This window comes from Crinia signifera, chromosome 19, assembly GCF_055691185.1.
Source record: "Crinia signifera chromosome 19, ASM5569118v1, whole genome shotgun sequence".
Lineage (NCBI taxonomy): Eukaryota > Metazoa > Chordata > Amphibia > Anura > Myobatrachidae > Crinia > Crinia signifera.
This window is the reverse complement of record NC_139226.1, coordinates 29,040,792-29,329,149: the sequence shown is the minus strand read 5'-3', so window position 1 is coordinate 29,329,149 and position 288,358 is coordinate 29,040,792. Positions and strand designations below refer to the sequence as shown.

At 47.2% G+C, this 288,358-nt stretch overlaps 8 protein-coding genes across 10 annotated transcripts in view; 7 read left to right on the top strand and 1 right to left on the bottom strand.

The window, feature by feature from the left end:
* LOC146041770 (stabilizer of axonemal microtubules 3-like) overlaps positions 1–2,474 on the top strand; it is a 5,428-nt gene extending 2,954 nt beyond the window's left edge. Inside the window, exons 4-5 of the mRNA XM_083161673.1 lie at positions 376–503; positions 2,042–2,474. Of these exons, the coding sequence (XP_083017799.1) occupies positions 376–503; positions 2,042–2,444 (531 nt within the window). The 3' untranslated portion in view covers positions 2,445–2,474. The remainder of the gene's footprint in view (positions 1–375; positions 504–2,041) is intronic.
* Positions 2,475–8,935: 6,461 nt separating this feature from the next.
* On the top strand, positions 8,936–12,477 carry LOC146041769 (lutropin subunit beta-like). The gene is made up of 3 exons (XM_083161672.1): positions 8,936–8,974; positions 9,883–10,051; positions 12,110–12,477. Exons 2-3 carry the CDS (start codon positions 9,884–9,886, stop codon positions 12,332–12,334), a joined length of 393 nt encoding a protein of 130 aa, XP_083017798.1. The 5' UTR covers positions 8,936–8,974; position 9,883; the 3' UTR covers positions 12,335–12,477.
* A 21,870-nt stretch (positions 12,478–34,347) lies between these two features.
* Positions 34,348–39,770, top strand: LOC146041767 (stabilizer of axonemal microtubules 3-like). The gene is made up of 5 exons (XM_083161671.1): positions 34,348–34,563; positions 35,134–35,334; positions 35,879–36,040; positions 37,673–37,800; positions 39,338–39,770. The coding sequence occupies exons 1-5, from the start codon at positions 34,468–34,470 to the stop codon at positions 39,738–39,740; spliced, it is 990 nt and encodes a 329-aa protein (XP_083017797.1). The 5' UTR covers positions 34,348–34,467; the 3' UTR covers positions 39,741–39,770.
* Positions 39,771–44,233: 4,463 nt separating this feature from the next.
* On the top strand, positions 44,234–48,744 carry LOC146041766 (lutropin subunit beta-like). Its single transcript, XM_083161669.1, has 3 exons — positions 44,234–44,272; positions 45,688–45,856; positions 48,335–48,744. The coding sequence occupies exons 2-3, from the start codon at positions 45,689–45,691 to the stop codon at positions 48,557–48,559; spliced, it is 393 nt and encodes a 130-aa protein (XP_083017795.1). The 5' UTR covers positions 44,234–44,272; position 45,688; the 3' UTR covers positions 48,560–48,744.
* Positions 48,745–50,534: 1,790 nt separating this feature from the next.
* Positions 50,535–63,960, bottom strand: RUVBL2 (RuvB like AAA ATPase 2). Its single transcript, XM_083162256.1, has 15 exons — positions 63,823–63,960; positions 61,985–62,033; positions 59,843–59,898; positions 57,680–57,821; positions 57,162–57,291; positions 56,946–57,012; positions 56,465–56,571; positions 56,165–56,258; positions 55,961–56,084; positions 54,336–54,430; positions 54,079–54,197; positions 53,819–53,938; positions 53,482–53,611; positions 51,904–52,018; positions 50,535–50,700 (listed from the first exon to the last, which is right to left on the bottom strand). Exons 1-15 carry the CDS (start codon positions 63,835–63,837, stop codon positions 50,672–50,674), a joined length of 1,392 nt encoding a protein of 463 aa, XP_083018382.1. The 5' UTR covers positions 63,838–63,960; the 3' UTR covers positions 50,535–50,671.
* A 44,273-nt stretch (positions 63,961–108,233) lies between these two features.
* Positions 108,234–115,390, top strand: LOC146041504 (surfactant protein C-like). The gene is made up of 5 exons (XM_083161472.1): positions 108,234–108,398; positions 109,271–109,408; positions 113,428–113,544; positions 114,197–114,319; positions 115,307–115,390. The coding sequence occupies exons 1-5, from the start codon at positions 108,234–108,236 to the stop codon at positions 115,388–115,390; spliced, it is 627 nt and encodes a 208-aa protein (XP_083017598.1).
* A 26,661-nt stretch (positions 115,391–142,051) lies between these two features.
* Positions 142,052–179,682, top strand: GYS1 (glycogen synthase 1). The gene is made up of 16 exons (XM_083162255.1): positions 142,052–142,377; positions 158,063–158,244; positions 164,453–164,644; positions 164,925–165,113; positions 166,805–166,949; positions 168,307–168,424; positions 168,812–168,932; positions 169,025–169,131; positions 169,968–170,027; positions 170,790–170,868; positions 170,989–171,102; positions 172,978–173,104; positions 173,807–173,902; positions 174,970–175,133; positions 176,968–177,048; positions 177,776–179,682. The coding sequence occupies exons 1-16, from the start codon at positions 142,260–142,262 to the stop codon at positions 178,094–178,096; spliced, it is 2,214 nt and encodes a 737-aa protein (XP_083018381.1). The 5' UTR covers positions 142,052–142,259; the 3' UTR covers positions 178,097–179,682.
* Positions 179,683–186,130: 6,448 nt separating this feature from the next.
* Positions 186,131–280,660, top strand: LOC146041765 (circularly permutated Ras protein 1-like). 3 transcript variants are annotated; one of them, XM_083161666.1, is made up of 29 exons: positions 186,131–186,257; positions 220,768–220,868; positions 232,990–233,098; positions 233,787–233,864; positions 240,590–240,745; positions 242,597–242,749; positions 244,533–244,604; positions 248,249–248,314; positions 250,834–250,944; positions 251,267–251,332; positions 254,041–254,151; positions 254,473–254,538; positions 256,566–256,706; positions 258,179–258,253; positions 259,269–259,351; positions 260,039–260,224; positions 261,872–261,925; positions 263,030–263,119; positions 267,339–267,490; positions 267,719–267,800; positions 269,495–269,622; positions 270,137–270,221; positions 271,798–271,904; positions 273,046–273,158; positions 274,632–274,743; positions 276,333–276,473; positions 276,669–276,762; positions 277,385–277,441; positions 280,074–280,660. In XM_083161666.1, the coding sequence occupies exons 3-29, from the start codon at positions 232,999–233,001 to the stop codon at positions 280,167–280,169; spliced, it is 2,775 nt and encodes a 924-aa protein (XP_083017792.1). In that variant the 5' UTR covers positions 186,131–186,257; positions 220,768–220,868; positions 232,990–232,998; the 3' UTR covers positions 280,170–280,660. The 3 variants fall into 3 exon arrangements, with proteins under 3 accessions (XP_083017792.1, XP_083017793.1, XP_083017794.1); XM_083161667.1 differs by lacking the exon at positions 220,768–220,868; XM_083161668.1 differs by lacking the exons at positions 250,834–250,944; positions 251,267–251,332; positions 254,041–254,151; positions 254,473–254,538 and having other exon boundaries at positions 186,150–186,257.
* The last annotated feature ends 7,698 nt before the right edge of the window (positions 280,661–288,358 follow it).

Genomic DNA, 288,358 nt, shown 5'->3' with positions numbered 1-288,358 from the left:
CATATTCCAACATCAAAAGCGGGCCGAAATCGGACCTGTCTAAATCGGCACCATTGGGTGATGCTCTGCACATAATCTTATGTCACATCACTTATATATATGTCCGCGAGAGCATGGGAAGTTGTATGCAATGTCTTATCGTATTCTATCGTTCTGTATACATAGCCTCAGGCATCACAATTCATCCCGCTTCTTTTAATCCTGCCCCCAGACTCCTGTGAAACTAGCCAATGGGAGTCTGGGGGTGGGCTTAGGAGTGTTATCCCTTATGCTGAGTCCTGGGTGCCGCATAAAAACGCATTAGCTACAATTGTTTCTGAATAATGCTGACAGAACGGTGTACATGTCATGTACTAATAATATGTTGGTGTTTAGTCATTAGTGGCAACTACAGAAAACAAGATGGTGTCTGGGGAACCATTCTATATAAGAGACAAGGGGGTCCTGAGCCTGAATGACATATATGCATCTACTACGGCGCGGGACTTCCGGGCATTTACCACGTGAGTGTCAACGTCTCACACTTCTGTCATAAGGAGTCATTAGAAAACATGTCCTGGCTGTAGTGTGTACTTACATAGATATGTGATAGTGAGCCTGTGACCGGTGTGTAACAGTTCTCATATATAGTCCTCTGTGTGCTATGTGTATGGGTAATAATGTCTGCCCCTCGTCTAGGTATCACATCACCAGATGTCAGCTGCCCATCCTGTTCTCAGAGCAGGGCGCCGCTAATCTAAGTCACCAGAGAGTGAGATTACCGAGCCCTACAGAGATAATTTGATGGTTGGCGACCGCGAATGACTTCAGGCCCAGTTTGCTAATGGACAAAAGCATATGCACTGCAGGTGGGGTAGATGTAACAGGTGCAGGGAGAGTTAGATTTGGGTGGGTTATTTTGTTTCCGTGCAGGGTAAATACTGCCTGATTTATTTTTACACTGCAATATAGATATCAGTTTGAATTACAAACCCCACCCAAATCTAACTCTCTCTGCACGTTACATCTGCCCCACCTGCAATGCACATGGTTTTGTCCTTTAGTAAACCAAATGTGCTTCACGAATGAACCTGAATCAGGCCCAATATGTCACACATTGCACAGGGAGATGTTTCAACATCATCGCAACAGGTCTCTGGGCTACCCCCATTCTGAGATGGCAGTAGCCCATTGTAGCCTATGGGCTACTTACCGCACTACCAGCGGGGCAATGCAGTAAGCACGGGTCAGGCTAGCCAAGACCCCTCACTCCCAGTGAAGCAGATTGCAGGGCCATACTCCTTTCGGAGCCCCTGTCCCTGCAGGGACATACATTGGCCCAAAAAAGGATCATATATTGTAATGCGATCCAATGGTAAATGGGCCCCTTAAAGTTTCAGTGATGGAGTTAAAAGCCCAGTCAGGTCCCTGACCTGTGTGCTGATAGGATGACAGCAGTGGTCCCGGAGAGGATGAACCAGCACGTGCCGCTCCAGATGTAATTACACCCATGTCCTCCATCTTTCTACCACCGAATAGGTTACGCTCAGGTTACACAATGCGGTCAATAGGATCGACAGTAATTAGGGCAACAGTCAATAGGATGACCACTATTGATCGACGGACAAAAGATCAACACATGAAAAAAAATCGACATGCATTAGATCGACATGGTCAAAAGGTCGACAGGATTTTTTCACATTTAAAAAAAAAAAAGGTGTTTTTTTCACACATTACTATCCAAGTGGGCATCGAGCACAGCGCGCCATGCGAGGGGGCGCGGGATGCTTATAAAGTGTCCATGTCGAAAAAGACACACAAAAAAAAACATAAAAAAATCACGTCAACCTTTTTTTTTCATGTCGACCTAATAAATGTTGTCATTTTTCATGTGCAGCAATATTGGTGGACAGGGCATGGATTTGGGGTATGGTCAAATCATTTTTCCTGTGTCGGCCTTTTGCTTGGCCACCAGTAGTGGGCGACCTATTGACCCATAGCCAGGTTACAATGCAGGAAATGTAGAACTTTGCTTATGTCAGTATTACCTTCTTCTACCTAGGAGAGAACTGGAGGGCTATGCCAAAAAAGACACCTTAACATACTGGCAGGCTGAGGATTACCCTAAGGCCTGGGGGCATGGCACGAAAGAGAACCCATTGCCCAAGGAGACGCTACCAACACTCCGTCGTCCCCCTCCTATGCGTGACACCATGCAGTTTCCTGTTGCCACGAAATTGCCACGGATACCACCACGTGCAAAGTCTGTCCCTCACCGAGGACTGAAAACTCTGGCGCAGGAGAGCTACCGGTGGCCCCTGGATGCCAAGAGGTCACGGGATGTTTACTGCCCATTGGAATGCCCCTGGACAATGCCACTTCCCGGAGCGGAGATAACATCAGTGCCCAAGATGTATGAAAGTGAATATGAGACATATGGCAGCCACCGGCCCGTTGTGGTGTAACACAAGGCACAATAAATCGTCCGAATGAAATATATGTTGTGGTGATATATATATATACCTCATTGCTCCTCCAACACGTCGCTGCTCTCATCATACCTCATTGCCAGCATCACACCTCACTGCTCTCATCATACCTCATTGCTCCCCTAACATGTCGCTGCTCTCAGTCATAACTCACTGCCAACATCACACCTCACTGCTCCTTCTAACATGTCACTGCTCCACTTCACTGCTCTCATCATACCTCACTGCTCCACCTAACATATCGCTGCTCCCATTATACCTCACTGCCAGCACACCACACCTCATCACTTTCATCATACCTCACTGCTCCACCTAACATGTCGCTGCTCTCATAACTCACTGCCAACATCACACCTCACTGCTCCTTCTAACATGTCACTGCTCCACTTCCTGCTCTCATTATACCTCACTGCTACACCTAACATGTCGCTGCTCTCATCATAATTCACTGCCAACATCACACCTCACTGCTCTCATCATACCTCATTGCTCCCCTAACACGTCGCTGCTCTCATCATAACTCACTGCCAACATCACACCTCACTGCTCTCATCATACCTCATTGCTCCCCTAACATGTCGCTGCTCTCATCATAACTCACTGCCAGCATCACACCTCATTGCTCCCCTAACATGTCGCTGCTCTCATCATAACTCATTGCCAGCATCACACCTCACTGCTCTCATCATACCTCATTGCTCCCCTAACATGTCGCTGCTCTCATCATAACTCACTGCCAACATCACACCTCACTGCTCTCATCACACCTCACTGCTCCTTCTAACATGTCACTGTTCCCCTTACTGTTCTCATCATACCTCATTGCTCCACCTAACATGTCGCTGCTCCCATTATACCTCTCTGCTCTATCACACCTCACTGCCAGCACACCACACCTCATCACTCTCATCATACCTCACTGCTCCACCTAACATGTCACTGCTCCCATTATACCTCACTGCCAGCACACCACACCTCATCACTCTCATCATACCTCACTGCTCCACCTAACATGTCGCTGCTCCCATTATACCTCACTGCCAGCACACCACACCTCATCACTCTCATCATACCTCACTGCTGCCCCAAGCACGTTGTCGACCTGACTGAAGCTCGACATGGGTTAGGTCAACACAAGCATTAGGCCAATGTCAAACATAGCACTGGCGCCCCCCCCCCCCCCCCCCCCCTCGCATGGCTTGCTGCATTTGCCGTGCTTCGCGCATGGTGCCTTGCTACCCTCGGCACAATATTTTATTCTCCCACAATGCCCTAGTGGATGGAAGGGCATGAAATACCGACTGTCGGCACATGTCGGCTCAAAAAAGTGAAAACCCCCAAGTCGCCCTTTTGACTGTCGACGACCTTGACCATGTCAACCTAATGATTGTGTCAACCTAATGACCCTGTCGACTTAACCCATGTCAACTTTCAGTCATATCGACCTAGTGGCAGGGGCACTGCTCTCATCATACCACACTACCAGCATCACACCTCACTGCCAGCATCATACCTCACCACTCTCATCACACCTCAATGCTCTACTCATACCTCTCCACACTCATCATACCTCACTGCCCCCCTAACACGTCACCACTTTCAGCATACCTCACTGCCAGCATCACACCTCACTACTCCACCTCGCTTACCATATCAGATCTGTCCAGTTAATCTCTCTCATTTGAAATCATCAATGCAGTGTTCAGCCTTTGCTGTGGGATGCATGAACAGGTGACCTGGCCTGGCCTGTAGTTCACTGCATATCAGAATCAGCTTTATTGGCCGGGTATACTTACGTATACTAGGAATTTGGTTTGGATTGCTGTGCAACAGCCAGGGTGGGAACACGTAAAAGTATACCTCACAGCACAGATGTATATTAAAACACGTTCAGATATGCACTAGATGTATCCTGAAGAGGGCATGAACATGGGGAACATACATTTACTGAGCTGTACAGCACCCATGCAGCGGTGCCACTTGGTGACTGCAACAGCCAGATAGGTAGACAGTAAAACAGTACAGATATGGGACACACAGGGTGACACAGGTTACATATTTGGCTAGCGGAACAGATCCTAGGCAGCCATCAGCGGCGCCATCTTTACGTTGCTGCTCACAGGGCAGCATTGGAGGGGCTCAGCAGGCCAGCATGGGGGGGGAGTCTGTGAGGCGGCGGGCTGGAGTTGGGCCCTCTTTGGGCTGCCCCTGATAGTGTAGTGGTACCATGGTGGAAGCCACTGGGTTCGCCTGGAACTGAAGCCTTGAGTGGGGGCAGACAGGCTCCTGCAGACTGGTGTGTGCCCCGGCCAGGGGTCCTGCTGGTGCGGCCGGGGGCTGAGCTGATGCTGGCGCATCGCAGCCGGGTGACGAAGCCAGAGGATCCCGCTGGAGGCCTCCTCTGGCGGGGCCATGAATGCCGCCACACACCAGCGCTCTCTGTCTCCTTCTCCGCCTCCCTTCCTCCATCTCTGCCTCCCTCATGCTCATCCTCTCCCTTCTGCAAGACTCCCCTTCTCCGGCGGCTGGGGAAGGAGCTTGCATGTGTGCGGCCATCTCCGGTCATACCGGAAGCATATGGTTGACAGATCTACGATGTCTAAATAGACCAGGTTAGAATCGACCACGCTTAGTCAAACCCGTCTAGTTAGACGCCTAAAGGTAGTCAACAGTGCTTAGCTCAACTGTAACGAAAGTTAGACCCAAACATTTGGTCTATGGGAACGTGGTCGACTTGGTTCATACTTTACGATCCAAGTAGACATAGAGTTAGATTATACTCAGGGCTATTTTTCAGCAGGCTCCAGCAGGAACTGAGGCCCTTAGGCCGGTTTCACACACTCTGGCTCCTGCCAGACGGTGAAATGCCGCACGGCCAGGGAGCCTTGCCGCACACAGTAGATTATCATGGAGGGGATGGCCACAGCCCGGCTGCCGTCCCTTCCAGTGGCGGGATCCGGCTGCAACCAGATGGCCGGGCCGTGGCCGTCCTGTGTGAATGGACACAATAGTGTCCATTCACAACTAATGTGTGTGGCACGGCTCCCTGGCCGTGCGGGATTTCACCGTCCGGTAGGAGCCGAAGTGTGACACCGGCCTCAGGCTGGTTTCATACACTCCGGTTTTGACCAGACGGAAAAAAGCCGGACCCACTTTGTCCGGTTTTTAGCCGGATTTCAGGACCTTTCACATGATCCGGTTTGGAGATCCTGTGGCCCGCCCCCTCGTCACATGGGGGTGGGTCCAAACAGTTTGACTGGCATGTCCAGTCTGACGGGCTTTAGAAATATTTTGTCAGAAAGAGTGAACTAGAATTAGGGCCTCAGTTCCTGCTGAAAAATAGCCCTGATTATACTAGTGGCCAAAGCAAGGTTAGGGGACATTGACAGTAGTAGGATAGACAGTAGTATGGGCAGGCTGCATGCAGGTGTGGATTGGCAGTAATGTAGGAAGACTGCATGCATGTGTGGATTGGCAGTATCGTAGGCAGGCTGCATGCATGTGTGGATTGGCAGTAACGTAGGCAGGCTGCATGCATGTGTGGATTGGCAGTATCGTAAGCAGGCTGCATGCAGGTGTGGATTGGCAGTAATGTAGGCAGGCTGCATGCAGGTGTGGATTGGCAGTAACGTAGGCAGGCTACATGCAGGTGTGGATTGGCAGTAATTTAGTCAGGCTGCAGCAGGTGTGGATTGGCAGTAACATAGGGAGGCTGCAGCAGTTGTGGATTGGCAGTATCGTAGGCAGGCTGCAGCAGGTGTGGATTGGCAGTAACGTAGGCAGGCTGCATGCAGGTGTGGATTGGCTGTAACGTAGGGAGGCTGCAGCAGGTGTGGATTGGCAGTAACGTAGGGAGGCTGCAGCAGGTGTGGATTGGCAGTAACGTAGTCAGGCTACATGCAGGTGTGGATTGGCAGTAACGTAGGCAGGCTGCATGCAGGTGTGGATTGGCAGTAACGTAGGCAGGCTGCATGCAGGTGTGGATTGGCAGTAACGTAGGCAGGCTGCATGCAGGTGTGGATTGGCAGTAACGTAGGCAGGCTGCATGCAGGTTTGGATTGGCAGTAACGTAGGCAGGCTGCATGCAGTTGTGGATTGGCAGTAACGTAGGCAGGCTGCATGCAGGTGTGTATTGGCAGTAATGTAGGCAGGCTGCATGCAGGTGTGGATTGGCAGTAATGTAGGCAGGCTGCATGCAGGTGTGGATTGGCAGTAACGTAGGCAGGCTGCATGCAGGTGTGGATTGGCATTAACGTAGGCAGGCTGCATGCAGGTGTGGATTGGCAGTAACGTAGGCAGGCTGCATGCAGGTGTGGATTGGCAGTAACGTAGGCAGGCTGCATGCAGGTGTGGATTGGCAGTAACGTAGGCAGGCTGCATGCAGGTGTGGATTGGCAGTAATGTAGTCAGGCTGCATGCAGGTGTGGATTGGCACTAATGTAGGCAGGCTGCATGCAGGTGTGGATTTGCAGTAATGTAGGCAGTCTGCATGCAGGTGTGAATTGGCAGTAACGTATTCAATCTGCATGCAGGTGTGGATTGGCAGTAATGTAGGCAGGCTGCATGCAGGTGTGGATTGGCAGTAACGTAGCCAGGATACATGCAGGTGTGGATTGGCAGTAATTTAGTCAGGCTGCAGCAGGTGTGGATTGGCAGTAACATAGGGAGGCTGCAGCAGTTGTGGATTGGCAGTATCGTAGGCAGGCTGCAGCAGGGGGTTGATTGGCAGTAACGTAGGCAGGCTGCATGCAGGTGTGGATTGGCTGTAACGTAGGGAGGCTGCAGCAGGTGTGGATTGGCAGTAACGTAGTCAGGCTGCATGCAGGTGTGGATTGGCAGTAACGTAGGCAGGCTGCATGCAGGTGTGGATTGGCAGTAACGTAGGCAGGCTGCATGCAGGTGTGGATTGGCATTAACGTAGGCAGGCTGCATGCAGGTGTGGATTGGCAGTAACGTAGGCAGGCTGCATGCAGGTGTGGATTGGCAGTAACGTAGGCAGGCTGCATGCAGGTGTGGATTGGCAGTAACGTAGGCAGGCTGCATGCAGGTGTGGATTGGCAGTAATGTAGTCAGGCTGCATGCAGGTGTGGATTGGCAGTAATGTAGGCAGGCTGCATGCAGGTGTGGATTTGCAGTAATGTAGGCAGTCTGCATGCAGGTGTGAATTGGCAGTAACGTATTCAATCTGCATGCAGGTGTGGATTGGCAGTAATGTAGGCAGGCTGCATGCAGGTGTGGATTGGCAGTAACGTAGCCAGGCTACATGCAGGTGTGGATTGGCAGTAATTTAGTCAGGCTGCAGCAGGTGTGGATTGGCAGTAACATAGGGAGGCTGCAGCAGTTGTGGATTGGCAGTATCGTAGGCAGGCTGCAGCAGGGGGTTGATTGGCAGTAACGTAGGCAGGCTGCATGCAGGTGTGGATTGGCTGTAACGTAGGGAGGCTGCAGCAGGTGTGGATTGGCAGTAACGTAGTCAGGCTGCATGCAGGTGTGGATTGGCAGTAACGTAGGCAGGCTGCATGCAGGTGTGGATTGGCAGTATCGTAGGCAGGCTGCATGCAGGGTTGGATTGGCAGTAACGTAGGCAGGCTGCATGTAGGTGTGGGTTGGCAGTAATGTAGGCAAGCTGCATGCAGGTGTGGATTGGCAGTAATGTAGGCAGGCTGCATGCAGGTGTGGATTGGCAGTAGTGTAGGCAGGCTGTATGCAGGTGTGGATTGGCAGTAGTGTAGGCAGGCTGCATGCAGGTGTGGATTGGAAGTAATGTAGGCAGGCTGCATGCAGGTGTGGATTGGTAGTAATGTAGGCAGGCTGCATGCAGGTGTGGATTGGTAGTAATGTAGGCAGGCTGCAGCAGGTGTGGATTGGGAGATGTCTGAAGCTTCCTCAAGATTGGCGTATCGTACAAATGGAGACGTCACTCTGTACGACAGTCTTCACAGTTGGCGGCATTGCAGCAGAAGTACCATCCTCTCCCTTCTGCAAGACTCCCCTTCTCCGGCCTGTAGCTTGGACACTCCTATCCTAAATCCTTTCTCCATGTTATTTTTATCTGCTTTATATAATAAAACAACCATTCATTAATTTTGTCCTTGGATTGATGTCGGAGTTTCTATGAACTGTGGAAAAAAGGAAGAGAATTAAAAATCATAATTAATTAGTTAATGCCAACTCGTTCTATATATAACAATTCAAACTGGAAACCGCACACGGTGTTGAGTCGGATGCACATGTAAAATCAGCCAAGGGTTTCATTGACGGATCAGTTTGTCCTTTCGGGATTAACATGATCATTCACTTCAGGATTTACAATATCCGTCAAATATCATTAAGTAACGATTCCCTAATCTGTTCCGGGGAAACAAAAATCAGAAAATCCCTTCAGCCTTCACACCCCCACTAGAATTATCATGCTGGAACATTTAAAAGAAGGCTTCACTGAAGAAACGGACCACTGCGGCCCAGGTTCCGAGCATCACCAGTCAGCCTCCTCTCTGCTCTCTCAGGTGAGTCTCCCAAACATCTCTTCTAAATAAAGATAAACTGGTCCTTGGAGGATTGGTGCACTAAGCAAGACAGGTGGTTTATATTATTTAGATTGTTCCTACCTACATTCTCTGTCTTCACAGCACCCTCTGTCCATATCCAGGTAGGGATGGCCACCCATCATCGATGGTTTATGGCCGTTGTTGAATACTTTTGCTAATCGATGGGGGAGAACCAGATAGTTTCCCTCCATCGATTGCACAGCAAAACCCATGTTTTTTTTGTTTTGTTTTGTTTTCAAGTGCTGGGAAACGGAGTATATCTCCGCCCCGACAACCCCTAAGCACCACCCCCATGTTCTGATTGGCCCACAGCCAGTAAATTAAAGAAAATGGATGACTATCGATAGTAACAAACTATATGATGGTAAAACTATCAATGGCTGGTTACAGTATTGCCATCGCTGGTGACTACACCAATGGCTATCTCGATATCCAGGAAGTTTTACCATTTTGGGTTCACTTTCTGTTGAGTAATTTAGTCCATCCAGTAGCCTCTAGTGGTTACTGGCTGTACTTCATCACAAAAGGTGAGGATTTAGCCATCCATCTCTCTCCTTAGTTTGCAGCCACCCTAGGGTAGTATACAATAGGTTAGGTCATGCACATCTTTGCACAGGGCATGCTAGACATGAACACCACATTAATAATCACAAACCATGTCTGAAACGTTTAATTATGCATACTTGCTGCAAACATGAAGAACCAATAGCCCAACATACCTGCCAACTTCCATAGAAGTACATATGTAAGGGTACACTTACTCTTCCTGCTGTTCTAGTTTACTTTGCCCTGCTGTCTCCTTAGGGCAGCGGCCCCTGCGCTGTTCTCATTACCAGTAACTTTAATTCATACTTCTACCCATTAAGGATGTTGAGCACCCAGGCTCTGGTCCAACTGCTTGTTGTGTACTTGTCTGCTGTGCAAGGACGCAATGCCTGTTACCTCACCAACGCCACCATCTCTGCCGAGAAAGACCACTGCCCGAGGTGCATCACCTTCACCACCACCATCTGTAGTGGCCACTGTCACAATACAGTAAGTCTTGCTTTGTGTTTCATGGTGGCGATGTATCGCACTGGTATAGCAATGGTGTGCAATTTGTGACTGGATGATCTAAGGAGTCTGTAGGTCAAACTATGGCCCTCCAGCTGTTGTGAAACTACAAGTTCCATCATGCCTTGCCACAGTTTGCGGTTGGGGAATGCTAAAACTGTGGCAAGGCATGCTGGGATGTGTAGTTTCACAACAGATGGAGGGCCACAGTTTGGCCATGATTGCTGTAGATGAAACCAGTGCTTTGGCAGAATGGAATGTTGGTAATATTCTGAGAAGATGGACAATAGGAACTATGTGGGTCCACCACACTCATCATGGCTCCGATTGCAGCTGCATGGGCACTCATGGTGCAACTAGCCTCACCCACGTCTCAGTACGCTGGCCTGCAAGCGTAATGTAACCTTATGGCCACAGGTGCACACAAGTGGCTTCCGCAGCTATGATGTGTAGCTCTAATTTATTTTATTAAGCTGACCAGTAACCTATAGACTGTAAACTTGTGAGCAGGGACCTCCTACCTCCATGTCAGTTTGTATCTACCCAGTTTGTTTAATCACGGTTTCCAATTGTAAAGCGCAACAGAACCTGCTGCGCTATATAAGACACTGTAACGGAACCTGCTGCGCTATACAAGACACTGTAACGGAATCTTCTGCGCTATACAAGACTCTGTAACGGAACCTGCTGCGCTATATAAGACACTGTAACGGAACCTGCTGGGCTATATAAGACACTAACGGAAACCTGCTGGGCTATATAAGACACTGTAACGGAACCTGCTGGGCTATATAAGACACTAACGGAAACCTGCTGGGCTATATAAGACACTGTAACGGAAACCTGCTGGGCTATATAAGACACTAACGGAAACCTGCTGGGCTATATAAGACACTGTAACGGAAACCTGCTGGGCTATATAAGACACTAACGGAACCTGCTGGGCTATATAAGACACTGTAACGGAACCTGCAGCGCTATATAAGACACTGTAACGGAACCTGCTGCGCTATATAAGACACTGTAACGGAACCTGCTGCGCTATATAAGACACTGTAACGGAACCTGCTGCGCTATATAAGACGCTGTAACGGAACCTGCTGCGCTATACAAGATGCTGTAATGGAACCTGCTGCGCTATATAAGACGCTGTAACGGAATCTGCTGCGCTATATAAGACACTAACGGAATCTGCTGCGCTATACAAGACACTAACGGAATCTGCTGCGCTATATAAGACACTAACGAAATCTGCTGCTCTATATAAGACACTGTAACGGAATCTGCTGCGCTATAAGACACTGTAACGGAATCTGCTGCGCTATATGAGACGCTGTAACGGAATCTGCTGCGCTATATAAGACACTAACGGAATCTGCTGCGCTATATAAGACACTGTAACGGAATCTGCTGCGCTATATAAGACACTGTAACGGAATCTGCTGAGCTATATAAGACACTGTAACGGAATCTGCTGCGCTATATAAGACACTAACGGAATCTGCTGCGCTATATAAGACACTGTAACGGAATCTGCTGCGCTATATAAGACACTGTAACGGAATCTGCTGCGCTATATAAGACACTGTAAATAAAATAATATCAGTGGCGGCTGTTGTGCACCCAAACACAACAACGCTCGAATTGCTCAGTAGAGCACCATCTAGTGGTCATCGGCGTGCAAACCGCTTGGATTCTCTTCCAAGCAGTGTCAGCCTTTTATTATGTAGTAGGAGATACGGTACTTATGTAGTTTCACGGCGCCAGTATGGCACCGTGCGTCTGAGTCCCCTTGCGGGGCTCGCTTCGCTCGCCCACACTGCGGGCTTGGTGGCTCACTACGCTCGCCACGCTTTTTAAAAACAACTCCATGCCAACATGGATAGTGGGGGTATGAACTATCCATGTTGGCATGGAGTTGTTACTTTTTTTAACATAGTTTGTGGCGAGCGTAGAAACCGGAAGTAGCACGGCGCCATGAAACTACACAAGTACCGGAGATACAGTATACATACGAATATGTATAAATTGTTCCCTCAGGACCAGGTGTTAAAGACAGCCGTGCATGCGTACAAGCAGCTGATCTGCACCTATAAAGAAATCCGCTATGAGACCAAGATGCTGCCCGATTGCGAGCCCGGTAAAGATCCCTTCTTCACCTACCCTGTGGCTGTGAGCTGCGGTTGCGACCACTGCAAGATGGAGTACAGCGACTGCACCGTGGAGAGCAGCGAGCCCAACGTCTGCATGAAGAGCCAAATCTAGACACACACAGCGCGACATATAATCACCTGCGCCGCTGTCTTATCACCGCCATCTTTATACATACTGTACATTGATGTGAAATAACGTGATTTGTATGTTTACATCTGGCATTGACACGCATGTGTGTGTAAACACGTTTATAAGGTGACCCCCCAAATAAATGGAAGGGCTTAATGCATCGCTACCTCATGCTTTGGAGACTTGCCTCAATGATTTTGCACAAATGTGACACCTCAGGACAACAGAACTCTAGAACTGAATCTAGTTACCGGGGAACACGGTATGCAGCAAAAAGGTGGACACAAGTTTTTTTTTTTTTTTTTAACCTAATTTGTTAATCCAAGTGGACTTGGAGTTAGATTATAATAGTGTTCCAAGAGCAGCGGGACATGGGAGGGTAAGTGGTACGCCAAGTATCTATGTCGACACTCGAAACAGACATGACAACTTTTCCACGTGTCGACCTTTAATCCAAGTCAACCTTTTGACTGGCGACATAAGACACTGTCAACTGAATGACCCACATCTGTGAAGGAGCAATAGGTTATAGATGCACCTATAGATCAGTATGGATCGCAAAAGGTTTCTCTAAATGGACAAAACCATCGTGCACTGCAGGTGGGGCAGATGTAACATGTGCAGAGAGAATTACGTATGGGTGTAAATATAAAGCAACCGGTATTTACCCTGCACAGAAACAAAATAACTCACTTTCTCTCTCTGTTACATCTGCCCCACCTGCAAAAAAAAAAAAAAACAGTTTGTAATTACAATATTGGGATCCAATAAGTATAATTGATTGGTGACCAATGATTTAATGTCAAATATTGCATAAAATATAAATAAAATAAATAACTAAATAATTCCATGTATTCTACAGAAAGGATGCGACCAGTCTGAAGCGGTCATCAGCACTGCTGCACACTAGCATCACTTACCCTTTAGTAATTTTGTTGGTACTTATGTTAGTTGGGCGCCCACTATAGTTAGTACGCTTATACCCCCACTATCCATGTCGGCATGGAGATGATTTTATATAGTGTGGCGAGCGTAACGAGCCACCGAGCCCGAAGCGTGGCAAGCGGACGCGGAAAACTAAGCAATTAGCTTAGTGGGCGCCCAACTAACATATAAGTACCACTGTTTTAGGTATTATATATTTATTATTTATGTCTGACAGCTGACATCACTGCCAATTTTGCCTGCCAGAAAGTGTAGCGCCACAAAAAAGACCTATAGACACTGGTTGGGCAGGGGTTATGCAATATGGGGGAGGGGGCAGGATCAGGGGTGCACGACACCTTATGCAAATTTTTGGTACTTGTGTATTTTGGCGGCGCCCCCGATGTCCGTCGTACGACGAACAGATCGCATCGCATCGCATGCCATGCACCCGATGGCATACGATGCTATTCGACGCGATTTTGACCCCCTATACGACCAAAAATCGTATAAGCACCCTAAAGGGTGCTTTTGAGCACCCAAATGGGTGCTTACAATGTTAAATGCACCCCCACGCCACCCCCCCACTATAAACGTGAACCCGAAGCGTGGCGAGCGCAGCGAGCCCGCGAGGGGCGGCGGTACGCGTCCTACGACCTTTTCATACCCCCACTATCCACGTCGGCGTGGAGTTGAGAATAGAATAGTGTGGCGAGCGCAGCGAGCCACCGAGCCCGAAGCGTGGCGAGCCCCGCGAGGGGACGCGGATACCTTCACAGGTAAACGTGTCCCTTCGCGGGCTTCACAGGTATCCGCGTCCGCTCGCCACACTATTCTATTCTCAACTCCGACGTGGATAGTGGGGGTATGAAAAGGTCGTAGGACGCGTACCGCTGCGCTCGCCACGCTTCGGGTTCACGTTTATAGTGGGAGGGTGGCGTGGGGGTGCATTTAACATTGTGAGCACCCATTTGGGTGCTTAACATTGTATAAGCACCCATTAGGGTGCTTATACAACGTTTAATCGCATCGCATCGTATGCATTGTATGCCATGTACAATGGCATACAATTTCAAAATTGTATGCCATCGTGCACTATCGTACGATATCGCGTCGCATCGCATACCATCGTATGCGTTATGGTATGCGATGCGATGGGCGCCGCCAAAATACACAAGTACCAAATTTTTTTTTAAGTAACTATTTAAAAAAAAAAATCTACATTTTTTGTTTAAATTAAGAATAAAAGGCACTTACTGCTATGATTGTTATTTATTTGTAAGGTGCCACAGGGCTCTGCAGTGCATATGTAAAAACAATCTCACTGGTCCTCACACATACCTCCCAACTGTCACGATTCCGTCGGGACAGTCCCGCTTTTCGGGTCCTGTCCCGACGTCCCACCCGCGGCAGGCATTGTCCCGCTGCGGGGGGTGGCAGTTGGGAGACCCCCCAATCTAGTAGAATAGACGCTGTGCGCATGCGCACGGCGTCTATTCTCGTATGAAAATGAGGTTGTGGCTAATTAGCATAAGCCGCGCCCTCATTTGCATACACCCCGCCCCCTTTTCCCTATTTCATCCGGACACAAGTTGGGAGGTATGCCTCACAGGTAACAAAAATAAAATAGATTTGCCTTCATATGAACACAAGAGTGAATAACAGTTGCACTAGTGGTGGTTGTAAACTGCTGCGGACATCTCTACATCTGGCGGCACACTTGAGAACATCTCAAGGCACACTGGTGTGCCACGGCACAGTGGTTAAAAAAAATGCTGACCTGCATCTTGTGGGTGCCTTGAGGATCGCGTTTGAGAACTTCTGGTGTAGGACATGCACATCAACATACATAAGGCAGATATAAAACCAAGGGTATGCCTGATTATGTACGACAGAGCTACACCCACATTGTGTGTGCTGGCAATGCCATCTGTGCCAACTACACATATGTATAGATCATGTATAGGCATGGCAACATGTGTGGCTGTAACTGTAGTTACACAGATATTAGCATTAGAATGATGAGCACTCTGCGGACCTGCGTGCTCCAGAAGTGCCAATTAGGGAGACAACCCCCTTAAATCTCACTAAAATAGCTTAAAAAAAACTAAACAAAAAGGGACAGTTCAAACAAAGACTGTATTATTTTTTAATTATATATAAAAGAATAACGAAAGCAGATGAAGGCATGTAACAAGTTCTGACGGGACAAAGAGCAAAAAACAGACAAGATCAATAGATAAACCATTCCAGCAATCATCAGGAAGAAGTGTCCATAATATCTCCTTCTGCAAAGAAGAAAACACACGTGAGTGGTATGTACAGTCTTCATCAGTAATCCTACAGTATACTCTGTACCTGTACTGCGCTGGCAAGAAGCATCACCGGGATAAGGGGAGACTACAGGACTGGTTTTATCCTGTCTGACTGCTGGTAAGCGTACATGCACTGGTAGGGAGCAGGTAGCATACAGGAACACGCCAGAGGAGTCTCACTTGTGTACACGCCAACCGTAACCGACTGGTAATGTGTGCCTGGTCTGCGCTATTCATTAAGTGTCACAGTGACCTGTGGTCACTACATACATGTACAAGATACCAGGGCCCTCCCAAGCCTAAACATCAATTGTTCTAATGGGACAGAGGGGTTACATTCTCATGAATTAGTTCTAGATACAAAATGGCTGTCCTCACACTATAGGGGATATTCAATGTCGGGTCATGACCAATGTTCCCTCTAATTTTATGAAGGCTGTGTGCAGCAAAAGATATAGGTTGTGCAACTTTGGAAAGAAATTAAAATGTTTGTGCGTCACATAGCGGTATAAAGATCAGATGTGCAGGGGAGCCAATTCTGAAAGATCCTGGCAACCAAGGCAGGCTTACAGGCTGACTGACAGCCAGGGCAGTTGAGCCATACTGTTATACAAGTATTGCCAAAAATGCAAACAAATAGTAAAAAAAAAAATAACCACTAAAAATTACTGTGCGCTCTGTTTTAATGTCTGTGCGCGTGCTCGGCGAGTTGTGTGCGCGCGCACATGCGCACAGCTTAGAGGGAACACTGGTCATGACTCTCGGGGCTGCCCCGACAGCCGTGACCCTGTCCCATTCTCGGCCCGCTCAACGCTCATGTCACAGGCAGGATTCAATGTCCCGCCTGCCGAGAAGGGGGCGTGGCCATGAGAAGCAGCAGGGAATTGGCGAGCTGTTAATTCCTGGCCATTCTCAGCAGAACGAGCCCGGCTGCTTGGGAAGTCGGGCTCGTTCTGCCCAGATCCCTGGGGAAGACAGCAATTAACAGGTCCCCGGCAGGAGATTGAATATCCCCCTAGGGGCAGACTTTTTTTTTTTTAAGGGGCAATCAATCACAAGGCAAAACCATGCCTTGTAAGTAATTGCCCCTTAAAAAAAATGTCAAAGTTTGTACTGCATCCGGCAATGCATTACATTCTGCCTTATGTGACAGGTACACTTTGGGCCTTACTAAGTTAGGAGCCTTTGTGTGGGTGGGTTTTGACCATTCAATGTGACCTAACCTCATCTAGACCAAGCACTTCCTTTGTGCACAATGAAACCCTTTGTAGAGGAATGGCTCCGCACTTCATGGCTGCAACCTAAATGATACGGCAACCTTCTCCACGTTTGAAGAAAGGACACATCAGACATTTGCACATAATGTCGGCATCTCAATGTGAATATTACGGCTAATGTGTTGACTTTTGCAGCATTCCTGTCGACATTTAAGGTTAAAAAGGGTTCTGCTCTGTTCATGTCACATTTATGCTCAGTGTTACCGGAAGCTGAGGCCTCACGTGCACTTACTCATTTCATTGAACATAAAGGCATCCTGGTATTCTTTCATGTACTGCGTGGATCGGGACTCATCAAGGAACAGGGAGTACACCCGCTTTATGTCATCCACCTGCACATCGTTTCCCTGCAACACAATAGTGGACATGTTACAGGGAGTACACCAGTTATACATGATCCACCTGCACAGTTTGTCTGCCCTGTTATAGTGGTCCGGTCACTGCCATGGACATGCATTTGTCTTACAGCACCCAAACACTATAAAATCCACGCGTAGATCACTAATGAGGACAACAGGCAGATATAAGAGTATTGGCTAAATACAGTGGTCTGGATGACTTGGTAAACTGTGCACGCAGCACAACCATTATAAACTTTATTGCTGTGTGTACACACTTGTACAATGTGCATGAGATTTTGACTATATAGTCAAAATCTCATCTGGATCTCATGCAGATTGTATGGGTTTTAACCCTTGCGACCCCGATGCGCGCTCCCGTATAGCAGCCAGAAAGTCTTGGCTGCATAGACTGTATAGTGCAGATCTGAACTATATAGTCTAAATTGTATACATAGTCTAAATTGTACCAGTGTGTACACACCTTAAATTGTACAAGTGTGTACACACCTTAAGGAGCGACAGGCAAATCTGAGCCATAACACATCTCCTATATTTCTCAACAACGGCTGAACGATCATTTACACGCAAGAGAAGGTTCCTGGGGGGGGGGGGGGGGGGGGCATATAACCAGAGATGTAGGGATAGCATGCACCTGCCAACTTCATTTGCATCTTCTGCACCTAGTACGTGCATGTGTTACTAAGGACAACGCCTGCTCCGATGGCTGGAGATGTTCAGAATACCTAATGATACAAGACTTTACTATCGATGGAAATGTCTGATTGCAACAGCATTGTGCACGTGTCTCCAAATCAGGCCACTAATTGTTATGAAGCCTAAACACAGCTTCATCCCTTTGCGCATTCCGTGTACACCCTATAGTGAGCCAGGTAGTAATGTGCCACCCTGCTGCATTCTGACACCTGCTGGCCTGCAGCGTCTAACAACTAGGGGCCTGGATTCAGATATGTAAGCAATGGCAATATTTATGCAGTTGCTGGGATCTATGCAAGCCGCTGGTGGGCGTCTTAGTACATTCTCAGGATGGCAGCATTTGCATACTTCAGACAACAGGATTGCAGCTGCGAATGAGGTACATGAAGCATAACCCTTCTTCTACCTCTCAGATATATCCCGGGAATATGGTCACTAGTGTCTTATACGGGAAACTGGATCTTCGCCCAAAATAATCCTCCTATTACAAGGAACACCGCCAATGTCTATCAGCGGCCTATTCGCAGTCTTGGCCGTATACTGATAACTTGCTGTGCACTGCATCATCCCAACTAACCTGACCCAACTTGTACAGTAACAAACATTGCTCCGTCCAAGCGAACTCAATTAGTCTTATCTATAAGAACGCTTTTTCCAATGTACCCCGTTATGCTTGGGGAAAGACTATGAAGAGGAACTCATAAAAAGTCTAAAACGGAATCAAAAATAAAATATACAAGACACTTTTTCAAGGCACCGTGACTCACCTTCCTCTTCCTGCAAACGAGACTCGCTGCAGTAATGAGCTGTATGGAGTATCTTAGAGATGTCTCTCGGCTGATCCGTGTCAAAACAGTGTAGGCATCCTCACACATATCCACATCTTCCTCTTCACACCTGCACAAGACATATTAACCAATGTAACCCTGCGATAGATAACTTGGTACCCTCGGATTTATAAACGATGACCAAAGTATGAAGGTTGTTCCATGTTGACGAGTCCAAACACTCTAATACAGCAACATCTGGGCTGTATGTGTACTCTGTAAGCCAAGCCTACAATCCGCAGCCTCAGGGATAAACGTACAACGGAGGCTTTCTTACCGGATCTTCAGGATCTGCTTGGTCTCCTTCTCATTGTAAGGGGACGTGGAGATGATCAGTAACCGGTCCAGTAAATCTATAGGGATACCATGAGGACTCTGGTAGTTTGTGCCGCGAATCCTGTAAGTGTAATCAAGTTTTAGTAATTCAGCAGCTTTTTTCAGTTGAATCTTCTATTCCTACCTACCTTGTGATGCCCCTATTTGTGGCCATAATGAGGACTCGGGCCATGTCGCTTTCTAAAGCCCGATTCAAGAAGGAGAAACACTCAATATCCAGCATGTGAACCTCGTCAATGAACAGCACCTATTGGAGGACAGGCAGGAAATGTGATTGGACGTATGAAAAGTGCAGAGACTACAGGAGTCATGCAGCAATTATGACTTCAAACATGTCTTCGGTAACCAACAAAATGTCTCTGAGTCTGCAGATATCTGTTTGTACCCCAGGGATGATCTCTGCTTTCCCTTCCTCTCGCCACTCTGCCACCTTAGCATTGATTTGCTCCCGGACCTCTGATTTGATTTCTCCAGTATCACCTGCATCACGGAGAAAAATAAAAAAAAGTCAGGACACTAGTTTTGTGAAAGAACATTCAGTCTTCTTGCAAACTGCATTGTGGGTGATTGTCAGACTTTACTACTATATTAGAGAGAATACTCACATAAGTTAAACCTAAGTAGGATGGATAAGTCACCGGTCAGCTAGCACTGATATAATCTATATATGGGGTTGCCAGCAACTGACGGCACCCCGATCCTAAGTATGTTGAGGAGAGTTAGGCTGCAGGTAGGGAGGTGGAGTATACTAGGTGTTGGGATCCTGAACATTGGTCTACTGACTGCCGGTATCCCAATACCAACCCCATCTATGGGCAGTCACATACAGAGTGTAAAGGCGCCCATACATTGAGGAGATTCGGTCCAAATCGCCTCTCCCTGACATGCCGTCGGGTCCGATGCGCATCGGACCCTACCAGGTGGTCAGACCGGCAGGCGGCGAGGCGGTCAGGAAGCAGGGACAAATGCGATCCATCACAACGGATCGCATACGTCCCTGCCACCGGGAATGTCCCGGCGGCTCGCAGGGTATCGGGTGTCCGTATACTGCTGTGAAACACAAAAAAACTGAATTATCACTGGGCTGAAAATGAGATTTATGTCTTACCTGGTAAATCTCTTTCTTCGAGGACATCAGGGGCCACAGCTTTACAGTGGGTAATAGGAGTGGGAGAGAGCTCCAGCACCCTAGAGGCTAACTTTAACTGCCTCCCAGGCAGCCAGGCTCCTCCCCTCCTATACCCCGCCTCCAGGCCAAGGACCTCAGTTTTCTTAACAAGCCATGGCAGGAGACAAGAGAGAAGGAAGAGAAGCACCACACAGAGACACATTCTGAAACATGTTAGTACCCTCAACAGAGGAGTAATATAACCAGTGAAACGTAACTTTAACGTAACTGAAGCAGGCGCGGCAGGGAGGGATCCCTGTGGCCCCTGATGTCCTCGAAGAAAGAGATTTACCAGGTAAGACATAAATCTCATTTTCTCCTTCGGGAGACATCAGGGGCCACAGCTTTACAGTGGGACGTCCTAAAGCAGCCACCTATGGGTGGGGACGCGCCTGTGCCGCAGCCAACACACTCTGCCAAAGGCAGAGTCCTGGGAGGCAAACGTATCAAAAGCGTAAAAACGCAAGAAAGTAGCAGCTGACGACCATGTCGCAGCTCTGCAAATTTGCCCAGCTGTTGCACCGCCCCAAACAGCCCAAGACGCCCCCACAGACCTGATGGAATGTGCCCGGATACCAGCCGGAACCGGAAGGGAGGCGCCCAGGTATGCCTGCCTGATGACAGAACAAAGCCAGCGGGCAATAGTCTGTTTAGTGACCGGCCATCCCCGCTTTTGAAAGCCATACAGCACAAAGAGAGAGTCCGACTTGCGAAAGGACCGAGAGCGGCGCACATAGATGCGCAACGCCCGGACAACATCCAAGGAGGATTGATCCAGAGACGCATCTGACCCCTGAAAGGCCGGAACCACGATTTCCTGGTTAACGTGGAAACTGGACACCACCTTTGGTAAGTGAGAAGGGATGGTACGAAGGACCGCCCGGTCATTATGTAAAACCAGGAAAGGGGACTTACAAGACAAGGCAGACAGATCGGACACCCTCCGAGCTGATGCTATTGCCAATAAGAAAACCGTTTTCCAGGTGAGCCAACACAGGTCCACTGACCGCAAAGGCTCGAATGGTGGTTTCTGAAGCGCAGATAGCACAAGTGAAAGGTCCCAAGGAGCAACCGGGGGAACAAAGGGAGGCTGGATGTACAAAACCCCCTGCAGGAATGTGCGGACATCCCGCAAAAGTGCTAATCTTCGGCGAAACAAGATGGACAAAGCCGAGACTTGAACCTTCAAGGTAGATAAGCGCAATCCAGCCTCCAGGCCCTTCTGTAAGAAAGATAGAATCCGAGCCAGGCGGTAAGACTTAGGATTGAGGTGGCGAGTCCTACACCAAATAAAGTAGGCCCTCCAAACACGATCATAAGCCCTCGCCTAGGAAGCCTTCCTCGCTCTAAGCATGGTGGAGATTACTCGCGCATTAAACCCCCTAGATCTCAAGAGGGAGGTTTCAATAGCCACCCTGTCAAAGCCAGGCGCCTCAGATCTGGATGCAGACACGGACCCTGAGAGATAAGGTCCGGGCGCAATGGCAGACGAATCGGGGGGCCACCGACAGAGCCTGAAGATCTGAGAACCAGACTCGTCTGGGCCAATGCGGGGCCACCAGGATGAATGTGCCCCCCTCCGCCTTCAGCTTACGAATCAGTCGCAATAGAAGGGAGAATGGTGGGAAGGCGTACATCAGCCTGAACGGCCACGGAGCGGACCAAGATGGCGGCCGGGTCACGAGCCCTGGATCCGTAAACAGGGACCTTGTGGTTGTGTTGAGAGGCCATTAGGTCCACTTCGGGTAAGCCCCACCGAGGTACCAGCATCTGGAACACCTCCTGATGGAGGGACCATTTGCCGGCATTCAGTGTTTGACGGCTTAGGAAGTCCGCTTACCAATTCTGGACTCCTGGGATAAAGACCGCTGATAGAGCCGGAATCTTCTTCTCCGCCCACTGAAAGATGCGGGATGTTTCCACCATTGCTGCCCGGCTGCGGATGCCACCCTGGTGGTTGATATAAGCCACCGTGGTCGCATTGTCCGACTGTACCTGCACCGGACGACCCCTCAGCCAGGGTTCTGCCAGGCAAAGAGCTCGGAAGACCGCCCTCAGTTTGAGGACATTGATTTGAAGCTTGGCCTCCGATGTAGACCAAAGGACTTGGAATGACCTCTGGCAAGTGACCGCTCCCCAATCGCGGAGACTGGCATCCGTGGTGAGAAGGGTCCATTGGTGGATCCAAAATGGCCGTCCCATCGTGAGGTTCTGGTCTAGGAGCCACCACGAGAGAGAGACGGGTTGCCGGCGATAAGGTTATCACCTGAGATCGGAGAGAAAGATAGGATCCTGACCACTTGGAGAGGATCTCCTTCTGAAGTGTGCGGGAGTGGAACTGGGCATATTCCGCCATGTCGAAGGTCGACACCATTGAACCCAGTACCTTCATGCAAGCATGCATGGACACCCGTCGGGGATAGAGGAGCCGACGAATTCGGGACTGCAGAGTCCGCCGACGGTCCTCCGGCAGGTAGATCCTCTGATGGATGGTGTCCAACCTGGCCCCCAGGTGAACCATCGACTGTGCCGGAATCAGTGAGGACTTGTCCCAATTGATGATCCAGCCGTGTCGTTCCAGGAGCTGTATCACCACAGTCAGGTGGTCCCGGAGAAGGTCTGCAGAAGGTGCGAGAATCAACAGGTCGTCCAGATATGGGAGTATCTGGATACCCTGGCTGCGCAGACTGCTGCCCATCACTGCCATCACCTTTGTGAACGCACGGGGGGCAGTGGATAGACCAAATGGTAGTGCCCTGAACTGGAAATGTTGGTCCAGTATGGCAAAGCGCAGGAACCGCTGATGTTCCGGACGGATGGGGATGTGTAAGTACGCATCCTGTATGTCCAAGGATGTCATGAAGTCCCCTGGCTGAAGGGCCAGGACAATGGAGCGCAGAGTCTCCATCCTGAACTTTGGAACACGTACAAACTTGTTCAGCTTCTTTAAGTTGAGTATGGGCCTGTAGGAACCGTTTGGTTTCCTGACCAGGAAGAGGCTGGCGTAAAACCCCGAACCCCTTTGGGCCCAGGGGACGGGTATGATAACTCCTGCTTGAAGCAAACATTGAACTGATTGTTCTAACGCTCTGCGCTTTTCCAGGTCTGATGGACAACTCGTGGAAAAGAACGATGTCGGTGGGCGATGCCAAAAAGTTAAGGAGTAGCCCCGAGAGACCACCTCCTGAACCCACGCGTCTGTGGTGGATTCCAACCAGATGGGAGAAAACTCCAACAGATGAACGCCCACCTTGGGATGCTTGTCCGCAGGCTTGGGGTCAGGGCGTCTGGTGGCCCCGTGACGCTTGCCTCTAGGGCGGGAGGATCTGCCCCCCTGGGAAGATCTGGAGGAGAAGGCCTGTCCCCTACCACGACCCTGGAACCAAAAGGACTGAAAGGCCGGCCGGGGCCGTGTAGTCGGGGTGGATGGTAGAAAAGCTGTTTTTGAAGCTGCCACCGTAGCGACCATCCTATCCAGCTCGGGACAGAATAAGAGGGAACCGTCGGATGGAAGAGCTTCCAAGGCCTTCTTAGAGTCCATGTCAGCCTTCCAGGAACGCAGCCAAAGTGATCTGCGAGCGGCCACTGCTGAAGCTGACACCCTGGAGGAGAGCGTAGTGGAATCAAGAGCTGCCTCGCCTAAGTAGAGGGCAGCCTGATGTATCAACTCTATAATCGGTAGTAGAGTTTCTGCTGGGGCCCCCTCAGACACCCCTGCTGTGAGGACAGTAGTCCAATTAGTTAGGGCCATAGCCACCCAGGCTGACGCCAGGGCAGGCCTGCCGGCTGCTCCAGCCGTGGTGTAGATAAGCTTCAGGAAGTTTTCCAACTTCCTATCCGCCTGATCCTTAAGAGACGCTGTAGGGATTGGCAACAGAGAGGCTTTCACCAGTTTTGCCACATGAGCCCTGGGGGCTGTCTCCCAGGGGGTCCTGTCCTCCTGGGGGAGAGGATAGAGGGAGAAGAAACGTTTGTGAATGACAAACCTCCTATTAGGGAACTCCCAAGCTTCCTTAATGACCATGTCAAGATTATTGGGAAATAGACTTAAGGAGCGTTTAGGGCGCTTAAATATAGGGCCCGACTCCGCAGGCGGATCAGCGTGGTCGTCTATTAGAAGGACCTTCTTAACCGCTGTAATCAGGCCTGGTACATCAAGGCAAGACGGGGGATCCTCTCTATGAGACTGGGGGGGTCCTCTCTAACACAGGCATCCCCTATGTCAGCGGCGACGTCAATGGCATCATCGAACTCCTCCACATAGTCGTCATCATCATCATCATCTTGATCGTCTTGCTCCTCCTCCTCCTCCTCATCATCATCTGAATCATGCATGAGGAGGGGCCGGAGTGCCGCCGGTCTTTTAACTAAGGACCTGCGTCTATCTGCGGGCAATGAACCCTCCCCCTGGGCATCCAATGCTGGGGGGGGGGGTTGCACCCGCCGCTGATGAAGACGGCAGGGGCCTCTGGGGCAGCGCAGCTGAGACTTTATCAACTAGCTGCGCCATCATCTGCACAAGGGATGAGGCCCAAGCAGGCTCCTGAGAAGAGGCCGTAGGCGTGGGCAGCGCCTGCGCATTGTAGCAGCTTGCGCATAGGCCGTCCTGTACATAGTCCAGGGGAGATAGGCATTACAGGCTGTGCATGACAGCAATGCTGGGGCGTCCCCCTTCTTGGACTTGCCCTTGTTGGGCATAACTACTTTAAGTACAGGAGGGCTAAGTACAAAATGACACCAACTACACTGCAGCAGCTATTGGGTTAATAAGTACACATATACAGCAAGCATACATAGGCATACAATGCAAATAGAAGGCAAATGGCACTAGGCTCTTGCAGCAGCTATGGCTGACTGGAGCACTCAGTAACTGTGACCTGTGTCCCGCAGGAGAGGTACAGGGGGGACTTGCCCAAGCCTCCTGGCAGTGAAAGAGTGGAACCCCGGGTGGCACTGGAGCTTCTCCGTGTCCCTCCTCACGTGCAGCCAGGCAGACAGGAAGGGATGTCAGTGGCGGGAACTCTCTGTGCGCCAAGCACAGTTCCCTGCCTACTGTCCCCGGGGGAGGGGCTGATGTGCTAGCAAATGGCCCCAGGGAAGGTGCCCTCATGCAGCGCTGGTAAAATGGCGGGGAACCGGCGCACGCCGGGCGGCCCCGCATACCAGCGCTGCTGCCCACAAAATAATCTCCCTGGTGGGGAGCGTGTATTACTCACAGTGCGTCCCGGCTGTTGTGAAGGGGGCGCCTGTGGTTCCCGGCGTCCGGCTGTGGCTGCAGGCTCCCCAGTGCCCGGGGGCCGCTGAAGGTCCCCACCCGCGGGTGGCGATGCAGCGCCGGACCCGGGTGTTGGAGCCAGCAGTGCAGGGGTCTATTCAGACCCCCAGCTTATATTGTAAAAAAATAAAAAATTAAAGTTATGGCTGCTATATAGCAGCCCATCTTTTGGGTGCATCTGGCTCCTGCCAGCACCCTAGAAAAACTGAGGTCCTTGGCCTTGCACATCCTGCAGGGGAAACAGACGGGTAACACAGGTTATTGACTGTTTGGATGGGTTGGAGTCTTGACACCGGAATACCCTGCGCACAAAGCGCACACACTTTACAGGGGGGCAGGGGTTTAGATTAGCATACTTACCAATTTCAGCAGCAGGGGAAGGCAGCAGAGGAGCAGACATCCCAGCGTCCAGAGATCTATCCGGAAAGGTGAGCAGGCAGGAGGGTCAGAACTGAGCAGGTCCAGCAGCCACACAGCACATCCTGCAGGGGAAACAGACGGGTATCACAGGTTATTGACTGTTTGGATGGGTTGCACTTTACAGTGTGTTCTCTAGTGTACACACGTAATTTTGGCGTTTTCACAAATGTGTAATCTGGGTAACTCACCAGATTATACGGAGATGAGATCACTCATCCAAGGTAACCAGGCTTCCACAGAAACATCCTTAAAAGCAGACAATAAAAAGGAATCACCACCAACAACCTGTATGAAAAGTATGTGAAAATGTAAAAGAGTGCATATGAATTTTTAAATCAACAAAAATTTAAATAGATCACATCTCACCTGCATAATTAAGAATCTTTTGAAAATTGAATCGCTTCAAGTACTTTAAAAAATAACTTCCAACCACGAAACAGTAATAAAAGCAACTGGTCAAACAAACTCAAGAACTTTAAAGAACTCCATCAAGAACCAACTCTGTAATATAAAAGGTTAATAACATTTATGTAGATAAATTATAATATATATATATATATATATATATATATATGTGTGTGTGTGTGTGTATGTGTGTGTGCCATTTTCCACCACAAAATGGCCGCCCAGGTACAGCAGACAGTTTCAGAGAACTGTTTGCTATATGGGGGTGGCCATTTTGTTGTGGTCCTCATCAGAAGAACGGAGCCGCCGGGACCAGCAAGATACGTAAGTCTGCGGGGGATTGGGGGGTAGGTAACTATAGCACCGCAGCCCCCGGCGCACCCACATGCACAGCGCCCCCCCCCCCCCCGCGCGGTGGCGGGGGCTGCGGTGCTATAGTTACGCCCCTGCCCATGCTGGCTAACACCAGCATGAATATTCACCGGCAAACGTCTAGCGACACAGATATTATGCAGAATGCAACAGCCATTAATAATGCCGCAAACTTTTCCCGGTGAATATAAGAGGGTCCCGCCGGAGATGTCTAAACACCTGAACCGGCTCTTAAGTACACCAAAGGTCCTTTCAATTACACCCCTCGATGCAATGTGAACCTCCTGGTATCTTCTTTCGGCATCACCTACAGGATCAGGTAATGGGGTCAACAGCCAGGGTTTATTCGGATAACCCGCATCACCTAAAAGGGACAATGGAAAAGGTATTAAACATTTTTAATTACAGTAACAAACAAAAAAGAAATTGAAAAATTACATACCTAACAGCCAGACATCTGGCATTCTACCTTCCTCAAAGTCCAGGAATAGAGATGACTGGCTTAAAACGAAGGAGTCATGGGTCGACCCAGGGAAACCCACACAAATGTCCAATAATCTCATTGTGGAATCACACACCATCTGAACATTCAAGGAATGGAAGTGTTTTCGATTACGATAACATTCTTCCGATTCCCTGGGAAGTGTGAGTTGCACATGGGTGCAGTCTATCGCGCCCAGCACATTGGGGAATTTCCATTTTTGAAAGAAGCCAAATTTGATCTCATTCCATTCGCTGTCAGTGTCTGGAAATTTTATAAACTGGGTTGTTAATTTACGGAAAGCTTTAATGACCTGGGACAAACAGCGTGACATTGTTGGCTGAGAAAAACCGCATGTCTGGGACAAAGTAGGCTGGAAGATGCCTGACGCAAAGAATTGCAATGCAGCCAGCAGTTTCTGGAAACCACTGACTGCATGATTTGACCGTACCCGAGGTTCCAGGTCAGCTTCCAACAGATCGTACAGAGAATAGATATCCTGAGACGATAAGCGAAAGGTACCTATCACTTCCGCCTCAGAGAGACCGTCCAGTACACGCCGAGTACGATACTGGCGTGGACGTGGAATTAAAACACGCACTGACTCACCAAATGTAGACAGATGCTGACCCCGATGCTGATATCCACGCCCCTGACCATGGTGCTGATATCCACGTGCCAGGCGACGACGTTTGCATCGCATTATGTATGTCGATAGGACCATGAACATCACAATCAAGTCAGCAAAATACTCCATTATTGTAGCCAGTGATTGAAAAGGAATTATTTCTTATCCAAAAATGCAAATTGCCCTAAAAAACGCTTTCAAATACAGCTGACTGCAATAAGCTGCTGCTCCCTGAAGTCCCAAACGTAGGAGTGAGGCACTGTGAGGGGTGAACAGCATCTTGGGAAAAAAATAACATGTGCTTTACCAATGCATGCTGGGAAATCAAGTGTATGAAAAACCATTAATATGGCCCTATCATTGGAAAACATCAACTTTCAAAGAAGCAAACATTTCTCCAACAAGTATGTTTAGGTTCCGGAGGTTAAAAGGAGGCATCACTCAAGAAATATTTGTATTCGTGACCCATTGGACGTCGAAATGAAAAAGGAGAAACAGATCAAGCATGTGCAGCAAACAATTTCGGCTTCTCACGATTGAATACGTTTGAGCGAAAAAGCAAAAAAATATAAAAAAAACCCCCGAAAAATAAGGGTTTGACCGAGCGAAATCAGCGACACGCAAGCGAAAATTGAAACTTTTGCAAGCACGAAAAATAACAACATTGAATAGACTAAGTCTTTTCGTCGCAAAAAAACGAAATTTTTAAGAGAAAAAAAAAAATCGCAAGGGATTGAATACGGGCCTATGTGTATAATAAAAGGTGATCCAGCCAATCAGCCCCAACTGTCGTTTTTCAGACACATGAGAGAAGCTGCTTGTCTGGAGCATCACTTATCATACATATTGGGTATTAAATGGTTGAAAAATGATCCCCTTTATCTATTTCCACATTATCTCTGTACAAGCTGTCATGAGTCTCCCCCAGAGTATAAGGTAGGACATATACTAATGTGCAGCTAACTCCAACTGCCACCCGCATGCCACACAGGGTGAGAGGACAGAGGGGGAGATTTATCACAGCTTGTAGAAAGGTACAGTAGGGAGAGATAAAGTACAAGCCAGTCAGCTCCTTACTGTCATTTTGGGTGGCAGTTAGGGCATGGTGGTTTGGTAATTCATCTCTCCCCAGGCTCTGACAAAATTGCCCCTTAGTATAGACTCACTGCCCCTAACATGTCACTTACCAGGATCTTCATGACGGCTCCTGGAGGAGCCGTCTCAGCTCTCTTCTGCTCATCTCCAGATGTTAGATGCTAGAAAGGAAAATACAAAATAAAAAAATCCAGGGAAAGCACAGATTTTATGGTGCGCTGTGTATCAGTATCCAAAGCCGGAAGTATCACACTAGATGCCGAAACAGTCTAGTTCGCTCTTCCAGAGGCAAGAGTTTAGCACATCAGCAACAACTGCATCAACCGCTTCAACTCATCAAATGCCACTGAGGATCCAGTCTGCATGGGTTTTATACCTGTCCATAGGATTGAAAATGGCCAATCAGCTCTCAGCACTGCACTCTGGCGGCCATATTTGTTACTGGCATAGAGAAAACCAGCTATTGAGAATAAGTATTCCCATGAATGTATTGAGTAGTTTACACAATATTTCTACAGATGTTATAATAAAGCCCCACCCACTACCCCATAAGCACCTCCCCTGCGAGACCTCAGATTGGGGCTGAGTGATGGCAATAGTGACAGTTGGCTGGTATGTCTCATGGTAAAATCTCATCTCTGTCCCATTGCTATCACAGCTTCCCCTGATATCTGCTCCATCCCAAATCATTACTCACCAGCCTGCAGCATAGTAATACATAGGCTCCAACTGATACTGTGGTAATTTACATATTATTCATTTTATCTGAAATTTGCACCTTCTGGTGATTAATGTTAAAATGCACTAATGAGGGGTATTAGCATATTCAGGAATTTCAAAAATATTTTATAAATATATCTATATATATACTGTATATATATACAGTATATATATAGATATATATATATATATATATATATATGCATCACAATATGTACAGTGCAAAGTTGTTTTGTTTATATTTTAGTTTTATGGGAGAACAGCTAATAAAACCTAAAAATGTTTTTCACAAGTCAAACAATAATGCAATAAAAATATCATCGCCACCTTCCAGTCAGCTACTAAAAAGCCAATTCATTATATTGGAGAAGGTGCCAAGTCATACAGTAGCGGCAGCCCACATGTTGGAGTGCCCTGTGGCAGTATGCTGAGTGTCCCATGAGGAAGGCACAGGAAACAGTGGCATAACTATAGTCCCGCAGCCCCCGCGGTGGCGGGGAGGCGCTAGGCAGGTGTGGGCGCCTGGGGGGTCTGTGGGACTATAGTTACCACCTGGTCCCGGCTCCCGACTCCTGCCCCCCCCCTCCTTACTCCATTGCCGCCGGCGCCGCTGCCTCTAACCCGACACGCAGTTCTGTGTCGGGTGACGGGCGGTCCCCGGCGCAGTGCTAATATTGTTACGCTGGGTGGCTGGTAGAACGTCAGGCGTGAGCCCGTAGCCGGGACCGCCGGTCAGGACGGCCACAGCGAACCCTACACTCTCTCTGTTGGGTTCCTCTGGCAGATGACTGGCCACTGCGAGAGCTAGTGTTCACCTGTGGCCGCCGCGTCCGAAGGAGCGAGTTATGCCCGCTCCAGCCCCGATGCAGCCAGGTCTTATGTTGGGACAAGTGACCAGCGATCGTCAGAGGTAACACAAGAGGCGACTCTAACTACAGGGCCTAACTGAAATAACACACCCTGACTGCCGGCACCAAGCCAAGGACGGGGATGCGACCCAGTCGCAAACACAAAGAAGATAACACAGGGAATTACCACCATGCGATACAATACTAAACCAAAAGAATTCCCCAAAACGACAGAGGAACGTAACAGGAGATATGCCCTGCCTAACAATAAGAAATAACGAGAAGTACAGAATAAATCCTGTTGCTAACAGAGACCAACAGGGTAGGTCCGAGAACACAGGGACCAAATCTCAAACAAAGAAATGGCGGGGTGGCCAAGGTGTAACATAAGGAACACAAAAGGTAATAAGCCCCAAAAACAGGGGATAAAGAGTAAAGCTCCTAAAGGAGCACTCACGTGACCCCAGGAGGGGGAGCAGGGTGAACCAAGGCTGGGAAGTACCAGGGCTGACACCAGAAGACTCTTGGAAGCAGGGTCTGGGAACAGGCAAGGCGACCAGGATAGCTGAGTGAACAAGCTATAACCGGCGCCATCTTGCCTGTGAGCATCCCTTAAAAGGGATACTACAGCCAATGGGGATGTCCCTGCATGACCCAGCCCCCGGCTACTTAGTAGAATCAGGTGGCCAAGCGCGCGACTCCCGGCGTCCCCTGTTGCTAGGCAACCGCTGGGCGGCTGCAGGGGAGCGCCAGGAGCTAATATACAGATGCCCGTGCCGGGCGGAAGTGATGTCACTCCGCCGGGCGGAAGTGATCATCGGACGCTCGGCTGAGCCGGGCGGAAGCGCTGTGTGCACCTCCTGTGCACCCGCCCCCGGCCGCCGAGTGTCAGGAACGGCAGGAGAGCCCCTGCAGCAGCGCACCCGCCGGGCGGAAGTACCCGCTGGACGCTCGGCTGAGTCGGGCGGAAGCGAGGTGTGCACCTCCTGTGCACCCGCCCCCGGCCACCGAGCGTCAGCACAGGTAACAAATATAATAAGAGACACTCGGAAAATAGCTGCCCCCATAATGCTGTATGGGGGCAGCCATTTTCCGAGTGTCTATTATTATATTAGCACTGCAGACGGAGCCGGGGACCGCCCGTCACCCGACACAGATCTGCGTGTCGGGTTAGAGGCAGAAGCGCCGGCGGCAATGGGGACGGGTAAGGAGGGGGTTAATATTTCGGGGGGGGGGGCGAAATGTCCGGCGGGGGGGGGCGCAAAAAAAGTAGTTACGCCTCTGGCAGGAAACAGGCTGTTGGGCGCATAACCAGTTCCAGATTAACACAGGGGCGATAGGGGCGGCTGCCCTGAGGCCCCCACACATTAGGGCCCTCCACATATCAGCAGCTGCTGACACTTACTAGTACTACTGCTGCAGCATGACCCACGGACCGTGACTACCGCGGTCATAGCAGGTGCCGCAGATACTCCGATGGGCCATTGGAGTGTGGAGGCGGAGCTGTGAGCTGTCTCTCACAAAATCTGCCTCCACATTCCTCCTGCTTCCTACCTTGCTTGGGAACTGCATGAGTGGGGGCGGCGGAGACTCCAGTCCCACTTCACTGACACTTACTATATCCATACTTGCCTACTTTCAATCTCTCCTCTCCTGTCAGCAGCACTTCGGGGTCGGGGCCTGATGTAAATGTCATCAAGCCCCAGCACTGCAAAGCCCCCTATTCGCCTGCCCCAAAGGAGTGGGAGGGGCTATATAGACACTATTTGCATACCTCCCAACTTTGGACCAGTCGGAAGCGGGACGCCCCCATTTTGCCCCCATTTTGCCGCTATGGGGGCATGACCCAGAGGCTCTGTGAGCCTCTAGCCATGCCCCCAGCCCCCTGGCTACGGGAATAGACGCTGTGCGCATGCGCACAGCGTTTATTCCCCGCTGCTTAGCAGCCTACAGGGGGGACTCCCAACAGCCCCCCTTCACCGCGGGACACTGCCGGCCACGGGAGGGACAGCGGGACAGGCCCTAATAATCGGGACTGTCCCGCTGTAATCGGGACTGTTGGGAGGTATGTATTTGCATATTTAGCACCACCCCCAACGCATTTTGTCAAGGTCTGGACTTCGTCAAGTCCCCATAGTGAAGGCACACAGCAGGGCAGTGTCCACGCTGTATTGGGGACAGCTAGAGTATGCCAGCATGATGACAAAATAATTCTTATGTGCGGCCACATCCCCAATATGGCACACTGTAAGCATGGACGCAGTTGTTACCCCTCATGTGACAAAGTATGGCATTTCTGAATGGACTTATTGACATAAAGGATTCGTAGGGCTCAGGGACGGCATGTAGCTAGGGCGCCAGCCACTGGAGGGCGGCATTCTAGAGCAGCACCCTTGGCAGGGCTGGCAACAGAAATCTTGGGGCCTGGAACACTGATATCTCGGTGGGCCCCCCAACACCAAACGTGAATTCTTATTACATTGCATATTGAATGTATTTTTTTATTTATTATTAGAAGTAAATAGATAATTAATAATTACAATGTAATACGGGAGGGCAGAGATGGGAGGGCACAGCATTGTGCGTTGTGTGTTGTGTGGTTTAGTGTGTTGCGTGATGTCACTAAACTCATTAGTACAGGTAGCCAGACAAGTGATTAGGCAGCCATGCTTTCAGACCCCGAGTCCCTCAAAGTCTTGGGGCCCCTCAACAGGTCGGGGCCCGGTACGAGTGTCCCCTTTGACCCCCCCGTCGTCTGCCCTGACCCTTGGATCCAGGTAAGCGTCACCCCCCCCCCCCCCTCCGGAGTCAGCATCAACCAGCACCAACCAGGCTCGGCGGCGGTCAGCCCCCTCCTCCCCCCCGGACTCGGTGGCCGCTTTAAGTTCACCCCCGGCGCATCACTCCCCCCCCCCGTGCATAGGTGAGCAAGGGTGGGGGGGCACACACACACCCCTCGCCCGCCTGGGGTGCTGCCGGCCCTGGTAGGGGTAAAGCTTCTAAACATGACACTTGCAGGTGTTGCCCGTAGCAACCAATTTATTAGAAATTGGGCCAGTTGCACTAAGCTTCAAAAGTGATAAAATGGAGAGTGATAAACAGCCAACCAATCAGCTCCTGCCTGACAATTTGCAAGCACAGTCTGTGACATGGCAGATAGGAGCTGATTGGCTGCTGGTTTATCACTCTCCATTTTATCACTTTTGAAGCTTAGTGCATCTGACCCATTAGCTAACATGTATCTATTGTTTCTAGAGGATTATAGAATCTGATGGGTTGCTATGGGAAACAACCTCCACTTGTCTGTTTTAGAAGCTTTAGCAAATATACCCCTTAATAACACTTCAGTTGCTGTGGAACCACAAGTCCCAGCGTTCCCAGAGAGAGAGATAGACAGAGTCAAGGGCCCCATACATCAGCAATTAATTGTGACAATTTTCAGATATGGAGATGATTGCCACAATTAATTTTAGAAGTGTGGGCTCCACCTCTTGGCAATCCCAATCAAAATAGCCAATCAATTGCTTAATCAGGTTTTTAAACATGTTTAATAATCTGGTATTATCTGCAGATCTTTTTTATATGTGTGGGCATTCCCAATTCGTCTTCTCCATCTATTTACATTGTGAACAGCAATCGATTGGGCAATTTCCAGATATGAAGATCTGCCGATCACTGAAATAAATCTGTGATGTGTGGGCAAAGTCAGATAGATTGTAAAATCCATTTATCTGGCCAAAATATCCCTATATCTGAAAATCCATTAATTGTGATTGCTGATGTATGGGGCCCATCACTGTGAGATAAACAACCCCTGTTGCTCAATCCTGTAATGGAGGCGTGGCCTATCGCCATGGGCACAGGACAACAACAGACCACTATGCAATAGCCAGGTGCCCTAGGCTCAGTCACTGCAGAGCTGCAGTATCCTGCTATCTTTCTGCATTGTTTTGTGTTGCTACCAGTATAATGGCCCTGGAGAGGAGACAAGACTGGCATCTAACCAGTACCGGCGTTGGGCACAACTACAGGGCTCAGGTTTCATTCCCCCCACCGCACATCAAGGTAACGTGAGGATTAGCAGTCCCCTACATTGTTTAACGTGTGCTATGATAATTATATATTATACAGTAATGGTTACGTGGAAGTCATGCATTACCCTGCAGTACACAAGTGCAGCTTGGGTGGCAATTGTTAAACTGCGTATAATATATTATACATCTGACATTAATATCCATAGAAATAGTACCTTTGGAGAATCTAATCGTTTGGTGGGAAGGTGATTGCTCCAGATCACTGATTTGGATGGGGGATGGACACTCACAGAGATATGGTAGTTTGCAGTAAGCAATTTTGTTATTTCCTCATCTGTTCTGACGCTGATGCCATAGTGGGCGTGTCCATACAGATCCCTTAAGGCAGCATCATTAGCATATTTTCCCATGTCCTAAGTGAAATTTTTTAGATGGGAAACATTTTTTGTTCTCGTGCAGGTACACGGGGCTGATTCCTAGTCTATATACCTGGCCTACTCTACATTGCTCAGTGCTGTGCATGAAATACTATACCAAGGCTATTACGTATTGCTTACATACAGTGATGTTATATAATATATGTGTGTGCTCTGTTTCCCAGTCCTCCCTCTCCGAGCCTCTGCCACCAGTGCTGCAGCAGACCAGTGACGGAAAAGCATGTAATGAACTGACCAATGTATATGAGACAACCTCGGGCAGCACCCATGCCAGGAAGTACCCAGGGGGAGTGCTGGCGCAGCCCAACCATCCTCTCCCTCCGCCTCATTGGAAGGTTCATTATAACAAGGATCTGTGGGACAAGGTGAGAGGTGGAGTCATCTTATAATGTACTAATCTGCTTGCAGGTTCCAATATGTGTACCAGAACGCCAGGGATGCTTCCGCATCATAGGTGGCTCTCCCGGATGCCCAGAGAGGTAGGCAGGTCTCCTGGAAAGCAAAAAAGCTTATAACATGGGTTGAGCAACCAAGAATTTCGATCTGGGTTATAAGAAGGGTTGCCCGGGTTTAGTGTGAAGGCGCCGGTCCCGAGTTGGTGCTGGGTCTGATCCCAGGTCTGAACTGACATTGCGATGTGGAAAAGACTTGGCAGGACCATATGCATTCTCAGGCCATCGTTGGAGTGTGCCCTACATGGAAATGGGTGTGGTTTGCTCTAATATTGGCAGATCAGGATTGGTCTGAGTGGATGTGGGCAGTCTTTATTTTGTGCTTTTTCTGACATGTTTAGCGATAGCCACTTTGGGGTGTTATTATGACATCAGCATAACTCATGGTTCAATAAACTGTTTTATTATCTCATCATCATATAATGCTTAAGTAGCAGTTTTACATTGTGTCACGCAGCTAAAACTAAAGGAATGGAGGACACCACTGGACCCAGGAAACCAGAGCTCTGAAATGAAATCACAATTCCTGGGGGCTCCAGCTCAACCCACCAGCAGCACCTTCCATGCAGGACCCCAGCCCTTCTCTCTGGAGAATCACTTCTACGAGGGACCATCACAGGTCAGTTACACTGTACTGCATATTTCATGTTTACAGTAAATCATAGGCAGTATGGGAGTGGCACTACTGGGAACATTATATGTGTAAGCGGCACTAGTGGATGTTTTATGTGTGGGAGTGGCACTACTGGGAACATTATATGTGTAAGTGGCACTAGTGGATGGATTATGTGTGTAAGCGGCACTACTGGGAACATTATATGTGTAAGTGGCACTAGTGGAGGCATTATATATGTAAAAAGGCACTCCTGGGAACATTATATGTGTAAGCGGCACTACTGGGAACATTATATGTGTAAGCGGCATTAGTGGAAGGATTATGTGTGTAAGCGGCACTAGTGGAGGCATTATGTGTGTAAGGGGCACTAGTGGAGGCATTATGTGTGTAAGCGGCACTAGTGGAGGCATTATGCGTGTAAGGGGCACTAGTGGAGGCATTATGTGAGTAAGCGGCACTAGTGGAGGCATTATGTGTGTAAGCGGCACTAGTGGAGGGATTATATGTGTAAGCGGCACTAGTGGAGGGATTATATGTGTAAATGGCACTAGTGGAGGCATTATGCGTGTAAGGGGCACTAGTGGAGGCATTATGTGTGTAAGCGGCACTAGTGGAGGCATTATGTGTGTAAGCGGCACTAGTGGAGGCATTATGTGTGTAAGCGGCACTAGTGGAGGGATTATATGTGTAAATGGCACTAGTGGAGCGATTATATGTGTAAGGGGCACTAGTGGAGGCATTATGTGTGTAAGCAGCACTAGTGGAGGCATTATGTGTGTAAGCGGTACTAGTGGAGGGATTATATGTGTAAATGGCACTAGTGGAGGGATTATATGTGTAAGCGGCACTAGTGGAGGCATTATGCGTGTAAGCGGCTTTACTGGGATAACCATCAAATGATTTCTGCAGCCTTCGGTCTGAAAAGTAAGTCAATACTTACTTTTCAGATGACCGCTATTCGGAAAGGGTGCTGATGTCATGTGACCTCCCGCCCCACGCAGGCATCGACCCATCTGCGCTCCAAGGGGAACTGGGGTGAAATGTAATAGGAGGAGAGAATCAGAAAGTGAGAGATTTGGTAAGAAATCTCCAGTTTTTTAGAGCGGCAATCATTTACACTACAAAATCAAACTGGTTTTGCTGTGTAAATGATTGCCGTTTTAAAAAAACCTGGAGATTTCTTACCAAATCTTTCACTTTCTGAATCTCTCATCCTATTACATTTCACCCTGGGTGTTCGCACAGGGGGATACACATGCGCATATTCCAACATCAAAAGCGGGCCGAAATCGGACCTGTCTAAATCGGCACCATTGGGTGATGCTCTGCACATAATCTTATGTCACATCACTTATATATATGTCCGCGAGAGCATGGGAAGTTGTATGCAATGTCTTATCGTATTCTATCGTTCTGTATACATAGCCTCAGGCATCACAATTCATCCCGCTTCTTTTAATCCTGCCCCCAGACTCCTGTGAAACTAGCCAATGGGAGTCTGGGGGTGGGCTTAGGAGTGTTATCCCTTATGCTGAGTCCTGGGTGCCGCATAAAAACGCATTAGCTACAATTGTTTCTGAATAATGCTGACAGAACGGTGTACATGTCATGTACTAATAATATGTTGGTGTTTAGTCATTAGTGGCAACTACAGAAAACAAGATGGTGTCTGGGGAACCATTCTATATAAGAGACAAGGGGGTCCTGAGCCTGAATGACATATATGCATCTACTACGGCGCGGGACTTCCGGGCATTTACCACGTGAGTGTCAACGTCTCACACTTCTGTCATAAGGAGTCATTAGAAAACATGTCCTGGCTGTAGTGTGTACTTACATAGATATGTGATAGTGAGCCTGTGACCGGTGTGTAACAGTTCTCTTATATAGTCCTCTGTGTGCTATGTGTATGGGTAATAATGTCTGCCCCTCGTCTAGGTATCACATCACCAGATGTCAGCTGCCCGTCCTGTTCTCAGAGCAGGGCGCCGCTAATCTAAGTCACCAGAGAGTGAGATTACCGAGCCCTACAGAGATAATTTGATGGTTGGCGACCGCGAATGACTTCAGGCCCAGTTTGCTAATGGACAAAAGCATATGCACTGCAGGTGGGGTAGATGTAACAGGTGCAGGGAGAGTTAGATTTGGGTGGGTTATTTTGTTTCCGTGCAGGGTAAATACTGCCTGATTTATTTTTACACTGCAATATAGATATCAGTTTGAATTACAAACCCCACCCAAATCTAACTCTCTCTGCACGTTACATCTGCCCCACCTGCAATGCACATGGTTTTGTCCTTTAGTAAACCAAATGTGCTTCACGAATGAACCTGAATCAGGCCCAATATGTCACACATTGCACAGGGAGATGTTTCAACATCATCGCAACAGGTCTCTGGGCTACCCCCATTCTGAGATGGCAGTAGCCCATTGTAGCCTATGGGCTACTTACCGCACTACCAGCGGGGCAATGCAGTAAGCACGGGTCAGGCTAGCCAAGACCCCTCACTCCCAGTGAAGCAGATTGCAGGGCCATACTCCTTTCGGAGCCCCTGTCCCTGCAGGGACATACATTGGCCCAAAAAAGGATCATATATTGCAATGCGATCCAATGGTAAATGGGCCCCTTAAAGTTTCAGTGATGGAGTTAAAAGCCCAGTCAGGTCCCTGCCCTGTGTGCTGATAGGATGACAGCAGTGGTCCCGGAGAGGATGAACCAGCACGTGCCGCTCCAGATGTAATTACACCCATGTCCTCCATCTTTCTACCACCGAATAGGTTACGCTCAGGTTACACGATGCGGTCAATAGGATCGACAGTAATTAGGGCAACAGTCAATAGGATGACCACTATTGATCGACGGACAAAAGATCAACACATGAAAAAAAATCGACATGCATTAGATCGACATGGTCAAAAGGTCGACAGGATTTTTTCACATTTAAAAAAAAAAAAGGTGTTTTTTTCACACATTACTATCCAAGTGGGCATCGAGCACAGCGCGCCATGCGAGGGGGCGCGGGATGCTTATAAAGTGTCCATGTCGAAAAAGACACAAAAAAAAAACATAAAAAAATCACGTCAACCTTTTTTTTTCATGTCGACCTAATAAATGTTGTCATTTTTCATGTGCAGCAATATTGGTGGACAGGGCATGGATTTGGGGTATGGTCAAATCATTTTTCCTGTGTCGGCCTTTTGCTTGGCCACCAGTAGTGGGCGACCTATTGACCCATAGCCAGGTTACAATGCAGGAAATGTAGAACTTTGCTTATGTCAGTATTACCTTCTTCTACCTAGGAGAGAACTGGAGGGCTATGCCAAAAAAGACACCTTAACATACTGGCAGGCTGAGGATTACCCTAAGGCCTGGGGGCATGGCATGATAGAGAACCCATTGCCCAAGGAGATGCTACCAACACTCCGTCGTCCCCCTCCTATGCGGGATACCATGCAGTTTCCTGTTGCCACGAAATTGCCACGGATACCACCACGTGCAAAGTCTGTCCCTCACCGAGGACTGAAAACTCTGGCGCAGGAGAGCTACCGGTGGCCCCTGGATGCCAAGAGGTCACGGGATGTTTACTGCCCATTGGAATGCCCCTGGACAATGCCACTTCCCGGAGCGGAGATAACATCAGTGCCCAAGATGTATGAAAGTGAATATGAGACATATGGCAGCCACCGGCCCGTTGTGGTGTAACACAAGGCACAATAAATCGTCCGAATGAAATATATGTTGTGGTGATTTATATATATATACCTCATTGCTCCTCCAACACGTCGCTGCTCTCATCATACCTCATTGCCAGCCTCACACCTCACTGCTCTCATCATACCTCATTGCTCCCCTAACATGTCGATGCTCTCATAACTCACTGCCAACATCACACCTCACTGCTCCTTCTAACATGTCACTGCTCCACTTCACTGCTCTCATCATACCTCACTGCTCCACCTAACATATCGCTGCTCCCATTATACCTCACTGCCAGCACACCACACCTCATCACTTTCATCATACCTCACTGCTCCACCTAACATGTCGCTGCTCTCATAACTCACTGCCAACATCACACCTCACTGCTCCTTCTAACTTGTCACTGCTCCACTTCCCTGCTCTCATTATACCTCACTGCTACACCTAACATGTCGCTGCTCTCATCATAACTTACTGCCAGCATCACACCTCACTGCTCTCATCATACCTCATTGCTCCCCTAACACGTCGCTGCTCTCATCATAACTCATTGCCAGCATCACACCTCACTGCTCTCATCATACCTCATTGCTCCCCCAACACGTCGCTGCTCTCATCATAACTCACTGCCAACATCACACCTCACTGCTCTCATCATACCTCATTGCTCCCCTAACATGTCGCTTCTCTCATCATAACTCACTGCCAGCATCACACCTCACTGCTCTCATCATACCTCATTGCTCCCCTAACATGTCGCTGCTCTCATCATAAATCATTGCCAGCATCACACCTCACTGCTCCACCTAACATGTCGCTGCTCCCATTATACCTCACTGCTCTATCACACCTCACTGCCAGCACACCACACCTCATCACTCTCATCATACCTCACTGCTGCCCCAAGCACGTTGTCGACCTGACTGAAGGTCGACATGGGTTAGGTCGACACAAGCATTAGGCCAATGTCAACACAGTGGACATGGACACTGAAACATAGCACTGGTGCCCCCCCCCCCCCTCGTATGGCTTGCTGCATTTGCCGTGCTTCGCGCATGGTGCCTTGCTACCCTCGGCACAATATTTTATTCTCCCACAATGCCCTAGTGGATGGAAGGGCATGAAATACCGACTGTCGGCACATGTCGGCTCAAAAAAGTGAAAACCCCCAAGTCGCCCTTTTGACTGTCGACGACCTTCCCCATGTCAACCTAATGATTGTGTCAACCTAATGACCCTATCGGCTTAACCCATGTCAACTTTCAGTCATATCGACCTAGTGGCAGGGGCACTGCTCTCATCATACCTCACTACCAGCATCACACCTCACTGCCAGCATCATACCTCACCACTCTCATCACACCTCAATGCTCTACTCATACCTCACTGCCCCCCTAACACGTCACCACTTTCAGCATACCTCACTGCCAGCATCACACCTCACTACTCCACCTCGCTTACCATAACAGATCTGTCCAGTTAATCTCTCTCATTTGAAATCATCAATGCAGTGTTCAGCCTTTGCTGTGGGATGCATGAACAGGTGACCTGGCCTGGCCTGTAGTTCACTGCATATCAGAATCAGCTTTATTGGCCAGGTATACTTACGTATACTAGGAATTTGGTTTGGATTGCTGTGCAACAGCCAGGGTGGGAACACGTAACAGTATACCTCACAGTACAGATGTATATTAGAACATGTTCAGATATGCACTAGATGTATCCTGAAGAGGGACATGAACATGGGGAACATACATTTACTGAGCTGTACAGCACCCATGCAGCGGTGCCACTTGGTGACTGCAACAGCCAGATAGGTAGACAGTAAAACAGTACAGATATGGGACACGACAGGGGTGACACAGGTTACATATTTGGCTAGCGGAACAGATCCTAGGCAGCCATCAGCGGCGCCATCTTTACGTTGCTGCTCACAGGGCAGCATTGGAAGGGCTCAGCAGGCCAGCATGGGTGGTGGCAAAGGGGGGTAAGAGTCAGTGAGGCCGGGGGGGGGGGGGGGAGTCTGTGAGGCGGCGGGCTGGAGTTAGGCCCTCTTTGGGCTGCCCCTGATAGTGTAGTGGTACCTTGGTGGCAGCCACTGGGTTTGCCTGGAACTGAAGCCTCGAGTGGTGGCAGACAGGCTCCTGCAGACTGGTGTGTGCCCCGGCCAGGGGTCCTGCTGGTGCGGCCGGGGGCTGAGCTGATGCCGCAGCCCAGGTGACGGGTGACGCAGCCAGGGGATCCCGCTGGAGGCCTCCTCTGGCGGGGCCTTGGATGCCGCCACACACCAGCGCCCTCTGTCTCCTTCTCCGCCTCCCTTCCTCCATCTCTGCCTCCCTCATGCTCATCCTCTCCCTTCTGCATGCCTCCCCTTCTCCGGCGGCTGGGGAGGGAGCTTGCATGTGTGCGGCCATCTCCGGTCATACCGGAAGCATATGGTTGACAGATCTACGATGTCTAAATCGACCAGGTTAGAGTCGACCACGCTTAGTCAAACCCGTCTAGTTAGACGCCTAAAGGTAGTCAACAGTGCTTAGCTCAACTGTAACGAAAGTTAGACCCAAACATTTGGTCGATAGGAACGTGGTCGACTTGGTTCATACTTTACGATCCAAGTAGACATAGAGTTAGATTATACTCAGGGCTATTTTTCAGCAGGCTCCAGCAGGAACTGAGGCCCTTAGGTCGGTTTCACACACTCCGACTCCTGCCGGACGGTGAAATCCCGCACAGCCAGGGAGCCTTGCTGCACACAGTAGATTATCATGGAGGGGATGGCCACAGCCCAGCAGCCGTCCCTTCCAGTGGCGGGATCCGGCTGCAACCGGATGGCCGGGCCGTGGCCGTCCCGTGTGAATGGACACAATAGTGTCCATTCACAACTAATGTGTGTGGTACGGCTCCCTGGCCGTGCGGGATTTCACCGTCCGGTAGGAGCCGGAGTGTGTGACACCGGCCTCAGGCTGGTTTAATACACTCCGGTTTTGACCGGACAGAAAAAAGCCGGACCCACTTTGTCCGGTTTTTAGCCGGATTTCAGGACCTTTCACATGGTCCGGTTTGTAGATCCTGTGGCCCGCCACCTCATCACATGGGGGTGGGTCCAAACAGTTTGACTGGCATGTCCAGTCTGACGGGCTTTAGAAATATTTTGTCAGAAAGAGTGAACTAGAGTGAACTTCTGAAAAAAAACCCTGATTATACTAGTGTCCAAAGCACGGCTAGGGGACATTGACAGTAGTAGGATAGACAGTAGTATGGGCAGGATGCATGCAGGTGTGGATTGGCAGTAATGTAAGAAGGCTGCATGCATGTGTGGATTGGCAGTATCGTAGGCAGGCTGCATGCATGTGTGGATTGGCAGTAATGTAGGCAGGCTGCATGCAGGTGTGGATTGGCAGTAACGTAGGAAGGCTGCATGCAGGTGTGGATTGGCAGTAACGTAGGCAGGCTGCATGCAGGTGTGGATTGGCAGTACCGTAGGCAGGCTGCATGCAGGTGTGGATTAACAGTAACGTAGGCAGGCTGCATGCAGGTGTGGATTGGCATTAATGTAGGCAGGCTGCATGCATGTGTGGATTGGCAGTAGTGTAGGCAGGCTGTATGCAGGTGTGGATTGGCAGTAATGTAGGCAGGCTGCATGCAGGTGTGGATTGGTAGTAATGTAGGCAGGCTGCATGCAGGTGTGGATTGGTAGTAATGTAGGCAGGCTGCATGCAGGTGTGGATTGGTAGTAATGTAGGCAGGCTGCATGCAGGTGTGGATTGGTAGTAATGTAGGCAGGCTGCATGCAGGTGTGGATTGGTAGTAATGTAGGCAGGCTGCATGCAGGTGTGGATTGGTAGTAATGTAGGCAGGCTGCATGCAGGTGTGGATTGGTAGTAATGTAGGCAGGCTGCAGCAGGTGTGGATTGGGAGATGTCTGAAGCTTCCTCAAGATTGGCGTATCGTACAAATGGAGACGTCACTCTGTACGACAGTCTTCACAGTTGGCAGCATTGCAGCAGAAGTACCATATGTGGTCCATAGCCTGTAGCTTGGACACTCCTATCCTAAAACCTTTCTCCATGTTATTTTTATCTGCGTTATATAATAAAACAACCATTCATTAATTTTGTCCTTGGATTGATGTCGGAGTTTCTACGAACTGTGGAAAAAAAGGAAGAGAATTACAATCATAATTAATTAGTTAATGCCAACTCGTTCTATATATAACAATTCAAACTGGAAACCGCACACGGTGTTGAGTCGGACGCACATGTAAAATCAGCCAAGGGGTTTCATTGACGGATCAGTTTGTCCTTTCGGGATTAACATGATTATTCACTTCAGGATTTACAATATCCGTCAAATATCATTAAGTAACGATTCCCTAATCTGTTCCGGGGAAACAAAAATCAGAAGATCCCTTCAGCCTTCACACCCCCACTAGAATTATCATGCTGGAACATTTAAAAGAAGGCTTCACTGAAGAAACGGACCACTGCGGCCCAGGTTCCGAGCAACACCAGTCAGCCTCCTCTCTGCTCTCTCAGGTGAGTCTCCCAAACATCTCTTCTAAATAAAGATAAACTGGTCCTTGGAGGATTGGTGCACTAAGCAAGACAGGTGGTTTATATTATTTAGATTGTTCCTACCTACATTCTCTGTCTTCACAGCACCCTCTGTCCATATCCAGGTAGGGATGGCCACCCATCATCAATGGTTTATGGCCGTTGTTGAATACTTTTGCTAATCGATGGTGGAGAACCAGATAGTTTCCCTCCATTTATTGCACAGCAAAACCAATGTTTTTTTGGTACTTATGTAGTATCTGGGCTGCCGATTTTGTGATTGTATGCCTTACCTTAAGGCATACAATCAGATGCGATTCGATGCGATTTTGCATAGGATTCAATGTTAAGAAGGTCCTGTTCATTTCCCCACTATCCAAGTGGGCATAGAGTTGATTATATATAGCGTGGCGAGCGCAGCGAGCCACCGAGCCCGAAGCGTGGCGAGCGAAGCGTGCCCCGCGAGGGGACGCATATTTCTTAAAAAGTATTCTGTGTCCGCTCGCCACGCTTCGGGCTCGGTGGCTCGCTACGCTCGCCACAGGTTTATATCCAACTCCATGCCCACTTGGATAGTGGGGAAAGGAAAAGGACCCCTTTATCCCATTGAATTCTATGTTAAAATGGACTCAGACCATTTTAACATTGAATCCTATGGAAAAATCTTGACCATCACATCGCATACGATTTGGTCGCATACGATGCGATGCGATCCGATTTCTAAATCGGACGCCCAGATACTACATAAGTACCGTTTTTTTTAATGTTTTTTTTTCAAGGTGCTGGGAAACGGAGTATATCTCCACCCCGACAACCCCTAAGCACCACCTCCATGTTCTGATTGGCCCACAGCCAGTAAATTAAAGAAAATGGATGACTATCGATAGTAACAAACTATGTGATGGTAAAACTATCAATGGCTGGTTACAGTATTGCCATCGCTGGTGACTACACCAATGGCTATCTCGATATCCAGGAAGTTTTACCATTTTGGGTTCACTTTCTGTTGAGTAATTTAGTCCATCCAGTAGCCTCTAGTGGTTACTGGCGGTACTTCATCACAAAAGGTGAGGATTTAGCCATCCATCTCTCTCCGTAGTTTGCAGACACCCTAGGGTAGTATACAATAGGTTAGGTCATGCACATCTTTGCACAGGACATGCTAGACATGAACACCACATTAATAATCACAAACTATGTCTGTAATGTAATACTTGCTGCAAACATGAAGAACCAATAGCCCAACATACCTGCCAACTCCCATAGAAGTACATATGTAAGGGTACACTTACTCTTCCTGCTGTTCTAGTTTACTTTGCCCTGCTGTCTCCTTAGGGCAGCGGCCCCTGCGCTGTTCTCATTACCAGTAACTTTAATTCATACTTCTACCCATTAAGGATGTTGAGCACCCAGGCTCTGGTCCAACTGCTTGTTGTGTACTTGTCTGCTGTGCAAGGACGCGATTCCTGTTACCTCACCAACGCCACCATCTCTGCCGAGAAAGACCACTGCCCGAGGTGCATCACCTTCACCACCACCATCTGTAGTGGCCACTGTCACAATACAGTAAGTCTTGCTTTGTGTTTCATGGTGGCGATGTATCACACTGGTATAGCAATGGTGTGCAATTTGTGACTGGATGATCTAAGGCAGTGATTTTCAACCTTTTTACCTTGCGGCACACTAAATAGGACTTTAAAATTGCCAAGGCACACCCTAAGATCCCCACAGGGCAAAACACGTTGGCCACCACAGGAAAAAAACAAACCTATTGGCCCCCACATTAAAAACAATAACACTGATCCCCACCGGTAACACAAATTAAATACATTGGCCCTTTACATAAAAAGAAGAGACCAGTAAATAACAGTTGAACTGGTGGTGGCTGTAAACGGGTTTGGGCATCTCTAAATCTGGGGGCACACTTGAGAACAGCTCAAGGCACACTAGTGTGCCACGGCACACTGGTTGAAAAACACTGATCTAAGGAGTCTGTAGGTCAAACTATGGCCCTCCAGCTGTTGTGAAACTACAAGTTCCATCATGCCTTGCCACAGTTTGCTGTTAGGGAATGCTAAAACTGTGGCAAGGCATGCTGGGACGTGTAGTTTCACAACAGCTGGAGGGCCATAGTTTGGCCATGATTGCTGTAGATGAAACCAGTGCTTTGGCAGAATGGAATGTTGGTAATATTCTGAGAAGATGGACAATAGGAACTATGTGGGTCCACCACACTCATCATGGCTCCGATTGCAGCTGCATGGGCACTGATGGTGCAACTAGCCTCACCCACGTCTCAGTACGCTGGCCTGAGAGCGTAATGTAACCTTATGGCCACAGGTGCACACAAGTGGCTTCCGCAGCTATGATGTGTAGCTCTAATTTATTTTATTAAGCTGACCAGTAACCTATAGACTGTAAACTTGTGAGCAGGGACCTCCTACCTCCATGTCAGTTTGTATATACCCAGTTTGTTTAATCACGTTTTCCAATTGTAAAGCGCAACGGAACCTGCTGCGCTATGTAAGACACTGTAACGGAATCTGCTGCGCTATATAAGACACTGTAACGGAACATGCTGCGCTATATAAGACGCTGTAACGGAATCTGCTGCGCTATATAATACACTGTAACGGAATCTGCTGCGCTATATAAGACACTGTAACGGAATCTGCTGCGCTATATAAGACACTGTAACGGAAACTGCTGCGCTATATAAGACACTGTAACGGAATCTGCTGCGCTATATAAGACACTGTAACGGAAACTGCTGCGCTATACAAGACACTGTAATAGAACCTGCTGCACTATGTAAGACACTAACGGAACCTGCTGCGCTATACAAGATGCTGTAAAGGAACCTGCTGCGCTATACAAGACGCTGTAACGGAATCTGCTGCGCTATACAAGACGCTGTAACGGAATCTGCTGCGCTATATAAGACACTGTAACGGAATCTGCTGCGCTATATAAGACACTGTAACGGAATCTGCTGCGCTATATAAGACACTGTAACGGAATCTGCTGCGCTATATAAGACACTGTAACGGAATCTGCTGCGCTATATAAGACACTGTAACGGAATCTGCTGCGCTATATAAGACACTGTAACGGAATCTGCTGCGCTATATAAGACACTGTAACGGAATCTGCTGCGCTATATAAGACACTGTAACGGAATCTGCTGCGCTATATAAGACACTGTAACGGAATCTGCTGCGCTATATACAGTAAGACACTGTAAAGGAATCTGCTGCACTATATAAGACATTGTAAAGGAATCTGCTGTGCTATATAAGACACTGTAACGGAATCTGCTGAGCTATATAAGACGCTGTAACGGAATCTGCTGAGCTATACAAGACACTAACGGAATCTGCTGCGCTATATAAGAAACTGTAACAGAATCTGCTGCGCTATATAAGACACTGTAACGGAATCTGCTGCGCTATATAAGACGCTGTAACGGAATCTGCTGCGCTATATAAGAAACTGTAACAGAATCTGCTGCGCTATATAAGACACTGTAAAGGAATCTGCTGCGCTATATAAGACACTGTAACGGAATCTGCTGCGCTATATAAGACACTGTAAATAAAATAATATCAGTGGCGGCTGCTGTGCACCCAAACACAACAACGCTCGAATTGCTCAGTAGAGCACCATCTAGTGGTCATCGGTGTGCAAACCGCTTGGATTCTCTCCAAGCAGTGTCAGCCTTTTATTATGTAGTAGGAGATACTGTACTTGTGTAGTTTCACGGCGCCAATATGGCGCCGTGCGTCTGAGTCCCCTTATGGGGCTTGTTTCACTCGCCCACGCTGCGGGCTCGGTGGCTCACTACGCTCGCCACGCTTTTTAAAATCAACTCCATGCCAACATGGATAGTGGGGGTATGAACTATCCATGTTGGCATGGAGTTAAAAAAAGTAACTTAACAGAGTTTGTGGCGCGCGTAGAACCCGGAAGTAGCACGGCACCATGAAACTACACAAGTACCGGAGATACAGTATACATACGAATATGTATAAATTGTTCCCTCAGGACTGGGTGTACAAGGCAGCCATGTACGCGTACAAGCAGCTGATCTGCACCTATAAAGAAATCCGCTATGAGACCAAGATGCTGCCCGATTGCGAGCCCGGTAAAGATCCCTTCTTCACCTACCCTGTGGCTGTGAGCTGCGGTTGCGACCACTGCAAGATGGAGTACAGCGACTGCACCGTGGAGAGCAGCGAGCCCAACGTCTGCATGAAGAGCCAAATCTAGACACACACAGCGCGACATATAATCACCTGCGCCGCTGTCTTATCACCGCCATCTTTATACATACTGTACATTGATGTGAAATAATGTGATTTGTATGTTTACATCTGGCATTGACACGCATGTGTGTGTAAACACGTTTATAAGATGACCCCCCCCCCAATAAATGGAAGGGCTTAATGCATCGCTACCTCATGCTTTGGAGACTTGCCTCAATGATTTTGCACAAATGTGACACCTCAGGACAACAGAACTCTAGAACTGAATCTAGTTACCGGGGAACACGGTATGCAGCAAAAAGGTGGACACAAGTTTTTTTTTTTTTTTTTTTAACCTAATTTGTTAATCCAAGTGGACTTGGAGTTAGATTATAATAGTGTTCCAAGAGCAGCGGGACATGGGAGGGTAAGTGGTACGCCAAGTATCTATGTCGACACTCGAAACAGACATGTCAACTTTTCCACGTGTCGACCTTTAATCCAAGTCAACCTTTTGACTGGCGACATAAGACAATGTCAACTGAATGACCCACATCTGTGAAGGAGCAATAGGTTATAGATGCACCTATAGATCAGTATGGATCGCAAAAGGTTTCTCTAAATGGACAAAACCATGGTGCACTGCAGGTGGGGCAGATGTAACATGTGCAGAGAGAATTACGTATGGGTGTAAATATAAAGCAACCGGTATTTACCCTGCACAGAATCAAAATAACTCACTTTATCTCTGTTACATCTGCCCCACCTGCAAAAAAAAAAAAAAAAAAAAACAGTTTGTAATTACAATATTGGGATCCAATAAGTATAATTGATTGGTGACCAATGATTTAATGTCAAATATAAATAAAAAATAAATAACTAAATAATTCCATGTATTCTACAGAAAGGATGCCACCAGTCTGAAGCGGTCATCAGCACTGCTGCACACTAGCATCACTTACCCTTTAGTAAATGTGTTGGTACTTATGTTAGTTGGGCGCCCACTATAGTTAGTACGCTCATACCCCCACTATCCATGTCGGCATGGAGATGATTTTATATAGTGTGGCGAGCGTAACGAGCCACCGAGCCCGAAGCGTGGCAAGCGGATGCGGAAAACTAAGCAAATAGCTTAGTGGGCGCCCAACTAACATATAAGTACCACTGTTTTAGATATTATATATTTATTATTTATGTCTGACAGCCGACATCACTGCCAATTTTGCCTGCCAGAAAGTGTAGCGCCACAAAAAAGACCTATAGACACTGGTTGGGCAGGGGTTATGCAATATGGGGGAGGGGGCAGGATCAGGGGTGCACGACACCTTATGCAATTTTTTTTTTTTTTTTTTAATCTAAATTTTTTGTTTAAATTAAGAATAAAAGGCACTTACTGCTATGATTGTTATTTATTTGTAAGGTGCCACAGGGCTCTGCAGTGCATATGTAAAAACAATCTCACTGGTCCTCACAGGTAACAAAAATAAAATAGATTTGCCTTCATATGAACACAAGAGTGAATAACAGTTGCACTGGTGGTGGCTGTAAACTGGTGCGGACATCTCTACTGTACATCTGGCGGCACACTTGAGAACACCTCAAGGCACACTGGTGTGCCACGGCACAGTGGTTGAAAAATGCTGACCTGGATCTTGAGGGTGCCTTGAGGATCGCGTTTGAGAACTTCTGGTGTAGGACATGCACATCAACATACATAAGGCAGATATAAAACCAAGGGTATGCCTGATTATGTACGACAGAGCTACACCCACATTGTGTGTGCTGGCAATGCCATCTGTGCCAACTACACATATGTATAGATCATGTATAGGCATGGCAACATGTGTGGCTGTAACCGTAGTTACACAGATATTAGCATTAGAATGATGAGCACTCTGCGGACCTGCGTGCTCCAGAAGTGCCAATTAGGGAGACAACCCCCTTAAATCTCACTAAAATAGCTTAAAAAAAACTAAACAAAAAGGGACAGTTCAAACAAAGACTGTATTATTTTTTAATTATATATAAAAGAATAACGAAAGCAGATGAAGGCATGTAACAAGTTCTGACGGGACAAAGAAGGGGGACAAAGAGCAAAAAACAGACAAGATCAATAGATAAACCATTCCAGCAATCATCAGGAAGAAGTGTCCATAATATCTCCTTCTGCAAAGAAGAAAACACACGTGAGTGGTATGTACAGTCTTCATCAGTAATCCTACAGTATACTCTGTACCTGTACTGCGCTGGCAAGAAGCATCACCGGGATAAGGGGAGACTACAGGACTGGTTTTATCCTGTCTGACTGCTGGTAAGCGTACATGCACTGGTAGGGAGCAGGTAACATACAGGAACACGCCAGAGGAGTGTCACTTGTGTACATGCCAACCGTAACCGACTGGTAATGTGTGCCTGGTCTGCGCTATTCATTAAGTGTCACAGTGACCTGTGGTCACTACATACATGTACAAGATACCAGGGCCCTCCCAAGCCTAAACATCGATTGTTCTAATGGGACAGAGGGGTTACATTCTCATGAATTAGTTCTAGATACAAAATGGCTGTCCTCACACTATGGGGGATATTCAATGTCGGGTCATGACTCTCGGGGCTGCCCCGACAGCCGTGACCCTGTCCCATTCTCGGCCCGCTCAACGCTCATGTCACAGGCAGGATTCAATGTCCCGCCTGCCGAGAAGGGGGCGTGGCCACGAGAAGCAGCAGGGAATTCGTGAGCTGCGGCCGGGAGCTTGTTAATTCCTGGCCGTTCTCAGCAGAACGAGCCCGGCTACTTGGGAAGTCGGGCTCGTTCTGCCCAGATCCCTGGGGAAGACAGCAATTAACAGGTCCCCGGCAGGAGATTGAATATCCCCCTAGGGGCAGATTTTTTTTTTTTTTAAGGGGCAATCAATCACAAGGCAGAACCATGCCTTGTAAGTAATTGCCCCTTAAAAAAAAATGTCAAAGTTTGTACTGCATCCGGCAATGCATTACATTCTGCCTTATGTGACAGGTACACTTTGGGCCTTACTAAGTTAGGAGCCTTTGTGTGGGTGGGTTTTGACCATTCAATGTGACCTAACCTCATCTAGACCAAGCACTTCCTTTGTGCACAATGAAACCCTTCGTAGAGGAATGGCTCCGCACTTCATGGCTGCAACCTAAATGATACGGCAACCTTCTCCACGTTTGAAGAAAGGACACATCAGATAGTTGCACATAATGTCGGCATCTCAATGTGAATATTACGGCTAATGTGTTGACTTTTGCAGCATTCCTGTCGACATTTAAGGTTAAAAAGGGTTCTGCTCTGTTCATGTCACATTTATGCTCAGTGTTACCGGAAGCGGAGGCCTCACGTGCACTTACTCATTTCATTGAACATAAAGGCATCCTGGTATTCTTTCATGTACTGCGTGGATCGGGACTCATCAAGGAACAGGGAGTACACCCGCTTTATGTCATCCACCTGCACATCGTTTCCCTGCAACACAATAGTGGACATGTTACAGGGAGTACACCAGTTATACATGATCCACCTGCACAGTTTGTCTGCCCTGTTATAGTGGTCCGGTCACTGCCATGGACATGCATTTGTCTTACAGCACCCAAACACTATAAAATCCACACGTAGATCACTAATGAGGACAACAGGCAGATATAAGAGTATTGGCTAAATACAGTGGTCTGGATGACTTGGTAAACTGTGCATGCAGCACAACCATTATAAACTTTATTGCTGTGTGTACACACTTGTACAATGTGCATGAGATTTTGACTATATAGTCAAAATCTCATCTGGATCTCATGCAGATTGTATGGGTTTTAACCCTTGCGACCCCGATGCGTGCTCCCCTATCGCAGCCAGAAAGTCTTGGCTGCATAGACTGTATAGTGCAGATCTGAACTATATAGTCTAAATTGTATGCAGATAGTCTAAATTGTATACATAGTCTAAATTGTACAAGTGTGTACACACCTTAAGGAGCGACAGGCAAATCTGAGCCATAACACATCTCCTATATTTCTCAACAACTGCTGAACGATCATTTACACGCAAGAGAAGGTTCCTGGGGGGGGGGGGCATATAACCAGAGATGTAGGGATAGCATGCACCTGCCAACTTCATTTGCATCTTCTGCACCTAGTACGTGCGTGTGTTACTAAGGACAACGCCTGCTCCGATGGCTGGAGATGTTCAGAATACCTAGTGATACAAGACTTTACTTATCGATGGAAATGTCTAATTGCAACAGCATTGTGCACGTGTCTCCAAATCAGGCCACTAATTGTTATGAAGCCTAAACACAGCTTCATCCCTTTGCGCATCCCGTGTACACCCTATAGTGAGCCAGGTAGTAATGTGCCACCCTGCTGCATTCTGACACCTGCTGGCCTGCAGCGTCTAACAACTAGGGACCCGGATCCAGATATGTAAGCAATGGCAATATTTATGCAGTTGCTGGGATCTATGCAAGCCGCTGGTGGGCGTCTTAGTACATTCTCAGGTTGGCAACATTTGCATACTTTCAGACAACAGTATTGCAGCTGCGAATGAGGTACATGAAGCATAACCCTTCTTCTACCTCTCACATATATCCCGGGAATATGGTCACTAGTGTCTCACACGGGAAACTGGATCTTCGCCCAAAATAATCCTCCTATTACAAGGAACACCGCCAATGTCTATCAGCGGCCTATTCGCAGTCTTGGCCGTATACTGATAACTTGCTGTGCACTGCATCATCCCAACTAACCTGACCCAACTTGTACAGTAACAAACATTGCTCCGTCCAAGCAAACTCAATTAGTCTTATCTATAAGACCGCTTTTTCCAATGTACCCCGTTATGCTTGGGGAAAGACTATGAAGAGGAACTCATAAAAAGTCTAAAACGGAATCAAAAATAAAATATACAAGACACTTTTTCAAGGCACCGTGACTCACCTTCCTCTTCCTGCAAACGAGACTCGCAGCAGTAATGAGCTGTATGGAGTATCTTAGAGATGTCTCTCGGCTGATCCGTGTCAAAACAGTGTAGGCATCCTCACACATATCCACATCTTCCTCTTCACACCTGCACAAGACATATTAACCAATGTAACCCTGCGATAGATAACTTGGTACCCTCGGATTTATAACCGATGACCAAAGTATGAAGGTTATTCCATGTAGACGAGTCCAAACACTCTCATACAGCAACATCTGGGCTGTATGTGTACTCTGTAAGCCAAGCCTACAATCCGCAGCCTCAGGGATAAACGTACAACGGAGGCCTTCTTACCGGATCTTCAGGATCTGCTTGGTCTCCTTCTCATTGTAAGGGGACGTGGAGATGATCAGTAACCGGTCCAGTAAATCTATAGGGATACCATGAGGACTCTGGTAGTTTGTGCCGCGAATCCTGTAAGTGTAATCAAGTTTTAGTAATTCAGCAGCTTTTTCAATCAGTTGAAATGTATGTAAAGATCATCGCCATGATATGATATATGTATGTGGTTTGCATAGACATTATGTAATTATAGGTCTTCTATTCCTACCTACCTTGTGATGCCCCTATTTGTGGCCATAATGAGGACTGGGGCCATGTCGCTTTCTAAAGCCCGATTCAAGAAGGAGAAACACTCAATATCCAGCATGTGAACCTCGTCAATGAACAGCACCTAAAGGAGGACGGACAGGAAATGCGATTGGACGTATGAAAAGTGCAGAGACTACAGGAGACATGCAGCAATTAGGACTTCAAACATGTCCTCGGTATCCAACAAAATGTCTGAGTCTGCAGATATCTGTGTACGTACCCCAGGGATGATCTCCGCTTTCCCTTCCTCTCGCCACTCTGCCACCTTAGCATTGATTTGCTCCCGGACCTCTGATTTGATTTCTCCAGTATCACCTGCATCACGGAGAAAAATAAAAAAAAGTCAGGACACTAGTTTTGTGAAAGAACATTCAGTCTTCTTGCAAACTGCATTGTGGGTGATTGTCAGACTTTACTATTATATTAGAGAGAATACTCACATAAGTTAAACCTTAGTAGGATGGATAAGTCACCGGTCAGCTAGCACTGATATAATCTATATATGGGGTTGCCAGCAACTGACGGCACCCCGATCCTAAGTATGTTGAGGAGAGTTAGGCTGCAGGTAGGGAGGTGGAGTATACTAGGTGTTGGGATCCTGAACATTGGTCTACTGACTGCCGGCATCCCAATACCAACCCCATCTATGGGCAGTCACATACAGAGTGTAAAGGCATACATTGAGGAGATTCGGTCCAAATCGCCTCTCCCTGACATGCCGCCGGGTCCGATGCGCATCGGACCCTACCAGGTGGTCGGACCGGCAGGCGGCGAGGCGGTCAGGAAGCAGGGACAAATGTGATCCATCACAACGGATCGCATACGTCCCTGCCGCTGGGAATGTCCCGGCGGCTCGCAGGGTATCGGGTGTCCGTATACTGCTGTGCTCAGTGCATAAACACTTCACCCTTCTGAGCGATTTTCCCAGGGTGGGTGGCTTTCCATAGCAGGACCACTCCATTGCTCATCTGCTGGTAATGCCAGCAGGTGAGCAGCAGTGGCAGGCGATGATTCTGGAGCTCATTGCTGCCCCATACACATTGGGCGGCTTTTGTGCTGAAAGCAGTTCAAACGAGAAAACTGAGCTGCATTCAGCTCAAAATTGGCCAGTATGTATGGGCCTTTACAACGTAGGATGAAGAGGCAGGCGTGAGACAGAGGGGTGAGCTGCGTAGCGAATGGAGTGCGGAGATAGGAGGCGAGGCAGCCAATGCATGGCCTACATCATAGAACTTATCCAGAAATACAGATCTTAATAGGTATTGCTTGGAGCAGAGCAGGGGAAGAAGGGGCGTGAGAGAAACTTTCAAACCATTCAAGGGTTTTATAAGGTACAGGAGGGAGACAGTCTCCAAATTAAGAGAAGTATTAGAACACGAGGACATGAAGAGACTGGAGGGAGGTAGGTGCAGAGGAAACCTGAAGAAAAAGGACTTCACAGAAAATGGATGAGTGGAATAGCCTCCCGTCAGAGGTGGAAGTGACAAATCTACATAGGATCGGTTTGAGCTGTACAACATTGTATTGGACACAAATATCATGGAGGTGTCCATACCTCCCAACATGACCATCTCCAGGAGGGACACAATGCTCTGTTTCTGGGCTTCGCTCTTATTGATTAGCATCACCTGTATTGAAGCAGCTTTCTTAGCAATCATCCTGTTTGAAGCAGGTAATGGTTATCATACATAAAGAGGGAAGTCCAGAAACAGAGCATTGTGTCCCTCCTGGAATGGGTCATGTTGGGAGCTACGGGTGTCTATTATATGGTGTCTAGAGGTCAGAGGGAACGACAGATGTCCTAGACATTTATCTAGAAGGAGAATGAGTCTCCCGGAGACACACCTGAGAAGAGTGCGAGGAATCCTTGCGTCCGGCTATTAATGACGTCGATTTCATGTAACGACACTGTATGTACCACTTCCTTGCGCTTTTGGAGCTCCCCGTCCGGGCACTGAACGAACTTAGTCTGGACAAAGACAGGAGTCGTGTCAGCTTTATCAGACCCAGAATAAGCCTGAAGCACATCTTATCCCTGTGCACTCTTACCTGGGATCCCATGGCGTCGTAATCCCGTGCCCTGGTGAACGCACGGCCCAGCTTTGTAATCTTGCCTGTTGCTTTATCAATGGTAATTACATCCCTGCAATACAAAACAGTGTAGAAATGTTTTACATACACCCTAAAACTAATCTAACGTGCAGCAAGAAGATTGATGGCATACGCACATTCCTTATCATGTATCTGCGCGCGGATTTAGAACAGCTTCCTCTGCTGAATTAGGCCCTATATGCACCCAGTCTGTATTGTGGCTTGGTTTTGCGTTTGATGAAAGCAGTTAGCACTTACCCAGCCTGGACTTTTTCCTTGGTCAATGATTCAATCATCTTTGTTCCCAGGTCATAGATGGTCTCCATCTCTGTTGTTTTCAAGGTCAGTTTGCCCACTTTGGCGCCCTTACATTCAGAAATAAAAACAACTTTAAGAAGCAGTATTTTTTTTTTTTACCTTTACAACCCAAAATATAACATTTCTAATCATAAACTAATCCAGAAGTGGCTGTGCGATGCAAGACGTAACCCTGGCCGGTAGCCTTCCAATAAGCCCATGTTACGTGAAGTCTCAGGACTTGACTTATGATCACGTATTTACTTCCTGAATATAGTCACATCCGCAGTAACTGGACAGAACAACAGCAGCTTGTTACTGCGAATGACACCCACTGACCAGTTACACTTTCACATGTTACTATAGATACATTTACACGAACGCTGTCAGGCCAATTATCCCATGGAGAGGACACAGGAATGTAATCAATAGAAAAACTCACTGTTCCTGTCGCCGGCCTGTCAATCTGAACCTCCACAACTTCACCTTCAATTATTTCCGTTTCCTCCCTGGAAAGAAATTAGCCAAATTTTTAGTTGGTTTGGGGGTTTAAGCCAAATTTGACAGATATATATATATATATATAAAAAAAAATTACACGTAAATAAGCAATGTACGTAAAAACACATTTAGTTAATCCCAATATCGATCTGCTTACTTTATTCGGACCCCGATAGAGCGCCGGAAAGCCTGCGTCAAAGCTTCGGTTTTGCTCATCTCCAGAGAGAAGATCTCACTGCCAGCGATGGCTGTAAACGGCGTATCTGGGCCTAGGGCTTGAGCCATACCTGTTATGGCAGACAGATTGCAGTCAAAAACAGGAACGCTCACTTTGTATTCAGTATGGAGCCTATTAAATGCAGTTTAGGATTCACTGATGATTAGAGTTCGCTGTGTGGCCTGTTGCTCTCTAATAGAGGGGTAGATGTATGAAGCAGTAATAAAGGAGGAGAAGAAGTGAGCCCCATGGCAACCAATCAGCACTGAAGTAACAAAGCAGCTGATTGGTTGCCATGGACCACATCTACCCCAGAGTAACAATGATGAGTTCATAACACACAAAAAATGTTCCACATATGCGGAATCATCTCATGGCAAGGTTAATGAAAATGAGTGGGAATTGTGTAAAACCATTACCCACAACATACAATGAATACATATAATAAACAGTAATACCCATAGCAATGGCGGTTTTTCCTGTGCCCGGCTGCCCAGCTATTAATACAGCTCGTCCTGCAATTTTTCCTTCTTTGATCATTTCCAATATAACCCCAGCAGCGCGTCGAGCTGCCAACTGTCCAACCATGCCTTGGGAAACCTGCAGACACACAGAGATAGTGTTATGGGCAGAGTGGTACAGTAGGCCGGGCATAGGCAGAGATGCAGGGAATTGGGCAGATATGCAAGGAAGGCTTAAACAAGGACAGAGACATGGACAGACGCAGAAGTATGGGTAATCGCGGAGAAGGAGAAGGCTTTGACAGAGGTGAAAAGAAAACAGAGGCAATTGCCCATCTCATAAACCAAGTATTATTTAAATTAAAAAAAACACAACCCTGAGCGGCTTCCCCCCCTGCCCGGTGCCGTCAGTGGGGAGAGGACGGCTTTGCATAGCGCAGTGCAATGCAAAGCCGTCCTCAAAGCCGCTCATCTGCTGGTTATACCAAACTGCTTTCCCGGTGATGATACGGGAGCGCGCAGCAGTGCTCATCGCCGGGCCATACACACTGGACAGCTTTAAGCTGAAAGCTGCTGTTTTGAGCGGCTTTCAGCTCAAAGTCAGCAATTGTGTATAGACCTTAAGGGGTATATTCAGCTTGCGGGTCATTATTTAACTGACAAGCACACGGCGTGTGTGATACTCCCCAAAAACAAGCCATCCTATCCATTAAAAAAAACCCTCGCCGGCTGCATTGAATACAACCCTTAATAGTCATTGTAGCACAAGCACAGAAACTTCCTTCCACAATAGGACTAATATTATCCCGAGCATTTGTCTGAGCCGTCTGTTCTACACTCCCTCTATATGGCTGCACAGAGCCAGTCCAGAGATCTACTACAAGCACGAGAATCTTCCCGGCATCATTCACGGATGGATTTACCAAGGACCATCAATGTAGCTGCATAACCAAAGGCAGCAATGCTTCCAAAACTAGAGAGATTTGTTTTATTGTACTGCTGCTCAGCAAGAAACCAAGCCAAGTGCCTGTTCCAAATGTAATATTAGATTTCCGGTTTCACAGAGCAGCTGCAGGCAGCTTGTTGTATTCTACACAACTACATGTAGAACTACATGTTCTACATTGGCCACTATGGCACACGGCTGAACAGTAAAGCCGGGCATACGTTAGGGCGACTTCTCCGTCCCGTGCGGCAGGATTGCATACGGTATATCATATGCAGTCCTTTTTCCATACAATAGGTGATATGTACAGTATCAAGCTTCATAAAGTGATAAAATGGAGAATGATAAACAGCTAATCAGATCCTATCTGCCTTGTTACAGACTGGGTTTGAAAAATGAGAGATAGAAGCTGATTGGCTGGTTGTTTATCGCTCTCCGCTTTATCACATTTTGAAGATATTGCATGCTATGCCAGACCAACTGCCGGCTTGGATGCCAGATTGCTTCTTTAGCCACTGTGACTCGCGTGGGACCGGGCAACACATCGGACCTGCAGTCAATCACGTGATTTAGAAGCTTTTCACGTGATTGACTGCCTGCAATCGCATGATGAGCCTAAATCACATTTGAATCTCCCTGGTGTATGGAGGCCTTAGACCTAGCCTCAGGAGCGTTACGGAGAAAGGTCAAACTTTCTTAAAAAGTGGTGATATCGTCCACAGCAACCAATCTGCTGCGATCTATGATTTAAAAAAAATGCAGCAGATAGATGCTAGATAGAAGCTGCTCCCAGCAAATCCTGCCACATTTTTGCTATTAAGGCATCCTAAGACTGAGGCTGGGCATGCTGGGATGTGTAGTTCCACAACAGCTGGAGGGCCGCATGTTAGGCTTTAAGAGATTTAATACATTAGCCACTATGTGAACAATTCACAATAAGTTAACACGGCAAATACAAATCTGCTGTAACCCACGGCAACCAGATGACGTGGCATCTAGAGCATGGGTCCTCAAACTTCGGCCCTCCAGATGTTGTGAAACTACAAATCCCAGCATGCCTTGCCACAGTTTTAACACTCCCTTATAGCAAAACTGTGGCAATGCACGTTGGGATTTGTAGTTTCACAACATCTGGAGGGCCGCAGTTTGAGGACCCATGCTCTAGAGCAGCAGCACCACATTATTAAACAAGAGTTTATATTGCTGGCATTTACCGGCCGGGGCTCCAGTGCATCATTCAGTCCAAGCCCTCGGATGTGCGAGTGGGCACCTGGCAAACAGATTACACAGTGGGTTAAACGATCATCTTAAAACGTACATAAGAATATTCAGGTAATATATACAATATTCTGCTGTGCGACATTTACCACAAAGTAACATTATACATTCCAGGCAACAGATGTGTGGCTTTCTGTAGTTGGCTGTATTTCCCTTATCTGTGTGCAGGCATGAAAACCTTCTTGCTACACTGCACATACCATTACTTTATTATTGTAGCGTTCATTCTAGCTCCCTGCACCTTTCAAAACCCGTGCAGTTCCTCTTCTCTGGCTGGGGTGTTGCTCTCTGCTTTGGAGCTCCTAGCACAGGTCTGGTCTGCATAGCAGTAATGAAATACAGGCCACGCTGTGCTAGACGCACCACAGGAGAGAGCGGAACCACAGGCAGGGAAGAGGAACTGCACAGGTTTTGAAAGATGTAGGCTGCAAGATTATCTGACATTAATAGGAATATACATTTACTAATGTGGGGGTTTGTACGTGTGCAAGAGGTAAACCGTGCCGCCCCACTGATTTTACACGAACTGCCACAGTGAGTGGGACAGGGGAAAGCTAAACAGAGGAAATGGGGGGGGGGGGGGGGGTGTAAACACTTGGGGGGGGGGGGGGTTGAGAACAAGGTGTGGTCTTAGAATGCAGGAGAGTGAGTAAGGGTAAAAATACTGGACGGGGAAGTCGAGGTGGTTAAACGGCGGGGATCGCTGAAAACAAGTGACCCACAGCGTTTAACCCCCACACATTGTATTCAATGTTCCAGGGGAATCCTCGCTGTCAGAGGACATCAAGGATTCCCCCAAACAGCGAGGCTTGCGGCTAATGCAGGGAGCCCTCTGCATTTAGCTGTGAGCCTCACTGTTTAAGCAACCGCATACGCCGTTTCCCCCTCACTGCAAAAGCCTGGCGAGGGGGAAAAGGCATGTGCAGGGAGTCAGCTGTATACTGACCCCGCGAGCTGTGGGTGCCGGATGGCTGACAGACAGTCGGATTCCCAACTGTTAAAACCCTGACACTGGGGGTCCCGACGGCCACTGGTTATTCTCCCTCGTGGCGGCCCACTGCCCCATAGAGGGAGAATAGGTGACAAGCATAGCCCGCAAGGGGCTTCGTTGCGCTCCCCACGCTGTCTGAGTCCGAGCAGTCGGGATCCTGAAATTGGGCTAATGACTGTCGGGATCCCGACATTGGGCTAATGACTGTCAGGATCCCGACATTGGGCTCATGACTGTCAGGATCCCGACATTGGGCTCATGACTGTCAGGATCCCGACAGTTGGTGTGCTATACCACACCCGAGCTGTGTCAGTGAGCAGGCAGCACTGGTCGCTGTCACAGCTTGCACAAATCATTGAATACTGCCTTTAGCCGGATGTTTTGGGGTCTCCTACCCAACTCATTTTAACACAAACCGTTTGTGTGCCTTCTAGTGAGCATTACATTACGCTACTTCATGGTATTGTACAATAGTAATTTTGCTGATGCTTGTTTAACTTACATTACTGTGGTACAAACACTGGTGGAAACATATGCATTATGGGAGATGACACGCATTTTATAAGTGTGTTACAGCTCACAGCCTGATAAATATAACAATAAAGCTGCACATATTCAATTTAACTGCATGCATTAACCACAAGGCTAAAAGCATGTATTTAACGGCTCTTCACAGTTTTCTTCTTACAATACACAATTCTTTTATTTCATGTACAGAAACAATTAAAATGAGCATACATTTATGCAACACCATGCAAACAGAACATTGTATACAATTTAAACATTTAATTGAATTTAACGTTGTAGAACACAATCCCAAAATCCCAAAGCCAGAGGGCATGTGGAACACAGGGTGTTACTAACTGACGAAACTTATTACTATAGAAACGGCTTTGTTGATTGTTGAGTTGTTGCTATGGGAACCTTCTTCCAGACTGACAGGAGATGACAAAACAGGATCTACAATTGCTGCTAATTGTGCAGTGTTATTTTAAGAATATACTTCGCAATATTATCTTAGTAAATAATAAAGCCCAAAAACTAACAAAAATAATCCCAATTTTCTTTTTACATAGGAAATAGTTACCTATTCTCTCTATTCTGGTTACATCTCGTACTTCGGGAACCTTGGTTGTCTAGGGAAGAATGTGAAACATTAGTAAAATCTTATTGCACACATGGTGCCCTGGTATTTTATAACCCTACAGAACATATGTGGTGCGACCTTGATGATCAATTTAGTAGGCCACCACTTTACATGATAATTCCCAGCCAATACAAACACCCTTGGCTTCAGCAGACTTGAACCACACTAAACGGTGGAACAGGAAACTGCACCGACATAGGATGGAGCTTATAATATCATGTCTGTTCATTCGGCAAGTCCAGTGTCTGGTTAGGCTTGTGCAGACCAAATCAGGGGTTCTGTACCTATCTTTTGGACTGGCATAATTGTATGTAATGAACTAAAAACCATAAAATATTAGTCTTTGCCACGTTGGGTCATATTTTTTTGCATGGGCAGTTTAAAAAAAAAAAAAGAAAAAAAAAAAAAAGGATGTGGAGAAACAAATATCATACATGCACAGATCAAACATATGCAGAGATCCTAAAGAGCAGTTCGCAATATGGTTGTGACTAGTTTCCCTTCACCGAAAAGACATGGAAGTGGTTTGTTGCCCCTACAGCTTTTGTATCAAAGGGCGTTTCCTACAAGTTTTCGCCACCACTATTGTAACTCTAGGGTGACCTGTTCAATAAACAGTCGCGTGCCCATTCAGCGCCACACAGGTAGCCCGGCGCAGCACCGTACCCATTCAGCGCCACACAGGGAGCAAGTCACAGCGCCGTACCCATTCAGCGCCACACAGGGAGCAAGTCAAAGCGCCGAACCCATTCAGCGCAACACAGGGAGCAAGTCAAAGCGCCGAACCCATTCGGCGCAACACAGGGAGCAAGTCAAAGCGCCGAACCCATTCGGCGCCACACAGGGAGCAAGTCACAGCGCCGAACCCATTCAGCGCCACACAGGGAGCAAGTCACAGCGCCGAACCCATTCAGCGCCACACAGGGAGCAAGTCACAGCGCCGAACCCATTCAGCGCCACACAGGGAGCAAGTCACAGCGCCGAACCCATTCAGCGCCACACAGGGAGCAAGTCACAGCGCCGAACCCATTCAGCGCCACACAGGGAGCAAGTCACAGCACCGTACCCATTCAGCGCCACACAGGGAGCAAGTCAAAGCTCCGAACCCATTCAGGGCAACACAGGGAGCAAGTCAAAGCGCCGAACCCATTCATCGCAACACAGGGAGCAAGTCAAAGCGCCGAACCCATTCAGCGCAACACAGGGAGCAAGACAAAGCACAGAATCCATTCAACGCAACACAGGGAGCAAGTCACAGCGCCAAACCCATTCAGCGCCACACAGGGACCAAGTGACAGCACCATATCCATTCAGCACATCGCCATACCCATTCAGCACTACAAAGGGAGCCCATCACAGCGACATACCGATTCAGCACCACACAGGGAGCCTGGTACAGCACCGTGCCCATTCAACACCGCAAAGGGAGCCTGTCTAAGCCCCCTGCCCATTCCCATACATAGGGAGAACGTCTCAGAAACATGTCCATCCCCACATCTTCATTTTCTCACACATGAGCCCATGACAGCACCATGCACATTTCCACCCCTCACAGGGAGCCCATCCCTGCACCATTCCTATTCCCCCACATACATGGAGCCCATCACTGCACCATTCCTATTCCCCCACACACATGGAGCCCATCACTGCACCATGCCCGATCCCCCACAGAGGGAACCCAGCACAGCACCGACTACTGAGCCGCTCCCCTGTTGCAAACCACGTCCTGGCCGCAGTACAGTCAGTAGCTTCGGTTACCGGGCTCCGCTGTCTCTTACCGCCATAGCCGCCATGCTGCTGCAGCCTCACCAACCGCCGGGTACAACAGGAGAGGTGTAGGTGTAATACTGATACCAGTCCGACAGGAAACAGCTCCCCGAGCAAGCGTTCCGGGCTGAGGACCCGCCCACTCCGGGATGGGGGGAACTTAGCGAGTTCTGTCTGTCAGTGTCCGTGTGCTGTGTGTACATACACAGACATATATCATATGTTATGTTATGTTATGTATAGTACTGCTGGGCCTGTAGTGGTTGCTACACACAGGTTGCATCATGTATTAGGCGCCACTATGAGGTATATTAAAAATCCAATTAAAATGAGCCTGTACAGTTACTCTGCCAAATCTGGGTATTGTGATTGGAGCTCCCTTGCACTTGTTAATATACATTTTTGGGAGTGTTTTGGCCATACTATAGCTGTGTACACACGGCTGCGATAGGGGCTAAAATCTCTGGGGATATGGTCGCTGGTGACCATATTGCCAGTGATGGGAGTGTGCCCCGGCGCTAAATCGCCGAGTGCGCGCTCCCGTTTTCAGCCCCATTCCATAGTTGCCTACTTTTGAAAACTACTTTCAAGGAGATTATAGTTGGAAGTAGAATTTAGCACCGTGCCCCACTGAGGGGGCGTGCCATGCTCCACTTGAAGGGCGTGTCTACTTCCATATATGGAGAGATTGTGAAAAGAGATTGTGAACGTGGCACCTAGAAACATGGGTGTGTACCGCTACATCTGAGAGGTATCTTTTAAAATGACATATCCAAATGTAGATGAGCCCTAAAGCAGTTAGTAAGAGATACTATACTTGGTAATGTGCTGGGAAATGGCGCTGATGATTCACTGTAAATGTATCTATCTCTCATTCCATTTTTCCACAAAAATGTAACAGTGTAATGTGGGCTAGGTAAAATGAGGGAGATTGCTAGACTAATGAGGGAGAGAGGGAGACTGCTGCTATTTCAGGGAGTCTCCTGCAGAATGCAGGAGGGTAGGCAACTATGCCCCATTCTAATCACAAGCTCCTGCGACCAGCTGATTACCTCTGCGGCTCCCCCGGCAGAGGTTCCTTTCATCAGCGACCATCTTGCTAGCAATATATTGCTGAGCAGTATATCTCCCCCCGTGTGTACGCAGCTAATACCCCTTTCACACCTGCCTAAATTCCCGGGTTGAGTCCGGGAATAACCCGGTACTACCGCTGGTGTGAAAGGTACCCGGGACAAATTGCCGGGTTTATTTGCCAGCAATCCAACCCTGCTAGGTAGCAGGGTTGTTCCCGGGTTTAACCCGGGGACCTCGCTGGTGTGAATGGGGTAGGGTCCACGCAGGCGGCGGCGGTGGATGATGATGACGCAGCTCTCCGGCGGCAGTGAGGGTGCCGGAGAGGTGCATCATCTTCATCCGCCACCTGTCCCGTCATTTGCGCCGCCGCCTATGTGGATCCCCGGCCTGCGCGGAGGACCAGCAACCGGGGTGAGTATTCTTACCACCTCCTGCCCACCTCCGCTGCCATCCCGCCGACTGCCCGACACCATCCCGCCGACTGCCCACCTCCTACCCACCTCCTGACGGCCTCCTTCCGCCCCCTTCACACACCAGAAAATGCAGGGACTTTTCTGGTGTGAAATAGGAGCGAGCAGCGACTAGCCGGGAGAGACCGTAAACTATTAGGGGGGTATTCAATGTCAGGGGCACGGCTGTCGAGCTAGCGCGACAGCCGTGCCCCTGTCCCGTTCTCGGTGAGCTCGCCTGGAGCTCGGCAGTCGGGATTCAATGTCCCGGACGCCGAGCGGCGAGAAGGGGGCGTGGCCGCGAGTTGCGGCCGGGAAGTGACGAGCTGCAGCCGGCAGCTCGTCACTTCCCGGCTGTTCTCGGCAGAACGAGCCCGACAGCTAGAGATGTCGGGCTCGTTCTGACAGGAAACCCTGTTCAATGCTGTCGGGGAAGACAGCATTGAATAGGGCCCGTCGAGCATCTCCCCCACGGGAGATGCTCGACGGCGATTGAATCTCCCCCTTAGTCTGGGCTCCCAAGGCCATGAAGTGCTACCATTGTCTTGCTGGTATTAGGACGGGGGCAGGGATATAGCAGTGAAAGGATAGGGGGTGATAAAAGGGGGAAGGAAAGAGAGAGAAAAAGGTAGTAGGCGCCTCCTCATGGGAGTAGACTCATACTTAAGGACAGGACAGGTATAGGAGGAGGATCAGAGAGAGCAAAGAGTGCACACCGTAAGGATTGGCCCACCCACCCACCCTTGGACGAAGAAGGAGCAACATCCAAACAGCATCTAGGTTACAGCAGAAATTGTCTTAACAGAGGCGGAAATACTGCGGGCCAGCCAAAGTTTGGTGCCAGGAAACGGAAGCACCCCAGAAGAGGGGGTGCAAGATCCAAGGCCTGGCGTCGGGGGGGTGTTCAATTGGGGGACCCCGGGCGGTTCAAGTTACAGCAGAGATTGTCTTAACAGAGGCGGAAGTACTGCGGGCCAGCCAAAGTTTGGCGCCAGGAAACGGAGGCACCCCAGAAGATGGGGTGCAAGATCCAAGGCCTGGCATCGGAGGGGGCAAATGGGGACCCCGGGCGGTTACATGTTTCAGGTGCGGCAAGGGGCCCCATCCCCGGGCGGCTTGATTCAGTTACGTTGGAGGGCTGGTGGACCGCAGTGCTACCTATGCCAATCTGATTAAATAAACAGCATCTAGGTTACAGCAGAGATGGTCCTAACAGAGGCGGAAGTACTGCGGGCCAGACAAAGTTTGGCGCCAGAAAACGGAGGCATCCCAGAAGAGGGGGTGCAAGATCCAAGGCCTGGCGTCGGAGGGGGCAATTGGGGACCCCGGGCGGATACATGTTTCAGGTGCGAGAAGGGGCCCCACCCCCAGGCGGCTTGATTCAGTTATGTTGGAGGGCTGGTGGACCACAGTGCTATCTTTTGCCACCTAAGAGAGTAGGATTATATTTGTAATCTGATTAATAAATGTGACCTTTAATTCGCCATAAATAAATGACTCAGTTTAGTTATTCCAGGTGAAGGGGAAAAGGGAGGGGGAGGGGGGGCTTTAAAGGTGGGGTTTCTTGGTCTGTTTAAGGTTAAAGGAATGGCGGGAGCATCAGACGCTCAAAGGTTTAAGGGTCCCAACCCAGGATTGTCCCTGCTTGTCCCGGGAATGTAATTCCCGGGTTTGTCCCTGCATTTCTGGTGTGAAAGGGGTATTAAGGCCAGTGTGTGGACTATAGGGTAGTATCCCCACTGTAGAAGGAAACAATAGAGATTATAGATGCGTACACACATCCAGATTTTCTGTCTGATCTATGTGGTGGGAACAAAAACCTGGAAATGTATGGGAGCAAATGACAATCAACAATTCCCACCCAAATGCAGCAAAACAGAAAAAAATCTATGCTTTGATAAATTTGTTATATCAGAAAGATTTAACCAATTTATCTGACTGATCACTGTCTCTTTCCACGTGTTTGGGAACAATTTTTTGATTGTCAGTTGCTCCCATACATTTCCAGGTTTTTGTTCCCACCAGACAGAAAATCTGGACGTGTGTACGCACCTTAAGGGTCTAATTCAGTGTCGAAAATCACTATCAGGCGATTATCAATCTGCACACGCACCAACGCGACCCCTAAAACTACTCACAATCATAAAATTGCAACTGCAATGTAAGGGTGACAAGTCAACACTACTTTTTTTGTGGTGGCACTGTAGGGATGCATGTCTGGACCATTTGCGGGCCTTGGCATCTGAGTCTCATCACACGCAGCCCCTGAAACCTGAAACATCTTGGCACGCTGACTGGTTTTGCAGCTAGACTGCACATCTATGGGGCTACCCTTATCACCTGAGTGCTAGCATCGCGATTGCAAGATTTTGTTATCGCATTGTGGGACCGGACCTGTCATGGAGCCTCCTTGCCCTGTGCCGGGCATCCCCCCAAATGCTAGAGGGAGCAGTTGCAGTTCTGTGAGTCTTCACAAAACTACAACTGATGCTGAATCATGCCCCAAGTTTGGTGTATTGGCACTAATTCAGCTTTGAACACTGATTATCGAAAATCGCTATTGGGCTATTTTCTATCATCTGTGTGTGCGTTCACGCCACGGCACGCATGCGCAAGGCCATAAACCGTGGTTGCATTCTGGAAAATGCAACTTCGTTTTCTTGAATGTGGAGCTGCTTCCCAAAACATGGTGGCCCTCTGCCTGCCTTCGCAGTAAGGTTCCCAAACTTTTTTGAATCACGTATTGGTATTTTCCCTACGGTTGCATACGACTGTTTAAGTCATATGCAAACTCGTGTTCCGGAGGGTCAGTTACAAAGCAGTCAGATACGACTGCTTTGTAACCCTCCGATGGTGTAACCATCCGTATTAGCGGCCGTATATACGGCTGCTAATACGAATTATTTCTAGCAGTCTGCACGGATCAGTCAGATCCGTGCAGGCTGCAAGGTGTAAAAAAAAATAGAAAAATAAATAAATAAATTTAAAAAAAAACGGCGTGGGGTCCCCCCCACAGCCGAAACCAGCACCAGGCTGACAGAGCCTGGAGCCGGTAATTAAAAAATCAGGGAACCCGACAAATAGGGGTTCCCTGATTTTTAACAACCAGCCCCAGGCTCCTGCTCTGGGGCTGGTTCCCAAAATACGGGGGACAAAATGACTAGGGGTCCCCCGTATTTTAAGAACCAGCCCCAGGCAAAACCAGCCAGCAGGGTAATGCCACAGCCGGGGGGAGACTTTTTCTGCAAGTCCCCCCGGCCAAAGCATTAACCCTACCGACCAGTCAGCCTGGCCAGGGGCCCTGGGGGAGTGGGGACCCCCCGAATAAAGGGGTCCCCCCCCTCCAGGACTTACCTGACCAGGCTGAAGCCTGGTGCTGTCCTCGATGCCCCTGGGCGGTGGGCATCGAGCTGATAGCGTGTAAAAAATAGAACAAACGATTGTTTTTTACTGTGGCACTACAAGTGCCAGCAAGCCTCCCCAGCAAGCTGGGACTTGGAGAACCACAAGTCCCAGCCTGCTGGGCATTAAAGGGCCCGCTGGGTCTTGTAGTGCCACAGTAAAAAAAATAGTTAAATAAAACACACTGACACCCATTTTAAATAAAAGTTTAATACACACATTACACACATACTGATACTTACCTATCTTGATCCCGTTGGTAGGTCGCTGGCTCCGGTGTCGGCGGCTCCGTGTCGGCGGCTCCGGGGACGGCGTCCTGTCCGAGGATAATCCATGTTGGACCTGTGGAAGGAAATCCTACTCACCCAGGTCCTGCATGGATGGTCTTCTTTCTTCATCTGTCGACATCCAGGTCTTCTGACAGCTGCTGGCGACTTCCAGCAGCTGTCGGCATCTTCCGCGACGCTCCCCGGCTTTCAGAGCCGGAGAGAACCTTCCTCTTCGGCGTCAGGGCTCAGAATGAATTCTGGCCAATGAGGAGCCGCCTATCCGCCTAGCGGCCAATCAGGAAAGACCTTTCCTGATTGGCCGCTAGGCGGCGAGGCGGCTCCTGATTGGCCAGAATTCATTCTGAGCCCTGACGCCGAAGAGGAAGGTTCTCTCCGGCTCTGAAAGCCGGGGAGCGTCGCGGAAGATGCCGACAGCTGCTGGAAGTCGCCAGCAGCTGTCAGAAGACCTGGATGTCGACAGATGAAGAAAGAAGACCATCCATGCAGGACCTGGGTGAGTAGGATTTCCTTCCACAGGTCCAACATGGATTATCCTCGGACAGGACGCCGTCCCCGGAGCCGCCGACACGGAGCCGCCAACACGGAGCCGCCGACACCGGAGCCAGCGACCTACCAACGGGATCAAGATAGGTAAGTATCAGTATGTGTGTAATGTGTGTATTAAACTTTTATTTAAAATGGGTGTCAGTGTGTTTTATTTAACTATTTTTTTTACTGTGGCACTACAAGACCCAGCGGGCCCTTTAATGCCCAGCAGGCTGGGACTTGTGGTTCTCCAAGTCCCAGCTTGCTGGGGAGGCTTGCTGGCACTTGTAGTGCCACAGTAAAAAACAATCGTTTGTTCTATTTTTTACACGCTATCAGCTCGATGCCCACTGCCCAGGGGCATCGAGGACAGCACCAGGCTTCAGCCTGGTCAGGTAAGTCCTGGAGGGGGGGGGACCCCTTTATTGGGGGGGGGGGGGTCCCCACTCCCCCAGGGCCCCTGGCCAGGCTGACTGGTCGGTAGGGTTAATGCTTTGGCCGGGGGGACTTGCATAAAAAGTCTCCCCCCTGCTGTGGCATTACCCTGCTGGCTGGTTTTGCCTGGGGCTGGTTCTTAAAATACGGGGGACCCCTAGTCATTTTGTCCCCCGTATTTTGGGAACCAGCCCCAGAGCAGGAGCCTGGGGCTGGTTGTTAAAAATCAGGGAACCCCTATTTGTCGGGTTCCCTGATTTTTAATTACCGGCTCCAGGCTCTGTCAGCCTGGTGCTGGTTTCGGCTGTGGGGGGACCCCACGCCGTTTTTTTATTTATTTATTTAATTTTTCTATTTTTTTACACTGAAGCCTGCACGGATCTGACTGATCCGTGCAGGCTAAAACGCAAATAGAACAGGAAAATGGTGTTCTATTTTCCTGTCGTATTTGCGTGGGTGTTTTACACCACTAAGTAGCCGTATTATCAGTACGGCTGCTTAGTAAATCAGAAACCACCATTCTTTTGAATGGTGATTTCTGTCGTATCCTATCGATGGTGTAGGACATTCGTATTTGTAACTACAAATACGAATGTCCCATCTTTAGGAATACGAATTGTTGTATTTTTGGGATTGTAAATCCCGAAAATACAAATTTGTAAAAAAAAGGTGTATTTCTCCCTACGAATACACCTTTTTTCTACGAATCCATTTTGGTAAATGTCCCCCTATATGTCACAGTTATCTGGTGAGGGACAGGATTCACTTCTGTTTGTCCACTTATATTATGATTGGCAGCCACAAGCACTGGTTTTGTCTTTTACATTGATAATAAATATTTGGAATTGGTCCTGCGCCACCAACCCAAGGCACCCCTGTAAGTGTCCAGAGGCACCTCAGGGAGCCACGGCACACAGTTTAGGAACCACTGTGCTAGGCGATCCTGGCCGTGCCCACGAGTGCCCGATATTGAGTGTACACACTGAATGATATTGGTAAACAATAGTGTTCAGTCATGTCACCAGGATCCACTGGACATGCGGGTCGTAAGCTATATAGCCAAATTGTCTTGCATATTCAGCCAATTGAGTGTATACACTAGAGCAGTGGATCCCAAACCTTTTTGAATCACGACACCCTGGAGTATCAGAACTTTTTTCATGGCACCCTTAGGATATTAAATTAAAAACATTATGTTTATATGTCATCCTTAGGTGTAATTATATGGGGAGGGACAGGATTTACGTCTGTTCTTCCACATAGTTTAGGGTGTGCAGCTAACAGAACTGGTTTTGCCAATTACAATGACAAAAAATAATCTGTTTTGGTCTTGGTCCACCAATCTGGGGCACCCCTCCCTGCAAGGGTCCTGAGGCACCCCAGGGTGCCAAGGCACACAGTTTGGGAACCATTGAACTAGAGGATATCTCATATATTTAGCTAGATCTGTCACTCATCCCCTGTGTATATAACGTTCCCGCCCAGCGGGATACATAAACCCGCCTCCCCCCTAGGGAAAAGACCAGTGTTCTATGTGTAGAATGTTTTCATGTGTATAATGTTCCATCCCCTTGACATCACCTCCCCCCGCCCAGCCAGGGCTACAATACACGCCCACCATCCACCATCACTCCACAGCCACCATCCACCATTACTCCCGCACCCCCCCTCTGCCAGCACCCCCCACCCCCCCGGCCCCCCACAACCCCCCTCCCGTGATTCACGGGCCCCCAGCGACCCCCCCTCCCGCGATTCGTGGGACCCCCACGATTCACGGCACCACACGTGGCCTCTCCCGCGATTCGCCGCACCACCCTCCCGTGACTCGCTGTGCCCCCCTCCCACGATTTGCAAACCCCCGCCCCCTCCCGCGATTCACGGTACCCCCCTCCTGCGATTTGCGCCCCCCCTGGAATTTGCGGACCCCCGCCCCCTCCCGCGATTCACAGCACCCCCTGCACCCCCCTCCTGCGACTTGTGGACCCACTCCCATGATTCACGGACCCCCACGGCACCTCCCGCGATTCGCGACCCCCGTGATTCATACACCCCTCCCGCGCCCCCTCCCACGATTTGCAGAGCCCCTCCCGCAATTTGCGGACCCCCCTCCCACGATTCACGCCCCCGTCCTGTGATTCGCGGACCCCCACGACCCCCCTCCCATGATTCATGACCCCCCGCACCCCCCTCCCGCGATTCGCGGACCCCCGCGCCCCCCTCCCTTTATTCACCGCACCCCCCACGCCCCTCCATTGATTCACGGACCCCCACAACCCCCCCTCCCGCAATTCACTGACCCCCACAACCCCTCTCCCGCAATTTGTAGACCCCCCCTTCCAGCGATTCAAGGCTCCCCCGCGCCCCCTCCCGCAATTTGCAGACCCCCGCCCCCTCCCGCTAATCGCAGATCACCGCACCCCCTCAAGCAATTTGCAGACCCCCCTGACCCCTTTCCGCCAATCCCCCCCCCCCCCCAGCAGACCTCCGTGACCCAGCTCGTGAATTTCACATACCCCCTTGAGAATGGGGGATCCTGTACCGCCACAAGCAGGTTACCCCACTGCTAAAAGTGTCCCCACGGTCCTCTGCACCAGCTCCACAACTTTTATCAATGTCTTGCCTTCATACCACTATTATACAGCCTCCTGCTCTCCTACACCCCCTTACTCCCTCCCAGTGGAAGGAGACGCTCACCCACTGCCGGGAGCTGCATACTGTCCCCCACCCTCCTCCAGTTCTAGGGATGCCCATCGATTTCAAATCATCAATGGTTTATGGCCGATGTTGAATACTTTTGCCATCGATGTGGGAGGACCAGAAGGTTTCCCTACATCAATGGCAAAGGAGAACCGATCAAGTTTCACATTTTTTTAAGGTGCCGGGACACGGAGCATAGCTCCACCCCCCACACCCGGAAGTCCCGCCACCGAGTTCTGATTGACCCATGACCTGTTCATTCAGATATAAAGGATGACCATCGATAGCTACAACAAGTAATATGTTACTACTATCGATGGCATGGTGCAAAATCGCCATCAATGCCAACCATCGATGGCGTCTGCACCAATGCCAATCCCTACTCTGCAACAGCCAAAAACCTTTACTACCCCTCATGCCCACACACCTCTATCACTGCCCTGTCTCCTGTTCTCCTGCCCCGTAACTTCCACCAGTGGGGACCCCCTCACCCTGTGTTGCCCACATTCCCCTATCATGCTTTACCACCCAGCCTCCTGCTCTCATGCACCCTAACTCCCACCCAGTAGGAGGAGACACTGACTCAGGGGCACCGTCCTGTACTCCTGTGCTGCTACGCTGGACCCTCACCCACTGGCAGAAGCTGCCCACACACCCTTATCACTACCCAGCCTCCTGTTTTCCTGTGTCGTGACCTCCGCCAGTGGGTAGCCGCTGACTCAAAAACACCCTACTATACTATTGCACACACACACCTAAACAACACGCACCCCCCCACACCCAGAAATGTCACTGTACCCTCCACACTATCAATGTAAATCTTACTCTGTAACCGCTTTTTAATTAAACAAAACAATACACACCCCCTTCCAAATCATATGCTCTCTATTTAACACATTTCACCTATAACTCAAGTTGCAATACAGGCATCTTACATACAATTCTAACCATATGTCTCACAATACAAACGTTCACAAATTAAGGGGGCGCAGCCCCTTACGACGGTGTGAAGAGCGCCCGTAGGGCGCGATGAATCGGGAAACGGTCATCTGTCAGATCAGACTTAGGTCGACAGTCATTAGGTCGACCCCGGAAGGTCGACTGGCCCTAAGGTCGACAGGGTTAAAGGTCGTCATGGGTCAAGGTCGATATGACTTAAGGTCGACATGGGCCAAGGTCGACCTGGGTTTAGGTCAACAGTCATTAGGTTGACATGAGTTTTTCACAGTTTTTTGAGCCGACATGTGCCGACAGGCGGTATTTCATGCCCTACCATCCACTAGGGCGTGGTAGAATAAAATAGTGTGCCAAGCGTAGCGAGGCACCGTGCCCGAAGCATTGCGAGCGAAGCGAGCGATGCGAGGGGCTGCGGTTCAACTCCAACTGTGTCCATGTCGACTGTGTCGACATTCGGGTCAAAAAACATGGTTGACATGGTTTTTTTTTTACTGTTTTTTGAGCCGACATGTGCCGACAGGCGGTATTTCATGCCCTACAAGGGCACTAGGGCGTGGTGGGAGAATAAAATAGTGTGCCGAGCATAGCGAGCCATGCGAGGGGACGCAGTGCTACGTTTTAGTGTTTATGTTGTCTGTGTCGACGTTCGGGTAAAAAAAAAAAACTGGCGACTTTTTCACTGTCAACCTATTCACTGTTGACCTTACCCATATTGATCTAATGACCCTGCTGACCTAATGACCGTGCCAACCTAACCTGTCGACCTTTAGTCATGTCGACCTTTCTGCATGTCAACCTTAAGTCATGTCCACCTTAAGCCATGTCGACCTAGTGGTGTCGAGCTAATGCTTGTCGACCTACTTGCTGGTGACCTAATGATCCATACCCACTACGGCATGCTGGGAGTATAAAATAGTGTGCCATGTGATGTGAGGCACCATGCCCGAAGCATGGCAAGCCATTCAAGGGGACTCTGTATATTTAGACGTGTCGTATGTCGGCATTCTGGACAAAAAAGTGAAACTCTCATGTCAACCTTTTTATTGTCAAGCTTGCCATTGTCGATCTAACACTTGTGTCGACCTTCAAACCATGATGCCCTTAGGCATGTCGACTGATTTCTTGTGTCAACCTAAGCCAATATTGATCTTTAGTGGTTGGCCTAATATTGGTTGACCTAATGACCCATACCCACTTTTTACCCGGGCCCAAGCCTGTTGAGTGAGCTTGGAGGGGCCTGTGTCCCACTGTCCCCCAGCCAGCCTGTTCGTCCAACCATCCATTCAGGGAGATCATTGACTGCAGCTGCAGCAGCCTCTCTCCCCAGCAGAGCACACACTGTGTCCTCTCTCCCTGCCTGATATGTGCCCCTTGTAGTGGCCACCGGCACTGCCTCCCCCTCATGCAGTGTGCGATCACTACGGATGCTACTATTTTTACGCCCTCTTGCACTGGCCACTGCCCCTCTCATTACCGGGGCCCGCCAGGGCTGTCAGCGCCCCTGGAGGTAGTAAACATGTAAAAACGAAAAGATCTTTTCACAACATTTGATTTGGTTTGTAAAAAAGAATACCACCAAAAAAATGACTAATACCCTTTTATACCGATATCCCGTGTTGGGGTATGGATTATTGGATAGACAATGTCAAGATAGAAGGCTATAGGTCTACCCCAAAATGTCGACATGCGATAGGTTGTCAAAAGGTAAACATGAAAAAGGCAGACACATGAAAAGGTCGACATAAGTTTTCACTTTCTTTGTGTCAATGTCGACAACTGTCAACATGACCCTCAATTAGTGTTTTGTGTTACCTTCACTCGCTTTGCTCGCCATGGCTCGGTACACTTGGCTTACTATTACATTCTCCCTCTATACCCACATGGGCGGTGAAGTTAGAACAAGCCCGTTTTAGACAACCAAGTCATGTATCTCCGTTTTTTTACCCTGCTGACCTATTGACCCTGTCGACCTATTGGGATAGACCAGGGCTGGTGCAAGACTCTTAGCACCCTAAGCAAATCTTTGGCAACCCCCCACCCCAAAAAAATATATATATATATGCCCTCTCAGGTGCGTTGGTGGGGTCTTATAAGTTCCACAGCGACCACCTGATAAATGGTGCCCATACACGGTGCGGTTTTCTGGTGCGATGAGCGATCCCGTGTACATCCCATCACACAGCTCAAAAAGTACCGTATATACTCGAGTATAAGTCGACCCAAAAATAAGCCGAGGCACCTAATTTTACAACAAAAAAAACAGGGAAAACTTATTGACCCTCACTCGAGTATAAGCCGAGGGGGGCTTTTTGGGCATAAAAAATGTTCTGAAAAAGTAGGTTTATACTCAAGTATATATGGTATGTGCTACAAATACTTTTTGAACTAGGTTGGGATCGCATCGCATGCAAATTGGTACTCCCTGAAGAAGGCTAAGGTTAGCCAACACGTGTAAGAGATACAGCACATACAATAAGTCTCCTCCCTAATAGGTGAGTCGAGCGCACGGTGCCCGGCAGAAGTTGGAAGCCCGGAGGCACCGTGGTAGGAACCAAGACACTGCTTCTACACGGCAAAGATCTACAGAGAGGACAGCGAGGGACCTAGGAGTCAGGTAAGAGTGTACCGCGGGTGGGACGGGACGCCAGCCTCCCGCGCCACTTGAACCTGCACAATCCGATAAAGACTGTACCCTTTTATTACTTCTGACTTTAACCCCTTTAACTCCCACTTACCAGTCCTACCCCACCAGGCATAGCCCAGCATTGCCACTCCTGTTGCACCACCCCCGCAACCTGTCCGCCGTTTTTTGTCATCCCTTGAATAAAGTAAAAAAAAATTATTACTCATACAATCTGGCAATCCAATCTATCAATCAATTAATCTACCAATCCAATCCATCAATAAGTGCAACACACACCACAATTGTATCACACTTCCTGAAAAGAGTGCAGGTTACATAAACCCCCTTTTTGTATGCAATTTCTGTGTGAGGTAGGTCTCCTCATGTGTAACTCGCTGCCAGTACATAAATTATACACCAGAGAGGTGAGCGCTAGCTACCCAAACCTTTCATTTCTATACTCTAATTTAGGCCTGAAGGGATCATAGAGTTTAGAGAGTATATCAAAAAGAATTCATGTTTTATCAACATTAAAGCTCTATCCCCCCCACGGCAGTCGTTTATAACATGTTCTAAAGCTATGTAGGATAAATGTTTAACCTCCGAATTATGTACTTTTTAAAAGTGTCTAGGGACACTTTGTTTTTATACTTGGTCCTTTAGGTTGTGTAGATGCTTTTGAATTCACAGTTTTAGACTTCTTTTAGTCTTTTCTGCATAGATCGCAACTACGTTTTAACATGTTGACAATATAAGATGTGTCACATGTGACAACATTATTGAATCTGCCGAGTTTACTAAACTTGTTCTCTAACCATTTAGTGTTTTTCCTTTCACAGCATATACACCGATTACAGGGATACGGTAAATACCCATATGTTCTCCCAAAAGTTACTTCGGAAGTGAACTCATTGGATTAATGGGTTTTAACTTACTTGGTGCTATCATATTTTCAAATTTCAAGCTTTTTTGAAAATAACCGCTGGTTTCTTTGGTAGATGTGGTCCTAAAAAAGGATCCTTAAGGAGCAAAAACAGGATCCTTAAGGAGCAAGTGCCATACATTTTCTGAATTGTATTTGGTATGAAAGGCCTAAGATCTTTGACTGGGGAACGGGATAGATCACTATTGTCCTTCAGAAGAGAATCCCTTGATAGTACTGATGCACTCTGTTGGTTTTGAAGTATCTGGTCATAACCTCTTTCAAGACATTGCATGACGAGAGAAGATTATTGTTCCCACTATGATCCCATAGAACTACAATTTTTTCTTATATGTACAAAAAGTGTGTATGGGACCGCTGTTTTCCAATGTTGAAGATGACAACTATTTGTTGGTATAAAACTGTTGGCATCAGTAAGTTTTGTTTGCACTGAAGTACAATATCCAAGTAATCAATCTCCTTTCCATGTTGTTTATGAGTGAACTTTAAATTATGCGTGTTCACTTGGATTTTGAGCATGAACTCTTCCAAACTAAACAGTTCCCCATCCCAAATGAATACCAATTCCTCTATGTACCTCTTGTAGTAAATTATATTGGAGTATTGATACCTTTCTCCCAGATACAAACATTCATTCTCCCAATCCTCCATGTAGATGTTTGCATATGATGGGGCGAACTTAGTGCCCATCACGTTCCGCGTTTTTGTAAGTAAAAGTCGTTATTAAACTTAAAGTAGTTTTGATGGAGGACAAATTGGATGCTATCAAGCAAAAATTAGAATTCAACCTCTGAGATATTTTTGTCTTGTTCAAGATTTATCCTTACTGCATGTAGAGCATTTACATGAGGAATGCAGGTGTAAAGAGCTTGAACATCAACTATTAGCCATCTAAATGTAGATGACCACTTGAAATCCAAAAGATCCCTCAGGAGATAGGTAGAGTTTTTTAAATAGGAACGTTGTTTCTTTTTTTATTGTTTTTATTAAGGATTTAGCATATAGACAATACATATTTCTGCTACAATTGGATAGTCCCATATATAAACATCACATAACTTCAAGTTAGTGAAAGAATACAGACGGTAATGGAGGTATGAAACTGCATGAATGGTAATTATTCGGATGGACATGATCAGAGGACTACGCACACTCAAGCACTGGGCTCATGTACTGGAAGGCTAATTGGATCATCCCCAAAGATACAAGTTTTGTACCATTGAGTTGAGCGAGAACATTTATGGAAAAAAAATTCTGTGCGATCTTTTTGTAGAGATGTCTCCACCCACTTCATATGAAATACGTAAAAAAAAGTTATGCCCTAAACAACTGGATGATGGGGGGTTCTGTATGAATCCATTGATGCAATATACATTTGTGGGCCACTGCAGAGATAATAAGCATAATTCTCCTACTATCTCATGGGATCATGGTATTGGGGGGGAGATCTCCAATATCGCTCACTCTGCCGTTAGCAGGAGATGGCTTAGATGATATGGTGGGCAATCCCACATAGAGTGTTTAAATGTAGCATTTGGGCTGCCACATTTTGGGCAGGTGTCGGTGTCAGAGATGCCCATCACATATCATCTGTGTGGGGATAATTATCCATTATGGTATATGTTGTAGAACATCTCTCTATATATTGTGGCTAATAATGTCCGCCATGAATATAAAAAGAAATGTAAAAGATGTTTCAGTGTGGGAACGTTGTTTCTTAACAAAAGGTTGCAGCTTAAGAAATGAGACAGGTTTGAGGACAAAGAATCAATGCTGGAGACCATAGGTCTTCCTGGAGGTAGTTGTTTGTTCTTATGCACCATGTGGAGGTGGTAATAAACAGGAACCCTACGTTTCCTGATGTATCTGTAATTCATTTCTTCTTTACATGGCACATTATTGAAATTAGCCTGTGTTACTAAAGTCTACAGTTCCGCATTGTAAACTGATTAGAATCAAATTTAATTTGTGTCCACATCATTAATCCGTTTATAGGCTTATTCCAAAAATTTAGAGCGATCCTAAAACCCCACCCTTGTCCCCTGTTTTAGGTAATCATTTCCTCATTCCTCATTCTTCTTGAGCTGTTTATTGGAAATTTTTTGTTTGTAGGGTGAGGTTGGAATAATAACCGTGGTAAATGACCTTTAATTTTCTAAAGCCTTCCTTAACCGACTCAAAGAAGATATCAATGTAGCTGCCTCGTGACTCGACCAGATAATATCTGGAAAGAGGGGACGCAAGAGGTTTTCTTGCTTGGTCCATTGTATTTGCAGGTTTTGGGTTTCTCAGGAAATGTCATTTTGAGTGTTGGGTTCTGCACAAATTTGTTTAAGTCAATAAATAATTCAAACTTGTCTGTGTGCTGGTCAGAGGCGAACGTAAGGCCTTTATTCAATAATGCTGTTTGGGGTTCATGCAAGAAAAGAGGGATACAGCTGCACTCTGCTGTCTTTGACCTATCTATTAAGGTCTTACCACCTATTTTTATTTATGGTGAGGGTGCTATCCTGACTTGTTTGGGGTTCAGAAATCTCGGAAATGTTAAAGGTACTGGTTCCTGTTGATCCCTCTGGGTGCGACTGGCACGTCTTTTTTGGGGGGGAGTTTTCTTCTTCCTCTTCCTCTTCCTCTTACCCTTAGATATCGTTTTGTTCCTTGAGGGAAATCAGTTCTCATGCGGAGCTGTTCCTTTTCTGGTAACTGTGAGAATCCCACTTTTTTTTTCTTTCTCTCCTAAAAAAATGGCGTCCTTGTACGAGAGGATTTAACATTTCTAGAACGGCGCCCACTAAGCTATTTGCTTAGTGGGCTATTCTGCGTAGGAAAATCGCATTGCATCTCATGGGCCATTTTAGTGCCGTGCGATGCGATTTTTAAATGTAATTTATTCACTGCTCTGTGTGCCCCAGGGGATAGTAATTTTTGTCCCTTGGAATTTTTTTTTTTTTTTTTGGAGTATACAATCCTACAGTTTATCTAATTTGCCCTGGACATCTCTAACGTCCCTACAGAACTCTTCATTCTCTTCAAAAAATTTTAATGGACTTCTCAGATTGGTGAATTTGGGGCAGATGTACTAACCCCCCTTAGCGCTTCTCAAATAACAGGTCCCGCTTCTCCTGCATGACGAGGAGAAGCAGGCACCCGTTATTTGCTAATGTATTAACCCCCTGCAAGCCGATAAGGAGAGCCGTTATTCCTAGTGTTAACAGCTCTCCTTATCAGCTCCCCCGGCATCCTGCGAAAGCTTTCCTCCCCACTGCCGTCTGTCTGGGCATGCGTGAGATCTCGCTAAAACCGCGACATCTCCAGCGCAGCCCGAGCCAAAAGCAGGGCTAGTCCCCACAGTGGGGGATTGGACAATGCTAGCCCTGAGATGGCTAAGTGGCCGGGGCAAATTAACGCCTGTGCGGCTGTTAATACATCGCTCTGGCTGCTAAACACTGGGGGGATTACAGGGGACAGCCCCGCCGAGCGTAACTCAGCAGGCTATCACGTTAGGTGCGCTAGTAATACATTAGGCTAAACGTAATCCCCCCCAGTTAACCAGCGTTAAGTGCGTTTTTGCACTTAACGCTGGTTCATACATCTCCCCCTTTGTTCTTTCAGGGTAAGTAAATAAGTATACAAAGTGGGTATGGATTGGCACTAACTAATGAAAAGTTATAGATTAGATTATTAATGTGTTTGTAACCAACATAAATACCGCATTAACGTTAATCACTAGCGGTGTCTGGTTGGCGGTGCTCCCAAAAAGTGTTCAGTACTGAAACTGAAAGAATAGGTCAAAAGAATGACCCGAAGAGAACAACAACGGCTTTTTGAGGCACGCTTTGTCAATAATGGATAAATTCATTAATTTAAAACATAACTTTTAATTATGATACTGAGCTAAAAAATAAGTGCTTAAATGTAACAACATAACTTACAATATTAAACATATAAATGAATCAGTAAATATCGTTTATGATAATACCGCAGTCACAAGGTCATAATAATGAACACAATAGTTTTGGAGGCGAATGGTATAAGACTCTTTCGGATTAATTTGAATACAGTTGAATTCGTTTAACAAATGTACAACTGACCCATACATTGCAATGTTTTTTTACATCTAATGCTGTCTTCTAATGTTAGCATAACAATAGTGCTGGTGTGGAACTACATATCCCAGCAAGGTCATTATAGATACATATAATGCTCATACATACAATCTGTTCATTATGCTGGGCTATGTAGTTCCACACCTGCTGCTTTTCCATAAATGTATACCAGTTTCTGTAGCAGCTTAACATGGATGTGAGCCCACAATTTTAGGTCTCCTGGTGGTATATCATAATCGCCTATATACCAAACATATCATGCCAGTCCACAGTCCAATGCAAGATTTTTAATGGCACTCAATCAGTTGTTCAAATGTTCATAAATGCTGCCCATGCAAGGTCCATAAAGTCTGTCCATCTTTTCCTTTGCAAATCATCCGTCCCGAAGTGCTCACGCACCGCAGCGCTCCAGAAAACGAGCCACAGATGCAGAGGTTGCAGGGAAGGGGAAGGAAAAAAGCACCATTACACATACAGTACACACACCCATTTCACATACACAATTCATACCTCCCAACTTTGTGAATGAGAGAATAGGGACACTCACGCAGTGAAGCTGTGCGAGCGCCTGAAAAGGGGGCATGGCGTATGTAAATGAGGGCGCAGCTTATGCAAATTAGGCCGCATCCCCATTTTCAGTCGCGAATAGACGCATGCGCACAGCGTCTATTCTGTCAGATTGGGGGGGCTCCCAACTGCCCCCCCGCAGTGGGACACTGCCGGACGTTCCCACGTTTAGCGGGACAGTTAGGAGGTATGCACAATTGGCAACATTACATTCATATCCGGGTGCCACATGGCTACAGAAATGAATGTAATGACAACCAGCCATCACTCTTATTACCAATGCTAGCATTACATGAAGTCACAGGGTACAGGTGTACGTACATAATACCCATTGGTATGTGACACAACCCTAAGTATAGCTTAGTCACATCTAACTACACATAAACTGCACTAGTATGCTTCAATACTGACCATTTTTTATGTATCCACAGGACCATCACAACTAGGGCAACACCCCACAACATCATTCACAACTGGTTGAAGAAGATATGGAAATAATTCTACAGCCGGTGGACTCCTGGGCACCTGAGGAAGAAAGCATGCCAACATCAGACACTCAGAATGCAGCAAGTGTGGTGACACCAAACCAACCCACACCCACCCCATCGACCCACACACCAATTACACCCACAGAAATTGCAAACTCATTGCATAATTTTAAAACTAGGCAGCTTGAGTTTATGGAGATGCAAAGTCACCAAATAGCCAACATCCAAGGGTACATTCGTAACTTGTTTCAACAAGTTAAAAGGGTACTCTTTACCTAGAACGGCGCCCATCGCGACCATCGTATGCACTAAAAAACGGGTGCGATGCGATGTCCGCGATTTCCCATATGGATCAATGTTAAAAGTCAGATTGGACGCGATTTTAGTGTTAAATGCCTCAATGCCCGCGATTTTTCCATAGGAAACAATGTTAAATGGGCCACAGAGCCCTAATAGTCCCCCATAAGTCTTAAATGGCCCCCACAATTTTTAACGCCACCCCACGATCAACGTGAACCCGAAGCATGGCGAGCGCAGCGAGCCCGCGAGGGGCGGCGGTACGCGCCCTCCGACCTTTTCATACCCCCACTATCCACGTCGGCGTGGAGTTGAGAATAGAATAGTGTGGCGAGCGCAGCGAGCCACCGAGCCCGAAGCGCAGCGAGCCCCGCGAGGGGACGCGGATACCTTCACAGTTATACGCGTCCCCTCGCGGGCTTCACAGGTTTCCGTGGCGACGCGGACACCTGTGAAGCCCGCGAGGGGACGCGTTTACCTGTGAAGGTATCCGCGTCCCCTCGCGGGGCTCGCTGCGCTCGCCACGCTTCGGGCTCGGTGGCTCGCTGCGCTCGCCACACTATTCTATTCTCAACTCCACGCCGACGTGGATAGTGGGGGTATGAAAAGGTCGGAGGACGCGTACCGACGCCCCTCGCGGGCTCGCTGCGCTCGCCACGCTTCGGGTTCGTGTTGATCCTGGGGTGTCGTTAACAATTGTGGGGGCCATTTAAGACTTATGGGGGACTATTAGGGCTCTGTGGCCCATTTAACATTGTTTCCTATGTAAAAATCGCGGGCATTGAGGCATTTAACACTAAAATCGCGTCCAATCTGACTTTTAACATTGATCCCTATGGGAAAATCGCGGGCATCGCGTCGCACCCGTTTTTTATGTGCATGCGATGGCCGCGATGCCCGCGATTTTTTACCCCCGACACCCGCGATGCTAATCGCGTGCGCCGTTCTAGGTAAAGAGTACCGTTAAAAGATTAGGCAGCAGTGTCCGTGTTGCTGTGGGCACACAAGTGCGGATGGCTACTACCCTAGACACCCGTTTGTCCGAAATAAGTAATGGCATACAGGAGCATAATACTCATATTGCTATCCTCACAGAAACCATTATTGGCCATAATCAAGCTCTAACTGCTCAAACAAATGCATTAATTGCTATGCAGGTGCAAATTACCCATATGGAGCTTAATGCGTTAGGGGCACCAACCTCTACTGTTAGTAGTGTGTCCAGCACACCAGTGAGTGGCTCATCCACTTCTCCCCTATGTCGGAGTGTTAGGACCAGGGGGCGGCCTGGGCTCAGGTGCCAAGGGAGGGTGTGCGCATGCTCAGCCATCCCAAAAATAAAGCATTTTCCCACACATTTACAAACACGTTTATGGGATATTTTGTAAATGTATATTTTTGCATATTTTTCTTATTTATCTTTGAACATATTTGTACACATTGTTCATGTTTGGCCCCCAAAAAAGTGGGTTTTCAATTAAAAATTACACGCACCAAACAGAAGTTTCTGAGGTTTATTTTATAAAAATTTATTTTTGCTATGCCAGAAAAGGTTTCATGCTATTGATAACGCTGTTTTAAGCACTAAGAAATCCCTTCAATTAATCAGGTCACCTCTCAGATCTTTTACCAATGCATTGGTGAGAACACAATGAGGAGAGACACCACCAGTCAGTTATGTCTTCAGAGTATTCTGGGCTTTAATTGTGAACAACACATATTTATATGCAGCCATAGCTGGCCGCCCACACATATCCTGCCCAACACAGGGCTTACAGACTACAAAATATCCCCCCCCGTACATATGATGAAGAGCATAAGAGTACGTGCAATGTCCAGCATCCCTAATCTAATCATATAGTTTCATACAGCTCTGGTTTCATATCTCCATGTCTGTTGAGCTACAATCTCTTCGCACATCTATAATTGTGGTCTCTGGTTGTCTAGTCTGACTCTGAGATGAGCGCAGATAGCTGACATGTGGTTCTTCTGAAAAACCAGAGTGCAGGTACTTTCTCTTTACAGTTACAAGCTAATATGTTAAGAATTAGTTTCCTTATATTGAAACATTATTGATTATTATAACAAAATACAATGGCTAAGCCTTTTAGCGCTATCATTTCCCCACGTCTTTATAATAATCAAACACTACAGAATTATCTGATATTACAATCTCTCTGCCCAACAAGTCTAAGCAATAACAGTCTACTCTAATGGCATAAAAAAGAAACATGGCTTTGCTTCCACAAGTAGGATGCTACACCCTATCAAGTGAGTTGGTCCTTGGCTGTTTCCAGTTGGCGGACTGTGGGCGCATCTCCATTAAGGTAGACTGCTGTTGGACTTTTTTAACCAGGCTCTTCTGCAATGATTTATATTTAGAGGATTCACAAGCTTTCTTTATCCGTTTTTGACAAACTGAAAAACAGCAAAGCAGTATCTTAAAACACAGATATAGTACAATTGCAATTCCAACAGCTTTTAAAAGAAAACATCAGTAAATTACTTTGTCTGGCTCGGTGCTTAGTAAATTATACATTTTTCCTATCCAAACTTAACTTTGAGTAATGAGATGCAGTCCGAAATGATTGTTGTAATATTTCATTGCTTTTTAGCTTTTAGATCATGTCCATCATATTTAAAAATGTCATTGTAAAGTTCAGTAACATTGTCCATAACTTGTGCAAACTCAATAGTCTCTTGCTGATTGTCCAAATAACCACCATTTCCATATATATGTACAGATATTTTCCAAGGTGGTATCCATATGATTTTTACTGGAGAATCGATAAATGGAATATATTTCCTAATAACCGGATTAATGTCTCTTTTTAGATGTTGATTGACCTGTGAAAAGACTTCATTCAACTCATCATGGGTTATTGTATAAGACTTTGGTATATATTCCCTTTATTCCCAAATAGCAAAATCTTCAAACTTTATTGGTAATCTTTTCAAACCATATTTTCAACCAATATTATAAATTTTGGTTTTAGCATAAAGAAAAAGAACATCAAACTCTAGAACTATGGTGGAAACCATTATTCCTAACTTATAACTTTAAACTCTGGAACATTCATATGTAGTGTAAACTCAAATACGTTATCATTTCGATCTAAGGTGCATACGATAAACCGAAAACCTTTAAAAATATTTGCACATGATTCAGCAGAACATACTGTATGGCGTATGCATTGTAACAATTTTGTCGCAATATCCTACATAAACTTTTATCTTGTATGGCATTTCCTTGTAGTGTAAGTGTGTACATTCCTCTGTTTACCTAAAATCTAGTTTCATCTCACTTATAATTTTGCTGAAACAAAATAATGATATCTTATATAAATCACAATCCCTTTTTCTCCACAAATTTCCAAAAGTAACTATTTAGTTATTTCCTTATATGAAACATATGGTGACATTGGCATGTTATTACTCATCAATGGTGTGTTAATGCATACTCAACAATCAGTTGCATTTGTTACCTGTCCATACAGTGAATGATACCGTCAACTTAGATATTCTTTTGAATAATATACCAGGTTATCCGTACATCAGAGTATATCTTTCTCCTCTGGTGGAAGTACAATAATCACAAATTCATCTTTCAAAGGGTGTTGTACCCTGTTTCTTATAAATATCCTTAAATGTTCTTGTTGACCTGCTTAGAAGGGACAAAGGAATTGGACTTAGTGAAATAACCCCTATCCATACTAATGGACAGGTACTGTACTCAGACCATGAACCTCGACTGGGCCCCTCTCCAAAGTAGATAATTATAAATACTGCGATCCCCATTGGTACCATTTGGCGGAAATTGTGAACATTAAAACTTGTGGTCGTACTTTGGAGAAGAGGATCGTTTCCCATCTGTGAGGGGTGTACTTCCTTATATTTCCTGTATCTATTGCTTTGGCACCATTGGAGGGGACACTCACACCTTTGTTGCTTTCAAATACTGCAATGTCCATGATTACTCCACTCACGCAACTTGAATATTGTCCCGTAAGTATACAGTCAGTTATAAACAATGCTTTCCATCTTGATTGAAGAACTCTATTAAAGTCTCTGTGTATGCACACAGCTTAGCTTTTGGTGATTTTAAAACTTGAACATCTCACCGTTTTGCAATGCGAATCCAGGTAAATGTCCTTCTCAGCATCTTTCATAGCTGTATCTGTTGTCAGCAATACTTGCTAAGGACTGTCCCATCAATCTGCAAGGGAACCTGAATGCAAGAAAGTTCTCACCATAACATGGTCTCCAGGCTGTGTATCTGCAAAGGAACCTGAATGCAAGAAACTTCTCACCATAACATGGTCTCCAGGCTGTGTATCGTGCTCTGGACCAAATGAAGAAGACGTTGGATCTCCTGTTGAACTCGACGAAGGTCTTGTAACTGCTTAAATAAGTGGATAACATATTGAACAGTCAAATGATGATGCAATTTAAAAGTCAGTCTTTGGATCAGTACCGTATCGTATCTGGTCTGCCATCTGAATTTATGTGGAGAGAGGTTAAGCAGAGGCCCAGGTGTGATATAAATACTATGAATCACTAGTGCAGTGCTTCTGGTCATGCCACTCCTTTCTCCCTTGTAAGATACCGTCCTAACCACCCTTGGATATAAAGACATATGTATTTTTGATTCCATTCCCATCATTTCACACATTATTTGAAAAACTTTCCCTATAATACTGTATTTGTTCCTTGGTCATTTTCTATGACACTTGATAAACCATCTCTACATACCAATTCTTGCAAAATCTTTTTTCTGGCAGTAAACTGCTCAATTTCAGACACTTCAGGCCATGCCTTTAACATATAAACACTTTCATATACGTACATAAACCTTCTTTTCTGTAACTGAATAAAATCAATAATATCGATTTGTAACCTCTACAAATGTGACAAATGCTTTATCTTAATTTATTTCATAAACACCCTTGTCTCTTAATTATATCTTAAACAAATAATACTACTTTGCCATTTGGCTTTATTCATTTTTATAACTCTCTGTAATTATTTTATGTTACTCTTTTATTTTCTGACTTTATCCAAATACACTGTTATAACCTCTAATAAATGTCAGTTTTTTTTTTTTTTTGAAGAGTTACTACTACTTTTGATACTCTTTCAGTAAATCAATCTTAATATAATAACAAAACCAAACAACAATTATTGTTATATGTGTCATGACATGGGAGGGACCTCCCTAGTAACAATGTCAACCAACCAATCATTCGTTACCCCTAGAAACAAGATCAATTTGTCTAATATGATCTTGGCATTTAATAACTGCAAACCTCCTATGTTTCATCAATGTTATTACAGTTTGTGAATGTGCATTAGGTGTACCTGAAGCTATGCAATAACCTCTATGCTTCCAATCAACACCCAACTCTGGTACTAATACTAATGTTGACCCAGCAAATTTATTTCTGTAAATAAGACATGTTCTAATTAATGCTGCTAATGACCTCATCATGTGTAATTAACTCATTGATCTCTCTTCTTCCCATTCTATATATATATTCATCCCCCATTTGGGAAGAAGAAAACAATGCAGCTGGCCAAATAATGGTTTCTTAATAAACATCTACATTTACTTAAAACATAACATAACAAAATAGATGTAACCTTGAATGTTGTTTTCTGCTAGAACCTTGTATAAAACTCTACTTAAATGCATTTTACCCCTGTGGCAGTTTCTTGTAATAGGTAAACTTCGATTGCCGCTTCAATGTTGGGCTTCATGGCAGCTGGAATATAACTGGTATATAGGTGAGGTTAAAAATTCATTAGGTACAGGTGTAAATTCATCATTTACAAGGAAAGAAGTTGGAACAGTCTGACATTATTGCCTCTGTTAAGGGGAAAATCCTTCATTTTCATGTCTGACTGACAATCTGTTATAGTATTGTCTTATGGTGAGGTTCTATTTACCAAATCAGGCTCGGCTGCTGCAGTGTCTCTAATCTGATCACATCTGTATTGCACTCTATATAACAACTGTTTGCCTGAAGCTATAGTGTAGCGATTAGGAGGAGTGGGGGCTGCCTCAATTGCCCCTCTATCACCTTGTGCTTGTTGGGCACCTATGGCTTGAATAGTATTGAATTCACCTATTCCTATAGAGGCTTTAAGAATCTGTTCTAAGTCAACCCAACATGGTGTGTAAATAGAACACAGTTGTTTGATTCTCTTTTCAAATTTTGCTGGACTCTTTCTGATATCTGGTAAATCATTTACAATGCGCACAATATCTGAGGGAAACCATGGTATGTACTTTTCCTGTTCAACATACCCAACATCATTAGGTGTATGTCTAGGGTTAGGATGGCTATTCATCCTGACAGGCATTATTTGGTATTCATTACCAGGTATGTTAAATCTTGACTTTAGACTACCATTTCTATTGGGACTAGTATTGTAATCCCATAATCTCCTTTGCATCAAGTCAATATTACAAAATCGACCATTTTCACTGCCCTCCGGTACACATTCCCCACAAACAGGGCATTTTTGGATTACATCTTTAAGGCTTAGTGTATCTTCTGGTTTTTCTGAATCACTTAGTGTTTTTAAATAACGTTTTTCAGGTTTCTTTTGTTCTACATTTGTGGGCATTACTAATTGTGATGACCCCACCGCAACAATTTCAACATTGTCAACAGTATTATGTATTATTGGAACATACGGTGGTGGCATTATATCAGTCATATAATCTTCCTGTTCAGACCTTTTTTCCTACATCAATTTCTTGTGAAACAATTTGCCATATTTGTACAGTGTCTAAATAACCCTTCTTCCTCTGTAACCAATGACCGTCTGTGACTTGGAATCTTTTCCAAGACTGCTGTGGATCTAATGTCCCTTACTTGGGAAAATTAGCCTTCTTAAAAATGGTATTAATGATTTTATTACCTTTTCCTACCTTCCCATTCCGCAACAACTTCTGTAGGTGAGCACTCCTATATCTTACTCCCGTTCCCTCCGATAGAGGTAATTAAGCTCTATGGGTATTGGCCGTATCCAATTGCGGTGAAGCGGGATGTATAGTTGTGCGGGAAGTAAACTGTGTATCACTGGCTGACTTTTGTTTAGACACTGACTTTCCCAATCTCTTCTGTTTTACTCTGAAAATTAACCCACTTAATTTGTCTGGGTTTAACATTAGGAAGATATCCTACATCTATGATATTTGAAATCTTAACACCGTATTTAATTTTTGCTAATTCTTGAAAACTTTTTGGACAAATTGTTGGTATATTGCAATGATTAATGGGCCAATCATCTAAACATGAAGGATATGATAGAATGATATATCCTGACAATAATTCTGCATTCAAATGACATCCCACAATAACAACAAACTCTGTTAAACCTTTTCCTTTTCTGAAATGGTTATCTTAAAAGGTGTTCTATTTGTAAAACACTGGATAAAGTTGCATAATAACTGAAACCATATACTGGTTTATACCACAACACAATGCTGGTTGTACACTGGCTGCAAGTGCCTACAGCAGGGGTGGGGAACCTCAGGCCCGGGGGCCGTATGCGGCCCCCGTAGCCAGTCTGAGTGGCCCTCCCACCCACCCAGCGGCTTTGCTGGGAGTCAAGTACAGGGGAATTCTCGCGAGAGGCCGGTAGTTCTCGCAAGATTCCTCTTAATCAACAGCAGCCGGAGACTGTCATGCTTTGTACAGACGGGGGCGATAGGGGCTGAAATCGCTGGAATCGCTGGGAATATGGTCGCTGGCGACCATATTGCCAGTGATGGGAGTGCGCGCTCCCGTTTTCTGTCCCATTCTAATCGCTGGTCGCAGGAGCTGATTACCTCTGCGCCACCGCCGGCTGAGGTTCCTTTTCATCAGCGACCATCTCTGGTCGCTGATGAAAAGGGGACACTGAGCAATATATTGCTCAGTAATATATTGCTAGCAATATATGGCTGAGCAATATATCTCCCCCGTGTGTACGGGGCTTAAGTCCTATTCAGCGGCAGTGTGGGGCGGCTGCAGCAGGACAATTTTGTAAGATAAATTTTTACTTCTGGCCCCCGAAGGATTTTTTCACCATACAAATGGCCCTTGGCACAAAAAAGGTTCCCCACCCCTGGCCTACAGGATAGATGCAAGGACTTGGATCAGTCATTCAAACACGTTTGACATATACAGACATCAGACATGACAATAATGCGATCAATTGTAAAGGCTGAGCTGGTACGGTCCCTTAGGAACATCCAGGGGCCACCGTTGACAAGAGACAGGTCAAGCCTATGGTAGCAAGTGCCAAGGGTGGTCTTTGAGTACCTATGGACTAATTAACAGCCCTTATACACTTTACACTCATTTGATTTAGACTTTAAAACAATTTTTTCAACGTTTACTTGACACAGACACGAGACAACAAACTGTCGACTGAGGCGGCAGGCGGACCAATGCCTCAGTGTCCAGTTAACTAACAAACCCCATAAAGGCTGGTCCAAACTTTCATACACATATAAAACATATAAACATATATAGCAGCAATGTAGTGTATTATACCTTGAAAATGAAACAATACAAATACAACTACAAATAATTGGCCAGTTAATTGGGTTACTATAATGACAGCAAGGAAAGACAGGAAATGTATAGTTTTCTACAAAATACCAGATGAAACTCAAAGAGTCTGACTTGAGTAAAATAGACTGAAATCAATCTTTCCTACTCACCCGGGTATCAGTCAGAGTCTCAGAGAGCCGTCTAGTTTAGAAGTTTGCCATTAGATGTCGATCCTTCCACGTGTCATCCCGGACGAGCCCCCATCATGATAACGCTGTTTTAAGCACTAAGAAATCCCTTCAATTAATCAGGTCACCTCTCAGATCTTTTACCAATGCATTGGTGAGAACACAATGAGGAGAGACACCACCAGTCAGTTATGTCTTCAGAGTATTCTGGGCTTTAATTGTGAACAACACATATTTATATGCAGCCATAGCTGGCCGCCCACACATATCCTGCCCAACACAGGGCTTACAGACTACAAAATATCCCCCCCCCGTACATATGATGAAGAGCATAAGAGTACGTGCAATGTCCAGCATCCCTAATCTAATCATATAGTTTCATACAGCTCTGGTTTCATATCTCCATGTCTGTTGAGCTACAATCTCTTCGCACATCTATAATTGTGGTCTCTGGTTGTCTAGTCTGACTCTGAGATGAGCGCAGATAGCTGACATGTGGTTCTTCTGAAAAACCAGAGTGCAGGTACTTTCTCTTTACAGTTACAAGCTAATATGTTAAGAATTAGTTTCCTTATATTGAAACATTATTGATTATTATAACAAAATACAATGGCTAAGCCTTTTAGCGCTATCACTATAGAAATGGTAAAAATGTGTAGGTTTGTTAGAAAATGTCACCACTCCCTTACCTTGTAAGTGTAGTAGATATACAACTATGGAGTTGAAGTCATGGGCCTCCAGTTGCTGTGGAAGTACACATTCCAGCATGATCTGGCACACATTTCATACAATGGATTGCTTAAACTGTGCCAGGGCATGCTGGGATGTGTAGTTGACCAACAGCTGCTGACCCATGAGTGTGATCCCACTGGTATTTCAAAATGCAATAATGTACTTACCAGCATGCCGTCACCAAGGGAAACGTCAGGATCAATCATTGTCATCAACAGGCCTCTGACTACTCCCCTATATATTGATGAGAAAGTATGTTTTTTTGGGTCAGTTTATGCGTGCACACTTACAGGCAAGGTACAAGGTAGGTTAAAAGACTCATTTACTTACCTGAAAAGTAGCGCCTGATGATTTTCCTGCGCATCAGATCCCCCCTCTGCGTACCCCGTACTACCGTTGCCAAGGTAGTTTGAGCTTCCTGCACGACTGCTGCATCGGTATCCTCAACATAGGAAGGTTGGGCCAGGGCAATGTTGTGTAACATGCAGCAAGCCTGGACGATCATCATTACTTTTGCTGGGTGGTAAAGCAGTATTCCTGATGACCTGTCCAAACACCTGAAACAACTTTTCAGCACCCCAAAGGTGCGTTCCACAACATTGCAGGTGGTAACATGTGAATCGTTATAGCGGTGCTGTGCAGGGCCTTCTGGGTATCGCAGAGCTGTCATGAGCCACGGAATACACCCATTTTCTGAGACACCTTTACAGAAAAGATGGAGTCAGTGCAGTATATGGTAAGGTATGTGCATTGCGCTAACATGAGTAAGTGGTACAACAGCAATAGGCATGTCAAACTGTAAAAGTAGAGGGGCTGGTTCCATCTACATTTAGCACATATCAGAGGGGAGTACACACTACAGTGGCACTTTACATGTAAAACAACATGCACATTAGTCCAGGGAACCCTTACTGTTGGTAATGACTGATTGTAACAACAGCTATCAGCATATTTAACACACAATTAATGGACATTGTAATGTTAATGAGGATTTAATGGAGTTGTGGGTAAATCACAGACTATAGGGACACTCCACAGGAGTAGATATTTAAATAATTAAAAATGTCCTTGCCAAGTAGCCAGCCCTCTGGCATTTGTTGTTCCTGGAATCGGTCCCAGAGGGCTGAGTGCCTCAGAATATAGGCGTCATGGCAGATCCCCAGGTAGCCTGCAACTACACTTAGGATTTTGAGGCTGGCATCACATACCACCTGCACATTGAGGGAGTGGCGGCCACGCCTATTGACATAGACGTGGCCCCTCACGTGCGGTGCCCGAAGCCCAATGTGTGTGCACTCTATAGCTCCCAGCACGTTAGGAAATGCTGAGAGCCTATAAAAAGCCACCTTAAGGTCCTGCCACTTGGACTCAGAACGTGGGAATCTGATGTATGTGCGCCACAGCTTCTTTAAAGCAAGTAACAATTGATTGAAATGCTTTGAGAAAGTGGCTTGTGAGACCCCCAAGGACCATGAGGTCACAGACTGAGTGGAGCCTGTGGCCAAGTAGTAGAGGGCACACATTAATTTCTGCAGCCCAGACACTGCATAGTTGGCACCCCCAAAAGGGTCCAAATCATCTCTCACCTGCTCATATAAGTCCAACAGGTTAATGCGGTTCAGCCTAAACATCCCCACAACCTGTTTATCCGAGAGGGAGTCCAGGTACAGCCTAGCACGATACCTACGTGAAGCACGCAGGGGTTGGGGAACCTGGATCTGGCGCGCAGCTTCCTCCCTCCTCCTGCGCAGCTCCTCCAAATGGGCATAATCACATAAAGCCAACTCCAAACCACTCTGTAAAATCTCCATCTCTCAAACCCTCACAGGTGTCCTTAATGATGTTGGGGTATATGTAGGGGAGTTTATGAGTAAAAATGAGGACACCTGTGAGCAAATTAACCATTTGTGCACTTGACCAAAGTTAGTTCTGGGCCAAATCGCCCATCAGATCCTGGACCAAAAAAGTGCGATTTCCGTTTGCGCATGCCATTAAATAAGCGATTTGTATACTTTTCTGTGTGAAAACATCTGGACGCGAATTAAATGCGATTTATTTTGCGCACTTTTAGAAAGTGCGAATTATCGCCAAAAAATGCGAAAAAACAGGCCGTTGCGCACCCTATTAAATGTACGATTTGGGGAAAAAATGCGAAAACGACATTTTGTTGCGAAAATATCTCTAAAAATCACAAATCAACTCCTATTAAATGTCACCCCAGGTGTTCCCTGGCAGTCTCCCATATAGGTACTAACCAGGCCAATCACTGCTTAGCTTCTGAGAGCAGACCCATTGATGTGTGGTAGTAATGTTCCTCTATGTAGGAGAGGCCACCACTTTGTCCTTGTTAAGGGCTATAGGCAGGGCCGCCGACAGGGGTGTGCTGTGGATACAGCTGTCCCGGGCCCCAGCCTCTGGAGGGGCCCGGTCAGCTGCCCACAGCGACACCCCCCCACCCCCGCACACCGCCTCCCCCAACCGGCGGCCCCCCAGCCAGGCATGCACAATACACAGTGCAGTGTGTAGAGCGCCGAGCCTAGGACACAGAGGGGCTCGGCGCTCTGCAGGCTGCACTGTGCACTGTGACATGGGATGCTGTGACATAGGATGCTGCAGCTAGGTAAGTAATGGTGTGAATGAAGGTCAGGGGCCCCCTGCCGGGAATGAAGTTCAGTCCCGGGCCCCCAAATTACTAGTGGTGGCCATGGCTATAGGGTGCGTCTGCTTTCTGAGCTCCCCTGTTACCATTGGGAATCGCAGGGGTGTTGGGTGCAGCCCGAGAGATGAGAGAGCACAGAAAGAGATGTCATGGGTGAATGTTAGAGGAAACACCTTCTGCTTTCCACCATCACTGTTGGTTCAAATGATGGATGAGAGAGGTGAAAACCAGCGACCATTCAACAGAAAATGGTAAAAGATGGTATCCACGTCTCAGGACTGAGTAAAGAATGCACCTGGTGTTGGTACTATTAAATCGGAATGGGATTGTTTGGTCGACCATAAGATGGTCGACAGTCATTAACACATCGACACCATTGGGTCAAAAGGTCAACATGGGTTTTTTTGACTGTTTTTTTTACCCGAATGTCGACACAGTTGACAGTTACATTGACACAATTTTAAGTGTACCTTATCCCCTCACATAGCTCGGCACACTATTTTATCTCCCTCCACACTCTAGTGGATGGTAGAGCATGAAATACCGCCTGACGGCACATGTCGGCTCAAAAAGCAGTCAAAAAAACCCATGTCGACCTTTTGACTGTCGACCTAACCCATATCGACCTAACGCATGCGTCGACCTAGACCCATGTCGACCTTGACCCCCGTCAACCTTCCTGTATGTCGACCCAACGGTGTCAACCTAATGAATGTCGACCCCCTTTTGGTCGACCATTAACCGTATCCCGATAAATCCCGGACCATGGGAAGGTTAATAAGCAGGCTGACTTAGTGACAGTTTGGGGCATACAGATTGATGTATGCTTAACTAGGTCAGGTCCAGCAGATTCTGATATTATAGTTGAATCAGCAGGAGAGTCGGTGCAGTAATAGTTAATTAATTAGTATAGAAAGTCTATCAGACGAGAATATACCTGATGTCAGATAAATAAGCAATACCTTGAATATTTGCATCTTATACTTTTGCTTTAAGTATAAGCATTACATGTATTATCAGAGCAGATATTTGTTAGAAAAAAGCCTATATTGGCTATCAAGGAGAGCTATTAGTAACTGCTGCAGGGAGATCTCTGTACTAATGGAGGTTATTCTGATCGTAGCGGCCAAACGTGCGTACGTTCCCTATTAACGTACGCTATCCGTACGCGGCCGTTGGGGTTAAGTCCACCCACAAATCAGCCGCATACGTACGGGCAGAAACACCGTCGAAGGGGAGTGGCGTACAATTGAGCGTACGCCAACGTACACGGACGGACCAGCCCTTACACTCCGACAACTGGCGTACAATTGAGCGTACGCCACCGTTTACGAACGTCTCTCGTCCGTCTTCCCACCGACTTCTTGCAGCTATCTGAGCGTACGCCAGCTTGCACGGACGGGTCCCTATTGTTTTCAATAGAAAACTCAGCTTATGTCACCGCTCGTGAGAGTGAGCGTACGTCCGTGTACGCTGGCATACCCTTCACATATATGGACCTGCAAATCTTGCCTTTCAACTATAATTAGGAAAATTAATTAATTGATTGAATTAATTAATGTGCAAAATAGTGGGCATGGGCTTAAAACATTGCTGAAACATCCTTTGTAGGTGTTAGATGTGGTTTATGTTATTGTATCATAAATACAAAACCTATGTTTGTATTAGAGTGAACACGTTGACACATGTCGACTTGTGTAGATTGAGTCTAACTGTTTAACAAATACCTACCTTAGCATATATAAGCAGGTCTTAAAAAGATTCTTACCTTAAATTAAACAAACCTTTAAATGTAGAGAAGTATAGAAAGATAAGCTTCCAATGTGTTTGAGTGCTGTGTGTGGCTTGCAGGTAGTGAAATCATGGTTTTGACTTAATAGACTGCAGCATTGCTTATTACATTCAGGTGTATGTGGTTGAGTAGTAATCAGCGTAAATTAGCAAACCCAGGCGCACGCAGGCATGCGGTATCTGTAGGGGTGGTCTGAGCTGGCGGTTGGCGGCCGCCTGTTTGGTGTCCGAAATGAACGGTGCTTTAGGCGATCGTGCGGTAGTAGCACCGCTCATTTTTGGTGCACACCCCCGTGTACGCCCATGTTTACGCCCATTTTCCCTCATTATTTCGGCCGCTCCCCTCAACACGCCCCTATGCCGCCCCCAATGCCCGTACACTCGCGTACAGGTTTTTTTTTGGGGCATTATGGTGTGTTATATAGTATGTAATGGGCATTACGGTATGTTATATAGTATGTAATGGGCATTACGGTGTGTTATATAGTATGTAATGGGCATTATGGTGTGTTATATAGTGTGTAATGGGCATTACGGTATGTTATATAGTATGTAATGGGCATTACGGTGTGTTATATAGTATGTAATGGGCATTGCGGTGTGTTATATAGTATGTAATGGGCATTACGGTGTGTTATATAGTATGTAATGGGCATTATGGTGTGTTATATAGTATGTAATGGGCATTACGGTATGTTATATAGTATGTAATGGGCATTACGGTGTGTTATATAGTATGTAATGGGCATTGCGGTGTGTTATATAGTATGTAATGGGCATTACGGTGTGTTATATAGTATGTAATGGGCATTATGGTGTGTTATATAGTATGTGATGGGCATTACGATGTGTTATATAGTATGTAATGGCCATTACGGTTTGTTATATAGTATGTAATGGGCATTATGGTATGTTATATAGTATGTAATGGGCATTATGGTGTGTTATATAGTATGTAATGGGCATTATGGTGTGTTATATAGTATGTAATGGGCATTATGGTATGTTATATAGTATGTAATGGGCATTACGGTGTGTTATATAGTATGTAATGGGCATTATGGTGTGTTATATAGTATGTAATGGGCATTATGGTATGTTATATAGTATGTAATGGGCATTACGGTGTGTTATATAGTATGTAATGGGCATTACGGTTTGTTATATAGTATGTAATGGGCATTACGGTTTGTTATATAGTATGTAATGGGCATTACGGTTTGTTATATAGTATGTAATGGGCATTACGGTTTGTTATATAGTATGTAATGGGCATTATGGTGTGTTATATAGTATGTAATGGGCATTATGGTGTGTTATATAGTATGTAATGGGCATTATGGTATGTTATATAGTATGTAATGGGCATTACGGTGTGTTATATAGTATGTAATGGGCATTACGGTTTGTTATATATAGTATGTAATGGGCATTACGGTTTGTTATATAGTATGTAATGGGCATTACGGTTTGTTATATAGTATGTAATGGGCATTACGGTTTGTTATATAGTATGTAATGGGCATTACGGTGTGTTATATAGTATGTAATGGGCATTATGGTGTGTTATATAGTATGTAATGGGCATTACGGTTTGTTATATAGTATGTAATGGGTATCATGTGTGGCCTTATGTGTAATCTGCATTACGGCATGTGGCTTTATGTGTAATGGGTATTACGGTGTGTGGTATAATGTGTGATGCCATGCCTCCTTTCTATTAGTCCATGCCCCCTTTTTGTGATGCAGAAGGGCCCTGCCTGCTACAAATCAGGGCACCGTGGCACCTAGCTACCACTGTTGGTGGGGTGCGCTGACATGTTTACTAGGCTGAGTATATGAGCAAATTCCTGCATGACCAATCTTATTATTTTCTCAGTAAATAAACTTGTAATGACCCAACTTCCTTCATTTCAGTTCCCTTTGCCGTCCCTAATACCTATATATGCAAATTGTGGTTGTTTGCTTTTCAACTTTTGATTTAATGCTTTTATTGACAATCCTCCATTGTTTAAACTCTTAGGACTCAATCCAAACACCCTTAGGGTACATACCATATCAGATTCATCTCCATAAATACCCCAAGTTGTGTCAGACATGTCCAAGAGATCCCAGCAATGGAACAGAAGGACATCAAGCAGCTCAGCATGGTCCTTCCAGTAAGTACTATAGAACCTTCTGGAGAAATAGTGTTAGGGTTTTGTTAAGAGGGGTTGATTTCTGAGACTAGGTGGGGTACAAAAAGAGACGCATTGGAGCAATGTAGTATTGAGGTGTTGTTTGGATGTGTTATACCCAGTGGCGTAACTATGGAAAAATCTCCCCCCCCCCCGCCACAACCCTTTTGCACACACCCCCGCCACAACCCTTTTGCATGCCCCCCCCCCCCCCCCCAACCCCCTTACCCCTGCACGTAGTGCCGCTGAGTCTGCCCAGGGACCTTCAGCCGGCAATTCAGTCTGCGCTGCGGCTCTCCGTCTCCTTGCTCTCCCGGCTCCTGCTGTGATAAAAAATATGTCACTCAGAAAATGGCTGCCCCGTACAGCAGACCGTTTTTAAGGATGCTAGAGGAGGCCTCCGCCTCCTCTAGCATCCTCAAAAACGGTCTGCATTAAAGGGGCAGCCATTTTCTGTGTTTCACATTTTTTTATTGCAGACTGAGCCTGGAGAGCAGGGAGACGGAGAGCTGGCGAAAGGTCCCGTGGCAGACGCAGCGGGATGGTAACAATTGCCCAGCAGCCCCCCGGCGCCCTCACCTTCCAAGCGCCTCCCAGGCACCGCGGGGGCTGCGGGGCGATAGTTACGCCACTGTTTATACCAACAAGCTTGCAATCCTGTAGTAGATGGAAATATTATAGAGACATGTTAGAAAGGATTCGGTATGTACATATCAGTGCTGCTATCTAAATGATAGCAGGCTGAATGTATGAACGGTCAGCATCATTACTAGTGAAAAGGTAATGAGGCTTTTCTGTGAACTGTTGTATCACTGCCTTTTGGCCCTTATTCAAACCTGATCGCAGTAAAAAAAAATTCTCAAAATGGGCTTTACCGCACGCTGGCTCCATCATACATGGGGGAGAAGCAGCATCAGTGCACATAACGTGTGATGATACCCCTTCTCCCCATAACAAACTTATACCCCTTTTACACCGCCGAAAAATCCGGGTCAGCGGCGGGTCAGACCCGGATCTTCGGCGGTGTAAATGGGGTGTATCCGGATCCATATACACAGGTCCTCTACCCAGGTCCTGACCTGGGTAGAATCCGCTTAGGACCCGTGTAAACGCCGGTATAAACGCTGCGCTGCGGGTCAGGAGTATCCGGACATCAGCAGCTCTATTAACAGGAAGTCGGCGGCAGCGGGGAGCTAATTTGTCTGCACACTTCACAGGAAGTCAGCCGCGGCGGGGAGACAAAAGCGCGTCGCACACAGTACTCACTTTCCGGGAGGCAGTGCACACTGGCGTTCTACTGTCAGGCGTCCCGCCGGCCACGCTTCCAGACGGTGCCCATACTCTGCTAAAGTGACAGCATTGTCTGCTATTGGCTGCTGAAAGTTGGACTCCCCCGTGCAGGTCATTACTGTCTCCTATGCACCCTGCTTGCTGCAGCAGGTGGAGGGGAGGCAAAGGGTAAATGCAAAATGCTGCATGGGGAGGCAAAGGGGAATTTTGTATATAGTCTGATTTTGCTGCTACTGAAGGGGGAGGTCGGGGGTGGGGGGCAAATGAGAGGGATCTCCTCCTTGCAGTACTGAGAAGGTGACACAGCATGAGGTGCTGTGTCAAGCTCTCCATAGATGTATAAAACATCAAAAAGTTGAAAACACAAAGAAAATCTGGATCACACATATGTGCTCTCTCTGCCATCATTGCTGCAATGCTGAGAGCTGGCCTCACCCCTCCCTTTTGTTAACTTTTGTGACCTCATCTTTATCAGACCTTAAATGGACATTTTTAATGACATCCACAAGGAAAGGCAGGGCTGACCCAGGTCCAGTGTAAACGGTGCAGACCCAGGTCCGACCCAGGTCGAAGTGCTGTGTAATACCCCTTTTACACCGCTGAAAAATCCGGGTCAGTGGCGTGTCAGACCCGGACCTTCGGCGGTGTAAATGGGGTCAAGCCGTGTCCATTTACACGGGTCCTCTACCCAGGTCCTGACCTGGGTAGAACACGGTTAGGACCCGTGTAGAGGCCGGTGTAAATGTTCCCGCTGCGGGTCCAGGCACCCGCAGCGGGTCCGTGCACGGCATGCAGCGCTGGGGAAGCTGTCCCCAGCTGCTGCAGGAGGAGAGGGGTGTCTGCGGCTGCTAAGGGCCTGGGGTGAACTGTCAGGCTGCTGAGGGGGGAGATGGAGGGGATGCTCCCCGCTGCTGTAACTCCCCCCTACAGCCGCGGGGCCGGGAGTGGAGGCAGCGGGAATCAGCAGTGCAGGTGGGCAGGGGACATCATCACCTGTAGAATCATATCATCACCCCCCCAGCGCGGGGTCCAGCCTCCAGGCAGCGGGGTCCGCAGTGCAGGCGGGGGATCCATTCAGCGTATACGAAGTTGCTGGCGGGGTCCCTCCAGCGTATGGGAAGTAACCAGCGAGCGTCCCTGCGGCGGCTGGGAACTGCCGCTACTAGTTCCCATACACTGGGGGGACCCCGCCGGCAACTTCGTATACGCTGGATGGACCCCCCGCCTGCACTGCCGGACCCCGCTGCCTGGAGGCTGGACCCCGCGCTGGGGGGGTGATGATATGATTCTACAGGTGATGATGTCCCCTGCCCACCTGCACTGCTGATTCTCGCTGCCCCCACTCCCGGCCCCGCGGCTGCAGGGGGGAGTTACAGCAGCGGGGAGCATCCCCTCCGTCTCCCCCCTCAGCAGCCTGTGATTTGATGCTGCAGGGGGGTCATAAGGGGCAGGGGGTGATGCTGCTTCAGGGGGTGTGTGATTTGATGCTGCAGGGGGGTGATGCTGCTTCAGGGGGGTGATGATGTGCAGGGGGGGGGTGATTTGATGTTGCAGGGGGGTGATAATGTACAGGTGGGGGGGTGCTGCTAGGGGGGGTGATGATGTGCAGGGGGGGATTGATGTGATGCTGCAGGGGGGGGGGTGACGATGTGCAGGGGGTGATGTGGTGCTGCTGCTGCAGGCCATTTGTAATGACAAGGCAGGGCTGACCCAGGTCCAGTGTAAATGGTGCAGACCCTGGTCCGACCCAGGTCGAAGTGCTGTGTAAATGCAGTATAAAGCAGGGTCAGACCCTGGAAACTCCAGCGTTCAAAGACCAGGGTCGGACCAGGGTTTTTGGTGTAAAAGGGGTATAAATGTGGTATAAAGCAGGGTCAGATCTTGAAAACTCCAGTGTTCAAAGACCAGGGTCTGACCAGGGTTTTTGGTGTAAAAGGGGTATAACATACATCTGCCCCATTGTGTCTTATCAATAAGAGTGTCTGGTTGTCAGATCTTGCTAATAAGAAATAACTGTTGCTGTCTGTTATTGAAAAACAGTAACTGTTACAATAAGTATTAGTTTACAAGTAACAGTATAAAATTGTTTAATGTATCATTTTAAATATCACTAAACATTAGATGTATTTGTTTATTACATCATAATACACTTCAACGTATTTAACTGTTAATATATTAGCTTATCTTTGGCATAACGGTACTTGTGTAGTTTCACGGCGCCGCCGCGCGCACACTCTGGGGGAAATTTACTAAAGGAAATTTGTAAAAAAATAGGTGTATTTGTATCCAGAAATACACTTATTTTTGACATTCTGTCTCTGAAACTTGGCAGCCTGCCAGAAGCTCTGTTTAACTGTGCGCGTGCCGCTCTAGCTCTGTCTGACTGTGCGCGTGCCGCTCTAGCTGTAAGCTACGTATTGTCAGCTTACGTTATCAGCGTAGCGCCGGGCAGCAGCAGCAGCATTGCGCTGCCCAGGCGCTGACAGGTCAATGTGGTACAAAAGTGGACACCCCGGGCACCCCCCGGCACACCGCTATCAAAGGGGGAGTCCCCCATGCAGACGCTAAATTTAGATGCAAAAGCGTCTGAAAACTGGACTACCTGCTAGCCGCTAACAAGCTGGGGTTTCTGGACTTAGGCGCTAAAGCGTCTGAAAACCGGACTACCTGCTAGCCGCTAACAAGCCAGGGCTTCTGGACTTAGGCGCTAAAGCGTCTGAAACCCGACTACCTGTTAGCCGCTAACAAGCCGAGGTTTCTGGACTTACACGCTAAAGCCTCTGAATTTAGTTTGGTCTAGGGGTACACTATTGAAACCTGTCCACAGTGCCACTAGTCGACGCAACAGCTGTCGACCGTGTAAATTCCACTATCCACGCCAACCCGAAGCGTGGCGAGCGGCGGCGGTACGCGTCCTACGACCTTTTTATACCCCCACTATCCACATAGGCGTGGAGTTGATTTTATAAAGTGTGGCGAGCGCAGCGAGCCACCGAGCCCGAAGCGTGGCAAACGGACGCGGACACCTTCACAGCTATCCGCGTCCCCTCGCGGGCTTCACAGGTATCCGTGTCCCCTAGCAGGGGTCGCTGCGCTCGCCATGCTTCGGGCTCGGTGGCTCGCTGCGATCGCCACACTTTCTATTCTCAACTCCACGCCGACGTGGATAGTGGGGGTATGAAAAGGTTGTAGGACGCGTACCGCCGCCACTCGCGGGGCTTGCTGCGCTCGCCACGCTTCGGGTTGGCGTGGATAATGGAATTTACACGGTCGACAGCTGTTGCATCGACTAGTGCCACTGTGGACAGGTTTCAATAGTGTACCCCTAGCCCCAACTAAATTCAGAGGCTTTAGCGTCTAAGTCCAGAAACCCCGGCTTGTTAGCGGCTAGCAGGTAGTCCGGTTTTCAGACGCATTTGCGTCTAAATTTAGCGTCTGCATGGGGGACTCCCCCTTTAATAGCAGTGTGCCGGGGTGAGCCCGAGGTGCCCACTTTTACATGCCCCCGTTGTCAGCGGTGCGCAGGGCTGCCTATTTCACCGTGGAACTACAAGTACCACACTGACCTGTCAGCGCCTGGGCAGCACTGCTGCTGCTGCCCGGCGCTACGCTGATAACGTAAGCTGACAATACGTAGCTTACAGCTAGAGCGGCATGCGCACAGTTAAACAGAGCTAGAGCGGCACGCGCACAGAGCTTCTGGCAGGCTGCCAAGTTTCAGAGACAGAGTGTGCGCGCGGCGGCGCCGTGAAACTACACAAGTACCGGCATAACTATATGCCGTAATGCAGCCCTTTCATGTTCCCAGCATAGGGGATGCAAACTGTTTTTCAGACAATAAACAGAAGTGTTTTAAATCCTGCAAGTAAAGAACAGAGTGTAATGCATTGTTACTGAACCTACTGGAGCATTCAGTAATGAGTTTGTTGGACATTAGAAGACACATACAGTAGGTGCACTATTCTATTAAAGGCAAACAAAAGGGATTTACCCTGTTTTTTTTCACCGTTTCTTTTCTTGATCACATCAATTACAGAGCATCCTCTCCCAAAAAAAAAAAAAATACATGTTCTGGAGAAAACACACAATATTCCCAATTGAAACCATGAACATGGGTCAATTATCAGGGATTTTTTTCTCCCGCCAAAGTCAGTCACTTTGCACTAGGACAAGCTCGTACTCTCTTTTACTAAGCTAAAGTATATTAATAAACCACTCTAAGACATCCTGATATAATTATAACTAGATCGGAGCATCTTCACAGTTTTCGTCATTTTCACCAAAAAAGTGAAACTTCAGGCCTCTTGCCAGAACAGAAGATGTTGACTCAGATCAAAAAGCTTTTGCACGTTTCTTATTCAGGTCAAGTCACAACTTTCCCACACTAGCCGATTTTTAATTTCTCAATTTCAGTTTTTTCACTCCGCCCTACTGTACACATAGTGAGATATAAATGCCTCAGCATGTACATTTGGGACTTTGCTGCCACTGTGCGGGGATGGGGGGCTTTGTGGGGGGACCATTAGCATATGGGAGCGTCCAGTGTTTCATGGAAGTTCCCATGAGAATGCTGGGCGTTCTCATGCTAATGGGCGGATGACGGGGGGGTGGGGGGTCACCTGACATTCCCCCCAGCGTACACGCATATGTAAGGTTACTCAGAGCAACCTTACATATGCCTGCACTTTCCACATCTTTCGATGGTCGTCGACCATCGAAAAATGTGGGAGGTTCCCACTGACATACGAATAGATGTTTCTATGAAACACCCATTTGCAAGGTGCAAGGGAACGCACCTTGCAAATGGTGGGCCGGCGTGCTACCATTCGCAATGAACCAGAATAACCCCCTTGGTGCTCAGTGCGCTAAATGACATAGATCCACCTCTAAACTGGCGCATTTTCAAGTCTGTCTAGGTCTGCCCCGCTGAAGTACATGGAATACTCATGTCTGCGCTCATTGCCCACATGAGTATTCCATGTAGTTTAGAGGGGTGCAATGTCAATAACATCAGTGATTGGGGTGATGAAGTCCCCTAGTATAACACAGGGTATGTAAGTGGAAGGGAAGCAAGGAAGCTAGGTGGGGGAGTTAGAAACCCAGGGGGAGAAGTGTGGAGAGAGATAAGGGGGTGATTCAGCTGGTTTGCAAAAGCAAACTCCTTCTTAAATGGACAAAACCATGTGCACTGCAGGTGGGGCTGATGTTACAATGTTACATTTTGGGTGAGAGTTACATTTGGGTGTGGTGTGTTCAAACTGAAATCTAAATTACATTGTAAAAATAAAGCAGCCAGTATTTACTCTTTACAGAAACAAAATAACTCACCCAAATGTAACTCTCTCTGTACATGTTACATCTGCCCCACCTGCAGTGCACATGGTTTTGTCCATTAAATAAAGAGTTTGTTTTTGCAAACCATCCTGAATAACCCCCAAAGTACCAACCAGTAGCAACTCCACAGGTGGGGCTGCAGCTCAGTCTGAAATGTAAAAATGTGATTGAGAAGCTTCCTTTTTATGTGAAATTCAGCGGAGCCACGACTACTGCCTCCCCAAGCGCTGCCAAACATTACCGTCCGGGACTCACTGGCAGTTGGCGTGGCTCCCCTAATTCAATTTTGAAACTGCACTGCAGTCCCACCTCTGCAACTGCCACTGGTACCAATAAATCAGCTCCCATTTATGGAATACAGCCTGTAACATGACAGTTAAGCTGGGGCCGCAACCGTCAGGTCCTACCACGGCATGCTGCGGTTTGTCAGGAAGGCAGGACGACTGGATTTCAAGGTGAAAACACATTTTACTGCACTGTGTTCCACTTGAAATCCAGTCAGCGGTGGGGAAAAGGGTGGAGCTTACGGCGGTGGTCTCGTCCCAGTGGTGGTGGTCCGGGTCCCCCAGCAGCAGCAGGAGCAGTAGGCCGGGTCTTCCATCATCAGCGGAGATGGACCGGGTCAGGCAGTCCAATGGCGGAGGAGGAGCTGAGAAGAATTCCTGAAGGCGCCGAATTTCTGTTAGGCAGCCATGCAAAAGACCTAAAAAGGCTGCCGCCTCCTGCTGAAGGAGCAGATAAATAAAATATTTATTTATATTTTAAGAACCGGCTTTGTATTTTTATTTTAATATTCCTTTACAGGGTGGGGGGGTGTTATAGGTACCAACAGGCCTTTCCGTCACACACCTGGGCCTGGGGTACACTGGAGATGGAGGACCCCTTTATTCGGGGGGTCCCCAACTCCCTAAGAACTCCCAGCCTAGTCTAACTAGTAAAGGTGGGTAATGCTTTGGCCATGGGACCCCGTCAAGTGTGTCCCCTGGCTATGGCATTACACCTCCTGCTAGTGGAGCCTAGTGCTGGTCCCTAAAATACGAGGGACCCCCCCTAATTTTGTCCCCCAGGGCCGGCACCAAGAGCTTGGTGATGGTTCCTAAAATACATGTGACCCCCACTCATTTTTCATGCCAAATACTGCATCCTGCTAAAACGAAATGTGTGGTCCCAGCCTAAGTTTGGAGATCTATTGAAGCCTATAACACCCAATCAGATTCTACTTCTTATTAATTTAGCACCTTCTAGAAGATAGAATCTGATTGGTTGCCCATAGCGACATGCCATCTTCAGTAGAACTCGCATCTTATTAATGTACCCCTGAATTATATCACTTATGATATTGTTCAGTGACCTCATTAGACCCACACCGAACATGACGGTCACTGACGGTATAGTCAGATTTAACTGCATGTTCTAACGTCAGAGGGATCGTTAACGACCCACGGGAGCACGCATCGTTAGTCATATAGTCAGGGCCGGATTATAATGGAGGCACAAGGGGTCAGTGCCCCTGGGCCCCCCTCTAGCTAGGGGCCCCCTGTGGTTGGCATGTATTCCCCCCCCCCCTTTTAGCTAAAGGTTTTGTGCATGGGAGTGGGGTAGTGCTGCAGCTTCACCTACAGTATCTGCTAATGTGACAATGATTAATGGTGCTGAGCATCGGGAGCCAAGGCACACTGACTGCACAAGTGTGCTGTGCATTACTGGGAGTTGACTAAGTCCCATGACACTTTGCACCAGAGGGCAGAGGCTGAGAGGTTTGTGCTGAGCTCTGATTGGTGGAGCTCATTACATGCTTCTCAGGCCCATGGAGAACAGCAGCAGCAGCTTAGTCATGGGAGGGTTTTTAATCAGAGGCAGCACTAGGACTGTGAGGTCTCCTACAGAGTAAGGTGCAGAAGGACAAACACAGGCTTTTTATGTGGTATGTATGTATGTATGTATGTATGTATGTATGTGTGTGTGTGTGTGTGTGTGTGTGTCTATATATATATATATATATATATATATATATATATATATATATATATCCCCTGCAGTTAACCATTGACCAAGTTTAAACTGCCTTTACTCTGTGTTTTGACAGTGTAATATTCTCCCATGCAGTTTGCGGCCAGTAATGACAAGTGCACGGGGGCCCCCCTATCTAAAGTACCCCGGGCCCCCCGAAGGCTTAATCTGGCACTGCATATAGTGGGTACACACTGTGCATGATTATATCGGCAATGATAATGTTATCTTCGCACATCAGTAGTAAAAAAATCGCACAATGCGCACCCAGCTTTAGAAACTGATTGGTTGGTAGTTTAGCTTGCTCGCATTTATCTCTCTCCAAGGGGCCCATTTAACAAGGATCGCATATACAATGCAGTTTGGGAGAATTCAATGTATCTCAGGTGCTCCGAAAACTGTCTGCCTCTGGCGTGTGCTCAGCCTGGTGCGGGGGGGTGTCTGAGCATGCTCAGTCAGTGCTGAACCCCCTGCCGGAAGTGCAGTCTGTAGCCAATAGGCTGCAATGGACGACCAGCATCTAAGAATGTCCTTGGCCCCGTGACCTGATCCAATGCAGCGATGGATACATTGGGCAGCATTGTCTCCCCCGTAGAAACCTATGGGGGGTGCGGTTGATGGCAGCAATAGAGAGATCGCAGCAGAGATTGGAGATTCCTGCTGCAGTCCCACCTAGATACGTTAGGGGATACTGATTGAGTAATGTTCTGTGTAATCAATGATAGATAGATAGATAGATAGATAGATAGATAGATAGATAGATAGATAGATAGATATGAGACAGATAGCATTTATATTTATATATACATGCATACATACACTAATAGCCCAACAGTAACATGTCTCATGAATATTTCACTTTCCAGTCGTTCACATCTTTCACCGAAATGAATGGGCGGAAGAAGTCGTGGCTGTGGTCCATCGTGGTGCTAATGCTACTGGCTGTGATTGTGGTGGGGGCAACATTAATCGGGGTGTATATGACCCAGAAACACACTGAGGCGGTGAGTACATCAGACTGTATACATTGAACCCCGGACATTTAGTATCATACTCTCTATACACAGTTATACCGATGTATGTAGATAATGGGGCTCATTCAGAGTCAGACACAATGCAGCCACGGAGGCCAGATTTACTGCCATATGCTAATGTGAGTTTCTGTAGGACCCATGCAAGAATAACTGTGTCTAATAATCGGAAAGCCGTGCTGCCCACTGTTCTGTCCACAACCGCAAATGTCCAATAAGAAACCAGCTTTCCTTCCCTGCGGCCTGTGCGGAGGGGGGGGCTGTGAAAAGAGGTGGGGCGGTGGTTTCTTGTTTGTGGGCGTGGCCAGAGAGCTTGTGCCGTTTTAGCCACGCCCACCGCCATGCAATGCTATTTTTACGGCATTGCATGGCGGTGGGCGGGGCTAAAATGGCGGGATATGTGTCATTTGACCCGCACTTTACGGCCGACTGAATTCGCACCTCCATAGGGGAACGAGCAATTTGAAGAGAATTCGGCTCAGGGTGCGAGATTGGCTTAATTCGGGTGCCGTTGTCAACATTTAAACAGCACCCTTCGGCGCTAATAGGATTTACCTCTTTATCTCTCTCAAAAGTTTTATACTGAGGGGGGTGCAGCACAGTTCAAAATTCAAATAGGGGAGCCACACCCACTGCCACCAACTGCCATTACAAACTGACTCGCTGGCAGTTGGTGTGGCTCCCCTATTTTACTTTAGAATTCAGCTGCAGCCCCTCCTCCAGAGCTGCACCTGACCCCCACCATAGACTGCTTTAAAACTTGTCGCTGCCATCCTCATCAAGCGGTGTTGGAACTATCATTTCCACGTGTAAATAACGGTGTCATTCCCCACTGTGGCCTCTAGGTGGTAGAAATGGCTTTCCTGTCCAAGAACGGGGAGAAGGTCCAACAGACAGTTATGGTCAATGATGCGCAGAATGTGGCAGCATTTCATGTCAGCACCAACAATGTGTCATCAACAGTTCTGTACGACTACAATCATGTAAGTGATTAGATGTTCCTTTGCATCCTAGTATGTATGACAGGATCACAGGTACAGACAAGGGGGTAAAATTCCCAGTTAAGAAATATACAGTATTGTTTGTCATATGCCAGAGGTTCCCAATCTTTTTTGAATCACGGCATCCTAGAGTATAAGAATTTTTTCACGGCACCCCTAGGCCAATTTTTTTTAAATTAGATTGGGTTTATATGCGATTCTTAGGGTTAGTTATGTGGTAAGGGGCAGGATTTGCTTTTGTTTGTACACATTTTATGATTGGAAGCAACCAGCACTGGTTTTGCTTATAAATATTTAACCATTAATAATTTGAGTTGGTCCTGGACCACCAACCCAGGGCACCGCTGCATGTGTCCCGAGGCACCCCAGGGAGCCACGGCGCACAGTTTGGGAACCACTGGCATATGCGCACTCTGGTAAGTTACCACAGATATGCGCACTCTGGTCAGTTACCACAGATATACACACTCTGGTCCGTTACCAAAGATCTGAGCACTCTGGTCAGTTACCACAGATATGCGCACTCTGGTCAGTTACCACAGATATGCGCACTCTAGTCAGTTACCACAGATATGCGCACTCTGGTCAGTTACCACAGATATGCGCACTCTGGTCAGTTACCACAGATATACGCACTCAGATCAGTTACCACAGATATGAGCACTCTGGTCAATTACCACAGATATGCGCACTCTGGTCAGTTACCACAGATATGCGCACTCTGGTCAGTTACCACAGATATACGCACTCTGGTCAGTTACCACAGATATACGCACTCTGGTCAGTTACCACAGATATGAGCACTCTGGTCAGTTACCACAGATATACACACTCTGGTCCGTTACCAAAGATCTGAGCACTCTGGTCAGTTACCACAGATATGCGCACTCTGGTCAGTTACCACAGATATGCGCACTCTAGTCAGTTACCACAGATATGCGCACTCTGGTCAGTTACCACAGATATGTGCACTCTGGTCAGTTACCACAGATATACGCACTCAGATCAGTTACCACAGATATGCGCACTCTGGTCAGTTACCACAGATATGCGCACTCTGGTAAGTTACCACAGATATGCGCACTCTGGTCAGTTACCACAGATATACGCACTCAGATCAGTTACCACAGATATGAGCACTCTGGTCAATTACCACAGATATGCGCACTCTGGTCAGTTACCACAGATATGCGCACTCTGGTCAGTTACCACAGATATACGCACTCTGGTCAGTTACCACAGATATACGCACTCTGGTCAGTTACCACAGATATGAGTACTCTGGTCAGTTACCACAGATATATGAACTCTGGTCAGTTACCACAGATATGCGCACTCTGGTCAGTTACCACAGATATGCGCACTCTGGTAAGTTACCACAGATATGCGCACTCTGGTCAGTTACCACAGATATGCGCACTCTGGTCAGTTACCACAGATATATGAACTCTGGTCAGTAACCACAGATATGCGCACTCTGGTCAGTAACCACAGATATGCGCACTCTGGTAAGTTACCACAGATATGCGCACTCTGGTCAGTTACCACAGATATACACACTCTGGTCCGTTACCAAAGATATGAGCACTCTAGTCAGTTACCACAGATATGCGCACTCTGGTCAGTTACCACATATATACGCACTCTGGTCACTTACCACAGATATACGCACTCTGGTCAGTTACCACAGATATGCGCACTCTGGTCAGTTACCACAGATATGTGCACTCTGGTCAGTTACCACAGATATGCGCACTCTGGTCAATTACCACAGATATGCGCACTCTGGTCAGTTACCACAGATATGCGCAGTCTGGTCAGTTACCACAGATATGTGCACTCTAGTCAGTTACCACAGATATACGCACTCTGGTCAGTTACTAGATATACGCACTCTGGTCAGTTACTAGATATGCGCACTCTGTTCAGTTACCACAGATATACGCACTCTGGTCAATTAAAATGAAATTGGCATCATTTTTTTTCTGGCTCGAGCCCACTGGAGTTGTACCCTAAAATTTTGTAAAAATATATAAATTGGGAGGTTAAGGGAGAGATTTTCTAAAGGGAAAATGCCGTAAAACCCCCGTTTTACGGCATTTTCCTATGTATCAATCCCCGTCCGCCCCGTTTTCGCAAGGCGATACCATATAGAAGCCTATGGGCTTCTTTCGCCTCCCGCCGTACGATTGCGCGCCCCCCCCTCCCGTCCTCCAAAATCTCCAGGGACGTGCAGTCAGGGGAGGCAGGGGAGGCAGTGCCTCCCCTGTCATCAATGATTAATATAATAAAATAAATACTTATGACACATAGTTTGTGTCATACATATATGCTTTATATAATTCTATTTATTATGACTACATTTTTTTTTTCATTTGGTTTAGGAGGCACCAAGAGCGGTGCCTCCTGCTGTCTTACGTAAAGTAGCAGATACAGGGGGCAGGAGGTGGGCGGAGCCGAGCGCCGGGCTGCAAAAGCCCATTAAAAAAAGGTGCATAGGCGGCACCTATAGCAGTGCCTCGGTGACAGGGACGTGATTTCTGCCTATATGAAAGCACACCCCTGTCACTGAGGCAAATGTGATTGGGCACAGTGGTGCCACCTCAGTGTTACAGGGACGTGCTTTCATATAAGCAGAAAGCATGTTCCTGACTGTCACCAAGGCACAGGAGGGGACGGACAGGCTACGCGGCACAAATACAAGTAGAGGAGGGGTGAAGGGCGCAATCGCTAGCTGACCTGGGGCTCGGCGTCTGGAGGATCGGGCAGGACGGCTGGGCTCCCGGGGAAGAGCTGCGGCTCACTGTCCTGCTGGGGTGAAGGGCGCAATCGCTAGCTGACCTGGGGCTCAGAGTCTGGAGGATCGGGCAGGACGGCGGGGCTCCCGGGGAAGAGCTGCGGCTCACTGTTCTGCTGGGGTGAAGGGCGCAATCGCTAGCTGACTTGGGGCTCGGCGTCTGGAGGATCGGGCAGGACGGCGGGGCTCCCTGTCTTCAGGCTGGCACATGCAAATAAAAGTCAGTTCAGACTGACTTTTATTTGTGAAGCTAGGAGAAAATCAGTCGATGGTCAGCGACCATCAAATGATTTCTCCTGTAGCAGAGACATGTGCCTCACCAGCTCCTAACCTCACCGCACGCCACTGAAAATCTCCTCCTTCCCCTGGTGTGACAGCAGGGAGGACATCCGGCTTCAGGGGGGAGGAGGAGACGCAGGGGGACGCTGCCAGCCGCCGGGAGGTGAAAGAGACCCCCGCAGCCCACATCACAGGTATCGCGGGGGTCTCCTTCTCCGCAACCCGATGCTGGCCGCATTTGTTAGTACATATGCGGCAGCATCGCGGCGGCTGCAGTGCGAAGGGCGGCGATGTATGTTAATACATCCCGCCCTAACAGTGATAAAATTTATTAATTACTATCCCAAAGAAAATATTTTATTCTTTAAAAATGCTTTAAGCTGTTTTGGGGTAATTTGAGGCCATTTTAAAACTATAAAAAAAATTCACACTGTCATTATTTCTGGGGTGGATAAAATATCAAAAACTTAGATTTTTGGGTAATTTGAGGTTTTCTCATTTAGCCACAATAATGACATGTATTTATTGGACTAATTTCTGAAGCAAGGCTTGACATTTTCAGCCTAAATAGCATTTTTTTTCCATTTTTTGCACCTGCAAGAAATACATGTATAGAAGTGCGCACTATATATTCACCATACAACCAGAATGAGCGTTTATGAAATCATAAATAAAATAATAATAATAATATATATATATATATATATATATAAATACGCGTTTCGTCCAGAACGGACTTCATCAGGGGTGATGGGATCTAATATAAGAGCATAGGCATAAACTCAAGTTTAGGAAAAATCCTCCAGAAAGCTTGCACCCAGCAGAGAAATAATCTGTCTGTCCAGAAGGTTTGTTTGTTAAGCAAATAATTTGCATACATTTTTACCAAAACCTGTTGTTAGCCCGTTCCCCTATTTTGTCCCAGGATATAATTGGATTCAGGCGCATGTGCAGCGACAGGTGCTATATAATGAAGATGAAGAGAACTGATGAGCCTACAGTGACTGACATCCTAAAGAGCATTACAAGCTTCCAGCAACAGGTACTTACAGTATGCCCATTACACTGGCAATATGAACTTACTCTGTCTACCTACTAAAGTTGGTTTGTTTATGGTTGGGGGTACCATCAGTAACTGACGTTGTAATGAAGTCATGGGTTAGATTCCCACCATGGTCCTAACTGTGCGGAGTTTGTATATTCTCCCTGTGCATGCATCGGTTTCCACTGGGGCAGGGACTGATGTGAATGGCTATGCTCTGTAATGCACTGTGGAATATGTGTGCGCTATATAAATAACTCCTGTCCACTCCAACTGCTTATCTGGTGCACTCACTGGAATACGTGCGCTGCTGCCCTTTTATTGGCTACTGTCAGTGACCAGTCAGAAGGCAGCTCCTGCATCCCTACACATACCTATTGTGGGGCCGGCGCCCAAAAAGTGGCATGGCCTTGTCAAAAGGAGGCATGACTATATGGGACTGATGCTTCTGCAAGCCACGTCTCCCTTTATCATTACTATGGGGGCATGGCCAGTGCCCTGTGACCTGCCGGTATGCCCCCAGCCCCTCTGTCTCCCTGCTGCTTGGTGAGCAGAGATGCGAGTGAGGGGGGGGGACGACGACGACGACTGCTCCCCTCCCCCACTTTCAGCCACTTTCTTATCATATAATAATTCCCTTTTGTTCCCACAGAATGTCACAAGTGACAACGACATATCGTACAATCTTCTGGAAGGAGAGGAAGCCGATCGCATCAAACTGGGGGTCCACATTAACATTCTCTGCAATGGTGTCCCCATCGTCTGGGCCACACAGGTGAGGATCCCTCCGATTATCTACCTATATTATAACTCAGGATGACAAACCTTCACGTGAGATAAAGTGGCAGCCAAAAAGCCTCTACCTGTCATTTTATAGACCGTGGGAGATAAAGGGTAACTGGAATTTGATTGGTTCCTCCAGGTCTTTCAATTTAACATGTGGACCAGTGAACAATTCAATCCGAGGGGACGCCGCGACATGCAGGCTTCGGAGAGTGTAGCTGAACAGACAGAAAAGGTGGAGAAAAGGAGGGACAGCTGGGGTCTCAGGGAAGGGGGGGGGGGGAGTACTTGGGAATCAGTACCCCAGATTCAGCCAGCTGGACCCCTATGTTCTGACAACCAGATCATGCAGTGAAGCGACCCCCTTGATCGTAACCCACTAAGCCCTGCCCCTCACAGAAGGGCAGTGTTTTTAAAGTAGTGGGGCCCTTGGGGAATTGCCTTGTTCCTGGGAGACCCAAGGCCTAATTGAGATCCGATTATCGAACAAATAGGGTTCATAGTGCGCATGCACAAGGCCATCCAGCGTTAAAAGCAAGCAACGGCTTTTCATCGCTGGATACGCGCAGGTCAGGACTGACAGGTGGCCGGTTTCTCAGAGTGTCGCTGGAAAACACAGGCGGATCCCAGCCGTTGGAAGGGAGGACCGCTGACGTCAGCTCTGGCAGCACAGAGTAAGTCTATGGCTACTTGTCTGCTGGGAGGGTGTGGGGGGGGGGGGGAAATGAATTCGATGGTGAGTGATTGCGAATGGATTTCCCTAAATTCGCAGAACTACGATGCCATTCGCAGCCGTGCACAGGGGCGGGATTTCACTCCGGAGGGGAGGTGGCTGACTGATCACTGGGCTCTGAAAAAGTAGTTCTGACTCCCCCCCCCCCCCCCCCCCCCACAGTCCGATAATGCAATGGATGCAGATGTCTCCCTCACTGACAATTACACAGCAGCTAATTATATGTGCATATTTCCCTTTCTCTAGAGCAAGTCCCCTGACCTGCGCTGGGGGCTCTCAATCAAATTCAAAGTCTTTGGAGCGAAAGTGGATATCAAAATAAAGTCCTGAGGCGAGGATTGCACCGTGTGATGGGATTGTGGCCCTGGGCCTTTGCTCAGAAGCTGGACAGTTTGTGTGAGAATGGGATCATTGGATCATTGTCTTCCATATTTCCTCCCATGTTCCCTTTTCTATGAATTCCCTGTGTATTACACCATGCTTGCCTACCCTCTCGGAAGTCCAGGAGGCTGTTAAAAATATTAGGTGCCCTTTCCGCCCCCGAAACGTTGGGTGCACCCAATCACGCAATACGCGCCGAATGGTGTCATTGTAGCCCTGCCCCAACTATACAGCGCTGTATAAAGGGGCGGAGACATGATGACTCAGTTACACGGCCATGCCCCCGAGCAGCCCACTTTTCCACCAGCAACTCCTCCTACACAGTGATCTTCTGTACAGGGAGCCAGAGCCACTGCACAGTGTGTTGTATTCTATGTGTAGTGGCTGCATGTTCTAGGCATCATACTTTGGGGCCCATTTATCAGAGAACAATTGCGGCTAATTCTCCAAAAACAACCATTTTCAGGTGATAGCTGCAAATATTATGTATCCCCCGAATGTATCCGGAGGGATCGCAGCAGAAATATCAGATTCCTGCTGCGATCCCTCCTGCTCCGCTGGTCGCCGCATCCCCCATAGGTTTCTATGAGGTGTGTTACTGCCCGATGTATCGACATCAGGCAGCATCACAGTGGGTCCCAGGTCTATCGCCATCCTGACATGGTGGTAGCCCACTGTAGCCAATGGGCTACGGATCGCACTGCTGGCGGGTCAGTGCGATCAGTGCTAACTGAGCATGTGGAGACCACTGGCGAAGCAGAGCGCAGGTACGGGCTCTTTTCGGGAACCCCTGTCCATGTGTCTACAGGATGATACATTCGTCCGAAAGGATCGCATATTGCAATGCCTGGGCGGTTAATGCCACCCAGATCGTATTGCATATGCAATCCAATATTAAATGGGCCCCTTTAGGTCTTTGCATTGTTTTACTGTCTGCTGCCTTTCATGAAACAACATTCCTTGGAATGTTTTATTAATGGTACATTATAAAGAATAAAAAACTATAAATCTCTTTTTCATGTCATTTGATTTTTTTAAAATTGCGTTTTCATGCCTAAGATGCCTGGTCTAATTTTTTGAATATTTGTGCTGCAGAAATGGATCCCCACTAATAACATGAACTGTGTGGGGCTTCCCTAAGACACACTGAGCTGGCCTTAGAGAAACGCTGCATAGGCAGCAGAGGAGTGCTGTGTGAGCAGCAGAGGTGTGCTGCACAGGAGGTACAGCTGCACTGCACAGGCAGCAGATGAGTGCTGTGTGGGCAGCAGAGTTGCGCTATGCAGGAGGTAGAGTTACACTGCATAGGCAGCAGAGGAGTGCTGTGTGGGCAGCAGAGGTGCACTGCGCAGGAGGTAGAGCTGCACTGCATAGGCAGCAGAGGAGTGCTGTGTGAGCAGCAGAGGTGTGCTATGCAGGAGGTAGAGTTGCACTGAATGGGAATGGCAGCAGAGGAGTGCTGTGTGAGCAGTAGAGGTGCTCTGCTCAAGAGGTAAAGCTGCACTGCACAGGCAGCAGAGGAGTGCTGTGTAGGCAGCAGAGGTGCGCTGTGTAGGAGGTAGACGTGTGTTGTGTAGGCAGCAGAGGTGCGCTGTGTAGGGGTTGACGTGTGTTGTGTAGGCAGCAGAGGTGTGCTGTGTAGGAGGTAGACGTGTGTTGTGTAGGCAGCAGAGGTGCGCTGTGTAGGAGGTAGGAGTGTGTTGTGTAGGCAGCAGCGGTGCGCTGTGTAGGAGGTAGACGTGTGTTGTGTAGGCAGCAGAGGTGCGCTGTGTAGGAGGTAGACGTGTGTTGTGTAGGCAGCAGAGGTGCGCTGTGTAGGAGGTAGATGTGTGTTGTGTAGGCAGCAGCGGTGCGCTGTGTAGGAGGTAGACGTGTGTTGTGTAGGCAGCAGAGGTGCGCTGTGTAGGAGGTAGACGTGTGTTGTGTAGGCAGCAGAGGTGCGCTGTGTAGGAGGTAGACGTGTGTTGTGTAGGCAGCAGAGGTGCGCTGTGTAGGAGGTAGGTGGGATTTCTATCTGTTTGCTGGCAACTGCACATTCACTCAGCAGAGATCAGGTCTGAATTGAACCCATTGTCCATCTTCCCCCCGGTAGCATGGCTCTTCTGTCACAGGCGAAAAGCAGCATAAATGGGGGAAGACAATGAAAGAAGTGCCCCCTTCAGGGCTGGAGCCCACCAGTAAATGACTCCATAAGGCGTCTACATTTATTTGGCTTGAAACTCTAACACACACTTTATGCTAGCTTAACTAAAAATAACTCACGCTGACACAATAAAGACACGGACACCATAACAATTAGATTTAAAGGTCATGACAGGGTATTGTCTAATCGCTGTGCCCAACTATCCCCCCACAAATGACATAACTCTCTTGTTGGATAAAATTGGCCACAGCAGCCATCTTTATTGAACAATACAATTTTAAACAATAATCCAAAAACATTCCCACGGAAGGTGGTCCCCGAGGCCCTCAGTAAATATATATCCACACCTCTAAGCACTTCCAGGAGCTCTTACCCCCAGCCGATAGCGATTGGCTCGAGGGCACCAATTGTACACACCCAGTGCTCATTAATTAACCTCACCCAGGGGAGTCCAGCCCCCTCATGGGGCCCTCCCCGCCGCATAATTAAGCCTCAATGCCACCAACCTCGAGGACCCCCCTCCGCACAGGCCACTGTGACAAAAAGACATCCTAGCAAATATTCTACCTAAACTATAAAAAATAGGGAAGGGTGGGTGGGAGCTGTTGAGAAAATCTCCCAGTGACCCCTATTTCCTGCCTGAACCCTGCTTATAAACCCCTCCAACACCCCGTTAAGCCCCTCCCCCTATGACCCTCTCCTTAAGCACTCCTCCTGTGACTAACTGCTAGTCAGCTCCCTACAAACCCTGTCAGGGGAGCCTACCCCCAGGCTTTGCCTCCAGTCCGGCTCCTACATGACAGGGTATTGTCTAATCGCTGTGCCCAACTATCCCCCCACAAATGACATAACTCTCTTGTTGGATAAAATTGGCCACAGCAGCCATCTTTATTAAACAATACAATTTTAAACAATAATCCAAAAACATTCCCACGGAAGGTGGTCCCCGAGGCCCTCAGTAAATATATATCCACACCTCTAAGCACTTCCAGGAGCTCTTACCCCCAGCCGATAGCGATTGGCTCGAGGGCACCAATTGTACACACCCAGTGCTCATTAATTAACCTCACCCAGGGGAGTCCAGCCCCCTCATGGGGCCCTCCCCGCCGCATAATTAAGCCTCAATGCCACCAACCTCGAGGACCCCCCTCCACCACAAAGCACAAGGTTAAACCCTTAACCCCGTGCGCCCCCCCCCCACATCCAGAACGCTGTTTCTATTCCCTCTTGTAGTCCCAAAGACCAAACATCTATCCCCACAGCATTCAGGTGCACACCGTCACCTCTCCAAAATGCCCCAGCACCAGACTCAAGTTCCCTGTGCCTCACCACAACAGCCCCGTTCCTGGCCATAAAACGCCCAATCGCCCTGTTAACTTTAATCCGTGCCTTATTGAGCTTGTCAGCCGACCTCGCATCCCTCCAATAATGGCGTGGCACGATGTCTGACCAAACCGTGATTAATTCCGGAAACATTGCCCATAACCGTAGGAGATCAAACTTGATATCCCGTATCAACTCCCTAAATGGTCTGCTCCCAAGGTCATTCCCGCCTACATGCAGAACTAATATGTCGGGAACCCTATCGAGCCGAACAAAACGGTGAAATTCCTGCAGCACTCCACTCCATACCATACCGCGTTTTCCCAGCCAGCGAACCACTGCCTCCTCTCTATCCAAACCCAGCTGGCGGCCGTTCGGTCTGACATCCGCCCGTAAAGCTCCCCAAAAGACATATGAATGTCCTAAAATCCAAATCAGGCACGGAGGCTGCCCTAAAACAGAAAAAACACGGTCAACCTCAACAATCCCCTAAACGAACATAAGACCGAAAGCGAGACGATTCCCACCGCCCAATACGCTTAATCAACTCATCCCCAAATCCCATTCTAGCAGCCTCAGTTGCGGCCCCAATGCGGAAAGAGTGACCCGCGTATTCCTCCCCCTTGAGGCCCAACGTCCGCAGGACTGCTCTAAACACACTTGTGAACTGAAACCGTGATAAAAAGGATCCATTCGCATGCATCAGCAAAGGATCCCTTTCCCTGCCCACTCTGACCTCCTTAAATATCCTCAGCCGTGCCACCGGGCACATATCCGACCCTGGTACAGAGAAGAGAACTACCTTCTTCCCCCTCCCTAACTGATCCGTCTTAGACCTCCTCACCACTAGCGCCACCCTATCCGAGTATAAATCCACATCCTCTCCTAACAAACCTCCCGGCCTCGACACGCTTGGACTCACGAGCTCCCCAATCCGCAGTGCCCCGAAGAAGGCAAGCGAAAAAGCTACCCCAAACAACCTTTCCTCGAAATTGGAACTACAGACCTCCCCTAACTTCATGCCCATATTCTGTAACAACTGGAAAGACACCGGCCTTCTCTGATCCTGTACGACATGACCTCTCCTCCAACCTTTCAAAGCCTGCGCAATCAGGAAATTCTTAGTGACGTCAGGCCTGCCGCCTGCACGAAACCCAAAAGCCAAGCCCGCCATGCAGCGCGTGATTTTTGCCACTGACCAACCAATCTCCTTACAATGGCCTATATATAGCAAGACAGCCAACTCGTCATCATCCTCCTTCAGACCTACTACCTCACGCCATTCTAACCAGCTCCGCCATTCCTGATTGTATGCCGACCATGTATTCGGGGCCAAGGATTCCCTGATGAGCTGATCGACTACCCGTCCAGCAGAGCCCAGAGCTGACTCGGGAACCCGGTCCCCTCCCTGTCCGCCTCTGGTGCCAACTCCCGAAAACGCTCCCACTGTGAACGAGATAAAGCATCCGCAATGCCGTTAGAGACACCAGGAACGTGCCTAGCCACAACCCACAAATTCAAAGCCAGACATTCCAATACTAACTGCTGCAAAACAGTGACCACTGACGGTGAAGATGCCGACAATTGGTTAATAGCCATGACAACCCCCAAATTATCGCAGTGAAAACAAATCTTCCTATTGCGGAATAGCTCCTCCCAAACAACTACTGCTACCAAGATAGGAAACAACTCCAACAATGCCAAGTTTTTAACCATGCCTCTCTGCACCCAAGACTCCGGCCACCGGCCTACACACCAATGTCCCTGGCAATATGCCCCGAACCCACCACTCCCGGCCGCGTCTGTGAAAAGGTCTAGCTCAGTAGCGACGCATGTGTCTGACATCCACAAAGCTCTGCCGTTAAAAACTTCCAAAAAAGTTGCCCACACCCGCAAGTCCCCTTTCAACTCGCTACCTAATCTGACAAAATGATGAGGAAGAACCACCCCTGCTGTCGCTGCTGCCAGCCTCCTGCTGAAAATGCGGCCCATAGGCATAATGCGACACGCAAAATTCAATTTGCCCAGCAAGGATTGCAATTCCCGCAATCTAATCTTCTTCAACAGCAATGCCCTCCCTACCTCGGCCTTCAAACCCAGCAATTTCTCCTCGGGCAAGCGGCACTCCATATTCTCGGTATCAATGACAATACCCAAAAAAACTGATCACAGTCGCAGGGCCCTCCGTCTTACCTGGAGCAAGCGGGACCCCAAAGTCTGCCGACACCCTTTCAACAGTCCTCAACAATAAGTCACATACTCCGGTCCCCCCAGGACCAATACATAAGAAGTCATCTAGGTAATGAATAACTGAACTACACCCAGAGACATCCTTAACCACCCACTCCAAAAAGGAACTAAAGGCCTCAAAATAAGCACATGACAAAGAACAACCCATCGGTAAACAACGATCAACAAAAAATTCCCCGTCCCAACAACAACCCAACAAACGCAAACTGGTTGGGTGAACCGGCAGCAAACGGAATGCCGATTCAATATCAGTCTTTGCCAATCTGGCCCCTTTCCCAAACCGCTTCACCCACTGAACAGCCGCGTCAAACGATGTATAAACCACCGAGCAGATGTCAGGGTCAATGCCATCATTGACCGACGCCCCTTTTGGAAAAGATAAATGGTGTATAAGACGAAACTTGTTCGCCTCCTTTTTTGGCACCACCCCCAATGGAGAGACTATCAAATCTGGCCATGGTGCCGACCCAAAAGGTCCAGCCATACGACCCAGCTGCACCTCCTTACGCAGTTTATCCTGCACCACCTCTGGATGCTCCCTTGCAGACTTCAAATTCCTCCTCAAGCCCCCTGAAACCTGCACGTCGGAAGGTATCTTAAAACCTTCCCTAAACCCCTCCTCCAACAACACGGCTGTCTGCTGGTCAGGATACCTACGCAGATACCCCAGCATCCTTTCCAGCTGAACCGGTGTCTCCCCCTTTTGAATTACCGTCCCGTGACTTCCCTCTGAAGCATTTATTTGCACCATGGGCCCCTCCACACGAGGAACATTCATGTTTAAATTTGCATTTTGCCCCAAAACGACATGACCCGTCATTAAAGGCAAAGCAGAGTCCCTTCTGCATGGCCGTCCCATTTGTGGCCTCCCTCGGCCCCCCCCGTCCCCATGAAAGGGCTGCCCACTTTTTGTGGGAGCCGTCACCTTTAACCATAAAGCAATATCCTTATGGTCCCAACGTATGTTAGGGCGAACAGCCTTCCTCTGCCTAAACTGCTCATCGTACCTGAGCCAAGCCAAGCCCCCATACACACGGTATGCCTCTCCTATCGCATCCATGTAACAAAACAAGCCTGAACAATTGTCAGGCGCCTTCTCCCCAATCACACTAGCTAAAATAGCAAATGCTTGGAGCCAGTTCGTGAATGACCGCGGTATCAGCCGGTACCGCCGCCGTTCCTCCTCCTCCTTCTTCTCCTCCTTACGGGGCCTATCCAGATTAAAACGCTCTAAAGGGAGCAATGAAAATATATCAACGTATTCCCCTTTCCAAATCTTCTCCCTCACCTCCTGCTTCAGGTGGGCCCCCAATGGCCCCTCAAAGCATACATACACCTCCCCTTTTGCAGTGTCACTGAGCCTTCCACTCTCCTCCTGCGTCCCAACACTGCCCCCTTCTGCCCCTGCACTACTGCTATTTTGCTCACCGCCGGATACCGGCACCCCGCTGCTCACCGGCACCCCACTGCTAACCGGCACACTATTACTGACTGGCACACTAATGCTAGCTGGTGTGCCCGCATTCTGCGGCACCCATGCTGCCGCCGGGGACGGCCCCGCCCCCTGCCGCAAACCCACCAACCAATCTGCAAAACCACTCAATAATTCAGTAAAACCTCTACTCATTTCCCCTTGGAGGGCTAACCCTCCCCCCCCCTGACTCTGCGCTAAAGCATTAACAGACATAGAGACAGACTCACCAGGCTGCCTGGGGGCTGTGAACCCAGCAGCCGCAGGTCCAGTGTCCTGACGAACTCCAGCCAATGAGGAAGGACCAGGTATTTCTCCATCGTCTGCTGACGCTGCCATCACTCTTCTCCTGACATCCCGACCCTCAGGTACAGCACCAGCCGGCGTGACCTCGTTGGAGGCGGAGCCAGCTGTGCGCCTCTCGCTCCGTGTACCAGGCCTGCGGTCCTCGGCCTGTACTTCTGCCCCCCTGGCACGACTCACCCCGCGCTGGGCAGCAGCATGCCCCGCATGCCCCACCGCACCAGGTCCAGTACCACGCAACGCCGGATCTTCTTGCACGTGGGGGGGATCCCCCCCGCCCGGAGGGTTCCGCCTGCTGGTTGGATTCCTCCCAGACCTGGTCCTGCGGGCGGAAGGTGCCCGGCCCACAGCCTGGCCTGGAGGGTCCCTAACGGGGCTCCGTGAACGGCGCTGAACCCTGGGGGACACAGATGGGCTAAAGCGCTCCGGAGGCCTGGACCTCCGAGGCCGTGCACCCGCTGGAGCAGCCTCTTGCGTTGCTGCTCCCAGTCCCCCCAGCAGACCTGACATCTGCTGCTGCAGCCACTCAGTCCCTCTGGTGCCAGCTGCCTCCCTGAGGGCAGCAAGCGCAGCGGATACCTCTGCATCAGCGTTGCCTGGGGAAGCCATGGGAGATGTCACGCTGCTTAGCTGTTGAGAAAATCTCCCAGTGACCCCTATTTCCTGCCTGAACCCTGCTTATAAACCCCTCCAACACCCCGTTAAGCCCCTCCCCCTATGACCCTCTCCTTAAGCACTCCTCCTATGACTAACTGCTAGTCAGCTCCCTACAAACCCTGTCAGGGGAGCCTACCCCCAGGCTTTGCCTCCAGTCCGGCTCCTACATAAGTATATTTATTAATGTGGTATGACCCTCTCGTAAAGGGCTGGCAATAAGGCACAACGGAATGCCCAGCTCTAGTCACATCAAAAATGGCGGCGACTTAAACACCCCAACTGATTGATATTAATATGGGAACGACTGAGACGGCCCATCTGACTAAGGCACAACGCTGGGAAGTCTCACCACCCCCGCTCTGCCCGTCTTTCCAGGGGGCAGTGCCTGCAAGCGCCCTCTCATGCCACAAGTGACCGCTGGACCGTGACGCCCTACCGCCTTAGTTGAAATAATGGTAAATGTACCAATGATTTGACTATAAATTGAAATGCCAAAGGCAAGGGAGGGTGGGTGGGGCTGAAGAAATTCTGCAAGAGGAAGAACTTCCGGTAAGGACCTGCCTATATACCCCTCTCCCTAAGCTCACGCCCCCCCCCCCCCCCCAGTTCACCCAAAGGCTAACTAAACAAAACTGAAACCAACTTTAAACACACTAACAGTCATTAACTCTTTCTTGCCAACCCAAAAAATGTAAGCCTCTTAAGTATGCTCTGGCTTAGGCAGCCCTTGCTTAATCTTGTCTCCCTAAGCTCCGCCTCTCGTTGCACTGCATAGACAGGAAGTGAGCAATGGGCAGGAGATAGCAGAGTGCAGCTAGGGTTGCCACCTCAGAAGAGTTCAGCTAGGGTTGCCACCACCCCCCCCCCCCCCCCCCCCACACACACACACTTCATGTGCGCATCCGCTCCCGGAAAAGTGGGCGTGGCTTTGTAAAACAAGCACGACCTCTTCAGAAAAGTGGGCGTGGCCTCTAATACAGACATGTATTGAAGTCCCTATTGTTACATTTAATAACACATTTCCCCTACAAATCCTACCTACACAGAGATAACTCATACATCCTCCCCTCACCCTGACACCAGTGACAACAACTTCACAGCAACCTCCCCACCCCCTCACTTCTCTAACATGCAAATCTGCCCCAAACACTGACCGTCCACACACATAAATCCCCTCCTCAACACTGGCCTCACCATTTCCTCAGCTGACAGCACAGACGGCAAAGGTCCCCTGGGATTGAGACACAGTAGCAGCCGGCTTATCTCTCCTCTGAGGCTCAGTTTGGGAGGAAGCTGCAGCATCCTAAGCTGTTGGCTGCACAGTGCTCCTCCGTCCTGCCCTCTCCCGCGGCCCAGTTTAAATATTTCTGGAGGTAGAGGGAGCTGTGGGGCGGGCAGCAACTCACAAGTGCTGGAGATGCACTGTGCATGCCCTGTGGCCTTTCTGGCACCCGGTGCTCATGCTCCGTTGGAACCACCCTCCCTATGCCACTGACAGTGTTCACACTCAGTTAGGAGGCTGTGGAGGCTTTCAAACTCACCCGGATTCCGGGGGAATCCCAGAATCCGGGAGACTGCAATGACGTCCTGGAGCAGGGGTCAGGAACCTTTTTGACTAAGAGAGCCATGAAAGCAAAATATTTGGAAATTTATTTCAGTGAGAGCCATATCAGTGGCGTAACTATAAAATTTGCTCCCCCAAGCCAAAAGTTTCCTGCGCCCCCCCCCCCCCCCCCCAATTGCATTCTGTGACACAAACAGGGCTGCTTCTAGACAAGATGGCTCCCAGTTTTAAATGTAAAAAAACACCAATAGATATTTTAAAAATAAAGAATGCGCACATTTCAAAAAAGTATGTGCAGCCTCCCTTCAAGGGTTAATGACCTTTACAAAAATCCCACACACTGCAATGGCCATTAACAATATGTCACCCATCGTAATGTCCTTTAAACATTATGCCACACACCGTTATATACCTATATATACTTCCGCACAGTATAAACAAACAGCGGCACTCTGAGGTCTTGTAGAAAAATTCTGTAATTATGGCATTAACAAGTAATGCTGTGCTCCCAACGTTTCGGGAACGAAACATCGGGAGCACGGCATTACTTGTTAATGCCATAAATACAGAATTTTTTGACAAGACCTCAGAGTGCCGCTGTGTGTTTATACTGCGCGAATACCCATTGATTCCGGAAGGCACCGGGGCATACTGTTCCAGCTGGGAGAGTGCCAGGCCGCATACCACAGCCGTCCCAGGCGCTGGTAAATGATGTCACTTACAGACGCTTCTCATTGCTGGGGCATTCAGTGCTGGCCCAGGGGGAGTGGTCAAGGGTGTACAATAACCATAGTGATAAGCAAAACAATATATAAATGACATCAAGGCAAATGCATGAGATTGTAAAGCGCAATGGAATAGCGCAGCATAATAAAACTGTAAATAAATTAGACCAAATAAGTGAAAAACACGGAGGGGGTTAATAACACAGGCACAATATACAAGGTTTAAACGGGATGTCTGGAGAGCTCCGTATAGTGTCAGCGCATCTGAGCTGAAGCAATAATTTAAACACTTGACCCTTGCACGGTACTAAACAGAATCCTGTGCATAAAGTAGGAGCGCTAAAGACAAAAACAAAGTAAGTCATCAATCAATGTGAAGTCTACATGCTGAAATAATGCTGTATATAATGTTAACCCAGAACTTGCTGTTAGTTAGTTGCTCAGCAAAACGGTCACCATAACGTGGGAAACGTGGGATGGCAGTTTTACATACTGTATATATAATATGTAAAACTACTGCCTTACTTTTGTTATGTACATCGGGCAGACTGGGTTGTGCACAAGTGGAGTGAGCCTGCATTTTCCTCTCTCCTAGAGCAGGCAGCCTCATGCCTCCTTCTTCTCCGTGCAGCCTGCGTGCTCAGCCAGTCACTGACCCGCAGGCTGCTATGTCAAACACGATTGGACTGCTGAGCCATCGCTCAGCTGTCCTCTCCTTCTGTATGGCGCCGGCGGCTGTCAATCTCAGCAGGGAACCCCTGAGCAGAGCGCGCACTGTCTGCCTGACTGTCCCAGACACAGGTGACGGCGCCCGCCACAGACACCGCTCCTCCAAGCAGCCGCGGGGGCTGCCACACGGTGGCTACGCCACTGAGCCATATAATATATTTTAAAAGTGAATTCAACTAAATGTCAGTATAAAACGCCTCTGAATTTATTCTTTTAAATAATGTTGTTATAATACTCACCATTAATGCGACTTCTGGTGCTGCATGGATTTGCTGATGTCTTTGTAGTCTGGTTGGTACTTGGTGAGGTTAAGCTTCATGCAAGCGTTGAGAAAGAAAAAGTACCTCCACAGGGGGAGGGGGTGGTAGGTGGCGCTGTGACCTGGGTTGTGTCACTAGCAGCTGCTGATTTGTCGGGTTAGTTGGGCCCGAACTGGATAGAAAAGACAACTTGGATGTAGCAGCGCTGTAAATTGTTATATGTTTTAGAAAAATGAAAATAAAATTATAATAATAATGAAAAATAATAAATAATAAGGATTGGACTGATTGTACAATTAAAAACAATAATACATTTATTAATAAAGTGACCAGGTGCTGGTATGGTAAATTTAGGGGGCGGGGATAAAATCAACTTGCAGAACTGTCCATTCCTATTGTGCCGAAGACAATATTGAGTGCAAATGCATAAAAAATGGATAGGGGTTACCGTCCACCTGTAGACACACCGGGGTGTAGCTTGTGCTCCCTGGGACTCAAGGCCCGGGTTGTTGGTAGGGCCGAGTCACCGTCCAGAGTAGGGGAGACACCCGGAGATGGTACTCCCAAAAGATGGTACTGGGGTCCTTTTCGGTGTTGAGTGTCCACGGTTAGGTAAAGTAATCCAACGAGGTCCACGGCTGGTCTGGAACAGTTCAGGGATAAGATAAGGAACACCTGACGCGTTTCGCCGGCTCAGCGGCTTTATCAAAGGTGATGAGGCAGTGTAACTGGGGGGTTTTTATACCAGACTATGACAGGAAGTGGGTATGGTCACATGATACACAATAAAATTACATAATCGGTCCAATCCATAAAAAACGTAAATAAAAGGAATGTAGAGGAGGCAGAAAAAACATATAAGTATTCAGCAAATACTAATAACTGGTTATTTTTGGTATACTATTAAAATAGCATGATTTTGTCACTAAATAAAAATATATTTTATCATTGGTGTTTAATGATCATGTGCTATTGCACTAAGGTGGGTCGTGATAGGTTGAAGGTATGACTTGTGTCACTAACATGGCTCTGTATTGGTCAGAGTGTGAAGGGCAAAAGAAAAGGGCGGAAATGAAACAGCTTTAAGGGCGGAAGTGTAGTGCACCCTCTTATGTGGCTCGTATACAGCGAGCGTGTATGGTATTGACTGTGTTTAATACTGAGATAGGAGTGAAAGACAACACACTGGTATATATATTACCGTGGTTGTTAACATTCTGCGTGTATGTGTTAAGCTCGAGCGCGTCCGGTCATGTGACTGGCCGGAGGCTCTGACGTAGTGATGTCGCGCACCAATGTGCGAGTGGTTGGCGGCTTCATAGACTGGTTGGCAATGTGTGACAGTCTGGTCGCTTGATTCGGGACCATAGTATAGAGTGCACAGATACTTCCGGTCGGAAAGACGTGTGTGGAGGCATCACGTGTCACGTGAGCTTATCGTGCACTAATGTGCGTGTGATTGGCAGCGTCCCAAGAGAGGGATAGAAAGGTTGGCAAATATATGACGATCCGGTCACGTGGTTGGAATAAAGACCATAGTCACGTGATCGGAATCTCGTAGTTATGGTTACAAGAATTGTTTATAGAGGCATATAACCATATCAATAGTGCGTGAATGAGGTTTTCAAAGAAAGTAAGAATCATCTTATTCATATATTGTATATAGTTATATTTTATGCAGGTAATAAAATGAATTTTGAAGATGAAGTATCCTTACAACGTGTAGCTAGGTGTAACAATTATTATATTTAATTTTATTTTATTTTATTTTAATTCATAGATCAGGTGGCTTAATCAAAGGAGGGGGGGAAAGGTGGGAGGGGGAGGAGGGGAGGAAGGAAAAGGGGAAGCAGCATTTTCTCAGACTATGGACATATAATCAGTCCATTCTAAACAGGTACCATGGTAATCGAATAGTTCTAAGGTAAAGGGCATTATGGCATATATTTGGATACATCGGGTGGATCATTTTGGACATGCATCCTTAATGGAAGGAGATGGAGGGTGAATTGAATATGAGTCCTCCACAAGGTGGATATATATGTATTATTGAATATATAGAAAATAAAACCGTAAAGAATCAAAAAGAAATATAAAAAACATATGTACACAAAGTTACACTGACTGACAATAAACACTGTATAGAAAAATCAAGAGTAACAATAGTCTAATTAATAGGCAGTTGGCTTATCAAATATAAACATACTTTTGTTTGAGAACTTCATATGAGATATGGATCTGCTGGCCTTAATTATTACAGTCCGGGTAGGGAGAGGGGCCTCAGACAATGGTAGCAAGATATCAAGATGGTATAATAAATATACGTATTTAGTTGGTGCCTATCCCTATATAGAAATAGCACGGGGGTTAACAGTTCATCTAGGTGGAATCAATGAAATGGTCATGGTGTATAACGACGGAAGCTCTATGGTAGCATGAGGGTATATTTAGATCAGGATATTAAGCTCAATGGCTTCATTTAGGCCCTCTGGATGGATTGATCCAAACTGATGCATCCAAAAGACTTCTTGGCGGCATAGGTTCCTATATCTATCACCTCCTCTGGGGGTCGCAGCGATATGTTCTATCCCCAAGATTTTTAGAGTCTGAGGGTCTTTATTATGACAGATCAAAAAGTGCTTAGACACACTGTGAGTTATTAAGCCGTTGATAACATTGCGCCTATGCTCCAGAAATCTTGTTCTGAGTTTACGAGTAGTCCTGCCTACATAAAAGATGTTGCAGCTGCAGGTCAGGACATAGATGACATATTTCGTGTCGCAGTTAATAAACTGTTTTATAGTATATAGTTTTTTTGTTATTGGTATTGTGTAGATTTTTGTTTTTAAAATATATGAACAGGTTATACATCTGTTTCCGTTACAGTTATAGCACCCTTTGGGTTTCTGGGGTAGCCAAGTATTGGTGGCATGGGTGGTTGGTTTATCTTCTTTCAAAAAGCTTGGGGCTAGAATTTGTTTAAGCGAGTTGCTTTTTTTGAAGATAAATATCGGTTCTTTGGGTAGAGATTTTGCAAGAAGTGGGTCTTGTTTTAAAATGGGGAAGTTTTTCCTTATAATACTCTTCACATCTGTGCTAGAACTATTAAACGAGGAAATAAATGCAACATCTCTGTTGGAAATTTCTTTTTGTTTTTCAGTGTAGGCCAGGAGATCTTTTCTTTGGGCACTTAGAACTTCTTTGTAAGCTTTTTCTACCATATGTTGGGGGTATCCTCTTTGCAAGAATGCGGATGACATATCTTGTGCTTGTTCGATGAAATCTTTAGTGCTTGAGCAATTTCGCCTGAGTCTGGTAAACTGGCTTTTCGGAATTGACCGTTTCCAAGGGAAGTAATGCTGACTCTTGAAGTGGAGATAGGCGTTCTTTCCAACGTCTTTTATGTGATTTCTTGTGATCAATTGGTTGTTAATGATTTCCAGTGAAATGTCTAAAAACGTGGTTTTGGTCGCGTGCAATTGGTGAGTGAAGGTGAGATTAAATTCATTGTGATTTAAGTGATCGACAAATGATTGTGCTGAAAGTGCATCCCCATCCCAAATAATAAAAAGGTCATCGATATACCGGCCATAGAGGACCAGGTTCGCGCCAAAGTCACTACCCCAAATTAGTTGTTCCTCTACTTGTCCCATATATAGGTTGGCGTAACTTGGCGCGAACCTGGTCCCCATGGCGGTACCCATGACTTGCAGATAGAATGTGCCCAAGAAAAGAAAATAATTGTGTTCCAAGATAAACAATATGGAATCCCGAATAAAGTGTTGATGTTCCACCCTCAGGTCATTATCTTTTGCCAATCTGTCTGTAATTACTTGGATGCCTGTATGATGTGGAATATTTGAATAGAGACTTTGTATGTCCAAAGTAAGGAATTGATAAGAGCTTTTCCAAGGAAAATCTGTAACTAAATTTAGAAAGGAGGTTGTGTCCTTGATAAATGACCTGAGGGTGGGCACCCTTGGTTGTAAAAAACTATCAACATAAAAAGAAAGGTTCGAGGTGAGTGAATTAATCCCTGAAATAATAGGTCGCCCGGGGGGTGAGGTGAGTGATTTGTGCACTTTGGGCAAATGATAATAAATAGGCACCACAGGGTGATCTGTGTAGAGAAAGCGAAATTCGTCGCTTGAGATAATCCCTTCAGTCTTCGCATGTTCTAAGAGGATATGTAGTTCTGTGAGGAACTGGTTAGTTGGATTATTGGCCAATTTTCTGTAAAAGGAAATATCTTCTAGTTGTCTGTAGGCTTCGGAAACGTAGTCTTCTCGATTCTGGACCACGAGTCCTCCGCCTTTGTCGGCTTCTTTGATTACGATCGTGGTATCTGAGGTCAATTTTTTGATGGCTTGTTTCTCGAGTTTTGACAGGTTATGTTTGTTCTGGATGTGATGGTTGTTTGAAGATGATTTGTTACATAATGCCCGAAAGTCCGCTAGAGTAGCTTTATAGAAGGTTTCGATGGTGGGGCCCTTGAATTTAATAGGAAAAAACTCCGATTTTATTTTGAATTTCCCTCTAGTGATGTCGAAGATCTTTTCCACTGTTGGTTCTATTTCAGTTGTGGAATTTGTCTGTTGGAGTTCTTCTAGGATGTTCAGTGCCTGTTGGTCGTCCATGTCCAGAGTGATGGGGAGTCCATGTTCTTGGTTATTCTGAAGGTTCTTATTGGCAAAATATCGATTGCGACAGAGACTGCGTATGAATCTGTTTAATTCCACAAAGAGTGTGAAGATGTTGGTGGAGGAAGATGGGGCAAATTTTAGACCGCGACTTAAGAGAGACACTTCGGGTTTTGTAAGAGTCTTATTAGAAAGGTTAATGATGTTAATTGTCTCTTTTTCATTTCGTTTGTTTATTTGTTTCTTGAGTGCCATTCTTCTTCCTCCTCTACATCCTCTACGCTGTATCTTCTTTTTTTGGGGGGGTCTGGCATCCTTTCGGATCTCGGTATTCTCCTCTGGCTCTGTTCTAAAAAATTCTGAGATTCGTTTAGTCTGGCTACATCGGAATAGAATCGTTCTTTTCTCTTCGGTCTGGCTCCCAGTCTATCAGGGGTGTCGTTGATGTATGTCGTTGATTCTGGTCTTTGTCTATAGGATGATGTTGGATGATCAGGTTTTGTTATGGGGGTATTCCTTCTTGGGGGTTGGGGATCGGGATATATATTTTGTTGGAATCGATCTCGATAATGTTTGGGGCGTTCATCTTCGGTTCTTCTTCCCTCATATGTATTTCGGTTGTACTCTCTTGAGTTATTTTGATAGTTAGTTCTTCTTCTATTCAGGTTACTTTTGTTTAAGAGTTTGTACGTGCGTTCTTCACCTCTCTTGTAATCCTCTAAATCCCTTTTAAATTTAGAACATTTATTATTTAAGAGGAGTTGTTCGAATTTCTCAACTTTTTCTGTGACTACTTTATCTCTCTCTTTGAATTCCTTATTATTACTAAAGGGTTCCATTGAGACTTTGAGATTTTCAATTTCTTTAGCTAGGGACTCGGCCTGTTCTTTTCTATATTTTATCACGACCTCCATTAGGGAAAAGGAGCAGCGGTCAAGGATGTTATTCCACTCCTCTTGAAAGATGGTTCCATCCTGAAACACAGAGGGCTTGAAAAGTCTAAGACCTCTGGGTACCATCTTTTTGTCGACATATTTTTGTAAGTTGGTACTATCCAACCAGTGTCTTAATTCAGATTTTAATAAATCCTCCAATTTAAAGAAACTCTCTTTGAGTTCACAATTTGTTCTCTCATTGGGATCCTCCATGGAGGACTCCCACTGAGAGATATGGTTCTGCCTCCTCTTCATCCTATCTTGGAAATGAGTGAAACAACTCATGTCAGCAGCCACCAAAAACTAACAAAGAGAAAGAAAAAGTACCTCCACAGGGGGAGGGGGTGGTAGGTGGCGCTGTGACCTGGGTTGTGTCACTAGCAGCTGCTGATTTGTCGGGTTAGTTGGGCCCGAACTGGATAGAAAAGACAACTTGGATGTAGCAGCGCTGTAAATTGTTATATGTTTTAGAAAAATGAAAATAAAATTATAATAATAATGAAAAATAATAAATAATAAGGATTGGACTGATTGTACAATTAAAAACAATAATACATTTATTAATAAAGTGACCAGGTGCTGGTATGGTAAATTTAGGGGGCGGGGATAAAATCAACTTGCAGAACTGTCCATTCCTATTGTGCCGAAGACAATATTGAGTGCAAATGCATAAAAAATGGATAGGGGTTACCGTCCACCTGTAGACACACCGGGGTGTAGCTTGTGCTCCCTGGGACTCAAGGCCCGGGTTGTTGGTAGGGCCGAGTCACCGTCCAGAGTAGGGGAGACACCCGGAGATGGTACTCCCAAAAGATGGTACTGGGGTCCTTTTCGGTGTTGAGTGTCCACGGTTAGGTAAAGTAATCCAACGAGGTCCACGGCTGGTCTGGAACAGTTCAGGGATAAGATAAGGAACACCTGACGCGTTTCGCCGGCTCAGCGGCTTTATCAAAGGTGATGAGGCAGTGTAACTGGGGGGTTTTTATACCAGACTATGACAGGAAGTGGGTATGGTCACATGATACACAATAAAATTACATAATCGGTCCAATCCATAAAAAACGTAAATAAAAGGAATGTAGAGGAGGCAGAAAAAACATATAAGTATTCAGCAAATACTAATAACTGGTTATTTTTGGTATACTATTAAAATAGCATGATTTTGTCACTAAATAAAAATATATTTTATCATTGGTGTTTAATGATCATGTGCTATTGCACTAAGGTGGGTCGTGATAGGTTGAAGGTATGACTTGTGTCACTAACATGGCTCTGTATTGGTCAGAGTGTGAAGGGCAAAAGAAAAGGGCGGAAATGAAACAGCTTTAAGGGCGGAAGTGTAGTGCACCCTCTTATGTGGCTCGTATACAGCGAGCGTGTATGGTATTGACTGTGTTTAATACTGAGATAGGAGTGAAAGACAACACACTGGTATATATATTACCGTGGTTGTTAACATTCTGCGTGTATGTGTTAAGCTCGAGCGCGTCCGGTCATGTGACTGGCCGGAGGCTCTGACGTAGTGATGTCGCGCACCAATGTGCGAGTGGTTGGCGGCTTCATAGACTGGTTGGCAATGTGTGACAGACTGGTCGCTTGATTCGGGACCATAGTATAGAGTGCACAGATACTTCCGGTCGGAAAGACGTGTGTGGAGGCATCACGTGTCACGTGAGCTTATCGTGCACTAATGTGCGTGTGATTGGCAGCGTCCCAAGAGAGGGATAGAAAGGTTGGCAAATATATGACGATCCGGTCACGTGGTTGGAATAAAGACCATAGTCACGTGATCGGAATCTCGTAGTTATGGTTACAAGAATTGTTTATAGAGGCATATAACCATATCAATAGTGCGTGAATGAGGTTTTCAAAGAAAGTAAGAATCATCTTATTCATATATTGTATATAGTTATATTTTATGCAGGTAATAAAATGAATTTTGAAGATGAAGTATCCTTACAACGTGTAGCTAGGTGTAACAATTATTATATTTAATTTTATTTTATTTTATTTTAATTCATAGATCAGGTGGCTTAATCAAAGGAGGGGGGGAAAGGTGGGAGGGGGAGGAGGGGAGGAAGGAAAAGGGGAAGCAGCATTTTCTCAGACTATGGACATATAATCAGTCCATTCTAAACAGGTACCATGGTAATCGAATAGTTCTAAGGTAAAGGGCATTATGGCATATATTTGGATACATCGGGTGGATCATTTTGGACATGCATCCTTAATGGAAGGAGATGGAGGGTGAATTGAATATGAGTCCTCCACAAGGTGGATATATATGTATTATTGAATATATAGAAAATAAAACCGTAAAGAATCAAAAAGAAATATAAAAAACATATGTACACAAAGTTACACTGACTGACAATAAACACTGTATAGAAAAATCAAGAGTAACAATAGTCTAATTAATAGGCAGTTGGCTTATCAAATATAAACATACTTTTGTTTGAGAACTTCATATGAGATATGGATCTGCTGGCCTTAATTATTACAGCGTTGAGACTTTCATCCGTTAAACGTGATCGTAGATTGGACTTGATGTTTTTAAGATGTGAGAATGACTGCTCACATGCATACGTAGATCCAAACATGGTCAACACAGCAATACTCACACGCTGCAGTGTGTGGTATGTGACAGGAAGCGCGTTCCAAGTTTTGAGAATCAGCTGGTCTTCGGGTTGAAGTTTTTTCATTTCTGTCCACATGTGCTTGCTCGCCAACTCCGCCATCTTCTTTGTCGAAGGGTAATGAGCTAATGACCGAGCAGACTGATTCAAAAGGGGGCGTTTACCCAGCAACGGCCAACGTAGGCCAGTATCATCCAATTAAAATAATGGACGATTGCTCCTGCAGCAAACTGCAGCCCTGAACAAGACATGAGCAGTGAAAAATCGATGGATGGATTAAAACAAGTGAGAATATTTTGTTTTATCTGCGAGCCATATGCAATCATCAAAAGAGCCACACCTGGCTCGCGAGCCATTGGTTCCCGACCCCTGTCCTGGAGGGTTGCCACCAATTCAGGGAGAATCCAGGAAATCCTGGAGAGGTGGCAACCCTAAGTGCAGCATATGCAACAGAGAAGTTGTTGGCAGGAGACAGAGGAACACGGCGTGGTCAGCAGAAAAGGACTGTGTAGGCAGGGCCGTCTATTCGTATGGGCTTAATGGGCACTTGCCCAGGGGCCCCCAGGTGTATAAGGGCCCTATGCTGATAGCTGAGGATCCCCTTTTTCCAGGGATAACAGAATTTTAAAAACCGGCCCTGGGGAACTGGAGATATCCGACTTCAAAGCAGCAGTCCACATCCGACCTGTTAATTGCAATTCCCAGTCATATTTCTCAGGTTCTCTCTTCTGACAAAGTTTTTCTGAGAGTATATTCCAAAAGCTGGGACTCTCACCTTTCTGTCTACACTAGCGGCTTGTCTCTATCATGCCCAGAACCAGAGATATCAGCCTTCCAGCAGCCGGTCCTTGCTCCAGCACCAAACGTATGGTACAGTTTTATATTTTTGTCAATGGATTGCTCTGGCTCCTGATCTCTGATCACCAAGTTCCCAGAACCTCCTAAAAGTTGGGTTTTTATACTATTGAAGGCTAAGAAATCTATTTCCAGATATCTGCAGTCAAACAAGCTGCCCTTCCACCGGAAAATATAGAATATTAAGCCCACTCCATTATCCAACCCTCCCCTGCGTATAAAACACCCCCTACCTCCATGGAAGTCATTTACAAGGGACCCTTCATTCAGCTCAGTGCCCCCTTCCACACGTTAGTGTTCTCAATCCCACCACCTGTGCAGTAAAGGAGCAATTAGCAGAAGTTACTGCTCCAGGTCCTACATGTTGAGTGGAAGATAGAGCACCCCCTGTCACCCGTGGGACATTAAAGCTGCTGCTGATAGCACCCCCCACCCCTAGGAGGGAAGAATGGGTAAGGGCCCCAGTGCATTGCTTTGCCCAGGGGCCCACACTGCTGTTAAGATGGCCCTGTGTGTAGGCCTTAGAGGAGCACTGCATAGGCCTTACTGGAGGGCTGCATAGGAGGGAGTGGTGCTCTGTCTGGAAGGCTGTGTAGGCCTTTTAGGAGCGCTACATAGGACATAGTGGAGCATTAGAAGCAGAGGAGAGATATGTAGGCCATAGAAAGTGCTGTGCAGGCAGCAGAGAAAGGCTGCATAGGAGGCAAATAATCTGCATGCACAGCAGGGGAGGGCTGTATAGGCCTTAAAGGAGCGATGCATAGGCCTTAGTGGAGGCATACCTCCCAACAGTCCCGATTTTATCGGGACAGTCCCGATTGGCAGGGCCTGTCCCGATGTCCCACCCGCGGGCGGCAGTGTCCCGCGGTGTGGGGGGGCTGTTGGGAGTCCCCCCTGTCGGCTGCTAAGCAGCGGGGAATAGACGCTGTGCGCATGCGCACAGCGTCTATTCCCGCAGCCAGGGGACTGGGGGCATGGCTAGAGGCTCACAGAGCCTCTGGGTCATGCCCCCATAGCGGCAAAATGGGGGCGTGGCCTCGCGGGGGAGCCGCGAGTATAGGCCACGCCCCCGAAATTAGGCCACGCCCCCTTAAATTTCGCCGCGCCTCCGGCGCGAAGGAGCAGCGTCCCGCATCGACGAGGACAAAAGTTGGGAGGTATGGTGGAGGGGATACATATGGATGACCAGCGGTTAGCTGTGGTTAGAGTATCGGGAGGGAATTCCGACATGGGTGAGAAGGAACAGAGGGCTGTGCATGAGAGATGGGTCAGGGCAGGATTTCCCACTAGGCCCGTGAGGCACAGGCCTATGGACGGCAGCTGTTGGGGGCGGCAAGGCATTCCCCTCCCCTCACGGGTCGCCGGAGAGAACGACTCCGCTGAAGAAAAGAGCCTGCTGCATGATACACAGGCTGCAGCACTGACCCCTGTAGCGTCAGAAGTACACAGGCTGTGCATTTCCGGTGCTACAGGAGTACATGCTCTCCACACTAAACATGACGGCAGCCCGGGGCCCGCTCCAACTGCACAGCTGCTGGCTGTCCTACTGCAGGCCGGGCTACACGACTTCTGTATTTCTTTTCCCCCGGCCGCCGGTAAGAGCCGCACACTGGGGGTAGAGGGTGCGCAGGGTGGCGGGAGCGCCTCTGTAGTGGCACAGGAGGCTGTCAGGTACAGTAGGTGATGGGCAGGGTGTATGTCCTGTATCACACCACACGCCTAATATGGGGGGGGGGGGGGGACGCCAAAAATGTTGTGCCTAGGGGTGGCCTGATCCCTATATCCTCCCCTGTCAAGTAGGCAGCAGTGGATGCCTAGCAGGAGGCAGAGAACAGCTGCGTGAAGAGCAGAAAAGGGCTATGCATGCCTAAGTGAGCCGAGTAGGAAGCAGTGGAGGGCTGCACAGGAATCAGAAGATCTCTGCTAGCGCAGCAGAAGAGGGCTGTGCGAGCCATAGAGGCAGGCTACATAGGCAGCAGAGGAGCACACTGTAATCCAGAGAGAGGTGCTGTTTAGGCGGGAGCATACTTGCCTACTTTTGAAAACTAGTTTCAGGGAGATTACAGTTGGTAGTAGAATTTTGCACAGTGCCCCATTGAGGGGACGTGTCTGCTCCACCCAAAAGGCGTGTCTATTTCCATATATGGAGAGATTGTGAAAAGAGATTGTGAACGTGGCACCTAGAAGCGTGGCTGTGTACTGCTACATCTGAGAGGAATCTTTCTAAAATGACTTATATCCAAATGTAGATCGGGGGGTGCCCTGGGTACAGCTGTCCTGGGCCCCGGCCTCTGGAGGCCCCCCCCCCCCCCCCTCCCGTACCCGCACACAGCCTCCCCCACCCGGAGCCTAGGACAGAGGGGCTCGGCGCTCTGCAGGTTGCACTGTGCAGTGTGTGCTCCGGACCTGACTGCGGAGGCTGAAGGAGCCGGAGGATGATGCCGCAACGCAGGTGATAGTAAGTAATGGGGAAGGGGTAGGGGGAGGTGGGGTGCTGGCAGGTGGGAGTGGGCGCGGGGGCGCCCGGAGATATGGCGCTGTGCCGCTGGGGGCCTGGTCTGTAGGTTAGTCCCAGGCCACAACATTTCTAGTGGCGGCCCTGGTAAGATATACTATACTTGCGAAAGTGCTGGGATATGGTGCTCATGATTCAATATAAATGTAATAATATATCTATCTCTCATTCCTTTTTTACCAAAACTGTAACATTATAATGTGGGCTAGGTGAAATGAGGGAGATTGCTAGACTAATGAGGGAGAGAGGGAGATTGCTGTTATTTCAGGGAGTCTCCTGCAGAATGCAGGAGGGTAGGCAACTATGGGCTGGACCTCTTTGCCAAGCACAATTGGATTCTTCTGTTTTGGCCATGGAGCCCGGATGCAGGTATAATTCAGGCGCTCTGGGTGTCATCTACCAGAATCTCGACTGCCTTCAGAATACTGCTTCCGGAAGTTTGCAATAGAAATGGATGCCGATGCCAGAATCCAGACAGCCGGCATTTAGCCATTCTGAGCAATAACGTTTATAATACCATCCAATGTGTATGCACAATATTGTTAACAATGTGCTCCCACAAGGGTTGTTAACAATGTCCTCTGTCATCTGTATATGCAGCTCAATTTTGACTATATCCTCAATAACTGCATGTACGGAGTGAAAACATGATGGTGTCACTGAACAATATCGCTTAGTGTGTATGCCCTATATATATAAAGTTTATTCTATTCTATATCATTTGCCAGGAGTTCCAGCGGTAATAGGTGATGATATCATTCAGTGTGTATGCACTATATCGCAGGGTTGCCGAGCCTCCCGGAATTACCGGGAGTCTCCCGAAAATCGACACCCACTGAGCCCCCCGATCGCGGCATTTAAATACCGCAATCCGCGGGTCTCAGAGGAGAGGGGGGAGCTAAAACGACACACTCGTGTCATTTTAGCCCCGCCCCCTGCATGGAGATCAGTGATTTTGTCTATTTCATGCAATGGGGCGGGGCTTAATGATATCACAGTCAAGCCCCGCCCCTCGAACGGGTAATGAAAGTCTCCTCTCCGGGCTTCTCACGAAGAGGAGCATTTGAAAGTCGGCAACCCTGCTATATCGTTTGCATGGAATCATTCACGATATGGTTCATGAATAATATCATCTAGTGTGTATGGGGCTTAAGGCCGACAGTCAAAAGGCTGATGGGGTTTTTCACTGTTTTTTTGAGCCAACGGCGTGGTGGGAGTATAAAATAGTGTGCAGAAAGTAGCGAGGCACCCTGCACAAAGCATGGCGATCGCAGCGAGCCATGTGAGGGGACGCGGTGCTACGTTTCTGTGTCTATGTCGATTGTGTAATCCCCACAGCCCTACATAGTGGGGCGTAGTGTTCCCCCAAGTTAGATGTAGAATCAGGACGGTGGGTTGGTACATTCCCAGTGGTGGATTTCCCACTAGGCACATGCTGCAGGCTGCCCATCCCACGCAGAGCCACTGAGGATGTGGTAGGTGGTGATTTCTGTGAGTGAGGTGCTGGTAAGGTTGTGGTACTGGCCTATTTGCTGTATGCTGGGAGGGCCTGAAGGGATATCACATGCAAGATGCCCATGCGATACCTTGCAGTAGTGTATGGGGGCCTTGAGGCTAAATGCATATATATTAAGGGGGCGGGGAGGGAGAGCGTACAATAATTTTATGTTCAAGTCACCCCTAAGTCTGCCTCTGTACACGATCCCAGAGCAAATTTGGATATTCTTTGCTATGTAGGGTTAATATTTATGGAGGAATATATTTTAAATTGCAAACAATATGCAAGAACACATTGCAGGACACATGACATTCTGGGATTTGTAGTGCTCTGAATTGCGTTGCAGCTGCTCAGCACCAAAAGGTCGCATGGACATTATTTCACATTGTTGGGAACTTCGAGGTAACATTTGCATCCAAGTATGGGAATTTTGTCAGCTCGCCATGACCACCGTGTCCAGAGAGCGTCAGCTCTGCAGTGCGCTGCCATGGCAATTGCGCAACCACCACATCCCAGGTGCACGTACACCACGCGCCACAGCCACCGGCACCTGCCACTCACAGTGACTGACAGCAACATCAGCCAATACCATCTCTACATGGCTGCCACTGGCCGAGTTCTGCTTCTCCAATCAAACGTCTTCTTACCAACCCACGTGTCCGTATCCCCTATCCAATCACTGGCCAGGGAAGTGTACACCGCAGGGCCAGTACGCCCGGCTCCGTTTTAACTACGGGCAGAGGGGGCGTGCCGCTTGCAAGAGGGCTGGCGAGGCAGAGAGGTGTTGCTGGCTGTCAGTGTGGCAGGGGGGCATCAGCGGAGACGGTCCATGTGGGTTGTCTGGTGCAGCAGGAGGTGACAGTTCAAGGACAGGCCACCCTTGGCACCGCTGACTGACCCTGATAATCAGCCCTCAGAGTGCAGCAGCCCCCGGCTCTCCCAACCTCCTGCAAGATGCCCCTGGCCAGGAGCATGTCCGTCACCTCCCTCACCGGACTGGAGGACTGGGACGATGACCTGGACCTGGACAACACTGTGCTGTTCGAGGTGGCCTGGGAAGTGGCCAACAAAGGTAACCCTGCTGTGCCCTGCAGCAGGCGGGGGCAGGGGGGCACTCTGCGGGTCAATGCAATATCAATGTGTCATATGCAGTGTGCAGGAAGACTGTGGCTGTATGCTGCAACTAACAGGAGATTGCACAGCAATGCCATGGGGGAGACCTCTACCAGCCATCCTGGGGCAGCTCTGCAGATTGTGTGTGTGTAAAATATGTATACTGTATGTGCACAGTAATATATCTTCATGGTGCAGGCAGTATACATAAAGCATGCAGGCTATATATATTAATATACCTACATCAGGGGTCAGGGGACTTTTTTGACCTTTTACCCCAAAAATATATTGAGAAACGCCGACGTTACCCCCTTGACAAAATTTGTAACACACACAGCCATACGTGGTAATCATCATCATCAATGGCTGCCAGGCTGTATGTGGTGTAGCCATTAATAATGTAATGTCCAGGCAACTTTTAGTGTCCGTATTACAAGATGATATACATTAGTGATGGTTTTTGCAGACTAGAGATGGGTATACCTTCACAGGAGACTATAACCAGGGAAAGAAACTCAAGGCCGCAACGGCAAAACCGAGTTGGTGCAGCGACTTGGAGGCGGGGCCTGGGGCATCGCGCAGGTAAGCGTAATATACTCAAGGGTCTGATGCACTACACTGCGTCCGGTCATTGTACACTACAGTACTGTAATACACACAGCCGGGTATACATATAAAATCTATATATAGGTTCTATATGCAATGGAATAAAATTCCTGAGGGTAATACAGATTCATGTGCATGCCTGGCTGTGTCTCGGCAATGTGACCATCCATTACCCCCAGGAATTAATTTTTACCCCATTTGGGGGTAATTTACCCCTGTTCCCTGACCACTGACACATGGTGGAGGCAGTTTCCCGGAACGCCGGACCAGACAGGCTTTATTCATCAAACTGGCATGCTGGAGCTTGTAGTGCCCCGCCTGTGGGGGTGCCTGTGACAGTTGTCACCTGTTAGATGGAGAAGGACAGATTACAGCTTCCCCTTTTGATCTGGATTGATGAGGAGGGCTGGCGAGGCAGAGAGGTGTTGCTGGCTGTCAGTGTGGCAGGGGGGCATCAGCGGAGACGGTCCATGTGGGTTGTTGGGTGCAGCAGGAGGTGACAGTTCAAGGACAGGCCACCCTTGGCACCGCTGACTGACCCTGATAATCAGCCCTCAGAGTGCAGCAGCCCCCGGCTCTCCCAACCTCCTGCAAGATGCCCCTGGCCAGGAGCATGTCCGTCACCTCCCTCACCGGACTGGAGGACTGGGACGATGACCTGGACCTGGACAACACTGTGCTGTTCGAGGTGGCCTGGGAAGTGGCCAACAAAGGTAACCCTGCTGTGCCCTGCAGCAGGCGGGGGCAGGGGGGCACTCTGCGGGTCAATGCAATATCAATGTGTCATATGCAGTGTGCAGGAAGACTGTGGCTGTATGCTGCAACTAACAGGAGATTGCACAGCAATGCCATGGGGGAGACCTCTACCAGCTATCCTGGGGCAGCTCTGCAGATTGTGTGTGTGTAAAATATGTATACTGTATGTGCACAGTAATATATCTTCATGGTGCAGGCAGTATACATAAAGCATGCAGGCTATATATATTAATATACCTACATCAGGGGTCAGGGGACTTTTTTGACCTTTTACCCCAAAAATATATTGAGAAACGCCGACGTTACCCCCTTGACAAAATTTGTAACACACACAGCCATACGTGGTAATCATCATCATCAATGGCTGCCAGGCTGTATGTGGTGTAGCCATTAATAATGTAATGTCCAGGCAACTTTTAGTGTCCGTATTACAAGATGATATACATTAGTGATGGTTTTTGCAGACTAGAGATGGGTATACCTTCACAGGAGACTATAACCAGGGAAAGAAACTCAAGGCCGCAACGGCAAAACCGAGTTGGTGCAGCGACTTGGAGGCGGGGCCTGGGGCATCGCGCAGGTAAGCGTAATATACTCAAGGGTCTGATGCACTACACTGCGTCCGGTCATTGTACACTACAGTACTGTAATACACACAGCCGGGTATACATATAAAATCTATATATAGGTTCTATATGCAATGGAATAAAATTCCTGAGGGTAATACAGATTCATGTGCATGCCTGGCTGTGTCTCGGCAATGTGACCATCCATTACCCCCAGGAATTAATTTTTACCCCATTTGGGGGTAATTTACCCCTGTTCCCCGACCACTGACACATGGTGGAGGCAGTTTCCCGGAACGCCGGACCAGACAGGCTTTATTCATCAAACTGGCATGCTGGAGCTTGTAGTGCCCCGCCTGTGGGGGTGCCTGTGACAGTTGTCACCTGTTAGATGGAGAAGGACAGATTACAGCTTCCCCTTTTGATCTGGATTGTTCCGGTGTTTACTACATCCCAGACCACACAGAGAGGCTAGAATCTCTCCCTCCATGTCTCTTCTGGTGGCAGGTGTCACAGGCATCCCCTGGACCCCACAACAAGCTCTGGAATGGTAAAGTGTGATAACTGGAGCCTGTCCGGTCCAGCGTTCTGGGGTCAGATCCGGTTCACGTTTTATACATATTCTCTAAGGCATGCATCATATACAATAATATACCTTCATGGTCAGACACTATACAGCTTGTAAACCTAATGCATGCAGGATATAATACCTATATGTTGGCGATGGTTCATCATGATTTTCCTCCAAATCTATTACTTATTTTATCATTTCAATAACTCAAGTTGCCTTAATTGAGATATAAAATATTATATTTTAATGTATCACACTGGAGCCAGGGTTCAATAATCTCCCCCCCCCCCCCCCCCCAAAAAAAAACACCGTTCTGTGTGCTATAAGCCTTTACTCAATACCCCTGCAGGGGAAACCATTGGTGGGGAGGGGAATCTGTTCCAAACCAGTATACATACATACATACATACATACATACATACCCGTATGTTTATAGAATCTTTTATGTTCCAACAGCAGGAGTGTCAGTCTATTGCATAATGATGGTACTGTGTGTACAGCCAATTCTGCCTAAATCTGTACATATCATCACTGACATCTGCTTGTCTTAAGGGAGCTCTGGAGCAATGTGCTTTGTGTGTCTCTAGAAACACCTGTGGGAAGTTTGGAGAGGGTCTTAAGGTGGCCACAATCACTATACGATGTTGGCAACCAGACAAACCATATTGTGCATACATACGGAACGATTGTACCAATGAACCAAGGTTATAGTATACAGATGCGTCTAGTTCTTAACATAGAAATCCTTAGGGATGGCCATTGTTCGCAATAGTGAAACTGCCCATCAATAGGGGCATATTATGCAGTTCACCATGGATGTTTTTACCTATGGATGGTCATCCATTTTCTTTGACTGATTAGCCTGTGGGCCAATCAAAACATGGGGGTGGGGCTTCAGGGGTGGAGCTATGTTCCGGCCCCTTGGGCAAAAAACATAACTAAAAACTTTGTTTGTGCTTGACATCGATGGAGGAAAACAATCTGGTTCTCTCCCATCACTGGCAAAACTATTCTACGTTGACCATAAACCAGGGATGGGGAAACTTCGGCCCTCCAGCTGTTGTTGAACTACACATTCCAGCATGCCATGCAACAGATTTAGCTGTGATGTATAGTTCAACAGCTGGAGGGCCAAAGGTTCCCTATCCCTTCCATAAACCATCAATGATTTCAAATGATTATCAAATCAGATTATCAGATTGCTCGGACATGCTGCACGATTGTGCAGGTCTGACAGACTGATAACTTTCCTGATTAGTTGCAGCAACACACTGCGCAATTATCTGGCCAATTTAGTGATAAACCGCACATCGGTTGGACTCGGTGTACAGCCTATGCCAGGAATTGCATAGGACTTTATACAGTAGATGAAATTTATTAATTTGCAGTTGTCTGAGAAGTACCCCTCCCCCCACCCAAACATATAAATGAGTATACATCAGGGAGCTTACCTGTAGCCCAGGGTTGCCGACTTTATAATTCTCCCCTCCGGGAGAAGCCCGGAGAATAGAGAGTTCCAGCAGCCGCTCAGGGGGCGGGGTTTAAGTGTGACATCATTAAGCCCCGCCCCCATGATGACAAACTGCCGAATTCACGGATCTCTGTGGAGGTTGTGTGGCTAAAATCACGCGATTGTGTCATTTTAGCTCCGCCCCCTCCTCTAAGACCCGAGGATTGCGGCAATGCCGTTATCCGGGGCGCAGGGGGGTTCCCCCTGAATTGGGAGACTCCCGGCCATTCCCTGCTGTAGCCCAGGCATGTCCAAACTATGGCCCTCCAGCTGTGGTGAAACTACAAGTCCCATTATGCCTTGCCTCAGTTTTCCTATTAGGGAATGCTAAAACTATGGCAAGGCATGCTGGGATATGTAGCTTCAGAACAGCTGGAGGGCCACAGTTTGGACATGCCTGCTGTAGCCTGTGCATTCTGTTGGGGAGTACATACAAACTACATAGTGAGAGGGCATCAAGAATGAGAGTGAATTGGCTGCAGCTCCAATAATACAACCATATACTGTAGTCCTGGTGCAAAACTCTATCCCCATTAATAGCTCTGCATTTGTAAGAAAAGAATCAGACACGGTTCTGATGATATTGATCTGTTTAATGTGCAAATCTCAGAAGCAGCCAATACAGCATTAGCTGCTATCAATGGAGAGATCACCACTAGGATGGATTGTGCCTCCTGGGGGTCAAACATTTTTCCAAATTCCATATTGCGGAGAAACATTTCCGTGTTCATGTGAGGAACAAGGAGACGATAAATACTCACTAATGCGGAATGATCAGTTGTGCTATTGTCCCAATTATATTCTGCTTATCAAGCGATAAGAGGGGGAGGCCTTATCAGTGTACTGACAACTGAGGCCTGTCAGGGCGTACAAATGGGACATTAATAGAAATGATTTGCTTTATGGGAGATAGTGGCTTTAGGACTGTTCTGCAGTGAGCGCATGTGTTCGTTTTTTTCTGTAATGATCGTATGCAGATTGCACAGGTTTTTTACCTTGCGATCCCGATGCGCGCTCCGTGGCAGCACAAATCGAAACCCAGATAGACAGGGCCGCAATGACTATATAGTGCAAATCTAATGTAGATAGAAAGAATTGTATGTAAAAAGTACAGAGTTAGCAAACATTGTATAGCAATTGAATCTTGGGGCCCCCATACACTGTGCGATTTGGGCCCGATTTCAACCGATTCGGATGGATCGGGCAGTGAAATCGGCCCAAATCGTATGTGCAGACATGCCCTCCGACCCAATGCGTGGTCCCGTGCGCATCGGGTTGGCAGGTCGGACGGACTGCACATAAGATTTGGTAAATCTTATGTGCAGCCTGGAGGCGGGCAGGGGACGCGTTGTATGGGGAGCTGATGCAAGGAGCCGGCAGGGGAGGCGCACTGACCTGGGCGGTGATCGCCGCAAGCAGGGAGCCGGTGATCCGGGGTGGTGAAAGCAGTGATGGGCACCCTGTAGCGTGGGGGAAGCCGGACAGCAGCGGGTGCACATAGAAATGAATGGACAGTCAGTGATTGGCTGAGCTCTCTGTCAGAGAGCTCTCAGCCAATCACTGGCTGGCCATTTCTGTGTGTTTTTGATAGCTGAAGAAGACACATTGCCATGGAGACAAACCATGTTGTGTCATACAGTATGCCTGACCAGCAATCCACTGGGAGCAGACATCAGCTGTCATCTGCCCAGCACTGACAAAGGTGGAGGAAGCAGCGGCATTAATCCTACCGGTGTTAGTGGGAATCCTGGAGATAACACACAACCAGTGTCTAGACACAGAAGGGCATGCGTAAGGATCCGCATACCGCTGAGTACTGTCCATATTTCAAAATGAGAGGAGGGGGTACTTGTCAATGAAAAGCCTAATCAAGGGGTATGGGAGAGAGAAAAGGTTGGGACAGCATTATGGTCGACAGTCATTAGGTTGACATGGTTTTAGGTCGAAAGGTCGTTAGTTCGACATTGTCTAGGTCAACAGTCAAAAGGTCGGCATGGGGTTTTTCACTGTTTTTTTTTACCTGGATGTCAACACAGTCGACATGGACACAGTTTAAAGTTCGCTACGCTCGGCACACTATTGTATTCTCCCACCACGCCCTAGTGGATGGTAGGGCATGAAATACCGCCTGTCGGCACATGTCGGCTAAAAAAAACAGTGAAAAACCCCATGTTGACCTTTTTACTGTCAACCTAGACAATGTCGAACTAATGACCTTTCGACCTAGAACCATGTCGACCTTTTCCCATGTCGACCTAATGGTGTCGAGCTAATGACTGTCGACCATATTGCTGTAGACCAAATGACCGCATCCCCTCTGTGCTATTTACATACAATTCATGCTATCTGCATTCAGTCTGCACTATATAGTCATTGCTGCACTGTCTATTTGGCTTTTCGATTTCAGCGGAACGGGAGCGCGCATAGGCATCGAATCAGGATAGAAAGCTTAATAACATGTTCTACCTCCATTCGATGTCTATGCGATCCTGATTTGATTTTTGACAATATAGTCAAAATCGAATGTCAAATTGTACCTTGGGTACACAGCATTATAGGGGGTGATTCAACACCTTTCTGTCCCCAGCGTATTCGAGCCGGGGACCAATGGTGCGGCTCTGCCAATGCGTATGGGAGATTATAGGCATGTTCAGAACCGCTGTTGCGACTATCACAGGTGTTCGCATGGGGAGGGGGGCGAGCAGGGAAATGCACAGCATTTTATCAAGGAACCCAGGAAAATGCAGGGGGTTCCCCTGGGAACGCAGGTGGGCCGATGCTTGCCAGGGGTGGGCGGCTGACATCACTTCTTTTTTTTAAATTCACTTTTAAAATTTGCCCTTGTTCAATTGTCTGAGACGCACTCGTTCCTTTTGTGTCGGCCATGACGTTTTCCCATTGGATTATATGATCTCTCACTGCACTTTGCTTTATGGGGTAAATTTACTGACGCTTCAAAAAATAAAATGGTGATCAGATTCTATCATTTCTCCATTGCGTCCTAGGAAATGATAGACAGAATCTGATTGGTTGCCCTGAGCTACTTCACCTCTTTTCATTTTTAGAAGCTTTAGTAAAATGCTCCCTTTTTTTGTCTTCTGTTTGCCTTGTATGGCCCAATTCTATATATGCCCTGTTTACCCCAATGTTCGGCACCAAGTGAATGACTTCTCACAGGTCTATCTGTTTTCTGGCACCTCTGGGGAAGGGAGGGTGAGCGGGGACGCCTCCTGGGGAAGGGAGGGTGGGCGGGGACACCACTGGGGAAGGGAGGGTGGGCGGGGACGCCTCCTGGGGAAGGGAGGGTGGGCGGGGACACCACTGGGGAATGGTAAATGGAGAGCTGGAAAGAGGATTGGGGGAGGAGCACAGATTCCAGTAGGGAAGCCCATAGAGACCTTGATCGTTCAAGGGCAGTGATGTATGGAAACACAATCTATATGAAACAGGCTGGCACAGAACATACAGTGGAAAACAATGCAATCAATGGGATATATGCAAAAGCATTCAATTCTGTGACCTAATAGTCTTGTCCCAAGATGAGTGCATTTTATCTAGGTATAAGCTATGTATATGTTCTGCAGCTATAAGTGGTTTCCTACTAGGGCCAGGGGTAGATGTATGAAGCAGTGATAAGGGAGAAGTGACAAAGTGCCTGATACTTTATCACAGGCCAATCAGCGCCTGACTGTTCCTTTTTAAACCCAGCCTGTAACTTAAAAGTCAGGAGCTGATTGGCCGGTGATGAAGTACCAGGCACTTTATCACTTCTCTCTTATCCCTGCTTCATACATCTACCCCACAGTCTGTTTCCACCATGAGCTAGGATATCCTTTGTCCACATTCGCTAGTTACACAGAGCACAGAGAATAATGCAGATGAATATGGGGCTGTGTTCCATGACCTATGCTACGTATGTATTCTATGGAATACTGTAGAGGAAAACTAGGATTCAGAGAGGATTTAGAAAGCTGAGTGGCTGCACCCACCGTGCCAGCCAGCGCCTGCAAAGACAAATAATATCCTGGCACGTGTAACAGAGATAAATAGCTGTGATCATTGTGTAAGTCATGTGGATCAGGACAGAAGCACCTGCTGAGTGCTCGTTTCCATAGGGGGCTGGAAGCCCCAGCGTCTGCATGAGGTTAAGCTGCGTACGCAATATGAGCTGCTGATGATCAGACCGACCAAAACCATCCTGATAACGGGTGACATACCCAGTGCACCCTGCTCCATAATCTTTCAGGGGCAGATTTCTTATGCCTGGTGAAGTGATATAGAGGCCAATGATTATGCACTAGCCAATCAGCTCCTAGCTGTTGAGGTATAGGCTGGGCTTAAAAAATGACAGGAGCTGATTGGCTGCTGCGTTATCACTGGCCACTTTATCGCTTCACCAGCCTTAATACATCTGCCCCTCAGGGGTAGATGTGATAAAGTGCCTAGTACTTTATCACCGGCCAATCAGCTACTAACCATCCCCTTTTTAAACCTAGCCTATAACTTAAGTCAGGAGCTGATTGGCCAGTGACAAAGTCCCAGGTACTTTATCACTTCTCCCTTATCACTGTTTCATACATCTAAACCACAGTTCCAAAAGATTCATTGGTACTTGTTTCCTAGCACGGCCACACCGATCATGATCGTGGGCATCGTTAGTAAAAATCGGCCCGCGATTTCCCATAGGGAACAATGTTAAATGGCTCAATTTACCCAAATCATCATAGGGAACAATGGTAAATGGTCCAGAACCCCCCAAAAACACCCCTGAACAGTGAAATGTCCCCCCAAAATTAGTTTACGCCACCTCACGATCAACGTGAACCCGAAGCGTGGCGAGCGCAGCGGTATGCGTCCTCCGACGTTTTCATACCCCCACTATCCACGTCGGCGTGGAGTTGAGAATAGAATAGTGTGGCGAGCGCAGCGAGCCTCCGAGCCCGAAGCTTGGCGAGCGCACGCGGATACCTGTGAAGCCCGCGAAGGGACGCGTTTACCTGTGAAGGTATCCGCGTCCCCTCGCGGGGCTCGCCACGCTTCGGGCTCGGTGGCTCGCTGCGCTCGCCACACTATTCTATTCTCGACTCCTCGACTCCACGCCGACGTGGATAGTGGGGGTATGAAAAAGTCGGAGGACGCGTACCGCCCCTCGCGGGCTCGCTGCGCGAGCCACGCTTCGGGTCCACGTTGATCGTGGGGTGTCGTAATATAATTTTGGGGGGCCATTTCACTGTTCAGGGGTGTTTTGGGGCGTTTCTGGCCCATTTACCATTGTTCCCTATGATGATTTGGGTAAATTGAGGCATTTAACATTGTTCCCTATGGGAAATCGGGGGCATCGCATTTAAGCCTTTTTTAGCCGCCTGCGATGCGACCGACCCGATTTTGACTTTTTTCAATGCATTTCAATGGGAAATCGGGGACATTGCGTCGGTCGCGTCGCAGACCACTAAAAATTACACCCGATGCCCGCGATTGTGGCCGTGCTAGGAAACAAGTACCGATTCATTCCATTCCAAACAGTCTGTCTGGTCTGTATCTCCTCACAACTATTGGCAGATTTGGGGTATGGTCTGCACACACTGCATGTTCCTGAATGTGTGTGTGTGTGTGTGTGTAGTGGGTCGATCTGTTGGGTTTTAGACTATGGGGCCCGATGCTGCATACAGTTATTGGCCCTATCTGACTGGTATAGCTGAGTCATACCAGATATTGGGCCTAATTCAGACCTGGTTGCTAGGCTGCGAATTCAAAGGCCGGGCGATTATCGACAGCCCATAGTACGAGGCTATCCTGTGATACATTTCTGCTGCTTTTTTTTTTTTATCGCTGGCCATTTGTAAGTTTATTGACATGAAGCCGGTGTTTGGGGGGCGGTAACCGGTCATTTTCTGGGAGTGTCTGGGAAAACACAGGTACATGTATTGAAAGGGAAGTCATGTGACGTCTGCTCCGATCAGCCTGTTTCTAGCGCAGTTCCCGAGTAAGTCCCGGGCTACACACGGACTGCACACACTGGAAATATCATCCGATAGTGAGCGGCTTGTACATCAGTTTGCAGGCTTGCACAGGGCGGGATTTCACTGTGGCCGGGCAGTGTATACCTGGTCACAGGGCTCTGTCTGAATAAAGGTCCATACACACTAGGGGATTTTGCCCAGCGTGTATGCACAGTGATGATGGGGAAAATTTCTGGGCTGAAAATCACTCCATGCATACACACTGAGCGATTTTTGGCCTTCTGAGTGATTTTTTTTCTTGGGGCTGGACGACTTTCAATAGCGGGTAAACCGCCCACCCCGTCGCTCATCTACTGGTAATACCAGAAGATGAGAAGCTGCCACTGGCGATGATGCTGGAGCGCCCATCAGCGCTCATCGCTGCCCCATACACACTGGGCGGCTTTTGAGCAAAAAACAACTTAATTGACGAAACGGAGCGGCTTTCGGCTCAAAATCGCTCGGTGTGTACGGGCCTTTAGTCCCATTATCTGTGAGCCAGCTAATGGGGTGATTCCTCATCCTGCTGATGCCCGCTTTGAGGGATCAGGGAAATCCGACATGTTGGAAATCCTCCATTTGCCGCTTCCAACCAAAAAACTATAGGGCGTCTCATTACGCAAACCAGGCAGCATCAGTGTACACAATCACGTTGGCTACACCTCTCAGCCTGGTCAACGTTTTGTCAATGTTTCAGTGTACATTGCTCAATATTCCACTTCTTACACCGGACATTTCCTGCAATTCCCATAATGGAAAAACTGATTTGGCAACAAAGTAACTGCGATCACTTATTACTTTGCAATGATGTGGAAGTGAAAACCACATAATAATAATAATAATAATAATAATAATAATAATAATAATAAGGCTGAAACATTACAAACAAAAATGGTTAAAAAAAAAAAAAAAACAATCCATAGACAATCAGCTACTGGGTGTTGCTGGAGAGTGTTAGCTGAGGGTGATATCACAAACCACCACTCAGTAAACCTAACCTGGAATAATCTTTAGGGCATTTGTGTAATTACTTGGCGATCTGACAATGCTGGGGAACTTCTCCCACATGGAAAGTGGCTTCTGATTAAACCCAAATCAGTAAGCTTGCCGAATCATTTGACCGGTGACCGAAGGCAGCTCGGCGTGACTGAGAGCCGGGGGGTGAATATAGCTTACGGGCTTATTTGGTGCTGGGCACTGATCCATTATGCCACCACATATATTGGCATTTTTCAACCACTGTGCCTTGGCACTCTAGTGCGCCTTGAGCTGATACACCTGCCTGAAATGTCCTTGTGCCCCCACCAGCTGGTGTAGGGCTCACAGAGTGAGGGGCCTCTTGGCATTTAAATGTATGAGTAGGCTGAGTGTTCCTTACTATATCCAGTCCTGTTGCATTATATGCATACAGAGTGAGCCATATAATATACTGGTTCCAGCCCGTCAGAATGACGGACAACATAACCTTAATGTCTGCATCAGCAGCTGTGCGTGCCCCAACGCAGCAACACTTGAATTGGATCGGATGCCATCTAGTGGCCACTGGCTTGCACGGCACTTGAATTCTTCCCCTAGAGGTGAGGAGCAGCATTAGCCTTTTATTGCATGGGATACTTCATGCATGGTATGTTTCCAACAAGGGGACTGAGGCGTGTCAATTTCACATTGCACATACCTAAGTGCACGTGTACAGTTCATCACTAGTATGCTATGTGTACTGAGCCATAGGGTGTACATTTAAGATAGTAGTGTTCATTATCATGTGTATTATGCTGCCTTATCTTATACCAAGTAAACATTTATTATAACCCTTTCACACAGGAAAGCAAATGACCCGGGAATTTGCCCTTTGACACTGGTCCTTTTCTTGTGTGAAAGGGTCAACCTGGGTCGATATGCCCGGGTCTGCCACCCAGATGTTTACCAGAGTCACAGGGGTAGATGTATGAAGCAGTAATAAGGGAGGAGAAGTGATAAAGTGCCTGGTACTTTATCAGGGTGTGGTATATGGTCCCGACAGTCTGGATCCCGACAGTCATTAGCCCGATGTCAAGATCCCGACTGGCCGGACTCAGACAGCATGGTGAGCGCAACAAAGCCCCTTGCGGGCTCGCTGCGCTCGCCATGCTGCGGGCATGGTGGCTCGCTGCGCATGCCACCTGTTCCATTCTCCCTCTATGGGATTCCATTCTCCCTCTATGGGAGTCGTGGACCCCACGAGGGAAAATAGCAGGTGGCCGTCGGGAACCCGTCTGTCTGTGTTTTGACAGTCAGGATTCCGACATCGGGTAAATGGCTGTCGGGATCCCAACTGTCGGGACCCCGTCAGGCACCCCTTTATCACTGGCCAATCAGTTCCTATCTGTCCCTTTTTTTAAAACCAGCCAGTAACTTAACTTAACAGTCAGGATCTGATTGGGCGGTGATAAAGTACCAGGCACTTTATCACTTCTCCTCCCTTATCACTGCTTCATACATCTCCCTCCTAGACCAAGGAATTTTGACACGGGTTGACCCTTTCACACAGAAGAAATACACATGTTAATCAGCAAATTATCGGGTGGGAATGTCTGACCCTGTAATTTTGCTATTCTGTATGAACGTGGTATAAGGCAGCCAGTCAGAATACATTTGCATTGACCATTAGTCATAATATAGGATTATTTTCTAGTAAGTATTCTGTTATCGGGCATTTCTTCAGCAGTATAAGAATGTTCTCTTTAGGTGCAACAGTTTAGTATAAAGGATAATGCATTTCCTATAGTAAATACTGGGGGCAGTATTCAATGCGGAGGGCGAGCTGTGACAGATCGCGCTGTCAGTATTCAACTGACCCTCCCCCCCCCCCCCCCCCCCCCCTCCTGCATACGCCATTTCCCCCTCGCTAACTTTTTGGATAAAGGGGAAACGGAATATGTGGCCGCTAAAACAGCGAGGGAGCCCACTGCCTTTAGCCGTGAGCCTCGCTGTTTGGGGGAATCCTTGCCGTCCTCTGACAGCGAGGATTCCCCTGGAACGTTGAATAGAGTGAGCATCCGGTGCTTGTTTTCGGTGATCCCCTCTGTTTAACCCCCTCGCCGGCTGCATTGTATACACTCCTTGGTGTTAAAGTTCCCTTCTGATTTCCATGGTCTATATAAAATCTCTAGGCCTGTGACTTTTTTGTGCATAATACCAACAAAGATGGCCGTCCTCTAAACCCTGCGCCGCCCCCACCACCACCTGTTCCCAGGATATTCTTGTGTACCTATCTAGTGCTGGCCACATACAGTATTATGTAATATTAGGCCTGAAAATAGTCCATTGCCCACTTGAAATTGATAGACTACCGAATAAAATATGATGGAAAAATGCAATTTTGTCTGAGTGTGCAATTATCTTCCCACAACACTAATGAAGCTGCTAGTAATCCAGCCTCCGGGACAGAGTCCCGAATGTGTTGCAGAAAATAGGATCTAATAATTAAATTATACGCACTTAGAATAAAAAGGTTAAAAGGGTATAGTGGGGATGTTCTCTCTCCCAATGTGTGTGATGTCTATGAAGTCCAGCTCTGCAGTGTATATATAACTGTTCTGTATTTAATTCTCTTTCGTTCTCCTGGTTGAATTTACGCTCTACAAGTGATGGTTCCTCTGCTGGAGAAATCTGACTGTTCTTTGCACACACCGGTGTATTCATATTTAGTACTGCCACCCTTGTTATGCACCATCATAGGAGGAGGGGTGAATGGTAACCCCAGTACATGATATTGGTATTCTAATGTGTAGATTGTACGGATCTAAGCTGTAGTTCCGCAGAAGCTGTAGAATTGTGCTTTGTCCAAGCCTAATGTATGGATGCAGTACGGATGGTGTAATGGTTAGCATTGCAGCCTCACAGCACTGAGGTCATGGGTTCCATTACCACCATGGCCCTAACTGTGCAGAGTTTGTATATTCTCCCCTTACTTGCGTGGGTTTCCTCCGGGTACTCCGGTTTCCTCCCATAATCCAAAAATATACTGGTAGTCTCCCAACAAATTAACCCTAGAATGTGTGCGTGTACGTGTACATGTGGTAGGGAATATAGATTGTAAGCTCCACTGGGGCAGGGACTGATGTGAGTGTTCAACTATACTACGTAAAGCGCTGTGGAATATGTGTGCGCTATATAAGAAACTGTTCATAAATAAAAAATAAACAAATGTAGTGTAGTCAGAACACAAAATATCAGATGTTTCATGTCATTTTTTATTTTTTTTCTAATCACATAGATCCCTGACATGGGTGTTTGTGTCTCCTCTATAGTCTGATTTGTACTTTGATTACTACACAGAGGCAATAACCCATTCTGAGCCAGATTTATTACAGTCACTCGGCTCCTAACTCCTCCCCCCCCCCCCCCATAGTGTATGGGCACCTATAGACTGATCGCTAATTGTTCCGGATCTCTGTAGTCTTGCCTTAAAAATGTTTCCTCTCCAGGTTTTTCTCTCCGATTGTAATTTGTGACCAGAGAAAGGACATATGGGTATAACCTGTCACTATGGGACTAATGTCCGTAACGATTGGTCCCCAGCATATTCGCTCCAGGGAGCGATGTTTTTGCTCTGCGCATGTGTATATGCTAATACACGCATGTGCAGGGCTGCTGTGCATACACCTTAGGCGACTTTCACAAGGGGGGGGAGACATGATAGAGGTGCTCAGGGGGTTGGAGAATGCCGGTTTTTGACCATCCGATCGCAGGCGCACTGAAGCCGCGCTCGCTATGCTCTGGGCATGGTGCCTCGCTGCGCTCCGCACACTGTTATATCTCCCACTGGGATGGTAAAGTATGATCAAGTCTGTCTTTTGGGCAAAAATCCCTTTAAAACTCATGTCGACATTTTGACCTATCTACATTTCAAATGTCGTTATTTTACCATGTCGGTATTTTAAACATGTCGGTCAATGGGTTATGACCCGCCGGTATTGTGTCGGTAAATCAACTGCTACCCCCTACCACAACCTGTGCAGTTCCTCTTTCCAGCCTTTGGTAGAGCTCTACTGCTTCTAGCACACTCTGGTCTGTAGCTCAGCGCTGTGCTATCCTCCAGCTTACATGTGCCCCGTTGCAGCGGCCGGCTCAGGAGGGGCTGTGTGCGGCCTGCATCATGCTGCCCATGTCCTCGGAGATGGCACAGACCGTCGGAGACTATTATAGAGGTGAACGTCACAGAGCACAGATGGAGGAGCAATGTGGGGGAACGTGTGTTCTCTATGCAGACTTGTATACCGTGTTTAATACGTCTCGTTTCTCTATCATGCCAGTTAGTGTTATGTTTCCCTGACCAGTGTTACAGTACTATAGTGCTGGTGCGGCTTATTTATCAGTCAGGCAGGGAAAGGTCTCTGATGCAGGATAGGAACATTGCCAGCTTCACTCGCTGTGGCAGGTACCTGGCATTTCCTCGGGTCCGGTCAGATGTTCTTGGCTCAGGGTCCTCAGCAATGTACCGCACATGATCACAGCTAGGGTACCTCGTGCTCTAGGAGAAGCTGCTGAGGAAAGGGCTGACCATTTGGCTCTCTGTTCTGGATTGGGGACCTCAAACACCATTCCATAAATCTCAAATATTCCCTACGTGTCCGTGCTGAAATCATTATGTTCCGTTCTCCCTGTGCTGGCTGCGAGAAGCCTCTGGGTCGTTACTCAGAATATTTTGGATAACCGGTGCACAAGGAATCAGTGTGGCCATAGAAACCAGCCCGTTGTTGTCTTGGCCACGTGTTCTAGACAAGGAAGCTCTCCAATCGCCATGGGCTATACCCTCTATCTCATCCTGATAGTGTAAGCGTCCATTGGCCACTCTCCCATACTCAAAGCAATTTGCACTGAAATGCTTCATCATTGCCACATGGCCGCGCCACCTCCACTCCCCGACCCCTAAACCACCCACCCCACCCCGAACAAAGCACAAAACCTGCCCCCTCTGTATTACTCTTATTGCTACCAGTTATTTGTATAGTGCTTACATATTCCACAGCGCATATTTCAGTCCCTGCCCCAGTGGAGCTTACTATCTATATTCCGCACCACATGTACATGCACACAGACATTCTTTATATGGTTCATTTTAATTAGGATCCAATTAACCTACCGGTATATATTTGGATTGCGGGAGGAAGCAGATGCCTTTAATGTATAGCTAGGAAGCAGCAGTAACATGTAATTGGATGCTCCTATGTGACGCTCACACAATGGCATTTTCGGCCCGTTTCACTGAAAGGCAGCGCCACAGACGGGTGCACTCGCATGCTCCGCTCCTGTGTGTACACTGTGCCTGGGACCGATGGTGGGCGTATGCGCATTGTCATTTCTGTGCATGTACATACGCCAGGTGAGTGCGGCCACAGCGACCTGACTGTTCGCACACAAGGCTGCAGCCAGGGGGCATGGGGCAGCGGTGCATAGTCGAGCTCATGGGAACGCCCAGCGTTTCATGGGCGTTCCCATGGGGATCGGTCTGTGACGTCAGTGCTGGGGGCGGGCAGCTGACATCACCGGATGTCAGCTGCCCACCCACTTCCTCCCAAGGGGGCACGCAAATCTAAGTGACCCGAGAGTCCCTTAGATATGTGTGCACGCTCCACATCATTCCGTGGTTGACGACCATCGAATGGTGTTGGTGTTTACCCACTGGCCCTGCATGCGAACACACACTGCGAGGGGGGCGGCCCGGCCTTCGCATTTGGTGGACTTGCAAGGCCGTGAATCTGCAGCCTTGCGAATCAGCCAGAATATCCCTCATTGTATAGGTGTACTGTGCCCCCTGGCATGGCGAGGGCAGGCACGGTGCCTCACTGCATATGCAGCAGTGGTTATATAGCGTCTATCCATGTCTTTTTTGTCCTATGTAAGGCGCTGCCGACTTTGTGGGCACCATATAAATAAGCGAATAATAATGTAATGTCATCATTGGTACTATTCCGCTAACAATTCATCTTTTTTTATATATTTCTTTTTCCCCAGTGGGAGGGATTTATACGGTTATACAGACCAAAGCCAAGATTACCACCGACGAATGGGGAGAAAACTACTTTCTCATTGGCCCCTACTTTGAGCACAATGTGCGCACTCAGGTGGAGTTGATAGAACCTCCGAACCCTGCTATCAAGCGCGCGATGGATTCCATGAACTCAAAGGGCTGCAAGGTGAGTAGATCCAGGTCCAACGGGTATGGACGATGTGCATTCACTCTGGTCCCTCTGCATCTAGTCTGGTACACGAGCCTTATCTGCCTGTATCCTGTACATACAGTACAAACAGCTGTGTATAAGCAACCTTACTGTAATTGTCATTGGCCATAAATATTTAATGACTGGTTATTGCTACAGACAGCTTTTATTCAGGTACAGTAAACACAATGCATAAACACTGCAGAAGTACAATCCAGGTACCGTATATAGATCGCTTGCAACACTATGTATATTTCATAGAACAAATATATTTTTAGTCTGGCGCTTGGTCAGATTTCAGTGGTAACCTTGCAGCAGTTTTAAAATCATTGCTTAACCCTTTGTATAGCCGAACAGAAAGAAGACGTAAAATGTATTGCCCAACCTAATAATATTCTCTGGCCAGTGGTCACATTAAAAATAAAGAATAAAATGGACAGTACAATAGACAAACAACACATAAGATAACACAGAAACAATTGGTTATGGCCCCCACTAGTGCAGAAGTTCCCTTATGCTTTTAATAGCCTCTCTGTTATTTGTTAATGGTCTCCTTTAATGATTAGTGGGAATTATGGAGATCGTTCTCCTTTAGTGGTTAGTATGAGTTCATATATTTTAAATCACCTTTTTGTCTGTCCAGACTTCATTATTGTTCCTCTACTTCAGTGCTGGGGAACTTGGTTCCCACAGCCGGTCTGTCAGGCCCTCCCACCCGCCTGGTGGTTGCGGAGGGAGTCAAGTACAGGGGAAATCTCACGAGAGCTACCGACCTCTCGCGAGATTACCCCTATACTTGACTCCATGCACAGACATCGGACCACACAGACCGGCAATTCTTAAACTGCGGCAGCCGCCGGAGTGTGGGACGGCCGCCGTAGGTGGAATTTGTAAGTGTTTTTTTTATTTATTAATTTTTTTTATATGGCCCGTGAGGCATTTTTCACCAATACAAACGGCCCTTGTCCCCAAAAAGGTTCCCCACCCCTGCTCTACTTGGTCACTTTTGCTTGCGGAGCCACGTCTCTCAGCGGGATGCAGTTACAATCCTGGCGGTTGGAATCCCGGCGTTCAAAATCCCGACGCCGAAATCCCGACACTTTCTCCCTCTGTGGGTGTCCACGACACCCATAGAGGGAGAATAAATTAGTGTGCCAAGCGTAGCGAGGCACCGGGCCTGCTGCGTGGCGATCGGGATTCCGGCTTCGGGATTTAGAACCACTCCCCTCTCAGCAGCAAGTGCTTTCTCCGGAGCTCTCCAAAGGCAGCTTCCCAATGCGATTTGACAAGGAGGTGATTCCAAAAAGTAGTGGTGCAATAGGTCTACCGCGAAAGTTCCTCAGGGTCAAAATGTTTATCGGGTGTCACTGTCGACATGGACCCCCAATTGGTGGAGGGCGTTCCCTTTGTGCTCAGTGGCACACTTCTATTCTCCCTCTATGCAAACATGGATGGTACAGTAAGAACAATTTACACCAATTCCACTGAAGGTCGGCAGGGTCAAAAGGTCAAAACAAGCATTAGGTCGACAGTCAAAAGGTCGACGTGTGTTTTTTCATGTTTTTTGTCCCAAATGTCGACACTGTCGACATGGACACCAAAAAAGGTGCACTGCGTCCCCTCGTATGGCTCACTGCGCTAGCCATGCTTCAGGCTTGCGGCACAATATTTTATATTCTCCCTCCACACCCTAGCGCATGGTAGGGCATGAAATACCGCCTGCCGGCTAAAAAAAAAGAAAACACTCATGTCGACCTCCCCAGTGTCTACCTAATGTAACCTTTTGGGCATGTTGACCTTTTCATGTGTCCTCCTAAGTCCTCTCGACCTTGAGCGGTCGACCCAATGCATGTTGACAATAGTGTCAATGTAAGGACCATATACCCCATATTTGTCTGGTTTTGTCATTCTCTTCTATTGGGGGCACTTGGAGATTTTTCTGTAGTTATCCTGGAATATGATCTCATGTAAAAGTGGAAGCAGAAGCAATGTTGAGGGACAGTGAGATGCAGAGGATCTGCTGATATCCGAGGTGCTGAGTTATTGGTAAAGCCCCTGTCAGATGAAGCAGGGGTACACTGATATCTGCAGGCCACATAGACTAGTAAGATATTAGACCGAGTGACTGAGAACGTGGATTGCTGACCCCTTCCCACCAGTAACCAGGGAACTTATGTGACCTGTATGTAGGAAGTACAGTACTCCGGAACTTTGTACTGGGGATCAATGACCTGAAGCAATGTGTTTTCATTTTGTACCTGTCCTCACCTGCCCGGCAAGTGATGTAACTGTGTACACCGTATCGCCACGGTTATGGTATAGTGGGTTGATGATGTCTAGGTCGACAACCAATGGTCCACTGTGACTTGATTGACATCTCTAAATGGTCAAACAAAAGGTTGAAAAGATCAACACGGTTTTCATGTTTTTGTTGGTGTCTATGTCGACAAGGGCACCGTAGAAGTGTACCGCGCCCCCTCGTGCTTCGGGCACTAATATAAGCGAACGCTATGCTCACTTGGATGGTAAAGTATGAACAAAAAAAAATGAAAAACTTTTGTCGATATTTTTCAGTGTTATGTCAATGTTGACCATTTGCATGTGTCGACCTTCTGTCAAAGTCAATCGTTTATAGGTGTCTACATAGTCACTGTCGACCATTAATGGTACCATTTCTAACAGTAGCTCTGGGCGTAACTGAGCATTGTCAACCCAGGAAGCCAAGACTATGCACTGGTCACATGACGTACTGACACACGGCACCTGGCTGGGGTCTGACGCCACACATTGGGGTAACTGTATGAGGCTTGGAGAAGTGGTATCTATCCCCATAAAGAACGTTGGGGCAGATGTATTAAGCCTTAACAAGAGATAAATTCAAGTGTGATAAAGAGAGATAAATGTCCAGCCAATCAGCTCCTTAGTGACTTTTTTCAAACACAGACTGTAACATGGCAGTTAGCAGGTGATTGGCTGGATGTTTATCTCTCCTTATCTCCCTTGCATTTATCTCTTGTTATGGCTTAATACATCTGCCCCAAAGTGTGCAAGGTGATAATGCTCCAGCCAATCAGCTCCTGACAGACAATTTACATATTGGAGCTGATTGGCTGGTGCATTATCACCATGCACACATGTATTAAGCCTTAACAAGAGATAAATGCAAGGATGATAAAGAGAGATAAACGTCCAGCCAATCAGCTGCTAACTGCCATGTTACAGGCTGTGTTTGAAAAAGTCAGTAAGGAGCTGATTGGCTGGACATTTATCTCTTGTTAAGGCTTAATACATCTGCCCCAAAGTTCTTTATGGGGATAGATATTACTTCTCCAAGCTTCATACATTTACCCCATTGTTGCATACAGTGCTACATGTGTTATTTAAGTGACCTTGCTTCAACTGAATAGTTAGTGTTCATTCTAGCACCCACCATCTTTGAAAACCCATGCAGTTCCTCTTCCCTGCCTGGGGTGTCACTATCTGCTGTAGTGCTTCTACCACAGTGTGGTCTGTATATCAGCACTGATATTCAAACCAGACCTGTGCTAGAAACACCACAGCAGACAGTGACACCCCAGGCAGGGAAGAGGAACTGCAGGGGTTTTCAAAGATGGTGGGTGCTAGAATGAACACTAGAAGTTATAATGCCCATTTATCTTGAGTGATCAGACTAGTTGTGGATGATAAATCTCATTGTGTATTTTAAATGTTGCTCCAGCCAATCTGCTCCCAACTTTCATTTTTCAACCACATGACAGAAGCTGATTGGCTGCAGCACCATTTATCATGCATAATGACCTGTGTCACTTGTGGGTAAATGAGCCCCTATATCTTATTTACAAGGGCATCCATCATCTCCCCACAGTGGAGACAACTGTTTCTTTTGGGCTTAACCAATATTCATGAAAGTGCAACCTCTGTTTAGTAGGGAGCGGTGATATAAATGAGGCACTTAGCAGGACAGCATGTTCCTGGTAAACTGATAGGCTGGATGTTGGTTCATCCCACAAGTGTGCGGTCTCCCCTCTAGCGATGTGACCCTTTACTGCCCGATGGTACCAGAGCAGAACTACGGTATGTATGACCTCAACTGTAATTATAGGCTTGGCACACAGACTGCGTCTTACTACAGTATGTATTGTATTTGCCTTGCCCTTCAGACCAGAATATGCCATCTTGTGACACTGCTAAAAAAGCTTGTTTGTATTCCTCGCCCTTCTGTCTGTGACACATGTCCACGCACTAAATTTAGCGTTCCTCCGCAGTGACCGGGTGTTATGCAGGGATTCAGTTACTGCCCGACGGAAAGGTCAAAGCTAAAAATTGTAAACCAGGTTTACGCTTGGGCCTCGAGTTCCAGGGCGAGATCACGTCGCCAGTTTGGTGGTTGGGCAGCTGTGATGGGAAGGGAGAAGGTGACCTTTAGGGGTCAGGAGGTCATGATGATAATAATAAAAGGGATTTTACAATGGTAACGTAAGTGTTTAATGTATGCTAATATGCATCATACTTGCCTACTTTAGGAAACTAGTTTCAGGAAGATTATAGTTGGCAATATAATTTTACAAAGTGCCCCATTGAGGGGGCGTGTCATGCTCCTACCAAAGGGCGTGGCTGGTTCCATATATGGAGAGATTGTGAAAAGAGATTGTGAGCGTGGCACCTAGAAGCGTGGGTGTGTACTGCTACATGTGAGAGAAATTCTGTAAAATTACTTATATCCAAATGTAGATGAGTCTCAAAGCAGTTAGTAAGAGCTACTATACTTGGGAAATGGTGCTGATGATTCAATGTAAAGGTATCTGTCTCATTCCTTTTTTCCCAAAAAATGTAACAGTGTAATGTGGGCTAGGTGACATGAGGGAGATTGCTAGACTAATGAGGGAGAGAGGGAGATTGCTGCTATTTCAGGGAGTCTTCTGCAGAATGCAGGAGGTTAGGTAACTATGGTCTAACAGTGTAATGTGGGCTAGGTGACATGAGGGAGATTGCTAGACTAATGAGGGAGATTGCTGCTATGTCAGGGAGTCTCCTGCAGAATGCAGGAGGGGAGGTAACTATGATGTAACAGTGTAATGTGGGCTAGGTGACATGAGGGATATTGCTAGACTAATGAGGGAGAGAGGGAGATTGCTGCTATGCCAGGGAGACTCCTGCAGAATGCAGGAGGGGGGGTAACTATGATGTAACAGTGTAATGTGGGCTAGGTGACATGAGGGAGATTGCTAAACTAATGAGGGAGATTGCTGCTATGTCAGGGAGTCTCCTGCAGAATGCAGGAGGGGAGGTAACTATGATGTAACAGTGTAATGTGGGCTAGGTGACATGAGGGATATTGCTAGACTAATGAGGGAGAGAGGGAGATTGCTGCTATGCCAGGGAGACTCCTGCAGAATGCAGGAGGGGGGGTAACTATGATGTAACAGTGTAATGTGGGATAGGTGACATGAGGGAGATTGCTAGACTAATGAGGGAGAGAGGGAGATTGCTGCTATTTCAGGGAGTCTCCTGCAGAATGCAGGAGGGGAGGTAACTATGATATGCATGCAGATGATGTCTGAAAATGTGACCTTCATAAACTAGATTCTACAGAAACATTGAACTAAATGTGTCAAGATGCATTTTTGGAATCTTGATGCAACACAACACAAGTAGGATGCATGAGAGACAATGCTGATTAATTACATGTATGACATGTGTATGTGACTGAAACTAGGGGCAATGGAAGGACAGAGTACCCACCACGTGGCTCCTGTATTGTTCCGAGTTTGCCTATTGCTGACTTAACGGGCCATACACACACTAGACGATACTGGTCACCAATATCGTTCAGGGCTTTCTGGACAATATTGTGAACATCATCGTCCAGAGCACTGTGCATCGCTAATGATGCGTGCTCCCGTGCGTCGTTATTGACCCGATCCCTCCTCCAAGCATGGTCGGACGAGGGAGGACATTGTCTACAACAGCCATGCAGCATGACAGGCGCCCCCCCCCATTGACTCCGTCCTTTGTGGACCCTCGTACTAATGTGTATGGGGCTTATCCCTGATATCATCTTTTGACCTTTATTAATCTACTTCAGGGGTCAGGCTGTACCTGGGATCTGTTTGGTGGTGAGGGGATTGGATAGGGGCCTATTCATAGTCAGTATCTGACCAGTAACCCTCTTCCTCCTGTGCAGGTTTACTTTGGTCGCTGGCTGATAGAAGGCAGCCCATACGTTATCCTCATCGACATCGCAGCCACAGCCTGGAGCCTGGACCGCTGGAAGACTGAGCTGTGGGATAGTTGTGCTATTGGGATCCCGTGGTACGACCGAGAGGCCAACGACGCCGTCTTGTTCGGCTTCCTAACCGCGTGGTTCCTTGGTGAGGTACGTGTGCCAAGTCACCCTCTGCTAGATGTGTACTGGGGACTGAGCACCTCGAGAACCGTTGGAACATGTGCGTTGGGGTTATGGGAGATCCCCGGGCAGGGCGGGTTCTCTGTTACGTCCAGGTGATTTGTTCCGTTGATTTGGGGCTATGCACACTGGTACCTGATATATAGGGGGTCATGCATCTCTGGTATGTCCCATCACACACACACACTGTATTGTTTGCTCACTATTCTCCTTGGTGCCTGCGTTACCTTCCCTCGCTTTTCTCCTACAGTTTGCAGCACAGTGCGGAGACGAGAAGCCCTTTATACTCGCCCACTTCCACGAGTGGCTGGCTGGCGTCGGCCTATGTGTGTGCAGAGTTCGCAAGCTCCCAGTGGCGACTATCTTCACCACGCATGCCACACTTCTGGGCCGGTACCTGTGCGCCGGTAGCGTGGACTTCTACAACAACCTGCAAACGGTGAGGCTGGCACCACAGCATGGGGGGGATGGGGGGGATGGGGGATGTCAGAGTGTAGCTGAATTAGAGGTGATGTAAGTATTACACGTAGAGAAGCACAATCCTATATCGCTCATCTGTGTAATATCCAGGATGCAGCGACGCGCACTATGTCGGCAATGACAAAAGTTCTATATGAACAAGTTTGGCGCTTACAAACGGTCGACGTGTGTTTTTCCCAATTTCAAAAAGATATACTTTGGGACTTGTTTGTACTTTAACAACCATGTGGCCCCGAAGCAGGCCCCTGCACAGCAATTGGGGGTTACACACTTACACACTATAGAACAGCCATTCCCATCAGTCCCTGCCCCAGGGGAGATTACACGCTATACTCCCTGAGACATGTACACACTTATACCCCTTTCACACTCGCAGAGCCGGGTCATACCCGGGAATGTGTTCCCGGATGCATCCCGGGACACTACCCGGGAATGTACCATTTCACACTGGCCACCCAACCCTGAATGAAGTCGGGCGGGTGGCGTCATCTGGAGGCTTGGCCAGGGCGGAGCTGGGAGGTGTCAGCACCTCCCAGCGGCGCATTTTCACTGCAGTGAATGGGATCTGGGTCACGCTGACCCGGAATACCCGTTCACACTGACTGCATACCGCGTCGATTCCGGGTTCTACCCAGGTCAGGACCTGGGTAGAAATCCCTTTCACACTGAGCTAAATCCCGGGTTGATGCGCGTTCATGTGCAAAAACCCGGGATATAGTTGCAAGTGTGAAAGGGGTATTACACACTACAGTGTAACATTTATACCCCTTTCACACTGCAGCTCTTAACCGGTATATTGCCAATTTTTTTTTTTTTAGCCTTTTAAACCGGTTAGAGCTGCAGTGAGAGAGCTCCATTCTGCATTTACCGGTTACAAATAGCCGGTACTTTCAAACGGGTGAAAAGCAGAGTCCTACACGGTTCAGAGCCGCTGTTTTTTATGCAGTGTGAACGGCTCTGAACCGGTTTATAGGACTCAGGCACTAGCTATGAGAGCGCAGTGCATATGTAATGAGCCACTCATTACATATGCACTATAGCTACTGTCTGTCCTGCTTTCACACTGCAAACCTGCTTGAAGCCCAGTATTTATGTGCAGTGTGAAAGGGATTTAAAACGGTAATATACCCTTTTAAATACAGTTTCAAAATACCGGGTCTCAAACGTTTAGGCAATGTGAAAGCAGCATTACAGTACACTGACTGCCCACATACAGAGGATGAAACCAAGGGGACTTTGGGAGTGTGGGAGGTCCATTTGCTATCATGACATCACGTGGTAGTCAAGCAATGCTCCTCTGGGAATGCTTTGGATGGCCAGGTTATCTTTATGGGCCCCTTTGGACCAACTGGGCCCTAGGCATTCGGCCTAGGTTGCCTTGTGAAAAATCCGCCTCTGTTCCATGGCATGGAAATCGGAACCTGGTTTCAAGAAACAGAACATGATTATTTACAGGCAGTATCAGAGTGTGCTTGCTGCTAAATACCCACTGGGGTGGACCCTGTTGTCATTTGATTTGTATATGAGGGTAGCCAGCTGAACAGCTGCTCGTGTCACCGGGGGGAACAGGTTGGGAGAGTTCCTGATATTTGCAGCTACAAGAGGCCTATAGAACATTCAGTAATTAATAAAAGTAAATGTGTTTGACAGTTTAACGTAGATAAGGAAGCTGGAGACCGGCAGATCTACCACCGTTACTGTATGGAACGAGCAGCCGTCCAGTGCAGCCATGTCTTCACCACCGTCTCCCAGATCACAGCGATAGAAGCTGAGCATCTGCTGAAACGCAAGCCTGGTAAGCATCCGGGGATGGGGATTTTGTCCTTGGGAACAGCGCCATCTGCTGTGCGTATCTGTCATGGCTGTTGGGGAGTGTCGCTCATTGCGCTGAATAAAGAAAACTATAGGGCACATTGGGGCAGATGTATTAAGCCTTAACAAGAGATAAATGCAAGGATGATAAGGAGAGATAAACGTCCAGCCATTCACCAGCTAACTGCCATGTTACAGGCTGTGTTTGAAAAAAGTCAGTAAGGAGCTGATTGGCTGGACATTTATCTCTCCTTATCACCCTTGCATTTATCTCTTGTTCAGGCTTAATACATCTGCCCCAATGTTGTACGATATGTAAAGATTGGATCTGAGGACTATTCCTGCATTCCTAGGAGCTACATGTCTCTCCGGATGTTGCCTCTGCAAAAACCATGCTGCACTGCAGGTGAGGCAGATGTAACATGTGCAGGGAGAGTTAGATTTGGGTGGGGTTTGTCCTTCAAACTGATATCTATATTGCAGTGTAAGAATAAAGCAGCCAGTATTTACCCTGCACAGAAACAAAATAACTCACCCAAATCTAACTCTCTCTGCACATGTTACATCTGCCCCCCTGCAGTGCAGCAAGGTTTTGTTCATTAGCATACCAAATGTGCTTTGCAAGTGAATCTGAATCAGGCTCTTAGTCACTACTGGTCAATGGGGGTTATTCAATCCTGGTGGCTGCTGAGCGATTTAGCAGAGCCCTACAACAGATAGCTGCCGTCCCTCCGGAGTGAAACCGGCCCCGTACAATTCTGCGGCTTGCGAAAATCATGCTGATCGGTGGGTAGCTGCACATCCATTCACCATCAAATGATTTTGCCCAAAATGCTTGGGCACGCATGCGTTGTTCCTGACACCCTCAGAGAATGAGAGGTTTCCTGTCAGTTCACTTACGACCAGCTAGCGATCAGAAAAGAAGCTGGATTTTTTTTTCGCCAAATGGTCTCGCGCATGTGCGCAACAATTCGTATTCATGCACAGTTGTTCGATAATTGGCCGCCTTGCAAAGTTGCAGGGCTGCAAACCGTTCTGAATAACCTCCTATGCTGGATATGCTGCCAGTGGTCATGTATAATGGTACGATAACTGTTATTGGTCACACACCACTATGATGAGTGCCAGATCCTATCGCAGCGGGAGACAGATAATTATATGAATTGACTCTCCTCTATCCAAAAACACATAAAGGACAAACCGGATCGGCCTATTGCCTCAGAGTCCGTTAATATAGCTGCGCAAGCTGTGTCATAAGAGTTAAGATTGTAAGCTCTGCACCTCGCATGTCAGGGCTGTTCTGGAAGCTGTAACCACATGGTGCTGCTTTGTATTTGCAGATGTAGTGACCCCCAACGGTTTGAATGTGAAGAAGTTCTCTGCTATGCACGAGTTCCAGAACCTCCACGCTCAGAGCAAGAACCGCATCCAGGAGTTTATCCGAGGTCATTTCTATGGGTAAGATATCTGTGCGCCGGCTAATCGTACAGGGCTGAGCATCCAAGTCCTGTTCAGCAGATGTTCCGACACATGGGCCGCTGTCAGCCGGTAACCTCTCCTGCCATATGTACTTGGAACGGTTTAATGTAACTGGATCCTAAATCACAGACTGTTGTTCTATGCTTAGGCCTTGACCTACACAGACAATTACATGCTGCTTATGAAGCACAGAACAAGCTCGTTTGGAATCACTTAGTCTATGAAATGTTATATGGGCACAATTATTGTATTATGTTCTGCTTATCCAAGCGCCCTTTAAATACGGACAAGCAAATATCAGGAGATTACATTGCAGCGGTGGAACAACCGATATACCAAATTTACTCCCCTCTTTCTCCTTCCCAGACACCTGGACTTTAACTTAGACAAGACCCTGTTTTTCTTCATTGCTGGTCGCTACGAGTTCTCCAATAAAGGAGCCGACATCTTTTTAGAGGCCTTGGCGAGACTGAACTACCTTCTGCGGGTGAGGACATAGTGTAAATGATGTACAGCGATTATTATACGATATTCCAGGTCATTGATCACCAGAACTAGTGACCATTCCCCTCCCCCCAGGTGAATCAGAGCGACACCACCATTGTGGCGTTTTTCATCATGCCTGCACGGACCAATAATTTTAACGTGGAAACCCTGAAGGGTCAAGCAGTACGGAAGCAGCTGTGGTAAGTGCACAAGGACTTGGGGACTGTAGGCTGAAATTGGGACACGTGTGAAACCGCTGCCCCAAAGGTTATAATCGGGGCCAGAATTAGCGCAAGGGTTTATGGGCCTAATTCAGATTTGATCGCTCGTCTGCAAATTTGCAGATGAGTGCGAGTACATGTCCATACCCAATTTGTTCCCCATCTAATGATTTCTCCAGTCTGTGTAAATGTGAGTCCGACCCTTCCACCACTGTGCGACAGATACCGGCTGATCAAGGCCAGCTCTGACGTCACCAGCTCTTCATTACAACGCACAATAGCAATCCGGTCTGAATGACCCCCTATGTTAGAAGATAAAGACAGTGCGGAACCCAGTGACCGGTTCTCGTTAGGTAAATAAATAATGTTGTAGTGCTGGAGGTTGACCACTAGTTGGCATTACTCAGGTGCTGTTGGGTGGTTTAACAGATGCCGTGGGTTAGTTTAAATGTCTGATGCCCTCACTCTCCATGAAATAAAGAGAAGCAGCCCTGTATATGGAGAATTAAAGGTCACTGTTTAGTAATTACTTGAATATGTTACTGCTATTATTTTTGGTGGCGTAGATAGACCTACAGTGTTTCAATCATTTCACCCGCCTGGGGGCACCTTTCTGCCCTGCCCCCTCTCCTGGCTGTGGTCTGTGATTTTTTTTTTTTTTAAAGGTCGGTATAGATTAAATGGAGGTGTTTTGAATAAATGTTTTTGAGTCATATCAGCTAATCGGAGAAATCCTCATTGTACTTATTATCGCTAATTAGTTGACTCCACGCTGCACGTTCGTTACTCCTTTTCCCGCTATGATCTCTTCACAGGGATACGGCTAATGCAGTGAAAGAGAAGTTTGGGAAGAAGCTGTACGAGTCACTACTAGTGTGAGTGCGGTCCATATATCTGTCTGCCTATGACGTGACTGGCGCAGGGCATCCACTACCGTTGCTCTGCGTATCCTCCTCTGATTATGATGAGAAAACACGGTTTACTGTTTTAAGGTTCCGGCATTGTCCGTCCTATGTAATATCTATCTATCGATATCAGATTAAGGGGGGTATTCACTTTAAGCCGATTTTTCCCGACACAGGAAATATTGGCACTCACCTATGCAGTGCTGCCGTTAACGGCACTGAAGGCAGTCAGATCCGACTTTTTAAAAAGTCTGATCTGTTTTGTCGGAAACTGCGGCGGATTGTCAAATTCACGGCCATTTTTTTAACAGTGTGCAGTCATTTTCGCTGATCCGCAGACTTTCCGACACTCGACAGTTGGAACATTGAATTCCGGCTGTCGAGTTACTGTTGGCTCAACTGAAAATCATAGACTTATGTGGAAGCACCGTGCTGAGCTTTCAGCTGGCTCCACCCTAGGGTGTATAACCGAGCCAAATGATTGTGTGTGGAGACATCAGCACGCCAGAAGCCTGCAGATATAATATAATAATTAAGTGGGGAACTTCGTGCTCCCCCCCCCCCCCCCCAACTGGCTATCGGTGTTGGGTGGCATTGTCCAATCAGGCCATAGGCCAGTTTGCCCAGTACACATGCCATAGCATCTTGACAGTTGACCTGTTAGATACACATGGAATTGCAGAATTTAAGAGACTGGACAATACGCATTAACCGGCTAATCTTATTTTGCAGAGGGAATTTGCCTGATATGAATAAAATGCTTGATAAAGAGGATTTCACCATGATGAAGAGAGCTATATTTGCTACGCAGGTACTGTATGGGAAGCGGACCTCAGTAGTGCATACATTATCATGGTGCATCCCATAAAGGCCGGAACCCGCTCTGCAGTTGCATCATGTGACTAAACAGGCCGACGTGTTCTCTCCACAGAGACAATCATTCCCTCCGGTCTGCACCCACAACATGCTCGATGATTCCACCGACTCCATATTAAACAGCATTCGAAGGATCGGTCTCTTCAACAGCAGCTCTGACCGAGTGAAGGTGAGACGGGGCTCAGTGTGTGTCACTCGCTGCTTCTTATATGGCAGTGCCAAGCATAGTCCCATTTGTCCTGTCTTGCTGCACAGTTGCCTTCTCTGTTACTTTGCACAAGCCTCTGTCTCACCTGTTCCACCTGTTGAGCGCTCTATTGTTTACGCTTCCATGGCGATTGCAGATGAGGATTGCTGTAGAATCTGGCACTCTGTTTGGCTGGGCCGCGTCAGCGGTTACGGAGAGCTGTTTTTTGATTGGATGGCTGATGGCTGCAGTCCTTTTATGGCCTTATTCACAAACATGCTCCGTTATGGTCCTGTTGTTTTTCAGTAGGATCCTAAGGGCCCATTTACTATGGGATCCCATATACAATGTGATCCTGGGTGGGATCTACCACCCAGGATCGCATTGCAATATGTGATCCAAACTGGTGATTTACGTAGAGGCAGAGACCTTGACGGGGGCTCCGAAAGGAGTCAGGAGGAACTGCTCAGCTGGGTGCTGGGGATCTGTTTATGAGCGGTCACCACTGACCGCCGGCTGTCCGCACTATGCCCTAAAAGCAGTGGCATGATTGATATGCTGCTGGCGTTTAGGAGGCGGCAACACGGAGCGTTCCAGAAAACTGGGGCATGCCGACCCTGTTTTATGGGCATGCTGAAGCCAGTGACCACATCTTTGGACAGAGCTTTACTGACCCTGGCACTAAGATTGTTCCTTACTTCCCCAGTAACATGAGTTACTCAAATGTCCAAAGTTCATGCAGATGATCCGATGCTGGGTCTTCGAGCGCAGCAGCGGATCACAGAAGCTGATAGTGACTGCGTACAAAGACGCACACCGGCTGTGCTAAAAGTCTTCACCACTAAATCCGCCCCATGATTGGCCACTTAGTCCTATTGGTGTGTATGGGGCGAGTGGGTGCCCAGGAGATAGGATGCCGCCAATCATGTCTGCTACAGAAGGACTACGCCTTCATGGCCAACCAAGTCGAGCGGTCTTCATTTGGCACAAAAGTCCAGGGGGCAGATGTGCTTACCTTTGGAGTGTGATAAAGTAGAAAGCGATAAACTAACAATCAGCTTCTAACTCCTACATGTTTGAAAAATCACAGGAGCTGATTAGTTGGTACTTTATCTACATCCACTTTATCTCTCTCCCAATATGTTCATGCGTGGCCACCATTACTAACATATTAACAACCCCCCCCCCTACTTTTCCTATGTATATTTTGTGCTTGGTCTGCCCTTTTCTGCATTGTTGCTGCCCATTGGCGTTACCTGGTTATGTTTCCATTGAACTGTGGGGAAACGTACGGGGGTTCTGGAAACTGGCTCATGGTCTAACACAATGACATTTCCTTAATGGGTGTTTTCATGGACAAGTGTCTCTCCGTTTTTTGATACAGCTACACCCAGAACCATCTGTGCTAGTAATAAATAAAGGAATGGTGCGTTCAGATGCGTCTTTGAACCCTTGAGCTGGTTTTGAGACCATTAATTACAGATAGGTGGCACCGTTGGCAGCAGAGTTAAAGGGCCAGATGGATCAATCTTCACAAAGTGATTAATGGAGAGTAAAAAACAGCCAGCCAATCAGCTCCTACCTGTCATTTTTCAAAACCAGCCTGTAACATGGCAGTTACTAACTGATTGGTTGGCTGTTTATCATTCTCCATTTATCACTTTTTGAAGCTTGATCCATCTGGCCCTCTGTGACCACTACTGATTACACGGCTTGTAGTCCCATAAGTGTCAAAAACCAGGCAACCCCAGGGTGACAGCACTTTGTTTTTACCCCTCTCCTAATTATTAACCCTCTCCCATCCACTTATTCTTGTCCCTACTCCTCTTTCTTTTCTTTTCCTTCTCTCCCTCACAGGTCATTTTCCACCCAGAGTTTCTTTCCTCCACAAGCCCACTCTTACCGGTGGATTATGAGGAGTTTGTACGCGGATGCCACCTGGGGGTTTTCCCTTCTTACTATGAGCCGTGGGGCTACACGCCTGGTAAGCCATGACTACTGCTGGCTGCTTTGTCATTGAAGCTCAGCCGATGGGCCACTATGCCTGTTGTTGTCTATCAGGGATGTAATATATAAATTAAACTTCCTTACTAATAATGAACCGAATGAAGATGCGCACTAATTCTGACAGCAGAAGGGCGGCCAGAGGTCAGACGTCACTTACACGCAGCATCGGCAGCCATTTTTTAGCTGATTATTTATGCAATTGCCACTGAGGCAGGGGACAAGTTACAGACTGGTCCATGTCTGTATGGTACACACATAAGGCATAGAATGTTGCTCTTTAGAGGATGTCTGTTCCTTATAGATGCTTATAGGAAAATAAAATATTTGAGATGGTCACAAAATAAATTCTGTTCAATGCTTTTTACGCAGCGCATCGGTTTTCCATGCTTATTGATAAAATCTGTACCACACCAAGTCCCGGTCATCACAGTCTGGCTGCTGTCACTTTGTACTTTCACCCCTGTGCGTACATACCGTGATGTTTGCCAATGTATGTGCCAAGTACTGAGACATGTTGTGGGCAGAGCTAATATTTGGCCAATCAATGCAGAAGAATCTAGTGACATCACTGAAGGTTAATAGGTAGGCTGCCTGGGGATTGGTTGATCACAGAACTAGCTGCCTCCTGTCTGACTAACCACCTGCTGTGTCTCGATACTGTTAATCCTTCTCATTGCAGCGGAGTGCACCGTAATGGGGATCCCCAGCATTTCCACCAACTTGTCAGGGTTCGGCTGTTTCATGGAGGAGCATATAGCGGACCCATCCGCCTACGGTAAGCTGCTCCGCACTTCATTGCTGCCTTCGGTACTTGTTTTCTACCACGGCCACAATCGGGAGTAATCGTGTACCTTAACTTAAGGTACACGATGGACGCGATGGACCCGATTTCCTTTGAAATCAGGTCCATTTTGCCGGCAAAGGCAAAATCGGGTCCATCGCGTCGGTCGCGTGCACTAACATGGCACCCGACGCGATGGACCCGATTTTGCCATAGGGTTCAATGTTAAAATATTTTTAACATTGTAATCGCGTTGGTCTTGTGCCATTATAATGGCACAAGATGCGATGGACGCGATTAAGCACATTTTACATAGCTAACAATGGGAAATGGGCCAATATTGCCCATTTCTCATTGTATATGCCCCCGTCATGCCTATAAATGAATGCCCCCCCCCCCATTGTGAGCAGCACCCCACGATTGACGCCAACCCGAAGCGTGGTGAGCGTAGCGAGTCCGCGAGGGGCGGCAGTACGCGTCCTCCGACCTTTTCATACCCCTACTATCCACGTCGGCGTTGAGTTGAGAATATAAAGTGTGACGAGCCACCCGAGCCCGAAGCGTGGCGAGCGCACGCGTATACCTGTGAAGTAATGCGCGTCCCCTCGCGGGGCTCGCTGCGCTCGCCACGCTTCGGGCTCGGTGGCTCGCTGCGCTCCCCAAACTTTATATTCTTCGCTCCGTGGATAGTAGGGGTATAAAAAGGTTGGAGGACACTTACCGCCGCCCCTCGCGGGCTCGCTACGCTCGCCACGCTTCGGGTTGGCGTCAGTCGTGGGGTGCCGTTCACAATTGGGCTATTTGGGGTCTGGGGACAATTTTACATTGAATCCAATGTAAAATAGGGTCCCAGGGACCCTATTCACATTTGATTCAATGTAAAAATCGCGTCGGTCGCATCGCATGCGATTTGGTCGCATGCGATGAGACCAATGTGATTTTTCCGGCCCGATCAAAATCGGTGTGGCCGTTCTAGGAAACAAGTACCCTGCCTTCTATAATATTCTTATTCACGCGTTCTCTCAACGTATATACTTGACACTGTCTGTGTTTCCCCGCAGGTATTTATATCTTAGACCGACGCTTCCGTTCAGTGGATGACTCCTGCACACAGCTTACTTCCTTCTTGTACAGCTTCTGTCAGCAAACGCGGCGCCAGCGCATCATTCAGAGGAACCGCACAGAACGCCTCTCTGACCTGCTGGACTGGAAGTACCTGGGAAGGGTAAGTAAGGACTTATGTAATATCAATAATGTTAATCACAACCTGGGTCCCGTGTGACGGTGCATCATCCAGGCTTAATGTAGCACGTGTACTCAAATGTCTTGGTGGGTGGACTCTTATGCAGTAGCCTAAGATGCAAATGTGTCTACATACGGTACACCTAGGGGATACAGTTACTAAAGATTCAAATGAAAAGTTACCCATAGCAACCGATCAGATTCTCTCTATCATTTCTCTGTTGCATCCTAGAAAATGATAGACGGAATCTCACTGGTTGCTATGAGCAATGCTATCTATCTTCTTTATTTAGAACCTTAAAGGTCCATGCACCCTGGGCGTTTCTGCACACATCGCTGGCTGAGAAATTGCCCAGTGCATACACAGTGTGCGACTTTCCAGAGTAGGAGACTACGGAACGCTGTTCCCCTGTCCTGGCAAACAGGGCGACGGCGGGTGACGGCGGCCAGGGATGATGTGGGAGAGCGCATCAGTGCTCATCGCCCGGCCATACACACTAGGAGGTTTTGAGCTGCTTTAGAAAATTTCCCCTCTAGCCTCAAATCACAGCAAATAGTCCCGTTTAACGTGCCACAGAATTTGCGAATTGTCTGCACCAAAACATTAATCCGAATGATCTAGTACACTATAAGCAACATTGGGGGAAAGTGTGTAATAAGATGGGCCCAATCAGACTGTCCTGTATCATGTTCATTATCATTATCTGATTTTTATCTGATCTCCTAATTACTTTGCAACTAAAAGCCCCCGTAAACCATTCTAACTTCAAATCGGGCCTGATATCCCTTCACCCTGCCTGTCCGCTTACCGGGAGGGCTACCTACCATTTGGAACTTGATGTGCCATTTTTTAACATGCGATAAATCGCATGCGATTTATTGCATGTTAAGGACACCCGGGGAGCTGCCAGCAGTAGGCCGCTGATTGGCTGGGAGAGCTCTCCCAGCCAATCAGCGGCCACCCATTCATTTGAATAGAAGTTTTGAAATCTCCTGCCTCTTCCTCCAGCTGCCAGTACTGGGGGTAGGGGGTCTGCTTGGCACTTCCCTACTCTGCAGACTATAGGTGTGTGCTGGCATACACCTACAGCCCTGATCGGATGCGATACATCGCAGGTGCTAAAAAGCACCCACGGAATGCCGCTGATGGGTCCGATCTGATAGATCATAGGTGCTGCACGTATGATCTACAGGATCCTATCAGATGTGCTAGGGAATGCGCATCAGATCCGACCTGCTGTCAGATACCTCCGATTTGGCCACTTTTTTTTTTTTTCATCCGAGATATCCGCTTGATCAGCTTGATCCGTCTGAATCGGATGAAAACAGGCCAAATTGGACATTAATCTTAAGTGCCTAGTAAACTATGTTCAAACTGAATCAACAAAATGCCCCCACCACCTACCTAGAGAATAGCATTGAGCCTGGTAACACCCTTCCCCTCTCCCCATAAGATAGTTGAGGGGAAAAAAAGACGTGTCACATCCAAGCACTGTATTAGGATTATAGGGGGAGCCGGGAGGAGAGGACAGTCGCCTTGGGGACCCCCGCACTGATGAAAACCTTGCTCCTTAGCTGTCTCGGGTGTGGCGTGATGCTCTCGCAGCTGCTGCTGACCGTAGCAGGTAATCAGTGGCAAGTTCTGTGCTATTCTGACTACCTGCTGCAGCCAGGCACTGCTAGTTGCACTCAGGCATTATCAGTAGCTCCTAAAGATTCAGAAGATATTTTATTTAATGACCTGCGTATTAGCAATATAAAGTAATTTTGTCTTTTTAACTTTTATATATTAACTTGTACATTTTTCTGTCTCTCAGTATTACATGTATGCCCGGCACATGTCCCTGGCAAAAGCCTTTCCTGACAACTTTACATATGAGCCCCACGAACCAGCAGCAGTAAGTAAATCCGGCGGCGCTTCCTTTCCTTCTATTATGTCGGTGCCCATTTATATGGCACGTTGCAGGTAGGCCCCAGATTACGGGAAACCGTGGGACGGATTTCACTTTGAGTTTTCACTTCCGAACAACTTATGATAAATGACTGTGGGGTCGTATGTAATGGAGCCCGAGATCGCTTGGCGTGCGGGGTGCTGGCGTAACTCAGACTTCTTTTAGAGGCGTAATGCTTTTCAAGGCACGGTTTTGCCCTGTAAACGATTGGCTCCTTTAAAGAAAACGTCCGTGGCCGGCCGGCATCCTGCACGCCCAGCAATCTCAAACTCCATTACATCCCACCTGATACATTTTATAGGAAAAGATTGAGAACTGGAATTTCACCTATAAATAATTGAACCAGTGTTGTGTGAGAACCTCCTAACTGGATTGGGATGCAGAAACCACTGTTACAGCATCCCTACATCCAGAAACAACAGGAATGTAAATGTATTTATTTATTAACAGTTTCTTATATAGTGCAGCAGATTCCGTTGCGCTTTACAATTGTAAACAGTGATACAACAAACTGGGTATTAACAGACAGTCAAAAGGTAGGAGGGCCCTTCTCGCAGGCTTACAATCTATAGGGAAATAGGCATTGATACTGTATTTTTATTGCATCGATTATGTAAATGCCACAGTTTTACCGTTTTCTCTGTAACTCACAGCCAGTCTCTCTCATTCTTAGGCAACTGGTTTCCGTTATCCGCGCCCAGCATCTGTGCCACCCTCCCCTTCCCTCTCCCGCCACTCGAGCCCGCACCACAGCGAAACAGAAGATGACGAGAGGTACGACGAAGAAGAAGAGGCCGAGAAAGATCGGCAGAACATCAAGCCGCCAGCCATGTCCACCGTGGGGCCGGTCCCTGAGTGGCGGAAACGCTCCAAGAAAGGTTCCGTCGACGCCGGCAACTCCAATAACGCTAGTGACGCCAGCACTCCCACCAACCCCAGTAGCCCCAGCGATCTCAGCAGCCCCACCAATTCCCTCATCGAAGAGAGAAACTAAATGTTTCTCTTCACATCTCTTTAACCTGAAGACGGAGTTTATCGGTCATTGCCAGTAGGAGAAGAGAACAAAAGCATTGAGCGAGGAACTGATGTGTATTCACTTCATAGGTCTGTAGACTTGTCTAGGCCCCACCAGGTCAGTAGGGCTCCAGCGTTTCACTCCTGCTGGGCCCTAAACTTACTGGGTGCTGGGTGGGGACGGTAGAGCGCTACAAAATAACACGTAAAGGGCTTAAACTATGGAATTCACAACAATCCTGATACTGTTCTAGGAAATCGGGTACTTTTGCGGTGGGGCATTGTGATTGGGTAATAGCGAAATCCATTTAGACAGATGTTTCCTTATAGGTCGCTGTTTAGATAGTTGAAGCGGCAGTAATAATTAAGAGAGTACTTACGGTTCAGCCAATGTGGTCGGTGAAAGCGATTGTGCTTACGGTCTCTCGATGGTCACTCATAGACCTTCAAGCCTTTGTCTTGTCTTTATAATGCAGAATGGTGAAAGTTGTTCCGGATATACATGATCCAGAATATCCAGGGACTTCTATTGTGTGCATCAAGGACAGCCAGGTATGGTCCTCCGTAAAGTTTTCCATCCATTAGGCTACATTATCACCCGTGCAGCACAGTTAAGGTCCAAGTGGTTCTTTTGTCTGGTTCATAATAGTGGCCTCTTCCTTCCATTGCAACGTGGTTCTATGCCTGCTCCGACGTCCGTGCCATGTGCTCCTGTACGATGTCTTCCAGCCACACATACCATTACTGTTATGCTGCTAAAGAATGAACTATCTCAGGCTATGGTCTCAATGTTCTGCATTGATCGTTTAATACTAGAACACTAGCACTCCCAGGAGATCATTTGTCATCAAAATTTGCACCAATCGGATGCTTGTTTTCATCTTCTGCGCTCTGCACAGTTAAAAGCTTGTATCTGATTGGGGATTTGGTTCATTGTATATTTTGCACCCGTCAAATGAGCAACATTGGGTCTTATTTAATAACACTGCTATTATATGGATGCATTTGCTGTAACCCAGTATCTGGCTGTTTAATGTTTTGTAGTACAGATTGCAAAGTGAAAGCGGTTGTCTGATTGGTTGCAGTAACTTACAGCACATTGCACGGTGTTCTTAAATAAGCTCTAATTGAAGTCTAGGCTATACAAACTTTTTGCAACAAAGGGATGTGCCCTAATAAAATGGGGTACCTGTGATCGTATGAGTATATGATAAAGCTATGGCGATCTCCGGTAGGGCAGGGAGGCTACCCAGAACCCCCCTCCCCACACACACACTGACCTCTGCTCCAGGTCACCCTGATGTGCGAGATGCAGCCATTGGCGAAACCTGCACCGCCACCTTCCCCTTACCCGCAATATGAATCCGGGTGGATTCTTTACGCTCATCGGAACGTACTGAACTCTTGTGTTTTTGTTTCTTTTTACACTTTGCTCATCTCTGGTTTACAATCATACTGTGATCCTGCCTTGGTTCATCTTTTATATCTGTGACCGATCATCATGCTGTGGAGACAGAATTCTCACAAACCAATATACAGTATTTAAAAATAAAATTTTAAATCTGATTTCTATGCGGTCATCCCTTATTTTACTGCATTTCGCCCATTTTGCGGGAAGCTATTAGAATCTCTGGTTGTTTTATGTTTTTGTTTTTTTTAATTAACCCTTTGAGCGTCAACATTGCTGTGAGCGATCCTCAGAATATCTGCTATAAAATGCCAGCGCCGCTCACAGCGACGGTTCTTTTAGTATAAAAACAAATACGGCCAAGTCCATTAATTGAAGTTTCGTTAAATATTGCACCAAAAAAAAAACAGTCGCTGTGAGCGGCGGTGGCATTTTTAGCGGATATTTTGAGGATCTCTCACCGCAATGTTGGCGCTCAAAGTAATAAAAAAATAATAATAAGTTCCTCTGCAATTTTCGCCCCTATTTTGATAAATTCCCTTGGCACTCAAAGGGTTAAAGAGATCCACAAAGATTTCCAGTGTGGAAAGACAGGCCACAGATTTTGCGCAGCAGCTACAATTTTCAAAAATGTCTAATTGGACATACAGGTTGGGTCTAACTTATCCGTCTATTCCAAAAACCAAAATATCCTGAAACTTTTTTTTTGTTTTTTTTTTTTGTTTTTTCATCCCTCGTCCCCCGATGTCCAGGGCGGCCTTCAGTGGCATCTCTCCTCTTCAGTGGCCTCTCTGCTCCCATCCGCGCAATGTACCCCTGGGACCGGAGATGCCACAGAAGAGGATCCTGATGGCCGCCAGGGACCCTGTGGACATTGGGAGACCACCAGAGGACCAGATAAGTATGGAAAATATATATATTCCAAAATCCTGAAAAATCCCTTTTTCCCTTTTTTAAGGGATACTCAACCTGTATAAAAATGTGGTTCTTTGGTACAAGGTAAAGAAATGAACCAAATCCTTCTAATCCCAGAACTGTAATCTGACCGCGGGACTAACCATTATGAGAGCTGGGTACTAGCCATACACATTAAGGTAACTTTTTGTGGGTTAATATTGTTGTTTGCTTTCAGTTTCTGTCCATCCTTTGGTTCTCATGATATTGGGAAACGTCTTTGATGTAAATGGTGAGGTTGCAACAACCTATGGAGTGTATTTATCAAAGCTTGGAGAGTGATAAAATTGACAGATAAAGTACTAACCAATTAGCTTCTAGTTTACATTTTACCAACTGTGCTTTAAAAAATGATAGAAGCTGATTGGTTGCTGTGTGAATTTGCAGAGTTCTATGATCAGATAGCCACTGCCCTGACAGAGTGACATCCTGCCCTGTGCATGTCTGCGGATGGATTGCTGGTCGCTGCTCACTCGCTATGGAATGATTTCCGTTCTGTTCCACAACTCTACTATAGAGACGGGCTGATAGAGGCCGATGCTGACCCCACAGACCCTCCCTAAAAACACCTGTGTGCGCCTGCGTTATTACTGACGTTGCCACCCCCAAATGCCGGCTTCATGTCAGTCACAGTGCTAGGTGATTGGATTTGATGGCTGTTGTGTTGCCGCTGTTTGGCCTCACGCATGCGCGGTACAATGTGTACACGTGTGCAGTCTTTCAGTATTCTCGTTAGGATTGGGAATTCACACAATAAACAACTCTGAATATCTGCCTTTTATCTCTCACAATCGGATCTCTTTCCGAACTTTGATAAATACCCCGCCAAATGGGATACGTATCATTGGGTCGACCAACCAAAGGTCAACATGTCTACACTTCAAATAGTAGATCGACATGGATGGAAGGTTGACACAAACATTAGGTTGACAGTGAAAAGGTCGACATGGGTTTTAAAAAAAAAAATTGTCCTGAATGTCGACACGGCCACTGTATCAGTGCCGTGCGTCCCCTCGCATATCTTGCTGCGCTCGGCACTCTATTCTCCCACCATGCCCTAGTGCAGGGGTGGGCAACTATTTTGGCTGGAGGGCCGCTTAACAAAACCAGAAAATATTGGAGGGCCGCACACATAATATCTTGTATATACAATACCAGTCACGAAAAATGCTTTAAGATTTTTATCAGGCACCAGCTTACTTTAAATTTTTAAGGGCCGTGGACACTACAATAAAAAAAATGAAATGATATATAGTGCCGGTTTGTACGGCGGCACTCACAGGATTTAATTATTTAAAAGTATGGTCTGCATTTTCTTTTAAAGAATTAAGTACTGTGAATGCCGCCGCAGTACTTCGTACAAACCTGCAATATATCTCGGGAAGGCGTCGGAAGTAGTTTTCAATTGCTGTGGAGTGCCGGCACGTGCAAACATCATACATATATATATATATATATATATAACACTAATGCACATAACATAATTGTCAGTTCCTTACTTTGCAGCCGTTTTGCTGCCTCATCGATTTGCGTGCCAAAAATCCTAGTGCGCCCGCCATGCACATATTCGGGGAGCCTGGGAGGGGACGCAGAGAAACTTAAATGCTGCTGCCGCTGATGCCTGTCTGTGGCTGCCCCGCCGCCGCCGCTGATGCCTGCCTGTGGCTGCCCCGCACAGAATTTCTTGGAGCCTGGGAGGGGACCCGGTGAGCGGTGACACACAGCTGCTGCCGCCACCGTTAATGAACGTCTGTGCCTGCCGCGCACAGCATTTCTGGGAGCGTGGGAGGGGATGTGGTGACGCGGCCGCGCCAACCAATGGTGGGGAGGCGGCTGCCGTGTCATCACGTCCCCTCCCACACTCCCAGTAATCCTGTGCGCCGTGTACAGACGGACCTTAACGGCGGCTGCGCCATTACCAAAGTAAACAAATATGACAAGCGGCTATAGTCGGGCCGCTTGTCATACTGACATCTGTCAGAGCGGCGGGCCAGGCCTAAGCGGCTCGCGGGCCGCATCCGGCCCGCGGGCCGCCTGTTGCCCACCACTGCCCTAGTGTCGGCACATGGCTCAAAATAAAGTGAAGAAATCATGTCAACCTTTTGACTGTTGTCTTTCATGTTGACCTATTTGAGGTGTCAACCTAAACCATATTGACCTTCAGTGGTCCACCCAATGCATGTTGACCGTAGGGGTGTCCACCCAATGACCGTATACTGCCAAATGTTATGCGGACAATAAAAAATAAACCAGGTGGGATGATCTATAATGGTGGTCCCATCCTACAGATGTAGTGCCTCAGCCAGCCACCGGAATCACCAGATTCCCTGAGCTGGCAGAGAGGTGCTGCCTCTGACAGGGATGCACGAGCATCTCACACGCATGCGTGTCCCTTCACTCTGAGGCGGATGGCAGAATCCCTTCCTGTCTCCGCTTCAGGGGAGGTGGCAGCGCGCTGTCAGAACGGGGCATGCGAGTGCGCTCGTTTCAGGTGGTGGCGGATGGCGATTCTATCACCAGGAATAGCTCTGAGAGCTGCACCATCTGTATTAAGCATATTGCCTCTCCCAAGTGCCACCTGTCCCTAATGCCTCCCATTGTGAGAATGGACTAGGACACCATACAGCAGGCATTCCCAATCACGGTCCTCAAGGCACACCAACAGTCGAGGTTTTGTAGATATCCAGGCTTCAGCACAGGTGACTTAATTAGTATCTGAGTGATTCTGATTAAACCATCTGTGCTGAAGCCTGGATATCACTAACACCTGCACTGTTCGTGTGCCTTGAGGACCGTAGTTGGGAATGCCTGCCATACAGAGTCCATTGCCTGAGAGAAGGGGCTAGACCTTTGTGACTGTGGGAGGAGCCTCTGCAGGAGATATTGTCGAGTGGTACCGCATCACCTATAGAGCGTAAAGGATGCCTTATTCTGAAGGACATACAAAGCTGTAGGAATAGGCCATAGGTTGGATAAAATGCCGTCCCAAGCTGCCGCACACATTATCGTTGCAGTGTCTATAATTCTTGCTGCACAGGCAGCACAGCCGTAGATAAGACTGTAAGGAAGTGGCATCAACCATGGAGAGAAAGTACCAAGCAATCAGCGTCTGTCACTTTACAGACACAAGTGGGTTACTTTTAATCTCTACAAGAGCAGACGCATCTCCCCGGAGAACACCCGGAACATGTATTCTTAGACCAATGAAAAAGGAGAGTGAGATGTAGGAGTGGTCATCTGGTGACTGGTCACAATACTAGTTCAAGATGATTTGTTAGTGACCATGGAAAAGTAATTGTCCAAATGCTAATAATGTTTGTAATGAAGAGAACTTGTCTGACGAATGCCTCTGACATGGAGGCAGGGTGCTCGTCTTCTGGCCAGAGTTGTAACAAACATTTCATCCATGCTGAAGGTTATTGAAGGCTTGCACTTTCTCTTGTATTACAATTCTGAGGAAAAACTAAACCACCCCATCCTGAGTGTATTAGAAACAGCACCACCAGTGGTGGTTTCTGGTATGACCGTGCAAGCACGTCATAATCAGTGTAGGCCATCTTCCACAGCAGCAGCCAGTCATTCGGCTCAATGGTAGTCTAGGGGTGCAGTATGACGGTCGCTCATGGACTCACCCGTCCCCTCCCCCCAGCCCGATGCCCTAGGCTACAGCCTAATCTGCCCATTGGTTAATTAGGAACTGAGTATTTCTATTTTGGGAACACACTGAAGTCTTGAGAATAAGTCTTTGCCCCATCATGCTATTATATACAGAATATAGGCATGCTGCATATCATTTTAATCAGCAGAAGCTGCATGTGTATCTGATTTACATAACATTATAAGATGCACTTTATAGTAAAAAGGTGCAAATATGTTGTGGAAAGTACATGGCCTGTTTTGACCGCTCAGAGTATGTTTTATATTTTTAAGGTTAGAAATTGAAAATGTGCTGTAATTGTGTACTTGGAATTGATATACATCATTACTGAATACAACTTATCTAAAAGAACTATCTATTTTCATGTCCAACTATACAGCTGTTTTGTGCGAGACTTGCTTACTCAGCTACCCTTACATCCTGGCCTGCAACTGTTACAATATATTGTGCGTTCTGCTTGGTCTGAAAAAGACAGACTCTGATCCGATTTGCATTCGGAGCGTATAAGTGGCACACATTACATTGGCCGAGTTCCGGAAGAAAGTCGGACATTATGACATCAGACTATGAGCGACTTTTTCCCGGCCACTAAAATGTCATTAGATCCCGGCCTTTTATCTCAACTCATACTTACCCACTCTTCAGTAACTTCCAGGAGACTCCCTTAACCTCTCATCTTTAGAAATAAAGGGGCAGATGTATTAAGCTTTAACAAGAGATAAATCCAAGGGTGATAAAGAGAGATAAACGTCCAGACAATCACCGGCTAACTGCCATGTTACAGGCTGTGTTTGAAAAAAGTCAGTAAGGAGCTGATTGGCTGGACATTTATCTCTTTAGCACCCTTGCATTTATCTCTTGTTAAAGAATAATACATCGGCACCATAGTGCTTTTGATATGGTTTTATGGGAAGATATCAGGGCCGAAACTAGGGTTTCTGGTGCCCGGGGCAAGACGTACATACATTTTTGTTCAGAAGCAGGCACACATTTGGCATTTGGTTTACACAGAAAGAAAAACATTAATCAGAAGCCATTTATGTGCTTACAGACAGCAGAAGGGTGACATTAAACAGGGACAGTGTGCGCGCGCTAAAAATTTAGGGCATGTTTTTTTTTGGGGGGGGGGGGTGGGGGGGGGAGTGGTGTGGTCACATAGTAGTATCAATTCACATTATTCGCAGGGGTTACATGCTTGATGCCAGGGGTTCCATGCTTGATGCCAGGGTTAACATGCTTGATGCAGGGGTTACATGCTGGTTGGTGCATGGGGATCGCCACAAGGGGCGGTGGCATTTTATGGCCGGTGCTGGGGGAAGGGAAGCATTTTGTGCTCGTTGCCCAGGGGTTGGAGAAGCTGGCATGTTGCTCAGCAGGCTGTCAGTGCGGCGGGGGACTGGATGTGGCTGGAAGAGCTGACAAGCTGCTCTTCTAGCCACATCCAGTCCCCCGCTGCGCTGACAGCCCGCTCACATCTTCTTCTGAGAGCGGCTGTCAGCTTTCATAGCCGCATCGCGTCCCGTCCCCCCGCGCTCAGCAGTGGCATAGACTTACATTGTGGGGGGCGGGCGGGTGGCCAAAGGACACACGCACGAGTCTGTGTGTGACTGTGACTCAACCCGCTCAGGGCGCGCAGCGGCAGCAACTAGGAAAACCTGCAGTGATTGGCTGCCGGGCGGCCACTGAGCAATGATTGGGTCCCCGGCGGCTGCTGCAGTGATTGGTTCAGGTGCAGCACAGCGCGTCCTTGGGGACCCCTTCAGTTTTAAAAACTGAGTCCCCGGGGACAGTGACAGTATTGTGCCCCCCCCCCCCTCCAGCACCCGGTGCGCGTGACCCCCTAGCGCGCCCCCCCCCCCCCCCCCCCTAGTTACTGCCATGAAGATATTATAGATTCCTCTAACTAAAGGCTCATTGAGCCTTTACCTTATTAGCAAGCCTTACCTGTCCAGGCCTGCCATCTAGAGGCATTTAATGTAATTACACATAAGTATTTCATTATTGACGTTTGTAGAGTTACCTTAACAGGTCAGGTGCTACCACGCCTCTTCTGTAAGTTTCATTTACTCCGTAGCACACACCAAGTAATACCTGTGTGCCAGAGGCCGGGACAGAACACAGGTAGGAAAATTGACATTTATTAGGCTTTTTTATTGCGTCTAATCCGTGGGTATAGCTTTGTGTTACAGTAGTTGTATAAGCACAGTATAGGAGCCAGCTCAGTGGGTGCTGGGGTTTCTTCAGCAACCTCATTATTTGTCCTGTCACTATCCATGTATATGAATGCCATTAGTCAGTAATAGGACAGGTCATCCCGAGCCAATTTGAAAAGTTGTCACCAATGTAAAGAGCTGTTCCACAGTTACATGGAACAGAACTGTGTATTTGGTGTAATAGACACAGAGGGCTGAATCTTTTTTTATTCTTAAAAAAAAAATGCCAAAAATGTTACTTTGTTCTGGTACTGTAGTTTGGGAGCAGAAGAGAGTCACAGGCTACTCCTAAAGTATAAAACTTTTCAGATAACAACTTGTTTGCCTGCACATTGAATGTTTGCATTACCTGTGTCAGGTGCTTATCTGCTGAGCATTCCGTCTTCCTGTGTGTAACCCTACTTGTTCTGTTGATCTGGATTAAATCGCATTTTGAAACTGAAGTAAATCTGTTATCAGCCAAGGCTTGCAGAAATGGGTCCCGATTCAGACTTGACCGCTGCTGTGCAAAATTGATAACTAAACTCCGTTTAGTGGGAGTGCTTAGAAAAACGCAGGCGTGCTAGTAAAACACCCTGTGGGTGTCAGGGAAAAGAGCGTGTGTGTGACGTTGTATATGCCTGTATTCACCGCAGCCGCCGAGTGAGTCCCTGGATATTACTAGCTTGCGATGACTGGTGCCTAGTGGAAAAATAATTCAACGGTGAGCCTGTAACAAAGGATTCTGGTCACTTCCACTCAGCTGCGAATTCTGAGCTAGCCGTACCAATCTATTCGCACTGCGTACACATTAATCGGCAAGGTGGGATTACACTGATCGCTGGCTGCGGCAGATTTGCTCAGCAGAGATCAGATCTGAATTATACCCCTGGGAAAAATAAATAAATCAGTGTCTACTTCATTGATATATACTGTATGTGTGTGTGTGTGTGTGTGTTGACTGACTAACACTGCTTGATGATTCATTTGAATGAATATTACTCACCAATGTAATCACATTCTCCAGATACATCAGCATGTATATACAAGACCTAACATCTTTGCGAGAGAGAGACATGAAATCATTACAGTTTCATCGAGCTCTTTCCGGAACGATTTCAAATGGTGCGCAAAAAAAAAATGAAAGACAAATAAATGAATTGGGTTAAAGCGTTAATAAATAGGCTTTATTATATTAAAATGTATTCACAAGTATATTAAATATTACACGTACTACTAGTAAAGTACATGGAGCAAGGGTTCAGCATCCCGCAGTGGCGTAACTATGAATTGGGCGCCCCCCCCCGCCGTTAATGGGGGGCGCACCACCCGCCCGCAGCCTTACCTGTCTTGCTGGTCCCATCCCGGCTCCCTTGCTGGCTTCATTCTTCTGCTAGTGAGACGGACCAACACAAAATGTCCGCCCCCATACAGCAGACAGTTTCAGAGAAGTGCACATGCACAGTGCCCCCCCCGCGGCCACGGGGGCTGCGGTGCTATAGTTACGCCTCTGGCATCCCGGCCAGGGGGATGCTGGCATTCAGAATTTGGATTCCCGTATACCACTAACTGCCAGGAGATTGGCATCAGAATCCCAACTACCGCCAGGAGACCGGCACCGGGATCCTGACATCAGTGAGGATGCTGAACGTACAGGGCATGTGGAAAGTATTCACAGCGGTTTACTTTTTCCACGTTTTGGCATATTACAGCCTTATTCAAAATTGAATAAATAATTTTTCTACACACAATACCCCATAATGACAACATGAAGAAAAATTTTTGGGAAGATTTTTGCAAATTTATTACAAATTAAAACTAAGTAATCACAGTGTTTGCAGACCGGCAGCCATAGGTGCCGATTTATGTTTTTGCTGGTGGGTGCTCAAGCCAAAAATATAGAGGAGTGGCTTCATGGGGAAGGGGTGTGGCCACAAAATAATACCAATTTATATTATGGAGCACAGTTGTCTCCAATATTCAAGTTACGGCAACAGAGTTCCACATACATAAATGCCCCCACAGTGCAGGTGCTCCGCGGACAGAATACACTCTTCCCGGCATACTGTTTCCTAGGTGGCGGGTCTGTCAATGTGGGTGCTGCAGCCGCAAATTAGCAAGTTAATATGGCGGCCCAGCAGCGGGACTCGGGCCTGTGGGTGCTCATCAATTTCCCTGGGTGCTCGGGCCCTTGAGCACCCACAGAATCGGAACCTATGCCGTCAGCCAATCAGGAGCGGCCGTTTTGACTGGTTTCTGATTTGCTGTTGGTCCGGGAGCTCCGACGGCTCCATATGTGAAATGCCGCCGGCCATGTCTTTGCCTGGCTGCCATCCGATGAGGACCTTGCCTAAATTATCTGTCCTTGGCCCCTAATTTCTGATGGCAGCCCTGCTAGCACTATACAAATGGTCAATACTGTAAATATTCAAAGACAAGTCAAAAACTTTGATGAAGACAGCTGCTGTTTGAAAGTCCCTTATACAGAGTACACTGGCGGATCCTTTCTTTAATGAGAACCTGGCAGCTATGGGTAAGTGCCTCCTGCACACCTGTGCGCTGTGCATCACCTGTACACATGTAAAGCCTTGGTATTAGCAGTAATTCTACAGGTACACAGAGAACCGCATTATGACCCTTATTCTGTTCGCTTGCTCGGACCCGCGCACTGGCCAAAGCGAATGTACCTAGCGAATGGATCGCCATTGCCGCCCATTCGCACACCGATTTCGTCCAGTCGGCATGCGAACCTCCCCATCAGCGACCATCGAATGATGTGGAAAGCGCTCGCACATGCACGAGTGGTCTAGACCACTCATACATATGAGCAAAGAAAAGCAGGGATAAGGACGGGCAGCTGACATCCACTTAAGTCAGCTGTCCGCCCCCCCCCCCCCCCCCCCCACACACACACACACATGCACGTCACGACCGCCTTTCAATACGCATGCCCTGCATTTTCATGGGAACAGCCATGAAACTCAGGGCGTGCACAAAATTTAATGACCCTGATCAGGCCGCAGCGCCCCTCTCCACCCCCCTCTCGGAAGGCCGGGAGCAAGCACTCGGCGACCGGCCTTCTCGCCAAGTTTGCTCACTCCCTGCGTACAGACATGCGCAGAAATGGTTCTGCGCATGCGTATACGCACAACATCAGAATCTGCCTGAATTTGTGTCGAGCGAAGCGATCAGAATAAGGGCCTGTGTACAATCCTTGCTAGTCGCAGAGCACTGCAGGCGGGCAGACTTTAGTTCATCCTGCAAGCTGCTGATTAGTGACGCACACCTCTCTGCCAAACACAGTATTCTCTATGGCTGTGAAGGACGCAGCATATACTGTGGAATCATTTTAAAGCTTCTGCTGGTCCTTAATCATTAACAGTGTTTCTTAGGTTCTGTACTATTTGCATTATGTGGCATTTTATTATCAGGTAATATATTTACAACCATGGGGCAACTCCTTTTCACTTAACAGCATTGTCATTAAAGAAGCCATATAAAAACTCCTTCGACTGGGGAAAGGTCAGGAAAAACGTCAGCAAGGATGAATTATTATCCTGACACCCTAGGTGTTAGGAACCAACAAATTATACCATGCGAAGATTAGCCAAGCCTCTGTTGTGACTGGCCACACCCCTCAGGAGACTAGGCACACCCCTAAACATGTAGTTGTGAATACCCCCAGTGGGCCCATATTGTCCTAGTCTGACACTGATCGATACCACCACACATAGGTGCCGATTTATGTTTTTGCTGGTGGGTGCTCAAGCCAAAAATATAGAGGAGTGGCTTCATGGGAAAGGGGTGTGGCCACAAAATAATACCAATTTATATTATGGAGCACAGTTGTCTCCAAAATTCAAATTACGGCAACAGAGTTCCACATACATAAATGCCCTCACAATGCAGGTACTCCGCGGACAGAATACACTCTTCCCGAAATACTGTTGGCAGGTCTGGCAATGTGGGTGCTGCAGCCGCAAATTAGCAAGTTAATATGGCGGCCCAGCAACGGGACTCTGGCCCGAGGGTTCTCATCAATTTCCGTGGGTGCTCGGGCCCTTGAGCACCCACAGAATCGGCACCTATGCCTCCACACATAAGTACATAACTAGCATCTGTCTGGCCAGGAGGGGGGAGTGGGTGGGAGCGGGTGGAACCTCAACAAATAACACTGCAAAAGGCGACATTGTTAGCATGGGCTGGAGGAGTAAAGCGGAAGGTGCCAGGAGGTTACTTGATGGTAAACGGAGGTGAATAACAGTGGGGGTGCATAATGTGAACTGGGGGCATAATGTGGACTGGGGGCATCGTGTGGCATAAAGTGAACTTGGCCACTACAGTGTGTTCCACACATTTGTGATGCTGGGAGTATTTACTCTTTAATATTTTAGGTACTGCTTTCCTAGCACGGCGCCCGTCTCATTGATTGTATGCCTTAAGTTTAAGGTACTTAAGGCATACAATCAACGCGATGGACCCAATTTTGTAATCTCATGGATCTTTTGCATACATAAGATGCATGAGATCCATGAGATAAAAAATCATGAGCCCCCAATAACCATTGTTAACGCCACTAGCACTATCAACGCCAACCCGAAGCGTGGCGAGTGCAGCGGTACGCGTCCTCCGACCTTTTCATACCCCCACTATCCACGTCGGTGTGGAGTTGACTTTGTATAGTGTGGCGAGCGCAGCGAGTGGACTCGGACTACTTTACATGTATTCCGCGTCCCCTCTCGGGGCTCGCTACGCTCGCCACAAATCGGGCTCGGTGGCTCGCTGCGCTCGCCACACTATATAAAATCAACTCCACGCCAACGTGGATAGTGGGGTATGAAAAGGTCAGAAGACGTGTACCGCCGCCCCTCGTGGGCTCGCTGCGCTCGCCACGCTTCGGGTTGGCGTCAATAGTGGGGTGGCGTTAACAATGGGGGGTCCATTTCACCCATGAGGGGGAATTAGCAATTAAAATTGTGGTTTTGGGGGCTTTTTACATTGATTCCAATGTAAAAATCTCGTTGATCGCGTCGATTCCATCATCTCATGCATCTTATGCCGCACAAACACATAAGATGCATGAGATCCTTGAGATATCAGCCCCACACATACAATCTAGATCGTGGGCGCCGTGCTAGGAAAGCAGTACCATATTTTAGTATACATATTTTTATATACGTTTACTTCCATGAGGCCACATCAAACATTAAGCCAGCCTTCTTGGAGACAAGATAGCCAGTAGAATGCCCGGGATAGGGGAAAGCAGCCCCTTTGTACTGAGCCTCAGACCCCATAGTCAGAGAAGAAACATCAATAGGAACAGTGGTCATCGGGCCCTCTTACCTCCAAGTCTGTCTTTTGTTACCCAGTTTGTTCAATCACTGTCAACAAGGCGCCTATTGAATTATACCGATTGATGTTTATCCTTAACTTAACTCTATATTACCCCTAGAAATAAATCACACAGACACATCTTATACTAAAAATAACAAAACGGAAACAACTGCATAAGTTAAAAGGCCATGGATATTTATTAAATGGTATGACCCTATCTGTAACGGGATGGCAAGGAAAGCGCTTGGAGACCAGCAGTTGTTTGAAGTTTTGCCTAGGGTGCCGAGAAGCTTTACACCGGCCCTGGGAGTCCTGAGGACCGAGTTTGAGAAACACTGCCCTAGTGCACTTTGTTCAGGTGTATCTATACAAACTGTGATCCACCCAGTTTGAACTGAACTGCAGCTAAAAAATAAAGGTTCAAATGATGTGGTTTTAGCTTTTTTTTGTTTTGTTTTTGCAATAAAAAAAAAAAAAAAATTCAAATCCAAAACCAGTCACAGCGGTTTGTCAAATACAAATCCAGCCGAAACGGTCCGGCGCACATCACTGGTGTATTTATTTAACTGACAGGATTCCGCAATTTAAGTACTGGTATGCTGTCAGACAGGTACTGTAATTGTGAAAACAATGTGAATGTCACCGTTATCGAAGGTTATCTACTGTTATCCTTATGTAATTATAACATTATCATTAATGTCGCTGTAATCCAGCTCCCGTTTCTTTTGTAACTTTCAATAATGTATAGAAAAGTATTTATACATTCTGCAATTAATAAGGAGCTAAGCTTAACTTGATGGTAAATACAAGCGGTATAAAAGTATCACTGTACAGTATGAAGCAATGGTACTTATACCACCAGCCTGGGCCAGATTTATAATGGTGCGATTGAAGCCACGATAACCACACAGTAGAGAGGAAGAAGTATTAAGGGGGTAATTCAGGCCAGTGATCAGAGAGATTTCTCTCTACAAAAGTGAAATCCCGCCCTGCAAATTAATGTCTATGCCGCGCAAATGGAAGGTTACGGCGATCAGAAATGTCGCAGCTGAGAGAATATTTCCAAAACCTTTCATAAGACTCCATGAAATGATTTTTACAATGGGAACAAGTCACCGCGGGCTCAGAGAAGAGATAGACGTTCTCAGCGGTGCGATGAATACAGGCCTATCTGACCTGGAGCTGACATCACATACCCTCCCCTAAATATACCAGGAGTTCATTGCACCACGGGTTTGCGCATTTGTATTACGGGCTATACGCATGAGCAGTCTATCAATAACGGCCGTTGTGCAAATCCGCCACCGTGCGATCAGGCCTGAATTACCCCCTTAGCCACAGCAAGCAAAACTGAGCAGGAGCTGATTGGTTGGTTCTTTATCACTCTCCACTTTATCACTTTGTGAAGCTTAGTGCATCTGGCCCTACATGTGTTACTGACCAGCGTATATCTCTGCAGCGGACAGCTAAGGCCTCCACCCTTTAGTGCCATACGGACACTTTTTGTCAGATCCTGAGCTTTTGGAATAAGGGATCGGATGAAAAGTGTCGTATCGCATGTCATTTTCCCCAGATCGGAGTCGCAGATCCCAGCGGGACTGGATCGTGTACAATACATCGTATGCAAAAGGACCACATGCTGTATAATGTATCGTATGTGGTCTGGCTGCCCGGGAGTTGCCGGGATGGGGGCCTTTAGATTGCACTTCTAGATGAGGTTCTTTAGATATTTGGCACTCCGGAGTGGAAATAACCTCTGTTCGCAGTGCAGCTCACATAACCCTTCCTCCTAAATATTTCCCTAAGGGTGAGCAGAGACCTGCAATTACTGCTGTAGTGTAGTGCTGGTAACATTCCCTAATTATTAGCAGCCTTCTCGGTTTATTTTAACTTCAGACTTTGTGTTTGTATTCCATGACATTATTTTATAGGTGGACAGATTTACCATCGTATATGGCCATCCTTATGGTGGGATGCATCTACTTACGTTTTGCGGTCAAACCTCAGAGATTGGAACACTTTTTTCTCATATGCACCAAACTCGATGCGAGTGGAATGCGATATAATCCGGAGCTTGGATGCGGTGGGCAGAGTTATCATTAGATGGCGTTGTCCTGTAGAAGCTGTGGGCATCTTTATATTTTTCCACCAAAAAGGGATCCAATCAGATCCCTTCCCTTCCAGCACCCTCTGCGGTTCATACAGCACTCGCTGAATGCACAGAAGGACTCCCAGGATACAGTCCTGTGCGTTCTTCTATCGCAACGGACAGCTCTTACCGGCCATGCTGTCAGTGTAAAGAAACTCCGATCTGTATGCGATGAGTGAGGATTGCATCGCGTTCATGATGCAACGTGCCATGATGCATCCCGTCCAGCATCCTTAAACTGATCTTATGAAAAAAATGAAGTGTGACTATCTTGACATACTGGCTGTAACAAGAGTCTCGGGGGTATATAAGATATTTACTAAAGTTTGATTTTCAGTCAATTTTGCAAATCAGAGATTTACTAAAGACGAAACCGCCTGAAAACCTTAAGGCCCCCATACAATATATGATTTGGGCACGATTTCACCCGATTCGGATGAATCGGGCCGTGAAATCGGCCCAAATCGCACTTGCAGACACCCTGTCCGATCCGATGCGCGGTCCAGTGCGCATCGGATCGGGGTCAGGAGGTCGGACGGGCTGCACATAAGATTTGCTAAATCTTATGTGCAGCCCAGCCCCGGAGCCGTGCGGGGGATGACAGTGGGCGGGGGATGCCGGCTATAGAGAGCCGAGCAGGGGGAGGCTGCATAGGGAGCCGGGCAGGAGGCACTTGAAGCTGTTGTGGTGGGGTGACAGCGGGAGCAGGGCGCCGGGCAGGGAGGATGACGCTGGCTGCCGGGCAGCGGAGCGAGCTGGGAGGAACAGATAACTTGAAGGGAAAAAAAGCCCATACTGATGACTAGCAAGCCATTGATTGGTCTCAGCCAATCAATGGCTTGCTAGTCATCTGTATGGGCTTTTTTTTTTCAAGTTATCTGTTCCTCGCGGGCCGGCTCCCGCTGCTGCCCGGCAGCCAGCGTGTGTCATCCTCCCTGCCCGGCGCCCTGCTCCCGCTGTCACCCCACCACAACAGCCTCCTCCTGCCCGGCTCGCTAAATCCATGCGATTTATCATATGCAAACCTTGGCACATCAAGTGCCTAATCATGTGTCCCCCTCCCGGGGAGCTACAGGGTGAAATCAGGTCCGACTTGTCCCTGGGACAAGTCGGACTAATGTATGGGGGCCTTAAGACTACAATGAACCATCCGACACACCATCAGTACTTTTCCACTACTGAAATCTCTCATTTACTAACAGTCTGTTTGAAAACTGACTCAAAAAATCGACCAAATATCTTAAAAAATGCTAAATTAATCAGGGACAGGTCTGTTTCACTTCTAAAACATACCCCACATCCAAGCCCTGGCCCATTCTTGCCGGTTCCAGTTACGCAACATTGCTTACATCAGGCCCTTTCTCTAACTGAGTGTAACTAAGCTGATCATCCACTCACTGGTCATCTCACGGCTCGACTACTGTAATGCTCTCCTCACCGGCCTCGCTCAATCCCAACTGGCTCCTCTCCAATCTGTCCTCAACTCTGCAGCCAGGCTTATCTTTCTCTCTCGCCGCTCTAATTCTGCCACTCCCCTTCCATAAGCTCCGAAACCGTGGGTTCTTCCGAGGCACGAGCACCCACAGAAAGTGAGGAGCACCCATGGCATGGGCCACAGCAGCAGAGTCCCAGCAGCGGATATGCCATCAGTAGCTGGGGTCCCTGTGGCGGATGGAAACTAGTAGCGGTATTAATACCGCTGCTAGATCCCATCTTCTGCAGGGACCCTGCTGCTGACGGCATATCCGCTGCTGGAACCTCGCTGCGGCGCTGCCACTGGCAGGATCCCCGACGCGAGCCACGGGTGAGTCCCGGGGGAAGGGTGGTGGGGGGTGGTTGTAGTAGTCTGGGGGGGAGCACTGGCTCCCATTCCCCTACAGAAGCCTCTTCAAACACCTCACACTCACATACAGGGCCATCTCTAATTCCATTGCTCCATATATCTCTAACCTCATCTCCATTCCTACACCCTCCCGCCCTCTACGGTCAGCTGACGACTGTCGTCTCTCCTCCACCCTGATCACTGCTTGCCATGCTAGAGTACAGGACTTTGCCCGTACTGCACCCCTTCAGTGGAACGCACTCCCTCGCTCCATTAGTCTCTCCCCGACCTTGCAAAGCTTCAAACGGGCACTGAAAACTCACCTATTCATCAAAGCATACCCTTCCACTGCATAAACCAGCTGGTTCTGCGACCCCTTGCCTGTTTACATCCTGCTATCTAACCACCACCCCCTCGCTTGCACCTCATGTAATCTGTCTGTCTCCCCTTCCTACTAGATTGTAAGCTCCTCCGAGCAGGGCCCTCTTCCCTCCTGTTGTCAAAGCCCTTTTCTCTTCACATTTCACTCACAGCTCTCCTATACTCCAACACTCAGTGACCATCTTTGTCCGCATACTCCTCTCCATCATTGGCATCAAGCCTCTAGTTGTATGTTGATTGAGTCCTCACTACTTATATCCAAGCTGTAATGTGTATTGAACTGTGGCGCTCTTTATTTGTACTCTTTTTTAGTTATTTATTCAATGTTATGCCAAGTTTTGTCTCCTTGTACTGTTCCTTTGTACGGCGCTGCAAAACACTTGTGGTGCCTTATAAAGAAAATTATAATAATAATAATAATAATAATAATAAAAACATGTTAAATTGTCTGAAAGGTAATTACAATGCTTATAAAAGCCGATGACGGGCGCTATGCCAATGTTTTTGCGTGTGTATATGCTTTGTATGCGCCAAAATAACATTGCGTACCTCCATGCATAGTGATTTACAGTACAGCACCGCTTATAGGCATTGACAGACAGTGGTGGCAAAAAAACAAAACTGGCCAGTCGTGGCCTGTGAATCTGTACTCAAGCAGATGAGGCTGCCATGCTGCTTGACCATTGATTTAATCTAGCCACTGGTTATCAAAGATTGCGTGTGCTGGAATGTGTACCTTTGCGATGGCTCTGCTGGGTGTCTTTGCATAATTACGCACATCGCAGCCATAGTCTCCGCCAATAAAGCAGACCAGATGTTAATAATAATGCAGAAAAAAAAAACATTCAACTCCAGTGCATTGCATGCATTGGAACTGGCAGCCATGTTTCTTAAACGTCCACAGAGATTTTGAAAAGGAAATAATTTGTAGGACAGCTAAAAAAAATGACAGGATCGGGCAAGTCATACAAGTCATACTTAAGAAGCTTAACTTGCTATTTAATACAACAAATAATACAAAGAAAACCTGCAGCAACCTTTGTTGGGTTGCTGCCTTTATACCTTTTGTTACACTAAAATGCCTTGAACTTTGTAAATGTCAGGCAAACCTTTGGCAACAAACAAGATAAAAATACCCCCGAATGTTATTTGAAACCTACATGGATAAGCTTCCTGTTCCCTCCAGCTTTACCCATTTATGTCCTCGGTCTTCCTATGGAGCAGACTTTAGCTTCCAAGTAACTGACTGTGATGACGCAGCATTATAAGCAAGGTATGCAGTCAGACAGGTAAGTGTGCAAACCTGGTGACTGCCACCGCTACTGGCGGTTAACCTTGTGTGATTTATATTATTATTAGTGTTGGCTGTAATCCAAGTTACTATTCAACATGCAGTGAGCATTCTCTGTGTGTGATCTGTTATTTATAGCGCAAGGTCATAGTGCAAATCAGGTTGTGTAATCTGTTTCTCCTGGGCCAATGAATTGCGGTTCTCAGATGCTTTTGTGAACTTTTTAGTTAAAAACGCACTGCGTGTTTTCTTTGGCTTACAATGCACGCTCCTGCGTAGTTCACATTTCTATACTCACATTTCTGGATGAAAGCTGCTGGCTGCTGGGGCAGGCAGTACATTTTGTGCTAGATGATGATCGCATCGCATCTAGTCCAGATCACATTCTGTTTAAGAGCATTGCGTGCAATTTAAACTAGATGTGATCTAGTACAAAGCGCACCTAGCACAAATAGCACCGTGTGTGGGAACCTATAGTATACACGCACATAGTTTCACCAGAATTTAAAAAGGGGGGAACCCCAGCTTGTAACTACAATATTCTTCTACATAGCGTATCAAGGCATTTTGTAGAATGTCATGATGGTAACCCAGTAGGACTCAAACTTCTAGGCCTTGAACATATAAAAGCAACAACTCGGGGGGGCAATAGATTTAAAACACTTTGTTGTCAAGAAATCTATTGGATCTTTAAATGTGATTCATTATTTCCTAAGGGACTGAATGACTCAATGGAGCTGAACATTGTCTTATAATTCATCATCATATATATATACCCAGCCCCTTCTTCTGTCTATGGTTTTTATTGTATTTATGAGATTTTCTTTATCATAACATCCCCCAAATTATTAACTTCTCTGAATTTTTCATAAAAGTCATTATGGTCTTATCTTTTATGACCATATCTGTGAAATTTAATCTCCCTTTTTTTTCTCTCTCTTTTTCTTTTACTATTATGAAAATATCTACTTACTGGATTATTTATACCCACAATATTCTTTTTAGTGGGTTTTACATAGCAGATAAATTTACTGTCCAATATTATACAAATATTCCCTTGATGGTATTTATGTTGAATGTTCTCAGAAATGTAGCCTGTTTAAATATATTGTCATGTGATCTCAAGATCAAAACCTGGATAATTGTGTTCCTAATTGAGCAATTCGGTTGATTACATTTCGACTTAATTAATAGAACTTGATATTAGACACAGATGCATTTCTTTATATGCATCCATCTGGGAGGTTAAATATAAAATTTCCTCCCAGTCATAGCGTTCCACCCCTCATGCGTTTCCGCGTTCCAAAGCACAAATACATCCAAGTAAACGGAACTGAATATACATAGTGATGCACTTGTCATCATCTGGCACGCAGGAAATGGGTTGAGCGGTGGAACGCAAACATTCCCTGACCACGAATAGGTGGCGGGGAATCAGTATCCAGACGGACCGATGTACTATGACATCACTTCCGGTGCTTCTGGTCTCCGGAGTTAGCGTCCGCAGATGGGCGATCACGGAGACGAGGGACTGACCGGTAAATAAGAGGTATGCACACGAACCCCCCCGGACATTTTACTAAGGGTATAAAGGATTATCTAAATCTAATAGGTGTCTATTCACTGTGGAACATAAGCAATGTTTTACTTCCGGGACCCAAGTTATAACGTAACGTCACTTCCTGAAAACGAAAGGCTTTGTGTATGAATGTAAAAGGTTCCTTATAAAGATTTTCAGCGTACATTATCTTCTGTTTATTAAATCTTAGTAAGGGCAACATGCTGGAATGGGTTTTGTGGGCTTTCTAAAAAATCCTTTTGAAATGTCATGATACAACTGATCCGGAAATGACCCGGAAGTATAACCTCGTAACCAAGTTACAATTTATAATGCAGTCTATCTAAATGTTTTAGTGGTTTATCCCGCTATTTTTAATTTAATTTTATATGTGTACTGTAAAATATATTTAGTTCTGTCTCCGAGCATCTCTTTGAGTTTATTATTATTGAAATTACAAGTGAATCAATTTCGTATGGTAATTATCTACCAGGAAGTATGGGTATAAATACCCCTAAGGCACATTCATATAGACACCTTGATAAAGCTGACAGGGGTCAGCGAAACGCGTAGGTGCCCAGTGGATTCTCACCCATTACCTGCCTGCCAAACTTTCTGGACCGGAGTTCGTACTGCCAGGGAGAACGTACCACCACCATTCGGGATTCACAAATTTCCACCGCATTCATCGTTGAGGTCTTACCTTCCGTGGGTACCATTTGCCCTAATTCAAAGAAGGACTTCATCCAAAAAACCTCCAGCGGCCATTCCCATCTTTGTGGTTCACATATGGACTTCTCCATACGGGACTCTGAATCGTCCAGTGCAGGTTATATGATATACCAAAAATCCACTCTTATCAAGTTTTGCATTTTAAACTATATTTCATGATATAATTTTATATCCGGATAAATTGTGTTTTATGTGTCATTAAATTTGTTATAATTTTTTATTAATTGATTCACTTGTCATTGATTGTTGAAGTACTACAGCGCTGCTAATTTGTTTTTTCCTCTGTGCAATTTTCTAAGGGAACTGACTACTCCCTATACAGCAGCTGCTTTACCTTTGAGAGAACAGCTGGTGGAAAGCGCTCCCAATCAACTTCGGTTGATTTTTTTTTTTTCTTTGCACCAAGTCTCAGGAGCAGCTACCATGAGCTGTTTTCTCAATTTTAATGATAGACATGCTCGCAGACAGACATATTTTTCGAAATGGGATAAACCAAATGATTGTGATGTTGAAATTGTTAACAGTTTAAAAGATGATTTTTTTCTTCTGGAGGAAACCAAACACTGGTTGGACGGAACAAACCTCCAGAAATATTTGGACAAAAAAATGGTCCCAAGAGGACTCCGACTGTTTAAACCCTCTATTTTTAATGGTGACACTAGTTTCCAGGAAAGGTGGGACTCATTGCTGGACAGATGTTCATTGAATTTAGTTGAACTGGTCATTGAATTTAGAGTACATAAAACTAAAATTTTAGAACAACAAATAGAAACTCTAAAAAATAAACTTGAGTCGTTCAAAAATACAAATGAATTTAAAGAAAGGGACCAGGCATTAATTGAAAAGGTCACTAAATTTGAACAGAATATTATTGATAATAAGTGCAATAAATTCCAACGAGATCTAGACGATTATAAAACAGGAAACATTAGAACCTATAGAAATAAAGGGAAACCAAATCAGAGTAATATGAACGAAAAACAATCAGAGAGAGTACAGAATATTAGGGTATATGACAATGAGAAAAAATGGGGCCCCAAAAGAGACAGCCCTCATAGAAATAATTCTTTAAGAAAAAATTCATACAGACAACGAAAGGACTCTGAGAGGGATAGTAGAAATTATAAGAAAGATTATCATTATAACGCACCAAATAGAGATCTGGGAGCGAGACCAAAAAATTCCAGTCACAAAAACTATAGAGACCATACTTATGAGGAAAAAAGAGACTCAGTTTTTTTAGATCCTCGCCAAAAATCAAGACCACACCTAGAGAAGGAAAATCAAGAAGGGACACCAAAGAGACGAGGGGTGACATTCTATGCTCTGCGATTTTCTGTTTTTGGCGTTATTTAGACCACAAAATGGCGATATCGCATTTTTCAGTGAAATCGCCAATTTAACGTGATGCGTTAAAGGACCGAAATCGCATATTTTGTGCGTAAAGGTATGCGGAACAAAAGTGCGAGATTAATTCGCACTTTTATCGCATCCAGATGTTTTCCAATGCAAAACTATACAAACCGCTTATTTAATGCTATGCGCATTTGCAAATCGCACTTTTGCGGTGTCTATTTATCGCACTTTTTTCAGACCTGGTTCTGTTTGGCGCATTTGCACACACCTCATTTTGGTCAAGTGCGCACATGGTTAATTTCAACACAGGTGCCTTCATTATCAATCCCAAACCCCCCTACCTTAACCCCAACATTAGTAAGGACACCTGTGAGGGTTTAATTCATGTAGATTTGTATGACTATTTTAAAATTGCTTATCTGTGATGTGTCCCAATTGGAGGGCAAACGCAGGAGGGAGGAAGGTGGGCCAAAGCTGCTGGTTGCCCCCCCACTACTGGGTACCCCACGTATGTATGGTGCTCACCTGTACCTGGACTACCTGTCGGACCAACAGGTTGTGGGGATGGTTACGCTGAACCCCATTACCCTGTCGGAGTTATATGAGCAGGTGAGAGATGCTTGTGCCCATTTTGTGGGTGCCAACTATGTAGTGTCTGTCCAGCACTAATTAATGTGTGCCCTCTACTATTTGTCCACAGCCTCCACTCAGTCTGTGACCTCATGGGCCTTGGTGCTATCACAGGCCACTTTGTCTAAGAATTGTACTGTACTGTTACTTGCTATAAAGAAGTTGTTGCAGACATACATAAGCAGGCATAGCTTTTCTGGTAAGCACATGTGGCCTGTACTCCAAAATGTACCAGTGTTGGAAGTGTACTCATTATCAAATTAATGACCAGTACCACCGCTTTCCACCCATATTTAACCTAACACCAGTCCACAACAGATGCACATGGTGGTGCTGACCTATCCCTTGCTGATATCTACCTTCTAAGTACTCTTGGTACATGTAACAATTAAGTTTTCTGTGAAACATGGCTCACTGGTGTTGTGGAACTACATGTTCCAGCATGCCCAGACACACTACAACCATTACAGTCCAAACCATGAGTGTCAGAGCCTGCTGGAAAATGTACATCCATAACCTTTGCCAGCCAAGGAGTTATACCACACTACTTTACTGCAATCCCATAGTCATATACCATTACAATATGTTATAAATCACACATTAATTTATATAGAGAAAAAGACACAAACACAATGGAATGCGTTTTGCAAATTTTACTTGTTTTGATGTAAACCATTCTGCAATGTAACATGTGCAAAATACAAACTGTGGGGCCATGTAGACAGATAGTTGGGCTTTTGGAATGTAGAAACACTGATGTAGCAGCTACCTTCGGCCAGCATCAGGCAGCCCTACACCACTTTTAGAGGCGGAACTAAGCCCACCACGGGTCCTCACACTACGACGGGGTGGGGAAGTGGGGGAGACACTTATTGGGGTGCTGGAGACACTGCTGAGGGTTGAGGTAGTGCCACCTCCCACATTGCCTTCCTGCTGCTGCTGTATTTGTGCCTGCATAGCTAGGAGGGCATTGGTCTGCGCTGTGCATGTGTGGGCTAGGGCTGTAAGAGTTTGTGCCAGGCTCCCAATATGGCTATTCTGCTCACGTATAGCAGAAGTTAGTTTTGCAAAACGGCTGTCAAGACTGTTGGCAATGCGCACTTGAGTGCCTACAGCTACCCTTACACTACGGGCCATTTTGCGCAACTGCAGGAAGGTGTCACGCATGTACCCCTGTATATTTCCCATTTGGAGGCTTTGGGAGGCCATGAATTCAAGCTGCTTGTCCTTGAAATTCACCAAGGAGTTAGCTACTTGGGAAGCAGTAGCTGGTGTATGGGGTTGCTGGGTGGTTGGGGGTGGGTTGGGAGGCACCCCACTTGGGGGAAGATCACTCTGGGACGAGCCCGGAATTTCTTCCTCTGCCGCAAAGGTGTCGACCGGATCAAGACTGATGTCCATTTCGTCTAGCACCAGTATTGAAGAATCTGTTTGGTTTGACCCTAGTTGTATAGCACCTGTGGATACAGAGAAGAGGTAAGTACTCATGCATATATAGGCCACACTGTCCTCTATACTGTTTTACATAGGCCTATAGATGGCTGACGCCCATACCTAGGGGTGTTATGCACTTACACATGTACCCCGATACTGCATGCAACAATGACATTATTAATATGTCACATGCCTAGCTCAGATTACACTCATTTCCGTTGCAATGTAGCAGCAGGAGCAGAATGTAGTGTGAGATATTGTTGTTGTGACATGGGCAGGGGCTGGCTGGCAACTTTTAGCCTAGGGGGCAAGTCCAGAGCACTGGCCCATAATCAGCCAAGTAACCGATGGAAGGAATGTTTTTGCGCGCCGAAAAATTAGGGGCGTGGCCTATCATAAGGGGCGTTGCCTGTACCATGATTGTATTGTGTACCTGCAGATTGCACATTTTAGCGAACCTTGTAATACCCATTACACATAAAGCCACATGCCGTAATGCCAATTACACATTATGCTGAACACCATGATGCCAGTTACACATTACGCCCAACACTGCGATGCTAATTACTCAATACACCGCACACTGTGATGCTAATTACACATTATGCTGCACACCTTGATGCCCATTACACCCCATACTGTGATGGCAATTACCCAATGCTCCCCACACCGTAATGTCCATTACGCCCCATACCATGATGCCCATTACACCGCACAATGTGATGTCCACAGTGCCAGATATGCCCCCACAGTGCAAGATATTACGCCACAGTACCAAATACACATATGCCCCCACAGTGCCAGACACAAATGCCGCCACAGTGCCAGATATTCTGCCACAGTGCCAAATACGCATATTCCTCCACAGTGCCAGATATGCCCCCAGAGTGCCAGAGACACATATGCCCCCACAGTGCCAGAGACACATATGCCCCCACAGTGCCAGAGACACATATGCCCCCACAGTGCCAAAGACACATATGCCCCCACAGTGCCAGATATGCCCCCACAGTGCCAGAGACACATATGCCCCCACAGTGCCAGAGACACATATGCCCCCTCAGTGCCAGAGACACATATTCCCCCACAGTGCCAAAGACACATATGCCCCCACAGTGCCAGATATGCCCCCACAGTGCCAGAGACACATATGCCCCCACAGTGCCAGAGACACATATGCCCCCTCAGTGCCAGAGACACATATTCCCCCACAGTGCCAAAGACACATATGCCCCCACAGTGCCAGATATGCCCCCACAGTGCCAGAGACACATATGCCCCCACAGTGCCAGAGACACATATGCCCCCACAGTGCCAAATACACATATGCCCCCACAGTGCCAGACACATATGCCCCCACAGTGCCAGATACACATATGTCCCCACAGTGCCAGATACACATATGCCCCCACAGTGCCAGATACACATATGCCCCCACAGTGCCAGATATGCCCCCACAGTGCCAAATACACATATGCCCCACAGTGCCAGATACACATATGCCCCCACAGTGCCAAATACACATATGCCCCCACAGTGCCAGATACACATATGCCCCCACAGTGCCAAATACACATATGCCCCCACAGTGCCAGATACACATATGCCCCCACTGTGCCAGATACACATATGCCCCCACAGTGCCAAATACATATATGCCCCCACAGTGCCAGATATGCCCCCCACAGTGCCAGATACACATATGCCCCCACACAGTGCCAGATATGCCCCCACACAGTGCCAGATATGCCCCCACACAGTGCCAGATATGCCCCCACACAGTGACAGAAACACATATGCTGGGGTGAGTGAGGGGGGGGGGGGGGAGAGCGCTTACCCACTCGCTAGCTGCGGGCCGTGCTGCGGCTGGATCAGCTTCTCCAGCCCTCCTGCGCTGGCCGCGGCTTCCAGAACACGGCCGCGGCTACAGGAAAATGGCCGCCGGCCTCCTGCACTGAGAACATGTCCTCAGTGCAGGGGGCCGGCGGCCATTTTCCTGTAGCCGCGGCCGTGTTCTGTAAGCCGCGGCCAGTGCAGGAGAGCTGGAGAAGCTGATCCAGCCGCAGCACGGCCCGCAGCCAGTGGGTGGGTAAGCGGCCCGGGGGGCATATGGCACTCTGCCCCCCGGCCCAGCCCGCCCCTGGACATGGGTGTGTGTACTGTATGTGTAATGGTGTGTTGTTTAGTCATTTACCTGCTTCCGCAGATTCGGCAGCAACGGGCCTTCTTCTCTTAGATGCTGCAGCACTTCGGGACGGACAATCTGTACAAGGAAAGATGGCCAGGCATTATGGACCTTGCAATGGATATGCATTTTCAGAAAACATGCAGTGAATTCACAATAATGGACAATACCCAATAGAAAAGGACAGCATTATATCTGGACCACCCTTTGTTTAGTTTTCAGGCAAATCTTTCATTTCAGACTTAGTAGTAAACTAGTGTACACATGACAACTATAGGATATTCGGTGGTATGTAGGCATGGCAGCTAAACCTCCATTACACCACAGGGTTTTTGTACACATAGATGGTAGTCTGCTGCAAAGAATGGTACACTCATAATCAATCAGATTAGTTGTGGAACTACAAGGGCCAGCATTATCAGCAATTTCAAAGCAGGAGCAGCCATTTTCTTCTGCATGACCTTGCTGGGCTATGTAGTTCCACAGCAGCACTTTGCAAAGCATTACAATACAAGTGCACATTGCAGATATAATACATTGGCATGTATGTTACAGTTTGCATGGGGTCACACTTACCAGCTCGCGGTGGCGTTTGGGCCCTGTCGGTATCCGCCACATGCATCCCAGGCAGGACCTCAGGGGGGATGATGCGCTTCAGCTTCACCTCATATGCATTGTAGCTGACAGTGGTTGGGCTTCCTCCTCCAGTCCTGGTGGCCTCCTCCATCTCCAGGGCCATTTTATGCTTCAACTGGCGTTTGATATCGTTGAAGCGCTTCTTCACATTGCGCACCAGGCGCTTGTGATTACTCACAGCGTTCACCGCCTGGGTGATGTCCTTCCATATAGCGCGCTTGCGCTGGGCAGTGGTCTTGTAGTTGCTTTTGCCAAGCAGCCTCTCGTACACTGGCATGATAGCCCTCACAAGTGCCACATTTTCCTCATAGGAAAACCTGACCATGCGGCCACTTTTGGTGCGACCAGCTACCACCTCCTCCTCCTCATTTTCTGCACCAGCCATGTCACCCTCCTCCTCCTCCATGGCAGTGTCTTCCTCCTCCTCACCAGCATCTTCCTCCACCTCTGACATGTGGCCCTCCTGCAGCTGGTGTGGGGTATGGTCTAGGGCTTGGCTGTAGGATGGGGATGCCAGCGGATCCTCCACCTCCTCCTGCTGGGGCTGGATGGCCAGGGTCTGAGCTGAGGCTGGCCTTGCTGTGGCCATGCTGCCTGCCACACTGCTGCCTCTCCCACTTGTCTGGCTGCTGCCAGTGCTCCCTCTGCCAGTGCTCCCTCTGCCAGTGCTCCCTCTGCCACTGGTTCCTCTGCCACCAACTCCTCTTCCTGCACAAACGCTTCCACTGCTCCTCTCCATGCTCCTTACTTCCTATCAAAGAGTGAAATGGCGCCAATGGCCCTTTATATAGGGGGTGTGATGCATAATGGAGGGGACATAGGTGGGCCAATAGGTTTGGGGGTTCTTAGTCATGCGGAGACAGGTTTGTAAATCGCACTCCGGTTGGTCCAAAACTCGCACATGACCAGCGGAAGAAATGGCGCGTTTTTCGGACTAAAAATCGCACTTTTTTCATACTAAAAATCGCACTTTTTTAAGACTAAAATTCGCCGCAAATCGCAACTCTTCGCACTTTTCAGCCTCAAATGCGCATCACATTAAATAATCGAATTTGGACTGAAAAGTGCGAGTTAGAAAAATGCGATTTTTCGGCGATATAGTGTGCGAATTAAACATGCGCATTTAGCGCAGAGCATAGAATGTCACCCGAAGGTTCTCAAGCGGAGAGGAAGAAGGGGGGGCAAGAAAATACAATTAAAAAGAAAAAAGAAAGAATTATCCACCTCCAACCATAATAAAATAATTTTTAACCTTTCATCGAGATCATTAAATCAAGATGAGATGAATTTACTTAATAAAGGTTTAAAATTTTCCCCATCCACCCCTGCTAACCTATTCACTCTATTTGTAGAGTTGAACAGATTCGTTAGAACGTTATGCAGACAAAAATATTTTGCAACTAAAAAACTTAATCAAAGAGATGAAATAGCGGCCCCCATACTACTGGATAGTACAGACGATGTGGCCCTTATGTCACTAATCGACCTACTCCAAGAAAACCCTTCACCAGAAAAAACTAAACAGATTTTTAATATAGATAAGTCATCTATTAAAATGAAGTCAGATTTTTTTTCCAATTAAATGCAAAGGGATTTACATTGAAAGTTTCTACAAAACAACACTAAACGAATCAAATCACTATGCACCAAACCCAATAAAAATAAATCCACCTTTAATAATAATCTCACAAGAAAAGAGAAAGCTCTACTTGAGGATCTTATGAAAGATACCTCAATAATTATCAAACAAGCGGACAAGGGGGGGGGGATAATCATACAGGACCAAGTGGACTATGTGAGTGAGGCTATGAGACAGTTAAGTGATGGAGCTATATACCGACAGTTGACCTCGGACCCTACCCCCAGGTTCACCAAAGAACTTAGGGTGTTATTGGAGAAAGCCCTCACTGACAATATAATTTCGAAGGATGAATTTCGTTTTCTGTACACTGAGCACCCGGTTATTCCTGTTTATTATCACCTCCCTAAAATCCACAAATCGATCACTGCACCTCCTGGACGTCCTATTATTTCGGGAGTGGGTTCTTTAACATCTAACTTATCCCATTATGTAGACACTTACCTTCAGGCACGGGTGTCCACACTGAGGTCTCACATCAAAGACACGACTCACTTCCTCAATTTGATCAGGGACATTAAATGGAAGGAGTCATACTCATTTATGACCCTTGACGTACAGAGCCTCTACTCCAATATTCCACACAACTTAGGAGTAGAGGCGGTCAAAAAACGTCTGGAAGCAGATGGAGACCTCAGTGAGGACCATACACGATTTATTTTGGATTCTATTTCCTTTATTCTGGGACACAATCATTTTATTTTTCTTGACCAGCACTATTTACAGGTGATGGGGACGGCCATGGGGACCAGATTCGCCCCCAGTTACGCCAACCTCTACATGGGGGAGGTCGAGGACTCCCTAGTGTGGGGGGGGTGGCTGGGGTGCGGAACTGGTCCTCTATGGCTGGTATATAGACGACTTATTTATTATTTGGGATGGGGATCACGATTCAGCACTGTCTTTTGTTTCCCACCTCAACACCAATTATTTTAATTTACAGTTCACCCACACTTTCCACAAAACTAAAATTGATTTTCTGGACATAAGTCTAGACATTAAAGACAACGAAATCCAGACTTCGAATTATCAAAAAGAAACAAACACGAACTCGTACCTGCACTTCCACAGTTCCCACCACCCCAACTGGATAAAAAATATCCCTAAGGGTCAGATGCTTCATCTAAGAAGAAACTGTTCTGAACTGACCACTTACGAGGAACAATCTAGGGATCTCAGTAGAGCTTTCAAAACACGAGGATACCCGGAACCCCTGGTTGAAGGGGCTAGAGATGAGGCCAAAAAATATGATAGAGACTCCCTATTAAAAGGAAAGAATCGGAATAACCATAATAATGCAAATATAGAAACCCAACATAATGATGTAAATAAAATTGCATTTATCTCAACCTTTAATTCTCAATATAAAGAGGTGAGAAATATTATTCAATATAACTATAATATTCTTAAGCAAGATAATACACTAAGTGAAATTCTCCCTCCCAAACCAACCTTCATTTATAAGAAAAATAAATCCCTCAAATCAATACTGGCACCCAGTGAGTTAAAAGTAACAAAAAACATCAAAGAAACCAACCCAACAGAGTCACCTAAGATGTGGCTCCCCCAAAAGATCACAGGTTGTTACAAATGTGGAAAAAACTCATGTATAACTTGTGGGTTCATACAAAATAGGACCCTGAATGTTGTGCTCGATATGGATTCAAAACCTATTGACATTAGGGGGTTCATCAATTGTAGTACGACCTACGTGATCTACCTCCTCACCTGTAGTTGCGGACTACGTTACGTGGGTCGTACGACAAGAGCTCTTAAAATTAGATTCTTAGAGCATCGCAAAAATATTTTAAATAAAAATCTTCTACATAGCGTATCAAGGCATTTTGTAGAATGTCATGATGGTAACCCAGTAGGACTCAAACTTCTAGGCCTTGAACATTTAAAAGCAACAACTCGGGGGGGCAATAGATTTAAAACACTTTGTTGTCAAGAAATCTATTGGATCTTTAAATGTGATTCATTATTTCCTAAGGGACTGAATGACTCAATGGAGCTGAACATTGTCTTATAATTCATCATCATATATATATACCCAGCCCCTTCTTCTGTCTATGGTTTTTATTGTATTTATGAGATTTTCTTTATCATAACATCCCCCAAATTATTAACTTCTCTGAATTTTTCATAAAAGTCATTATGGTCTTATCTTTTATGACCATATCTGTGAAATTTAATCTCCCTTTTTTTTCTCTCTCTTTTTCTTTTACTATTATGAAAATATCTACTTACTGGATTATTTATACCCACAATATTCTTTTTAGTGGGTTTTACATAGCAGATAAATTTACTGTCCAATATTATACAAATATTCCCTTGATGGTATTTATGTTGAATGTTCTCAGAAATGTAGCCTGTTTAAATATATTGTCATGTGATCTCAAGATCAAAACCTGGATAATTGTGTTCCTAATTGAGCAATTCGGTTGATTACATTTCGACTTAATTAATAGAACTTGATATTAGACACAGATGCATTTCTTTATATGCATCCATCTGGGAGGTTAAATATAAAATTTCCTCCCAGTCATAGCGTTCCACCCCTCATGCGTTTCCGCGTTCCAAAGCACAAATACATCCAAGTAAACGGAACTGAATATACATAGTGATGCACTTGTCATCATCTGGCACGCAGGAAATGGGTTGAGCGGTGGAACGCAAACATTCCCTGACCACGAATAGGTGGCGGGGAATCAGTATCCAGACGGACCGATGTACTATGACATCACTTCCGGTGCTTCTGGTCTCCGGAGTTAGCGTCCGCAGATGGGCGATCACGGAGACGAGGGACTGACCGGTAAATAAGAGGTATGCACACGAACCCCCCCGGACATTTTACTAAGGGTATAAAGGATTATCTAAATCTGATAGGTGTCTATTCACTGTGGAACATAAGCAATGTTTTACTTCCGGGTCGCAAGTTATAACGTAACGTCACTTCCTGAAAACGAAAGGCTTTGTGTATGAATGTAAAAGGTTCCTTATAAAGATTTTCAGCGTACATTATCTTCTGTTTATTAAATCTTAGTAAGGGCAACATGCTGGAATGGGTTTTGTGGGCTTTCTAAAAAATCCTTTTGAAATGTCATGATACAGCTGATCCGGAAATGACCCGGAAGTATAACCTCGTAACCAAGTTACAATTTATAATGCAGTCTATCTAAATGTTTTAGTGGTTTATCCCGCTATTTTTAATTTAATTTTATATGTGTACTGTAAAATATATTTAGTTCTGTCTCCGAGCATCTCTTTGAGTTTATTATTATTGAAATTACAAGTGAATCAATTTCGTATGGTAATTATCTACCAGGAAGTATGGGTATAAATACCCCTAAGGCACATTCATATAGACTTTAATTACGTTAATCAGCATTACTAGATTTGAGCAACGGACTTAATCTTTAACCAACACTCTGGTCACGTTTTTCGTTTTGTTTTCTTTATTCCTTTATTTTGTTATCACTATCATTTATTTATCTGATTCTAATCAGACATTCAGGATCTGTGTTTGTGCAGAGTAAACACGCAGAACTGTAGTACTGTAGTACTGAACATTTCAGGAAGCAAACTCTGTTTAAGTAAAGAGTTCCTGATCTTTATTATCTTCATTACGTTTATCGTCATTTCATTTTTAATTTCGTTTATTCATCTAAGTGATTGACTAATTGAGTCATTGTATTGATCTTTAGCGTCATTGTATGATTACCAGTAAAGATTTGTTCCACTTAAACTAAAACCCACCTTTTCCATTTATTTATTTATTCAAACATCACACCTTTTCAACCATAAGCAAGGGCGGAGCGCAGCACAAAAACCATAATTATCCTGACATTCATATAGACACCTTGATAAAGCTGACAGGGGTCAGCGAAACGCGTAGGTGCCCAGTGGATTCTCACCCATTACCTGCCTGCCAAACTTTCTGGACCGGAGTTCGTACTGCCAGGGAGAACGTACCACCACCATTCGGGATTCACAAATTTCCACCGCATTCATCGTTGAGGTCTTACCTTCCGTGGGTACCATTTGCCCTAATTCAAAGAAGGACTTCATCCAAAAAACCTCCAGCGGCCATTCCCATCTTTGTGGTTCACATATGGACTTCTCCATACGGGACTCTGAATCGTCCAGTGCAGGTTATATGATATACCAAAAATCCACTCTTATCAAGTTTTGCATTTTAAACTATATTTCATGATATAATTTTATATCCGGATAAATTGTGTTTTATGTGTCATTAAATTTGTTATAATTTTTTATTAATTGATTCACTTGTCATTGATTGTTGAAGTACTACAGCGCTGCTAATTTGTTTTTTCCTCTGTGCAATTTTCTAAGGGAACTGACTACTCCCTATACAGCAGCTGCTTTACCTTTGAGAGAACAGCTGGTGGAAAGCGCTCCCAATCAACTTCGGTTGATTTTTCTTTTTCCTTTGTAACTACAATATTTACTGTGGTGCTCATGTTTCCATTCAGGACCCCCCCCCCCACCCCCCCACCCCCCCCGATAAGTTTCTATTGGTCATTTACCATGCTAATGCTATCTTACAATTTGGTTTGAATGTCTTAGTTCAGTCCAGTAACAGGGTGGAGGCACAAATCAACCCTGCCTCAGTGAGATGCCTCCGGTTTCGACTTGATCTGAGTATATCATGGGTTTTACTGTCATGGTACAGCTGGAGTCGCTGTAATTCCCATCATGCAATATTCACTGATACTATGTTCAGACTGGTAGTCTGAAACATCAGGATTTTACCCGGCATTTAAATTAAGTCCTGAACCACTGTTTTCACTGCAAAGCAAATTACCGGGTCAAGCATTTCTACCTGGTAATTTGCCTGTACGCACGCTTCCTTTTTCAAGAGACAAAGAATTTTTGGGGGAGAAATAATTTTTAGGATACCCAATTTTCCATAGTCGGGAAGGGCCATAGCTCTCCAATATTCGGAATCCTGCATGTAATTGGGCAAGAAACGTGTGTGTGTATATATATATATATATATATATATATATATATATATATATATATATATACATACATACACACACACACAGAACTAAAACTTTGAACTTGAACCCCTAAGTGGTCTGAGTGTTTTCTTCATACGTCCTGTGAGTGCCGCCACATCCTCCCACATATATATATATATATATATATATAAATGGAGGTCGGGTCCGGCACTCGGATAAATAGCAACGACCGGGGTGCCCTCTAAAGGGGATGTATAACATATGAGTATCAAAAGACACAGAGGGGGCGGCACTCCAACGGAATTCAATGCGAAATGAAACACAGAGCCACGATGTGGTGATCTAACGTTTCTGCAACTTAATGCCTTTATCAAAGACACAGAAAAGCATACAGAAACACTTACTTATAGGAGGTGACAGCCCTGCTGATTCCGGTGTTCCCACGCTCGCAGCCAGGTTGGCGCCTGAGACTGACGTCATCGGGTTTCCCTCCGTGCAGTCAGCTGCTCTGCTTGGCGCGTTGCTATGGGAACCCTCCGGAGCCTGCAAAAAACCAAGTGACAAAAGTGCAATATTACATACAAAGTAATGACATATCCAGAGCAAGGTTGGAATGGAAACAAAATAAAGTCGACATGGCCAGGCTGACGACATGAAACCAAGTCAGCAGTGGACAGAGGCTGGGCATAGAAACGGATCAAAAGGCATAAATACGGCAAATGTAGCGAACACGCTGCTGGAGACAGTGTATCATACACAAAGGAGATAGGAAGCATGTAGCCACATAGCGAAGGGACAGAGGAAAAGTACAAATGAATTAGAGACATACATGAATGAGAGATGTGGAAATAGACAAGTGCGCAGTATACATAGAATTGAAAAGGGAAACAACTAATGAAAAAAGGTCAATTGCATGTAATTAGAGAAAACAATTAAGGGAGGAGTACTCATTGAGACCAGCTGGTGCGAAGACATTCAATTTGAAAATCCATTTGGCCTCTAATTGAAGCAGTCTCTTATCACGATCGCCACCACGTACATTGGCAGCAACCTGGTCAATCATTTTGTACTTCAGTGTTGGCAACGTGTGGCATTTGTCCCTGAAGTGGCGCGCCACAGGCTGTTCAGCTGGCTGACCCTCAAGGGCTTGTTTGATTGAAGAGCGATGGAGCCCCATACGTTCTTTAAAAGTTCGGCTGGTCTTGCCCACGTATCAATCCACATGGGCATCTTATAATGTAGACGACGTAGCGGCTCATACACGTGAAGATGTGCTTGATCTTATATCTGTGACCAGTGTGTGGGTGCGTGAATGAATCACCCCGTTCTAGATAGCCACACGTAACGCAGCCTGTGCAGCGATAATTGCCAGGCTTACGTGAGAGGAAATGGGGTGCTTTGACCGTGGAACCCAGTCCGGTTACGTCTGCTTTCACAAGCTTATCACGCAAGCTGGTACCCCTTTTGTAGCACGGCATCACAGACATATTTTTGAGTGCCGGTAGTTCAGGGTCTCGGCAGACCAGTGGCCATATCTGCTTGACAGATTGTACCAATACAGAGCTAGCCGTCGTATATGTATTGATAAATGGCATTTTTTCTTGCAACTTTGAATGGACTTTGCTGCGTAGAGTATCCTCTCTGGGGATGGCAAGGGCTTTGGCTTTGGACTGTAGAAGCATCTCATAATCGTAGCCTCGATTTACAAATTTATTGACCATCATGTCCATTTGCTCTGCCGCTGCTGATGGTGCGCTGCATATTCTTCTCACACGCAGCATCTGAGAGAACGGCAGGCCACGCTTGGCAGCAGGGGGGTGATGGCTGGTGGCTTCAAGGAGGGTGTTCCTATCTGTGGCTTTTTGGAACACCGATGTTGACAAACCGCAACCGTCAACGGTGATTTGGACGTCTAGGTAGCTTATAGTTGATGTGCTGTAGGTTGAAGTGAATTTGATGTGCGGGTCTGCTGTATTAGCATGCAGCAGTACATCATCCAGTGATGCCGCGGGACCAGTCCATATCAGCAAGATATCGTCGATGTAACGAACGTAAAGGGCGGTATGCGCCATTGCTGCTGGATGTGATAAGATGAGCTTCTGTTCCATGGCAAACATATAAGCATTGGCATACGTCGGGGCTACGCAAGATCCCATTGCGCAGCCCCGACGTTGCAAGTAGTGGGCACCATCAAAGTAGAAATAGTTTCTGGTGAGCGTGAGCTCTAACAAATGCATGTAAAAGTTCACCTCTGGACCAATAAATGCTGGATTGTTGCTGATCAACTCCTTCGTTGCCTCAAGACCCTCACAATGGGGGATGTTCGTATATAGACTAACCACGTCTATGGTACACAGGATAGTGGCATCGGGGAGGTTAGTCAATTGGTTCAGCCTTATGATGAGGTCCGTGGTGTCCTTCAGGAAGGTGCTTTGTGCTTGCACCACTGGTTGCAAATAGGCGTCCAGATATTGGGATATGCCATAGTACAGCGATCCTCTCGCCGATATGATTGGGCGACCTGGCGGCCTTTGTGGATCTTTGTGGATCTTCGGCAGGGTGTATAACAGGGGCGTCAGCGGGTAGTGAGTAACCAAAGCCTCCATACATTTTTTAGAGATGGTTTTGTTCTCCATTGCTGCCTTGAGCAAGCCATCAATCTCCAATTTGAATTTAGGAGTAGGGTCTGCGGGGAGACGTTCATATACCTCGCCGTTAGACAGCTGTAGGTAGATGTCCTTCTTGTAGAAGTCGATGTCAAGGATTACCACAGCACCCCCCTTGTCTGCCATTCTTATGACAATGTCGTCATAATTTTGTAATTGTTTGAGTGCTGCGCTTTGCCGCTTTGACAGGTTGTTGCGTACATGGTCTGTCCTGCGCTGCTGAACAGCGCTCTCTTGGTCCAGCATACGTGACAGGTATTTAATGCTGGCATTGCTGGAGCTGGGATCAAAGTTGGATGTGGTCTTGACTGGCAGCATTTCAGGTTGCACTTGGGTCTTGCTGATGCCAAAGTATTCTTTAAGACGTAGTGAACGAGCAAATTTAAAATGTTCCACCTTTCCTTGGAAGGCATCAAAGTAAGTGGTCGGGACGTAGGATAAGCCCAGATTGAGAACTGAAAGTTCATCCGGGGAGAGGGACCTCTTGGAGAGGTTAAATGTTACTTGTTCCCTTTCCTCCCGCGTCATCTTTCGTTGCCACTGATGCCCTCTCCGGGTGCGATGCCCAGGGCGCCTAACTGCGCCCTGGTATGAACCCCTAAAGGGGGCCTCTGCGATTGAGATGATGAGTGAGCACCTTGCTCTCTGTCACTGGCTGAGGAATTGCCTGTGCTGGATCCGTCTCGATATCCCCGGTCTCTGCCTCTGGCTTGAAATCTCCTCCGACCTCGCATGTTTTGTGTCCGACCTGTGGGATTGTTGGCCCATTCATATACTCGATTTTCTGAGTAATCACTATTCACTGTTACAACTTTGTCGCGCTTGAACTGGATCAGCTCCCTTCTATATTTTTCTACTTGCGTCGACAGTTTGCTGAGCCAATCCTCTGATTTGTCTGCTGCAATGGTCGGCATGTGTGTAGCCTGGAAAGTCGAGATTTTTTCTTTGGCTATTTCCATTTCTCTGGTGGCCTCTTGGATAACCAGTAGCATGAGGTCAAAAGACGCTTTATTCAGAATAACATATGAGTATCAAAAGACACAGAGGGGGCGGCACTCCAACGGAATTCAATGCGAAATGAAACACAGAGCCACGATGTGGTGATCTTACGTTTCGGCAACTTAATGCCTTTATCAAAGACACAGAAAAGCAGTACTCCTCCCTTAATTGTTTTCTCTAATTACATGCAATTGACCTTTTTTCATTAGTTGTTTCCCTTTTCAATTCTATGTATACTTTTGATACTCATATGTTATACATCCCCTTGGGAGGGCACCCCGGTCGTTGCTATTTATCCGAGTGCCGGACCCGACCTCCATTTGTATTGATACCGGAGCTGAGAACCACAACCTCAGCTACCATTATCCTGTCAAGGCACCGTCCGTTTTACTAAAAGGAAAGGACCGCATCCCCTGCACTATACCTCACAGTATCTTCACTCCCGGGTGTTATTCACTGGCATCAGCCACCTTCACGAACATGGAGCAACAAGATGCAGATGGCCTGGGAAGAATTGTATTCGAGAGTGGAAGGATGCATACCTTTTCCGACTCTGAGGCCGAAAGCATCCTGGTCCAACAAAGTATGTCGGCAGCTGGTGGCGAGGAATCAGTGGAACGTTTATATGCCCAATTACTGCGTTTGAAGAAAAGGGAAATTGACTTCCTTCTCCATAGTATTTCCTTATCGGACTACTATAGGGATAAAAAAATTCCGCGAGGCTTTCGCATCAAGAATGCCCCCACAATCGGGCGGTATAATGTGGAATTTTGCCACAAATGGGCCGCCATTCTGAATAAAGCGTCTTTTGACCTCATGCTACTGGTTATCCAAGAGGCCACCAGAGAAATGGAAATAGCCAAAGAAAAAATCTCGACTTTCCAGGCTACACACATGCCGACCATTGCAGCAGACAAATCAGAGGATTGGCTCAGCAAACTGTCGACGCAAGTAGAAAAATATAGAAGGGAGCTGATCCAGTTCAAGCGCGACAAAGTTGTAACAGTGAATCGTGATTACTCAGAAAATCGAGTATATGAATGGGCCAACAATCCCACAGGTCGGACACAAAACATGCGAGGTCGGAGGAGATTTCAAGCCAGAGGCAGAGACCGGGGATATCGAGACGGATCCAGCACAGGCAATTCCTCAGCCAGTGACAGAGAGCAAGGTGCTCACTCATCATCTCAATCGCAGAGGCCCCCTTTAGGGGTTCATACCAGGGCGCAGTTAGGCGCCCTGGGCATCGCACCCGGAGAGGGCATCAGTGGCAACGAAAGAAGACGCGGGAGGAAAGGGAACAAGTAACATTTAACCTCTCCAAGAGGTCCCTCTCCCCGGATGAACTTTCAGTTCTCAATCTGGGCTTATCCTACGTCCCGACCACTTACTTTGATGCCTTCCAAGGAAAGGTGGAACATTTTAAATTTGCTCGTTCACTACGTCTTAAAGAATACTTTGGCATCAGCAAGACCCAAGTGCAACCTGAAATGCTGCCAGTCAAGACCACATCCAACTTTGATCCCAGCTCCAGCAATGCCAGCATTAAATACCTGTCACGTATGCTGGACCAAGAGAGCGCTGTTCAGCAGCGCAGGACAGACCATGTACGCAACAACCTGTCAAAGCGGCAAAGCGCAGCACTCAAACAATTACAAAATTATGACGACATTGTCATAAGAATGGCAGACAAGGGGGGTGCTGTGGTAATCCTTGACATCGACTTCTACAAGAAGGACATCTACCTACAGCTGTCTAACGGCGAGGTATATGAACGTCTCCCCGCAGACCCTACTCCTAAATTCAAATTGGAGATTGATGGCTTGCTCAAGGCAGCAATGGAGAACAAAACCATCTCTAAAAAATGTATGGAGGCTTTGGTTACTCACTATCCGCTGACGCCCCTGTTATACACCCTGCCGAAGATCCACAAAGATCCACAAAGGCCGCCAGGTCGCCCAATCATATCGGCGAGAGGATCGCTGTACTATGGCATATCCCAATATCTGGACGCCTATTTGCAACCAGTGGTGCAAGCACAAAGCACCTTCCTGAAGGACACCACGGACCTCATCATAAGGCTGAACCAATTGACTAACCTCCCCGATGCCACTATCTTGTGTACCATAGACGTGGTTAGTCTATATACGAACATCCCCCATTGTGAGGGTCTTGAGGCAACGAAGGAGTTGATCAGCAACAATCCAGCATTTATTGGTCCAGAGGTGAACTTTTACATGCATTTGTTAGAGCTCACGCTCACCAGAAACTATTTCTACTTTGATGGTGCCCACTACTTGCAACGTCGGGGCTGCGCAATGGGATCTTGCGTAGCCCCGACGTATGCCAATGCTTATATGTTTGCCATGGAACAGAAGCTCATCTTATCACATCCAGCAGCAATGGCGCATACCGCCCTTTACGTTCGTTACATCGACGATATCTTGCTGATATGGACTGGTCCCGCGGCATCACTGGATGATGTACTGCTGCATGCTAATACAGCAGACCCGCACATCAAATTCACTTCAACCTACAGCACATCAACTATAAGCTACCTAGACGTCCAAATCACCGTTGACGATTGCGGTTTGTCAACATCGGTGTTCCAAAAAGCCACAGATAGGAAAACCCTCCTTGAAGCCACCAGCCATCACCCCCCTGCTGCCAAGCGTGGCCTGCCGTTCTCTCAGATGCTGCGTGTGAGAAGAATATGCAGCGCACCATCAGCAGCGGCAGAGCAAATGGACATGATGGTCAATAAATTTGTAAATCGAGGCTACGATTATGAGATGCTTCTACAGTCCAAAGCCAAAGCCCTTGCCATCCCCAGAGAGGATACTCTACGCAGCAAAGTCCATTCAAAGTTGCAAGAAAAAATGCCATTTATCAATACATATACGACGGCTAGCTCTGTATTGGTACAATCTGTCAAGCAGATATGGCCACTGGTCTGCCGAGACCCTGAACTACCGGCACTCAAAAATATGTCTGTGATGCCGTGCTACAAAAGGGGTACCAGCTTGCGTGATAAGCTTGTGAAAGCAGACGTAACCGGACTGGGTTCCACGGTCAAAGCACCCCATTTCCTCTCACGTAAGCCTGGCAATTATCGCTGCACAGGCTGCGTTACGTGTGGCTATCTAGAACGGGGTGATTCATTCACGCACCCACACACTGGTCACAGATATAAGATCAAGCACATCTTCACGTGTATGAGCCGCTACGTCGTCTACATTATAAGATGCCCATGTGGATTGATGTACGTGGGCAAGACCAGCCGAACTTTTAAAGAACGTATGGGGCTCCATCGCTCTTCAATCAAACAAGCCCTTGAGGGTCAGCCAGCTGAACAGCCTGTGGCGCGCCACTTCAGGGACAAATGCCACACGTTGCCAACACTGAAGTACAAAATGATTGACCAGGTTGCTGCCAATGTACGTGGTGGCGATCGTGATAAGAGACTGCTTCAATTAGAGGCCAAATGGATTTTCAAATTGAATGTCTTCGCACCAGCTGGTCTCAATGAGTACTCCTCCCTTAATTGTTTTCTCTAATTACATGCAATTGACCTTTTTTCATTAGTTGTTTCCCTTTTCAATTCTATGTATACTGCGCACTTGTCTATTTCCACATCTCTCATTCATGTATGTCTCTAATTCATTTGTACTTTTCCTCTGTCCCTTCGCTATGTGGCTACATGCTTCCTATCTCCTTTGTGTATGATACACTGTCTCCAGCAGCGTGTTCGCTACATTTGCCGTATTTATGCCTTTTGATCCGTTTCTATGCCCAGCCTCTGTCCACTGCTGACTTGGTTTCATGTCGTCAGCCTGGCCATGTCGACTTTATTTTGTTTCCATTCCAACCTTGCTCTGGATATGTCATTACTTTGTATGTAATATTGCACTTTTGTCACTTGGTTTTTTGCAGGCTCCGGAGGGTTCCCATAGCAACGCGCCAAGCAGAGCAGCTGACTGCACGGAGGGAAACCCGATGACGTCAGTCTCAGGCGCCAACCTGGCTGCGAGCGTGGGAACACCGGAATCAGCAGGGCTGTCACCTCCTATAAGTAAGTGTTTCTGTATGCTTTTCTGTGTCTTTGATAAAGGCATTAAGTTGCCGAAACGTTAGATCACCACATCGTGGCTCTGTGTTTCATTTCGCATTGAATTCCGTTGGAGTGCCGCCCCCTCTGTGTCTTTTGATACTCATATGTTTTATATATATATATATATATATATATATATATATATATATATATATATATATATATATATATATATATACACAGTATATGTGTGATTAAAGATAGTCCTTAACAGTAAGAACTTAAGTACTCTTCCTCAGGTGCTGTACACTCCCCTTTTGTAAAGGGTGGCTGCTGGATCTCTAATAGGTCCTTGTTCAACCCGGAACCTCAGATATAATCTGATTGGTTACAGTTTAGTAAGTGTCTCCACCCAAGTTGTTAAGCTATATAATACTGTATTTCCTTGATGCTACCTTGGGAAACGCCCCACTTTCCAGTTTATCTTGTTTATATAGTGCTGCTATTATCACCATAAATAACCTACATTCATGTATATACACAATGTACAGTATGTCATTACAAAACAATATCATTGTTTTGCAGGCAGACCTTCGCCAACTGTATTCAATGCTCACTTCATCACTTGTGATGTATAGAATATTACCTGCAGGGTAAGAGGACCTTAGGTCAGGACCCTCGCACAGGTACGTTATATACACACATTACTATAGTATCAGCAGATTTACACAATTGGAAATAGTACACATTTCAAACACAAGATAGATATACAATCGTATACTTACTATCCCTTAAATAAGCAATTCCAATACAATGACACACACACACACACACACACATATATATATATATATATATATATATATATATATATATTTTAGTGGTGGGCAACGATTAAATCTTAATTTTAATCGCAATTAATCGCATGAATTTTTTGCGATTAACTGCGATTAATCGCACTGATAGGCACATAAGTGCCGCTTACCTAAAATCTCATTGCCATGGCTTCCATGCTTGTTGCCAGGTGGGATTACATGCTTGTTGCCAAGCGACCATCGCGACCCCCCCTCCTGCGATTTGCATGACCCCCCCTCCCACGATTCGCGGGACTCCCACAATTCGCGGGACCCCCGCGACCCCCCCTCCCGCGATTCACGGCACCCCCCGCGACCCTCCTCCAGCTATTCATGGCGCCCCCCCTCCCGTGATTTGCGGACCCAAGCCCCCTCCCGCGATTCTCGGACCCCCCTTCCGCTATTCACGGCACCCCCCACGGGACCCCCTCCCACGATTTGCGGACCCACGCGCCCCCCCCTCCCACGATTCGTGGCACCCCGCGATTCATGGCACCACCGCGCCCCCTCCCGCGATTCGCTGTGCCCTCCTCCCGCAATTTGCAAACCCCGCCCCCTTCCGCGATTCACGGCACCCCCCTCCTGCGATTCGCGCCCCCCGTGATTCTAGACCCCCCGCGCCCCCCCTTCTGCGATTCGCGCCCCCCCCCCTCCCCGGAATTCACGTTACCCCACAGCACCTCCGGCACCCCCTCCCGCGATTCGTGAACCCCCGTGACACCCCCCCCCCCCTGCAATTCACACACCCCTCCCACGATTCACGGCACCCCCCGCATCAAATCATCGATGGTTTATGGCCGATGTTGAATACTTTTGCCATCGATGTGGGAGGACCAGATGGTTTCCCTACATCAATGGCAAAGGAGAACCAATCAAGTTTCAAATATTTTTAAGGTGCCGGGACACGGAGCATAGCTCCGCCCCCCCCCCCACACACCTGGAAGTCCCGCCACCGAGTTCTGATTGACCCACGGCCTATTCAATCAGATATATTGGATGACCATCGATAGCTACAACAATTGATGGTTATCCAAGTAATATTTTACTACTATCGATGGCATGTTGCAAAATCGCCATCAATGCCAACCATCAATGGCATCTGCACCAATGCCTATCCCTACTCAGCAACAGCCAAAAACCTTTACTACCCCTCATGCCCACACACCTCTATCACTGCCCTGCCTCCTGTTCTCCTGCCCCCTAACTTCCGCCAGTGGGGACCCGCTCACCCTGTGTTGCCCAAATTCCCCTATCATGCTTTACCACCCAGCCTCCTGCTCTCATGCACCCTAACTCCCACCCAGTAGGAGGAGACACTGACTCAGGGGCACCGACCTGTACTCCTGTGCTGCCACGCTGGACCCTCACCCACTGGCAGAAGCTGCACAGTGTCCCCCACCCTCCTCTTTAGTCCCCCATATGCCCACACACCCCTATCACTACCCAGCTTCCTGCTATCCTGAACAGTAACTTCCACCACTGGGGAGTCGCTGATGCTGTGTTGCCCACATACCCCTATCATGCCTTATAGCCCAGCCTCCTGCTCTCATGCACCCTAACTCCCACCCAGTAGGAGGAGACACTGACTCAGGGGCACCGTCCTGTACTCCTGTACTGCCACGCTGGACCCTCACCCACTGGCAGAAGCTGCACAGTGTCCCCCACCCTCATCTTTAGTCCCCCTTATTCCCACACACCCCTATCACTACCCAGCCTCCTGTTTTCCTGTGTCGTGACCTCCACCAGTGGGGAGCCGCTGACTCAAAAACACCCTACTATACTATTGCACACACACACACCTAAACAACATGCGCACACAGCCCCCCCCCCCCCACAAATGTCACTGTACCCTCCACACTATCAATGTACATCTTGCTCTGTAACTGCTTTTTAATTAAACAAAACAATACACACCCCCTTCCACATCATATGCTCTCTAACACATTTCACCTATAACTCAAGTTGCAATGCAGGGCATCTTTCATACAATTCTAACCATATTTCTCACAATACAAAGTTCACAAATTAAGGGGGCGCAGCCCCTTACGACGGTGTCGCGATGGGTACTTATGTATTATCTGGGCTCCCATGTTAAATGCACCCCCTTTTTTCATACCCCTACTATCCAACTACGCATGGAGTTGATTTTATATAGTGTGGCGAGCGCAGCGTGCCACCGTGCCCGAAGCGTGGCGAGGGGACGCGGTCTCATAAGAAAAACAGGAGCCCAGATATCACAAGTACCGAACAAATCAGCTAGGGGTTCCCTGGGATCAAAATCGGTTAGATCCCAGGGTTTGGCCCCAAAATTGCCGGGATTTCAATCGCTGGATTGGAGTTTTCAATCTCAGGATTTCGGCATTCGCAGTCTAATGCTGGGCAGCGCCTGAGCACAATCTCAGACGCTGCTCGGCGGTTCCCGACCCTGACGTGCAGCTCTGCGCAATGCAGCGGTCAGAGGTCACGCTGCGCAGACTGCAGCACTGCGCCTGTCCCTGCAGCTGTGGCATTATCCCACGACTAGTCATATGTGAATGTGAATCAGTGGCGTGCGGTGAGGTCACTGGCTGGTGAGGCACTGGCTACTATCAGAACCAGAGCTTGAGGTGGTCACCTTGGACTTAAGTCCCATACACACTAGATGACTAGGGGGCAATTAACAATGCACAGGCGTGCCCACTGCCTCTCAAAACAGCAAGTCGAACAGTGTGTATGGCCCGGTGATGAGCCGGGAAAGCCTCTCATCTGCTGGTATTACCAGCAGATAAGCGGCTTTGAGAACGGCTTTGCATAGCGCAGTCTGCCCCCACTGACCTCGCCAGGCAGGGGGAAAGTCGCTCAGTGTGTATGGACCTTAAGACTTCTTTTTAAAAAAAGATATAGCCCCTTAATCCGGCTCTGGCTGTGTGTGGTCCCCATGGAGGGGAAGTTTTCACTGCTGAAGTGTGAGGTGCGGACCCAGGGAATGTGTAAGCCAGGTGTGACTAAGGACTGTTCGCTGCTGTGCCATGGGCGGCGGAGCTGGGGCTGCGTGAAACCATGAAGCTGAGCCACCAGATCATGGTGTGTTGTCTTCCCCTCTAGCTGCTGCTGGACCCAGGGGAATTTGACCAGCATAAGAGCCCGCACAGAGAGGAGACTTTCCCTAAGGTTAGAGGTGCCCACTCCTGGTGTGTCTGTGTCCCCTTATCTGCTGACACTACTGCAGTAGTGGTGTGGAGCAGGGAGGGGCAGTGAGCTGGTTGGGGAGTGAAAGGAGGGAGACACTGGGATGGCAGGGTAGGAGAAATTGGTATAGAGCGGTCAGTAAAGGTGGGTGGCACTGGCATGGAGACAATGGATGTGAGCACTGACCTGGGGTTGTTGCTGGTGTGCCATTCCTGGCATGCCTAGACCAAAGTCTTGTAGCTTCACCTTGCTTTCACAGCATGTCAACTCCTGCTGGTGGGATCTGTCAGACTGGTGTCTTGTAAGAGGGCTGCCTGTCACTGATCATATTTGCCTTACCCCTGTGGTGCTGTGCCAGGTTCAATGGGAGGAGAAGAAGCAATGTTGTGCCCAGCCACCATCAGTGAGAGGCTGCTGCTCTGTGTGTGGACAGGAGGCGGTGGGCCTTTCTGCAGCTCTGACACACCAGGTCCATGAGCATGTGATGGGGACGGGGACCTGCTACTAATCAGCGCTGGCCGGGGCACGAATAAAGCTTTCTCCTGTGAGTGACAGGAGGAGCGCTATGTGTCCCTGTACTGCGGGGATCCCTGGACTGGTCCCTGCAGTACAATTACTACAGTAGGGAAGGAGGGACCAATTATAAACAGTCAGTCAGGGGAAGGTTCTGCAGTCTTTCCGTGTATACTGTATCAGGCTGGCTGAATGCACCCTTTACCTTTTGGTGCGCAGCCAGCACTGTATCCAGGCTGCTCTCCTCAGGCTCGGTCTGCTCAGTGATTCCAGCTGTGAGCCGCGGACAGCGGAAGCCGGGCGAGTGACAGGAGAATGTGACGTACAGTGCGCCCAGGGCTGAGCGGCTAAGAAGTATGGCGCTGACCGGGGGATGGGGGTCGGGATAGGGGTTGTGTGGCTGTGCTGCTATGCGGTCGATCCGGGGGCTGGCTATAGGAACTATTAGAGCCGGTTCAGCCAATCACGTCTGACTGCCTCAGTGACAGGGGCTTTCATATGGGCAGAAAGCACAACCCTGTTACTGAGGCACTGCTATAGGTGCCGCTAATCAGCTTTTTTTAATGGGTTTTTAAAGCGTACAGCTTAGCCCCGCCCCCCTGCCCGACCCCTGCTTCTGGTCCTTTCACATGAACAGCGGGAGGCACTGCTTTTGGTGCCTCCGACACAAATGAAAAAGTATGTTCTATAGTAAAAATTATAAGAACAATATAAAGAATATACTTAAGACACAGGATATGTGTCATAAGTGTATTCTTTGTATTTTGTTATTGTTTTAACCAGTAATGACAGGGGAGGCACTGCCTCCCCTGCCTCCCCTGACTGCACGTCCCTGATGTGAATGCCTGCCCAAGTTCTGTGTAAAGGGATACGGTATAACGGGTCACCCTTAGTGGAACCCATCTAATTAGACGCCTAAATCTAGTCGACCATCTATCTAGATAGTCAGTAACGGAAGTTAGACGGCAGGGTTAGAGCGACAGAAGTGCGGTCAACAGTCACATGGTGTACATGAGTTTATAAATAATGTTTGGGGCCGACCATCTTTAGGCATTTAACTAGACGGGTTTGACTAAGTTAGATCATAACATGGCCGATCTAGACATCGTAGATCCATTGACCGTGTAAAGTGCGTGCGGGTCTACTCCTCATCCGCCTGGGGCATTTTCTTTTTATGCAAACGTTCTTCCTGCTGATGGCTAGAGGCGATTATTGCAGGCGGTGGCCTTCACTCCATAAAGCCTATTTATCACAGCCAGCGGTGGTACAAATCATAGTATATTTTCACGTCATCATTTACTTTAAATAGTAAATATTCCCGGTAACGTAAGCCGCTCCTGCCTGTTAAGTAAACACTTGTGGGACATTCATGCAGATCTGTGCGGCCGCACCTTCATTCTGTAACATAATAGGACATGACCTAGCAGAAAGCATTCATCTACCTGTTCCCGCAGGCATTCTCACACTCTGCAGCCGTACAATAGACGTACCCTGCAGCCACTGCTGAACAAATTCCCGCTGGAAAATAAGGCCTGGTTCAGTTCTGTTTGCTAGGCTGCGTACACTCGCAGCCTAGCGAACAGTTCAGCGCCGCCTGTCGCCCCGAGATAACGCAGTGACCAATCAGTGCCTAGCTGCCACGCTACAGGCTGTGTTTGAAAAATGACAGTTAGGTGCCGATTGGTTAGTAATTCATCTCTTCCCAAACTTTGAAACATCTTAACCGCCCACGCCCTTCAATGTATCATTATCTCTTTTCCCCAACCCACTTCAAAGCCAAGGAACAGAAGCCTCTTCCTTTCCTGTTACTGTGTCCAATGGGGAGGAAATATAAGAAGACACACCCTTTCCCTTGTGATGCTCCAACAGGAGCACATGGTATCCGGATTGACAGGTTAATAGGTCGAGAGACATATAGTCGATATACATATGCAGGGTTGCTGACTTTAATATTCTTCTCCCGGAGAGGAGAGTTTCAGCAGCTGCTCAGGGGGCGGGGCTTGAGCGTGATGTCACTAAGCCCCGCCCCATGATGGTAAACAGGTGAATTTGCACATCTCCATGGAGGGGCGGGGCTAAAATTACGAGATTTTGCCATATTAGCTACGCCCCCTCCCCTGAGACCCACGGATTGCGGCATTTAAATCGGGGGCGCAGCGGGGGTCCCCCCTGAATCCGGGAGGGTTGCCCACCCTTCCGGGGGGCCGGGAGGGGGACCCGATTTTCGGGAGACTCCCGGCTATTCCGGGATTGTAGGCAACCCTGACATATGCTCAACGTGGATTCTGATTGGATTGGTGCTAGGCACTGTAATGGTAATGTTTAACTGGTTTTTATTTTATGTTATCTGCATGCAACTCAGTATAAACTGCTTTTGTTCAGTGCATATGTATACTGTAGCATAGGGGTAGGTGGACTGTGGGCAGTGTGTATATAGGGCCTGATTCACACCTGTTAGCAAAGCTGCAATTTACAGATGGACAAAACCATGCTGCACTGCAGGTGGGGCAGATGTAACATGTGCAAAGAGTTAGATTTGGGAAAGTTATTTTATTTCTGTGCAGAGTACAGTGAATACTGGCTGCTTTATTCTTACGCTGCAATTTAGATTTCAGTTTGAACACACCCCACCGAAATCTAACTCGCTCTGCACATATTTCATCTGCCCCACCTGCAGTGCAGCATCTGAAAATATTGCAGCTCTACTACATAATTGTTAGGAACTTGGGTGAAAGATTGCAAATATCAATACACAGCCTGTAGCTGTTACTATCCTCGGCTTCCCTTCTCAAGATTTCTTTAGTCACATTTTCCCTAATACTGTAGCTCTTGCACGTTTTGGGCAGAAAACATGCTGAGTTGCCTGGGACCTGCGTGTACAGAGGGCTGTTTCGGGAAACTGAAGGTAGAGTAGATGAGGACACATCTCTATTCAAAACCGCTATTAAGCTGCAGTTTGCAGACAGCGGGGAGGAGACAAATGGCAGAATTCTCATTCCGTATTAGCATTCTCCATTCTGTTTCCGGTCATCTACCCAACCGGTGCATGAACGGTGGTGCGTGTTGCAAGGGTCTGTGAAACGTTTTGCAGGGAGAGTTTCGTCCCTCACATAACATCACATAAACCACTATATGGACTCTATCCAACCATTACATTTGCTGAATGTGTGTCAATAAAGTGTACAAGTTGTGGTTATCGTCTGTGCCAAGACGTCGAAGCTCATTAAAAGTAATAACAATAGCTTACCACACACCGTGGATGCCACAGTGTTCCCGTTATTGTAAATACAATGGCAATGCTGTTAGGAGTCACAGCAATCTGTGTACTGTTGTGTGATTTGTACCTTGTCACTACCTGGGCAGGTCAGCCTGGGGCAGCGGAGCCGTAATAGGTGCAAGTAGGGACTTCTCCAAACATCCATGTAGGGGAGGGTGTATGTACTGTAGGGCCAGATTAACACTGGGACGAATGGAGCTACAGCCCCGGGCCTCCACATAAAACTAGGCCCATCGCCATGACAGCATGATGATCACCAGCCGCCGGGGTTGGCCATAAATCATTGAAGTATTAAATTGCATTTTATTTTTGCACAAAAAATGATGCAATTTTTGTACTTTTGCATATTTAAGGAGACATTGGGACTGATAGTGTACGGGGAATACATGCCACTGGCCATGCCCACACAGCACTGACCATGCACTCTCATAACAGGCCCTTGTACAGCTTCAGGCCCATGAGGCCCGTAATTCAGCCCTGGGTGTAAGGGTAATTTGACCCTCAGGAAGGCGATACCTGTGGTACTTTTGTTGACGTTGATGTAAAAGAAGTAGATGATAACATGGGCGGATCCAGGATAAAATGACAGGGGGGGCACCATTAAAAAAAAGGGTTTGGGTGGGGGAGGGGCGGTGTTAGTGGTGCCAGTGTACATGCTAAGAGAGCGGCAGGAGAGGGTGGGAATGGAATTAAAAATAGGCCCTGGCATTTAAAGTACGCTGGCCCACCATGGCGACAAAAGTGAAGGATGTAGTTGTGCGCGCGCCAAAGGCGCGCTCCGGAAAAGGGTGTGTGGCCACTCAACAGGGGGCGTGTCAACACCATATACAACTTCTACACATTATGCAACAAAATACTAGACCCCATTATACTTGCCCCTTACACATGATGCCAAATGGAATGAGCCAAAATTGACATAATGCCACATGGATTGAGCCAAAATTCAAATAATGCCACATGGATTGTGTCAAAATTCACATAATGCCACATGGATTGAGCCAAAATTTACATAATAACACACACGGATTGAGCCAAAATTCACATAATGCCAAATGGATTGTGTCAAAATTCACATAATACCACACAGATTGAGCCAAATGCATAAAATGCAATACGGATTGAGCCAAAATTCACATAATGCCACATGGATTGAGCCAAAATTAACATAATGCCACACGGATTGAGCCAAAATTCACATAATGCCACACGGATTGGGAAAAATTTCACATAACGCCACATGGATTGAGCCAAAATTCACATAATGCCACATGGATTGAGCCAAAATTCACATAATGCCACACGGATTGAGACAAAATTCACATAATGCCTCATGGATTGAGCCAGAATTCACATAATGCCACACAGATTAAGCCAAAATTCACAATACACTTCATAAACAGGGACATTGTCCACCAAAGGCTCGCATTAAACATTTACACCATAATGTCCATTACACGTTAAATTACACGCCATTATGTCCATTATGTGTTATGCCAAACACCATAATGCCTATTAAAAATTATGCTACATAAGTGCTGCTTCTCTACATGCTCATTGCCAGAGGTTCCATGCTCGTTGCCACGTGGGATTACATGCTCATTGCCAAGGGGGAATACATGCTCATGGTAAATGGGGGACAGCCGCCGCCAGGCAGAATTGATAGCCACTGACAGTGGCAGAGCCTGGCTGTATTCAGAGCACTGCAGGTCCCGGCTATTTGAAATAATACCCCTTTCACACCAGAAAATGCATTTCCAGGTTGACCCCTTTTACACCAGCCTAGTCCCTGCATTTTCTGGTGTGAGGGGGAGAGAAAACCACCCCTCCCCCTTTAACCAGTTATCTCATTTAACCGGCTATATCTTCGGAACCAACTGACCCATTTACATGAGACAAGTATTATATTGAAGAACTTTTGATCGGGCTTTGAATGATTTTGGTCCAGTGAAACTGGAACATTTGGTTCCAGAGTAATCTGCCCTCAAAGAACATGAACAGCTATGAAATTACATTTCAAAAATAAAAAAATCGGTTTACACGCAATATCTCTGGAACCGATTGACCGATTTGGACCAGCCTGATATCATATTGAAGGCCCAGCCATTTGGAATTGAATGAAATCAACCACAAGCTTCTGTGATGCCAGGGCGGGAACTGGCAGCCGTCGGAACCAGGTGGGGGTCGGAATTGATGGGTCCCATATTATCCTATGGGGAAAAAAACGTTACAGGTTTGCCAGGCGATATCTCCGGTTCCCGGGGGGGCTAGAGATACGGGGCTGGGCTCGTTGGAAAGCCCTGGTTCTTTAGCTACAAAATAAATGACAGGGGGGCATGTGCCCGGGTGCCCCCCCCCCCCCCTGAATCCGCCACTGGATGATAATATAGCAGCCTGCTAGACTGGTTTAGGGCCAGGGAGTTATTGAAGAAAACTCTTGGAGCGAGTAGTAATGCAGCGGTGCTTGTGTGCATTCCTCACCTGTGGTTGCAAGACACAATTCTACACTCAGGGCCTTATTCTGGTTCACTCTTTCTGACAAAATCCTTCTTAGATGGACAAAACCATGTGCACTGCAGGGGGGCAGATGTAACTTGTGCAGAGAGAATTAGATTTGGGTGGGGTTTTCTTCAAAGTGAGATCTATATTGCAGTGTAAAAATAATGCTGTCAGTATTTACCCTGCACAGAAACAAAATAACTCACCCAAATCCAATTCTCTCTGCCCCCCTGCAGTGCACATGGTTTTGTCCATCTAAGAAGGAATTTGTCAGAAAGAGTGAACTAGAATAAGGCCCTCAGTGTCGGTGACCAGCGAGTACACAGACTGACACAAAAGTAATTTCCATGTAAATTCATACTTACCGACATTCTGGCTGCCCTTTCCGGAGCCACACGAGTGGGTACTTGTCAGGGGCGTGGCCAGAGTGATAGCGCCATTTTAGCCACGCCCTGATGTGCAATGCCTTTTTTATGGCATTGCACTGCGGTGGGCGGGGCTAAAACTGCGCTATTCGCGTCATTTGACCCGCGAACACCCCCCCCTGCTGAAGGGGGGTTGCAGGTGCTGGTGTGGGGGTCGCGGAAGCCAGGCTGTTTTTCGGGAGGGCGGGAGGGGGACCCGGTTTCCGGGACCCTACGGGCCATTCCGAGAGGGTAGGCAACCCTGTGTAAATTATTATTATCATTATTATTATTAATAATAATAATAATAATAATAAATACGTATTACCAACAATTTTAATAAATTTTGAATATCCTGGAAGTCTTAATACAAAGATTTGTTACATATACATTTATGTTTGTTTTTTTTCTTGCTGGCTATTTCCTGTCATTTAAATATGCATATCGCAGCAACCCCGTAACTATATGGCAGATCAGTACTGGTTATGCAAGACTGGTGCTCTGTCCACCAATCAGGATGTTCAGTGGGCCACCGAGAGTGGGGACGGGTCCCGGTACTAGGGGAAGACATGGACAAATCAAAGAGATGTGGCCACAACCCTACAAAGAAAGTGAACAAAACAGCAGCAAGGGACAAATGCTGCTCTATCTGCCTGCCTGGCATGCTAAGCAGGTTGGCATCATTTGGTCTACAGCATGTTGGTCGACAAGCATTAGGTCGACACCACTAGGTCGACATGGGGAAAGGTCAACATGGTTCTAGGTCAACATGGGTCTAGGATGACATGGGTTTAAGTCGACAGGTCATTAGGTCAACACAAGCATTAGGTCGACGATGTCTAGGTCGACAGTCAAAATGTCGACATGGGGGTTTTCACTGTTTTTTTACCCAAATGTCGACACAGTCAACATGGACACAGTTTAAAGTGCACAGTATCCCCTCGTATCACTCGCTTAGCTCACAATGCGTCGGGCACGGTGTCTCGCTACGCTCGGCACACTATTTTATTCTCCCGCAATGCCCTAGTGGATGGTAGGGCATGAAATACCGCCTGTCGGCACCTGTCGGCTAAAAAAAACAGTGAAAAACCCTATGTCGACCTTTTGACTGTTGACCTCGACACTGTCGACCTAATGCTTGTGTCGACCTAAACCCATGTCAACCTAGACCCATGTCGACCTTGACCCATGTCGACCTAGAACTATGTCGACATATCCCCATGTCAACCTAATGGTGTTGACCATCATGCTGTAGACCAAATGGCCGTATCCCACTTATTTTATTATACAAACCAAATATTTCTCATTGAATCCACCTCTTGCCATATTTACATACAGTGGCGATAGCATCTGTCAGGAAGCCAGAAATAAATAATATAGCTAAGCACTGATATAACTATATGACAATGGCAGATAAGACTTGGGGGCCCATTTATCAAACCATATTTGCGGCTAAATCCCCAAAAACACACGTTTTCGGGGGTTAGCCGCAAATACTAAGTATCCCCTAAATGTATCAAAGGGGGACCGCAGCAGGAATCTCCGATCCCTGCTGCGATCCCCCCCCCCCCCCCCCTGCACCTCCGCCGGCCGTATCCCCCATAGGTTTCTATGGGGGATGCGAAGCTGCCCGATGTGTCAACATCAGGCAGCCCGGCATCGCACCCCTGGGTTATCGCCATTCTGATATGGCTATAGCTCATTGTAGCCTATGGCTACACATCGCACTGCCGAGCAGGGCAGTGCGGTCACAGGGGTCGGCGGGGGTCAGCGCATAACCGCGCATGCGCAGACCCCCTGGCTTCCGGGTCAGGGCTTCGCAGGGACGGGCTCCTTTCGGAGCCCTGTCCCTGCGCCCTCAAAATGATACATCCAGGCGGTATTACAAGGAACCGCAATGCGATGGCCGGCGATGTCACCACGCCGGCATTGCACATTAATGATAAATGACTCTGTTAGCATGTACACTGGCATCACTAATCCCCCCCCCCCCCCCCTCGTGTTTTAGCTGCCTGAATCCTTTTTCTTCTGAATCCTGTAATGTGCGGTCGCTGCTTGTATGATATTACTGCGCTGAGCCTCTGCTTACTCACAGGTGTCTGTCATGGAGTTTGGCTGCCGGTACATTTATGTAGATCAGTCCCGGGGCAGTGGTGTCCTGTGCAACCATCCGTGTCCAGTCACCACCACCGAGATCCAGAACAGTAAGTAGAGACGAGACAGACATAATGTACATTACTACTCAGCAGTCACTGACTTGTTATGTGTATTACATACAGGCCTCTTGGTAGACTTGGGGTCACTAGCAGTGACTGAATGTTGCTCATTATTAACCCTTTGAGTGACAACATCTCTGTGAGAGAAGTGCAAAATATCTGCTACAAATGTCAGCTTCGCTCACATTTGTTATATAAATTGAAATGAGAAATATTCAGCAAAAAAAAGGGAGGAGTCCTAGCAGAAGGAAGCCCGGAAGACCAGCAGTGCATCAGGAGCCAATCCCTAGGGGTTGATGAGCATCACTGATGGTGGCAGGGGTCATCGCAACGGGGAACGGGATAGCCGTAGCGGTGAGGTTGGTGATGGCACATGCGCAGCACATCTTCGGGGTATTTTTCATGAAAAAAAAACCTGATAGTGCTGTGGAGACCCATCGCGGGGACAGAGCTTTATGGCAAACTTTGTCACTGCATAATAATGGAGACATCCATGCGATGCAGTCAATTATCGCACTGCAAGTTGGGCCAATGGTGATAAATCAGCTCCTTATTAATAACCTCATACAGCAAGCCCACTGCTGATAAAACAGATTAAGTGGTGTATTTTCCTGCTTTATATTTGGCTACTTTTCCAGGAGAATAATTGTATTTTCCCATCTCAATGTGACTCCAGGGGCTTCTGAGAATGACCCAGTTTTCTATGACAACGTCAGGTGTGAAGAGGAACGCAAAACAGAATCCCGAGTTCCAGGTGAGTTTGAGGCTAAACTCAAAACATTGCTGTTTGTTCTTACGTGGGGTGTGTGTCAGTGTCGGACTGGGGCCTGATGGGCAAACCGGGAAGATGCAGCAGTAGAGGTCCATTCCAGCCACCACAGAGGCTTGGCCAACCATTAGATAGGATGTAGCCTGCAAACAACATGAATACTACAATGCCTAGGCCGATATATAATGTAACATACCCTCTAGAGTTGATTGGCAGGAAGGAGGAGCTTGCTGTAGTTTGTAAAGAAAAAGCCAAGCACAGGATTTCTATTGAAAATGGGATGTTTCTATGGCCAACCAATCAGATTCAATCTAGTATTTTCTAATCTAGAAGGCGCCAAATAAATATTAAGTATTCAGATTTTTGCAATTAAGAAGTGCTCTTGAGGCCCAATTTAAAAATACAGCATTAAGCTTTTCGGTATCTCCCATAACAAAAAAGTTTTACAGGAGGGTGGTAAGAAGAAGGGGGTCTCGAAGATGTATAATTTACTGTTGGATGCGACGTGTGAGGATGGGCTGAACAAACACTGCACAAAATGGTCAGCTGACGTAGGCCCTATGACATTAACCGAATGGGAAATGGCTATGGCCTCGATACTTTGCACAGATTGTACCTTTCTACATCGCGGTTGGTAAAAATGGGGGGTAGAACATCATTGGTATGCCCTAAATGTAGCAGTGAAACTGGTTCATTCTGGCACCTACTCTGGAATTGCGTAGTCCTTAGGTCATTCTGGGACAAGGTGATACAAACCCTGATTAATACAGGTATACCTGGCGCTGTGTTATAAGTTTGACAAAACATATATATTTAACCTCTGTGCAATAGCAAAGTTGCTTATAGCCAGAACATGGCTTTTGAAAGATGGCCCAGATTTTGCAGCATGGTGATATATTTTACAAGTTCACATTGAGAGACACATTTATGCAAATAGAAATAATAGAAATATTTATTTAAAGATATGGCACAGATGGCAGTATTTTGGAATGTGCCAATAGGCATTATCACTAATTAAGTAAAATAGTAAATAATATGGGGGAAATTTACTAAAGGAAATTTGTAAAAAAAATAGGTGTATTTGTATCCAGAAATACACTTATTTTTGACATTTAGGGGGACATTTACCAAAGTGGATTCGTAGAAAAAAGGTGTATTCGCAGGGAGAAATACACCTTTTTTTTACGAATTTGTATTTTCGGGATTTACAATCCCAAAAATACAACAATTCGTATTCCTAAAGATGGAACATTCGTATTTGTATTTACAAATACGAATGTCTACACCATCGATAGAATACGACAGAAATCACCATTCAAAAGAATGGTGGTTCCTGATGTACTAAGCAGCCGTACTGATAATACGGCTGCTAAGTGGTGTAAAACACCCACGCAAATACGACAGGAAAATACACCTTGCTTTCCCTGTCGTATTTGCTTTAAGCCTGCACGGATCAGTCAGATCCGTGCAGGCTTCAGTGTAAAAAAATAGAAAAATTAAGTAAATTTAAAAAAAAAACGGCGTGGGGTCCCCACCACCGCCGAAACCAGCACCAGGCTGACGGAGCCTGGAGCCGGTAATTAAAAATCAGGGAACCCGACAAATAGGGGTTCCCCGATTTTTAACAACCAGCCCCAGGCTCCTGCTCTGGGGCTGGTTCCCAAAATACGGGGGACAAAATAACTAGAGGTCCCCCGTATTTTAAGAACCAGCCCCAGGCACAACCAGCCAGCAGGGTAATGTCACAGCCGGGGGACACTTATGATATAAGGTCCCGCGGCCAAAACATTAACCCCCTGACCGGTCAGCCTGGCCAGGGGCCCTGGGGGAGTGGGGACCCCCCCAATGAAGGGGTCTCCCCCCTCCAGGACTTACCTGACCAGGCTGAAGCCTGGTACTGTCCCCGATGCCCCTGGGCGGTGGGCATCGGGCTGATTCAAGTGTAAAAAATAGATGAAACTATTGTTTTTCACTGTGGCACTACAAGTGCCAGCAAGCTGGGACTTGGAGAACCACAAGTCCCAGCCTGCTGGGCATTAAAGGGCCCGCTGGCACTTGTAGTTCCACAGTTAAAAAAATAGTACACAAAACACACTGACACACATTTTAAATAAAACTTTAATACATACAAAGCCCACACATACTAATACTTACCTATCTTCTTTCCGTAGGTAGCCCTGGTCCTGAAGTCCGGTCTGTGTCGGCGTTCTTCTTCATGTCGACGTCTTTCTTCATGTCGACGTCGCTGTCGGCGATGGCGTCCGGTGTCCGGGTCCGACGAAATCCATGGAGGAAGCTGTGGAAGGAAACCATACTCACCTGTCCCAGCGCGACGTAATCCAGGTAAGTGTCTTGGCAAAAAAACAAACCGACACCCGAAACCAGACAGTAGGAGCCGCACGGTGTTTGTTTACATCGTGCGGCTCCGCCTCCCGAATGCCGCTATTGGCCGCCTTGCGGCCTAGCGGCTCCTGATTGGCCGCTAGGCCGCAAGGCGGCCAATAGCGGCATTCGGGAGGCGGAGCCGCACAATGTACACAAACACCGTGCGGCTCCCTGCTGTTCGGCTGGTTTCGGGTGTCGGTTTGTTTTTTTGCCAAGACACTTGCCTGGACTACGTCGCGCTGGGACAGGTGAGTATGGTTTCCTTCCACAGCTTCCTCCATGGATTTCGTCGGATCCGGACACCGGACGCCATCGCCGACAGCGACGTCGACATGAAGAAGGACGTCGACATGAAGAAGAACGCCGACACAGACCAGACATCAGGACCAGGGCTACCTACGGAAAGAAGATAGGTAAGTATTAGTATGTGTGGGCTTTGTATGTATTAAAGTTTTATTTAAAATGTGTGTCAGTGTGTTTTGTGTACTATTTTTTTAACTGTGGAACTACAAGTGCCAGCGGGCCCTTTAATGCCCAGCAGGCTGGGACTTGTGGTTCTCCAAGTCCCAGCTTGCTGGCACTTGTAGTGCCACAGTAAAAAACAATAGTTTCATCTATTTTTTACACTTGAATCAGCCCGATGCCCACCGCCCAGGGGCATCGGAGACAGTACCAGGCTTCAGCCTGGTCAGGTAAGTCCTGGAGGGGGGGGATCCCTTCATTGGGGGGGTCCCCACTCCCCCAGGGCCCCTGGCCAGGCTGACCGGTCAGGGGGTTAATGTTTTGGCCGCGGGACCTTATATCATAAGTGTCCCCCGGCTGTGACATTACCCTGCTGGCTGGTTTGGCCTGGGGCTGGTTCTTAAAATACGGGGGACCCCTAGTCATTTTGTCCCCCGTATTTTGGGAACCAGCCCCAGACCTGGAGCCTGGGGCTGGTTGTTAAAAATCGGGGAACCCCTATTTGTCGGGTTCCCTGATTTTTCATTACCGGCCCCGGCTCCTTCAGCCTGGTGCTGGTTAGAGCTGTGGGGGGGACCCCACGCTGGTTTTTTTTTTATTTATTGAATTTTTCTATTTTTTTACACACTGCAGCCTGCACGGATCTGACTGATCCGTGCAGACTGCCAGAAACATTCGTATTAGCGGCCGTATATATGTGCCGCTAATACGAATGGTTACACCATCGGAGGGTTACAAAGCAGTCGTATATGACTGCTTTGTAATTTCCCCTCCGGAACACGACTTTGCATACGACTAAAACAGTCGTATGCAGCCGTAGGGGAAATACCAATACGAAAAACTAGGTTTTTCATATTGGTAAATTTCCCCCTTACTATCCCGAAAATACGGCAATTCGTAGTCGTATTGATGTGCTATCAATACGACTACGAATTGCCGTATTTTTGGGATAAATGTCAAAAATAAGTGTATTTCTGGATACAAATACACCTTTTTTTACAAATTTCCTTTAGTAAATTTCCCCCTATATGTTGGTTATCACAAGATATGCGTATAGTGTAATAAATTATAGTTTGTTTGGTACTTATGTAGTAACTGGGCTGCCGATTTCTAAATCGGGTCGGATCGGGAGATCGCATCGCATCGCATGCGACCATGCGATTCGATGCGATGCGATGCGATGCGATGACCCGATTTTTCCATAGGAATCAATGTTAAAATGGACTGAGTCCATTTTAACATGGAATTCAATGGGAAAAATGGGTCCTTTTCATACCCCTACTATCCAAGTGGGCATGGAGTTGGATATAAACCTGTGGCGAGCGTAGCGAGCCACCGAGCCCGAAGCGTGGCGAGCGAAGCGAGCCCCGCGAGGGGACGAATACCGTCCCCTCGCGGGGCTCGCTTCGCTCGCCACGCTTCGGGCTCGGTGGCTCGCTACGCTCGCCACAGGTTTATATCCAACTCCATGCCCACTTGGATAGTAGGGGTATGAAAAGGACCCATTTTTCCATAGGAATCATTTTAACATTGATTCCTATGGAAAAATCGGGTCATCGCATCCGATATCGAATGCGATGCGATGCGATGCGATATCGCATCGCATCGCATCTGATTGTATGCCTTAACTTAAGGCATACAATCAAAAAATCGGCAGCCCAGTTACTACATAAGTACCGTTTGTTTTCTTTGTTTTTTGTTTTTTGTTTTTTTTGTGGTACTAAGTATGTCTATAAAGTACAGTACTGTAAGAAAAGTGGGTATAGTATTGCAAAAGAGCACAATTCAGATAATAAATTTATAAAGTAGCTATCCATTTCTGCTTGGGCACTATGGCTGGCCAAAGAGGTTTAAGGGCGGGATGTACTAAAGGGAAAATGCGTTAAAACCCCTGTTTTACCGCATTTTCCTATGTACTATTATCCGGTCGCACCGTTATCGCAGGGCAGGGTATCGCCACCTTTGCGTGGCGATACCCTATAGAAGCCTATGGGCTTCTTTTCGCTGCCCGACGCGTCGCCACAACCCCGCCGCCTCGCCGACCCCCCCTCTCCCCCTCCCTTGGGCTTACCTTGTTGCAGGTCCTCCTGGACCATGGAAGGTAAGCCCTTCCTCCCCCTATCAACGCAGCCGGACGTCCTTCTGGCTGCAGGGGGAGGAGGAGGCACCGGGGACAGCCTGCTTAGCTGTCCCCGGCGTGTAGGCATCAGGAGCCGGCTGGGAGGTGACGGAGACCCCCGGCTGACCACAGTACAGGTATCGCGGGGGGGGGGGGGGGGCTCCGTTACCGCACCGCGATGCCAGCCGCATATGTTAGTACATATGCACTGGCATCGCGGCGGACAGCCGGCAAAGGGCGGCGATGTATATTAATACATCCCGCCCTAAGCAACAAAAGTTGAAAATATTGCTATATAATACCCCTTTTATACCAAAGCGCCGGGTCGCACCAGGGTTTTTGGACCCAGCTTCAAGCCAGGTGTGACCTGGCATTTGGTCCCTTTTACACCGACGCCCCCCCTCCCGGTTCCTTAGCCGCCTCTTGGAGAGTACATCAGCTCTAAGCGCCGATCGCCTCCGCCGGGACCCAGACCGCTGTGCTGGGGGCAAGCCCAGCACTAAGGTAATCTGCTGGGCTGCCCCCAGCCCCCGTGCACCCCCCAGCCCCCGTGCACCCCCCAGCCCTTGTCCGGGAGGTGAATGGATGCCGCACACAGGCATCCATTCACCTCCTCTGCTGCTGCCGCCGCTGCTGTTAGGCTGTCTGTGCGGTCCGCAGGTTGTACATTTTTGTCATTTATTCAATGTTATGCCAAGTTTTGTCTCCCTGTATTGTTCCTTTGAACGGCGCTGCAAAACACTTGTGGCGCCTTATAAATAAAATAATAATAATAATATTGTAGTAACTATGCTTATATGCACTGTGTATTAGCACGACATGCACTGTTAACGATCTCCTTATATGTATGATGCACGGTGCTAAATATGTATGTTATTCTTTTTAAAAGCAAAATAAAAAGTATATATAAAAAAAAGTAGAAACTGATTGGTTGCCCATAGCAACATCCTATCTTCAATAAAAATCCCATCTTAATAAATAAGCTGGAACCTGATAGAACAGAGGTTGAGGCCCACAAGCAGTAGGTGGGGGATGCAGTGTAAATCCCGGCGGTCGGGATCCCGGCGTTCAGAATCCCGACGCTGGAATCCCGACCGCTGAAATCCCGACACATTCTCCCTCCGTGGGTGTCCAAGGGGGGGCAATCCACGTCCCCCCTTGTCAGGATTTCGGCGGTCGGGATTCCAGCGTCGGGATTCTGAACGCCGGGTTCCCGACCGCCGGGATTTAATACTGAATCCGTAGGTGGGGCCCACTGTGGATCAGTCCAACTCTGGTGGGAGTTGTGCACTCTCAAGCCAAAACTTTGCCATCGATGTTTGCCATCGATTGCTAAAGTGCAACTGACCATCAATGGTGCATAACTATGCAATGGATGACTATCAATGTTTTTACATATCGATGGTCATCCATTTTCGTTGACTGATTGGCCTGTGTGCCAATCAGAATATGGGGGCGGGGCTTCATTGGTGTCCTGGGTGGAGCTATGCTCCGTGTCCAGGAAAAAGCAAAACAATACTGTTCATTTAAGCTTGACATCGGTGGTTGACAAATCACCTGTTCTCCCCCATCGATGGCAAAACTATTCGACATCGGCCATAAACCATCAATGTTTTCTAATCATCGATGGCCAATGGCCATCCCTAAAAGGTACTTATGAAGCCTCCGGTGGGGACGCTTATCCATGTTGTGTGTTGTATTTACATATATGTAATTCTATCCATTTATCTATTACGTCTTCCAGAGGTGCCTCAGAAGTCAATAAGTAACATATTATCTCCGGGTCCTAATGTATGCCATGTACTGCAGCCAGAAGCCGCTCCTAACTTGGACCAGAATACACCACCTCCCATTCCAGACCGCAGGATGAAGCCCTCACTGTGCTATCTACCTGGACCGGGTATGAAGCTTGTGTGACTCCTTGACCAGATTGAAACCACCCACCCCATATACTGTGAATATGGGTAATGATTTTACATCTAGGCTGATATCCAAATAAAGAACATCAGGCTTTAATTAGACAAAGTTTACCAGCAGAGTTAGAACTTTGATAAGAACTATTACATCACCTCAGTAGATATTGCATAAGGCCACCCGGTACTTGTGGAGTATCACGGCTCCCACGACCTTCATCGTATGCTGATTGTATGCTAAAAATCGCATCGCATCGCATACGATCAAATCGCATGCGATGCGATGCGATCGCACCCGATTTTGCACTGAAATACATCAGAATGCATTGAAATGTGTATTAAACTTGTAAAAATGCCCCCAAATGCCATTTTTCATAGTGCACCACCCCCACTATCAATGTCAACCCGAAGCGTGGCGAACGCAGCGAGCCCGCGAGGTACGGCGGTACGCGTCCTACGACATTTTCATACCCCCACTATCCACGTCGGCGTGGAGTTGAGAATAGAATAGTGTGGCGAGCGCAGCAAGCCACCAAGCCCGAAGCGTGGCGAGCGGACGCGGATACCTTCACAGCTATACGCGTCCCCTCGCGGGCTTCACAGGTATCCGCGTCCCCTCGCGGGGCTCGCTGCACTCGCCACGCTTCGGGCTCGATGGCTCGCTGCGCTCGCCACACTATTCTATTCTCAACTCCACGCCGACGCGGATAGTGGGGGTATGAAAAGGTCGTAGGACGCGCACCGCCGCCCCTCGTGGGCTCGCTGCGCTTGCCACGCTTCGGGTTGGCGTTGAGAGTGGGGGTGGACGTTGATAGTGGGGAGCAAAAATGCTCAAAAATCGGTAAAAATCGTATTGCATCGTATGCCATCGTATGCCACTACATATGGTATACGATGCCATACGATGGGAGCCGTGATACTCCACAAGTACCGGCCACCCTACTCCGATTCAAACAGGAATCTGTCAGAACTGTGGGCTGGGGGGAATTACGACACTAGAGGTGACTGCTGCGGATGTGAACTGAAAAATAGTGGGCGCTATGCCTATGTCTGCATGAAGCTATAGCGATCCTTGCATTAGACATAAGGTAGTAAATCTGACTTCCGCTGCTTCCCATAAATACAGGCACTTTACGCCTGACACAGAATCAGGCCCCTTGTGTAGAAAAATGCCCCAGCATGATGAGCAAACCCCCCCCCCCCCCCCCAAGCCGCCCCGAACATCCCCGAGCCTGCCACCTGGTCACTGCTGGCGGCGGGGGCAGCAGCAGGGGAACCCTGGCAATACGAGATAGGGAGTCAGCACTGGATGGTGGTGAGAATAGAGGGGGCTGGGTAGGCGACAGGGGAGGGGCTGCCCCTAAATTCTGTGGTGGGTTTTTCCGGCCATGTTAGGTTTTTCCTGCCCCAGAAAAACCCACTACTCAAGGGGTCAAATAACACTGTCATACCTAGGATTTGAACACATAACCTTTTGCATTCCAGTTAAAAAACTTTCCATTCAGCTATTTGATCCTGCATAAAAACAGGAAGGACGCTACAAGTGAAAGTAATTAAAAGAGATAACAAATGGCAAGAACAGCACCCCCTAGCCCAGTGGTGGGCAACACCGGCTCTCCAGATGTAGGTGAACTACACATCCCAGCATGCCTTGCATCAGTTTCAGCATGGCCACATAGCAAAACTAATGCAAAGCATCCTGGGATGTGTAGTTCATTAACATCTGGAGGCCCGGTGTTGCCCAGCCCTGCCCTAGCCTGTATCACTGTGTACTGTAACCCCCATTGTTTGTGACATAAGCTGCTATAGCTAGTTTACCAGCTGTGTTCTCCTTTCAGTGCCACCTCAGGAACAGAGACATAGTAGAATATTTCCAGTACCCAATGCTCATCCGAATTTGTCCATAGCATCCTGTAGTAAAGTAGAGCAACAGAAGATACCACCTCCCGTTCCGAAACGCAAGAAGAAACCTTCAGTGCTCCAACAGTCTGGTATGGTGATTCTATGCTATGTTCTGCCTATGGCTGATATCCCTGCAGTCTCCCGATTACCCCAGATATCCCTGCAGTCTCCCGATTACCCCAGATATCCCTGCAGTCTCCTGATTACCCCTGATATCCCAGCAGTCTCCCGCTTACCCCTGATATCCCTGCAGTCTCCCGATTACCCCTGATATCCCTGCAGTCTCCCGCTTACCCGATATCCCAGCAGTCTCCCGATTACCCCAGATATCCCTGCAGTCTCCCGATTACCCCAGATATCCCTGCAGTCTCCTGCTTACCCCTGATATCCCAGCAGTCTCCTGATTACCCCTGATATCCCAGCAGTCTCCTGATTACCCCTGATATCCCAGCAGTCTCCCGATTACCCCTGATATCCCAGCAGTCTCCCGCTTACCCGATATCCCAGCAGTCTCCTGATTACCCCTGATATCCCATCAGTCTCCCGCTTAACCCTGATATCCCAGCAGTCTCCCGATTACCCCTGATATCCCTGCAGTCTCCCGATTACCCCAGATATCCCTGCAGTCTCCCGATTACCCCTGATATCCCAGCAGTCTCCTGCTTACCCCAGATATCCCAGCAGTCTCCTGCTTACCCCTGATATCCCAGCAGTCTCCTGCTTACCCCAGATATCCCAGCAGTCTCCCGCTTACCCCTGATATCCCTGCAGTCTCCTGCTTACCCCTGATATCCCAGCAGTCTCCTGATTACCCCTGATATCCCAGCAGTCTCCCGATTACCCCTGATATCCCAGCAGTCTCCCGCTTACCCGATATCCCAGCAGTCTCCCGATTACCCCTGATATCCCTGCAGTCTCCCGATTACCCCTGATCAGGGGGATATCGGGTAAGCGGGAGACTGCAGGGATATCAGGGGTAAGCAGGAGACTGCTGGGATATCAGGGGTAAGCGGGAGACTGCAGGGATATCAGGGGTAAGCAGGAGACTGCAGGGATATCAGGGGTAAGCAGAAGAGAGTAGGGATCAGGGGTAAGCAGAAGAGAGTAGGGATTACACTCTTCTGCTTACCCCTGATATCCCAGCAGTCTCCTGCTTACCCCTGATATCCCTGCAGTCTCCCGCTTACCCCTGATATCCCAGCAGTCTCCTGCTTACCCCTGATATCCCTGCAGTCTCCTGCTTACCCCTGATATCCCTGCAGTCTCATGCTTGCCCCTGATATCCCTGCAGTCTCCCGCTTACCCCTGATATCCCTGCAGTCTCCCGATTACCCCTGATATCCCTGCAGTCTCCCGATTACCCCTGATATCCCAGCAGTCTCCCGCTTACCCGATATCCCTGTAGTCTCCCGCTTACCCCTGATATCCCAGCAGTCTCCCGATTACCCCTGATACCCCTATAGTCTCCCGCTTACCCCTTATACGCCTGCAGTCTCCCAATTACCCTGATATCCCAGCAGTCTCCCGCTTACCCCTGATACCCCTGCAGTCTCCCAATTACCCTGATATCCCAGCAGTTTCCCGATTACCCCGGATATCCCTGCAGTCTCCCAATTACCCTGATATCCCAGCAGTCTCCCGATTACCCCTGATATCCCTACAGTCTCCCGCTTACCCCTGATACCCCTGCAGTCTCCCGATTACCCCTGCAGTCTCCCGATTACCCCTGATAGTCACCAAATTTCTTCAAATGTACTCTTCTTTAATTAGAAAATCCATACTTATATTCTTTTAATTTACTTTCTTTGGAGCATACACAAGATGATACATTTTTGGAACAGTATTTAAATGTAAGTTTCTACTTGGATACAGGTTCTACTACGGCTAACACATATGACTATGCCACCTCTGAAGACTTATCTGCACCAAATGTAAAACCTCTCAGTAAGTGCAAGAACATTGTAGACGTGTCCAGCGAGCAGCCAACGGTCTAGTGGTCCAAGCTTTATACTTTGCTTCTCCCTCCAGTGTTCTACTTTACACTGATCACACTACTTATTCATCTAATGTTCTGCTCACCAATAATTTGCCTTTTAACAACTTACTTACCATCTGGATTTACACCAACTATTGGTGTTCAAAATCCCTGTCATTGTATTCACTAATGTTCCTACCAGTACTGATATAAACTAGTCTGCTGTTCACCAGTGATAGTTAACCTACAGTAGTAGTCATTTTACTATTGTTCACCAACCACTGGCATTCAATCCAGTGTTCTCCTTACCACTGATAGTCCATCTATTGTTCCCATAAACCCTGATATTCCATCTAGTGTCCCCCCTCACTATTGATATTCCATCTAGTGTTCCCCTCATCCCTGAAATTCCATCTGGTGTTCCCCTTATCCCTGATATTCCATCTAGTGTCCCCTTCATCCCTGATAGTCCATCTAGTGTTCCTATCACCCCTGATATTCTATCTGGCTTTCCCCTTATTCCTGATAGTCCATCTAGTGTTCCCCTCACCCCTAATATTCCATCTAGTGTTCCCCTCACCCTTGAGAATCCATCTAGTGTTCCCCTAATCCTTGATATTCCATCCAGTGTTCCCTTCCCCCCGATATTCCATCTAGTGTTCCCCTCATCCCTCATAGTCCAACTAGTGTTCCCCTCATCCCTGATATTCCATGTAGTGTTCCCCTCACCATTAATATTTCATCTAGTGTTCCCTTCACTTCTGATATTCCATCTAGTGTTCCCCACAGCCCTGATATTCCATCTAGTTTTCCCCTCACCCTGAGATTCCATCTAGTGTTCCCCTCACCACCGATAGTCGATCTAGTGCCCCCCTCGTCCCTGATATGCCACTTAGTGTTCCCGTCACCCATGATATTCCATCTAGTGTTCTCCTCACCCTTAATATTTCATATAGTGTTCCCCTCATCCCTGATATTCCATCTCATGTTCTCCTAATCCCTGATAGTCCATCTATTGTTCCACTCACCCCTGATATTCCATCTAGTATTCCCCACATCCCTGATACTCCATATAGTGTTCTCCCCACCCCTGATATTTCATATACTGTAGTATTCCCCTCATCCCTGATATTCCATCTCATGTTCCCCTCATCCCTGATAGTCCATCTATTGTTCCACTCATCAGTGTTATTCCTTCTAGTGTTCCCCTAACTCTAATATTCCATCTAGTGTTCCCTCACCCCTAATATTCCATCTAGTGTTCCCCTCACCCTTGAGATTCCATCTAATGTTCCCCTAATTCCTGATATTCCATCCAGATTTCCCTTCACCCTGATATTGCATGTAGTGTTCCCCTCATCCCTCATAGTCCAACTAGTGTTCCCCTCATCCCTGATATTCCATCTAGTGTTCCACTCACCAGTGTTATTCCATCTAGTGTTCCCCACACCCCTGATATACCATCTAGTGTTCCCTGCACCCCTGATATTTCATCTAGTGTTCCCCTCACCCTGATATTCCATTTAGTGTTCCGCTCAGCACTGATTGTCCATCTAGTGTTCCCCTCACCCTGATATTCCATCTAGTGTTCCCCTCACCACTGATAGTCCATCTAGTGCCCCCCTCATCCCTGATATGCCACTTAGTGTTCCCTCACCCATGATATTCCATCTAGCGTTCTCATCCTTGATATTTCAAATAGTGTTCCCCTCATCCCTGATAGTCCATCTATTGTTCCACTCACCCCTGATATTCCATCTAGTGTTCCCCACATCCCTGATACTCCATCTAGTTTTCTCATCACCCCTGATATTTCATATACTGTAGTGTTCCCTCATCCCTGATATTCTATCTAGTGTTCCTCTCACCACTGTTATTCCATCTAGTGTTCCCCTCACTCCTGATATTCCATCTAGTGTTCCTCTCATCCCTGATATTCCAACTTGTGTCCTCCTCACCACTAATATTCCATCTAATGTTCTCTTCACCACTGATATTCCATCTCGTGTTCCCCTAACCGCTGATATACCATCTAGTGTTCCCCTCACCCGTGATATTCCATCTAGTGTTCCCCTCATCTGTGGTAATTCCATCTAGTGTTCCCTTCACCCGTGATATTCCATCTAGTGTTCTCCTAACCCCTGATATGCCATCTAGTGTTCCCCTCACCCCTGATATGCCATCTAGTGTTCCACTTACCAATGTTATTCCATCTAGTGTTCCCCTCACCACTGATAGTCCATCTATTGTTCCACTCATCAGTGTTTAGAGCAGTCTGCTCCACATTGTAAGGTGGTTCCTCCTGAATGTCAGGCACCAGGTACAGTATTTCCAATTAGTGTTCCTGAGAGTAATACTATTGTAAATTAATTGGGTACTCTTTACCTAGAACGGCGACCATCGCGACCATCGAATGCACTAAAAAACGGGTGCGATGCGATGCCCGCGATGGCCGCGATTTCCCATAGGGATCAATGTTAAAAGTGAGATTGGACGCGATTTTAGTGTTCAATGCCTCAATGCCCGCGATTTTTACATAGGAAACAATGTTAAATGGGCCACAGAGCCCAAATAGTCACCGTGAAGTCTGAAATGGCCCCCACAATTGTTAATGCCACCCCACGATCAACGTCAACCCGAAGCGTGGCGAGCGCAGCGGTACGCGTCCTCCGACCTTTTCATACCCCCACTATCCACGTCGGCGTGGAGTTGAGAATAGAATAGTGTGGCGAGCGCAGCGAGCCACCGAGCCCGAAGCGTGTCGAGCGCAGCGAGCCCCGCGAGGGGACGCGAATACCTTCACAGTTATACGCGTCCCCTCGCGGGCTTCCCAGGTGTCCATGGCGACGCGGACACCTGTGAAGCCCGCGAAGGGACGCGTTTACCTGTGAAGGTATCCGCGTCCCCTCGCGGGGCTCGCCGCGCTTCGGGCTCGGTGGCTCGCTGCGCTCGCCACACTATTCTATTCTCAACTCCACGCCGACGTGGATAGTGGGGGTATGAAAAGGTCGGAGGACGCGTACCGCCGCCCCTCGTGGGCTCGCTGCGCTCGCCACGCTTCGGGTTGACGTTGATCGTGGGGTGGCATTAACAATTGTGGGGGCCATTTCACAGTTCAAGGGCACTATTAGGGCTCTGTGGCCCATTTAACATTGTTTCCTATGGCCAAATCGCGGGCATTGCGGCATTTAACAGTAAAATCGCGTCCAATCACAGTTTTAACATTGATCCCTATGGGAAAATCGCGGGCATCGCGTCGCACCCGTTTTTAATGTACCCGCGATGCCCGCGATTTTTTACCCCCGACGCCCGCGATGCCAATCGCGGGCGCCGTTCTAGGTAAAGAGTACCATTAATTGTCTACTATTGAATACAGTAAAACCAGGCTGACACTTATAGGCAGTGTAACTATGCCATTAATGCTATTTACTTACCACTGATATACCATTTCTTTTTCTTGTGGCCATTGTTATCCAAACCACAGTCCTAGCCTCCAAATGTATTCTTTTTAAATTAGAAAATCCATAATTATATTCCTTTAATTTACTTTCTTTGGAGCATGCACAATATATTACATTTTGGGAAAAGTAATTAATTGTAACTTTGTACTTAGATACAGGTTCTATATATCACTACGCTACCTCGGAAGATGTATCTGGACCAAATGTAAAACCTTTCAGTAAGTACAAGAACAGGGAGTAGCCAACGGTCTAATGGTCTAAGCTTTATACTTTGCTTCTCCCTCCAGTGTTCTACTTTACACTGATCACACTGACTACTTATTCATCTACTGTTCTGCTCAGCAATGATTTGCCTTTTGGTATATTACTTACCATCTGGTTTTACACAAACTATTGGTGTTCCAAATCCCTGTCATTGTATTCACTAATGTTCCTCCGGTACTCTTTACCTAGAACGGCGCCCGCGATTGGAATCCCGGGCGTCGGGGGTAAAAAATCGCGGCCATCGCGGGCATCGCGGGTACATAAAAAACAGGTGCGACGCGATGCCCGCGATTTTCCCATAGGGATCAATGTTAAAACGGTGATTGGACGCGATTTTACTGTTAAATGCCTCAATGCCCGCGATTTGGCCATAGGAAACAATGGTAAATGGGCCACAGAGCCCTAATAGTGCCCTTGAACTCTGAAATGGCCCCCACAATTGTTAACGCCACCCCACGATCAACGTCAACCCGAAGCGTGGCGAGCGCAGCGAGCCCGCGAGGGGCGGCGGTACGCGTCCTCCGACCTTTTCATACCCCCACTATCCACGTCGGCGTGGAGTTGAGAATAGAATAGTGTGGCGAGCGCAGCGAGCCACCGAGCCCGAAGCGTGGCGAGCGCAGCGAGCCCCGCGAGGGGACGTGGATACCTTCACAGGTAAACGCGTCCCTTCGCGGGCTTCACAGGTGTCCGCGTCGCCACGGACACCTGTGAAGCCCGCGAGGGGACGCGTATAACTGTGAAGGTATCGGCGTCCCCTCGCGGGGCTCGCCACGCTATTCTATTCTCAACTCCACGCCGACGTGGATAGTGGGGGTATGAAAAGGTCGGAGGACGCGTACCGCCGCCCCTCGCGGGCTAGCTGCGCTCGCCACGCTTCGGGTTGACGTTGATCGTGGGGTGGCGTTAACAATTGTGGGGGCCATTTCAGACATCACGGTGACTGTTTGGCATCTGTGGCGCATTTAACATTGTTTCCTATGTAAAAATCGCGGGCATTGAGGCATTGAACACTAAAATCGCGTCCAATCTGATTTTTAACATTGGTCCCTATGGGAAATCGCATCGCACCCGATTTTTAGTGCATTCGATGGTTGCGATGGTCGCCGTTCTAGGTAAAGAGTACCGTTCCTCCCAGTACTGATATACGCTAGTGTTCTGTCCACCATTGATAGTATTCCTTTTACTATTGTCCACCAACCATTGACATTCCATCTAGTGTTCCCCTCATCCCTGATAATCCATCTAGTGTTCCCCTCATCCCTGATAGTCCTTCTAGTTTTCCCCTCATCCCTAATATTACATGTAGTGTTCCCCTAATCCATGATATTCCATCTAGTTTTCCCCTCATCCCTGATAGCCCAACTAGTGTTCCACTCACCACTGGTATTCCATCTAGTGTCCCCCTCACCACTGATATTCCATCTAGTGTCCCCCTCACCATTGATATTCATCTAGTGTTCCCCTCACCACTGATATTCCATCTGGTGTTCCCCTCACCACTGGTATTCCATCTAGTGTTCCCCTCACCACTGGTATTCCATCTAGTGTTCCCCTCACCACTGATATTCCATCTAGTGTTCCCCTCACCACTGGTATTCCATCTGGTGTTCCCCTCACCACTGGTATTCCATCTAGTGTTCCCCTCACCACTGATATTCCATCTGGTGTTCCCCTCACCACTGGTATTCCATCTGGTGTTCCCCTCACCACTGGTATTCCATCTAGTGTTCCCCTCAGCACTGGTATTCCATCTAGTATTCCACTCACCACTGATATTCCATCTAGTGTTCCCCTCACCACTGATATTCCATCTGGTGTTCCCCTCACCACTGGTATTCCATCTAGTGTCCCCCTCACCACTGTTATTCCATCTAGTGTTCCCCTCACCACTAATATTCATCTAGTGTTCCCCTCACCACTGATATTCCATCTAGTGTCCTCCTCACCACTGGTATTCCAGCTACTGTTCCCCTCACCACTGTTATTCCATCTAGTGTCCCCCTCACTACTGATATTCCATCTAGTGTTCCCCTCACCCCTGATATTCCATCTAGTGTTCCCCTCACCACTGTTATTTCATCTAGTGTTCCCCTCACCCCTGATATTCCATCTAGTGTTCCCCTCACCACTGTTATGTCATCTAGTGTTCCCCTCACCCCTGATATTACATCTAGTGTTCCCCTCACCACTGATATTCTATCTTGCATGGTGTTTAGTAGAATGCACTGTAACAGGTAGAAAATAGCACCGCTTTGTTTTTTAAATCCAATCTAATATGTCTTTAATTTGCATAAACATGTTAAAAAAACACAGTTGAAAATCAGAAAGGTGCTATGGAAGGTGCCTTAAATATCAGGCGTACAATTTTTTATATAATAGAAAGCATGACAAGGAATTTATTATGCTTCTGAACCAGTCATTTTGTTACCAGTCAACTGTAGAGTTTTCAGACTGTGTCCTCACTTTTCAGAAACACTTCCAGATGAAGCCTTATACGTGGGTTTCTCAACTGCAGAACCCACAAGTTTAGAGCAGTCTGCTCCACATTGTAAGGTGGTTCCTCCTGAATGTCAGGCACCAGGTACAGTATTTCCAATTAGTGTTCTTGAGAGTAATACTATTGTAGAGTTATTGTCTACTATTGAATACAGTAAAACCAGGCTGACACTTATAGGCAGTGTAACTATGCCATTAATGCTATATACTTACCACTGATATACCATTTCTTTTTCTTGTGGCCAATGTTATCCAAACCACAGTCCTAGCCTCCAAATTTCTTCAAATGTATTCTTCTTAAATTAGAAAATCCATAATTACCGTATATTCCTTTAATTTACTTTCTTTGGAGCATGCACAAGATGATACATTTTGGGAAAAGTAATTAAATGTAACTTTGTACTTAGATACAGGTTCTATATATCACTACGCTACCTCGGAAGATGTATCTGGAGCAAATGTAAAACCTTTCAGTAAGTACAAGAACAGCGAGTAGCCAACGGTCTAATGGTCTAAGCTTTATACTTTGCTTCTCCCTCCAGTGTTCTACTTTACACTGATCACACTACTTATTTATCTAATGTTCTGCTCAGCGATGACTTACCATCTGGTTTTACACCAAACATTGGTGTTCTAAATCCCTATCATTGTATTCACTAATGTTCCTCCCAGTACTGATATATGCTAGTGTTCTGCCCACCATTGATAGTTCACCTACAGTAGTATTCCTTTTACTATTGTTAGTACTCTAGTGATCCACCCACCAACTGACATTCCATTTAGTGTTCATCTCATCCCTGATATTCCATCTAGTGTTCCCCTCACCCCTGATAATCCATCTAGTGTTCCCCTCATCCCTGATAGTCCATCTTGCGTTCCCCTCATCCCTGACATTCCATCTAGTGTTCCCCTCATCCCTGAAAATCCATCTAGTGTTTCCCTCACCACTGATATTCCATCTAGTTTTTCCCCTCACCCCTGATATTCCATCTAGTGTTGCCCTCACCACTGATATTCCATATAGTTTTCCCCTCACCACTGGTATTCCATCTAGTGTTCCCCTCACCACTGGTACTCCAGCTACTGTTCCCCTCACCACTGATATTCCATCTAGTGTTCCCCTCACCACTGATATTCCATCTAGTGTTCCCCTCACCACTGATATTCCATCTAGTGTTCCCCTCACCACTGATATTCCATCTAGTGTTCCCCTCACCACTGATATTCCACCTAGTGTTCCCCTCACCACTGGTATTCCATCTGGTATTCCCCTCACCATTGGTATTCCATCTAGTGTTCCCCTCACTACTGATATTCCATCTAGTGTTCCCCTCACCACTGATATTCCATCTAGTGTTCCCATCACCACTGATATTTCATCTAGTGTTCCCCTCACCACTGGTATTCCATCTGGTGTTCCCCTCACCACTGGTATTCCATCTAGTGTCCCCCTCACCACTGTTATTCCATCTAGTGTCCCCCTCACCACTTTTATTCCATCTAGTGTCCCCCTCACTACTGATATTCCATCTAGTGTTCCCCTCACCCCTGATATTCCATCTAGTGTTCCCCTCACCACTGGTATTCCATCTAGTGTTCCCCTCACCACTGATATTCCATCTAGTGTTCCCATCACCACTGATATTTCATCTAGTGTTCCCCTCACCACTGGTATTCCATCTGGTGTTCCCCTCACCACTGGTATTCCATCTAGTGTCCCCCTCACCACTGTTATTCCATCTAGTGTCCCCCTCACCACTTTTATTCCATCTAGTGTCCCCCTCACTACTGATATTCCATCTAGTGTTCCCCTCACCCCTGATATTCCATCTAGTGTTCCCCTCACCACTGGTATTCCATCTAGTGTTCCCCTCACCACTGGTATTCCATCTGGTGTTCCCCTCACCACTGGTATTCCAGCTACTGTTCCCCTCACCACTGGTATTCCATCTAGTGTTCCCCTCACCACTGATATTCCATCTAGTGTTCCCCTCACCACTGATATTCCATCTAGTGTTCCCCTCACCCCTGATATTCCATCTAGTGTCCCCCTCACTACTGGTATTCCATCTAGTGTTCCCCTCACCCCTGATATTCCATCTAGTGTTTCCCTCACCACTGGTATTCCAGCTACTGTTCCCCTCACCACTGGTATTCCATCTAGTGTTCCCCTCACCACTGATATTCCATCTAGTGTTCCCCTCACCACTGATATTCCATCTAGTGTTCCCATCACCACTGATATTCCACCTAGTGTTCCCCTCACCACTGGTATTCCATCTGGTATTCCCCTCACCATTGGTATTCCATCTAGTGTTCCCCTCACTACTGATATTCCATCTAGTGTTCCCCTCACCACTGATATTCCATCTAGTGTTCCCATCACCACTGATATTTCATCTAGTGTTCCCCTCACCACTGGTATTCCATCTGGTGTTCCCCTCACCACTGGTATTCCATCTAGTGTCCCCCTCACCACTGTTATTCCATCTAGTGTCCCCCTCACCACTTTTATTCCATCTAGTGTCCCCCTCACTACTGATATTCCATCTAGTGTTCCCCTCACCCCTGATATTCCATCTAGTGTTCCCCTCACCCCTGGTATTCCATCTAGTGTTCCCCTCACCACTGGTATTCCATCTGGTGTTCCCCTCACCACTGGTATTCCATCTAGTGTTCCCCTCACCACTGATATTACATCTAGTGTTCCCCTCACAACTGTTATTCCATCTAGTGTTCCCCTCACCACTGATATTCCATCTAGTGTTCCCCTCACCACTGATATTCCATCTGGTGTTCCCCTCACCACTGGTATTCCATCTAGTGTTCCCCTCACCACTGTTATTCCATCTAGTGTTCCCCTCACCCCTGATATTACATCTAGTGTTCCCCTCACCACTGATATTCTATCTTGCAGGGTGTTTAGTAGAATGCACTGTAACAGGTAGAAAATAGCACCGCTTTGTTTTTTTAAATCCAATCTAATATGTCTTTAATTTGCATAAACATGTTAAAAAAACACAGTTGAAAATCAGAAAGGTGCTATGGAAGGTGCCTTAAATATCAGGCGTACAATTTTTTATATAATAGAAAGCATGACAAGGAATTTATTATGCTTCTGAACCAGTCATTTTGTTACCAGTCAACTGTAGAGTTTTCAGACTGTGTCCTCACTTTTCAGAAACACTTCCAGATGAAGCCTTATACGTGGGTTTCTCAACTGCAGAACCCACAAGTTTAGAGCAGTCTGCTCCACATTGTAAGGTGGTTCCTGCTGAATGTCAGGCACCAGGTACAGTATTTCCAATTAGTGTTCTTGAGAGTAATACTATTGTAGAGTTATTGTCTACTATTGAATACAGTAAACCCAGGCTGACACTTATAGGCAGTGTAACTATGCCATTAATGCTATATACTAACCACTGATATACCATTTCTTTTTCTTGTGGCCATTGTTATCCAAACCACAGTCCTAGCCTCCAAATTTCTTCTAATGTATTCTTCTTAAATTAGAAAATCATTACCGTATATTCCTTTAATTTACTTTCTTTGGAGCATGCACAAGATGAAGATGATACATTTTGGGAAAAGTAATTAAATGTAACTTTCTTAGATACAGGTTCTATATATCATTACGCTACCTCGGAAGATGTATCTGGAGCAAATGTAAAACCTTTCAGTAAGTACAAGAACAGCGAGCAGCCAACGGTCTAATGGTCTAAGCTTTATTCTTTGCTTCTCCCTCCAGTGTTCTACTTTACACTGATCACACTACTTATTCATCTACTGTTCTGCTCACCAATAATTTGCCTTTTAGTAATTTACTTACAATCTGGTTTTACACTGACACTATTGGTGTTCCAAATCCCTGTCATTGTATTTACTAATGTTCCTCCCAGTACTGATATACGCTAGTGTTCTGCCCACCATTGATAGTTCACCCAGTAGTATTCCTTTTACTATTGTTAGTACTCTAGTCATTCCATGTAGTTTTCTCCTTACCACTGATATTCCGACTTGAGATTCACTCACAAAAGACTTTCCTTCCAGTGTCTTCCTTACCACTGATATATATATGTGACGGCTGGGTCTTAGAACATTTGAAAAGGCAGTAACACACACACACACACACACCCCCCCCGCGCGCATTTTTCCCTTAGTACATCCCGCACATAGTGTAAGATGAACAGAAAGTAAGCGACAGGAAAGGGTGACAGGCAGAAGGTGGCAGTCAGAGGCATAGCAGTTGAAATTTGTCTACCTTGGACAGAAAAATGGCAACTTCCGACACAATCCTTAACACCAGTGTGTCATGACTCACCCGCTGAATCAGGGGCGTAACTATAGCACTGCAGCCCCCGCCACCGCGGGGGGGGGGGGGGCGCTGTGCATGTGGGGGCGCCGGGGGCTGCGGTGCTATAGTTAAACCCCCCCTCAATCCCCCGCAGACTTACCTATCGCGCTAGTCCCGGCGGCTCCGTTCTTCTGCTGAGGACCACCACAAAATGGCCGCCCCCATATAGCACACAGTTCTCTGAAACTGTCTGCTGTATGGGGGCGGCCATTTTCTGGTGGTCCTCAGCAGAAGAACGGAGCCGCCGGGACCAGCATGATAGGTAAGTCTGTGGGGGATTGAGGGGGGGTTTGCATGGGCGGCGGGGCGGCGGGGTAGGGGTGCTCAACGGGGGGGCGCCCAAAACGTAGCTACGCCACTGCGCTGAATCAAGCCTATGATTTGCAGGCATGAAGGAGAGTTCAGCTAATCATCCCAATGCAGTAATCATTTAAAAGGTTAAACCAGGTTTTTCATTTTGTTTCCTTCAAAAATCCTGCAATGTAGTATTAAAGAATTAACAAAAAAAAAATGAATGCGTGTAAACTGTCTATAATAAATACATGATAATGGGAATCTAAAGCAAAAGCAACCTACTGTAGATTTGCCTTGTAAAGGATCCCAGCTTTAAAAATACATGCATTCCAATTTAAACTTTAGCCCCTATGTTTTCCGAAACCGTTACCTACTGTACTGCTGTAATACCACCTCAGCTCGCCATCTAGTGGTAGCTTTCAATATTGCTATTTGGAGGTAGTCATTAAAAAAATTAAATTGAAATAAAAATATTTGATACTTATATGTTAGTTGGGCGCCCACAAAGCTATTTGCTTAGTTTTACGCGTCCCCTCGCAGGGCTCGCTGTGCTCGCCACACTATATAAAATCAACTCCATGCTGACATGGATAGTGGGGGTATGAGCGTACTAACTATATTGGGCGCCCAACTAACATATAAGTACCGAGATGTTATATAATCACAAAATCATGATAATGGTTTTGGAAATGGGAAAAAAACCTCTGAACAACTACCTCATCTTTAGTACGATGTCCCACGGATATCTCCTGCTTAGTCTTGCTGTGCTGCAGGGAAGTCAATGTTAAAATGTGTAGACCAATTCAGAGTTGGGAAGAAACACATCGTTGCACAATTTTAAATTGCATTGTTGGAATGAAGCTGCCCTGTATGCGTGTTCTACATGCAAAAACAGCCAATATTTACTCTGCATACAAAAACGAAATTAATTACATTTACGCCCCTTGCATTTCAACATGATTTTTTCCAGGTGCAAAATGACTCCTCTGTTTGCTTTGCTCCCAACTGTGGACCAACCCATAGTTTGTTCAACTTTTTAACGTTGTCCCTGCTTGTAGATGTACCCAAGGTCCACCCAGGTGTTACCTTGTTACCTAATGACCAAGATTATTTGGAAGTGCTACCATCACAACCAACAGATCTGGAGAAGCTAAGCGTTCCACCAAGACCACCGGACCGTCCACTTACACCTTCATTGGGTAATCACAACACACAGACTCTTCTTGATGTTCTTCTGATGTTTTGCACTTCTGTAGAATCACACTTATTTTACTTACTGTCGACTATCTATCAATCAATCAATCTATCTATCTACAGTATCTATCTATCTCATTATATTATATTATGAGCAGTGGAGGAGGTGAGGCCAATGCCATGTAGAACCCGTTCACTATAAACCCCAATGTCTCCCTAAATATATAAATGTACATTGCATACATGTGTGGAATAGGAATGCAACTTTAATACTTATGACTTATAGCCAACCATGTGGCCAGCTGGTGTCTATCTTGTGATCATCATACGGCCACAATGATGGGCCTATTTTTATGTTGAGGCCTGGAGCTCCATCAGCCCCATTGTTAATCTGTCTCTGCCCCTTCCCCTTAACTTTTCTCACATATGCCCATCCGCAGAGCAGTTTTTCATAAACATGCCCCCTTGCCCAGCAGCTTGTCCCTGTGATCCATGAAAGGTGGTGCAGGTCCCGGTTACAGGCCCGGCTTCTACAGCAGCAAACGGAGGGGTGTGGTGGGGTTAAGGGGCGCTTAAACTTCCTGGGGGAGGGGGGCACCAAATTTTTCTGGTGGGATGACGCCCATTTTTTAGTTACACCACTGGTCTGCTGCTAATGTCTTGGTATAAGATACCACAGGACACCATAAGAGGTATATGGCCAAATTGAATAGCCTCTGCGTTCAGCAACCATGCGGGGTGGCAGGTTTTTAAAGGGGCAATAATTTACAAAGCAAAACCATGCATTGTAAGTGATTGCCCCTTTAAAAAAAAAACTCGGAGTTCATCCGGCATCCCACACGTCCGCCAAACTTGGAGACTAATTTGGACAGTTGTGTGCTCCATGTTGTCAGGGCAGTCGAGAGGAATGCCGGGCCCCGGTAAAATTTTGGAGGCGTGACCTAAGTGTAGGAGGTGTGGCCACCTCCCAGGCTTACGTCACGGCCCCAACATGTTTAGAGGGGGGTGAAAGAAAACTCTAAACTCAGCAGCACACACCTACAGCATGTGCTGTGCTGACAGCAGGCTCAGCATGAGCTCTCATGCTGTCAGTGAGATGCTCATGCTGAACCTGCTGTCAGCACAGCGCATGCTGTAGAAGTGTGTGCTGCTGTTGCTGCCCAGGAGGGGTCGGACCTGGGCCCCTCCAGCAAGCCCGGGCCCGGGTAATTAGTACCCGCTCCCCCCCCTCTCGGCTGCCCTGCATGTTGTGCACACAGTTGGAAGTTGTGTACTCCATGCCTCCATGGGGTCAGATAGAGCAGATTTGGCAGCACCAAGGGGACCTACACAAACTTAGGAAGGTGGTTTTAATATTACTGCTGATTCATTTTATTCTACCTTATTATCTATTTATATTCTTTTTTATTTTGCAGTTTGTTTTTAGAGGGGATTTCACAGTAGTTGTGTTATTAATACTTTATTCTATTACGTGCAGCCCCTTCTGGTGATCGTGTGCCAGCCAACTGCAATATCCTTCTTCTGAACATAGGAAAGCTGGTGGACAGCTATGGTAAGAGATGCCGGGAAACACTGGAAACCGGACGTATTGCGTCAAAAACTTTTCTTTTTTTTATGATTTGGTATATAATTGATTGATTGGGGATTACATATATATTTATGTTATGATTTTTCTCCCACTCCCTTTGATGTTTTGTTCTGTATACAGTGGCTAAAAGAATAATTTACCCAATTTCACATTTTTGACACTGAGGGTGAGATTTGATAGGATGAGAGATTCGGAAAGTGATAGATTTGGTAAGAAATCTCCAGGTTTTTTTTTAAAGCGGCAATCATTTACACTGCAAAACCAGTTTGATTTTGCAGTGTAAATGATTGCCGCTGTAAAAAAACTGGAGATTTCTTACCAAATCTCTCACTTTCTGAATCTCTCATCCTATTAAATCTCACCCTATAGTTTGTCCATCTCGGAGTAAGGGATTGCAAACGTGTTTTTCTTAATTATGAATAAAAGACAGAGGGCTAGATTCTCTAAGCTTCAAAAGTGATAAAATGGAGAGTGATAAACCCGGCCGCCAATCAGCTCCTACCTGCCATGTCACAGACTGTGTTTGAAATAGACAGATAGGAGCTGATTGGCTGGCTGTTTATCACTCTCCATTTTATCACTTTTGAAGCTTAGAGAGTCTGGCCCACCCAGATACTGTAATAACTGATAATCGCATACAACTGTACTGTCCAGTAGTTGGTTGGCATTTTTATTTTTTTAAACAAAAGCTTCATCATGAAGTTTAAAGCTGTAATCTCCCCTTCCCCATGTTCCCGGTGAAAACTATCACAGGCACCCTCCTAGATGGTACACCCACCGGACAGGGACCCCCAGGACCGGACACTACAAGATCCGGAATGCAGAGTTTGATAAACATCCCATCCGGCGTTCTAGGGTCTGGTCTGGTTCTGGCTTTCACTTAGTCCCACATTTTGGCTGTGACATTATAGTGTTCATATAAAGACAATCAGAGAGTCATCTCCTTAATGTACTGACCGTGATATTTGTCTTTCCTCAGATCCTCAGACACTAGAATCGCCATTACTCTGCAGCCGCTGCTCAGCTGCCTTCTCAGAGCTCAACCACGTACAAGAGAATAAGGTTAGTAAAAAATTAATGCCACAGCAAGGATGATGGCAATGGTGCAGTTAGCCATCAATCTGTCATACTACTGCAATGAATGACTATGAAGTTTTTACCTATCGATGGTCATCCATTCTCTTTGACTGACTGGCCTGTGGGCCAATCAAAACAGGAAGGCGGACTTTCACGGGTGTTGAGCTATTTTCCGTGTCCCAGGCCCTTTGAAGAAAAAAAGAAAACGAAAACGATTTGTTTATGCTTAACATCGATGGAGGGAAACCATCCGGTTCTCCCCCCACCAATGGCAAAAATATTCAATGACCATCCTTAGTGTGCAGCGCTGGTCCCCCTAACCCACAGACACCCTGCAACAATCATAGAGGTTCCGCACTGTGGCATGCCTCTTTTGAGCAAGGTGCACCTGATTTTGACCATGCACAAATAAAGGATTAACAGATTATAATGTATTAAATAAACGTAATTGCAAAATGGGAAACTCTTACATATAACAGAGAAACCTGCATCACTCAAGATTGCAGTGTCCAGTACAGTGATGGTTTGTTTTTGCTTGTAATCCTGAGAAACACAGCAAAATCATATATGTTACAGCTGTGCGGCAGCAGACTGTGCTCCCCATTCCCGAACGTGACACAGGCACTGCGGAATCTCCACAATAACACTCCTGTCATTTTATTCTCCCACCAGACGTGGACTTGTGTCTTCTGTGCAACTGAGAACCCTATGACAGAGGGTGACAGATCTGAAGGCATTGGAGGAGGAGACCAGCTGTACTTCCGGGATTCCCAGCCTGGAAACGAGTACGCCACCTCTGATGACACCATGCTGGTATTCTGCATTGACATATCAGGAAGCATGAGTGTGACCACTGAGGTGAGGCATAGGCAGTTATTAATCAAATCCATTCAAAATGATATTGTGTATACACGCTAGATGAGAAAGTAAAATATATCTTTTAAGTTCTTGTCTAGGGGCCAGATGCACTAAGTTTCAAAAGTGATAAAATGGTGAGTGATAAACAACCAACCAATCAGCTCCTACCTGCCATGTCACAGACTGTGTTGGAAAAATGTCAGGCAGGAGCTGATTGGTTGGCTGTTTATCACTCTCCATTTTATCACTTTTGAAGCTTAGTGCATCTGGCCTTTAGTCTCTATGGGGGCTTTATAAACATAAACCAGGGTTGCCGACCCTCCCGGAATTTGCGGGAGTCTCCCGAAAATCGGGTCCTTCCTCCCGGCCCCCGGAAGGGTGGGCAACCCTCCCGGAATCAGGGGGACCCCCACTGAGCCCCCCGATCGCGGCATTTATATGCCGCAATCCGCGGGTCTCAGGGGAGGGGGCGGAGCTAAAACGGCACAATCGTGCCGTTTTAGCCCCGCCCCCTCCATGGATAGCTGTTATTTCGGCCATTTGTTGTAATGGGGGCGGGGCTTAATGGCGTCACCGTTAAGCCCCGCCCCCAAAATGCGTAACGCAAGAATCCTCTCCGGGCTTCTCCCGGAGAGGATTTTTTGAAAGTCGGCAACCCTGACATAAACATCTTGTGGAAAGTACCTCGGCAGTTTTACAAGTTTATTTAAAATATTTTTTTAAATAAAGAAAAGGGTAAGAGACTTGAGTTTTCTACCTCACAGACATGTTATTATTTTTACCCTATACCAGTGGTTCCCAAACATTTTTGATTTGATATTAAAATATTTTTCACAGCACCCCTAGACCACTGAAATGACCTCCCCATGAGCTGGGTTGTATGGCTGGGATGTATCACATGAAAAATGTAGTAAAAACCTAGATTTTGGGGGTTTTACTACATTTTCATATGGATCAACGTGGGACCGCCACGTTTCCGACACAGAGGGTAACGCAAGGTTTTTCTGCCGTTACCCCATAGAAACCTATGGACTTCTTTTTTGTTAGTACATATTCGTATCAATTCTAGAGAGAGAGTTACATTTTAGTGAGTTATTTTGTTTCTGTGCAGGGTAAATACTGGCTGCTTTATTCTTACACTGCAGTTTAGATTTCAGTTTCAACACACCCTACCCAAATGTAACTCTCTGCACATGAAATGTAACTCTCTGCACATGTTACATCAGCCCCACCTGCAGTGCAGCATGGTTTTGTCCATTAAAAAAGGAGTTTGCTTTTGCAAACCAAAGTGAATTAGGCCTAATGCAGGGTTGCCTACCCTCCCGGAAATCGGGACCCCCTCCCAGCCCCTTGGAAAGGGGGGCAAGCCTCCTGGGTTTTTGTGTCCCGCACCCCTTGGGACAAATGACACGTCCGCATCATTGTAGCCCCACCCCCTGCTGTGCAATGCATGCAATACCGGCATTGCACGGCAGGGGGTGTGGCCACGAGGATGCTTTTGCACTTGCTACGCCCAGCGGGATCCCAGACACAGGATTATTATTACTACCAGAGGATATTTGAAACATACTTTTCAGTCATAAAATGAATTATTGATGCTCTGCATTGTACTGTAAACATGTTTCAGTTCAGATTTCACTATTGCAGGTGACGGAAGACCAGAGCAATGAATGTAACCGAGTCTATAAATCAAGAATGGAGGTAAAATAAATCCACTTAGGGAATCATTTTGAGTTACATGGGATTCTGTGTGCAGAATGGATCGCTTAATAGAGAATTTGCAAATCAAGCAACTATCCAACAACTGCGCATGTTTACCTTACACATTACACATGAGAGGAGAATAATACCCCTTTCAGACAGAAAAAAAATCTCCGGGAATTTCCCTGGTCCAGGAGGGTAGACCCGGGTTTTTTTCTTTCTGAAAGGGTCAACCCGGGTCTAAAATACCAGGTCTTCAACACAGGAATTTACCTGGGTTTTTCCTAGGTCTGAATTCCAAAAACACGGGTAGCCGGTTTTTGGGATTATTAAACATTATTAGGCACTGATAGGCTCTCCTGGTGGGGTGCTGGCTAATTGGTTGTGAGGATGGGCCTCTCTGATTGGCTGGGAGGGCATGGCAATGGGGCCTCTGAGGTCATTAGGGAGCTGAAGAAAGGATAGCATGGCCCACTGGAAGAAGCAAGAGGTGAGAGCTGGTGGCAGTGAGAGGGGAGGAGATCCGCAAACAGATGACTGGGACAGTCAAAGATGCCACAGTGTACTCAAACATTGCAAATATACTGACAGCCATGTGCAGTGGCGTAACTATATATTTTGCGCCCCCCCGCCAAACTTTTTCGGCGCCCCCCTCTCTCTCTCTCCCTCCCCTCGGCGCCCCTCCCCATGCCCATACCTGACAGAGCCGCATCTGCGGTCACTGTCCCGTCCAGTCTCCCGGCGCCGGCTCCTGCTGATAATGAAAAGTGACTCTTAGAAAATGGCTGCCAAAACTGTCTGCAATTTTCTAAGTGTCAGTTTTCATTATCAGCAGGAGCCGGCGCCGGGAGCGATTGACGGGACAGTGACCGCAGATGCGGCCCCCCCATAGTTACTCTGGGCCCCCCCAGAGTAACTATGGGCGCCGGGGGGGCTGCGGTGCTATCTGCAGTGTTTTAAAAATGACAGTTAGGAGCTGATTGGTTGGTACTTTATCTCTCTCCACTTTATCGTTCTACATGGTTTGATAAATCTCCCCTTAGGTGCTTATGAAGACCACATTGTGGTAAATATATGTAACTGATAGTTACTCTTTACTTTCAGGCTATGAAATCTGGATTAAGTCAGACCCTGGATTTCCTATATAACCAGCACCCAAGGAAGAGGGTAGCACTTGTAACCTTCAGTGACCAGGTAAGGTGATATTAATTTGCGACTGATTTAGAGCTGATTGTGCATATGCAAATTTGTAGAGGACTGTGAGTAGATAGCCGCCGCCCGCACAGAAAAGAAACCCACCCTGTGTTAATCTGCTGCACATCCATAAGCAATTCACTCACCATCAAATTATTTACCATCAGTCTCTGCAAATGTAAATCTGACCCTTCCACAACTCTGCGACAGAGACAGGCATTAACATCCCCCATCCCCCATCCCCCCCAATCACCTGTGCTACGCCGGAGCTTTTCTAACCCCTGCCGTTCGACCAGCCTCTAGCCGCCTGCTGCCATTCATTTTGCAGCAATGACGTAGGCAGCAGGCTCGGGGATGTTCAGGGCGGCTCGGGGGGACTCAGGAGCAGTCAGGCACCCGAGTCCTCCCGAGCCACTGCGAAACATCCCTGAGCCTGCCGCCTGTGAGATGACTGACAGGCGGCTGGGGCAGCGGCGGCAGGGTAGCTCCGGCGTACTAACGCCGGAGCGAAGGTGAGGGGGGAGCTCCTAATGATTTGCCCTGGTAGGTTTGTCCTGCCCCAGCAAAACCCACCACTCAAGGGGTTAAGGACAAGATTGATAACATCTGAGATGAAATGGTATGCTCTTCCACAACCTCTAACCCACTTTCTTCCCCACCTGAACTCTCTGGCACTTTCTCTTCATTTGAGCCCACAAATGAAAAGGAAGTTTCCACACTCTTCTTATCCTCCTACTCTACTACCTCTTGATCCTATACCTGCAAAAGTCATTAAAACTCCTGTGCTTGTCCCAACCTTAACTAAAATCTGCAATCTCTCTCTTGCTACTGGTACTTTTCATTCTCTGCTCAAACATGCAGTGATTACTCCCATTCTCAAAAAAAAAAAAATTCTGACCCTAACTCTCTCTCTAACTACCGTCCTATGTCTAAGCTCCCATGCCTCTCCAAGCTACTGGAGAGACTAGTCTACTCTCGCCTCACACACTTTCTTAACTCTCACACCCTTTTAGACCCGCTTCAGTCAGGCTTTCGTTTCCAACACTCCACTGAGACAGCACTGACTAAAGTGGTGAATGGAAATGCGGTCAATATGCCGGCGGTTGGAATCTCGGCCGCTGCAATGCCGGCACTTTGTCCCTCTATGGGTGTCGTGGACTCGAGGGAGAATAAAATAGTGTTCCGAGCGTGAACACAGCGAGCCAGCAAGAGGGGGCGATCCACGGCCCCCCTTTTCGGCATTGCAGTGGTCGGGATTCCGGCAACAGTATTTCAACCGCCGAGTTTCCGACCGTCGGCATATCATACCGGACCCGGTGAATGATCTGGTAACTGCCAAGTCTAAAGGCAGGGCCGTTTCTAGACAATTTAGCTCCCAGGTAAAGAAAAAAATGCGCCCCCCCCCCCCCCCCCCCCAAATAAATAGAAGAAATTGCACGCGCCGAAGGCGCGCGCGGCAAAATAGGGGGCGTGGGTTATTTTAAAAGGGGGTGTGGCTTAATATAAGGGCGTGGTCTAGCAGGAAAACCATTACCTTACATCTTACTTTTGCAACCTGTCCAGACATTAGTTACTGCAGTAATGGTCATTGTCCTCCTGCACTTAAGTTGGCGGGCAGAAGGCCACACAGTGACATAAAAATATAAAGGCCCACACAGTGACCTAGTACGCCTCACAGATCAAGGCCAAACAATGACAGACTACTTAAATCATTATACACTATGACATAAAAATATAAAGGCCCACACAGTGACCTAGTACGCCTCACAGATCAAGGCCAAACAATGACAGACTACTTAAATCATTATACACTATTTATCCGTGATGACAATTACACATTATGCCGCTAACTGTGATGACAATTACATATTACGCCGCACACCATGATGACAATTACACATTATGTTGCACACCGTGATGACAATTACACATTATGTCCCACAAAATGATGCCCATTAGACCCCACACTGTGATATCAATTACACAATACTCCCCACACCGTAATGCCTATTACACATTATGCCCCACGCACCGCTGCCGTACAACTGATGTCGTTTACTAATATGCCCCCACAGTGCCAGATATGCTCCCACAGTGCCTATGCCCCCACAGTGTCACACATATGCCCCCACAGTGCCAGATATATGCCCCCACAGTGCCACAGATATATGCCCCCACAGTGCCACAGATATGCCCCCACAGTGCCAAACATATGGCCCCCACAGTGCCACAGATATGCCCCCACAGTGCCACAGATATGCCCCCACAGTGCCACAGATATGCCCCCACAGTGCCAAACATATGGCCCCCACAGTGCCAAACATATGGCCCCCACAGTGCCAAATATATGCCCCCACAGTGCCAAACATATACCCCCACAATGCCACAGATATGCCCCCACAGTGCCACAGATATGCCCCCAGTGCCACAGATATGCCCCCACAGTGCCAAACATATGCCCCCAGTGCCACACATATGCCCACACAGTGCCACAGATATGCCCCCACAGTGCCAAACATATGGCCCCCACAGTGCCAAATATATGGCCCCCACAGTGCGCCAGATATGCCCCCACAACTCACTGTGGACCTGGGTGCTGGGCGCGCATCGCGCATCTCTCCTTCACTGTGCACCTGAAGCTGTCAGCCATTCATACCTTGCGGGCTGGCTCCTGATTGGCTGCCGGCCCGCAAGCTCCTCTGATTGGCTGACAGCCCAGTGAGTGAGGGGAAGGAGAGAAGCGCGATGCCCTCCCCTCCTCTTCCAAATCAACCGTGGCGCTGGCGGCTGGGGACTGAGGGGGAGAAAGGGAGGCGGCAGCGCTGGGCGGAGCTGCCGGGCGGCTGTTAACAGAGGCGGACAAGCCGTGTGGCGCCCCGGGCGGCTGCACAGCTTGTCCGCCTCTAGAACGGCACTGTCTAAAGGCCATTACTCACTACTTATTCTTCTAGATCTTTCTGCTGCATTTGATACTGTTGATCATACTTTTCTCACACAAACACTACACTTCTTAGGTCTTAATGATACAGCCCTTCCTGTTTCACATCTTACCTATCTGATCGCTCTTTCAGAGTTCGCATCTCTGACTCTACCTTCCCTTCACTACCTCTGTCAGTCGGAGTTCCGCAAGGCTCAGTCTTAGGTCCTCTGCTTTTCTCAATCTATACCTTCTCGCTCGGCAAACTATCAGCTCTTTCAGATTTCAGTATCATTTATATGTGGATGATACTCAAATCTATCTATCAACCCCAGAGTGGTCACCAGTAGTTTTGGGCCGAGTCTCTGAATGACTCTCTGCCATCTAATCTTGGATGTCTTCTCGTCAACTCAAACTCAATATTTCCAAAATGGAATTACTTATATTCCCACCAACTAAGAACAGTTACCATCCTGATATCTCCCTCTCTGTTGACAACTCTACAATCTACCCTACTCCACAAGCTCGTTGCTTAGGGGTCATCCTTGATTCTGAACTGTCCTTTGTTCCCCACATTCAATCTGTCTGAAAATCTTGTTACATTCATCTAAAAACATATCCAAAAATACGACCGTATCTCACACAAGACACTACTAAATCTCTTATCCATGCACTTATTATATCCCGCATTGATTATTGCAATAGTCTCCTAACTGGTCTTCCCAAGAACAGACTCTCACCACTGCAATCCATCTTAAATGCTAGTCTAATCTTCCTTGCAAGACGCTCATTGTCTGCTGATCCGCTCTGCCAGTCCCTCCATTAGTTGCCTGTATCTTACCGTATTCAATAAAAAACACTTCTACTCGCATATAAAACTATTAACCATACTGCACCATAGAGAATGCTGGACTCTGGTAGATAGCTCCAGCCATCCACCAATCAGCATGCTGACAGCCATTTACTGTCTGGCTGCAGGCTGGGAGGAAGGAAGAGAATGCTGCCTGGTTGCTCTGTGTGCGATTCACAATCAAGATGACCAAGCAACATTCTCTACTGTATCAGAAAAATCTCAGGAGGCAGATACCCACAACCCAATCTGCCCCAGCTCAAAGGCCCTAAAAATGGGGGGCCCTTGGGCAGCTGCCCATTGAGCCCATATGTTAAGATGGTCTTGCCCAGATACCGGGGAAGAGAGAGAGGTGTCCAAGAGGCCACCATTTGTGAGATGATCTAAACCCCTACTCTAGGTGACCTGCAGAACAGCTGAACCCTGTGCATATCCCACTCATTTATTTCCAGGTGAAGATATATGGTGATGGCACTATAGAGTCACAGGTACTGGAGGATTCACAGTTGCTGGACCCTGATTATCTGAAATCCCAGGGAGAAAACCAGCCACTGCCGAATACACTGGAGAAGACTCTACGTGTCCTTGATGCAAGGATTGAATGGTAATCTACATTCTCTCCGTTTCCCATGGTGGTACCCACAGCCTGTTCCCGACTTTTTGCCTCTCACCACTGCTGCACAGTTTGATGGACCCAAGCCTTCAAAATGTGCCAAGTATATATTCTTAATTAAAGTGATTCTTTTATGACTCAAAATGAGCTACACAGAAGTTACCAATCTGCGTTTTCTCTGTAGAACCCTTTTAATGTTTGTAAATTTTTTAATGACAGCCTGCAAGAAAGTGGAGTTACAGCGTTGGGGCCTGCAGCTTTGGTTTCCATAGCAATGGCCGCCAAGAGACCAGGTTCCAAGGTGAGTTGTAGTAGGCAAACAAGTGGCTCTTCTGTTGCTATGAGGGATCCGGAGTCTGGGATAAGGCCTAAAGTACTGTAATTAGCTGTTCCAATATTGGTTGTTATAAGATGCAGTAGGGCGTTAATTGAATAGCTTCGGGAGCTGTGGTTACACTCGTTAGCTAAAGCCTCTTGGTTAGTCTTGCGGATAATTAAATTCCCCTTACATGATAATTCCATCACCTCGTACCTTGTTACATCAACTCTAATGGCTGCCTCACACTCCTATAAATAATATAGGTGATTATAATAATAATAATTTTATTTTTATAGCGCTCTTTCTCCAACATAAGCTAACTGTGATATCATTTAAATGTAATTAATTTAATATAATTTGCAGCAGTTATGTTACCAAGTTTATCAATTCAATATCTGATAGTGACCCATTTAATCAATCAGTTGATTTTACAGTACTTATACATTATGCTTTTTTTTGTGTTCATTTTAATTATTTGAATTTGCTCGGTTAGATGATAGAACCCTACCTTTTTGCATAGTACAATATTGCGCTACTTTCTAAAGGATTTTCTAAGGAGCAAACCCATTCTTCTGGATACAGTATAGATGACTAATGGTTGACTGGTGTCAACCATGTCCAAGCTTAAGCTTGTGTCAACTATCTGTCAATGTCAACATAGGGTATGTCAACAAATCCTTGGTGCCGACCTAGCCACTGTCAACCATTAGTGGTCAATCTAGTGACTGTCGACTAGGCATTGTCGACCCAGGGACCGCATCGCATTTTTCTACCCTATTTCCACTCTCATTTTACTTTTTGCACGCCAACCCTTTTCCAAGCCCCCCCCCTATACATACTGTATAAAAAAGACACTTCCCCTGTTTGCCTCCCTGACCCATGTACTAAAACCTTTATCTTTAATAAATATGGCAGTTATGACAGATTCAGTACCAGAATGTAAAGATGGAGTCCATGATACAAGAAGTGAATTATGTCATTGTGCTGTAATTAGCAGACCGCATTATGCTGGGTGATTGGTCCGTGAAATGTATCCCATTGCAGTGCTCGGAGTTTCTAAGAAATTTTTGTAAAGAAAACTGTTGATCATGATGGACTGGTGTCATTGTCCATCTGTATTAGCTAAGTTCTTATTATGTGAGGCACTGAGAAAGGGGGAGACTACATATAACCAGTGGCGGTTCCAGAGGTGGGGCTGTAGCACAGTTCAAAATTCAAAAAGAGGAGTGGCACCAACTGCCAGGGAGTCCCTGCCAGGAATGTTTGGCAGTATTTAGGGTGGCAGTTGGTGTGGTTTTCACCTTTAATTTTGGACTGAGCTACAGTCCCACCTCTGGAGTGTCCACTGCCAGTGCCGATGCAAGCCCTTGCACCGCCCCAGGCAAAATGGAGGGTCTGCTACATTTCGGGTTACGTGGTAGTATGTCTGGTGGATCAACATCATGGACAATCGTGTCCTGGTTTTGTTAGGCTGCAGGCTTATGGCACATTCAATCTGGGAGTGTTTATTTGTATAAAAAGTAATGCACAATACTCATAATAAGTATATATATATATATATATATATATATATATATATATATATATTGTTCGACCCAAGAGAAGTACTTGCACTTATTAGTACCAATACTGTATATTCTTTATATTCCCTAACAAGTGTGTGATCTCTTCCCCAGGTGATTATCTGCACAGACGGCAAAGCCAACACTGACCTGGGGAACCTGGAGAACATTGCAGAGGAGTACACCTACCAATCCTCCAGGCTTTTTTACAGCAACCTGGCCAACTTGGCTCTTCAGCACAGGTTAGAGAACACCCGCATTGCTGAATACACAGAATATGATAGGTAACAATTGTAAGGTTGCAAATACGTGCACTGCTCCCATATCTACCTGGTGCGCCCATAGTCCCGAGAGGGGAACTGGTTACAAGTACCTGAGAATGAGTGGCCTCCAGTGCTCTTGCATGTGTGCCAGCTGTGCCCTGTGACAGTATAGGCAGCAGGTAATTATCCCTGAATCAGGATGGCAGCGTTGGTATTCTGACCCTATACCCACTGCCGGTTGTCCGTATGTATGCCATTTACACAGAAAATCTGAAGGTTAATAGTTCCTATGAACAAACTGTGGGAGTTATTTAGATATTGCACCATGTTTTCACTAGTTGCACCTATGTGACCTATTTTATACACAACTTTACCTTCTGAGACTGTAACCAAGGGCTCCTTCACGTGACTTGGCCTCAGCCATAGAAGATGTAATGCTAATAACCAGTTTGGGGCTTTGGATTATAAATCAGCAGGCTGTCTGCTTTTGCAGTGTGATGGTCTCTGTGGTGACCATAGAGGGGACTGACTGCCAACTGCCCGAGCTGGGACAACTAGCGGATAAAACAGGAGGCAAGGTACAGTATGAAGTGCTGAATAAATGTATATTACAAGTGACATCACAAATTTGCAGGATTTATTTGTTGCACTTTTCAGACAATAACTATTCTCTGGGTATAACACATAGGGGCATATTGATACCCTGCATGCTAAGCCCATGTTAAAGTCTGTGTAAAAATGCACCCTCTGGGATTCAAAGCACATGTAACCCGCACGCTGAATGCAAAATCTATGGGTTACAATGTTTTACCCAGGGTTTAGCACATAGGTAAAATGCTTAGAAGCACAGTTATCATTTAATATATTCGGCTGTGTTTTCGTGGGCTAGCCGCAAATATTAAGTATCACCTGAATGTATCATGAGGTACCGCAGCAGGAATCTCCGATCCCTGCTGCGATCCCTCTTGCCGGCCGCATCCCCCATAGGTTACTATGGGGGATGTGAAGGTGCCTGATGTATCAACATCTGGTAGCATCGCGTCGGGACCCTGGCCTATGCCGTTTCGGCAGTGCGGTCAGTGTGGTCAGCAGGATGTCAGCACTGAAAACCCTTGGCACCAGTTAAAGTGAGGGGGAACCGGGTGGAACTGAGTTCCACCACCTCTAATGGTAGGGGAAAAAGAGTATGTATGCGTGGTGCGCAACCAACAGCAGCTGACACGGGGTTGTCAGACCTCAAATATGTTTGGAAAGACAAAAGAGGGAAGTGTCAGCGCTGGCTATGCCAATAAATGGATCAGACGGTTCTCAAAAAAATAAAACACAAATAAAATACAATATATAACAATAATATAGATTGTGAATCAATAGACTGTAGGTCCAATTTATATTATTTTAAAAGTATATATCACCGGGATATTATAGGCTTGGTGGTAGGTCGTATATGCTGACAATGAATAATTATATTACCATCCTGAGTGGTCTGGTGGATAATTGAGTGTGTCCAGACAGGTGACGTATTGGTCCTAGGTTGCCCTATGTTTTCAAGGGCTCAGGGTTCCCACTTGTATAGTCCTCCTCTTGTTTTTGCTGGAAGAAATTAGGGATCATGCGGTTATCCCAAAAGAAATTGATCCAGATGTATGTCGAGGGACGTCTGTGGGTAGGTTGGACAGGTCACCGTATCAGCAGGGATGGTGTCAGCATGCCAGTTTAGTAAAGCTCAACGCGTTTCCCCGGAAAGTTGTGCATCCGGCTTCCTCAGGAGCAAGTGTCCAGAAGCAAAACGTTGGAATCCAAATATTGTACACAAATACATCAAGGCTGTCTGAAAGTGCAGCAGACATTTAAGAATAATAATGCATAATGATTGATGAGAAATATTTTCAACCATCATTCAGTACTAATAAAGCAAAAACCCAATTACAATTCACTGCAATATAGTCTATGTGCAGAATGTCTGTCGTACATAAGCACCAGTTACCTAATGCCATTATCACAGTTCTTCAGACTTTGACTATTAACGGCTTAATATTTTGTAGCAAATCAAGCTGTGCACCTTCCGTGTCTCCATATTCCGCACTCTCTATGGTCCTGATGTGAATAAGGAATTGCTTTATACAGTAAGTTATTCTCTCTTGGTTTCTCTTCCAGGTTAACATTGTACATCCTTTAAAATTGGCCAATGAGTTCCAGTCTATCCTAGAGGAAGAAATTAATGCAACTGATGTGAAACTGAAGGTTTATCTACCTCACTCCATGTAAGCGATGAATCTTTACATATGTACAAAACAATTGGGGTGAATGTGGACCCCATAGTGGTACCTAATTTCTGTCAATAAAATATGTTTCAATTTATAAAATACTAATGTAATCACATAACAAATATGTTTTAAGGTATGAGGTTATAGTCTGGTTTCTTTAGTTGTTGTTTGTTCTTTCCTCAGTATTGCTTGAATATAGATTATTGGTGTCTCAAAGGCATTTTAACAGTTAAAAGGCCAGTGAGTATTTTTTTTTTCTGTGGGCCATCTCCTCCTACCTGACTATACGCAATGCTATATTTCAGATGGTGTCTTCTGCAAAATGGTTTATGTGCCAAAAATAGCAGAACAATGACACAGTGGCTGAATCTTTGCAATCTTTTTGTGCTGGTTCCATATTTCATAACTAATAACATGGTCCTGCCAGCAGTTGCTAACCTGATATGAGTCTATCCTGAGTTCAGCTTGTGCAGTGTAAGGCACCTCTTGACTCAAGTACCCGCTTGCACAGCAAATTCTGCACCCATTATAGACACGCCACTTTTGTTACAGAGATAAGCCACTGTTGGTGCACTGAGACAAGGGCATAGAGTCAGCATGTCAACATTCAAAATGCCAACATTCATAAAGTTGACAACAGAATGTTGATAGTTATTATGTTAGCATGGTTGAAATTATGAAATATGACTGTTGACATAATAAAAAGTTAACATTAGCATAAGGTTATGGCCATGTGAACATGTTCAGTGTGTTGACATGTTCCATAGGGACATTATCACCATGCCGACAATCTCTCTGTATAGTGAGATATCTCTGTGTTGTGTGCATGGAATACAGCTAATATGGCTATTCCATTATCACCATGCCGACAATCTCTCTGTATAGTGAGATATCTCTGTGTTGTGTGCATGGAATACAGCTAATATGGCTATTCCATTATCACCATGCCGACAATCTCTCTGTATAGTGAGATATCTCTGTGTTGTGTGCATGGAATACAGCTAATATGGCTATTCCATTATCACCATGCCGACAATCTCTCTGTATAGTGAGATATCTCTGTGTTGTGTGCATGGAATACAGCTTATATGGCTATTCCTTCTTTACTACTGCTTCTCTGGGCTTTTATCTGCTGTAGGCACTTCTTGTACGAGGGGCACAATGAACCTGTTTTGGAAAGGACATTTGGGAGCACAACTCTTGACACCATTCTATCCACAGAATTTGATGTCCACTCAGACAAGATTAAAGGTTCGTTAATTCAACAACTTCTGCTTGATGAGACTTTAGAGGAAATAAGAAACATGTTATAAACACTCTCATTTCATAAATATGTTGGGTTCTGCTTCATCCACTACCCCCCATTCCCTTCCTCCATTCATAGCCCTGTCCTAACCAACACAATCACACAAATAGGCACCATGCCACTGTGAACATTCCAAAGATCTGATTGGTTCCAATTCAAGTCTCACCAAGTAGTGAGTGTCCGGGTGATAAATATGCAATCATTTACTATATAGACATGCTGGTGACACATGGATTCCTTTACTAACATTGCAAATCTGTAATTGCCCATTGCAAGTGTCATTTGTTTTGTTTTAGTGCCAGTTATACAATGACAGCAATTAAGGGAATGGTGGGTATAACTAACAGTATCTTGTGCCACCCATGGGATGGTAGCAGTCACCATGTATTCCAATTGCACTGATGTTCTATGTAATAATGCTCAGCAGTGTAAGATAGATTGTGGGTCTTGGCCAGTGGGGGGCACTATCTGCATTTGTTACTCTGAGATTCTGTGCAGTGCATGCATTACCCCGAGTGTGCCCACAAAAGCCCTTTTGTGTACAGATCATAAAGGAAGAGCACAGGGATGAGCGATCCAGGAGGGTAACTGAAGGGGGCGCAAAAAAGGCCAATTTGTGGGCATGTAATGGGAGTGTCACCGCAGAACTGCTCCCACAGAGCCCTGGGGGAGACACTGGGCCTACCATAGGTGGGTGCTGGATGCGATGCTACACCAATAGTGGACTGTATGGTTCTCCGATGGTGGCCTGGCCCTGGAGGTTTCTGGGAAACTGGAAACCCTCCATGCGTTTGCCTATGTTCTATGCACATGGGTGCAGAAGTGTGCATCTCAGGACCTGCAAAGTGCCCACCTCTGATTCTGCAGTCAGGAAGACGATGGCCGGCACTGGCAGTTTCCCTGACCCTCGTACCAGTGGCGGAACTTGTCGCTCGTGAGCCCAGGTGCAAAAATTATCATCTGGGCCCCTCTCCTCCATCCCAACCCAAGTTCATAATATGCAACATGGCAGTGGGTGACAGGGAGAGGCAGGGTGTGCCAAGGTGACAGGAAGAGAGTGACAGTGGTAGCAATGGGCCCTTAGTCATCTGGGGCCCCGGTGCACTGCACCTGCTGCACCAATGGTATTTCCGCCTCTGCCTCATCGGTCCCTTATATCCAATACCTGTGTTTAGTCTTCTTGTTATTATTTTAGCATCAGTCGTACTTCTAGATTCCAGGATCTAGAAAGGAATGTACTTTTTAATCTTTTTAGCATTTAAAAAGGGATCACATTCCCGTACATACCTCATATTATTGGAGTATATAATACTATAAGTGCTTTTACTTCTCGTATACTACTCTAAATAACCTGGAACATAGTATATCATTGTATATTTTCCTTTAAAAAAAATCCCTTATTGCTTTCCTTGCATCAGAAGTCCTCCGGTTCTCCCAGCTCCCGGTACAAGTGCATTTATCTTTCACACTCCCGGATGGAAGAGGAAGATATCGGGTAATCAGCCAGAAGAGACCAGTGACTAATGATAGGTAAGAGGAATCATCGGAGGCTTTCTGTCTGCTTTAAATGTACCATTTAATAAACCCCTCCCCTCTGATACTTTTTCATGGCATCTCTGCTGTCGATGACATCATCGGTGGCACGTGGCAAACTCTCTGGTTGCTAACCATCGATGGGTCAATAGGCATTACTAGCTGAGATCCATTCTGGTAACTTTCGGCAGTCGGGATCAGCAGCAAGGGGCTTTGTTGCGCTGGCCACGCTGTCTGACACCGGCCAGTCGGGATAATGACTGTCGGGATCCCGACTGTCGGTGAAACATACCACACCCTCCCAGCTATGGATACAGCCAAGCCGCAGGGAAGATGATGTGCAGGGGTACTGGCTGCATGTCATAGTAACATAGTAACATAGTAATTAAAGCTGAAATATAATTGTTTTTTAAAACTTTACTTATCTGTAATTAAAGTTGCGATGAGATGATGATAATAATACTACTAATCAGTGGTGGAACTTGCGAGCGATGAGCGCATGCACATTATATTGGGGCAGTAGTATAATTTGTGCCCCCCTCCTCAACCCCATCCCAGGCTTACAATATGCAATACAGCAGTGAGTGACAGCGAGAGGCAGATGGTGACAGGCAGAGGCAGAGTGTGACAGGGATAAACATTGGGTGACAGTGAGAGGCAGATGCAGACAAAGTGTGACAGGGAGAGGGAGGGGGAGGCAGAGTATGACAGGGGTAACCAGTGGGTGACAGGGAGAGGCAGGGGGAGGTGGAGTGTGACAGGAATAAACAGTGGGTGATGGGGAGGCAGAGGGTGACAGGGATAAACCGTGGATGACAGGGGGAGGCAGGGGAGGTGGAGTGTGACAGAAATAAACAGTGGGTGATGGGGAGGCAGAGTGTGACAGGGATAAACAGTGGATGACAGGGAGAGGAAGGGGGGCAGGGTGTGACAGGGATAAACAGTGGGTGGCAGGGGGAGGCAGAGAGTGACAGGGATGAACAGTGGGTGGCACTGGGAAGTGGAGTGTGACAGGGATAAACAGTGAGAGGCAGAGTGTGACAGAGATAAAAAGTGGGTGACAGGGAGAGGCAGGGGAGGTGGAGTGTGACAGAAATAAACAGTGGGTGATGGGGAGGCAGAGTGTGACAGGGATAAACAGTGGATGACAGGGAGAGGAAGGGGGGCAGAGTGTGACAGGGATAAACAGTGGGTGGCAGGGGGAGGCAGAGAGTGACCGGGATGAACAGTGGGTGGCACTGGGAAGTGGAGTGTGACAGGGATAAATAGTGGGTGACAGGGAGAGGCAGAGTGTGACAGGAGAAAGAGTGGGTGACAGGAAGAGGGTGACAGTGGGCCCCTTAGTCCTCAGGGCTCTTGTGGTGCATAACTTCTCTAATGTCTGTGGAAAATAATTGGTTAGAAAAGGACAGAAGTAGGAAGCCTCAGAAGGGATTCAGTGTAACATGCACGTGCCTAGTTATTATTAGCATGTATGGTAACAACAGCCTTGGTTATGTGGATGCCAATACTTTGCCAAGTTTCTATACATGTAATTGATTTCTGCTTTCTCGTTGCTCCGATTCTCTGTCTTCCTCCTGCACTAGTACTGCTGCCCTGGAGTCCATTAACCTGAGTGTCCTACAGAACCACAGTGTTCAGTTCAGTGCCCGTCTCGCTATGGAAGGACGTGTGAACGAAGCCAGGAAAGTGGCTCTAGAGCTGAAAGAGCTGGTAGACCAAGTGATGTAAGTAATCATAATAACTACTGACATTTTTAAAAATGTGACCAGTAACAGGAAATACTAGATGTTAATACATCCGTGTGACACATCAGTTACTGATAACCACATGTCTATAGACTACGGTGTATAAGAGTCGTTTCTCCTGGCCTCTGGCGAGTCCTGCTCCGCTCATGCCATATCATGCTTGTTCTATCTCAGGAGACATGAGAAGTATGATGACCGAGGATCTGTCTATGAGGACTGGGAGTGCACGATGGCTCCTGTCTATGAGGACTTGCAGGTGTATGAGCAGGTTTGTACAATAATTACAACATAATACTGACTATGGCCCTGATTCGGATTTATTCAGTCCCCCAGGTGTTGGCACAGGTGCATGTGCATATTGTTATACGTGCATGTGCAGGCCTACTGTGCGGGAAGCTACGCCGACATGCACAGTCGGCGTGGCGCTTACACAGAGGGGTGGGGGGGGTGGATCAGTGTCTGAGGCAGGACAAGAGAATGCTTAGCATTTCATGAACGTCCCCTTACAAATGCTGGGCATTCCCATGTAAATAAGGATGTGACACGGTGTGCCAGGGACGTGCGGCTGATGTCACATTCCCTCGCATGGTTGCGGGGGGGATACGGAGGTGGGGGGGCATGTATTCGCCGGGGCGGGCTCTCTGGGGGCTTTGCAGCTTTCCGAGCCAACCAGAATGAGGGCCTATGTGTACAGGTGAGATGCAGTTAAAAGATCCCTAATTAATAAATAATAAAGGAGTTTAATTAAATTAGTAACAGACATAGGTCTTGAGAGATATTAATTGTATGTTTTATTACCCATTTACGGTACTAATATGTATTGTTTTTATGTTATGATATATTTTGTCTTTTCATTATATTTTTAAAGCTAGTATGTTATTTATTTTCAGAGAGAATCATCCAAGGGGAATGGAGAGGACAGTCACATAGACACGCCTGTGGTAAAAGTAAGATCAGCCTTATAACGTATCGTATAGCCACTACGTATGTGATACCAGCCTATCACCATGGCGCGTTACATCCTGATTCTATACCTGCACATGCAGCCACTACGCATGTGATACCAGCCTATCACTATGCCGTGCTACATCCTGATTCTATACCTGCACATGCAGCCACTACGCATGTGATACCAGCCTATAACTATGCCGCACTACATCCTGATTCTATACCTGCACATGCAGCCACTACGCATGTGATACCAACCTATAACTATGCCGCGCTACATCCTGATTCTATACCTGCACATGCAGTCACTACGCATGTGATACCAACCTATAACTATGCCGCGCTACATCCTGATTCTATACCTGCACATGCAGCCACTACGCATGTGATACCAGCCTATCACTATGCCGCACTACATCCTGATTCTATACCTGGACATGCAGTCAGCCACTGACAGGGCTGTACCATGGCCTAGGGCCAGGCCGCTGCTACCATAGTGTATTAGATAACAGTACCGATCAGATTAGTATAATCCCCAGAGGCGGGTCATGTGTAAATATATCTCCAGATTTATCAAATGCAGAAAGGAGAGAGTTCTAGTCATCACATGTTAGTAGACTTGTATGTATGCAGCCTAGACGTTAGCACAATTGGTGAAGAGAAAGTGGTAAGCACACTTTGGGGGTGATTCAACACATTTTGGAAACGGGTGGTTCTGCCCGTTTTGATGGTGGGGGGTCTGCACATGTGCAAGTGTGTATTTGCGTGTGTGTAGACCCCGGCAATGAATGGTTACAGTGGGTTACAGACTCGCCGAGCCGTTCATTGCGGGGTGGGAGGGGCAGGGGCGGATGGCAGTGGCAACGGGGCTCCTCCACGGGAACAGGACATCAACGCCTGCCCCCTCTTTGGCAAACACTGAAGGAAATAAGTCAGTTGAGACCACGAACGACCGCTGCTTAACGAGCTGTGTTGAATCACCCCCTTTTTCCACTTTCCCCATTTCTCTCTCCCTTTCTTACCCTCTTCTGCCTATTTCTCTGATTCCCCCGTACCTTTTCTTCCCATATCTCTATTTTTCTCTACCTAACCCTCTGCCTCCCATCTCTCTGACCCTCTCTTGCTTTCTCTTCCTCCCATAGCTCTCCCTTTCTCACCCTCTTCCTCCCATATCTCTTTCTCCCTATCTATCTGCCCCTCTCTTCCTCTCATATCTCTCTTTCTCTACCTCACCCTCTGCTTCCCATCTCTCTGACCCTCTCTTCCTCTGATATCTATTTTGGGTACTTATGTAGTATCTGGGCTGCCGATTTTTTGATTGTATGCCTTAAGTTAAGGCATACAATCAGATGCGATGCGATGCGATATCGCATCGCATCGCATCGCATCGCATCCGATATCGGATGCGATGACCCGATTTTTCCATAGGAATCAATGTTAAAATGATTCCTATGGAAAAATGGGTCCTTTTCATACCCCTACTATCCAAGTGGGCATGGAGTTGGATATAAACCTGTGGCGAGCGTAGCGAGCCACCGAGCCCGAAGCGTGGCGAGCGAAGCGAGCCCCGCGAGGGGACGGTATTCGTCCCCTCGCGGGGCTCGCTTCGCTCGCCACGCTTCGGGCTCGGTGGCTCGCTACGCTCGCCACAGGTTTATATCCAACTCCATGCCCACTTGGATAGTAGGGGTATGAAAAGGACCCATTTTTCCCATTGAATTCCATGTTAAAATGGACTCAGTCCATTTTAACATTGATTCCTATGGAAAAATCGGGTCATCGCATCGCATCGCATCGCATCGAATCGCATGGTCGCATGCGATGCGATGCGATCTCCCGATCCGACCCGATTTAGAAATCGGCAGCCCAGATACTACATAAGTACCCTATTTTGTACTATCTCTACCTCACCCTCCCATCTATCTAACCCTCTTTTCCACTCATCTCTCTCCCTCTTGCCCCTATCTCAGTCTCATGACCTTTTACCCCGGTGTTGGGAGAGAATGTGTCAGACAGGCAGCCAGTGAGAGCTGTGGTGGGAGGGGCAAGTGTTCTCCCTCGCTCTTACTTGGCAGTTGCTAGACTGATGCCTTAGTAGGTCATATATAGATCCCCCCCCCATAGGTCACATATAGTACATATTCTATCCTTTATATATAATAGATGTTGTTGACTATCTAGGGTGGCCAATCCCGGGATCGAAATTGGCGGGATCCCGGGATTTGGCCCTTAAAACGCTGGGATTTCGGGATTAGACTGCGCATGACGTCCTGTCAGGATAGCCACCTGCCCCAGGCAGGCAGCTGCCCGCTTGCGTTCGCATGGGGACACCCAGCATTTTCCTGGGTGTACCCAGCAGTTTCGTGAGTACGCCCATGTGAACGCCCCCTGTCTGCCTCGATCCGCCCCCCCCCCCCCCCCCCCGTGCTATGAAAGTCGCCAAAGGCATCCTTATAGCAGCCCTGCTCATGCACATATGCGAATGTGAGCATGCTCAGAACGCAAATACTGGTCCCCAGTGCAAATACGCCGAGACCGAACAGATTAGAACGAGGGCCTAGATGCGATGTCTCAACAAATACAACATCATGTTGCCGATGGTCAGACCTTGTTTTTGTTTTTTTATTCCAGACGTTTTCAGATGAAATGGCGAAAATGATTTTTCACATGAAGCGTGCTAAGAACAAAGTGCTGCATAGGCTAAAACATCAGGCCGCTGAGCAATAACCAGGAGCCGGTCAGAGGCAGCTGCTAAGGAGGACATTGTGGATAGCCTTCCCTTGGAGTGGTGGAAACATTTCTAGCATTGCAGTGCTGTGTACAATAGCCGGCCAATCACCTTCAATGACATGTGCAAACTCCTCCCACTTAGCTTCCATTGTACCACTGCATAACTTTATTAGGATGTAATTCACCTTCTTACCAACACATGAAGCATGTGACCAGGTGACTATTTCTGGCCTTGAGTAACCTGACGTAGCCAGAAGCCATTGTTCTGAATACCATGGTGGCAGTCCTGCCATTGTGAGGGTCAATTTCCGTAAGGAACGTCATTATGGTACAGTGTAATAGTCCCCTTTATAACACAGAACCAAGCAATAAGCTTCTCTCATGTCAGTGTGTTCCATGGGTGGTGTATATTCATTTTATGTACTGTATATAAAAGTCATTTAAAGCACCACAGACAGAGGATTGAATTGTAAGCTAAAAAAAATGTAAATGCAATAAACTTTTTCAAGAAATTATAAATGTCTTACATGACTCCTAAACTACACACACACACACACACACACACACACACATATATGGCCCCCTCCTCCGCCCCAACTCGAGTTCACAATACTGTATGTAGCATGGCAATGGGTGACAGGCACCCATTGTCTAGAAAGAAAGGCCCTTGATAGTGCAGACAAGGGCGTAACTACCATAGGTGCAAGGGGTGCAGCTGCTATGGGGCCCGGTGCTGAAGGGGGCCCATCTTTGCTGTCTAACTAATATGTTTTACATACATTTATCACCATCAGTTGCTAAATAGGGGGGCCCTTACAAACTTTTGCTATTGCGCCTACACATATCTAGGTACGCCTCTGAGTGCAGAAATGGTTATTGTTAAAAATAGCCAATCATCATCTTTCAACAGCCGCATAAAATCCAGCTGTGGGCTAGAACTACACGATATATAACAAAAATGACGTAGGGACGTGGCTTGCTTGGTGTGATTGTTTGACTAGTTGCTTACTGCTTCTGGGTCACGGTGTGAAGGTGTCCCGACGGGCAGCGGTAGTTTGGGGCCAGTGTCACTTTGTGAGGTGCCATGGCCTCCTGCAGACTGATGATACACTTGTAATTGGCAGGTCACTTATGTTGTATATCATGTGGGCAGGGCATAAAGTGGTCATGCAGAAGGGGGGGGGGGGGGGACTCCTTTCTCTATGCCACCTATTTACCAGTGGCGTGCGGTGGGGTGAGGTACAGCCGTTACTGTCATACTAACTTATATGCTGGAGTTTTGAGTTTATAAAGTATGTAAAAAATACCAAGAATATATAAAAAAAAAATCTTATTTTTAATCATTTTTATAGTCAAAACTCTGGAGTAAAAAGTCTATGGCAGGTGAGGCAGTGCCACACCTGGCTACCATTTCTGCACATCTCTTATCAAAACTCAGCGATTCTCCAGCAGTATATACTGCTGCACATGTGTATAATGCTGGCATGTACCCCATATAGTGCAAATAATAATAATAATAATAGTGCAGAAACATTTTTTCTTAAAAGTAGCAGCCGCACAAAAATTTGAATTGTACCTGGTTTTCCACCGCTGTGGGCAAGAACCACATGCAGGGGTTAAAGTGAGGGGGAACAGGGTGACACTGAGTTCCACCACCTCTAATGGTGAGGTGGAACATTATATCCTCCACATTGGCCCTGCACAGTCATTCTCACAGAAAAGCATACTAGTTTGCAGGGGGGTGCCAAAAACCCTACCACTGGCCCTGTCTAATGGGGGTAGGGGAGAGGGGTAAGTAGCAGGGACGTGCGGTGAGGTAAATGGCTGAGGGGTCCCTGGTACTTGCCCAAAGCGGTGGATAATCAGGTACAAGCTGAATTTTTGTGCGGCTGCTACTTTTTCTGCACTATTATTATTATTAACAGTTTCTTATATAGCGCACACATAGGGGGTTATTCTGGTTGTTTCGCAAGGCTGTGAATTCGCAGCCTTGCAAATCCACCAAACCCCACCCGTGGAATGAATGCCCCCCCTCGCTGCGTGGGTTCGCCCACCCAGGCTGCGAATGGATGTTTAGCATAAACATCCATTCGTATGCCTGCGGGTAACCTCCCACTGGGTGTTCTCATATGGTAATGAGGCAGCCCGGTGCCCCCCCCCCCCATCCTTCTCCGCCCCCCACACGCCGTCATGGGTGCGTACACCCGGTGAACCGAAAGTTTGCCGTGGGTGCACGCACCATACGTCTGTACATGCGCAGAAACCCGCCTGTGCATGCGCAGACTGCAACATCGGTCCTGCGCACGAATGCACGCAGGACCGAACAAACTTGAATAACCCCCATATTCTGCAGCAGTTTACAGAGGAGATTTGAACATTCACCTCAGTCCCTGCCCCAGGGGAAAAGATATTCCCTTCAACTATGATGTGTCCAATCTGATTTTTCTTATAGATTACTATTTGCACCCGAAGAATTTCATACAGCAGGGAGCAGTGGTCCTAGAAATAATGTGGGGTCCTCGTGCAAATATACTCAAAGTATACTTGGAGTATATAGCTGGACCCATATATATATATATCCATTGGTTTAATTTGTCTGGAACTACTATGCACCTGTAATTAGAGATGAAAGCGTTCGGATCCTAGAGATCTGAACACCCCCGAACTTACCTGTTCCGAAGCGTTCACAAGCTATTTGCGTCCATCCCACCGATAATACGAACCAAAAACGAGGCTGAAATGTCATCATCCTGTGTTGGATTCTCGCAAGACCGGATCTCTATATAAGTCCCGGCTTCCAGCGTCATCTTCGTTCGGTATGTGAAAGTCGGAGAGCGCGGATGTGTCCATGCTGTCTACAGAGAGGGGAGGGGGACAAACTACACATGGGCATGCTATGGTGACTGCAGGTGGGGGACAAACTAAAGGGGGAGCTAACAGGCTGCCTAACTTTATGGGGGCTTGTGAAAACGAAAGGTCCTTCTACTAAGGGGGAACTACTGAGCGGCAGGGTACAACTACTAAGGGGGAACTGCTGTAATGGACTCACTAGGGGCGGGATGTATTAACATATGCGGCTAGCATTGCAGTGTGGTGACGGAGGCCCCCGCAATACCTGTAATGTGGTGTGTGGGGGGTCTCCATCACCTCCCTGGGTGGCGGGCGCCTCCTCCTCCCCTCACGCCGGAACAGCTTAGAAAGCTGTCCCCGGTGCCTCCTCCTCCCGGGTCCAGGAGGACCTGCAGGAAGGTAAGCCAAGGGGAGGGGGGCCGGCGGAGGATGCGGTTTTGGGCGGCTATAGAAGCCCATAGGCTTCTATAGGGTATCACCACTCAAAGGTGGCGATACCCTGCCCTGCAATGACGCGGCAGCTGGGTATTCATACATGTGTAATGTAAAATTGAAATGCGGTAAACCCCCCGAAATGGACGGAACTGTCCTGTTCAGTGTCCCGTATCCAGCTGTGCTGCCCAGTGTCTCGTATCAATCCAGGGAAGCAGCCCCCTATTTTTTTATTAAAATAAAAAAAAAATTATTTTTTACCTGCAAGGGGTGTTAGGTGTCCCATATCAATCCATCTGTGCTTCTTATTGTCCCGTATCAGTCCAGGGGAGCTACCACACATTTTCTAATTAAAATAAAGTTAAGTTTTTAAAACTGTAAGGGCTGTTGAGTGTGCCATATCATACCAGGGGTGTTGTATCAGTCCAGGGGTCAGTCCAGTGTGCTGAATAATTCTTGGGGTGAGCCTAGTGTGTCATATAATTTCTGGGGTGTGCCAAGTGTGTAATATAATTTTTGGGGTGCTGATAAATCAACCATAGAAGTTCCGAGGGAGCTGCCCTTTTTGTAATTAGGCAAGGCATACAATGGTATGCGATGTTATGCGATGGCAGCCGATGTTATACAATTTTAAATTGTATACCATCGCATTGTATGCCATATACAATGGTATACAATTTAAAATTGTATAAGCACCCTAATGGGTGTTTTCAATGTTAAAAGCACCCCCGTGCCACCCCCACTATCAACGCCAACCTGAAGCATAGCAAGCACAGCGAGCCCGCGTGGGGCGGCGGTACGTGTCCACCGAACTTTTCATACCCCCACTATCCACGTCGGCGTGGAGTTGATTTTATATAGTGTGGCGAGCCCGAAGCGTGGCAAGCGGACGCGAAATACATGTAAAGTAATACGCATCCCCTCGCGGGGCACGCTGTGCTCGCCACGCTTTGGGCTCGTTGGCTCGCCACACTATATAAAGTCATCTCCACACCGACGTGGATAGTGGGGGTATGAAAAGGTCAGAGGATGCGTACCGCCACCGCTCGCCACGCTTCGGGTTGGCGTTGATAGTGGGGGTGCATTTAACATTGTAAGCACGCATTAGGGTGCTAATACAATAAAAAATCGTATAGGGGCTTATACAATTTAAAATCGCATCGCATCGCATGCGGGGATATGGCATGCGATGCGATGTCATACAACTTAATATCGTGGGCGCCGTGCTAGGAAACAAGTACCTTTTTATTGTAGGAGTGCTGTCATGTGTGCCGTATAATTTCATGTGTGCTACCAAGTGTGCCGAATAATTAATGGGGTGAGCCATACCAGTCCTGGGGTGATGCTAAATGTGCCGTATCAGTCCAGGGGTGATGCTAAATGTGCTGTATCAGTCCAGGGGTGATGCTAAATGTGCCGTATCAGTCCGGGTGTGCTACTAAGTGTGCCATATCAGTCCAGGTGTGCTACTAAGTGTGCTATTTCAGTCCAGGTGTGCTACTAAGTGTGCCATATCAGTCCAGGTGTGCTACTAAGTGTGCCATATCAGTCCAGGTGTGCTACTAAGTGTGCCATATCAGTCCAGGTGTGCTACTAAGTGTGCCATATCAGTCGAGTTTTTGTGCCACCCACTTGTGTCGCTTTGCATAGTCATCCAGCTACCTCGGTGCAAACTTTTGGCCAGTAAAATAATATTGGCCCTTATTCTGATTGATGCGGACTTTACCGCGTACTTACGGATCGCGTCTTTATGACGTCTGCGCATGCGTGGAGAACGCTACGCGCATGTGCCACGCCTTGACTCGGTACCAGTTCGGCCAAATCCCGTCCAAAACTGTTCGCCGCTATCAGTCGGGAAATAGGGGCGTATTATGGGCGTCATGCGGAATGACACATGGGCGTAGTTTCAAAGTGGGCAAAACGGGGCGGAAACATGGGCGGACACGGGGGAGTACACTTATGTTGGGGGGCGTACATTCGGAAACCACTCCGAATGCACGCGATGAAAAAAGGGCAGAAATGTGCGGTGTCCACAAGTGTACTATTGCTTTGCGGACACCACTCGTTCATGCGGTAGGCGAACGTACGCCTAATGACTACAACCATTAACACCTGAACCCAATAGAATCTACTCCTTTACTCATTACTCACTAATAGGACGCTTGTCAGTGCTTTAATTGAAACCATTGCTGCTTCAAGGAACCCGTACTAAACACCCACATATGCTGTACTTGTCAGACACTTTCAAACTGCTAACAATGGACATGACAGAATATTAATACTAGCAATACACATGTGTATTTGACATGTACTCATGAAACCACACATTTTGGGTAAAGTAAACACATTTATTTATATTCATGTCACAGTCAATGGCAGTGTGATGCAATGACCATAAAATAATACATACAAACAATAAACAACATGGCAGGAATGCCGCAAAATAAATAATAATACAAAACAAATATAATTGCACACAGATGGACTCCAGCACCTCCTATGTGCCACTGCACATGCAGCCAGTGGGAAATGATGAGGCTGCTGGCCCTTCTACAGCAGGGCAAGCTGCACCTGACCATTCAACAGCAGGGCACCCTACACCTGGCCCTTCTGCAGCAGGCCAACCTGCAGCTGGCTCATATGCACCATCAGCAGAATCATTTGGAACACAACCGGGGACTTCACAAGATAGTACCATGGCCATCACTTCAAGTACAGCTGACAGTAATGCCAGGCAAAAGAGGGCAACAGGGGAACCACAAAGGACATATGAAGCAAGGCCTCAGCTGGTTCCCCTCAGCACGTGATTGGACACAAGAAGCTGACACACACAGCACAATGGAAGATTTGGGAACACATAACGGCAGAGATTAATGCAGCCACAAGTTCATTTCCGACCACGTTTGGCCTTGGTAGGCTCCTTGGCCTGTGCAGCAGCTCTTCGGGGACGGCCAGATGCTGGGGCAGGTGGAGCAGATGATGTGGAGGGGTTGGCTGGTCTACCCCTCCTGCCAGCAGGGAGTGTTGCCGCTGGTAATGCACCAGAAACGGATGCCATTAGGACCCTGTTGCTGGTAACCAGCTCCACCATAAGCTCATTATGGTGGAGGAGGAGGTGGTGCGTGAGGAGGTGGAGGAGGAGGAGGTGGAAGAGGAGTTTGTGGCGGAGGAGGAGGTGTTGGTGGCGGAGGAGGAGGTGGAGGAGGAGGTGCTGGTGGTGGTGGAGGAGGAGGTGGAGGAGGAGTTGGAGGAGGAGGTGGAGGAGTTGGAGGAGGAGGTGGAGGAGTTGGAGGAGGAGGTGGAGGAGTTGGAGGAGGAGGTGGAGGAGGAGTTGGAGGAGGAGGTTGTTGTGGTCGAGGAGATGGCGGAGGAGGGGGCTGAGGAGGCCACGGTTGCCCCGGACACATCAAGTTCCGAGGGGGAGGAGGCGTGCCAGGCACCGGACTCGCCGCAGATCGGTATGTTTACATAATGCATCATTCATGAAGTAGTTGTACTGGTATATGTTATGTAGCACTGTTGATTAAAAATTTTGGGCACATACTAATCATATAGACCCCAAAGTGGGTAGCTACAGATACAGGTACGGGTTAGATGGGGAGTCCAAGGCATCACTTTCATCCAGGACACCTCTCAATTACACAGGTTTGTGGGATGGGTTGGAGGTCCATTTGGACTGCCACATAACCGTTGTAGTTAAACAGGATCCAGGAGTAAAGGGATGAGTGGATCATTTGTGGATTAAAATCACCTGCTGCAAGCGTAGATTATGACCCATCAAATAGTGGCATCGATATTGTTGGTGAATGTTATTTATAAACTGTAGGATGTATGCTCGAAATGGAGTATGGGCCGGCCTACCTTGGAATGGCGTCACAAGTTGGCAGTGTCCCCGGAGCCTCCTCTACCTAAACCCCCCCTGTAGTTCTGATTTATTTTTGTCACTCACAGAATTGTAGGTTGGTTTAGACAGAATTATGATTTAGAGGATGTGTATTGTGCATTCCTGACATTTGCATAACTCCCATGCCACCAACCATCACTGAACTTAGATTGAGCAGATTGTGACAAGTTGTTATTGACGTAGGCCATGACCTGCTTGACATTGGTTAGTCATGGGTGGGTTGTGACTGAGAAGAAACAATATGACTGTTATGTCTTCTGCAGAGTTAAGGGTCGAGGGCAAAATAGACAGTATGTAGTAAATAAGTTTGCATGTATGTATATATGTATGTGTCATATATATTTATCTATGTGTGTCTCTATCTCTCTACATAGATAGATATATATCTCTATATATATATATATACACACATGTCACCTAGCATTTGTGCAATTTATGTCGTAGTATGTGAAATGTATGCATGAATAACATGACTAATTTTTGCCCCTTTGACATGCCCACAGATGACACCACACCGGCAGATGAGGGGGTGCGTGGGGCCCTCCTGCGAGCAGAGCACCATCTCCGGCTCCTTCAAGCCGACTTGCAGGACCTAAAAGACCTGCTCATTTAATGTTTCCTTTTTTTTTTTTTTCATTATGTTAAATAAATATTTTAATAAATTCTTTATGCAAGTTCACAGTTGTTGGTTTTATTAGCACTTTAAATAGTATATGTGTAGAATGTTTATAATGTTTGACACAGGGTGTAATAGAAACCATTGCACTTACATTGCTGTAAGGGTTAATGTGTGCTATGCATGTGTTAGGCATGCTTGTAAGGATATATTGGAATCTAATTGATTCCAATTACAAATAAGCTGTTTTTTATGAGGGTAGGTAATTGAATAAGTGGGTCATGTGATGTATTGCAGAAGATACTTCATAGTGGGTTGTTTGGCGGAAATCCTCCGCTTACGTGCGGTAGCACCGCTTGGCTCCCGTTCGGATGCGGTATTTCC

What these genes read in the sequence shown, in the direction of transcription:
- LOC146041504 (XM_083161472.1), top strand. Translation starts at nt 108,234, where the DNA reads ATGTCTCATGAATATTTCACTTTCCAGTCGTTCACATCTTTCACCGAA. An exon ending in CCCAGAAACACACTGAGGCG is followed by an intron (nt 108,399 to 109,270) that starts GTGAGTACATCA and finishes TGTGGCCTCTAG; the next exon opens with GTGGTAGAAATGGCTTTCCT. An exon ending in CCATCGTCTGGGCCACACAG is followed by an intron (nt 114,320 to 115,306) that starts GTGAGGATCCCT and finishes CCCTTTCTCTAG; the next exon opens with AGCAAGTCCCCTGACCTGCG.
- RUVBL2 (XM_083162256.1), bottom strand. An exon ending in TCTATCGGGGTCCGAATAAA is followed by an intron (nt 57,013 to 57,161) that starts GTAAGCAGATCG and finishes ATTTCTTTCCAG; the next exon opens with GGAGGAAACGGAAATAATTG. An exon ending in CTTTATGTTCAATGAAATGA is followed by an intron (nt 50,701 to 51,903) that starts GTAAGTGCACGT and finishes TCTTCTTTGCAG; the next exon opens with AAGGAGATATTATGGACACT.
- GYS1 (XM_083162255.1), top strand. Translation starts at nt 142,260, where the DNA reads ATGCCCCTGGCCAGGAGCATGTCCGTCACCTCCCTCACCGGACTGGAG. An exon ending in ATCCGAGGTCATTTCTATGG is followed by an intron (nt 168,425 to 168,811) that starts GTAAGATATCTG and finishes TCTCCTTCCCAG; the next exon opens with ACACCTGGACTTTAACTTAG. An exon ending in GCAGTACGGAAGCAGCTGTG is followed by an intron (nt 169,132 to 169,967) that starts GTAAGTGCACAA and finishes ATCTCTTCACAG; the next exon opens with GGATACGGCTAATGCAGTGA.
- LOC146041765 (XM_083161667.1), top strand. Translation starts at nt 232,999, where the DNA reads ATGGAGTTTGGCTGCCGGTACATTTATGTAGATCAGTCCCGGGGCAGT. An exon ending in CACCACCGAGATCCAGAACA is followed by an intron (nt 233,099 to 233,786) that starts GTAAGTAGAGAC and finishes ATGTGACTCCAG; the next exon opens with GGGCTTCTGAGAATGACCCA. An exon ending in AACTTGGCTCTTCAGCACAG is followed by an intron (nt 269,623 to 270,136) that starts GTTAGAGAACAC and finishes CTGCTTTTGCAG; the next exon opens with TGTGATGGTCTCTGTGGTGA.
- LOC146041767 (XM_083161671.1), top strand. Translation starts at nt 34,468, where the DNA reads ATGGCCCTGGAGAGGAGACAAGACTGGCATCTAACCAGTACCGGCGTT. An exon ending in TCCCCCCACCGCACATCAAG is followed by an intron (nt 34,564 to 35,133) that starts GTAACGTGAGGA and finishes TCTGTTTCCCAG; the next exon opens with TCCTCCCTCTCCGAGCCTCT. An exon ending in TCTACGAGGGACCATCACAG is followed by an intron (nt 36,041 to 37,672) that starts GTCAGTTACACT and finishes GTTGGTGTTTAG; the next exon opens with TCATTAGTGGCAACTACAGA.
- LOC146041769 (XM_083161672.1), top strand. Translation starts at nt 9,884, where the DNA reads ATGTTGAGCACCCAGGCTCTGGTCCAACTGCTTGTTGTGTACTTGTCT. An exon ending in GTGGCCACTGTCACAATACA is followed by an intron (nt 10,052 to 12,109) that starts GTAAGTCTTGCT and finishes TTGTTCCCTCAG; the next exon opens with GACCAGGTGTTAAAGACAGC.
- LOC146041766 (XM_083161669.1), top strand. Translation starts at nt 45,689, where the DNA reads ATGTTGAGCACCCAGGCTCTGGTCCAACTGCTTGTTGTGTACTTGTCT. An exon ending in GTGGCCACTGTCACAATACA is followed by an intron (nt 45,857 to 48,334) that starts GTAAGTCTTGCT and finishes TTGTTCCCTCAG; the next exon opens with GACTGGGTGTACAAGGCAGC.